This window comes from Scleropages formosus, chromosome 8 (genome assembly GCF_900964775.1).
Source record: "Scleropages formosus chromosome 8, fSclFor1.1, whole genome shotgun sequence".
Lineage (NCBI taxonomy): Eukaryota > Metazoa > Chordata > Actinopteri > Osteoglossiformes > Osteoglossidae > Scleropages > Scleropages formosus.
This window is the reverse complement of record NC_041813.1, coordinates 23,134,383-23,415,883: the sequence shown is the minus strand read 5'-3', so window position 1 is coordinate 23,415,883 and position 281,501 is coordinate 23,134,383. Positions and strand designations below refer to the sequence as shown.

Genomic DNA, 281,501 nt, shown 5'->3' with positions numbered 1-281,501 from the left:
CAGACACAAACTGAAAACAGAGGCTGTCTATAGTACTGTGTGAGTGTTTGGTCATCAGTGTGATTTCAAAGACCTCTAAAAATTGGATCATATTGACGTACTGTATGAAGAAAAGGCACCTGGACAGTTTGGATTAATTCCTGCGCGGTTGTCGTTCCGTTGAAACGAGTTAACCGAGCCAAGTTTTTGTTATGTGTTTTCTCCTCGAAGCAACTGATGGTTGGAGGAAGTGAAGAAAATGTATTATTAATCTGTTTTGAAATGTTGCTCAGATGTTTTGCAGAAGTCGTCAATTGTGTGTGTGTGTGTGTGTGTGTGTGTGTGTGGGTGTGGTCCAAGTTGTGGTTTGTATTGTGAACTTCGGTTTAAATGAAATCCGAGCTTCACTTGTGCGCTCGTGTAAAGAGAAGACAGTAGGCTATTTTGAAGTACTTCATCACTAACAGTCATGTTTCAAAATCTGAGTTTGCACTCTGTGAAACTCTGCCAGAGATTGAAAGTGGTGCACCATGGGTTCACCATAGATTTTTTTTTCCTGCTCTTTTTTGTATTTTATTAGTGATAGTGCACTCATTTAGAACACTGGTTGTGTAGTTATACCACAACTGTTTTGCTGATGCAACAATATTTTGTACATCATAGTTCCAAACAAATAAATACATAAAATATTTCCATTTGTTTTGTGTAGTTGTTCGAAATTGTCATTAGTGCTACTTTATTGCATTCTGTCTATGTACGGTCACTTTTTCATTCCTTATCAAGTCACTGCTTGTGCGGTCCTAATGCAGGGTCGCACTGGTCCAGAGCCCATCCCAGAAACATAGGTTACAAAGCAGAGTTCTTCCAGGGTGAGATGGTACCCCATCACAGGGCAATCTCTCTATCTTGCACACACCACCAGTCACACACAGCCTAGGTGGGTCAGGCATCAGTGTTACCCACTGCACCACCACATCACCCACTTTGTCACTTTCCTCATTTAGATTTATTCATTTAGCAAAAGTGTTTGTCCAAAGCGACGTTCGTCTCACAGAAAAATACAAAGAGTGCATTACATTAACAGAAGAAGACTTTCATGCAGACGCACGATTCTAAAGCACAGTTAATTTGTCGCATTCTACCGTATGAACACGAGTATCCGCATTTAAGACATTAGTTTATCTTAGTTGTCATCTTTCTTTTTAATGGTGTTTTCATTTTTTTAAAAATAATGAACAATGTGCATGGAGAATTCCCTGCAATCTTGTGTTCTGTTTTGGATGGGGAAAAAGCGTCAGTTATTGTACTTTTATTCAAAAAGGGCTCACATCAGCTCCGAGCACAGCTGAATGAGATTATTCCACTTTGCAAAATATCCCTTACCAGCCCTGCAGACTTTGTCTCCTTTGCACTGTTTAAAAGGCTGAGGAAACGCAGACCTCCACTGGTTTGGAGCCACTGACCTTTATAATTTAATGGCCCTGACCACGTGAACTGTCTCACTTTTTTTTTTTTTTTTAGCAATAGGGCTTCAGATACTGTTTACTTTGGCTTACTTAAGAAATACTCAAAAACAAAAGTCGCTAAATACTTAATACTAAAGAAGTCACTTTATCTTTTTTGCAGCATGTCCTATGGTAAGTTTGACTAAGATGGGGTAAGTGTGATCTTCTCAGTTTGTGTTTCAAGCTTTGTGGTGTCGTGCTCGACTGTTCTGCTGAATGTGAAGCAAAGCACATTTGTGAACTTTGAGAAGTAAACTGTTTTGCAGCTCATATTGCTGAAGTTGTATTAAATAATAGGTTAGTACGTAGTAGATCACTGAAGTTACGCAATCAGAAATTTACTGTATGTTAATGAGGGTTACTGCAGACAATGCTGCGACCTGGGATTGTCAAAAACAGGTGTAACTGAATGTGTGCATCATTCAGACCTTGAAAACGCAAGAGTGCGGCAATCGGCACCCAAACTGCAACTTCTGCCATTTGCCGTCAACAGCACGTGGTGACTCGCGCTGCTGTGAATTGAGTGTTAGCCTCACTGCAGGGAAAGGAGGTCAGAGCAGAAATTCTTTACACGTCTAAAGACTGGTGTCGTCATGTTCAGTTCCTGCTTTGTCAGCTGTCTTTCCGTGACACGTTTTAAACATTTGTACTGATACCCAGGTAATTCAGTAAAATGGAGTAGAATGACTATTTAAACTGAGTTTTTCCATTTTATTTGTACAGGAAATTTTGCTGTTCATTTTCCTCCAGTAGACAAAACCATCTATCATTCGTTGACATTAACCGCCTGTCCTGGTCAGGGTTACGGGGTCTGGAGCCTATCCCAGAATAACTGGAGGTAAGGCTAGGGGAATACACCCTAGATGGGATGCCAGTCGATCACAGGGTGCAAACAAAACCAATATCCATTTTTAGTCACACATTTGGAAATGGAAAATGAAATGAATTTGTATATCTTCTCCAGTGAAGAGAATTGGGTAAATTGTGCTTAAAAAAACATACAGTAGCTGTATAGCATGTCATAGGAGCTGTAACTTCCTCCAGCTCTGTAAATTTTATGTTTTTGCTTGTGCAAAAGCTGCATGATGATGTAGATTATAGTTTTTTGGAGTTCTTTTGGTTCAGCCACCACGTTTAAGAGCTACATGGTTATTAGCTCATGAGGGCAACCTAAAGAGCATATAGACATTTATTTTTATTTTTTTATAGAGTGCTCTTCTCACGCAGTGACACAGAGCGCTTTAACACAGGCATACAGCAAGAAAAATTGATACAAACAAACAAGACAGCCAACTAATGGCTACCATAATGAAGAACTTATTATAGAGCTATAAGTATACCTACTGGCCACCAGGGAAAAGAACAGAAACTCCCAACTGAAGGTTGAGGGAGGAAAAAAAACCTCTGGGGGTCCACGGGCCAGTGGTTGCCCACCCCTCCTGGGCATTCTAGAACGTAGCAATTTGTAAGCCAGTGTGTAACAAGTAATTATAATGTTGGTAAATGGCATCTTGGATCCCCAGTTCGGCATGAAACGTCTCGATCGTCATGGCAGATGGACATCATCCTCTGTCAGCACGGGATTCGTCTGTCACCACTGGCCGGCCTCCTCAGGTCTTATGTAGCGAGGTAGTGCTCAACGAGAAAATAGGACAGAGTTAGTAATTTGTTACTTAAGTAAATTTAAAATGCATTTTTGTAAAGGTGATAAAATAAACAACCAAGGCAGGTTGAGTTACATTACAAGGTGGAATGCCTGAGTGAACATGTAAGTGAATATTTATACCTTCGTGCGCTGTACAGTTGTGCAGTTCATTTTCCACAGCTAGTGTTTAAATGTCACAGGACCACACACATGCACTGAATAAATTCAGACCGTCTCTTCTGGCACTACTGCAATCCATTTGTTTTTCTGCAGCAACCTCAAGCTTGAGTTTCTGCGGATGGGTTTTCTCTCCTTAGCTGTCCACGTTTCAGTATTTGACCTCTTTCAGTGAATCACCATATTGGATGATTGACCTCACAGTGAGGTGAATGAAGGGAATCTGTCAATTTTACATAGCATCTCTGACATTTATAGCGTTGAGTTGAAACGATGAAGCTTGTGCTCATGCTGTAACTCAGAGATGGTAGCTGCTAATGGGTTTCCTGCACCTTCGTGGTGTTGGGGTCCACTCTGTAATGTGTAGAAGGGCAGATAAATTTAGAAGCACAACTTTGTTTCAGTATAAATAAATGTTTAAATGTTTCCTAAAATTAATATGTATGCTGAGTATGTATGTGAATGTATATGTTTGTGTGTGTGTCTGTATATCTATACTTGGTAGAAATTTTAGATAAGTGACTCACTTTAGATAGCGTATCTAGTGTCAAGTCACCTTAGGTGAAAAGGAGTAGTCTAAATACTACATATTTGGGAGAAAAAGGTCTGCTAAGTGAATAAATGTAAATGCGTAAAAAGTACACACAAGGTGACTTTTCGGCAGTATGCTTATATTTGTCAGAATTTAATTGGAGGATTTCTTTCCAAATAATGACCTGCTTGCAAAATTCCCAGGTTTTATATATTCTAAGTACAAGAAGCACCAGCACTGCTCTAAGTCTCAAGAGGTATTTGCACCTTTTTTTCTCTAAATTTCAGAGCTTAAGGCTGAAAATCCAGATTTTAATTTATGTGTTGTCCGTCGGACAGCTTTACCGTACATCAGCACTTCTGATGATGGACTGTCCAAGTCCATCTGGTCTTACGTTTAGCATGTTTTTCCGTACGACTGCAATCGCTTTTGGTTACTGATCGATTGAACGTGTACGAGAGCCAATAAGATTAAACTGTAAAATGAGCGTAAACATTTTAAAATAATTTGTTTGGTTGTGATCGAAATAGACTGTAGAAAAAAAAGAATAAACAGAACTGTTTGGTATGTTAACTAAATTTGCATGTGTAGCGTTTTTAAGAATTGAAATAACATGTGGGCAGTGCTTTCTATTTCTTACTCTGTCTTATGATGTAAAATGCTTATTGAAGCATTGCTAAATGCATTTTAATAATTTGATTGGTTCCATTAAATAATTTGATGAGGACCAAAAGAAGGAGTGGATAAATAATGGTAATAGTGTCCATGTATGGAAGGATAAGGCCCACTTGTGTCTGACTTCCCATGAGCTCGTATTCTCTTCTAAAGGCCTGTTGTTGTTTCCTGCTAATGAGTGAGTGGGTGAACTTCATCTGTCTTCTTGCTGTGCTGCAGCGTGATGGTGCACTTTGGAGTACTGCATGTGTCTCAGCTTCTTCTGCTTCATGTATTTTTTGAGACTTTAATGGTCCCGTTTAACGTGCAACGATTCTACCCTTTATCTTCTTCAGGCAGAGCAATAAAAAGTCATCTCAGATTTTATGAAGGAGCTCAAAGGCCCTGTGAAGATGGAGTGTCCGTCCTCTCTAAGTATTAAAGTGACCCTAAGAAATGATTTGCCAACATATTAAATAGTGTCACACAATTTGTATTCACAAGTGGCCCCTTTTGCTGAAGGAAATTGTTGGCGGTAAACAATCCTGAGGAGGCTATTGCTCCTAACAGCTCTCCAGCCTCGCGAGCCCGCGGCACTCGGTTCGAGCAGGCTCCCTCTCCTTGTTATCTGTGTTTTGGCTCATTAGGTGATATTTCTGTCTAAGGAGCTGGTGTGGATGCGAGACGGCGTACTTCGGAAGACCCCTCATGTCACAAGCACTTGCACACAGCGGCGCAATAAATACAGCGTGAGTGTGTGTATGTGTGAATGCTTCTCATGAGACACTGGCACATGGTGGTTAATTACGTCTAAGTTCATGAAAAAGACACAAACTGATGGACCGGCTGCAGTGAGATGTAAGTGTTAAATTGCCGGGCGTATGAATACACATTCGATCTGTTATGAGTTTGAGCCGCACGTTTGAAGCCCCGTTTGTTTGCAAAGTCTCCATCTCATTTTATAGGTTCGAATATTTAAAGATAAAACTGATCTGACCCTGCTTGCCATATTTTAATAAGGTTCTGGATTATTTCCAGAGCTGCAGTGGGACCTGTGCCTCAAGGAAACTCCATCTCCCGTCACAGCAACCTGATTTTACAGTTCATCCCAGAACATTTTCATGCACATGCCTTTATCTAATACTTTATTAACTGTTTGCTTATTGTACAATTGTTTGATGTTTGGCATGATATTTAGCATTGAGCGCCTGGATCTTCCTGCACTGCAGTGTATGTTTCAATTTTGCATAAATAGTATTCTCGTGAATACTCAAAATTAAGACTTTTTGGGTTTATTATATACATAAGCATCAATCACTTAGCTAGAAGCAAGTATTTTCTAAAAATTAATCTGTTCTCTCTCGTTTCCAGTTAATAAGAGCTTTGATGTAGCTTGCAGTCTCTTAAGATTCAACATTCTACCCTAGGATGAAGTGTCATTTGCATATATAACAAAGTTTTGTACAACTTTCCAAAATTTTCCGCCCTTCCACCTAAGACGACAAAATTATAGCGTTAAAGTGGTGATCAGTAGCTGTATTCATGCACAGAAATATCTAGAAAAAGTATGGTAAAACCGTGATTCTGATGAATAATCACCTTTCCCGTCTTTTCACATCTTCATCGCTCTGTAAGTTCCAACGATGACTTATTCTGCATTTGTGCTTATTGTCTAGGTACCTTGACAGCAAAGTTCTGTAGGTTCTCAAGTCAGGCTTCGGCACACTCACCGCAGAGCTCTTTTTTCATTAATAGCGACTCGCCAGGATCTGGAGACGCGTGAAGACGTCACGCGTTTCAAAATCACTTCCTGTAGCCAGGTAACCTATGTTCAAGGTTATTGGAAAGATTAATTTTAAGAGGAAAAAGGAGTGTGGATGTGTGGCATCTTTTACTGAGACCAACAAAGAAACTGAAGCATGCTTTTAGATGTATTTCAGTTTACGTTTTTGCCAAGAGTCGCAGTGGAGTTGGACAGAACAACTGATCCGCGTGCGCCTCCTCCTCGTGGCCGAGATGCATCCGGAGCTCCTTTGCGATGCAGGCGCCCCGTGATTAATTCGCACACGGAGGTGCTGATAAAGCGCCCAAGGGGACAAAGCCTTTCTGCTGTGGCCTGCTGGAAGTGACTGCGATGACTCGTTACGTTCATTTTTAAAATTGCTTGAGGCCGGTCGTCTCCTCTCGGACGGGTCTTTCCTGACAGCTCGGTGCAGGTAGCAATGTTCGCTGAGGTGCGATCGCACCTTTTGGCATTGCGTAACGCGCTGACAAAGGCGCCGTTGCTTCCTTCCTTGTATAAGAAAAGACCAATCATAGCCGTAAGGGGTTTGCACAAATTTTTTGCACCATCCTGTTGACCATCCTGTCATTAACCACATTAAACACATGCAGCCAACAGCAGTGGGGGGGATGTGGGTGTGTGTTGCTGACGCAGGACCCGCAGAGGAGGACACTTTAAATCTCTGCAAATGAATTAACGGGCCGAAACATTGCTGAGCTGCACAGCGTGGCTGCCGGACGCCACCCGCCCCCCTCAGAGTCCCCTCCGCCGTGGCAAACAGATCTGCTCGAGTATCCGTGTGTCCTCGCACGCTAAAGTGCCACACAATTATTCACGGATGCGCCTGGTTTTGTTTGTCCTCTTGTTCCAGCGCTGTAATTTGAGGAACACAATGTGCTGGCATGATGTCAACAAACGGCTAATTCATCAAAGAACCACTCATTAACATAAACAGCTTTGACTTACGATGTAAATTAAGATAATGTGATTTGGTATTGAAAATGTCCTGCTTCATTTTTCCCGACCGTGAGCCTTATTTCTGCGTGCATATGTTAGCAAAACTCAGCAGTACATTCACTTAATTTACATGCATGACACCCATTCCATTAAAAAGATGAATGATGCAATACATCCTCTGTAATAAAGATGCAAATGGACAGTTTTTCTCAGTTTAATCATGAATTATTGCTAAAGGCTTTGTAAGTAGCTGACTAAAGCAGTGTGCTAGTATATGGCAAGGTCTGCAAGTCAGGAGACTATAGATTTAGAAATGAGAGTAAAAATACACACGCGCACACATTGTCTGAAATCCCTTGTCCCATGCGGGGTCGTGGCGAGCCGGAGCCTAACCCGGCAAAACAGGGTGTAAGGCTAGAGGGGGAGGGGACGCACCCAGGACGGGACGCCAGTCCATCGCAAGGCGACCCCAAGCGGGACTCGAACCCCAGAACCACCGGAGAGCAGGACCCGGTCCAACCCACTGTGCCCCCTTACACCTCAGTCAAATATGTTAATCGTTAATTTGTCTTTATGGTTCATTCTATGTAGCATTCATTATAAGTGACTATAGAGAAAAGTGTCTGCTACATGAATAATGGGGTGAGTGAGCGAGTGTAGTTTGTCTAAAAGAATTTGATACTCCCCTTTACAGACAAGGGATGCCCACATGCCTTTTTCTTCGCATTACTGAATGTCTTTGCACCACACTTGTTTCTGGGCAGTTGTACCTGTGAAATAAGAGCGCTGGGAAATTGTACTTATAGCTGGTAAAGGAGGACCACATAAGTGGTCCATTATGGGGAAGCCTCCCTTGCTTTAGAATAATCATGAATACCATGAGACTTTGCTGTGTGATCATGTTTATTGTAAAGGTTATGTTGAGTGAGTGAAACTTTCGGAGGAAGGGAGTTTCAGGGTCAGTTGGCTGTGAGGAATTGACAGTGAATATAGATATATGGAATATATAGAGTAGAGTAGTAGAGTAGACAGCCGTTTGCATAGTGGTTAGAGCTACTCCCTTTGGATCCAAAGGTTGCAGGTTCACCACCGGGTGAAGTACTCCTGAACAAGGTACTTACCCTAAAATTGCTCCAGTAAAGATTACCCTGATGTATTAATGGGTAAATAATTGTAGCCTAAACACTGTAAGTTGCTTTGGAGAAAAGCATCAGCTAAATAAATAAATGTAGAATATAAATATAGCTGTTGGTCTGTATGTGGCTTGTTCATCTTCTATCTGCACAAAAACTTTGAGTATGAACTAATTGCTACTTAAGGGGAATACAGGAATAGCTATATGCAGCAAATTATGTTAATCTTTCCTGACCCCTACGTTGACAAACAAACAAAAAGAGACACAGAAGTAGCCCAAAGCAAGTGGTACCTGTCAAATTAAAGCATTAGCTCAAGAGTCAGAGCACCTCGTATGGTTCCTTCGCTTCCCGAGGGGCCCTGAGACTCTTTCGTGAGTCTGGTTTCCCCTGCTGTTACGAACTTTATAACAGCAAAGCAGTTAAGTTCACATGTGACTCGTGCTCATTTTCATTGATGTCTGTCTTTTTCCTTTCATCAGAGATTCAACCCCTTATTTGCCTCATTCATTTGGACCTGATGCTGAAAAGGAACAAAGATGGAACCTAAACTAACCTCAAAAATCACTTTTGAGATTATGGGAAAAATTGCATCTTGGTGTGCGGTGAATGTGATTCCTCCAGGGTTTTTTCTTTGTCTTTTGGTAAGTTTCAAGAACTCAAGTGCAAAAGGTTTGTTAACGTTCCGGAATAAGTGGGAAAAAAAAAGGAATATATACAATATTTACAAAAGGAAAACATTATTCACGTGGTTTTCATACCATAAGAAGAGCCCTTTAATCAGCACAGAGCCCTTTTGACTCACCTGTGATGAACCGTACATTATAGTTCACTGTCCCCATACCATGAAAAACCACGCCACTACCAGCCTTTCTATTTTTTAAGAAGGGCTTAACTATTTGACATTAAAAAGGGGTATCACGCTAATACAGGTCTGAAACAAGTGAACACTGTCCTACATGTGGCATATGCTAAGTTACCCATCCAGACGTTTCAATAGCTTTGTGCAAGAATATCGTTTTCCTTTACGTTGCAATCCACGATTATTATTAAATAACACAATTAATCAAAACAATTCATTACAAACAATGAGTTTACCCATTTACCTTCAATTGAGCACATAGCACATATACCATGGAAACAGCCAATAATTAAGGCCATCCAGACCTCACGTGGGTCATTTGCCACGCCTAAAAGTAAATAGCTCTGGCAGGTAATAAATACATAATACAAACATTACACAATATGCATAACATATCCAGTTAATAATATAACAGAGGGGGAGTGGAGTGTTTGTGTATGACACGAATGAATAAGCCTCCGGCACATATCTAGCTGTGGTTGACCTGCGTTGCCATGCTCCCCAACCAAGTTAAGGGTCATCCTCTATGATTCGCATTCACTTTATTACTGGTCACGTGTTTGAGAAAACCTGCCCGAAATATATTATATTACAAGTTGTAAGGTAGTTCCAAACTCTTTTCACCACCTTTGTTAAAGCATTTTGAAGTCAATAGGAAGATCCTGAGTGTATTGCGTGATTCTCACATTCTTACTTAATCTCCCAGAAATAAAAATTAGAAATGATATGAAAATATTAAATGGCTATAAAAATATAGTACAACACAAAAATAGTCTAATAAAAGGTTCTCTCTTCATGGTATTCAATATGCATCAGAGATTATCACATTACGAGTTTAACAAACGTTTATAATTCAGAAAATGATTGTTATTTATCATTTTCAGCATTAGTATGCTGTTTCAAGTGTAGTCCAACATTTTAAACACCCAAAAGTAGTTCAGCTCAAAGCTGTATGGAGTTTCATATTTCATCCGCCAACAGTTGAATGCCATGAGCTTCGGCCTTGGAATTAAATCAGTTTGAAGCCTTACAGATGGTGTTCGGCTGTGTCTAAAGCAATAGAAAAAAATAATTTCACTTACTCCCTCTGACATCTTACTTTTTTGGGTGAGCTTACTATGCTGCTTTCATACTGACTTCTTCGCTGCCACAGCAGTGGCTTTTGTGATATGTGCCACAGCTGGGATTCCTCGGTACAGTGCATCACAGAATTATGTCACTCGCTTTATAGTAATTCTAAGAAATAGCTTTGGTTGTTTCCTCTCAGAAACCAAAGTTTCTGCTCAGAATCCATGGAGACCTGATGCCTCCAGTGATGTACGGAGGCCCATTAATCTTTATGTAACATCCCTCTTGGTTCCTTCTTCCACCTACTCTTTCTGCTGTATGAGCGTGACAGAACTCTACTCTATTCTTCATTCAATTTGCTTTTAAGCCAGCATAAAATATTACAACAATTCTGCCTTTATTTATTAAGTGGCAAAATGGTGAGGGTACTGGACTTGAGCTTCACAAGCTGAAATACCACGAGGACCTCAGTTGTTGTAGACTAAATCATGGCAGATGTATGTAGCCTCATTTTTTAAGTGACTAACTATATGTAGTGGATGTATAAATACATGCAAATAAAGGCACTTCAAACAGTCTGTTGAATCAAACCGCTCGCAAAGAGGATGCTGGCATCTATACGCTTTGCATTTAACTGTAAAATGTAATAAAATAAATGGCTTGATCTCATCTTGTGTAGAAATTATAGAAGTTCTAATGGCTGGATGACCCCTTTTGTGGAGAAAAGTGAAAACCTTGTCATCGTCCACCTCTTTAAAGATGAGTGCTTAAAGAAACATGGCAAAAATGAGAACATGCATCATAATTTGTCTTTAAGAAGATTTTTACAGCCATCTGATATGGAGCAACAGCCATAAAGGTGAATTTGACACATCGTATGGTCTATTTTAGATACTTCTTAGTTCTGTTTAAATGTAGTCGCAGTGTTACTTTATGTAAGGGATGTATAATTATTCATTAAGCTGACACTTTTCTCCAAAGCAAATAGTTTTTTACCCATTTTGGTAACTTTTACTGAAGCAATTTAGGGTACTACAGCTGAAGGTGACACTTAAACCTACAACCTTTGGGTCCAAAGGCTACAGCTCTAACCACTACACAATGAGCTGCCCTGTGTAAACTCCTTCGTTTTACAATGAAATCGTTATTGACTCAGAACCAGTCTGTTGCATGCGAGGGTTCAGTGAGCAGGGCGAAGAGGCGGACTCCAATTTCGGTGAGAACAGGATTTTATTGTTCTTGGTTGTTACAAATGAAGAACCTTGTGGGCTGTACAGGGCAGCACTGAATTGAGATGGTTCAGGATTAGATCTGGGACAGGGGATTACAGGTTCCATTCTTCATGCATCCTTTTTTCACTTACTAATTGGGAGGGTTAAATAGAGTGTTAATTGTATATTCGTTGCTGGTGTGTGAAGTATTTAATATCTTACCGGTGTGTTTAAGCAGTTCTGTTTCTCCCACCTTTCTGCACATGGCCTCCTGTGTTACACAGTTTTCCTCATCTGACATAATAGGTGTGTAATGACCAGTTCCATATGTTGCGTTAGAGGAAGTCATGTGTTAAAGAGAAAAACAGAAGTATTTTTGCACCTGTGCTAAGTGAACCCCAATTTGCATTGGTTAAACCATGTAGGTAAGTAGAGTCAGGTCTGTAAATCATAATCATTTATTCTCTTAAGGTTATTTTAAGATTTAGAGTTTATATATTTTAATAAGAAAAAGGACCACCCCTGTACGGTTCACATACTTTGAAGCAGCACTGTACATGCATCTTTATACTTTTTATATTAAGACATATAAGTGATAATAATGAAGTTACACAGGTTTGAAGCTTCAAAGGGTTCTGCGAGAGTCATCTACAAACTGCCCTTCAGATTTTACACACATAATGTAATCCATTAGCTATAGGACAAGAACGGGCAGCTTCAGGGGCTCTGTGACATGACCTTGGCAATGCTCTGTAGGGGGCACTCACACTCTTGTTTCTGGATGGACTCCCTGCACTGTCCCATAAAGCTGTGTTTATTTTTGTACTGACTGGACTCCCATATTAGCTACTCAAATGGTGTAAGCCTTCAGTTCTCTGCTCTTAGTAACAATGTCCCATGCAGCTTGTTGGAAAAATGCCAGGCAAGCAGATTACTCTGCAATGGCCCCTTCAGCTCCATATGGCACTGTGAGGGGCAGGGGGACATTCCCCGTTAGTCTTGACGTAGGGTAGAAGGTTCAAAATCCAGGTAGTGTTGAGCTTTAAGTGCTGAACTGTCACTGAACACTAAGCACCCTGTATTCTCCATGGGCAATATTCCATTCCACCACATGTAAGTTCTAATCCTTAAAGTTTAAGGTTAAAGGTTTTATGTAGACAGGACTACAAGGTAATGCCACACTAATATTTCTTAGTGCGGGTAGCATTGCCAGACAGAGAGAACATGGAGCTCACTGATTTCTCTGGATAGCAAAGTCATGAACAGAGAAACACAGTACTAATGTTCTTGTGGAAAGTACAGAATGTTTGTAATTCCAAACACCTAACATAAACCATAGAACTGATCACAACAACCAGGCTTCACCATCAAGACCTCATTCCCATTACCACTCATCTGCCTTTCTTCAGCTGTCCTTTGGGATACCTTATATGTGGGAAGCCCCACCCCTTTCAGACCATACCATATTTAAAATTTACCAGATCACATTATGATAATACATAAACACAGAATACATGCAGACATTTATTTGACACATATAACATAATCAATATAGATGCACAAATACACATTGTGTATCAATACACATACACAAATATACATTTCGCACCAATAGTTACCACAGGTGCCAGTACATCTCAACACCCCTGCCATAATGGTACATTCCCATGAAAGGGTGGGCACTTCCCACGAGGCACTATAAAGCCAGTTAAAAGAGAGTGCTACTCTTCGGCAGTGAGAAAACAGTAACTAGTGTTCTAAAGAGGCATAAATAAATAAATAAATAAATAAATAAATAAATAAAGCTGAGTACTGCAGATATACAGGGTTATAAAAGCAGTCAGTATACTTTTTTTCTCTGGAATATAGGATCTGTACTGCAGTACTGTGCTTGGTGTACACTGGCAATCACAGTGCTGTGAGGTTGTAGAGTTTTGTTTGCTTTTTTTGCCTTTGTAATGTATTTAACTGGTCATACTGGGAATGCTTGCTTTGTCGTAGCCTCCAGCAACCACAGGGTTGGGTAAAGAGGGCAAATAGTCTGTAATCAGTTTTTTTTTTTTTTTTTTTTTCTGTCCTCCCTTATATTTTTGAGTGTCAGCTGGAAAGCTTGAAGAGTTGCATACCACCATATAACACTTCTCTCAATCTTCCCTGAATTTGTCACAGTGAGTGCTGGTTGTATTGAATAAATTCTTGTCCTAGAAGGTCTTGTGCCTGCTTAATTTCTAGGCCCAGTTCCAGGTTGTTAAACTCTGTAAAAATATGTCGAGGGTTAAATGCTTACCCTCAAAAATGATTCAACAAAGAATGGAGAAGCCTCTGTGCTCCTTTCCAGTTTGGTGGTGTTGTCTCTGAATCTACAGTTCTTGGGATGCAGCTGAAAAGTTGGTTAAGCATTGTGTTTATTGATGTTCTCATGGATTTTTTCTCATTTCAGCTTTATGCAATGAAACTGGCAAAAATAGTCTCTGGAATTATAGATCAGTTAACATAGTGTGCCTTACTGACCAACCGCTAATCAACATTTTTTCCCATTTTACATTCTATTTATAGAAATCGATGCTTAAGGAACTTTTTTCAAATACTTCTTTTTGTATGTTTTTTACTATCTGAGTCTTTCCATAATTTTCGGGACAGAATAATAACTGTTTTTAGTTTGTGAGCCTGAATACATTGAAGGCTGAAGGATCCTTAAATTTTAGGTTAGGCATAAAAATGCAATGACAAAATCTTTTAGTGCGAAAGTATGAATTATTTAGGTCGCCATTTCACATACTCAGCAGAGGTTCATCTTTAAAAAAAGCTTCTTGAAGCAGAGCGAGATAAATAAGCGACCTGTTCATTTTGTTTGACCATTACTTTCTGTAGTCTAAAAGTGCACCATGCTAAACTGTAAATTGATTCTAAATTCTGTTCTTTAAAACAACCCTGTACTGGGTACCCATGTTCATCGGACAAGTGCACTGTTCAGCACAATTAAAGATATGTATTCGTTGTCATTACTGAGTAACTGCAGGCACATTGTTTTGTTTTTTTATCAGATGTCAGTGTCTTTATTGCCTGTTTGCAGAAATGTTTTAATTTTGTAATTATAGCATTAACTGCAAAGAATTTCATTGCACATTTATAGTCACGTCACTCCTTCACTCAAGCAAGGCAAAAGAAGAGATGACACTAAGGAAAGAAATAAAATGCAGTGTTTACCCTTTTTCTGCAAGTAAGTTGTTTCACTGATTTTAGAAAAAGGTGTGTATGCTGGTAGGTCAGCCAGCAAGCTTTATTGAAATTAATTCATTATTTATACATTACTGTGCCACTCTGTCTCTAGTACACAACATTAAAGGCCTTCCTGTGCTCTTCGATACTTCCCTAATAACTTTTTAATGCAACAATTTCTCACCTTCACCAATTAAAGTGTGAATTACATTGTTATGTAACTTTAATTACCAGGATAATTTTAAGTAGGATAAGTATTAATCTTTACAGGGAAATTCACAAACGACACCATGATGTCAGACTGTCAAACTTCATTATCATGTCATTGATTTAAGACAAATGTCCTGCGTGTTGACCTGCAGTATAGAAAGAGAAGAAACAAATGTACAGGTTGAACTTTTGTACATCACTTGCACCAATATAAAACCCTAAATGCAATTTCATATGCATAACATAACATAACAGACACCATGTAGGTCTTGATTCTCTTTTGATCAAGGTTACCAGCAGGGACTAAAAAAAAAAACATACATGTGGGACTGGTAACATGGCTTTGATTTCCCCAATTATAGCTCATTATTATTAATACGCATTGAATGCAGTGAGGAATGAATGAGGCAAGGTTCTTGGTTTTATGTGCATTAATTTTAATGAGTTTTTTTTCCTTATACAGTAATTCACTTAAATTACTATAAAAGGCATACAGTGCAACCCCAGTTACGTTGTACTGTTCATTCCATATGTTTGAAGGTTTCTTTCCGCAGTTTCAAGGTGTCCCCCATTGGTTTTATTTCTTCATATTTGTGTGGTTCATCTTTCATCCTGTTGAATAATTTGCATGCTTCAGCTCAAAGCTTTGCTTTAAACACATTCCACCCCATGCTGCTGTACATTTTTACATCAATCACCCACTGTATTTTTTGCATATATTTTTTTCTGTATGTAGAAAATGTGATTATATAAAAATGTGAACATATAATATTTCCATATGGTATGGCATCAGGAAGCAGGTTCATGTTGCTGGAAAATACTGATAAAATAGGCCATACCTACTGGTTGCATGGTGGCACGGTGGGTAGTTCTGCTGCATATCATTGCCTGAGCTATTTGGGACTAGCTTCAAACCCAGGGCTAAATTGCCCGCACTGAGCGTAAGAACTGGGTTAGGTATGAACATAACATGTTTTTTGCCCCCTGTCAATTTTGGAAACTGTCTGCTGGGAACACTCATTTTTGACTGACAGGCCAAACTATTTCCTACACTAGCTGAACTGGATTCAAAGTGGCAAAGTTTCAGATAAATGATTCACATAACCGTAATTCTGGTTTGCAGGCAGCATCTTAAGGAAAGGTATAGGAACTTGAATTACATTACTGTTGCTGCCGGGGTGAGATGAGAGGCCTTGGGATCTCATTGGGATGTGGCGCCTCGGTGCTGCTGTAAATTATACTGCGGCAAGCATTCAGTCATCCATCACTAGAGCCCAATTATTTGCTTCTAAATGACGCTTAAGATGGGAAATGCTACCTGGAATACCCTGTACTGTAACTGGATGGCTAGGCTTGAGTGCTCAGTTCTGCCCTGTAATTAAATGGGCTTGGCTAAGGTACTGCTGAAAGTGAAATGCCTTGTGTCGCTATCACATTACGATGGAAAAAAACCCTACACAGGCTTATGATTTCTGTAGTGTGTCCTATGGAAGTGTATTAGGAGACATGAGGAAGCCAAAGCCATGGGTGGGGAAAATATGTAGAGTAACATTAGGTGGATGATCTATGATCGATATCCTTTTTGCTTTACTTTCACTTTTTCATCCTTTCGTTTTCAAGTCAAGACAACTGTCCGTGGGTGTAAATGAGCATGAAAGGTACTAAGTTCAACATTTCTTATGGTATTCCCTATTTGAAATGGGGAATACTATAAGACTGTGTGTGTTTCACTGATGTATGGATGAGTGACCCATTGTAAGTGGTGTATCTAGCAGTGTACATCACCTTGGTGAATAAGGTGTGTGGGCTGATAACACTACATAGAGTTCACCGGAAGTCGCTTTGGAGAAAAGTGTCTGCTGAGTGAATAAATGTAAATAGAAATGGCTCTAGTGAGCAGGGCATTAACCGAAAGCATTTAATTATAAGAATGAATGATTCAAACCCTCTCATCGCATGCCGAATAGCCTTAGTTCAGCTGCATGACATATGATTGATGCATGAATATTTCAGTCTGTATTTCTTCAATTCATTTTTCTTGTTTAAACTTTAATTTGACTGTTTGAATTTCCCTCATGAAAACTTTTTGCTATGAGAGCCATTTTTCTACATTTTTTTTTGTCATTTCTGACATTTTTCTTCAGCCACAGTTGGTTTCAATCGCAACTGAGGACCCTGTAAAAATGACAATTGAATGGCCATAATGATGTAACCCTGAACGTCGTCTTTCGACTAATAGCCCGCATTGAATGTCATGCATATCCAAGAGTCATAATAAAACTCCTTGCTGATTTATCCCACTGTATTTTGTGCATCACACAAAAAGCATATTTCTTTTGCCTGTTGCATAAATGCCATACTGCACTTGCCACATATCTACTTTCATACTCCCCTTGAGGATCGGTGTTAAATATGTAGTGCTCAGTTCCTCCAGGAACCTGGAAAATATTCTCTGCTGCAGAGACAAGCGATAGAGTTGGGTGTGGTCTCAGAGATAGCAGGTTCCCGGAGCCATTCATCAACCCAGCCAAACGTAAAGCTTTCATTAACTGCTTTCTGTCTTCTGAGTCAGCAGGTCTTTGAGTGCCTGCAAGTCTATCATCAGGATCCCTTGCTGTTTCTTTTCCATTTTCAGATCGTATCACTGTGCTGCTTGAAAGGTGGTGTATTCCCTGTGTGGCTAACTCTGGAGTTGAGTTATGCTCTTTAATTATGCTGATTATGCATGAAGGCAAATTATGACGTGTCGTGTCAATTATATGTTTATATATATATTATAACACAATAAAAGCCATTAAGGAAAGAAAGTTCACAATTCTCAAAATGATATGATTTCAGGATAATTTAGACTAATTGTTTACTTTTTTCTTAAATTGGTGTTCTGTCCATGGTCTACTCTGCTACAGCAAGCAAAATTCAATTCACCTGCAACCTTAATATCTCAACGGGGTGTGAATATGTGTTTAATAGCAAGGGGTGGTGTTCTACTAATTGGACATTTATTTTATTTAGTTCCAGGTATTACAATAGCTTTCAGAATTCTCAGGAAAAAAGAACAATGCTTTTAAAATGTGTAATATCTTGTTTGAGCTAAATGCTTGTCATACTGGTCCAGGTAACATCCAATATGCAGATTTTACAGCTCTCTTTAAACCTCAGACAGCTTCAGTACTTTGAAATGAAGCTGAATGACTTCCAATTAGTTCTGTTGAGCAAAAAAAAAATAGCTTAGGCAGAACAAGAACTTTTATATATAATATATATGGTATGCCAGCATCATCAGCTCAAAGCACTAGTTCATCAGAGGGCAGGAAGACCCAATGGGTTCTGTCTGAGAGCAATTTAAAACCAGTGTAATTCAGTCAGTGCCCAGAGCTGACCTGACACAGCAGTACAGTAACTGTGGGCTGAGATTGAATGCAGTGAACTTTCATAAGTTCATATCATTTCTTCAATTCTTTCATAAAGCCACCGGGAATTTTTCTTCCTTCTCTGAAGGCAGATTTGTGCCGTCTGCAACCTAGAGCACTAGATATTCATTCTGTCAGATCCAGCAGACTGTCTCCAGAGGTAACCAAGAGGTGTCTTGAAATATATCTCAGTAAATGTATGCTATTATGCAAAGCCCAATGAATTTCTATGACTTTCCCTAATATAAAAAAATTATGGTGTTTGCTCTTTATAGGTCTATTTATAGGTCTATTTATAGGTCTCTTAGTGTGCTAATAATTTAAATATGCCATGTATTAAAAATTTGAATTGTTACAATCTGAGATCACTGGGTGCGCTCAGACAACTCCCTACTTAGTTTTTGTCAAGGACAATGACCTTGTTCCTTGTAAAATTTATATCGCTGATGGTAGATAGTCCGTTCTAGGAAAGCGGTTATAAAAAAAAACCTGCATACAAATGAAAACGGATTTGAAGAGAAAATGAACAAATTTTTCTTTGCACTTGAATTTCATCATTTTGTCACTTATGAGATTTAGGAGGTACACTGGAAGCATAGAAAACACCACCTGTGGGCTATTGACCTACATCCATTCCTAGAATCCATCCCAGGGAAGTGAAAAGCATGGTGTGGGACATTATTACCCCTTTCCACCACAATCTCTTCTGGAAGAACTGAAAATAATTTATTTTCCTTTTTTTTTCTGATTTCTAGTTGTATTCCCAGAATCTAGCTTTGTAAAGCTCTTAACATGAATCGTTTCCTTTCAATTTGTCCTCCTAGAGATGCCAAAACATACCTCGCCATATCCTCTAGTTTGGAAGGGGTTAGAGCAAGAACTTCGGATGGCTTGAGATTACTGTGCATACTGTCGTTTCAAAGTTCGTCAGTCCACGACTTTCCAGCTGTCAGGACCCTTCTGTCACTGACCTGTTTAAGCTGTATTGTTTAGTCACCTTTGCCTTTTTAATGCATAATACCAACATAGTATAACACCAGTTTCCTCGTACACCTGAAGAAAACATTCAGTGAACTATTTACTTAAAATGTGAGACATTCAGGCTAATTACATTGTTTTAGTAACGTTTTAGTTATTTGAATTAAGGAGCGGTAGATGTTTTAGTCATACTTTATAAATGAATTCTTACACTGACACGTAGGCTTGCAGTACAGCATTGTTTCAGGTTTCACCGCTCAGGAACGTTGCACAGAATAAGTGATTATCTTGACATCATGATGTTTTTCCTTAATTGTCTTAGACCTTCAGTGGGCAACTGAGACAATTTGCTTTATGCTGGGTTTTGTTTTTTTAAAATTATTCACTCTTGCTTTGGATATTGGCTGAATACTGTGTACAGATTAAACCATCTTAAACGGATTAACTAGAAAGATATTGTTTTTCTGTTTAAAACCGCACAAATCTATTAAACTTAAAAGTGCATTTACACTGATAAAATATACTTTATTTGTGACAGTAAAAGGGAGAATAATAGATCTGAATTTTATTTAGACTGGGTTAATGAAGCAGGTGCTAAAAATGGTAATGGACAACACTTGACTGCTCTGGTGGGCGTGAATCAAGCAAATCATTAAGAGAAGCGTTATATTTCATGCATGGGATGACTCATCAGTGGGAACGATGGGACAATGTGCCTGGCGTTCCCCTGGGAAGTGCTTCTGGAGCCTCATCTTTTCTGTTCAATAGGTACTTGGGCCTCCCGCTGCGGTCCAACGTTCAGCGTTAATAGAAGTCATTACAGAGGCGATAGAGGCTTCTATTGTTTTAACGTGGACCATCGAAGATCGCCGCTGTCGACTACCGTTACCGTGATCATTTCTTCGCTCTTCTCTGAGCACGGTAGAAACTGAAAGAGTAAAAGTGCCGCCGTTTAAATGTGGCTCAGGGGAACTGTGTCATCTTCTCCCGCTTTACACCCTCAGTGCACAGTAAAAACATGTTGCTGCACCTTGCTGTAATGGTGTGGTTGTTAAAAAGCACTGCTTTATTCTTCTTGTTTCTCTGTTTTGCGTTCACAAAGCCTGTGTATGACTCAACTCTGTGGTGGTGAGTCTTGTTGTGCAGTCTGTCCCCAGAATTAATCTGTGGATTATTCATGCCGAGCAGGAGTTTACAGAATGTGGTATAGGTACTCTGTACACTACAGAAAGCTGCATTGTTGCCGTAATTAGTGTCTGGCTCACCGAACACGTACTGAACTTCTACCGTCTGTTTACTCCATGGCACAGTGCAATGCTGAATTTGAGTAAATGTTGATTTTTTGGGGGGCGTGGTGGCGCAGCGGGTTTGACCGGGTCCTGCTCTCCGGTGGGTCTGGGTTCGAGTCCCGCTTGGGGTGCCTTGTGCTGGACTGGCGTCCCGTCCTGGGTGTGTCCCCTCCGCCCTCTGTTGCCAGGTTAGGCTCCGGCTCCCCGCGACCCCGTATGGGACAAGCGGTTCAGACGATGACGATGTACTCTTAATGAATTTGGTGATATCCTACTTTGTGATATTTATAAATTTATCTCATGGATTGACATTGTGATTCTCTGTCAGTCTGTGCCTCTCAACACCTCTCTGCTACACTTTGAGTTCAGATTGCTTTTTTGGCATCAATACCTCTCTTAACAGAGGCACTTCCATTTCACTTCCTACTGCTTTCGATACTCTGCCGTGTTTTGGCTCACCAAAAAAAGTCATTCAATTAGTTAAGGTTTTCTTGTGCAAAGCAACAATTATTGACTAACCAGAAATATCATTTTGCACATGTTCTTAGGTCCCTGCGGACTTTCAAGTCTTGCGTAATTACATTCCGTACTGTTGACAAGAGCTTATTCATCAGAACTTGTTATGTACAAGCCAGAAGGTATGCAGATGACAGAATGGCTTGCTTGAAAACTGTTACATTTACATTTATTCATTTAGCAGACGGTTTTGTCCAAAGTGACGTACATCTCAGCAAAAACACAATTTGTGCATTAAGAAAAAGAAACATGACTGCAAACATGTGACTGTTAAGTAAACCTAGTTTGTTACCTTCCACTTGATGCACCGATGTTCATCGCTCGAATAGATGCATAAAACGCAGGATAGATGAATCCTGATGTAATGTATGTAGGTATGTAGGTAGGTATAGGGTTCCTGCATCGTGAAACAGTCTATCAGTTAGGGTTAGGAATCCTTGTTGAGTTACTGAGTTAAGCTCTAAACATAAAGGCCATTATTTTACTCAAAGCTACTCTGTGCAAAGCTGTTGGTTTTTCCGCGTATGGAACGGACTGTCAACATTGTTGTGGTGCTGTGCGTCATGTGTCGTAACCATATATATTTTTCCCTCAACATGGTTTAAATTGGTGAGGGGGTGCGGTGGCGCAGTGGGTTGGACCGCAGTCCTGCTCTCCGGTGGGTCTGGGGTTCAAGTCCCGCTTGGGGTGCTTTGCGACGGACTGGCGTCCCGTCCTGGGTGTGTCCCCTCCCTCTCTCCAGCCTTACGCCCTGTGTTGCCGGGTAGGCTCCGGTTCCCCGTGACCCCGTAAGGGACAAGCGGTTCTGAAAATGTGTGTGTGTGGTTTAAATTGAGCAGGTTTGGATCTGCAGGCCCACACTGTTCGCACTGCCTGATCCACTGAACATCAGCCTCCCTGTATCTGCTCACCAGGTGGATGGTCATCCGACCATCCTGGGATCTGCTCGCTAAACATAAGCATTTTTTGCGTCGCTTTAGATTGCACACTAACGCTGACACATTGATATTTTCTCCTCTGTCTACATTACTATTAATGTTTTTCATCTCTTTTCTTCCGCCATATTCTGGATTTTTCTCCCACAGTTTTTCTTAGAATGTGCTTCTTCATTGTTCCTGCATGAATTCTGCACCTCCCTCTGTGCTACTGGCATTATTTTTCACTGCTTTGATTTTGTGACTCAAGGGCTGTCTAACCCATGTCCTTGAGGGTCACAGTTTATAGATATATATATTTTTTATTTTTTTTTCCCTTTACCTTAGCACTTGGAGCACTGTGCTGTGAAAACTTATCACTGCAGCGTGGTTAACATCAGGTAATTAAAAGATGTTATCAAATTCTCCTGCCTTAGCAGATATGGAGGAGGGGGTTTATTCTGGCTTTAAGCTGGAGAGCTGTTTTTCTCTCCCCAGTCCATCTGGGCTGAAGTGTGGTAAATGCCTCCAGGGATTTGTGAAGATTGTTTTGCTAATAGGGTGACAGGATGCTACATGCAATTGTCTGGGACGAATTCTCCGTTACTGCCGCTCAGCTGTAGGCGGCAGTCTGCAGTCTGCAGTCTGCCTTGCGGTAAAACTACAGGGCTCATTGTTTTTTTTTTTTTTACCTCTGACCATTCCTCTCTCCAGAAAAACAATAATCAAACCTTAACATTGCCTTCTCCTGAATGATTTCCTTCTCGCTTATATGTCTCACACACTTAGCATGATGAGAAAATGGAAAGCCTTGTGATTTCAGATGAATCTCTGTATGCTGCTGGTCTGATCATACTCACACTGAAGAGCTACCACTGCTGATGCAGAAATGTGGGATCTTTCAAGCTATTATTGCATGAGTAAGTGGAGTGAAAGAAAACGTGACATAACAGTTGAAGACAAAATATACTGCCGTAGTATGGGCGCCTTCACTTTCGTTTTAGATTATTTCATGCAAAAGCTGCCAGGATCCAGACCCCATTTATTCACGTAAATACAGTACAGTGAGAGCAACTCCAGCTCCTCTCATGCATTCAGTCATGCTGACTGAAATCACAAGACAGCATTAAGAAAAGGGTTGTATCATTGAATTACGAGCTATAATACATTGATTTGGCTGAACACTATTATTGTACCTTGCCTTCAATCTTTTCTTACGTTAATCTCTCCTTCAGTACAGGACAGTTGAGTCCCTTTAGTTGATCTTAACATTTATTCACTGATAATCAATTGCAGTTCCTCTCTTGTGTTTTCATTTAATTTCCAAGTTTGACACACTAATAACTAATGAATACCTAATTTATCAAGATGAGGTATTATAAATTAAAGGATAGTAATGTTTATTCACTGCACTTTGCTGTTGTGTGTCATGTTGTGCTCTTCTGTGTGAACTCCCCTGCGGAAACTAAAGTATAATCTTATCCTTCTTTATACAGGAGGACTTGTTCTGCAAAGGTTTTCAAGCACCAAACCTGTCAGCGAAGGCCGAAGGAACTATTTAAAGTATTGGAAAATGTTAATGTCAGTGTGTTTATGGAAAAGCTTTTTAAATGTGCATGCAGTACAGTTCTATCAAGAGCATAATATTTAAAGTGAGGAGTACACACATGCGGTCCTGTAGTGGAACACAATGTGCTGCTTTTGCTTAGACTTCACTGCTGTGTCGAAGTAGTTTGTGGTATAGTATGCCGTCTGACTTGGTATGGAAGGTACCAGACAAGTACTAAAATGAATTTATTAAAACCTGTCGTAGGGAAACAACTCTGGCCGACTGCAGCGAAAATACGTAGCCGCACGAATTGGTGAAACCCAGCAAGATGCCTCGGTTAAACATATTACAAATATTATGCTTGGACTGCTATAACAGATTTTCTTTAGCGGCTACCTTTGTCCAAGGCAACTGATTATTTGTACGCTAGGAGGGCAAGTTTGCTCAGGGATTCTAACTCGCATCTTTTAACTGCAAGCCCACAGCTTAACCGCTACAATAACTACTGGCACATGTGTTTTGAATAAGGTGATTTATTGTAATCCTGTGGCAGGGTAGTTCATTAAGTGAATGAAAAAAGCTATGCACTATAAAGGACTTCCATAAAACAAATCTGCACTAACAAGGGAGAAAGTATAAATGGTCTCCAGCACTTACGCAGAGAATAAGGGCCTCACTGTTTTCAGCCCACCATGAAAAATGAATTATTGATAGGACCTCTAAAATTTCTCTCCAGAGTTGTGTCTAGTTCATTATGGGGCCTTTCAGCTTACATTTTACAGCAGTAATAGTGTGATCAGTGAGGGAGCAGATAGAGGTTGATGATGCTGGGACCTGAGACATTTATTCAGTGAAGGATCAATGCAATGCAGAGTGTACATGCACTGAAAGCACAAGAGCAATTACGCACTATATGAGGGGTATAGGCAAAAGTGGCACAGCTGTTCAAGCTCACATGATGTAGCTACACATAGTTTTCACCAAATGGAAACTCATCTGGTATAAAAGGTAGGATATGTTCCATGAAGTCTACCTGCTGCTTGCCTCCAACAACTAAATTACTGTGCAGATGTTCAATTCCAGCCTTGTATTTTTCCATTAAGCAGTGGGCAAAGGGGTAGCATAACAAATTAACATAATCCCTGCTTGATGTACCCCCCCAACCCTGACAGCTGAAGTAGTAATTGCACAATTTCCATAGAATGAAGAGCCTAGCTTCTACAATCTTCATCTATGTAGTCAAAAGGTACCTCTTAACCAAGACAGATTATTTAGTTCTTAACTCAATATTTAAATTACAGACCAAGCCCAGCTCTGCAAAACTTCTCCTGGAATTCAAAGTATATTAGAAGTAATTTAGGGAGATGACACCATTAATCCCTACTGCTCATTGAAATACAATGTCACTTCCTCTGTACTGTAGAAATGTCTTGGTAGTAAGCACCAGCTCTGTTGGGTTCAATGTGAGACCATTTAATGTAACTTTCAATTAGGGGGGGGGGGAGTAGGCCTTGTCCCTCTTTATTTCACAGCAAAAATCATCTGAGCTCTTGTAAATTAAAGTTGTGGTTTTTAATGCCATTGCTTTTCAATCTCAGCTGAAAACTGATGTAGAGTATAAGGTTAGGTAAGACAGGACTGATTACCATTGAATTCTAGTCAATGAAAGACATACAGGCTGGATTATTCTGATACCACTTTATTTTTCAGGAGTTTCAAAGTTCCAGTGGCAGAAGTGTTTCAAGTGGTCTCCACAAAGCCTGTGAACACACACACACACACACACACACACACACACACACCTTTGAATTACATTCAAATTAATTTACATTGGATTAGATCCAGGTCCCCTCCCTCTTCCAACAAGATTTTCTGCTGTGTTTTAATATGAAATTACCATTTGACTTTCACCCACTTCTCCCTGGTCCTACAGCCTTAAGGGAGCTTGTTGGGAGTCTTGATGGTAATGGGCCCCACAGCATTTTCTGTGGTAAAATCTGCAAAAACATTTTAGTTACACAAAGGAATCCAGTTTGTGCCACTGAAGCCAAATGAAGGTCTGATTACCTGCTGCAAATCTGCCTGCACTAGATTCACAGTTTGTGTCACAACAGCTGCGCACCCAGTCATTGCCATCTACTCCTACCCACCTGGGAAAAGGAGATGGATTACGTAGTGACTGAGAACCAAATATTTATATTAAAAGAAAGATTATGATCTGACCTTTTAATGCTGGGTGCAAATGAACAAGCCTTATGCTGGGCATCTGTTGGTGCAGAAGCCACATTGGCTTTTAGGCGGCAAGTAATGTAGATCTGGGGGATTGGACCAGAGTCAGATTCCATTACTATCACTTTAATCTGTGCAAATGCATTAGATCTGGTGCAAGAAGTCAGACTAAAAATATGGGTTCTTACTGAGGAGCGGCTGTCCTGAGAGAACCTGAAGGCATCCAGGTGAAGCCTGAGCTTATCATCCTGGTTTCTGGGTAGGAACTGATCGGGAGCCCAGCAGCTTGGTGTCAGTCAAGCACCTGAGGATTAGATCTTGTTATAGTCCTTTGAGTTCAGCAATTCCAGTTGGATACAAGCAATGCTTACCCATAATTTTCCACAAAGTCATATTTCGGGGCAGACATAACATCAGGGACCAAGGTGGCCACACAGCTGTCCATAAAGACACGGAAGGCCTGGTTCTTTGTCACGTCAACTGATGCTTCAATGTTAATGAAGTCTCCCAGGAAGAACACATTTGAGGGGCGCTCAAACTGCCAGTCATCTGCAAAGAAGTCCTATAATGAGCACTGCATTCCAAGAGGAAAGGAAAGAGACCAATCCACTTCATTCTGCCTACCAGTCATGATTCTTAGAGAGAAGCCCATGTGCTCCTCAGCAGACATCTGAGCCATGTAAGGGATCCAAGCTGGCATCAGAGCATTGCTACTAACATTGTGCTTCCTGCAAAGTGACCATAGTTTTACAGTTCACATTCAAGCCCTACATTTAGGTCATGAATTAAGTTAAGCCCTGAGGAAGTTACTGCAAGAATAGAACCTTCACATTTTTTAAAAAAAAATAAATAAATAAAATAAGTCCCAACTTCTATACCATTTCATTTAGCTATACAGTAAACATCAGCTTCCAAAATCTTAAGTTTAAAATAGTTGAATCCCCAGGTGCTGGCAAACAAGTGCCTTTAATACCCAACATAAAACCTCAAGCTCACAAGAAGTCAAGAACATCCTCACCTCAAGTAGTGACATTCAATGTAAACCACTGCACCATTAGTCCTTACAATAGGGGTACCACCAATTGCTCTTGGCATGTAGAGCAGTGTGAATGTGTAGATAAGGGTATCAGTTATCTGGGGGAAAGACATATCATTAGTAATGAGACATTTTATAGAAGGGGGGGACATAATCATACCATTAGTGTACTGCCACAGTCCTGCAGTTGTGACTCAAACCTCAGCACCTTGGTAGAGACATCCCATCCAGTAACAGGACAGCCTCCCACAGTAATTTCAGAAGGATCAATCAGTTGCCCAATCCCAAAGAAGTCTTGCTGCACATCCACCACAATAGAGTTCTCACTACATTCAGCCTTTACAGTGTTTGGAGTCACTTGCTGTTGAGCTGCAAACCTAGCAAAAGCTGGAACTTCAGCATGAGAGGGTTGCAGCTGTAGTCTTGGACCAGATTGAACCTTGGACTGTTTAGTCACTTCACCAAGGCATTCACAGCCCATCAAAACAAGCACCACAAACACATACTGAAGCCCCATCTTGGAAGAAAAAGAAAAAGAAAAAAAAAAACAGCAGGCACATAACAACTTCCCTGCATGCTGTTGTATAACAAATTTATTATTCAATTCCAATTATGTGCTAATGTCATTGTATAGCTTCCCACACCTGTTGAGTTCAAGTGTTCATTGAAAATTACCTGCTTTCTGCGGGTGCAGTCTTGAACTAGTTTTTGTGTGATTATCAGTATAGGAAAATTTCTTATTTTTAATGTTGAAACACTTCATGAAGAGTATTAATTGTATCCCAGTGGCTGATCACTTTAACAGTCTTTTTTATCCATTTGGTTCCATCCTGTGTGCTAATTTGGTTCTTGCCAAACTTCTAATTAACTATAATTCTGCTGCTAATTGATTTGTAATTTGATTGAACTAAAAGTTAAGAATTCTTTTCAATAATTTTCTTACTTTAGTTTTGTGTTGTGTTTTCATAGCAAAAAGTTAATAAATGTTTTAGTATTAATTTTCAATTCATAATCATTAACATTTAAGTAGTGATCTCGTACCAGTCTGACCTGATTTGATTGAGGGGCACAAACAAAATCAATACAAAAAGAACATGTTCTTCTTGTCATTTTTTGTATTTCTTTCTTCCCCCCAAAGGAACTGAGCTGCTTACAGTGATTTAGCCTTTTATACAGCAGGGCAATTTTTACTGTGTCACTTCAGGGTAAGTACTTTGATCAAGGGTACTATAACAGCGGGTAAGATTCAAACTTTGGTTTTTCAAGCAGCTTTTCCAACTATGCAACCTAATCCTGAAAAACATGTTTGCAGATTTTAAAGACCTTTCACCTTCCCTGTTTGCTGGATCCAGTATTCAGGTTTTTTATCAACAGGTCATTAAAGTGTTGGGGGGGGGGTAGATAGATGCTGAATAAATTTCTTTAAAGTGATGCTTTTTGAATCATTAGTAAATGCATGATACTTAATTTTTAAATGTTTGAAAAATTTATCTATAGTTATTTATTAAATGTAAAATCTCTAAACAGTAGGTTATTTATTGAATATACAAAAAAGCAGATTGGATTTTGTGATTCACTAGCAGAAGGGAAAAATAGGACAGTTTGACTAAAGTCAAATAGGTAGTGGCTGAATGTTTCAGTCAAGTTTCTAGCACTGGAGTAACGCATAGACTTCACGAAAACTGGTTTGTCATTTCAGCTAGGATGTTGGCATAGAAATAGTTTGCACACTTCAAAAATTTAGAGAGAAAAATGTGTGAGCCTCATTTATCTCACAGAAATAAAATTTTTGTCTGAGTTTTTCAGTTGTTTCTGGTCAGAAATGTGTCTGGAAGATGTAATAGTTTTTGACTATTTTGCAGCCATGGCAACTTACATTTGCATAAACTTTGCACCTTCAGTCTATCAAGAGTATTTCATGGCTAAAGGTCTTCAAATGGCTCTTCACCTGACAATTTGTCAATGTTCAATTTCCCTTTTTTCTTTTTCTCTTTCTCTTTTTCTTGAACCTTGTGGCTTTGTGTCATCCTTTTATAGTTGTCTTGGTCACAAATAAGTTTCCTATACTTGATGCCCTGGGTGTGCTGAAGAGAATGGGATAAAGAATATGTCTAAGAGCTGTAGATGTCTGAAAAGCAAGAAAGAGACATAAAATAAATTAGCACAAAATTTACATTGGATCATCTAATGTTTAAAAAAACACAGCTCTGTCAGGACCAGGACAATTCAGTGTTAAGCCTCAATCTGAGCGTGGCAGATGGTATTAGATGGAGCTGCTGCCTTCGAGCTGAGAGGTTCCTAGTTTGAATCTCACCTCCGGTTGTTGTATAGTATAGCTTAGTGCTCTAAGTTGCTTTAGGGAAAGTGTCATCTGACTAAATAAATGCACAGCAGAGTTTCTGCAAGTGTTTCTGGGAATACTGAAGTGAAATGTGACAGTCTGATGAATGCAAAGGTGACAAAAAATGCTAGTAATGACAATTTTTTACTCTACCATATATAATTACAGATTTCTCCAAGTAACTCCAAATTTGATTGTAATGTTGACTCATTCTGATGCTTTGTAAGAATTGGAAGTCTCTGGGTAATGAAACATGGATTTATAGATTCACCAGGCCTGTATAAGACAATATTTTAACCTTATAATCAAGACCGGTTGAAGTTCTTGGAAGTGAAGCATACAACTGTAAACTATGTAGGACTAAAGTGTTGGCTAAATGATGAAAAACTGAGATACATCAAGCAGATGTTTTCCTTTAAATATTTTTTGAAGGTTCATAAGGTTCTTGGGGTACATAGTTTGAAATTATGTCTGAAGTCAACAAGATGGGCAACTTCAACTTTAATGAAGTTATAACTGAAGTGCATCATAAAGTATATATGATTATAGTGAAGTACTTTGAAGCAAGTAATAATAGAGAGAGATGTGTAACAAGCTGCTTCCAGCTTATCACACCTCACATCTTAGTCTCTTTTTTGGGTTTAACCATTGGTAAGTGGCAAGAGCCATTTTTGTAGCATTTCAGGCGTTTATTAAAGTGCAACAGCTGATCGCTTGACATACATCATCAGCTCCATAAACAGAACACATCTACACCACCTTCTGTAATAGAGCCAATGAATCCTTTAAATACATACACACACAGTCAGAAACTGTTCGTCGAAAGCGGGGTTGCCATGAACCAGAGCCTAACCCAGTAACACAGGGCACAAAGCTGGAAAGGGAGGGGACACACCCCGGACGGGACGCCAGTCCGTCGCGAGGCGCCCCAACAGGACTCGAACCCCAGACCCATCACACAGCCTCCCTTCATTCTTGTAGGAAGGACTGAACCATTTACACCAGCAACACTATCGATGATAAAGACCTGAACCAGGTGAAACGTGAGGTGAGATTTATGCATGAACGTAATTTTTCCATATTTTAAAAGTCACCGTTTTCATAAACTAAAATGGTTCATCAAAAGCACTTCATTATGAACTTCCCCAGCAAAGAGTTTTTTTCCGTTTACTTCCAACTGGGCGTGTGCAACACTAAAACAGGCAATATTTAAGGGCATGTAAAAGGCTGTTTGGGTCTTTAGACAGGTCTAAAAGTAAAGCATGCTCTTTGGGAAGTAACACAGTAACAAAATCGTAATGCACATGTCAAACAGGTACAGTATGGGAAATTGTTTATGTTGACTTTTTTTTTTTTTTTTTTTTTTTTTTTTTGGATGACTTGAAAATGTAAGTACAGGGACAGCTTTTAGCGTAGTGGTTGCCACTAACTGCCTTTGGATCCAAAGGTTGCAGGTTCAATCCCCACTTCTGGCTGTAGTACCCTTGAGCAAGGTACTTACCCTAAACTGCTCCAGTAAAATTCCCCAGCTGTATAATTGTGACATTAACACTCTAAATTCCTTTAGAGAAAAGTGTCAACTAAATGTAAAGTGTGTGTGTCCAGTATATTAGTGAAATTATATGGAATGAGAGTGATTCTCCTGCTGAACCTTTAAGTGAGAATGAAATGTTCTGCTGCACACCACAAGGCCAGTACAGACAGTCCCTCGGTTACAAATGTCTAACTTCCTTACAACCCGTAGTTACGAACCACCCACTTACTGACTGGAAGTTAATTTTTCTTTGTCACCCTTAAGTAGCAATCAGATAAAAACTTCATAATGAAACCTATTATATTCAAAATTTGCATTATATGCATTCGTTTATAATAACAAACAGGTGCTACTTTGTAACCCGCATCAAAACATTGATCGTCTACAGTGGTTTGTCGGCTTGTGGGCGGGGCGTGTGAGCGTGAGGTAGGACAAAGACTTCTTACTGCACTTCTTGTATTTGGCTTTAATTTTTTTTTTTTGGTTTTACTCTCTCAACCATGGCACCAAAGCATAAATGTGATGCAAGTGATGGTGATGCGTCAAAGAAAATGAAAACGATCACAACTGAAACTCTACGGTGGAAATAATAAAGTGAAATGCCAATGAACATTGGTTGGAAAAGAAAAGAGAAATTTGCAAAGAGAAAAGAAAACTAAAGTTTCTTTGCACGCGCGCACACACTCTCTCTCTGGGAAAGCGTTCGGCTATAAAAGACACTTTTTCCCAGTTGCGGAATCTCACTCGAGAGAACCGTCCCCTCTGCGTTCTCAAACCTGCCCCGCTTTGCTCTTCCAAATCCTGTCTCTCATCGTTCCCCGATCCCGTTCCACATCTCTTTGACAACGACCACCCGCCTTGTCCCTCGATCGTGATTTCGGATCCTCACCTCTGTTAGTTCGCCACTCGACCGACCATTCGCCCGTCGTCCCCGACCACGAGAACACGTTTAGTCCCTTAAATCTGAATAAACGATCCTGCACTTGGGTCCAGCCTCCTTCGTGTCCTCTGTTCATCATGACACACAGTACACTATATACCAAGACAAACATTTAACTAACTGAGGTTAGATACCCTACCATATCTAACAGTTCCGACTTACGTCAAAATCCGACTTAAAGACAGACTGAGTGCACGGAACTCGTTCGTAATTCGGGGACTGCCTGCACAGAAGGTATATGGCAGCTTCACTCAGTTGGAAAAATCTCCAACTTGAGCTCATTTCGTTCTTGCCCCTTCTTTTCAAAGTGCCGGTGCCTCACCGCTGCAGTAAGTCCACGTCTGCTGAGTGTTAACTCTCGGGGGAGGAATTCTGCCGCTCCTCATTCGCATTCTGCCACGATGCCCAAGTCCCCAGCAGGAGATGTTACATGGGATGTGAGTTTACTGTTGATGAGGTGAGCGTGGCAGCCGAGGTAAAGCAGTGTGCGAAAACGGCGCTGCCCTCTGGGGTCGGCAATCCATGTTTGTCTCGCTGGGCTACGGAACTTGCTGATGGCAGGAAATTAAAATCTTTTTTCCTAGGGTACTGTCTTGTTGCTGGGTGCAGTTCTGTGAAAACCATAAAAACTCTTACGGGAACCTTAAAAAACTTTTTCTAATGGATGCCCACTTGTCTTCTGCTGAAAGTTGCTGTGAACTGCAAAGTCGTCACCATAAGTGTGACTGATTCACTTGTTTTGTCATAGAATTCATGCGGCATCTTTTTGAATTAATCATATCTCTCATGGCTTTTAAAAAAGTACTTTAATCTATGATGTAGACTGTATGGGTTTTTAGGTAATAAGGAGTTGATTCCATGACAGTCTTATCCTGGTGTAATGGATATTTAACTCTAGTTTTACATGTAAGAAATTTCAATTTACATGGTATCATTTACGAAGAATAGTTGTGTGCGTGTGTGTGTGATAAACTTTAGTATTATCCGTGGTTTATGAAGTAGAAATGTGCATTTTGCAACACAGAATACAAGAAAGATAATTTATTTCTGAGAACTTGTTCCTCCCCCCCCCATTATGCCCTGGAGTATTTATACTTTATGATACAGTAGTTACTGACTGAGACAATTAGTTTTTCGGCTCATTTTTATCAGCAGACGTTTTTCTTCATGGAATGAAGGGGTCAATTTACAGGAGACGGTTCTGGCTAATGACTTGTCTTTCTCAGCTACACCTGTTCCCCATTAACTGCCCATCTCACAGTTGCCACACAGCACAGAAACTGCCCGCTAAAACTGGAAATTTCTTAATTTGTTCTCAAATGCTTGATTTATCTCCCTGCAAGAGAGGCACTTACCATATAGTGCTGTGCCTTCATGCAATTTCCTTGAGGTTTAGTAAAGTTCTTATCTATCTGTGTAAAAAGGTTGCAATAATGCAAAATAAATGGGGTTCAAATTTCCATAACCTTCGGAATATACTGGAAGTTAAAAACATAGCTTATAGATTTTACACAAGACGTTTCCAAGCAAGGGGTGTGCGGTGGCCCGGCAGGTTTGACCGGGTCCTGCTCTCCGCTGGGTCTGGGGTTCGAGTCCCGCTTGGGGTGCCTTGTGACAGACTGGCGTCCCATCCTGGGTGTGTCCCCTCCCCCTCCAGCCTCATGCCCTGTGTTGCCGGGTTAGGCTCCGGCTCACTGCGACCCTACTTGGGATAAGTGGTTTCAGGCTGTGTGTGTGTGTGTGTGTGTGTGTGTGTGTGTGTGTGTGTCCAAGCACCAGCTGTTTGCACTGTAGTGGGATTTCAAGACATAGTCTTCAAATACCTAAGTGAGATATATATATATTCAAAGAAACAAATGTGAAAAACATGCATTTAGAAATGCTACATTGTAGGTAGTTTTCCAATACAAATATTTTATTTTGACAAACAGATTAACACCGTTTTAATGCTGATTGAAAGGAGAGTTCACAGAAACTGGACATATGCATGAAAACAAGTTTGATTGCATAATTTTGCATTCATTAAAAAATGATTTTGCCAAGCATTATCCAATCTCTGGTGCGTAATCCCTCAGTGGCAAAAGGAGCGTTGCTGTATTATTAATTTGACACAAGATGTCCGTGAAATCGTCTGGAGCTGTTGACAATGTGCCAAAGTAAATATGGCTTTGTAAATTCCTTTTGGTCCACAGGTGCTCTATTAATATATGTCGACAAAATAAATTCGGAAGTAAAGTCTGTTTCTGATGTTTTGGAATATTTTCTAAAAAAAAAAAGAAAAAAAAACACCCACAGTTTTCAGTTGAATTTTCCTCATTCACATGGATCAGTACATAAAAACAAATAAAAACATCCATATTTACAATTATTGATTTAGCTGATGCTTTTCTCCAAAGCAAGTTACAATTTTAAGCTACTTACTGTTATTTACTCATTTATACAGCTGGGTAATTTTACTGGAGCAACTTAGAGAAAGTACTTAAGCTCAGGGGTACTACAGCTGGGGTCCAAAGGCATCAGCTCTTACCACTACACTACCAGCTGCATCTTTATTAAGGTTACACTGGTATTCTATTGGGTGTAAAGTTGGAAGCAATGTCAGCCCCAATATAAAATGTAGGGGATGAGATGTGTATTAAAGACTTACCATTTTTTATCAGTATTGTTGAGAATATGCAACTGAAATGCAATTTCTTATCTAAATGCAGACGTAAACTCAACTTTTGCAGCGCTCTTGACCTCGTTGCATATTTCGCTGCAGTCCTTATCACTCCTCTATAGTATCTACACACATCAACACGTGTGTCGTTCTCCACGCGCACCAGTTCTCACAATCTGACCTCTGTGGCACTGGCAAAGTCAATAAAACCTCTTTAAGGTCAAGATTGCTCACGCAAGGCAATAAGCTGCCATGCTGCAGGAACAAAAGGTGCACGTGACCGGTTTCCTCTGCTCAGTACAAATACTTTACCTTCTCCTGGGCTCTGTACAATCCCCGGCAGTCTTTGCCCTTGTTATGGTAACACTAAGGTCAGTGGGTCAGGGGACACAGCAGCCAGTGACACGAACAGTCAAGACTGGTGTTTTCAGGTCATCCTCTCTCTCAGAAACAGAGGTATTGATCTGTTAATAAATATTATTATATGTGCTTGTGTGTAATGATATTAGATGAATTATCTCATATGAATCCATTAGTCTTACAAAAGTATTCACACCCTTGACTGATTCCCTTTACTTACTGTCACAGTGAGATTTATTTTACATTAAAGCACTAAAACTCAAAGTAACATTGTTTTTGTTAGAGAAAAATGGAAAGGTGAAAGACGCTGTCTGCATAAATAGTTAGTCCCTGTGCTGCCGAAGCTCCAAGTTTACACAAAGGAAACGCAATTCCCCTAATTAGGACACAATTTCCCTAAGCCAGTGCTACAGTTCTGGGTTTTTCGGCAAAGTACAAAAATGTCTTTTATCCCTCTCAGTCCCGATGAAATGGTTTGGAACCCATTGTATTTTTGTGGAACTCGGGAAGTTCAGCGTTGTGAAGTTGGTGAAACAATCGTATCAATAAGGAGCTTTAGCGTTTTTTGCATCTCCTTGTATTTCTTGAGGATTTTGCCCACTGGGAGGTGGTAAAGGAGTGCAGTGTTCACACTAGTACTAACCAAGCTGACATACCATGACATACTGTACGTGAATGTAAAAATAGAGTAAAAGCACCCTGCAGTGTTTGCCACGTGTGCACGCGTACAATTATGTCTTAAAGTGTAACTCAGTTACAGATCATAGGATATATTTTAAAAGTGCTAATGTATTTCCGAACAGCAAGAGGTGTGTGTACACCTTTAAAAGATCATAGTCCCAGTCAAGATTTTAAAGTGTAACGTATGCCGATATGGGGTGTGGTGGCGCAGTGGGTTTGATTGGGTCCTGCTCTCTGATGGGTTTGGGGTTCGAGCCCCGCTTGGGGTGCCTTGTGACAGACTGGTGTCCCGTCCTGGGTGTGTCCTCTCCCCCTCCAGCCTCATGCCCTCTGTTGCTGGGTTAGGCTCTGGCTCACCGCAACCCTGCCTGGGAGAAGCGGTTTCAGAAAATGTGTGTATACTGCTATACATAAAGACATTTTAAACTAAAGAAGCTGGTATAAATTAACTGTTCAAACACGATCATATGTCATTCTCACATTCTGTAACAAGTAAAACGTTATTGATAGAAGAACAGTGACATGTGGCTTCCTGTTGTAAATGATGGGGGTGATGGGACACTAACCTATAACTGTCATGTCCTCGGTTCCTCCTGCCCAGCAGTAACTTTGGGCCGTTACGGAACTTCACGTTACATGAACATTGTCCCTTCTAAGCAGAACCTGTTCGTCAACACATTTTTAATTAATCCCTCAGAAACAGAAAAACTGCTCACACATAGTTGCGAAAATTAACTGAAAGTGATGTACTGCTGGGTATATTTTATTTTTAGTATTTCTGTAATACATGCAGTATGTTATATAAGCTCGTTTGAGTCTGAGACCCAAATTTAAGTCATATTGCAATATTCACTAGCACTGATGGTCAATGTTCAGATGTAGTAATCTAATCCGGTGTTTACTGTCAGTAAACTAGTACAATTTATAATATTAGGGTATAAATCAGTGCTCTCCTCACTCTTGTTGTACATAAGGAGATTCTTTAAAAGTATATTGGCGCTGCCCCTCTAAGTTTTCCTTTTGCTCTTCCATTGTGATCAATATTTTGTGCAATTTTGTCAGATTTGTGTCCTGGGGCATCGACTAACAATCAGATGGCAGGGAACTACAGTAAACTGACGCCATGCTGCTGTGCGATTGGGCAGATCTATGTCGCAGAAATAAGATACAACAACGTGTTGCAGTGGATGATGTCCCACGAGGCCTGTGCAGTGGTGGGGGGCTGACTTCAGAAGATATGAGACATATAAGATCATCCCAGGGGATCTTGCAGGGAAATACAGTAACACAGTGATCACCAGGGTTTCCATAGCAGGAATCTGTGCAGTACCGCGCAGTGACATAGCACAGAATTAATGTATTTGCTGTAAAATGCCATAATTCCAGATCAGCTGAAGATGTTGCATGTGGGAGCGTGAAGGCTGGTGAGTGTCTGTGTAGCTTGTGCTAATAAAGTGTGGACAACCGATAGCATGGTAGTTTGAGTTGCCTTTGGACCTCGAGGTTGTCTGTTCAAGTCCCACTTCCTGTTGTAGGTCCCTTTAGCAAGGTACTTCTCCTAAATTGCTACGGTAAGATTACCCCACTGTATAAACAGCTAAATAGTTGTAGATATATTATTGTGAGTTGCTTTGGAGAAAAGCATCAGTTAAATAAATATGAGCTAAATCGTGGCATGCTGCGCTTTGGGTTTGGAAAAGGATGTGCAGCCAGCGTTCATAACGGACATTTATTAGAACACTAGCACGCAGGGAAATCATACTCTCGGGTAAAAGACCCCTTTTTTTTTTCAAGGACTGTTACCTTAAGCCAGTCTTCCCAACCTGCTTAGCATCCCCCCAGGCTTTTTTCCTTTCTTGTTGGCAAACACAGTCACCCTATTAAATTCCCCATAAGTCCCCCCAGTGGTTGAACACTTACATTTTTTCCATAATTCAACTTTTTACAATAAACACAGTTCCCTCCCAAACTCTCGGTAAAGCGGGTCATGACAATATGTCAGTTTTAGGTTCAGCTGACTTGCTTTTTCATGGCATGAAGAAACACATTAACAGAATTTATGATGCCACCAAACAGCTGAACCCTTTAACTGTCGGGTAAAGTACTTTGACTGGTGTGTGAGACGTTGCTCCATGGTTGACTGTGGCACTGCTGGCGTGGCTCCGGGATTGTCCGTTCGAAAAGGAAGGGCCGGCGTCTGTTTTGCACAGCTGAATCAGCAGAAACTGAGCTGTAAGGTAAACTGACAATTTTGGATTTGTTTGCACATGTCATATTTCTGTCAGAGCTGATATCACAGGCAGGCTCCACGCCGGTCTCATTTTGTGCTTTTCAGTGTTCACCGAAAACATGTTTTTCTCCCATATTTATCAACATATGTTTTTCATGCTATTAACACCGGTGATGGAAATATGCAATCTATGAATTTGGTAATCGCATTCATAATGTTTGAATTGAATTTTTTTCCAGTTATATTGTGGTTCATACTTCTAATTTCCTGTAATGTGTGTTGTCGTGTTACTGGATTTGATATAAAATGTAAAAAAAAAAGAAATTTAAAAATGATGATGATGATAATAATGATAATAATAAAATATCTGGCTTGAAACATATATTCATCAACGTATATTCAACACACCATTTGTCATGTATCATTAAATCTCATCTCAGTCAATCCAAAATATTAGGTAACATCCTCTGGTTCACCTCTGTCCACTGTAGGATGGCCATGACATCTCAAAGGGGTTATTCTGTGTTCATTTCCACTTCTTATGTGTCTGTATGGACTGTACGGTAAGGTGATGCTGCATTTGAAATAAACCATTTTAAAAGCTTTAAATAAGGCTGTTGCTGCCGCAGTTTACTGAGGAAACTAATTATCACTTTACATTCTGAACTCAGCTGGCTTTAGAGGTTATAGCATTGGGAAATGTCTTTAGCCTTGCATGAATGCATTGGGACTCACTGAAGTGTCTTTATATAAATTCAGTATTTTTTGATGTCAGCATGCGAAGCAGACTCTCCTGGAATACCTCTCTGCCCTACTAGCTGTCGCTATATTTCATAAAGTGTGTGGTCTCCTTGGGCAAAGTCACCACACAGCAGCGATGAAAATCTTTCTTCCATTTTTATTGTATTGTTTATGTGTGCGAGCACGAACGCACATCTGCCTCGGGCTGATTTGTCTTCACGCTGGCGCAGCGGCGGAATGCCGCAGACTGTCACGTTGAAATATTCATGCGAGGCTCTTATTTATGGGGCAGTTGTTTCCTTGTCTCTTTGATGAGGCCGTTTTCATTGCGTGGCGGTGGTGAAAGAGACGAGAGCGAACTGCGTCGACACGACAGACCGGGGGGGGCGGTGGCATGAGAGAAGGTCAAATTCTCTATCTCTTTGCTCGGGTGAGAACAGCCAGCACGTTCGGAGCCTAAGCTCTGCTGACATTTAGTGGGCAGATGTCTACTTAGTGTGACGCTCCACTCCAGGCTGTGCTTCGTGCATGGAAGGGAGGTCATCTTGCCGCTGAGTGGCAGCTTTCCATGTTTCCCGCCATTGCATCACCTGTGTGGGTTGAGATTAAACTGCAAGCCTCAAATTGATTCCCCCATGACCCTTCGCAGTACTGAAGTCAAAGGGTAGGGCTCTATGCTTTTTCCAGCCATGGATTTGTCTGGTGGCTCCACGCACGCAAAGGACCGAGGTGCGATGTACGTCCGGGTTGAGCTCAACGTCCCGAGCCACCCGAGTTTTAAAATCCACCGTGAAATCGAGACGTACTCTTAAAATATCAGGCAGCGTTCGCAGTGGAGTTTGGAGATCTTTAATGACCCAGAAGTTGGGTGCATCAGCGACTCTTGGTTTTGGCCAGACAATCAGAAATATTGTGTTTTTTCGCGGTGCGCTACGCAGAAGAGACATATGACTTCCGTTAATTTTATCGGCTTTTTACCTGTTTTTACACTTTTTAGATTTTCTCCGAAGTACAACAGCAGGTCTCCACCCAGGGTCGTCCTGCATCCCATTACCTCTTGGTCACAAATACATTTTAACTGAAATCACTAGCTCTTCTATAGAACTATTTCCAACAGCTTTACATCTGATTTTCATTTCTGGTACAGTATTGCTGTGAAGGCAGTCTTACAAATATCATGCTACATCCTAAAAATCCTGTTTTTGGCCTTCTGTTGTGAAACAACAAAACTAGGCTCCTCGGCATTAAAGCTGAAGATGGGATACGTTTGGTTTTGAGCAAATCTTCTCTCACGAATCTGTCGCCATACACTTTCATGTGTTTTGATTAATTTGTTTATTGCTAACTCCTTGTTCTATGTAACTGGTGTCTCAGCGTCTTCTGGATGGAGTAAATAATTCAGGATCCAAGCATTCTTTTTATATTCAGATTTTCTCCACCCACCGCAGAATTTTAATGTTCATGTCATTGCTCAAAACATCTTCAGGCATTTTTACGGATGTGATTCCCTCCCTTTCTGAAATGAGAATATGATTTTATTTCAGTTAATGATGTCATATTTTTGATGTTTTATGTAATTAATCTTTCGTGCCACTTTCAAACACGACTTTTCAATGAAGGAGAAAGGGGTTTTCAGTCCTGATGCTCATTAATGGAAGGTTTCTATGTAACGTTGCCTCCAGATGCCTCTAGAAAATTCCTCATTATCATACTTCTGCTCCTTTGAATAAACACCACCATTTGAATAAAAATACCATGAGCTGAGCTAAATGTTTGTAATTTGTCTAGACACAGAGAACAAAGACACAGTTCAGTACCCAAAATGTTAAAACGGCTAATTGAAAACAAAGGGTTTCCTTGCCAACTGAATCTGCTGTCTCCCGTGAGCTCAGATTATGTCATCTTACATGAAGCAAATACCAAATACATGGTTACTGATTTGGAAATTATCGAGAAGATTGGTGGTCTTCGTAGCTCGGGTTGTTGATTGAGGTGTTGAGCAGTTCGCCGAGCTCGGCACATGGTTATTGATGTTCCTCTGCAGACTGCAGTGGAATATCTTTTGCAAATTAATATTAGATTAAAAAAAGAATGTATAGATTGTGCATATATATTAGATTAAAACTATGTGTGAAGTATTAAGCCAAGAATTATTTTTCTAACCCTATTGAAGTGTATATATGGGGTATAGCATAATATATCTTGAGATACACAGGGCACGGAAAACAAGGAAATTTTTCATGAACAAATACGACAGTTTTTTTCTGGTCTCCGTTAAAGGGTATCTGCTTGGCAAATGAAAAATACCCGTAATCTCTAATGAGACGACAGCATGAGAATGTCTCACTCAGTAGGTAATGCACGTCTTTTTGGCCCTTATTATGTATATGGGTCAGCAAGGCTTGAAACAGCACACAGCACTCTTCTATTGTTTGGACACAAAGAGCCTGTCCAATTTCCCCGGCCGAACGACACCGTACCAGCACACTCCTCTCATATTTTCTGAAAGTTGGCAGTTTTCTACTGCTGCTCCCAAAAAAGCGGAAATGAGATAATGTCATCGTTCAGATTTTTTTCTATTACTGATATTTCTCCTTGCTTTCATGCAAATGATCTCTAGAGTTGTGGTACTCAGACATTTCCATTATAGTTAAATGCACATGGTTTTTTTTATATATGTTAAGTGCATCTTTTTTTCTGCTTATATGGATTTTCATATAGTCTGCACAATTTTCAGAACTGAAGTATCACTGAGACATTATAAAGATATATTACAATATAATGGTGTAATTGCCAATTAATGTGGAACATTCCAGAATACCACTTTGGATAGTCGTTCTAGGAGGTTCCACAATAATGACCTTTCTGGCTGTAGTCTGAGTCGTCGCTTAGGCAAGACGCTGAAGCCGTTGTTAGGTGATTTCATGTGGCCAAATGAAAATGTCTTCTAATTACAGATGCTGTTCCCAAACCTTGGTCCAGAGTTGGGAAAAGTACTTAACTCGACAATGTGATTCAAAATTATTAAGCAGTCTTCCATGTGGTTTAAGACACACAGTTGTAACGTAAAGGCTGTTTGTTCAAATACCCCCTACTGTTGAGGTGCTTTTGAGCAAGGTACATACCCTATATTGCTCCAGCAATACATAATATAGGATGACAAGGTGCTGAAAAAAAAACTTGAAATAAGCAATGGGAAGGTAATGTTGAGCCTGGTTTGGAAGGTTTACATATTAAACATCAAAAGGCACAACGGACCGAGGCCAGAGGATATTACAGCTATTGACTTCCACTGGGTTCAAATCCCCCGATTCTGCTTGAGGACCCTTGATCAAGGTACTTGCTAAAAAATGGCAGCTTTAAAAATTTCCCAGGTATGTAAATGGATAATTAGTGGTTAGTTATCCTTGTAAAATGTCAGGGCTCATTAGAGTGTCAAAATTAAACAGGGCAGAATTCGGCTTTAACAATTATTACTGTGTCCGAAGCCAGTAATGTACTCATCTATGGATTCCCGAATGCTAGATTGAAAGACATGGGTTGCATTTGAATAGTTATCATATCTGTCACTTATTTGTGGTAAAAAGGGTGAGGCCTGCGTGAACTTTCATTTCAGAAAGATAACCGGTATACAGGACACCATTGTGTGTTAATTATGAAGACTGAACACTAGTCTCCTTCATTATTATGGGAGATATGCTTCTTCTCTGGCCTTGTTATTTGCCAGGCCCTTTGAGAAATACATCCCACAGACTTGTGGTTGACAAAGATGTCTGTTTGTTCTTTCCCTCGCCTTATGAGCAGCGCTGCTTTAATGAACCTGTGGCAGCAGCCATCAGAACTCATTTCCAGTGGCTGTTGGCAGGGCTTTCCAGATACCTATAAGCAGACTTCTGTGCATGCTGCTCAGCATTGTGTGTTACTCTGCAATCAAAGCAATGTTCTGCGTTCCCCACCTGGATGGGACATGCCTAATCCTGCAAGGTTTAAACCCAGAATTATATATCACGTAGTACATTGAATATGCTCGGAAGCCAGACGGGATAATTTCCTTTAATTTCTGCGTTCATGAGGTGTCTCCATCAATTCCGTAATGCACGGTGAATTGGAGCTCTGGGTAATCAGAATGACTGCAGTGCTTCTGTCTAATGAGAAGAGCAGCAAAAAAGCATCACCCTTCCACTTTAGATTCTGTGAGATGCTAAATTTAAAGCTGCCAGGATGAATTAAGAACTGCATCATTCTTTTTCTTTTTTCTTTTTTTTTTGGGGGGGGGGGTTGGCAGGGCAGCAGTGATTTAGTTCATATTTGATTTTTTTAACAAATATTTAAGCTATGTAAAAATGAAAACAAATCTCAACTGATGCTGCTTTTTAAATTCAGGCAAGAAGTTTAAACAGTTTTTTGTCTGGGTTCTGTGTGGTTTTTTTTCTGATTGCAATGATGGAAATTTTTCTTGCTTTATGCCTGTGTTAAAGCAGAGCGCTCTATAAAAATAAAAATAAATAAAATAAATAAATTCAAGGGAAAAAATAACACGACCTGCAACCAGATGGGTGGACTTAATCGGGGAAAACGGACACTAAAGACACAAGTTGACTGGTAGAAGCTCCTAGAAACACTTATGTGATAAGCAAAAGTCATCACACTTGGTGGCTGTTAACAAACGATGAGTAAATAAATGTATAACTATGAAAGCAGGCATGTGGTTTTGTAAAGAAGTTACTTTCAAAGTTAGTCGCTCATTACTGGGTTCTCTTCCATGTTCCTAAATTAGCCGTTCTCAGCTTTCTCATGGCCCCAAACCATCTAACCCCTCTTTTCTCATGCCACCAGGGTATCTGGTCATTCCCGTCCCATGTTCCTAAGCACGTTGGCTGCTCCTTTCTCCAGTCTCCAAGCTGTCGGCCCATCCCGGCCATTTCCGAAGGCTACCCTGTCTGTACGTTCTTTGCAGTGAAAATCCACCTGTCACTTTCTCATACAATTTTTTCTGTCAACATTTTTCAAGCAACTAATTGGAGCAAATAAGACATCTTCTCCATTCCAGGCATCTAATTGCATGTGGGTGTAGTCAGTTGACCAAAGGCCTCAGAGAATCCAAAAACTTGCTCAGCCTGTATGTGCAGTATGTGGCATGTTTTGATTTTAATGAAGCTTCTTCAAACAGAACTAAATGGTTCAAACTGCTTATGTAGACAGACAACTATATATGTTAATAGAGCCGTAAATTTCAAATGAAAAATATTTCTGGTCTGCCTGGATGTCATCCTCAAAACGGAATGTCGTCTCCTTGAAATGCGAGTTAGAAAGACACATGCAAGACATATAGGATGTAAGGTATTTATGTATTGTTTGCCTCTTCTTAACTAGTCCATTGGTCTCTTACTGCAGTATTATACATGGTTATTGCCTGCAAATTACCATATAGATTGTCAACCTTCAGTTACAGAATTGGTAAAGATTTATAAAACCTACCACTTAAACCACAGGAGGGTGCGGTGGTGCAGTGGGTTTGCCCACTTCCTGCTCTCCGGTGGGTCTGGGGTTCAAGTCCCGCTTGGCGTCCCCTCCCGGGTGTGTCCCCTCCCCCTCCATCTTTACGTCCTGTGTTGCAGGTTAGGCTCTGGCTCCCCATGACCCCGCATGGGACAAGCGGTTTGAGACTGTGTGGTTTGGATATTGTTGCACTCACAGGAGACCTATAGGGACTGTTAACTGTTCATGAGAGTGATGGCCTGAGGATAAAAACTGTTCTTGTATCTGGTCGTTCTGGCAGACAGTGCTCTGCAACGCCTGCCAGAGGGGAGGAGTGTCAGGAGTTTGTGCCAAGGATGTGTGGGATCACTGACCATTTTGCTTGCCTGCTTCCTCAGTCTGGACCTGTACAGGACCTGAAGGGTAGGCAGGGGTGCACCAATTTATATATACAGTGTAATATATATATATATATATATATATATATATATATATATAATATATTGGTATTGTTAAACTTATTTGGAATTCTATGTGGCAACCATGGAGGTTAAGGGCACATCACACTACCATTCACAGCTCGTACAGTCACTCTCAGATGGTATGAGCTTCACTCAATCTGGATTAAAGGATCTGCAAAGCCCTGCAATGGACAATGTTTTACTTTGGCCCAACTGCTTAACTTTCTGACCCTGCGCTGGCCTGTCAAGGTGGCAGCAGGTTTGCACCAGGCTGGCAGGAGAAACGTGATGTCGGTACTGGACTGTACCAATAACAAGTTGGCTGCAATGAATAATACTGGAGAAAAAAATCACTGCTTGGTTGAACTGCGATGTGAGAAACTGATTTCCATACTCGTTTAGATAAAACATTGAAAGCGTCATAAGGTGAGAAAACCAGCGCCACTCCCTGATGCTATTTGCACTTTGTGTAATATGAAAATGAGCGGAAATTTGTCCTTAAGTGTCTATCACAACTCTAGGGTGGGAATTAAGAGGCATTCAAGTCCAGCACCTTCTCATCTGAGATTTTTCAAGGAGACTGAGTCTTTGTTTGAATTTTACAGGAAGCACAATGTGTGCGTTTATTTTTCCCACCATATAGTTATCTTGACTGCTACGGAAAATTGTCTTTTGATACATTGGTAGCAGATTTATCCAGAATGGACATGTTGGACCAGATGTGATTTCACTAATGGACTTCATTCATGTTAATTTGAGCACGATGACCGAATTTATTCCAACAAGAAAACCCCTATGTTTTCAGATTCACTGTTTGCAGGCATGTACAAGTGGACCAGTGAACCTTAAATACTCTATTTTGTTATTGAGGGGTAAAATCAAACACAATTTTATAAAATGAAAAACATTTCCTGATAACAAAAGGGAAAACATTGTCTCCAAATACTGTTATATAGTTTCTTCTATTTAGCCTCATTAGTCATATTATATATTAATAGAAATACTTGAATGCTGGCGGACTGGTGTCCAGTCCCGGGTGTGCCCCCTCCCCCTTCAGCCTTGCGCCCTGTGTTGCCCGGTTAGGCTCCGGTTCACCGTGACCCCACTCGGGACAAGTGGTTGTAGACATGTATATGTGCGTGTGTGTGTGTGTGTGTGTGTGCGTGTGTGTGTGTGTGCGTGTGTGTGTGTGTGTGTGTGTGTACTTGAATGCCATGCGGCAAATGTCAACTGATGTTCTGGGAGTTAATTTTCTGATGTGATGACAGCAGAGCTCATGACAACAGGCCATAGACCATAGTTGCCACATGTGACAACACTTTAGAATAATAGCTACTAGTTTAACGAGAATATTGAGACCGTTTCAAGAACTAATGTAACTTGATTTCTGTACTGTTTTATTTATATTGGTGATTGTTCGACACAGACAAAAGCTGAACTGAAGACTCATGTGAATTGATTTCTTATCAATTGTGTTCACTCTAAGTACGTAGCGTTGAAGTTTGCTAAATCAAAATTTTTCAGAAAACACAGGACAGTAATAAATTGTACTGGTATTTTCACTGCTGCCGACATCATTCGTTCACGTAGTCCGAAAACCACCTGCGATCTTTGACAAACTGACACCGAAACAACAGATGCCGCAGAAATAAAATGTTTCTTTAAAACTTGTCCTTCTTTCTCGTGCCATATCATTGGAGCGCCACGCTTTTGTTCCATTGTGTTGAAACAAATTCCTTAAGGCTCACATCAGGTCTCCAAAGGCTTGTCCTTCCTCGGTTATGTGGAACTTGCCGACTAAAACCGATTTACTACCGTTTCGATGCAGAAACCAAAGAGGACGTTGGCAAGGAATGCATTTACTAAAATAGATTTACAGTCAGAAACGTGTACCGATATTCCGCTTTCTTTTTGAGATCGAATGGGACGCACACGCTGGTATGACGTTCCATGTCCCTAAATAGAGAATCTCAGCTTTTCTTTTAAAGGTTTGTTGAGATACTGCAGAAGCTTCTGGTCTCTCATTCCAAGTTAACACAGCTTCATATATTGGACGTTAAAAGGAGGAGTGAAAATCTGATCACAGCAGTCGTACTGATTGTGCAAACAAATGAGACTTTGTGCTATTCTTACTGCTTTTCTCCTTTCCTCCTTTCTAAAAAAAGTCCTTGAGATTTAGTGTCCTCAACGGTATTGCTGAGAACCTCCTTGGCACTTATTTTTCTGTCCGACACCATTTTCCCAGGCAGATACTCCTGCCTTTGTATGGTAATCAGTGTGTCAGCATGTAGAAAAAAATGTTATATTCTGACCATATTCTCTGTCCAGATGTTTCCTTTTGTAAATCCTTTCTTGTAAATGTGTTGCACGCTGTTAAAAGTAAAGTGCAGCTGCATGTTTTAAATATAGATTGTTTATTGCTCTGTTCTGGAAAATACATATTTTGTCAAACATTAATATGCAGTTTCCAGGCGCCGGGTGACACGGCGGTGCCTTTTTTCTCCTGCCGCTATTAGCATTTTAAGATGATGTTTAAACAATGAACCCTTAAGGTGATGTTTCATCAGAGCCCTGATGCTCCTTGATATACTTTAAAATTGTGGTGAACAATTAGAAACATGCTTTGACAGTGTGATCCCCTGGCTTGACAGATGACTGGTGTTTTTCTTTAACTTCATTCTTCAACTCCTGTATGCGAGACACTCTTCCCTCCAAATCTTAACTACGCACTTTCGCTTTATGGCACTTTTCACAGCTTGTAATTTTTACTGTGAAAAATGATCCTTTTATCCTTTATGAAGTACATTGGGGATGACTGCATTTTCCTGTATTCATTGTATTTAAATCAAGGAATGAAGGAATGAATGATTGGGAACCGTATAATAATAGAGTAAAACTGCACCCGGTTTCTGCAGCGTACAACATTCAATATTAAATAATTAGGTGAATTAACATAGATAGATGGGTGGATACTTTATTGATCCCAGGAGAGAATGCAATATAAGGGACTTCAGCAAACCCAGCTTTTCTGAGATGTTGTTCACATAAGCAGCAGGGCACCTTCACCCTACCTGGGACTTATTACCTGCACATTTATTGCTGCTCATAGCAAGCAAGACCCCATTGACAACACTTCCAGTCCAGAAAGAGACCTGCAGATGCTGGGGGGGAAACAAGGTAGGGGGGTTAAGTATTGGCAGTACAGAGTAAGCCACGTGATTTATCTCTAACTTTTTGTTTCTGTCCATATCTTGGTCATTCTTACATGTATATATGTCCCTTCTATGTTCTCATATTTAGAAAACAATCTGAGATTTTAACATGAGCACAGAGAACCAAACGTTCTCGATATGACAAAAATGGTTAATGTAAGGTTTCCCAGGCCTCTTTGTCAGCCACCCGCTTTAGGCGTGTCGTGATTTGCTCTGGGCCATCGGGTCCTCCTCGGAGGGTGTGCCTAAAGTAAGAGAAGGATGGCGCTGATGATGAGGATCACCGTGGTGTTTAAACCTAGTTTTCGTGTGCGCGGTCAGCTCAGAATCCGCACGAAGGAAGCAGTGTCACAACAAGACTCGACAGGCCCTCCCCGACTCGCAGAGGAATGAAGGGAAATACCGCGTGGCCCAGTTGACTGATGGGGTGTCGGCAAGACCTGTCCTTCCTGTTTTCGTGGCCTTTCTCTGTACGTCGTGTGCCCTCCAGCTGAACCGCTTGCTATGTGCTGAATGCCGAACATCATGACCCGGTCAACGGACTTTTCGTAAACGTACCTGTTCCCAGCAGGCTACTGGGCACCAGGTAAATTAGAGCGGTTGCAGGAACTGGACAGGATGTTCTGTACACCTGACATGAACTGCTTCAGTAAAAATATGGCAGAATTACTGACTCGGTTTAAAACGGTGTCACGAAAGTCTGCCACGCATCATTTGTCATCATTCATGGGAAAAATGACGAAGAGCAGATTTTATTTTTTTTTTTATTTCAAACTTCTCATTGGCCTTCCTGAAGAAGGACCACCAGTGAAACTGCCACAGCACACATGCGACAGCATGTCAGCGCTCATCTGTCACGGCCTTACATGGTGGTGTTCACACGTAACAGTTCAAAACGCAACCTTCCCACCCTCGTTTGTTGTTGCATCGTGCAAACTGCTTTCGGCTATCCAGAAAAACATGCATCCGATGCTCATGGATTAATCGATGAGGGGGGGTCTCTTCCCAGAGGCAATAAAAAACAGTGACTGTCGAACGAGGCGTCCTGATGTCGGTCGTGTTATGTTATGTAAGCGTTGTGTTTAAGCCACTGCATGAAGCGGGACAGCATCTACATGTTAGCACGGCACCGAGGGACACGGACACATGCCTATGGCGGTCCCCCTCTTTCGCTCCACACCAGGCTCACAGTTCATTATCACCTGCCTGCACCCGCTGTGTTTCCATCACCTCGGTGCTTGAGCGTTACTGGAATTTTAAAATGCTTTCATGACGTGCGTGTATGTGTATAACTACTTGTGTAATGTATAGTGGTTAATATGGAGCTATATGACAAGTTCACCATGTTGTCATGCCTGCATCCAGATTTCTTTTTCTCTTGGCCTAGTGCACTGTATTTCTTTCTTTCTTTCTTTCTTTCTTTTTTTTTGAGATGTTCCTCGAAAAGCATCTGTCGAATAAAGAGCTGCGGAGACGCCCGGACTCGTCTCCCGATCGAACCCGTTAACCAAATGCCTTATGAAAATCCGAGTTTCCGGCAGGTGTGCTCAAACTTTTGACTGGCGCTGTATGTGGAGCAATTGCACACGGAAATGGACCGTCGATCCGTTGATTTGTTCTACGTGTATCAGACATCTCTAAAGTAGGTCTTACACGCTATTGAGTCCAAAGCTTAGAAAAAATCTTTTGACCTTGTTGCCTTCATTATTGCCAACGTGCATTAAGTTTATCGAGACGTGCATTTCAATGAGGAGATTGATTTGGCGATTAATGAGACGATCAGTCGCTTTCCAAGTGATCCTTGTCACAGCTCGGTGGAATAAACACCCAGGATTTCTATGAAATGAGGAAAATGCTTGGGCAGAAGCTTGAAGTGACAGTAACGGTTAGATGAGGAGAACAGTGACAACTGCTGGCATCAGTGTTTGCTTTCAAAATTGCTCGACTCGAGCGCTTTCATTCCACGTGCCTTTCTCCTTGTGTAAGCATGTGTAAGCAAAAAAAGAAATACTGGAGACGTCTCCTCAGCTGGAAATATTACATTTTGAATCAGATTATTTGTACGCTCAGCAAACAAACCCACGTATTGGATAGGATGCGTCGTTTCTTTGGCAGTTTTGGGTTTTGATACGTCAATTATGTAAGGACTCCATGTGTCATGAATGCAAAGCATGTGTTATATTTTTCGGTGGTTCTATCATTAAACTTGGGAAGGGAAAAAAAAGAAAAATCACTTTTTCCGCAGCGTAGATCAGCGGACAAAATACATTCTTCTCTTGTTTCTGCTCCTTCCAACAGTTGTTTGTAGCGCCACTTTCGCCGTAGTTACACTGATCGTGGCGCGTGGCCCTGGAACAGTGATGCCGAAGCCTTGTGTCAGAGTCCCTCTAATACTGAACACTGTTCAACATTCTTTATTACTGTTCATTAAAAGTTCCTTTTATTCTGGAATAGAAACAGAAGCCCTTTTGTTTAGCGAGCATTTAATTTCTTTAAAGCCGCCTCCTTTTTATAGTTTCGTACTGGAATGAAAGGTATTCTAAACTTGCTGTGATCAAAGTGAGTTTCTCATAAAAGATGATGTTTGCATGAGACAATTGTACATCGAGGAGGGTTAGACAAAAGATTATTTGCGCTCGATTCTCCTGTTGCTTTCGGTTGTATAACGGCCAAATGCAGTACACTGTTTTCTAGGCAGCAGAGTGATTATGTGACATCCGCCCGGGGCGTTTTACGAAAGAATACCACTTCACTTGTTTTGTATTTTATTTGCTGCCATTATAGTAACACAGAAAAATGCTCACAAATGTTTGTCTTTCATTATCCGTAAACGGCCCTCCCCCCTCCGGCCTTACGCCCTGTGTTGCCGGGTAGGCTCCGGTTCCCCGTGACCCAGTATGGGACAAGCGGTTCCGAAAATGTGTGTGTGTGTGTGTGTGTGTGTGTATCCGTAAACGGTGTTAACCAGGGAAAATGATCACGAGATTCCTAAAAGAGGAAAGCGGAGAGTTACGAGAGTGAAGCGATTACGTCATGTGTTGTGCCGTCATAATTGTGGTACTGAGCTGCTGTTTACGGTTACGTTACCTCACCAAGTCGATGCCTTAAAGAGCGACGGCACTAAGCGGCTCACGTTATACCTCGATCCCTCGGTCCAAATTGGGAATCCTGAGCTGTGAGTCATGAGCTCTGCTCTCCGTGTACCGAAATGCCTTTTGACATGTCCGCGCAATCTTCTCTTGCTCTTCTGCAGTCCAGCAGCTCTTGATGGAACATATACCAAACAACGTGTCAGTTAAAGCCTTGCTGAAGGGAAAAAGAAAGAAAGATTCATACGTGGCCTTCGCGACCAGGCACGTGTCAATCGTTCACAAATAGCTAAGCATCCTATCAAGCGTCAGGAATAATAGTTTCCGCCGCAGTGCCGTACATTTTCTCTGCTGCGGGGTCGATGGATGCACACGGAATAAGCGCTGCAGCTTTCATTCATTTTCCCCATCAACCGTTTTCAGACGTGGCTCATGATGGGGGGAAAGCTCCCTGCGTTTGATATCTGTTGCGGTATTCTAGAACAGGTTTTTTTTTTAAAAAAAAAAAAAAAAAAAATTAGCCGTAATAAATAAAAATAACCCTCAGATTTAAAAGTAGGCCCCCATCATTACAAAGCCATCGCCCTGAGAAGAGCGTCATTTGAATTCTGTGTCATTCTGTGAATAGCTGATCTTCGTCGGTCTTCAAAAATCCACCGCGTTTTTCACGTCGTGGACCATAGTCGTCAGTACGGCCACTGAGAGTCCGTGGAATTGCCGTATGTGTTCGGTCAGCCGCGTGGCGGCCCTGATCTTGTTTGCAGTGACACCTCCTACGGCCGAGTTTACATCCCCGTGACCTCAAAGATTAATCGGCCCACGGATAAAGTGTGGCTTACGTCGGGTTTCTGGAGCTGCTTTCTTCCCCGTGAAACAGGCTTGTTTCTCATCATCAGCCACTTCATCGCAGAAGATCTTTGGTAGCATGTGAAGGCTGTACGTCTGTATTTGTATGCGCTTATGATATATTAATATATACATGATAAGACTGAATATTAATAAAACAAATTATTACAATAAATATTCTATAATAAAATATTGTCACAAAATATATGCATAAAATACTATTAAGAAAATTCTTCCACCTTTTAAAACATGGCAACCAGTTTTTTGCGATGGTTATACAACTTAAGAGGGAAAGTCTAGAATGACCCCCGTTCTGTTGAGGATGATTCGCCTTTATTTTAGCAAAATAACTGACTGTTACATAAGTTTTCCAGGTTGTTCTGGGTCACCCACAACACGCTTGTCCAAGGGTCTCAACAGGGGATGTTTAATTACCACCCCACACACAGAAAAAGAAGAGCTGAGTCATAATCGTTCTGTTGTCAGCTGCGATCTTCTTAACCGTGCTGAATGACCTATATGAGGGTTTAGAGGAACAACAACATGGTTGAGGGTGTCAGAGTGAGTTATGCTAAGGCAGGGGTGTAGAAACATGTCCTGGGCGTGTGTGAACTTCAAAACCATTAACATGCGTTGCACATAGCAGCACCTCTAAGGCCGAATTAGCTGCATCTACCTCCAAGTCGTTGCTTTATCGATTATGTTCGATCCATCAGAATTTGGAAGTGATATATTTTCGCCCTGAGAACAAACTGGATTTTTCATTTCAATGTTACTGAAAAAAAATGCTTCCGTGACCTTCGATGTTTCTTCTGCCATTGTACCGAGGGAAGCCAGAGCGGACGTTCTGTTTCCAGAAGAACTGATCCATTGCAACATTTCATCGTTAAATGCACCCAGAATGTCTAATAAGCAGCATCTTTTAACAAAATTCAGAAGAGTTCTGTTAAGGGAGCGTATTGCATTGGCTTTATAACTCATAACTTTCTGTGGGACTAACAGAAGGCATCAAACTGGAGGGTGTGTGGGCATTTGTGTGTGTGTGTGTGTGTGTGTGTGTGTGTGTGTAATGAATGTGGGACTGAGCATCGCCGTGAACTTCTAAAGGGGCACAAAAACGTAAAGGGCACAGAAACATAAATACACATAACTTTGAAGTTGTGCGGAACAGCGTAATACGGCTGGCTTGTGTATTTTTTCACGATCTGCTTTACCACGCAAGCGTTTCAGGCTTCTCGTTTATCCAAATGTGATCATTCACTGCGACATTTGATTTACAGTACATGTCGGATCAACATCGGCACCCTAACTCAGAGCGTTGTGGCCAGATGTTAAATGTTTCCCGTACAGGACTGAGACGTACAGTAACTGGCATTTGTTTTGTATTCAGCTCTCAAAGTCAGGTAGCACCACTGGAGGCTTTGGAATGTAACTGTTTGCGCAACTCTTTGGTTGTCGGGTCGTTTACAAATAAATATTAAAATATATAGAATTTTGTGTATTTTTATACATTTTTTTAACAAAAAAAAAGAAGACGTTTCAAGCGATACCCCAAAGCAGTCTTTACACCACCTACATTTGACAGGTACCTGTCAAAAAACTAATCATTAATGGCGATCATTTTAGGTGACGCAAAATGTTGTGTTCCTTATAAGCTGGAACCCTTGACCTTGGGAATATGCCAGTATTGTTATTGTTTCAAGGTTCTCATAAAGGTCTCTGAATTTCCATTTTTTATTCTACACATATGCAGTACATGTTTGTGCCACTTCTATAATTTCATGGTTTGAAAATGTTGCTTGAATATAAAATGTTTCCTTACTGCACCTTGTAATGATATGAATGCTTTTTAACTTCTTGAACACGTTTTAAGCGCTAGCCTTTGTCTTATTATTGTTCCTCCCATTTCACACCCAAAAAAAAGTGTGTATAATGGTTAACTGTGCACCCTTGTCAGACTTTCTTTCACAGTCAGGCGCTACAATGACCTCACGTTATCCATTGCGGAGTTAGTAGACGTACAGTACAGTGTGTGGTGCGGTGATCTAGCGGTAAAGAAATATTCGTACTCTCATTTCTTTCCTTTAATGCAGGTAATTGTCTACTGATAAGCGAGAAAATTAGTGCCCAGGTTACCATCACTTGGCACCTGCTTAAATTTATAGTAGCTATGGAGAGTTACGAGAAGGTGGCTCAGGGAAACAGAACAGCAACTTTGAACCTCTGCATTCATAAATTAGTGTATTGATTACTTATCTCTAGAAAACAAAGCCATAGGTTGCCTCCCATCTTCTACCTTAAAGACCTGGGTTCATGTCCCACCTCCTGCTGTGGTACTGTTAAGGAAGGTATTAAACCCGAACTGCTGCATAAATGGGCAATTATTGAGTAGCTTCGCATTGTAAGTTGCTTTGGAGAAGAGCATCAGCGAAACAAATGAATGTAAAATTCAAAAAAGTGAAATGTTTCTTCTTTAAAAAAATGCATCACAAAAGAGTAGTAAAGCAGGGAAGGAAAAGTAAAGCTTTAAAGCTTTCTGTTTTCACGATGAGCACTCTCCTTGCTACGGAAAAATTGTTGCTTTATAAAACTGTAAGCAAAAAAAGAAATACTGGAGACATTAAAAATTCCCTGGAAACTGCTGACTTTCTGCACAGGGCTGATTGTATAGATGGGCTCCCTGCTGTCAGGACCAATTGCCATCAAGCGGAAATAACAGCGGCGTCTCCATGAAACAGTTAATCTCAGCAGCAGCCTGAAAATACAACTTTGTCTTGTACACTAAATGTCCTGTTACTCCATATAGTGAAAGGCAAAATCTGCGTTTCTCCTACACAAACTGGGAACGTGCAGAGGTTGTTGCTTAATCTCCTTCGTCCAAAGCAGCAATCAAAAATTATTGTCCTTATATATCATTATTCATATAGCTGGATGAATATTGACTAACTTCTTTTTCTAGTTTTTCGGCTAGAAACTTTTAGTGGAGACCGAACGGCGGGAAAGCACTGATGAAAACGTTAATAATTGCTTCATAAATCACTAAATATTTCACCAGCTAAATACTAAGCACAGTTTGTCCCACATGAGCCTAGTAGCGTGTTCCTTCAATAGATCCATTGAACATATGTTACTATGGCAATGGAAAGGCTACGTGACCAGCTAAATTTCTCATTGGATGCTTAAATAATTCTATAATGATTCCTGAGGTCTCTAGACGCCAACGTTCTCAGATTTCCACAAATTAGGCTGCTTATTATTGCCATGTACACCCATCCTGAAGCTATAGACGCACTGCAGAGACCTCAATCAAGTGATTTAGGAAAAGCTACACAGGGCGGCTTAAGAATATGTGCACGGAAAACAAGGGCAAGGGGTCAAAAGGCTGCAATAATTGACAGGTGTGATCAAGCGGCACTGTCTGGTACTTTAGGGAAGCATGCCCGGAAGTGTCGTGCAGATAAATTCATTTTTCAAGCAAAGGAAAATGAAATGTTTCTGTCATGCATATATTTCAAGAGGGATCTTTGGCTATAAACCATAGAAATAAATACAATTCTTTGGTTTTTGTGTCGGTGGGTTAAACTGGGTCTGGTTTTTTGTTGTTGGGATTGGTTTGATGGGTTGGTGTGATGGTTGGTTTTTGTGTTGGTGGGTTAGGCTTGGTCTATTGCTTTGGCTTTGGTGGGTTTGGGCTGATGGTTGGTTTTTGACAGTGGGTTGGTTTGGTGGCTGGTTTTTTCTTGGGTTAGGCTTGATTTGGTCTTTTTGTTGGTGGGTTAGGGTTGGTTTGTTGGTTTGGAGGTGGTGGGCTTGGTTTGATGGTTGGTTTTTGTTGGTGGGATTAGTTTGTTGGTTTGGTGGACGGGTTGGTGAAGTCAGTTAAGCTTCTTGGTCTCAGGCCATGGAGATGTACATATGTTGGCTATGCTGAGTGTTGTACTTTGTGGCTTCGTGTTGGTGGTTGGACTAGGTCCCTGTGTGGAGCCATTGAAAAATATTCATGGAGTATAACATCTTTTCCTGTGTATCTGGAATGTCTTTGCAGAGTGTGTAAGAGTAAACAGCCTACATTCCATAATTTCTTGAAGAATTAATCTGGTTTAACTAAAAAATTAAATGGAAAAAATCAAACTTTTTGGCAACAGTATTAACATTTTTATAAGTCAGCATTAAGGATGTCCTCCTGCAGTCTGAACAGTACTCTTGGTTGTGTTTACATCTATATTGACAACTTTTCATTGAGCTTTTTAAATTCAGATTCAAAAGTCAAATGAGTGCAGAGCTGGAAAACCATGAAGAGTGACAGAACCACCAATGGATATGTAGAGGATGACTTGGCACAGTTTTGCCAGTTTAAGTGTGTTTTTTCTTTTCTTTTCTTTTCTTTTCTTTTCTTTTCTTTTCTTTGTGCATCTCCTCTTTCAACCTGTGCTCTTGAAATGCTGTCCATCCTGGTGGAGGAAATGCCAGCAGCAGCTGCTTTCTGGAAGGGAAATAACCATAATGGCACTGATCCAGTCGTGTTGATACCCCTATGAGCAGGATATGATGGCACCGGAGATACTTTTGTAAACAAACACAATATAGCAACCACTTACAGTCCATGCGTATGTGGAAAAATTAAACCTGTCACGGACTGCAACCGGGTTTCAGTAGGGTCCAGGCCCTATTGCTGGCATCCCACAAATACTAATATCCCCGGGGCGGGGGGAGGGGGGGGGTCCACAGGAAGCTGTCTGTTAACCCAAGTCTAATTTGGGAAGGATGTGCTCGCTGCACTCAGACGCCAGGGGGCTCCAGTTAAGACCAGTGTTTCCTGCTTTCCCTCACAGGTTTCCTGTTACAAGGACAGTGGCTCACATGACATCCCTGTGCCTCCTCTCAGCCTTCCTGTCACGGTGGCATTTCCAGGCCGTTGCAGTTATCGAAAAAACATGTTTGTGCTGGAAAAAATAGAGCTGTTTAAGTTGGTTTTATCTGAGTCTTGCCAAGGGTCAGAGGTCACATGTGATCACAAGTGAGCAGAAAACATGGGAAACTCAAAATTAGTGGTACGCTGCATATCTCAGTAGGCCTGAAACCACAGAAGTAATTCATAAAATAAGGCAAAACACAGCAGCGCGAAGCACATGGGTTATGTAGTGACTGCTGGGATAACGCAGCCTTCCAACAACAGCACAAGGCTCACGCATTAGTGGTCAGTGTCACGATTTGCATGAAATCAAGCCATTTTCACTGGGAAATAAATGCTTCTGAGAAAAGCAATGACTGAAGCACCATTGTCAGCATTTGTTTCCCACTGCTGAGCCCAGCTGCACAAGTAGTGAAGTGGAGGTGCGGTGATTTAGTGTACTTTCATCATCATTTTCAGGCACTTTGCTTACAGTAGAAATAACAAATAAAAGGATTTTGAGCTGCTGTTGTGACTGACTGTAGAAAATCATAAGCAGGTTTTGTTTTTTAATGGAATTGCTACAAGTCATAGTCCATAAACATTTCAGGAAGGGAGTGCTCCTATTAGAACAGGCTTTTTTTTTTTTTTTTTTTTTTTTAACCTGTTGGAGCCACACGATGAAAGGGAACGTGTCGAACCGGCCTTGTCCCTCCCTCTTCAGACGCCTGTACAGGAACATCAAGGACTCATGTGCTGGAGATATTAGTGGAATTTCAGGTATGCTGAAACTCCAGGGCAACATGCCAGCAATGGGGCGGGTATTTGCTTCAAAAGGCGACACGATATCGTCAATCTTGTGCTCTTGGTCATGGACTCACTTAAAAGGTTGCACAACCCATTTTCGGTATTAAACTCTTGTAAGTGGTTATGGGTCTTTCATCATTGCTAAAGTGGAACATTAATTTGGATTAGGTATGGATTCAAATTTTTAATTTAGGGGAGATCTCTTAAATTTCCTCTTCTGCCATAAAGATGTTCTGCAGCCTTAAACAACAACCATTGATTTATTTTAACGCCATCGCCGAAGTAAATTGTTGCGTAGTTTTTAGTTGCATAAGCAGCGCCACTTTATCAGAATTGCTTTATTAGCCAAGAACAGTAAAACCTCCAGGAGTTTGCCTTGTGCAATCACCGAATACAAGCACACATGATGGGACGGTGAGCCGCTGTGCATTCGGCGCAGTAAACGGAGGGTGTGCGTTCAGTACTCGTCCTGGGATACGTAATTTGCAGATGCTACACGACAAAGCTGATACAATATACACCTTTAACGGTGTGTACACATGTACATCTCCAGTGTTAGAGAAGTCTTACTGCAATATGTGTGTGTGTGTGTGTGTGTGTTTGGGGCGTACAGAAATGATGAATCATTTTCCACCATGGGATCATTTTTCCCCCTCTGACGAAGGGATGGTGCGTGTGGACAGCGCTGATGGTCCATCGCTGGAAAACAAGTTATCTGAAACAGGCGCCAGGAAGCCGAATGGGAAAGACAGGAGGGAAGCGTAAAGGAGCAGTCAGTCACTCCGTTATCTTAGAATGGTGCAGCTTACGGACAAATGGAAAAAGTGCCGTGCGGGTATTTACTGTGCGAACCAAGACAGGTTTTGCGAGAATGTGGAATTTTTTTTAAAACTGTGTTTACATGTGTTTTTTAGGTAAAATGCACTGCGTTGTTCCAACGGGTGCACCGTCGAGTCTACATCTGACATCTGTTCATCATAGCAGACTCTTTTCTCCGAAGCGACGTACATCTCGCTGAAAAATACAATGAGCGCATTACGTTATTTACTCTAATGTCCTCAAGTGACTCTATGAAGACTGCTCACAGAAACGTCAAGGCGATGATGGAGTCGTGCTTTTCTTGTACCTCAGTTCGTATTTACGGGAATGACCGTTACTTAGTCCTCCGCTTGCCATTATATATATACGTATCTGATGTATAACTGCTAACATCTGGCTTCGGTTATCACTTCCACAACTGATCTGAATCCGTTTAGTCGAACGGCCTCCAGAAATAAATGATCCATGGAAGTCGAGCATTTTTCAGTTATCCTATTTACACCTGGGGGCGTGGTGGTGCAGTGGGTTGGACCACGGTCCTGCTCTCCGGTGGGTCTGGGGTTCAAATCCTGTCTGGGGTGCTTTGCGATGGACTGGCGTCCCGTCCTGGGTGTGTCCCCTTCCGCCCTGTGTTGCCGGGTTTGGCTCCGGCTCCTCGCGACCCCGTATGGGACAGGCGGTTCAGACTCTGTGTGTGTGTATTTACACGTGGGGGGCATGGTGGTGTAGTGGGTCTGGGGTTCAAGTCTGGTATGTGGTGTTTTGCAATGGACTGGTGTCCCGTTAGGCTCTGGCTCCCTGTGACCCTGCATGGGATAAGTGGTTTCAGACAACGTACGTGTGTGTGTGTGTGTGTGTGTGTGTGTGTGTATTTACATGTATTTTGCTCTTGCCACATGTGGTGATGCTGCAGAGTCCGGTTTTAAAAAGCAGGTTGAAAAATAGTAATTAATATGTTGTTTAACAAAAACAGTAACCAAGTTGGGACCTTATGGCATTGTCTTGTAGCCTCATTCTGTATCTACTGTATCTGCTGATGTGTGTCACAACCGTCCGTAGTCGTATCTTCAGTTTAGAGAGCAGCATAGAGTTTAGAAATGCCAGCACCGACCCAGCCTCCTGCCCATAAATATTTACATTTAACTTGGAGGCAGAGCGGTATAAAGTTTAGACCTAGGAGCCACCATGTCAGTACTTAGCATTTATGCACTTTTGTCCGTAAATGACGTGCTAAAAGAGAACAGCTGTGCAGCTTTGTGATGCATGAAACATGAGCTTGCGAGTCATATTCGTGTCTTGATCGAGAAGAGAAATATAACGACGGTAACACTAAAATGCTGCGACTTTATAGCTATAAAGTGCAGTTTGTGAAAGGCTGTCACTTGAAACGCAAGACTTTTCACGCGCTTGCCATTTCCTGCCTTCCCACGCCGAGGGATGGGAGCAGAGACCGGACTCACACTTGCGGGCAGATCTGCGAATTTATCTTATTTTGTAACGGGTGGCGTATCGTCTTCAGCGTGGTCAAACAACGGGCTGGGCCACTAGGTGGAACCTATTTCGACAGAGTACGTACAGTACATGGAGTGTGTATAAGTGCTGCTTGAAAGAATCTGAACCCTAATGGTTATTATTCCTCTGTAAAATATTAGAATAAACTTATCAAATGAGTGGTTATGATCTACACACCTGATTCTACTTACCTGCTTGGTTTAACCAATGCATCTTCGCTTACTTTTGCACCTGCGCCACACCTGTTTTTCCTCCCACATGCATGATTTCCTCTAAACCAACATATGGAATTGGTAATTACACCCCTATTATGACAGATGATTGCAAAAACAGTTCACATCCTTTAAAGTGGCACTGTACCGCATGTGTGTATGTACTGTATATGTGCACTATATATAAAGTATTAGTCCTAATTATTAATGTTTGTGGCATTATCTTGAACATGTATTAATTTTACATTTATCTGACATTTTTCGCCGAAGCAACATACAATTATTCACCCGTTCATGCAGCTGGGTAATTTTTACTGGCGCAATTTACGGTAATTACCTTGTTCAAGGGCCCTACAGCAGGAGATGACATTCAAACCTGCAACCTTTGGGTTCAAAGACAGCACCTCTAACCACTAAGCTACCAGATGTCCTCAGCTTTTTTAAAACTGTGCGATGTCTAGTTGTACGTATGTAACTTATGTTTGTTAAAATCAATATTTCTTATGCTGCCACGCACTACTGTGATGATGGCTGGTCTATATCTGTTCCACAGACCATTCAGAGTTGATTAAAACCCACTCAGTAATCACCTGGTATTGTCTGAATTTGATGAAAACTTCAGTAACCTTTAGAAACAAAAGATATTGTGTTTATTAGTCCGCCTGGCTGCCACCAGTTCAGAGTAATGTGAGCACCATGTTGGTACACGGTATCCATTGTTGCTAAGCATGCGGTTTCCCCTGATAAATCAGAGCTTCTCATTTACATGTCACACCTATTCACAGGTTCTTTGACAAAAAATTCTACTGGTTGATACATTAGAACAATTAATTTCCTAACCCTGGGTTTGGTTACCGATACAATCAATGTGTTCTAAAAATGAATTACTTCTTTTTTTTATTATTATTATTATTAACCACTGAATTTTTTTCCAATGTGTGTGTTTAACATATTATTTTATGCAGAACACAAAAAAACTTCAAGATCTTTTAAGGAAACATGAGTTCTTGTCAACAGAAGTACCGCAAAATCGATATAAATCTCCATAAAGTATCTCGGGAATGTAAAGACACACAGGATATAATAACCTCTTAATTATTCATAATAATGTAAGAGCACAGCTCTTACCTGACTGGATTTTCTTCTTTACATGTCACGTTCACAGTTCCAGGCACAGTGTGCACGCCAGAACTTTACAGTAAGGTATTCAAAGAATTAGAAACTAGGCAGGCTGGTCACCACCTAGCTACCTAATTATGGGCACAGCAGATTATTTCACTCATCTGCAGAACGTAGCTGTGGTCCTGCACTCAAAAATTCTGCTCAGTTTGACTGTAGCTGAACACACAAGTGGATCAGAAAATGCCTCTTTGTGGAGACCTGCCCCTGTGCCCTTGGGTTGCATTATCGGTGCAATAATGACATCCCGGACATATTCTGCTCCGTGGAAGCGACCGGCAGCCTGCTCTTTTAGCGTGTGGCCCAGGAAGCACAGTATAGCCCAGGGGATATCAATCTCACACACACATTAGACGCACCGCGGGCAGTTCAGTGTCCAGCACACCTGAGGAGCGGGTCAGGAAATTTGATCCACGAATAGAAAGAAGAAATCCCTAAAATGATGGAAACTTTGAACATAAAAGGCTGTCCTCATTCAAATAAAGCCTTCAGCAAAGCTACTTTCTGGGTCAATAAGTTTCTGAACCGGTAACTTTGGGTCTCCCCAAGTTTCCTAAAATTTATCATGTACGTCGGACCCATTTCAAAGCCAACGATGTCAGTCACTGCTTCTGCTTTACCTGCTGGTGAGGATAATGATTTGCATATAATTTGCATACATTGCATAAGATATCATTGACTTTGTGCGGCTTGCAGAATTCTGCGGTGCACCTTCTCATTTTGCTATCTGTGCTGCCCGGCAATGTGTGATAGGAATGCCGTCATCCCGTGCGGCCTTTCAGGCGAGCGGCTCAAAAGGTGCGCGAGTCTCACCCAGTGAAGTTTCTCGTGCGGTCACCTGCCATCATATGACTTTGACCTTTCTGAACTTCGCATACATAGGACACCATCAGCTTGTGCTCCACTAAAGAGCACGCCTGAAAACACGTGGCAAAAACTATACACATACTACAGTACGAAAGAAACGGGAGGTGGTGCGGCTGCCAGCTTTGGACTTGAAGGACCCAGGTAGCAGTACCCTTGAGCAAGGTACTTACACTGAATTGATACAGTAAGTGTTAACAATCTGTAAACAGATAAATCAGTGCAAGTTACTTCAAAGAAAATTGTCAGTAAAATGAATTTATGGAAATTATGTAGAACTCCCAGGAGTGGTGAGCAGAGATGAATGAGAGAATGAACCAGAGGTTCATCTTTCTCCCTTGATATTGGTTGGGAGTTTTTTGTTTTCCTTTCCTCCGTGCCCAGATCGCTTACTTTATAGCTGAACTGGTTAGTATAGTTCTTCGCCATCAAATGTATCGCTAACCTTTTATCTGTAGGCTTACTTTATATCTGCTGTATCTATTACAACTGACTTTTGAGAGCCCTCTATAAAAAAGAAAATCAAGTTTAATTCAGATGAATTGTGTTTACAATGAAAGGTCCTCATTGTGGGCTTCAAAGACATTTTTTAGGAAAGACTAAACATTTCGTGCGTTTGTCGATTGTAGAATACCAAGTGATGTATACTCGTATGTCGGATATGTACCCTTCAGAATCATTGCATTTCCAGTAAATCCCAAAAAAGCAAACCGGGTAACAGGTCTTCTCGATAGTCTGAACAAAACAACTGCCCAAGCTCTGTCTGATCCTGCGGTGTTCATTATTTCGCATGTGCGCGCACACCCTTTCTCCACATGACAAGGCAAAAACAAACCGCTGAGCTCAAAATAAAGCCCTTTTCAGCTGGAAACACTTCCGCACTTCCCTGTGAATGTGCCTCGGAAATTAGCGTTTCACAGCTGGCGCGAGATCCTAAAGCGTCCTAATTTGTATCTTTCAATAAGGTGAGCGTTCAGGCTGAAAAACGACATTTCTCATGCGCTACACCAGGAGAAAAAATCTAAGAAAGGGTTCTATTGAATCATGCTGTTCAGGTGTAATGGATGCCATCTTTTTTAATTTTCTTTAAATGTATTTTTTATTATGTATAAATAATAATAAAAATACACACACACACATTTTCGGAACCGCTTGTCCCACATGGGGTCGCAGGGAACCAGAGCCAACCCAGTAACACAGGGCGTAAGGCCGGAGGGGGAGGGGACACAACCAGGACGGGACGCCAGTCCATCGCAAGGCACCCCAAGCGGGACTCGAACCCCAGACCCACCGGAGAGCAGGACTGTGGTCCAACCCACTGCGCCACTGCGCCACCGCACCCCCCCCCCCCCCATCTATAATAAAAATAATAAATTAAAAAATAAATTAATTTAATATTTGGTAAAAACATAATGTCAAAAGTGACATGTAACAGTTTACCTGAGACTGTATTAACATACTGTTATTGCTGAGATATTCCAGTGAACATCCCCTTTGCAAGATGTCATTTTTCATTGAAAAATATAATGTTTCTGAAAATGAATAATCTTGCACTTTGAACATTTAGAAAAAGAGACGGAGAAATCTTTTACTCAAGCCGAGCCACCCGGGTAGGAAAAGACAAATTTTCTCGTTCGTCTCGGGCTCCTCTGCACGTCGACTGGGTGAGACGTGTCCATTGAATAAATGAGGTAAAGACCCCTCTCTGCAGTGCGTTACTTCCTTTGCAGTGGTAAACAGAGCCTTAACTGACAGCGTGCGTGGCGCATCAAGGGACGCATGTTTTATTGAAGAGCAGATCAACTTCCACGTGTTGAAGGCCATTTCAAACTCGACTCTGTTGTTTTTCATACGGATGATAATCATCGCCGTCCATCTCTCCTGGAAGCTGCAAAACGTTATGCTTTCATCTCCTATTATATTTTCAGGACACTGTAAACCACACAACTTCTGCATGGAAGTAGTACACAATACTTTAAGAGATGTTGCTCCTGATGAAGTTATGGAATGTAGGCTCGTTACTCTTACGCATGCGGCAAAGAAACGTATCTCAGATATTTGCTCCGCATCAGAAGTTCCTTCTGCACTTCGGTGGTCGAGCCAAGTATTTAATGTTCTTCCGCTAGAGGTGTGAACTCTTGAAAGTCTTCGTTCATATGATCCTTTTTGAAGATTTGTTCATCATCTTGACACTTTTTAGTGCTGCATGACCAACCCAATAAATATTATGAACTCTTGCCCTCATATGTATTTGCATTTCCAAAATATGTTGTTGTGACAGTTTTGTCCTGTTCTGTTAGAAAATAAAAAATAAAAATGACCTCTTATGCTTCGAGGGGGGTGCGGTGGTGCAGTGGGTTTGACCAGGTCCTCTTCTCCGGGGGGGCTGGGGTTCGAGTCCCGCTTGGGGTGCCTTGTGATGGACTGGCGTCCCGTCCTGGGTGTGTCCCCTCCCCCTCCGCCCTTATGCCCTGTGTTACCGGGTAGGCTCCGGTTCCCTGCGACCCCGTATGGGACAAGCGGTTCCGAAAATGTGTGTGTGTATTTTAGATGAGGGGTTATGCCAAGTACTGTCTTGTGTCTGTTCCTGGTTCTTAATTATTGCTCTTTTGTCCCATGGAGGATAACAATCTTGTCATATATTGGAGTATTTTACCACTATTCCAGGTTCTTTTCAGTGACTATAGAACATCTAAAAGCTGGAATGTGGATCTATAAACATGGATTGTGCAAAGCAGCAGGAGTGAAAAATTTAACTTCAGAAATGTTGACATCACTGACCTGTCACTACATCATTACTAGATCACCACACTGTATTGCTCAAATACACTGGCTGATGTGCCCAAACTGTGCTCCACCTATGAAGAAAGTACCGAAAAAGTGTGTGTGTGTGAGCAAATGGAAACTGATCACGGTTAAGAAGAAGCCTTGAGCCGAAGCCCTCTGCCCCGTGTCGAAACACACTGGGCCTTCAGTGACGTACCTGTCATTCAGGTGTGAAAGGTAGCGCTCAGAGCTCCAAGCTTCTCATGAACTTTCTCAAGAGCGTAAAAAAAAAAAAAAAAAAACTAAATGAGACTAGACAACACGCAGAACAGTTGACAGTTTATTCATAGTCTTTCTGAAGTTCGCAGAAGACATACCATTTGCTCCTTTAAAAATAAACTTGTATGCACATAATTTATTATTGACATCTTAATACATTACGGTGTTTCTTTTGCACAGCAAAGATAATATATTTCTGAAGACTTTCCGGGAGAATGAGAAGATGTACAAAACAGTCGATTACATTACACACACATTTCACAACAGTGCAAATAATAATAATAATAATAATAATAATAATAATAATAATAATAATAATAATAGAAAATATCCCTCTACTGGATGGTAAGGACAGCACTGCACTGATTAGAAGGTGCTCTCCTTAGGACTGGTCGTTGCAGGATTTGGCATCTTCTCCCCGGATACACACCGGGGTGTTTACCGCGCCATTACACTGGAATTCCCCGATTCCGCACACTTTCCTCTTCCACACTCACGATAAGCTAATGAACGAACGGCAAAGCCTCAGCAACTTGGATGGGCTCTTCCGCTCCTCTTCTACTGTTGTTGCTTGTATGGAGATGTTTACGTCTATGTTTCGATCTGTTGCCGTTTTTGTTCTACTTGCAGTTTGTTGACATTTTTGTTGCCATTTTTTGTTTGTTGTTGTTTGTGGCTTTCCAGGCCTGGTGTCCCTGGTTCAAAAAAAAAAAAAAAAAAAAAAAACCCTAATCCATTATCTCCTAGGGTTTGTACTGCTGTGCCCCCCAGACTTTGGCAGCACACATTCACATGCCAGTGGTTCGAACCGGGCACAACAGCAGCACGGGCTGGGCGCCACGTCACGGTGATGGGCCCAGAAGGGCCAGCTAAGGCACGGAGCCCAGTTTGCGGCAACTTCGACGCGTCGCTGGGGACGCTCAGCCCATTTCCTGCACCGGGCCGTCCTCCGGGGTACTCGGGGCCTCCTGGGGCCCGTCGGCAGATGACTCGCTGCTCGTGCTCTCGCCGGACAGCAGCCGGGTGACCCCGAGGTCGGCCCTGAGCGCGCGCACGTCGTTGCCGATGCTCATCTCCGCCAGGTCACCGATGAGTCGGTCGAGACCCTGGCCGGCGTCCTCCGGGACGCCTCCGCCGCCCAGCAAGTCCTCGTACTCGAAGTGCGCGGCCCTCTCCTCCTGCTCCTCGCCGAGCAGGTCCTCGGTGATGGAACCCAGCTTGGGGGCGCTGCGGCTGCGCTCCACCGGCGGCTTGTAGCAGCACTGCCCGTTGAGGAGCAGCAGCTTGCGCAGGGGCGCCACGGGCACCGTGCCCTCGCCCACGAGCTGCTGCTGCTGGTGCCGGGCGTCCTCCCGCCGCTTGAGCCGCTTGAACTCGGCGAGCGCCGCCGCCGACGTCTGGTACAGCAGCAGCGCCATGGCCTTGGCCTTCTCCGGCTTGGACGCCAGCACGGCGTGGCAGCGCAGCATCACCGCCTTGTGCTTCAGCTCGTGCCGGTAGATCCAGGCGAAGACGCGGGGCAGGCGCGGGTCCGCCACGCAGTACGTGATGCGGTGCAGCAGGTAGAGGTGGCCGGGCCGGCGCGCCTTGTCGTCCGCGTGCACCATGCGGATGCCCTGCGCGCTCACCGTCAGCTTCATCTTGGTGCCGCTCCTGGCCATGTCGCTGCGGCTCCAGATCTTGCTGACGGCCGCGTCCGTGCAGCCGTCGCCCTTGGACTGGATCGTGGTGGCGTTGCCCAGGTACAGCACCGTGTACGTGGGGTCCTCGCCCGTGATCTGCACCTTCTTCCTGCGCGAGCGGAACACGCTGCCCACGCGCCAGAGGGCGCTCTCGGGGCACGAGCGCGCCAGGGAGCTGAGCGCGGAGTAGCTGAGGCTCGCCGAGTAGCCCTTCTGCTTGGCGCGCTGGTCCTCCTCGATGAGCTCGAACTTGCTCCTCTTCCACGGCAGCATCGTGAACTGGCCGTTACCGCCGCCGGACCGTTTTATTCGCGTTTCTACCGGCTGCGCTCCCGCTCCCGCTGCCGCATCCGCATCCCTGAGCGCTGCGCGCACGGCGCTCCGCTCCGCTCGCCTCCGTTTCGTTTCCCCCTCCCTGTGCGGTAGTCGAGTCCGCGCACAGCCGACGGACCCATTATAAATAGTCGCCGGGTCAAACCATTCGATGCGCTTCGCGGGGGGAACCGGGGGGGCGGACGGACGTGGGACAAGCCGAGCTTTTTCTGAAAAGCGCTGTCCGGAGAGAGCGGCTCTCGTCTGCGCCTCTTATTTTCTTTCGCGTTCTCTCCACTTCTGCGGCCGTTCTTGCCTCTTCTTACTATACAGATGTGAAAACGTGACGGACCATTAGCTGTTTTACATAGAAATAAAAAAAGCGCGCGCGAGTTCTCGCAGGACGTTGAAATCCCTAAATGTGTTTGAATACACGTGACAGGAGGTGTGATAATATTTGTTGAATATTCAACATTTGAATAGGGGGTGCGGTGGCGCAGTGGGTTGGACCACAGTCCTCCTCTCCGGTGGGTCTGGGGTTCGAGTCCCGCTTGGGGTGCCTTGCGACGGACTGGCGTCCCGTCCTGGGTGTGTCCCCTCCCCCTCCGGCCTTACGCCCTCTGTTGCCGGGTAGGCTCCGGTTCCCCGTGACCCTGTATGGGACAAGCGGTTCTGAAAATGTGTGTGTGTGTGTGTGTGTGTGTGTGTGTGTGTGTGTGTGTTCAACATTTGTTTGCGCCACGTGGTGTTTGTTTTTTTTTTTTTTTTTTTGTCTGGACTGGACTACACTAATTGAACTAAAGCTATGTAAAACGTGAAAAAAACAAGTAAACCGGATAAATTCAAGTTTAAAAGCGCAAGTTCTCGCAGCACGTTCCGATCCAGTGGCCCGCAGTTTCGTGTCCCCGACACGTATCATTTACTGTTTTGCAGCTCATATTTTGTCATATTAATAATCCGATACCGTTAAAGTAGCGTCACCAGGCAAGTACAGATTAGCACATGCGAGGAATCTGATGTGGTCGAGCTCCTTCACATCCAGCATACAGAACAAGAGCGTTACGACCCATATCGTAAGACGTTTCGAAGAAGCACGTTCCGTGAATAAATATGAAATAATAATACACCGAGGGAGAGTACAGTACGATTACCTGCGGGGTTGCTTATGAAGATCGAAGTAAAAAGCATACATGGACATACAAAGCAGCTGGATTTGAAATAAAATATAATCAATATATCTGTTTGTATCTGTATGTCTCTGTTTATATAATCAATATATAAACAGAGAGGATTCCGCGTCGAATTCAGGTTGAGATTAACGAGCGCAGGGTTCCCTTTCTATAACGTGATACACAGTATAGCGTGATTGAGCCCGTTCTGTACAAATATGGTTCCGTGTCGCCATCTGCTGGCGGCACAGCGCAACAGCGCGCGTCGTTACGTGTTCAACACACCGTATTCAGGAAGTCATTTTCCTGATTTATTTTTTCTTTTCGAAATGACCTCCACTGTTAAATAAAACAACTGTATATGTATATATCAATTAAAGTTATATAAAATGTTGAGCACAGTTATTTTCGAATCATTACTGACCTTTCGAACTGGTTTTGAGGCTACTTCAGTATCTGAAAAGGTATAAGTAGCTTATTTAAATGGAATTTTAAAATCTGCTTTTGGAGAATGTATTTCTGTACTAACGGACATTTCTGGATTGTATCTATCATTGTAAAAAAGTTACACACTTTACCAGACTTTTTCCACAAACAATTTATCGGGTATATGTTTGTGTTGTACAAGGCTTTTAAAATGAGCATAATGTGTAAATTGTATCACTGTTGATCGAGTAACCGACCAAATATTTTCACATGGATCAAGAACCAGGATGAGAGAACGCTTGGCACGTGGGGGACGCTTTCAGCTCGCGGAGCTATTTCACAATAGCACTTGTTTCACTCGGATGTTTTAGGCAGACGCAGAACGTACCATTGATGCGGCCCAATTGAACGCTGACGTTTTCGAGTTGAGAATTGTTACAGGGAGGAAGAAGTTCCGTGATTACGGTTTTTTGTGGAACAGTAAAACTTAGTATATTATAATATTTATATATTTACGCGTATATCATATTTATATATATTTACGTTTCTGGTCCAGGCTGAGATGCGAGTGGTAGGTTCGGTGTCCCTTCATTATCCTTCCGAGCGACAACGAGCTCCGCGTGCTGCGTATTTTTTCACACTCCGTTCTAGGTGCTTGAAAAGGGTTCGAAACAGCGAAGAGGCCGAAGCATAAGATGGGGAAAAAGAAGTGTGGCGGCGGTGGAACCGGGTTGGGGAGGACTTTGATAAAGGAGAGACTCCAAGCTGGTCGCGGTGGCAGACGGGCAGATTCCTGGGTAAACAAACAGTGCCGTTTCAGACTCAGACTGTGTGTGCGAATCATGCCATCATGATCATGGCCTCTCAAGTTACACAGTTTGTGTTTATTATTATTACACAGGATAATTATTATATGTAAAATTTATATTACATATATAACACTATTGTGAGCTTTATGTATGTGTAATATAAATATATATGTAACGTAAAGGTGTATATAGTATCATGTCGTGTGTCTCTTTCATTAGCGGAGGCTCTCGTCAGGTTTTCTCACTCAGGGTACTTAGTTGTAATTGTGTAAAATTGAACAGGAATAATGGAATAATTGTTTCTTTCTTAAATATTAAATACCGCTTTAACGATTATCTTTTCGTTGGTTTGACTTTTTAAATCCACTAACGTTAAGTCTTCCGCAACTTTTCCTTCCAGACAGACTTTGCTGCTGTTGTTGTGGATCATGTCATTCCTCTGGGAGATGTTTATGTTGTTGTTGTTGTTATTGTTATGGTCTTCTAAATTTAATATAGTGTTTTTCTTCTATATATATGTTGTGTATATAACAGTGTTAGTGGTTATGGCTTTGGACCCCCAAAGGCTGCGGGTTCGATCCCCACCTCTGGCTGCAGGTACCTTCCCTAGAATTGCTCCCGCAGTTAAATTTCCCAGCTGTATAAATTGGTAAATAGTTGTAAGTACATTAACATGGTGGTAAGTTTCTTTGGAGGAAAGCGTTGGCTAAAGGAATAAATGTAAATGATCACCTCACAACTTCCTCTGGATCCCCGTGTCGATCGCCATCAAACTTTTGGTGGGGAGGGTTCGTTTTTTTCCCCGCTCTCAAAATAAAAGAACTGGATCCCTGTTCAGTGAGAGGGTGACCCTCTTGCTTATGTTATGTCTCCTTGGAGGAGTCGTGTTTGGACCCCGCCATTTAAATTTTTTGTCGTAAAACAGAGTAAGAAACGTTTCTCAGTTTAAATTCAGGTTTTACCCATCTAAAATGAGCTGCTGCAACAAGCTGCCACTTGACTGGTGCCATAATATAATAAACATAATTTCCCTTGTGGGATCAATAAAGTATCTATCTGTCTATCTATCTAAAAGCTTTCTTTTGAAGGCCAAAAGAAACGTTGAAACGCACCGGTCTTGCTGTGACAGCTGTTCTGAAACTGTTCTACACCTCTGTACACACTGCTGTTTCTGGAGTGTGCGATCGGGAGACGAATCTCAGCTCTTCGGTGGAGATTTATGAAATGCTTTTTCTTAATTGTTGAAAGATGAACTGCTTGGGCCTTGGTGGGAAGAGAGACAAAGAATACTATTTGATTAATCTTATTTTAATTGCAAAATATTATAGTAATAGAAAGAAGAATATTTCTGTGACTATAATGTTTAATAAGAGGCAAGAAACCTGTTTTTATTGTGTTTCATGCCGGAATGAAGCAGTATATTAATCCTGTTTTTGACCTCCAAAAGCTGTTAAGCCCAAAACCCCATTGATTTGTGCATTAATTTCTGGTTTTTCTATTTAGTTTTTGTTCCCCTGGTATGTATACTATTTTGTTATTTGTTTCTGTTTATTTATTTGTCCTGCTTTGGCAGTTATTTCAGTTTTTTTCTTGCTTTGCATGTGTATGTTTAAGAATGGATCATTGAAACAAACTGCTTAAGGCCAATTTTGTGTGGTGTTTGACAGCTACACACGAGCGAGCTGCAGGATGACTCCGACTGGGCCCGTCTGAACTTGCAGTCGGTTACAGAGCAGAGCTCTCTGGACGAGTTCCTGAGCACAGCCGCGCTCGCAGGCACCGAGTTCGCCGCAGGTGAGGTAATCAGCAATGTCACAAACAACATGCGTGTTCCTGCACACGTGAGCAGGGTTTCTGAATGCAGGTCCTTTTGTTTCATATTGTATTGCAGAAAAGCTCAACATCAAGTTTGTAGCAGCCGAAGCCCGGGCAGGACTGCTGAGCGCGGAGGAGAAGGAGAGGCTGCAGAACCTGCACGAGGAAAACAAGCGCTTCCTCAGGATACCAAGGAGGTTGTAATACAGCTATATCATAATTTAACAACGCGATAACTCAATTGTACGGCCATATCATATAATAAAACACAATAATGCGGCAATATCTTAATACAGGTGTCCTTTGCATAACCAGTGCAATTTATTCCTTGAGGTCTGCTCGTAAAGAGAATTCCCATGAAAAGAACTCTTTGTTACCGTTAAATTGGCAAACTGTTTTCCTGAGGTACAAAAGGATCACCCTTATTTTCCACCAAAAATGCAAAATTCCTGCTTTTCAAGAACTGAGGAAATTTCAATCAAAATCAAGTCTGGAACATCAGAGCTGCTCTGGACTCTTTTAAATCCAGGCATAAAACCCACATGTGCAGTGTTGCTTATATGAGTACACAACTATGTCACGCCAGGATCTTTTAGGGAACAGGGTGGAAGACAGACTCTTGTGACACAGGAGAAACAGTGCTTTTATTGGTGGTATTTACAGAAAGGTTGACTGTTCAGGGATGTGGAGAGTGAGGGACTTCATATGGGGAGTGGCAGGTCAGTGAGTTCTCCCTGGCAGGGACATGCCCTCTGCTCTCTTTCTCCAGGGTCCTCTCCTTCTTCCAGGAAGATAAGTGAGAGATTGGAAACTAGAAGGCCACAGGTTCTTGGTTTTGGCCCCAGTGTGGTGAAATGAGATCCCTCTGAGCTGTTGAATTCCCCTTAACATTGAAGGCATTTACATTTAGCAGATGCTTTTGTCCAAAGCAACTTACAAGGGATATTATGTAGTGTTATCAGCACACACACCTTATTCACCAAGGTGACTTACGCTGCTAGATACCCTACTTACAAAGAGTCACTCATCCATACATCAGAGGAACACACTCTCTGTAACTCACACAGTGTGGGGAACCTGAACAGCATGTCTTTGGAGTGTGGGAGGAAACCAGAGCATCCAGAGGAAACCCACACCGGGAGAACATGCAAACTCCACGCAGACTGAGCAGGGATCGAACCCACATTTTCTCATACCACCCAGGTGCTGTGAGATAGCAGTGCTACTCGCTGTGCCACCATGCCACCCGTGGGTTTTAGACCCATGTCTTTCAGATCTGTTTCTCTCATAACTGCTCCAAAAACCCCATCTCTCAAGATGACCATTTCAGTTCTACTTGCAGCTATTCACATAACGTGTGCCAACAAAAATGCTGGTGTTTAACACACTGACTACTTTCACATCAGCTGTCTGCATGTAGAATGGAGAAATGTTTTTTTTCTTTTTTCTTTTTTTTTTTTTTTAAAAAACACTGAGCTGTACGTCACTTTGGAGAAAAGCATCTGCCAAATAAATAATTGTAAGCGTAAGGTATCTGTGTGCCTGGGGAACGCAGGTGCGGATAGAAAGCAGGTGGAGGCTGAGCAGAGTCATACAAAAGACAGCAGGGAGAGACGAGGGACGAGCTGTGCAGCGCAGTTCCACCTGTGGTGTGCACTTCCTTGTATGTAGCACACGTGTGCTCAAGTGAGGAATTGTTCTTATGGTCCTTGTGTTCCAGGCCACACTGGGATGACGGCACCACCCCGGAAGCCCTTCAGCAGGCTGAACGGGACACCTTCTTGACATGGAGACGCGAACTGGCACGGTAAGCACTTATGCGGCAGCATGCAAGGAGCTTGTTGTCCTTTGAGTATTTACATATATGCATATATAAATGGGAACTTAACACTGTGCTGTCTCGCCCATCTCTTAGGCTCGAAGAGGAGCAGAAGCTGATTCTTACCCCCTATGAACGGAATCTTGATTTTTGGAGACAGCTGTGGAGAGTTATTGAGAGGAGGTGGGATCAGTGGAGACACTCCATCTGGGCAAGAATTGTGACCGCAGTTTTCCATTCTATTTATTTTTTTCCTGAGTTCTATTCTCAATAGTAACCCAGAGTGCTGGACTATTGGGCACAAATCCCAAATAGAAATAAAAGCAGTGATAGTGGTGGAAACTATAACTAAGTAATCAACTGGGAGCTGAAGAGAGGAAAAGGAAAAAAAAATTCCTATCCATGAGGAGAGGAGAAAAAAGTAAACCTTGGGGGTCCAAGTACCTGCAGCTGCCCACCCCTCCAGTTTTTTTTTTTTTTTTTATTGTCTTGAACTTTTCTGTTTCCCCTTAGCTTAGGACATGCAATCGGTATCATGTTGTGACATTTGGTTTTTGTCTCTTCCAGCGATGTTGTGGTTCAGATTGTTGATGCCAGGAACCCCTTGCTGTTTCGCTGCCCAGACTTAGTAAGTGCTTTTCTAGGAGCCTGTAAATTTGATGCACCACAGTAATTGGGCCGTTGTGCGTGGTGTACTCGAGTTTGATTTGTACCCCTCTGCTCAGGAAAGCTACGTAAAGGAGGTGTCTCCAGACAAAGAGAACATGCTTTTGCTGAACAAGGCTGACCTGCTGACCAGGGAGCAGCGTCACATTTGGGCCAAGCACTTTGAGAGGGAGGGCATCAGAGCTGCATTCTGGTCGGCCCTGGCAGAGAACAAACGGCTGGAAGCGGAGGACAAGGTGCCTGTCACCTAGATGTCGTGATGAATATTATTTGATCATATGATGGCAGAAGTAAATCTTTCACTGGAGACTTCCCAATACAGTTTTTGTATGACAATGATCGGAATTCTAACATTGATGTGGCCAGCGGGCAGCATAGTGGTCAGAGCCGTCACCTTCCGCTCAAAGGATCCAGGGTCAAATCCTACTGTATTACCCATCATCAAGGTACATGCCTTGAATTGATACGGTAAAAATTACTCAGTTGTATAATTGGGTAAGTAGTAAGTAACTTAGTATTCATACCTGACATTTAAGTGCCTTTGGAGGAAAGTGTCAGCTGAATGAATTAATAAATAGGCAACATTGAGGTCGTGTACCAAGAGTCAAATGCACAAGAAAGGATGTTTAACAGTTGATTGCTTCTCATCTCACATCTCAAATGGTGAACACTACTGGTTGGGTTTCACAGGGTGAGGAGCAGGAGGGGTACGAGGATGAGCTGGATGACAGCGAGGAGGAGACACCTCCAGACAAAGAGGTGACTGGCCATTTCACTGTGGGGGATGAGCAGCAGCAGGAGGAAGAGGGGGACGATGCATTGGAAGAAGGGGACGAGTTTGAGTCCTGCGTGGATGAGGAGGACTGGCAGACGTGCTCTGAAGGATCGGATGGCGAGGAGGCAGAGAAAGATGGCTCCTCACCTGCTGTCTTCCACAATACAAGTCGCCTGCTGCGCAGAGACGAGCTGCTGAACGTGTTCAGGGCAGCACACACGGGACGCACGTTGAAAGAGGGCCAAATCACCGTGGGACTGGTGAGTGCTTACTGCCACGGAAATAAAATGTTACCATAACATACTGGGTGAAGTCAAAAACGCATATAGACTCCTATTTGACTTTTTCATGGTGCAAATGCAGGACTGATTAATTTTCTTGTAATAGGTGGGGTATCCTAACGTTGGGAAAAGTTCCACCATCAACACTATCCTTAGGAATAAGAAAGTTTCAGTTTCAGCTACTCCTGGACACACTAAGCACTTTCAGGTATTTTTTTCTTTTATGGACTCTAGAAATAGTTTAGATTCCTGCAGTTACTTTTGATTATTTAGATTGTAATTTTCAGTAACTTTTTCCAGTGTGCCTTAATTTGCTTTATTCAAGAAAATTTAGTTTGGAACGTGTTTCCAAACTGACGTATGTGGTTCGTCAAGTGTTCCTTTATGCTCTAAACTTTCTATACAGATTTTACTGAGTAATGTTCAGTTCTTAATATTGCCTTTGGGCACTCAGCATTTTTTGACATTTATTTCAGTGAGTTTCAAAAATGTATGAAAATAGTCCCCTATCAATCACTGTTGATGTTCTGGTGGCTTCTGTAGTTATTGTTGCTTGTTTTGTGTCTCTTTTGCACTTGCTCTTACGTTAATTGTTCCCAAGAAACCTTTTGAAGAAGTGACCAATATGAAAATAAATCAATTCAAATATTGTTGTCAGACTTTGTTTGTGGAACCAGGCTTGTGTCTGTGCGACTGCCCTGGCTTGGTCATGCCATCCTTCGTGTCCACTAAAGCTGAGATGATCTGCAATGGGATATTACCCATCGACCAGATGAGGGATCATGTGCCTGCAGTGTCTTTAATATCCTTTGCATGTCATGCATTGTTGATGTAGCTTTACAATATTTATTGTGCAAAATGGAAAATAGTCTGTTTTCCATATGTAAGTGATGTGAATTCCAAGAGCAGCAGTGAGTTTCATTGAAGTATTATAGTTTTAATCTACCAATCCCTGCATTAATTTGCTGACATAATGGCTGAAAGGAGTGATAGTTATTTTTTTCTTACTGTTCTGAAAAAAAATCAAAATGTTCACCGGAGGATCAAAATGTTCATATTTACGGTGGCAGTTAATGTTCATTGGCCGTTGGTCTTAAAATGCAAAAAAAAAAAAAAAAAAAATCCAAGCCGGCAGTATACCGAATAAGTCCTTTAAATTCCTGCCCTTTGAAATGTATTGAAAGGGAGGTGGACGCTTCTTTTCAGTTATTGTAGTTACGAGTGGTCGAGAGGCCCTTGACTGCATCACGTGTGCCAGACTATTCCTCGACAAATGCTCGAGGGCACCTATGGCATTAACATCATCCGGCCACGGGAGGACGAGGACCCCGAGAGGCCTCCCACTGCAGAGGAGCTACTCATGGCCTATGGATGTGAGTTAATCCAGTGTTCCCTCCTGGAACATTTATTTCTGCACTGTCTCAAAACAATTAACTCAATCCATGGTACAGTCAAACTTATTGCTCTCTCTCTGCAGAGAATTCAGTGTGGTCCTTTTCATAGCTGTTTTTGTGAGGGTTGTGTGACAACGTGCTTCTTTGAACATTCAGATATGAGGGGCTTCATGACTGCCCATGGACAACCTGACCAGTCTAGATCAGCTCGCTACATACTGAAGGATTATGTCAGTGTAAGTTAATTCTTTTCACTCTTCTGCATTGTTATACTCTTGTTATACTATTGGTACTGTTGTCATTGTCGATTTTCAGCAGGAGATTGAAAGCGAGTGTCGGACCTCGCTTCACTGCTTCCTCTTCTTTTGATTTTCAGGGTAAACTCCCGTACTGCCACCCTCCACCACACATTGATGCCAAAGATTTCCAGCCTCAACACAGCAAGTTTAAAAACCAGGAAGGAAATGTGGGGCAAGAGTTCTCCAAAACAGTAAATAAACAACACAAGGTTAAGAAGATTGAGAATGTGGTAGACAAACACTTTTTCCATCAGGTATTACATCCCCCCTTGTGCACGCTTCTCCTTTCGCTGTAATCAGAGAGAACCTTGGAGAAGACTCGAGAGTGTGTTGTCTTTCAGGAGAACGTTCGGGCGCTGACCAAGGGTGTCCAGTCGGTCATGGGCTACAAGCCAGGAAGTGGCCCGGCACCACAGGAGAGGTCTGGCCCTGAACAGCCAGCGGGGAAGCCCTGGAAGAAGCATGGCAACAGGAACAAAAAGGAGAAGGTCCGAAGGCTCACCAAACATCTTGACGCATAGTGGGACCGCAAGAACCTGTGTACTTACTGGACTTAGAGGCTGGAGAGGGAAGCAGTGCTCAGCAAGGAGAACACAATAAAAGAGGACAGTTTTTTCTGCATTGAATGTATTTTGACTTTTCTTGTTCCCAGTTTTTTTCTTATATACCTTATATTTTTTTGTAAATGTAATGTGCTAACATGTACAGTAAAAAAAAAATGAATATTTTGTAATTTCCAGAGGCAACATCAACTGCTGTAAAATATAAAACTAGAAGCTTGTGGTTCTTTGCAGTCAAATTATCGAAAGGACGGAGGTTCGCATTATCCATCACAGAAAAGGAATCAACTGTAGCAGGTGGTACATGGAGAGGTGGCATTTGAACATTTCTAATGAGCACATAGAGACAGCTGGTAGTGTAGCGGTGAAAGCTGCTGCCTTTGGATCCAAAGGTTGTGGGTTTGGATCCCATTTCCAGCTGTGGTGCCTTTGAGCAAGGTACTTACCCTCAATTGCTCCAGTATAATTACCCAGCTGTATAAATGGGTAAGTAATTGTAAGTTGCTTTAGGGGAAAATGTCAGCTAAATTAATAAATTTAAAAAATGATTACAAAGAAAAGGTTGTTCGAGGGAAGCTGATATTCTGATCTCAATTTTTTTCTGTAAAAACCATTTGAGCTATAATTATAAAGGTATCAAAATTAAAAATGATTCTTAACAGAATACTTTACCTTGTTAGGTTTTCAAACCAGAACCACCCAGCGCACACATGAGTTAATGCCTCAAAGTTTTGGTTTGAATTGTGAATATTTCTTTATTTAAAAACTAATCATGTCTGCTATGATTGTAGATATCAAATGGACAGATGCGATCAATAATAAGCAGCAAGTTCTGCATCTTAACTTGAGACTGTCTTGGATTTTCCCAATGCTTTATTATTATTATTATTATGATTATTACTAAGGCTAAATCTGGTCCCAATCTCTGAGCAGTTCTTGTGTATTGAGTAAATATCAAGATTAGAACGCATCTAAACTCAAGATTACTGCTTTACCAACTTCTTCGGAACATTCAATCATGCCCCTCGATGAAAGTACTGTCACAATCATGTATCTAGTTATTACTGTTGCATGAAAAGTCTTTTGTCCTTTTATGCAGCAGCTCTTGAGTCTTGAAATACATTGATTGTTGATGTGAGTGAGGCAACTGCGGAAACGTGAATAAACACAACTGCCATCATCTCCTTTCTATGATCCTGTATACTTTACACTTTATACTTGCTGTTTTTTTATTTTTTTATCCCACATCAGACATTTATGATTAGTCATCTATCGCCTATAGTATATTACGAACACAGACAGTTCTGAGAACAACGGCTTTTTTATCCATTTTTACGCTAAACAAGTTTGAACAAACTCGCCTTCAGGTATCCATCCTAGGCTACAGGCTACACGAACATGATATTAATAATTGCAACGCCTTTTTTTTGCATATTTGATATTCTAAGGTTCCAGGCAGTCTCGTTCGTTTCCAGTTCGGGAGTTAACGCAGAATAAATATAAACATAAGCTGAAGCGACGCGCGTCATTTTTTAAAAATGTTTCTTAGGCTTTCATGAATGAATCGATCGTATGTGTCTGTGAGATGCTTTAATAATTTAATAATACGCGCTTCGACTGTGCGCGCGGCTCTCCCAGCCGTCCCGCGTGATTCGCCAGGTTCTCCCAATCGGGCTCGCGGCCGGCGCCGCGCGCGCTGCCCTCCCTATCGCGCGCCAACGCGTCCCGCCGAAATTACGGCGGAGTTTAATAGCGGCGCGGGCGGCAGAGGCGTTGGGGAGAAAGGAGACATGATGATGTGGGACACAAAGTACCTCAAGTGGACTTGGTGGCGCGACACACTGTGCTTTCAAGGGCAGAACGTGTGTGTGTCCGCGGGACTCACCGGTTTGTCCGCGTTCTTTCTGCTCACCGCGCATTTTCTGTGAGTAACTCATTATTATTTGTTTTTTTGGGAGTCTGTTTGTTTGTTCATCGACGACTTCCAGATTGACGAGGGGGGCGCAGAGCGAGCGGAGTAACACGGCGGTCCCTGTTTTTTTTTTTTTTTTTATTATTTCCCCAGTATTCCTAAAACTGTGACGTTCTCGAGTAGGTTGGACGTTTATTTCAATAAAACAAAAAAAAAAAAAAAAATCTGGTGTCTTCTCAAATGTCTGTCCTTTTCTCGTCAAATGATAAACGAGACCCCAACTGCACGAGGTTCAACCGTAGCGCAGCAGAGACAGAAAGTAAGTTAATTTTTGGGAGGGGAGGAAAAAAAAGACATGATCAATCAGCTTCAAGTTTGTTCCTTCTGCGAAAGGGGGAAAAGAAATAAGAAATGGAAAAGAAATCATTACAGAGCGCTCAGTATCAGTGGAGCAGTAAGAGGTCAAAGGTCAATCACACTCCTGTGTGAGGACTCTACAATAATAGAAAGGAGGGTGAAAACTGGAGTAAATATCACCTAGACAAGTATAGCAGTGTTCAAATGATAAAGTAGTAGTGAGTGCTCCACACCACTCGTTACAGAGGCGAAAGGGCAGACCTCGGGTGGGTTTCTTCGAAGCACCGGGCTGGACCTGTGTGCTGAAGGTGTTCCTATTAATCCAGGGTGAGAGTCGTTGTCCGTTATGGACCTGAGTTTTTACAGGTCTTTTCTCTTCTGTTCCCCCCCATCCCAGACTACTCTACAGACGTTGTACCTCGAAGGAGGGCTCCTCCAGAGACGTGGCTGCCTATGTGCTCTACTGGCTGCTGGGTGACTTGAGCGGCACCCTGGGCGCAATCCTTTCCAACCAGCTGGATGTTCAGGTTCTCGCACACGCCTTGTCCTCCTCCATGGGCAGTTCACGCTGTCCTCGCCCAAGCTTCATCTCCATGTCTCTCTCCGGTGCAGATGAACGTGTGGATATTTCAACGATGCTTTGAATAAATGAGTGTAGTGTGTTAGAACACAATTCTGTTGCACCGCACTACTACACTTACATTTATTAATTTTTGCAGACACGTTTCTCCAAAGCAGCATACTGTGATTAACTAGCTGACATCTTTATTTGGAATAACTTTTTCATGACTGTAGAATATTGCGATGTATCTAATACTTTAAGTCACCATGGATAGAAGTGTGAAATACTGGTTAAAAATCACTGTAAGTGGTGTTGGAGAAAAGCACCTCCTAAAGTAATAAATTTACATGGATGACAGTAGATAACACTGTCACCTTGAACTAAGGTATCAGCTCAATAGAAATCACTAGTTCCCTTTACACTTGGGTAGCAGGTCTTTAAGGTGTGGATGGGGAAACACTGCAAATGAGGTAGACAGACTGGTTCAAGGTTATAAAAGGTATGTATCAAACTGACAAGCCCAGTTCCACAAGGTCTTCCACCAGCTGCAAAACAATTATAACAAATTACTGTCGATAAAACAGATTTTTCATTCAGCTCTCTCCTGTAGTCTTATTAGATGAAGCAATAGTGTGTCGTTGCCTTATAGAAGCTGAGCTGAATCTTAATTAGTCTCCTTTTTATTCCAGGTCTTCATGGGTGTGTTCATGACTGCGCTAGATGTCGTTAATTTTTCTTTTATCATCATCCGCATTTGTTTCTGCTGGCATTCGGACAGTGGTGAGTGAATTCTGAAAAGGTCGTGATGTTAATTTCATGTATAGCTACAATGGCGTAGAAACTCGAGTTCTTTTTCTTGAAGAAGCCCTAGCATGAACTGAAGAGTGTGGGTGTGTACTTGTAAGTTTGTGTGTCCTGTCATTGAAAATCTTCACATACCTTGTAAGTGATATGTGCTCTAGGCTTTTGCAAGAAGTAAATCGATGAATGATGCTGATCATTTTTACGGCACAGCATCAGTGTGAAGGCATTCTTTCCATAATATCCTAGCTAGAAGGATGAAGATCATCATGAGGAAGAGGAGGCAGCAGAACCTTCTGGCTGTGTCCCTCCCTCTTGCTCTGGGAGCGTGTTTCTACCTTTTGCCTTACCCAAAGCCCATGCCTGCAGTCCGAGCCCATTCAAACCGACATCTCCTTGGCATATTTCCACAGGTGAGTGTGTGGGGTTGTAATCCATTGTAATAATGTTGCTAAAACATTTCCAGCTCCAGTAGCAGGTGTTTATAGAGTGTCATTGATGGTTTCCAGATGTTTGGCCCATGATTTTTCACTACCATGCTATCCTTGTCTCTTGGAGCAGGAGAACGGAGATGTTATAGGTTACACGCTGGGTTTTCTTTCTTTTGTCATTGGTTGGACCTCCAAGTTTCCTGTGCTGGCTGAAGCTGTAAGTATCCCCATTCTCCATGCTGTAGTGTGCTCTGGAACCTTAGCTTACCAACACAATTGGAATCAGAAGTCTATCCATAACTCAGCTTGTTTATAAATCGAACCACTACATCATAACCAGTAAAAGCTTTATAATAAAGCAGATGTCCTTTGTATTTATGGTCTGGGTTCTGTTTTTAAAAAAAACAGAAAACTAATGGATTAGGTTTAAAACTAATATTCCATTTTCGTGTATCACAAGACTTCCGTTATCTTAACCTGAAATGGCATGTCTTGCGGTGTTCCTTATCTTGAAATTAATCACGGATACTGCCGCATACATGCTGTACATACTGGAAGATACTGGAAGTGTGTTGAACGAAAGCAGTTTCATACTGTTCTCTTTTGGGGCTCTTTACTGCTGTCTAATGGCACGAGTCAGAAATGCAGGTGACGTTTGGCAAAAAAAGTTTGAAAAATACACAAGTTAAAAAATGAAAAAGAAAGGAATTTCTTTCTCCTAATCCAACATTGTTAACATGAGCATCCGGGGTAGTAGGTCACGGTGTCTGATGGACCATTAAACAAAGAGTCAAATTGATAACCTTTATGTTTTCTGAAGCTTGAAAGAAAACTAATAGTCTGTTTTTACTAATTACCATGTCATGTGATCTCTAAAATGTTCCTCAATTGTTCGGTTCAAGCATCTAGATGAGAATTTTGTTTTTTTTTTTTTTTTTTTTGGACCTGTGTTGGTTTTCTAGCACCGGGGTGAGATCAGCTCAGCCCTGCACATATTTTACGGAGTGCTATGTGCGCTGGCCAGTCTGCTGTATGCCTCCGCCATGCTGCTGTACGACACACGCGTCAAGTCCATACAGAAGGCACTGCTTTGGATCCTAACTGCTACTGGATGTGCTGCCTTTGATGTTGTTGTATCCTTACCATTCATCTCAATCCTGTTTTGCTTTTTACTTTATGTCAGCTCTTTGGAGGGCTACAGATTTGCATCTATAAAATAGCAACTATTCATATTCTTGTAATAACAGTAGTTATAAAAAAGTAATCATTGCTTACATAAGCAATGGGTCCCAAAAACTCAGCACACCCAACATTAATGTTGACTTTCTAGTAAATTACACACACACACACATTGGCTGAAGCCGCTTTTCCCAAGCGGGATCGCAGCGAGCTGGACCCTAGACCAGCAGCACAGGGCGGAAGGCTGGAGGGGGAGGGGACACACCCAGGATGAGGTGCCAGTCCGTCGCAAGGCACCTCAAGCGGGACTCGAACCCCAGACCCGCCAGAGAGCAGGCCCCGGCCAAGTCCGCTGCGCCACTATGCCCCCCCCCCCAGTAAATTAGTAAAATGAAATTTATGCTTCAGTTTGTCAAATAAGCTTTACTTGACATTTGCAGGGACTAGCAGAATATAACTACCAAGAAGTCTAATATTTTCCAGTTCTCAGTGTTGGATTTTAACTGGCGTCACAGATCATCACCCTCTCGTGCTACAGGAAGCAGAAAGGAGTGCGGCCCTCATTCCCACTCCGAAGAAGCACTTCCCCAGACACGCAGTGCCTTCTTGGCAGTTCCTCTTGTGCTCTGCATTGCCCTAGGGGGAGGACTTCTGGGAAGCACAATGTGGGCAGTGAAACATAGACTAACCATACATAGAGCAGGGTTCTTAACCTGGGTCTGTGGCCGTGCTTCTGGGCTCTGTGAAGCACAGAATGGCTTTGAAAAAGCACCATCTGTGTGAATAAACGTTAAAAATGTTGCTGTCTGTGATAACCCTATGTAACTGAGTTTTTGTGCAATACATTGAGTACGGTACTTTGTATAATTATTCAACTTATAAATGTGATTGTGGTCAGATTTCATCAAGCTCTTAAAGGGGTTTGTGACCTAGAAAAGGATAAGAACCTGAGAAACGTTACCTTAGGGCCAGAGAGAGCAATTTTGGTGTTTTTTTTTTTTCCCTTTTCTTCTCCCCATCTGCTTCTAATCTATCTTATTAGAGAAGTTTTTTTTTTTTTTTTTTTTTTTTTTTTTTTTTTTTTTTGTTCATTATAAATGTGCAGAATGAAAAAGCTTAGATTTACAATCATTTTGCAGTTTGTTTCTGTCACTCCTGTTTTCTCTGCTGCACTACAGGGTCACCCTGAGACACCACTTCAGATTCTTCGTGGCAACAAATACCTTAGCAGGAAGACTGATGTTGGACTCTATATGGATATCAACATCCAGCCAGCAGGAAAGGTGCTCCACTGTCCACAGGATCTAGACTATCTTTGTTGTCTCTCAGATAAACAAGGCTCTGCTCTTTGGTTTAGAACATTGTAACTGAGAATCCGCACTGGGTAATTTGTCTTGCCACTCACTGAAGCGCTCTCACCGCAAGCAGTGCATTTGTGTCTGTGTGTTTCAGATCTCTTTGAAGGAGGTGAATAAGAGCCACAAAGGTCAGTCCAGGAGAACAGTCAAAGTGGTCCAGGTGGACAGCCCCTGCTCCTCGGGCAGCTCCATGGACAGCTTATCCGTTAGCTCGGATCTCGAGGTGAGGAGATGGTATGTCTCGTGAGTTTTGACAGATGAATACACCTCCACCTTTGATTTTCATTAGATGTTATGAAAAGCTTGCTGCTTCAGCCATTAGTCTCCTTGCCAGACTTGGGTTAACACAGAGCTGGTCAACATGCAGTCTGCAAGAACACTGATGAAGTTAATATGTGCTGTACTTGCTATAAATCCTATAAATATTGAATCACATAATACAACTATAATTACACTCTTTAGTACTCACTGCACCTAAATAAAATACAAGAAAAATCTTCAATTTGGATCTTTAAGATTCAGTATGTCACTGTGATTTACATGTGTGGTCCTCGGACCAGTAACGATAACGACTGTGGCCCTTGGCTAACAAAAGGGTCAACAACCCTGGGATTCAGTGGTTGTGAATCATGTGGGCACTATTTTATATATAATTAGTCAAGCTTTTATTATGTTGCATGCTTGTTTTTAAAACTGCTGTGTCATATTTTCATAAATGACAGATGATGCAATTTCACCCGCTGTGTCAGTTGAAACCTTTATTTGTACACTTGAATATTTAAGACCTGTAATTCAGGCTGGGCCCTGGAGGTGGCGTTGCTGTATACATCTTAATGTGCAGAACTCTTAATTCAGGAAATCAAGAGTGAAATTTAATTTAACTACTGTTGTTGATGTTAAAATGCAATATTACTGTGTTATAATTACTGTTGTTAAGCAAAAGAGCACATTTGCTTTGTTGACATACAATGCTTCATTTGATATTTCTTAAATTTATTCATTTAACAAAAGCTTTTCTCCCAGGTTATTTACAGTGATAAACTAGTATTTAGCAAGGTCATGTAGTTAAGGTCATTAACAATGTTAGATACCCTATAGTAAACTACCTACAATCCTTCACCGATCTATACTGCAGAGCAATGCAACACACATGCACACATACTTTAGAGTCACCAATCCAAGTGAAATACATGTCTTTGGATTCTGGGAGGAAACCCACTCTAACATGGGAAGAACATGCAAACTCCACACAGACTTAGCCAGATCAAACCTATGTCCAAAAGTACAGCCCCAGCACTGTGAGGCATCAGTGCTACCCGCTAAGCCACTGTGCCATCTAGTTTCAGCCTAAACTGCGGCTGATTTGATATAATGTGCGGCCAGGCAGTGTATGGAATTTTGCCATAGTACGTCTCTGTACCAGTGTCCTGGTAACAGGTCAGTCTAGTGTGCACATTTCAGGTGCTGAGGAGGGTCCACAGACTGCAGCTGTACAGCAGAGTACAGTACCAAAGCCTGGGGAGCGTCTGCTGCCTCTCTAGAAGAGGCTATCTTCAGCTCACTTCCCCCAACATGTCTTGGAAAGGTCTTCCAGGGAGCTCCTGGAAAAACCCATCAATGGAGAGCAGAATTGACCCTGAAACAAAGGCAAATTGTGGCGAGCGAATGCTATTGTGCTTCAAACAATGTACTAAAGAGGAAAGATTAAATGTTCCCATTGAAGTGCATGAAGGAGCAGGCCAAGCTGCATTCTGTCTGAGCTCAGTTAATTAGGGAAGTTGACTAATAATCAAAATTTGCTTTTACTTTGTGCAGTACTTCTACAAACACTAGGTTTTGTACTTGTTTATTTTACAGGTAAAATGCTTCTACCTGAGTATAGCCACAACAAACCTTTCTGTTCAAATGTTTAGCAGTCCTAAAGGGAACCTTCTGATTTTTAATGTAGTCTTACTAAATGCAAAATTTTAATTTACTCGCAATATTTTTCTTTCATGTTTTTACTGTATATTTAACATGTTTTCCCCTGCTTTTTCGGCATTTATACCCCTTAACCGCTGGTATGACATTTGACTTTGGAGTCAGTAATTCTATGATACAGTTTAATGCGAGTTAGAAGCACAACTCCATAATGTTTGACCACTAACACTTATTCTATGATGGAACAGTGTACAGTGCTGCCTTGATGTAGCCTGGGGATATTTACATTATTGTAAACAGGAATTTTATGTTATAGTTTGCCCTTAAATTTAGACACAATCATACAGTGATGGGGGGGACTAAAGGGTGTGTTGGCAAAAAGTACATATAAACCATATTGCCTGGACAAAGTATACAGTAGAGATTGCCTGCACAGGTCATATAAGACAAGCAGTTTCTGTAATATGTCAATTTGTCCTTTATTGAATACACTGAGAAACAAGCTTTGTAAATATTTTGTTAGGAGTGAAAGATTATGGAATGGCGTTACTGATGGATGTTGCTTGGATTTTATGTCTGTTGCAAAGGCTAATAATGAAATGTCATGCACCTTTTGATGGAACTTTCCTTGAGGTTTTCTAAAAAAGTACCAACTGATTTTTGAACAGCTTGAAATTTGCTTTCTATTGTTTTCATACTTGTAATGAGGTGGGGTGGAATCGGCAGAGACTTGTGTTACGGCTCAATTGTTCTGCTGTTAAAGATCTGTGATTAAAAGTTGGGCAGGACCAGTCTGTCTGGGAAGTGGTGCAGAATAGATGAGGGGTCTATAGGGGATTTGGCACTCAGCATTTCTATTTGTGGAACTATTTACGCTCAGCTGTGCGCTTTCCAGGATGGAGCAGTTCAGAAATGCTGGACCCACCTTTATCAGACATGGACTGATAACGTTTTTGGACCTTGCAGTGACTGGGACGTTAGTTGCTGAAATCCTTTGTGTACCCCTTCAACATGTGTGACAGTGCTGTCATCCCGCAGCCCTAACAAGCCACGAATTTACCATCAGTGTGTGCTGCATGCATTTCTTTTATTAATTCAGTAACATTCATTTTGTGCCTGGTGTACCCAGCTCAAGCTCAGCGTTTGGTGTATAATGATGAAACCTCACAATAAATGACATGTAGCAACATTACATTATTCAGACTAGAGCATAAAATTGTGTTCTGGGAACTAAACGCTATTCTTGATGCTATATGTTGTTTTTCAGTGTACCAAATGTGACAGAATATTGTTTGGTATAGCTTTATGATTAAGAAAAAAATCAGTCAGGATGGCAGCGTAAAGTGAACTTTGTGCTCAGGTATTTATCTTTTTTTTTTAGTAGTTAAATTTGTGGGAATTTTTCCTCTTTTCGGTTCAATGTATATCTGGGGTTTTTCTGTTTCCTTAGTGGGATTTTGAGGACGTGAATTCACAGTGGTGCGACACACAGAAAGAAGCGGATGCTTTTGCCCTGCAGACCTGAACAGATCGCTGTGAACGTAAGTCTGGTGACAGAAGTATCACTGGAGAAGCCAACAGGAAGGTTCTGTGCCAACGTGTGTGTCTGTGACACAGCCATTCAGAAGGCCACTCAGTGATGCAGTGTATGACACTGGTAAAATATTCACTGATGTATGCATATTAAAGCCATATTTTGTATGAGAAATTGTGAAACTGCACTTCTATCGCTACCGTGATATATGTTGCCTCTTGGTAAATTAAATGCAGTGTAATAAGAAATACTGAAACGATTTTTGTCTTTGTGCAATTTTTTTTCTAATTTTTAAAATTAATATTCCATGTGTACTAAACTCCATGTCTCTCAAAAACCTTAATGACACCATTTCAAGTCTGCTCCAATAATATTGGGACCTTTTTGAAAAAAGGCTTGTAAAAAAACATCACTTGTTCTAAGTTAACTGTCTGGACAAATGGGGGGTCAGAGAGATCCAGAGCCAGCCCTGGAAGTTTGCAAGGCTGAAAAAGATGCACCCTGAATGGGACCCCAGTCCATTGCAGGGCAGCCACACACAGCCATGTCCACATTTGCTCACCATAGTCAATTTAGAGTCACCAATTCATCAGAACAACCCAACTTTGGACTGTGGATGGAAACCTGTGTGAACACAGAGTGAAGATACAGATACTAACAGTTTGTTGGAATAAATATGGGTTTTTCTAGATTTATTTTCAAGCACATCGGTAATTTTGAAATTGAATACAGTAAAGGATCAGTCAAAGAGTGATGTGGTGTGAGGAAATGGTAATGCACGAGCGCGAGTGACCCAGCTGACGGTCTGACCGTATGAGAAGCCTCGACTTCTGCCTCCCCACTGATTAATGTGTAGCCTGACTTTCAGCAAGCGCAGCACTCGGTAATACTGACAATGTGTCATGTGAAAGTCCTTCATTAAAATTTGCTATCTCATGAGGCACAGGGGACATTTCCTGGATCATTCCAGCCAAGCTGTTCATTGGTACTTTACTGGATGTCCAACATATGTGATAAACACAGCGACTTAGTGGCACAGGCTTATTTTGACCTCAATACAGTTCTGCTACTGCCCCTTTCCTTTATATTTAACTTTGGAAGCCGTATCTCTGCCGAAGTCGAAGCGTCTTCGCTCCTGTAGCAGATGGGAAGTGAAGGCACTTCCCCAATGTGATACCAGGACAATGCAAAGATTAGGGAAAGTTGTGAAGGAAATTCTTTTCCTCAATTCAGTTCCTTTTTGGGACATAAGAGGTTGATAAATGGAAAGCAATGTGAATTTACAGTCATGCTGGTAATTCTTTAAATCAATGATTTACTGGAGGTCACAACTTGTTTTTTCACATCATGCAGGTAAATGTGAATTATTCTGAATTAGTGATTTGCATAAACTCTTGTTTGCTATATTTTTTGCAATCTATCAAAGAATTCACATCTTTATCGCAACCTCAACACTGACCCTTCATACCAACAGGGGTGACATAGTCTGGCACATAATGTAATGACCTTGAACTGAAAAGGTGGTGCGACCATTGTGGCCGTTGTACTTCTCATTGAAATTAATGATCTTAATAATGGACTGTAAAGGAAAACAACGAGTCCCTTAATTTGGCTTAGCAGTTGTGTGAAGCGGTCAGGAACGAATGCGTTTTCCTGCGAAACAGACCCAAAGCAGATGTAATGTGCACACAAATGCACGATCACCAAATAAGTACAAATTTTGCTTTATTGTGTGAATCGTTCTTGGAGCGGGTATATTGTATTACGATAACTACTAACAGTTTACATGCATTTACATGACATGACCTGATCACCTGACCCTCAGCTGATACTATATGTAATATATAGGCCTGTGTGTGTGTGTGTGTGTGTGTGTGTGTGTATGTATACACACACACACACACTCACAGTATATCCTTCTCACCCCTACATGGGGTGGTGCATGTGTCTTCCTTAAGCTCTGGTCCTCTACCAGAGGTCTTGGAGTATGAGGGCTCTGTGCAGGGGGGCGGAGTCGGTACGCAAAATCTTCGAGTCCGGCTCCAGTAACCCAATAACTGCTTACGACTCCGACTCCACAGCACTGCTCAAAAGTTGCACATTATTTTGGGGGTTAACTTATCTGGCTAATATCAGCCTAAACCTATATTACACCTTTAATTTTCGGGGCTTGACTTATACACCAGCACACACATTTTTCTAACCCAATAATTGCTTCCAATTCCACAGCGCTGGTTCAGCACAGTATCTTAGCTGTTCCTCGGACTGCACTTTTATGGACACGGACTTCAGATGTTGTTCCTGGAATCTGCCGGAGCCATTCTCCCAGTCTGGGGGTCACAGCCCCGAGCGCTCCTTTTTCGACTGGGAACCCTCTGGACTTCACCTTCCACATCCGTTCCAGTTCTTCCTTCAGCCCTCAGCACTTCTTGATCTTCTCATGCTCCTTCTTCCTGACATTGCTGTCACTTGGGATGGCAACATCTACCACAATTGCTCTCTTCTCCTTCTTGTTGACCACCACAATGTCTCTATACTGTATGTGGCACAGCAAGTAGCGCTGCTGTCTCGTGGCACCTGGGTGGTGCGAGAGGACGTGGGTTTGATCCCCGCTCAGTCTGTGGAGTCAGAATGTTCTCTCTGTGGGTTTCCTCCCATAATCCAAAGACTTGCTATTCAGCTAGACTGATGACTCGAAAGGTCACTTGTACTGTGTGTGAGTGAGTGACAGAGAAAGTGTGTTTCACTGGTGTATGAATGAGTGATCTGACACCTTGGGTGAATAAAGTGTGGGGTCATAACACTAGTGTTTTCATGTATATAAATATAATGAATGAACTCGATCATATATAAACTAAGTCAATTGCTGTTCCACTCTTGTGCGCACATCCCGTACAAAATCGGGGGGACCCTCAGATTTATTTTGAAGTTCACACTTCTTCAGTCAGTCACAGTGAATCACAGTGAGTCCACACGTGACACGACGTTACGACAAACTTAACCGTCAGGAGCTGCACCTTACGGCTTACCTCAGTTTTGAAATCACGTTTCGGTTAAAACCATAACAAACGATATTTGATGCTAAAAATTAACACGCTCAGGTGTTTTTGCGGACACTCAAACGGGCTCCAGACCGCGCACTGGAACAAGTGCGTTTGTGACAGATGAAGCACGAGCTCACGCCGCACCGACACCGGTAAAACGCGCTTCCGCGGTGAGTGTGGCGTGACGTCACATCCGCTCCGATTACCTCACTTCCTTTTCGGCGGTTCGTTGGCGAGCTAGTTCCAGGCAGTAGCGCTTGCCGCCGCCGCTGCCTCCTCCTCCGTTTCGCATCGTGGGCAGCTGTCAGCGTGAACGGAGCGCAGCTCTCCTCGCTCCTGCCGCACAGCTCTTTTCACACACTGCTGCTGTTTGGGGGCGTTTTCGTCGAACTATGACCCTCAGGTGATACTTAACATACCAGGTGGTTCTGGGTGAGTGTCCCTTTTTTTTTTTTTTTTTTTTTTTGTTTTTTGGGACGGAGCGCGCGCGGCCGTCCATGCCGCGTGCTGTGTGTGTGTGAGAGGAAGAGAGAGGATGCGTGTGTGTCTTTCTGTGTTTAACACTCGCTGTGTGAGGTGAGGGGGGACCTTAGTCTCAGCAGGTCCTCTAGCTTCCATTCACGCTGTTCAGCTGTATCTGTTTTAATTAAGAGGCCGGTTTGAAGAACGTGTAATAGGCTGAAGTGCCTGTCTGTGTGTGTGAGTGCGCGCGCTGTCGGAAGTGTCCGGCCAGTAGTAGGTAACGTGTTCTTCTTTCCAGAGGAAGAGCAGGTTGTTCTCCATCCTGAAGACCTCCTCCAGCCTGAACCTTCACCCCCCACCCCTCCGTCACTACTTTCCTTTTCGTTGTTAATCACGTTAAATTATATAAATACATGCCTGTTTTAAAATTCCCACTAAGCAAACCGACCTTGCTTGCATGTGACATGTCCAGGAGGACACCCTCCTCTGCCCCCCATTGAGGAAATACTCCTCCATGACTCATTCTTTCACTCGGCTCCTATTTCTGCTTTTTAGAGCACTTCCATTTGTCCCTCAGCAGTTCATTCTTGATGTGATCGTTTCTTTGTGGGATCTCAGAAAAGTTCTTATATGAATGGGTGAAAAACTCCCCCCCCCCCCCCCCCGCCTGCATTAGAAGCATGTTAGTGTTGATTCACCATGTCATGTTGAACTTCTTGTAATGTCTTTTTTTTTAACCTTAGTATTTGCGGTACTTAGTAAAACTGGGATTGTCCTTCATAGCTGGTGTTATGCAACCTGCTGATGTGTGTAACCGTAATTTAATAATGTATCAGTAATGTGTGTCTTCACTTTAACTTCCTTCTTATTCTCTCTTTCGTGGGCTGTTGCCGTCTTTTGAAATCATAACTAATTGATTGTAACGGTTTTAGGTCATTTGTACATCTTTTTTCCTTCATATGTGGTAATTACTTTAGATACTCACATGAATGTGTACCTTTGTCACTTGATACCTCAAGGGAAAACAAAACCGTAGTAAGATTGGAACTTGGATGGGTAAAAATGGACCTTTTACAGTGTACAGCAGCTTATGCGTTGTGGTGCTGTTCTTATTGCTAAATTTTGAAGTGTTGAAAAATGTATTACTTTATATTCCCAGCCTTGTACATTATTACCTATATTTTTGTATCTGACATTGATTGTTTCTGTTTAGTTTTTTTTTAATGGCATCCTTCCAAACAGGTTGCCTTGACATAAGATATTAGGGTTTGAAGAAAAAAAAAAAATGAACAGTTATCATCATAACTACAATGATTGACAAAAAAAAGCCATGGAGGAAGTCATAAGACTATTACATGATTTAAAAAGTGAGAAAATATGCATTCAGTCAGTTTGCTTTATCTTTGCATTTAGATCTTGAACTGAAAGTTTTTAAACACTGTGTGTCTGATTCTGAAATGGCTTCTTTGTGTTACCAATATCTGATTAGTGAGCAGTACAGTACTCTCTTTTTTTTGAGAATTTTCAAAAGAAGACCTCGGTTGATGTGGTGGAGAATTTGATGGTTTGATGGCTATGTGTGTATCTAACTATAAATGAAAGCTTGACATTCTAAACCATTTTGTTCCAAAGATGGCTGGAAACTGGACTGCAGGTATAAACATTTCCATGGAAATTATGAGCCTGAGTCATATCAGAGTCACAGTTAGTTAACACAAGTGAGCATAAATGACTTTAAGTTTGGCAGCCTTTGTTCATTGAAAACTTTCAGCCAGAAAAACAAATGATTCTGATTCAAGCCCAAGGGTCACACAAAAATGTGGGTGTTTCTCTGTAACGTTGATCATATCTAAAGGCAGTGAAAGCCTGACATCCCGAAGAGGAAGCCAGGGAACAGGCTAAGATACACAATGGGTTTGCCCTATTGCTTCTGTTGGATAGCAGCACCATCGTAGCGGGGACGCTCACAGTACACATGCTTTTTCCTGTCATACTTTGGAAGTGGAACTGGGTTCAGATGTCGTGTCGAAAACATACCGCGCTTCGAAAATGTGACGAGTAATTTGTGCAAGGGCCGTAAGTTGTTTTTTTTTTAAAGGTGTAATCTTTGTTTTTTTTCCCCCCCTTTAAATCAGACCTCCAACAAGATCTTTTTCAAACTTTCTGTGCTTTGTCTGATTCATTAGTAACAAATTGTCTGCTTGTATATTGCCGTTGCACTTTGTCATATCCAGTGTGTTTTAGTTGCAGAAGTGACCAGACATTGAGGTGTCAGAATAGTCCTGTGAGGGCTTTATTATAATATGAAGCAAGGAGCACAAAATCACAGCTTAATTCATTTAGCCGACTTTGCGCCAAAGAAACTTACAATTATTTACCCATTTATACAGCTGGGTAATTTTACTGGAACAATTTGGTGTAAGTACCTTGCTCACTGGTAGTACAGCCAGAGGTGAGGTTTGAATCTCTGACCCTTGGCTCCAAAGGCAACAGCTTTAACCACTATCCTATCCACTGTCCCAGCCTCAAGCAAGAACCTTGTCCTGTAACACAAATCACACATGGAGTTAGTCCCACATGGTTACACAGTCCAGTTGATCAGTTCTCTCCTCAATGTCCAGTTAAATAATTCTGCTTTTCAGCAGCTGCACCTGGGGCACAAGTGGTGCACATTGATTAACCGCTGCATATTTTTCGGAGTTCTACATGAAATTTTAGAGACAGCATTGTTCATTAAAAAATATAACATAAATGTGTCAGTTGCTATTAAACTGCTGTATGCTTTGTTTAAATCAATATTGAGCAAGAAGCATTAAATATTGCAGAAGGGCATAATGTAGGATATTCCTGTTCTTACCAGTTACTCCATGAGCGTTAAATGTTCACTCATTAAAAGTTGTTTTGACATTTTGTTATGTAACCGTCTGTGAACTTAGGGATTCTAGATTGGAAGTTAGTTGTTCGAAATTCTGTCCTTAATGTGGCAGTCTTCATATTTACTTTTTGCTTATTCAGGGGACTGGCTACATGAGAAATTTGTGAATTTTTGTGATGAATTTTTCTCTATTCTCTACAGTAAAGATGTTCATACTTAAGAAGTTAATTGACATGTAAATCAGAGAAGACAGAAATAGTACTGGGGAAAAGTAATTCATCATTTGGTTGCTTGGATGATACTTTTATCTCAAGTGAACTGATTTTCAGCAGTACTTTTCTACAAATCCTATAGATGCATATTTTCCTCATAAAACTGAGGTTTGTAAACTGAACCACGAGCTTGATGGAATGTAGAAAATCTTGGTAGTCATAATGGAAGTAGTACTGTTAAGAGGTGTCTTCTCCCTGCAGGTACAAAATGTCAGTGTTACTAAATGTAATCTTTTCTAGGAAGAATTTGGAGAACTTGTGTCATTACCCCTGGGCTGTGCAATATTGACAAAGTAAAGATGTTTATGCCTAAATATTGTGATTGTGATGCGTTTAACATTTTTATGTAGCTGATGCTTTTCCGAGAAGAAACTTGGTGTTCAGCTACTTACAGTGACTGCCACAGCAGGGCGAATTCCCCCCCCCCCCCCCCCCCCCCCCCCCCCCCCTCCCTGTATCAGTTCAGAGTAAGTCATCAAGATGAAGGAGGGTACTACAGCAGGAGGTGGTATTCAAACCTGGGTCCTTTGAGTGGAAGATGGCAGCTCTTATCACTGTGCCATGTGCTGCCAGCTGATTTTCTTGAATGACATAAATCAAAATGGTTTGTAATTTGTCAAGTTTATAGTCTGTACAGTGCCAACCTGAGCTGGTTTTGATCTGCACAGCTGAAACTATTTTCATCTGAATGCGGCACTTAATGGTGCGTTTTTCATAGCGTTGAAAGGAATTTGTGTCTGTGACAGGCTAGGTATGTTGGGTCCGGGGAGTGACGCAACATGACGCGGTACTTGGTGAAGTCTAACGCATAATAAACCAGGAAATGGGAGTGTTTGGCAATATCGGCACATCAGCATCAAATGCATCTCCGCAGCGTGAAGACTCCTTTAGTGCGGTATTCCGGTGAAATGCTGGGGCCGCACCTAACCTATGTCTCTTGTTCAGGTGCAGAAAATAACCCAGGAGCTGAATATGGCTGCGCTACTGCATGTCTGTGTTACTCGAGCAGTATCCTGATCCTTGATAGAAGTGTATATTAATTCTGAAAGCTATTTGTTTTGCTCACAAAATAAATATTTTGATTTACTTAAACATTTCTTGAACAGTTAATCACTAAGACTGATCACTCTTTAATTTCACAAATACATAGAAGAAAAGTATAATCATAGAAAGTGGTTTTCTAAAATGGTTTGGTTTAACGATAGGTAATAAATAATCGGAAGTTCACAGCTTAAACAATGTTAAACTGGAAGCTGTGTTCTTAACTGCCTTTTTATTTAAAATATTTATATTGTTTTTATATTGATAACTCTAATTTGTTAACCCATACAAACAGATATTAATTTATTTTTTCTGAACAGTAAAAAAAACAAAGAAAAAAAAAAAAAAGGAAAGAATTGGAAGTACCCAAAAATGTCGATTTCGATTTAAATGTTGTTGTGATGTGCCAGTTAACCCATTACCTGTAATTTGAAATACTAGGTCTATATGCAAAGTGTTTGATTTTGATATCACAGAGTAGTATCAGGAAGTGGATGTTTCCGTTTGTATTCATACTGATAGCTGTTATGTAAAGTTTATCATAAATAAACATTTGGTAATGTTCGTAATCTTGTCATCTTGATCAGCAGCGCTCATGAACGCCAGGCATGAGCTGTAAGCACAGTGGAAGTGAGCTGAACTGAATTAAAATGGACCCCCACTCTTGTTTCGTGATTAACTTCCATTTGGCTGATAAACACAGGTCAAATTCATTTGGCTATGAACAATTTTCAGAGGTGTGAACAAAATTAAATTACAAATAATCAGTGACTGGAGATGTTCAAGAAAATGATAGTTTTGTAACTCAGTTGTTAACTTGAGGAGGAACTGGTGAACTTTTGAGGTGCTGGGGGGAAAAAATTGTGATAGACTTGAAAAATATTAATTTTCATAAAATGATGCAAGGTATTACAACCTTCTGTGTGGAAAAAGACTTTGATGCTGCTCCTTGATTGCTCTTACGCTTAGGGTCCTTGGAAATCGCGACGTGCACGATTGTTGAGGTAAACACGTCTGACCTGTGCAAGGTGTTCACCAGAAATATGTTGTGTCCAAAAGCAGCAGCTCTGCGAGCTTGCCCATGACCTGCAGTCTGAAATGTAGGTTTCTGGGTTACTACCACTTACGATGTAGCTGGGGAGTGGACAGCAGGAGCTGCAACTGGATCCTTCCACAGCTCAATGGCTTTTGTACTTCACTGACTAGCTGTGTTTTTTTACAGCAGTCCTCTCACAGAGATTATAGAGTAGAATTTGCCTATAATTGCAGGGAGAAAGGAGTGCTGCCCAGAATAGCAAAGTTCTCTGTGGAAAAGCATCCTCTCAACTCTCAGGTCCACATGTGAGGGGAGGCAGCGAGAGCAGTCGCTTCTCGACAGCACATCACACTCTTATGACATTTTATGACATTTTCACTTTTCAGCCTGTAACGGTAATATTATTTTTGCTTTTTCCCACCTGTAGCTATGGCCATCTGTCTGAACTGTTGACTTCTTCACCCAGTTCAGCTGGATTATTAGGGACTGTAGCAAGCTGGAAACTCCGGGGGTTTTTGAGACGGTCTGCGAAATGCACGGCTTGTTCTCCTGGGGCTTTGAGCTATGGCCAGTGTACTTCTCTCACAAGAGCTCAAAGGCAGTAGTTGGTGACACGGTGTCTGCTGATGTTGGTACGGTACAGGGGTGCGAAATGTGCGGACATGTCCCGCAAGTCCTCTCGGCGGCGTGGCGCCACTTGCTTCTGGAAGCCCTCGGCCTTGACGCCTCTGCCGTTTCCTGATGGTTCACCTTTGACGAAGCCAAGATAAACCTTTGTGCTCAAGTGGTGGAAGTGCCGTGAAGTACTCTCGGTTCACAATTGGAACAACTATGAAACGTGAAGTGATGGTGCGTACCAGAAGGTTGGGTTCCGGCCAAGAGGCCAAGGCCAAACTGGTGCTAGCATGGAGATGAACAATAAAATGGCCATTTCTTTTTTCTTTTTCTTTAAATTAAAATAAATGAGTTGTACCCTGGTGTCACGTAGCACAGTTGACTGTGAGGCATTAGTCATTTTTAGGATGTAACAAAGGTAGCCGGTCATTTTCGGACATATATCGGTGTTTAGTGTTGTACTCTCAAAATGATTCCTTGCTTTTTTTTTTTTTTAAACACCTTGAAGACACATCTTTCATAAGAACAATAAATGTGCCTTATTTCTTTTAATATTGATGATAAATAGAGCCCAACTTCTGTAAGCATATAGATAGTTTTTTCCATATGTGGAATGTGTGACAAAAAAGCATGAAGATGTGTAGTGCACTCAGTTTTGTGGATGGTGGTTTTTGTTTAGTTTCATATTCCAGCACACCAATTACAGGGACAAAGTGGCTTTAATCTGTAACGTGTATTTTCATGCATGTTGCTTAAAATTTCAGATTACAGGACATTTTGTATGTAGTCCCCTCCATTTTAGGCAATCAAAACTGTTGCACGGTTTACTTTGTAGTTGCGATCACATGTCTTTTTGTTTTTTTGGGTAGTGCGTGCATAGAAAGGCTGTTTATGTGTAGTCTTAATTCTGGTTTGACTACATCAAACCTATTGCTTGGTGCTGGATCATACAGTAGAACATTGACTCCAAACACACTGCTCTAGAGGTCAAGGAATGTAAGTGGAAGAGGTAAATTCTGCACTGGTGAAGTCCGTGAAGCTCGTGAAACCAACAGGATACATAGTATGCTGAAGATGAGCGCGAAACAAATACCTAAGACAAGCAGAAGATGGCACCTGGGCTCCTACCTGGGGTGTACCGTACATAATGCCCAGTGCTTCTGAGACCACTGTGACCTTGTACTGGGCAACAAGTAACTGATAATGGATGGGTTAAAGTGCAGGCCCTTTGGCTAATTCCATTTCTCATTATTATTTCATGCCTATGACTTCAAACTTCTAGCCCTGAAGATTCCAAATGGCATATGATCATGGTTCAAAAGGGTTTCATTTGCTTGGAGTTGTTTAATTTTGGTTTATCTGTCATATTTCCAGGAAGAAACCATGTCGTAATTATAATATTAAATTGATTTTGCTTGTGGGCCGTGAATGATAAACTAAATACCATGCCCCTTTTTTTAATTGATTGACTGTGTAAATTTATTGACTGTGGTGGGGAAATCACGCAGTGGCTTCACAGTGCAACAGTCATAACTCTTTGCTCTCATGGCTCTAGTAAAATACAAGCAGTTCCACTACCAAATGATCTTAACCATATACAGAACATGTTTGTTTCTTTTTTTTTAAAAAAATTCCCTACAGTTTGATAATTCTAATGGAAGAAGGTGTTGGTGTTTATGCTTAAGAGGTGGATATGGATTTTGCTGAGGTATATGCTTCAGTCTTCAGCCTTACTGACACTAGTATCACATCCATAGACCTTATTTTTGAAAGCATTGCCAAGTATTTTAGGCGAGTCATATGGTTCTGCTGGCAATAATCAGGATTTAATATGCTTTGGGTAAGTACCTTGCTCAAGGGTACTGCAGATGGAGGTGGGATTCAGATGTTTGACCTTTGGGTCCAAAGGCAGCAGACTAGCTGTCCTAGACCCTGTTCCAGGTCGTTCTGGTTACAGGTGGTGATCCTTTCCCGTGACTTCTACTCTTAAAATATATTCATTTCAAACTTGGTATTGATTTATTTTTTTCTGCATGATGATAGTTTGCCTAATATTTTAATACCAAGGATTATGCAGAAGTAGTGATGGTACCAAAATTGTTCTGCATGTCACTGAAATTCCTTATTAAACTGGCCGTCTCCTATAATTTTTTAAAAACCCTTTTCCATGCCATGTGATATAGAACATATACAATACACTTCAGCATAAAATGTACTGTATTTATTTTACAGGTAATTTCACTGTGTTTTGTTTCCCCCCACCAAACACAGAAAAGGAAAAAGTGTGTAAAGTGTTATGATTACAGCTGCTGCCCTTGGACCCATAGGTCACAGGTTTGAATCCCATCTCCAGCTGTTACACACTCGAACAAGGTATTTACCCTAAATTGCTCCAGTAAAGTTATGTAGCGGTTGCTAATGGGTTAATAATTGTAAGTTGTTTTGTATCAAAGCGTGAGCTAAATGAAAAAATGTCAAGTTATATTATTTATACATTTTATTATATATACAAGTTATTCAAGTATCATGTAAGTTTTAGATCTTAATTTCAAAATGGCAAATGATATTTATTCATTGTAGGCCTGTAAGCCATGCACATGCATGAGTTTCAGTGCCTTCGCAAAGGTGAATGTTGTTATTTGGTTGTAGATATGTACCTTAATGAAGACACACTGATGAACATGGTGCAGAAATGGCACTGTTGTTTTAATGTATCATTGACTATATGTGGCACTAACCAGCTGATGACTCTATATAGACTACTAAAATATTCTGTCCTACGTGTACTCCACTTTGTAGTATTCTGGTTGCACTTTGATTTAGAGGCAATTTCACCTTTGCGTACGTGGGAATTTAGATGTCGAAAAAAGTCCATTTTGAAACAATCTACCTTCCCAACTTGCCTAAACAGGCAATTGTAAAGTCCTTGCCACTAGCTCAACATGTTTATGAATTTGCTATGTGAAGGCAGATTGATTGAGATGGTTAAGGTAAGAAACTGGTAAATAGCTGTGCAGTTCATTAAGCAGCTCTGATTCATAAGTGATTCTGGGCTGGGGCACCATGCTGCCTCTAATCCAAGAGCATGTGGCCTTTCTTAAATCTCCATGCCATTTGATCTCTCACTGGTTGTGGATTTTTTTTTTTTTTTAATTTTTAGTGGTCTTCACTCTTACAAAATAACTGTAGTGCTTCCGCAGGAATAGTTTCATGATTTTGCTCTTAAATAGATGAGAGTGGTGTATATTAACATTCTCTGCACATTATTATTTACATTTTTTGGCAAAACATCCTTTCTTTGAAAAGTATTTTTAGGTTAATTATTTAAGGGTTGCATTTGTAATTAAATTTTTGCCAGAATAATCATTTATATTACAAGTTACATGACATGTATTATTGTTCTAAAATTTTACATCTCCTTTCGTTATGGCACTTGTACATTTTTATTGACAATACATTTTTTCATATCATTAACTTGTTAATAGGGCCCAAAAGGTAAAGTTAAAAAAAAAAAAAAAGAAATTTTTGCTCAGCTGTATGCCTTGTTCATGCAACAGGCTTACTATTGTCCTATGTTACGCGGAAAAGCATTTTTTCGTTTTGCTTGTCATTTTACTTCCACAGTGGGTATTTTATTCCCTACAATGCCAAGTACCGGACATTTCATGAACAAGAAACAGACTTTGTGTCTGAAACCCAAAGGGTTTTTTCCCCTTACTGGCTTCAGTCTGGTTGTTTTCTGGCTAAATCTAGTGTATTAACCTCTGTGTTACCATGGAAACAATGATAGCCACAGTTGCTCCAGAACAAATCCCAGTCTATGCTTCCTATCACACCGATAGTCTCAGCCAATCGCAACCATTGATTAAGGTATATGAATTACAACTGAAATAGCAGATTCAGGACTATAATTTTTAATTAATTTAGCCAACACTTTTCTCCAAAGCACCTAACGGTGGAAACATGCTTGTCAGCGTAACGCCAGTTGATGGTGGCAGCCTGGCCATCCTTACGAGGGAATGCATCGGCAGTGATGACCCACTCCTCGGGGAGAATCATCCCGCAGTCTCACACCACCAATATGGCCATCGGCACATTGTCACCTGTAGGGAGATGGTTCAGCCTACAGTGGGAACTGACTGAGCTGCTTCCTGATGCTCCACCTGCCACACAGACATACCGTTTGTCCTTTGTCTACATACTTTTCTCACTTAATCTGTGGTGATATCATCGTAAACTTCCTTCTTCTGTATGCTGCAGTGTTCTAGTTTCCTCACTGCATCACAAGAAGCTTAAGTCACCCTGGATATATTGTTCAGGTAAAGAAATGTATCGCCCAAATAAAAGTATTCAAGATGACTTACGGATCTGATTTTAAGTGTTTAAAACACAATTACCTTATATCCTCTACAACATTTTAAGTCACACTAAATTAAGATATTTGATCAGAAAGTTAAATTAATAAAGCAGAAAAAACTGCTAGTGTACAATGATAGTAAACACACACACATTTTCTGAACCGCTAGTCCCATATGGGGGTCACGGGGAACCGGAGCTTACTCGGCAACACAGGGCGTAAGGCCAGAGGGGGAGGGGACACACCCAGGACGGTACGCCAGTCCATCGCAAGGCACCCCAAGCGGGACTCGAACCCCAGACCCACCAGAGAGCAGGACGCGGTCCAACCCACTGCGCCACCGCGCCCCCCATGATAGTAAACAAAAAGGGGAATAGTGTGTAAGCACAGGGCTGATGCAAAAGCTGCTTTAATATGGGGAGAACAGTGTAGGATCACACGGACTGGGTGAGCTGTGGCCAGGAATACAACAAAATAAATCCATAAAACATGGTTCTTAGTACATTTACATTTGTTCACCTGACTGATGTCAAAGCAACTTAATGTTATGCTACTTGCATTGATTTATCTTTTTATACAGCTGGATAATTTCCACTATCATTAATCAAGGGTGTTGCAGCAGGAGCAACCAGATTTTGCTTCATTTTAGAAATAAACTAAAAATGTAACCATTAATTATATTTTGGAAATCATCAGAAATGAACTTCAGATTTACACAATGCTATGCAATGTGTAATTTTTACTTGCTTTGCAGAGTGAAAAACACCGGTAGTGATATAGGGACAGCTGGAAGTGTAGTGGTTAGAGCTACTGCCTTTGGACCCAAGAATCGCAAGTTCGCTTTCCTCCTCTGGCTGCAGTATCCTTGAGCAAGGTACTTATCCTAAATTGTGCTGATAAAGTTATCCAGCTGTTGAAAGCACCTTCACAATATAAGTTGCTTTGGGAAAAAAGTGTCTGCTAAATAAATAAATATATTAATGTGTGGTGTCACTTTGTTATATAAAATATATGTAGTTGTTTTAACATGGCCTTTTTCTACAATTACTCATTCACATTCTCTTAAAGAGTAGTAATTGGAGTCTCCCTCCCAAGGGGAATTTATCCAATTGGGTAATTTCATTGTATGAATTACCCTCACTATGTGTGGAATGGGTGGATTTTTTTTTTTTTTTTTTTTTTTTTCCTTCCCCCCCCCTCCCCTAAATCACAGGAGGTGACTCTCCACATTCCTGTCTTGTTTTTTTGAATCCTGGAATGCCAGCTGATGTATTTTTTTCTGGTTGAGGACAATTTGTGCTCCGCCTGCCTGTGTGGTTTGAGTAATTCATGAACTCCTGTATTGGATGTGAGTAGATGATGTCGCAGCTCACTTAGCATGAGAACAGGAGATCTCCATGGAGGAATTTCTCTTCCATACCAGCTTTGCTTCTCTGAACCTGACAGCAGGTCAACTAAGGGTTCGCTTAAATGGAGCACCGAATCCCTGCAGGAGTGCTGGGTTGAGATTGGTGGCATGTCCTATTCATGCTGTATTTATGTCCAGCTCGAGTGCGTGCGTCCGCTTTTCAGCGGTAGCTGCTCTTGGCGGTTTAAGACATCTTTCCCTTTCTTTTGCCTTTGATGGGAGTGATCTTCCCAAAGTGCAGCTCTCATTCTTTGACAGCGTGCTTATAATTGCTCTGAGATAACATCACCGGGCAGAACAAAAAAGGTGGAGGCTACAGGTCATGGCCAGGTTTAGGCCCAAAGTAGATGAGGCTTGAGTGTGGCTGCTCAGCGCCAGCCGTTCTGGGTGCCTCCGTGTCACAGGGATTGGGAACAAAAGCCCTCATTACAATAGATTGCGATTAGGAGGGAAGTGATAAAGAAAGCATATTGAGGAGAAAGCACGGCTCCAACAAAACACTTTTCCTACGGAGGTTTTCCGCGAATTCTCACAACCGCCATTAGGTCATACTTATTGTTAACAATTCAGGTCACAGCTTTGAAGAGATGTCACTTTTTTTTTCTTTTTTTTTTTTGCCTCCTGCTTAGATAAGGAGCTCTGTAAGCTGCTGACTAGTGCATTTCTTGCAAGCAGATGCCGTTTTCCCAGTGGACTTTGGAGGACTGAGAGTTACAAAATACAGCATGCACTGGTGTTTAACAACCTGCAAACTATAACTCAGCTATTAAAGCTCACACATTAAACAGTTTTGGTGCACTGGAAATGTACATATGTGCTTAGTAATTCCCAGTAATATTGGCTTGCCTTGAGATAAGGAAGATGGATATGAATGGAAAAGGTGACAGCCCAAACCCTATGGTAGGTTGCTTAGGTACTCATGGAAGCTTTCCTCTTGCTCCCTTGCAGGAGTCCAGGTTGGTGCAGAGAGAGACAGCGCTATTGCAGACCGGAGTGGACAGCCTTGGGCCTTGTGCCCTGTGTTTGAACGTAAGGACACCTGCGAATGTCTGCTTTCCCAACCACTGTGCTACGCCTGAGCTCCTGTGTGCACCTGCCTAGAGTAATTTACCCAGAGCAGTGGTCATGTTCATGGAGAATGGTCAGTCCAGTTCAAATTTGGGATGTGTGAACTACAGCGTTCTATTCAGAGATGATCACGTTGCTAATTACTGACTGGGGCAGCTGGTGGTCTAGTGGTTAGAGCGGCTGCCTTTGAACAGGTTGCGAGTTCGATCCCCACCTCCGGCTATAGTACCCTTCAGCAAGGCACTTATCCTAAAATTGCTCCACTAACATTACCTACCTGTATAAATGGGTAAAGAACTAAGTACCTTAACATCATAAGTCGCTTTGTAGAAAAGCACCAGCTAAATTTAAAATATGGCTGAGCAACTGAGGGTTTCCCAGTCTTGCGCTGGGATTTGGACTTTTTTTAGTTTAAGATGAGCCCTTAATTACTGAGGTTTCATTGTGCTGTTAAAAAAAATATCTAGATATTCATCATTCGACTATCAATTGGTAGTCTAAATATTTTAACGTGTTGTCTAGTGTCACTTTTTAATAACTCTTCCTAAAAAGAATTGTCACAGGTACAAATAATTGAAATTTTGAGATGGATTGCAACAATAGTTGTTCTCAACTATGCTTAGTTCATCTGATGAACTAACCTCTCCTGAGATTTCAAGCTGTAATGTAATGTTTGAGGTACAAGCCTCTCTCAACTACTGAGCAGATATTATTGCTACCACGTTACTACAGAGGTACTGATTTTTTTTTTTTTTTTTTAATTATTTGTAACGTGCTATTCATTACATTTGAGCAGCTTTTGCAAACCAGCACCATGATTTGCACATGGGACATCCCGGTGTTATGCAAGATGCTCTGCTATTGGGGCACATCTTTAAAGAAGGACCACTTTGCTTTCCTCACGCATTTAGCGCTACCTTCCCATAAATCATGGGAGAAAGCTGCGTTCAGCAGGATCTGAGCTGTTCTACTGCGATTGTCCACCCCCTGCCTGCCTTAGCACTAACAGGCCAAAACGGAGGTCTGTGTGTGGGGGTCCGTCGGGGTCTTTGGGGAGCTGCCCTGCCTTTTCTCACATTAGGTGCTTTTATGGCTCTGATAAAAGAGAAGAAACGATGCAGGTCATCCACAGTGCAGGAGAACATTGTACAATTCTTATTCACAGGTCAGAATTAACTTTGTGTGTGAGAGAGAGAGAAAGAAAGAGACAGACGCAGAGAGAGACAGCGAGACCCCCACCCCTGGGATTCCTGTACCATGCCACAGCTCCTGATCTTATCTGCTGGCCAGTGGGGGGGAAACCATGGGATATTTTGCTTTGGACCAAACCCTTCCTACCATTTACTACAGGAGACTGGACATTGGGCTTGCTTTTTCGTTTCGCTAAAGTACATCAAAATGGGGGGGGGATAAAACATTATTTACGTTATTATCATGTTTCCCAGCAGGATATCTCATAGTGCTGCCATCACTTGGGGCTGGAGCTTACAGTGCAGGGTGAGTGGTGTGCAGCACTTTCCTGTAATAATCATGTGTGTTCATGATTATTAAGTGCTATTTTACTTAGTGTAAATGCCGGTTGCTTTACAACAGCAATAGCTGTATAAATATTTTGAAAAATATGGAGTAATTACTGCCACACCCCATGCAAGTGCTAGCGTTGTTTTAAATATGTACTTTTTGTGTAAGTGCAGCGCAGCTTCGGTCTGGTTGTGATTGAACGGCGTTGCTTTTACTGGGATACTTGTGCTGATGGCCACACTTTTAGTTCCGCTCCTGTGAACTCTGTAGTCCAGCTTCGCCCTGGTGCTTGAGGAGCCCTGTGTATGTTGCTTTTGTTCCGTGCAAGTTCCCAATTGTTAACTCAACTGAATTACCACTTTGAAATCTGTGTCGTTGAAAAATTCTTAAACCGGATTTGTTATTTCCTGCTAAATGCATGCAGTCTGACGCAACTGTCCAAATTACGGGGCCCAGCCGAAAACTTCGTTCAAATTTTGATTTAATCATTACTGTATTTTACGAAATGAAATCATTAGTATTAGTTATTTTTCTTACATGAAAAAAATTCTGTGTTTGAGTCATGTTTTTAGGACAAGGAGATTGACTGTGCAGCACAGCAGATCAAATTCAGCAGTACTAGAAATCATATACAGTGGGGTGCTGTGGATGTGTACCACTGCAGTACTTTCTTCAAAAACATTGTTTATACTTTTAGGAAAGCAGAATTTAAATGACAAAAAATCTGTGCTGTATTTTAATTTATTTTTTAATTTTGAGATGAAATGCAGCTCTCTTCTGGCATGCATCTGTGTGCGTACATGTTATATTATGAGAAATGGTCATGAAATAGGAACAGTGCATCAATTTTCCAGTTTTTTTCATTGTCCAGCTTTATTATCCATTAGTTTGTAACCAGTTCTTTTTTTTTTTTTTTTTAAAGAATCTAAATGAACGGTCTCTTTACTGCACACTTGCATAAGATCTCTCTCTCTCTCTCACACACACACACACACACACACACACACACACACACACACACACACACACTTTCTGAACCGCTTGGCCCATACAGGGAACCGGAGCCTAACCCGGCAACACAGGGCGTAAGGCCGGAGGGGACACACCCAGGACGGGACACCAGTCCATCACAAGGCACCCTAAGCGGGACTCGAACCCCAGACCCACTGGAGTGCAGGACCCGGTCCAACCCACTGTGCCACTCCTCCCCCTTGCATAAGATCCGTACCAACTTTTTTGGTACTTTCAAGAAGAGAACATCACTTGATGTTATTAGTGTGTGTGTGGATTAATTAACATTTACTAAAAATTGAGAATTATTAATAATTAAGTTCTTTATGCTACTTTTGCCCTGCACTTATAAGTGATTAATGAGCTCAACTAACCAGAATGAAGCATTTATCCAGGATGTCATCCAGTTATAAACGCCTATAAACAATGGTGTATGTTGTTGGTTGCCTTGCTCACAATTTTTTTTTTTAAAGTCCTGTTAGGGCTACTTACAAGTAGAGTATTGTGCTGACGAATGACTCTGAAAACCAGACATAAATATTTGTTGTGGAACGAGCATTCATATTATAGTCTGTTTTATTGATTCTAAATGAGGCTGACCACAAGTTCTTTGGGTTCCCCCTCCCGATGTTCTGCCACGTTGCTCTGAAAAGGGGCAGGTGGGCCGTGCTCACAGACGAGTAGAGGCTTGCCCACACTCAGCAGTGCTGCACATGTAATTAAGTCCAAATCTGTCTGGGTTTTAATACATGGCAGAAAATTTGTCAAAGAACCCTTTTTTTTTTTTTTTTTTTTTTTTTTTGAAGCATTAACTGTATTTCTGGTATTTCACCGACAGGACTTTACACCCTTTCCTTGTCCCAGTGTGAGTGACTTTAACTTTCACAAGTGGCTTTACTGTACTGTTTACGCTCGGGGGGACTGGTTTTAATCCATTACCTTGGAACCAAATCTCCCTAAACCGCTTTAAGCCTTTCAGCGGTCACATGTTCCCCGGAGTGGTCACCTGCTTCTTCCTGCAACCAGATTTGTCAGGAACGTGCTCTTCAGATCGGTGGTTGTGCAACCAGAGCAGCGAAAGAAAACACGCAGCCTGATGAGCTAGCGTGAGACGGCCGAGGAGCAGTTATTGCGCTTGTGGTCAAATTTCAGCATAGTGCGTTACATTTGGAAGTTGTCATGTGTTCCATTGCCAGGAAGAATATGCAGGGAATGATTTCGCTAGTGGTCCTACTGTTAAAACCTGGTAGATGTTCCAGAACGTGTTGCGTAGATAGCCGTCATACAGGATGCATCTCTTCAAAAGGCGAAAGGTCGTATATAATTTGATACCCTGTCTGCGTCAGCATGGCAACAAATCTCTCGTTTTGCTTTTGATAAAGGCACAAGGATTTTTCCAGTCCAACAGGCCTAAAGAAAACCTTGTGTGACAAAATCCTACAGTTACCACTGACAAGGAACTGATCGTTTGTGTGTACACACACACACTTTCAGAACCGCTTGTCCCATACGGGGTTGCGGGGAACCGGAGCCTACCCGGCAACACAGGGCGTAAGGCCGGAGGGGGAGGGGACAAACCCAGGACGGGACGCCAGTCCGTCGGAAGGCACCCCAAGCAGGACTTGAACCTCAGACCCACTGGAGAGCAGGACTGTGGTCCAACCCACTGCGCCACCGCGCCCCCTCCGTTTGTGTGTATTTCTTGTAAAATGTTACGATGCTATGGGGGGCGCGGTGGCGCAGTGGGTTGGACCGCGTCCTGCTCTCTGGTGGGTCTGGGGTTCGAGTCCCGCTTGGGGTGCCTTGCGACGGACTGGCGTACCGTCCTGGGTGTGTCCCCTCCCCCTCCGGCCTTACGCCCTGTGTTGCCGGGTAGGCTCCGGTTCCCCGCAACCCCGTATGGGACAAGCGGTTCAGAAAGTGTGTGTGTGTGTGTGTGTGTGTGTGTGTGTGTGTGTGTGTTACGATGCTTCCTGGGAAGATTGTGAAATGCACTGAGTTTTTAAAAAAAAAAAAAATTGATATCACATGTTGGGAGAAACATCAGTAGTCAAACACAGTCCATCTGTACTTTGAGCAGCCACACATTGGAATGGCCAGGGCATAACAATATTATGTTTTTAGCGAAATTTAGAAAAATCTTCTTTTGATCGCCGCGCAATTAGAATTTGCCTATTTGGGAGATTTTTTTTTCTCTTTTTTTTTTCTTTTTTTTTTTTTTTTTTTTAAAGGAACAAATGAACCACATTGAGTTACAGATGGGTGTATTGTCCAATAGCAATATTACTATCACGTAAAACAGATTTTGAACAACAAAGTACTGTATGTACATTGGATTGACTACACCCCCAATAGTCTGATCATGTCAGGATGAGCTGTACTTTTGAGGCTTTGTATAGTTCGTATATTAAAATGAATGACCTAGAAGTCCATTATGAATATGAAGCATTTTCACCATCAGTTTTAATACATAAGTAAAACAGCTTAGACTCTCATGGTGACATTGTACAGTGTAAAAATCACATTGTACCTTTCTCCTTCCTTTTTTCTGCCACGCTAAGTGCCGCTGTTGAGAAGAGGCTTGTGTTGGGGTATTGGTGCAGGATGGAGAAGGAGGAGCTGAAGATCGTGAACAAAGGCCTGGAAGATGAGATGGTGAGTGGTTGCGCCCCAGCTAATCCAGAAATACTTGTACATGATTCCCTCCCGTAACTTGTAAGGTAGCGAATTTGTACACAAAACACATATGCTGTACGTTACAGAATGTATTCAACAGGGCAATTCTGCCTTTATTCATATGCCACCCAGGATTCATTGTTCAAAAAGTCAGTACAGGGAATCTGTAGCTGTGTCGTAAGAACATTTGAAATGCAGAAAGTGTGTTTTATTAAGAGTTGCACATGACCTTTGTTTTGCAGAAGGTTTGAAGGGCTGAAAAATGGATGTTTTGTGAAGGAGCATTACAAAAGGGTCAGGATACAGTGAGGTGTAACTCAGGGTCATGGCTTTTTTGTGGTGTTACGCTGCAGGATGCCTGCGGAGATGAAGACAGGTACACTTTTTACTGCCCAGCTTAGAAATATAGTTTCTTCAATAAGTATCAGTGTTGTTCTTCCGCAGGTTTAATTGTCATGACTCAAGTTAACGTGAAGTCTGTGAATGTATGATTGTTCGTAGCATCACCATGAAAAACAGCAGTCTTCAGCATCAGTGTTATTTCCTGAAGATTCATGGAATTCGTTTTGGATCAAGTGGAATTATTTACCAAATTGTTGTTTGAACTGGCATGCAGGTTAATAGCTCACAAAGTGTTAGAATTAGTTGCTGTGTGTGGGAACCTGCCCCTAGGGGCCAACAGTGGTCATGTGTGCTACTGCAGGAGATCTCGGGGTACAGGCTGTGCCGATGGAAGTTGGCACTGGTGGGCATCGGCGTCCTCTGCACAGGGGGCTTCCTGCTGCTCCTCCTCTACTGGCTTCCTGAGTGGTGTGTAAAGGGCACGTGCACACGGACCTCCGTCCGCGACGCCCAGGTGGTGCTGCTCCAATCCACCGTAAGTACCTTGCACCCAGGCCGTCTCACTGTGCTTCAGGGTTGTTCGGGGTCCCCGCTGATGGTGTTCGCAGTGCATCCACCAACAATTAAGTCAGCTTTTCTTTTATTAATAATATCTGTAAGGCAGCGTAGTGGTGCAGCAGAACGCACGGGTGCTTCACGGCATCTAGTTTGCGCGGTTAGGTGGAGGTTTGATTTCCCCCTCAGTCTGTGTGGAATTTGCTTTTTTTTTCCCATGTTTATGTGGTTTTCCTCCCACAGTCCAAAGACATGCTGTAGGTGGGTGGGTCCCTCTCTAAATTGCCCTCAGCGTGCGTGCGTGTGTCTGGCTTCCCTGTGATGGACTGGTGTCCTTTCCGGGGTGTACCCTCCCTGTTCTAGCCTGCTGTGCTCCTGGGGCAGGCTCCGAACTGTGGTGGCCCTGTGTTAGAATAAGTGCATCTCTTTGAGCGAGTGAGGCACCTGTGTCTCCTCCCACTTAATTTACATATGTTGTAGATGTCCTGCAGGAGGAGCACTAATGCGCATTCGTGTTGTCCCTGTGTCTCAGGACGAGTTTAAGAGGTGGTTCCTCGCCAAGGTGCGTGTGATACTGGCCCCGGGGAGGAACCCCTTCGACAACCTGGATTCCCAGACCACCTTGACTGTGGCCAACGGTCATGGTCCCTCAGGAGGCCTCATCAGGAAAGCCCAGGACTTGCAGGTAGTGGCCATTTCTCTGCTGCCCCAGACACGTGAACGTTTGTCTGCTTATCTGCAGTGTTCAGCTCTGGTCTGGCACTGGACTGTTCATTCTCTGTTGTAATTTTGCAGGGTGAGATAAATTGTAGGTTTTCCTGTTTCTCTTTGTTCCACTGGAAACATTAACATTTGATCCGCATGATAATTCATGCGACTAGAATGTGAATGTCTTGACACCCTTCTTAAATGGTAATTGTGATCATACCGGTGAAATGTAACCTTTTGTGCTTGTTTTTGTATGTGGATGCATTTGCAATTTCTCAGTGTGCTCTTTCTGCCTCTGTGCTGCAGTGACCTAGTGCTGTTCAACTGTTAAATTTTTCTGTCACTCAAAGGGAGAAGTTGTCATGTTGGCAGTGGTCCTCTGGGTGTAGAACAGGTTCAGATAGCAAGCGTGAACTGGGGGCAGACTGGATGAAGTGTAGCTGTGGAGCTGTGCTTACCTTTGGTGTAAAAATTAGAAGGTTCCCCTCCCCCTGATGCCTGGGCCCTTGGACACCATCTGATGATAATCCCTCTTCAGTAGTACCCTGGTAAAGGAGTTGACCTCGGCTCTGCAACCTAGATCACTCAGCTGTACTAAGTGCTGCTGCTGTAGTACCCTCGAGCAAAGTACTTAGCATGAATCACTCCAGGAAAAGTTACACAGCTGTATAGATGGGTAAATCGCTGTAGGTAGTTTAATACTGTAAGTTGCTTTGGAGAGGATCGTCAGATAAATGTGAATCTAGATGGAATCAAGTTTTTTCGGTCGCTGTACATCTGGCTGAGGTCAAGGGTAAACTGTGTTTTCTCCAGTGCCCACAATTAAGGCCCTTGTGATTAGAGATGAGATTTGCTGGTTATTTTTTTCTGTTTTTTGTTTGTTTTCCGCAGATCCGCTATTTCACACTCCACAGCACAAAATACTTTTGGAATGATACAATCCAGAATTTTGAAGTATTCATGTAAGCAGATTGTTTTAAATTTACTTTTAATCTTATTTCCAGTTCCTAAAACTCCCCAAAATTTCATTTCGTGCCGCTTTTCCTGATTCACACGCAAGTATAATGGTGGTTATGCTGATATTTCTGTATAAGACAGACAGTGAATACTGAAATTGAAAAGGGTGTTATCTAGATGAATGTTACTTTAGAGATAAAGTAAGTCATTTTTAATAGACGTGCTGGAAACCTTTTTCGTTGATGATTAACAATACTTTTGTTGTATAAGTACTTGAAAAATGAGAAGAAAAATTGTCTCTAAATTTTGGCCTCCTCAATATAGGCACTGTTACGAACCCAAGACGTTTAGTTTCTAGGTTTCAGCAGCTGTACTCAACCTTTTGACTGATACTGTACACTAATCTGCTGTCTTGCTTTTGGCTGCAGTGGCTTGGAGGACCAGAAGGTGACCTGCTCCGCCGTCCATTCTGAGCACAGTGCTGGGCTCACCAAGACCCAGCAGGATTACAGGTACACTGTTTTATGGTAAACTAACCACTGGCCATGAGGATGAAGAGCATGCTTGTCAGCAACTGGTTATTTTTTTTGTCGTCTAAATAATAGAAATGCTAATAATAGAAACATACATTTGTTTATCCGGTTGGTAGTTTCTGTGAAATTCTCTGAAAAAAATAATAAATTTTTAATACCTGCTGTGGGTAGAGCAAATTTCTGTTCCATCTGTGTGACATTTTGCTGCCCCTAATGGCAGAAGGCTGAACTGCAGGGCATTTTATGCAGGTGGAGAAAACAATAAGAAAAAGTAAACTTGGAAATGTTTGTATCTTTGAAAATGTGTAAGTCTGATGCAACACAAGGTACAAATGTATTTAACACTAATATTGCTTTATCTTTACAGGAAGCTGTTTTTCGGAGTCAATGAAATTGCAGTGAAAGTGCCTTCTGTTTTCAAGCTGCTAATTAAAGAGGTAAGTACTCTGCAGAGGTTTTTTTTTTTTTTTTTTTTTTTGGTCCTCCTAAACTAATAGGAGGCTTGTAAGTGGAGTACTGGTTAGAGGTGCGGCTTTAAGCTTGGAGGACCCAAATCTGAATCTCACTTCTTGCTGTAATACCCTTGAGCAAGGTATTTACCCAGAACTGCTCAAGTTAAAATTTACCCAGCTCTCTAAATGGGTAAACAAGTGTCAGCAAGATGTATAAATGTAATAGCTGTACACCACAGGTTAGCAGTTTAATTAGTATGTTAAGCTGCAATATTGTCTGGTACTCTCAGTAGATACTACTAATTTATTTATTTATTGTAAAGAAATGAGTTTCATGAGCCACTGTGGTTTCTTTCTCATCTTAATCAAAGGAAGAATAATTTTGAATTTATGAACTGGGTAAGAGCAATGAACTAATGTAATCAGTAAGTATTTAATTATAAATATCTAACCACTTGATTACGTTCTCTGATTTCTAATTAACTCAGACTGGGGAATTCAGATCAAAGTGTTTTGTCAGTCAGCAGTTTTGCAGAACATACTTTTTTTTTTTTTTTTTTTTTTCTTTCTTTTTGAGTAAGCAGTCCTCTTGTCCTTCTTTCCCCCCAGGTCCTGAACCCATTCTACATCTTCCAGCTCTTTAGTGTTATTCTTTGGAGTGCTGATGAGTACTACTACTATGCCGTGGCCATTGTTTTCATGTCGCTCATATCGATAGCTACCTCGTTGTACACCATCAAAAAGGTGAGCTGGACTGTGTGTGCAGGGCCATTTACTTTGACATAAAGGCAGCGGTGCTGTTTGATTTGTCTAGGGCAGCTGAACTCCCACTGTCACTTGGCAGAATGTTAAATCGTAGCCGTTTTCGAAGTAGCTATTCGGTTAAACTGTCAGATTTCACAGGCAGGTTTTTTTGCATTTACATGTTTTTTTTTGTGTGTTTTTTTTTCAGCAATATATAATGCTCCATGACATGGTGGCAGCACATAGCATTGTTCGAGTGTCTGTCTGCAGAGCTAATAATGGTATGTTAGTCTCCCTCTTCAGTCTTCTCTTTTTCATGTGATTGTTCAATACCAGTCAAAAGTTTGTACATTACATATAAGTATAGATACACACACACACACACACATAATTACATACATATATACATACATCCATCTTCTTGCCCACTTGTCCTTCTAGGGTCGCGGTGGCAACAGGAATAATGCATATATATATATAATATAGAACAATTTAGATCAGGAAATGTGCCCAGGTGTCTTCCCAGAACTTCTGCAGCATTGCTCAGAGATGTAGAATGTGTCTGTGTCACTTTGCTATCACTTTCGTCTGCAGTTCATCGCATACAGGTGTATGCAAACTTTTGACTGGTACTGTATGTATTTGGGCTTGAGTATAAAATTTGAAATTCTGAGGAGAAGATGTACGCAGTGTTTGTGTTTGGAAGCTTGCTGTGGCTTCAGACTGCGGCGTGAGTCTCACTGCAGGCTCATGGAGGGTGCAGCAGTGCGTGTTGGAAAAGTATCAGCAATTTTCCTGCATCTCGCAGGTTTTTCTTGTTTCCTCTCTGCTTTGGCTGGCGCTGCATTAATGTTCCCCTCCTGCAGAAATCGAGGAGACCATGTCCACGGACCTAGTCCCTGGTGATGTCATGATAATTCCCACGAATGGGATCATCATGCCCTGCGATGCTGTGCTTATCAGTGGTACCTGCATCGTGAACGAGAGCATGCTCACAGGTAACTGGGACAGTTTTCATTTTCTCTCAGACCAAGGAGAGAAATATCTTTTGCTGCAGAGAATTTGATATGAATACGAAAACAACTGTGTAATGGCCATGAGCAGTCATACAGCTGCACAAGGATGCGAACAGCTGTAATTTGGCAGTTGTGTTCTTGTGAGACCTCATGCAAAAAAGAAAAAAATAGGGCCTTTATATTTTCATTATAACTTGATGGGGAGAGAGGGTGGTTTTGAGGTTGCTGAATTATAAATATTTATACAGAACAGCAAAATTTGCAACAAAAGGACAAAATTGCGGCGTACCTCTCAGCAAACTCTTCACAACAATGCACTACGCATTTAACAGCAATGAGGACAATATGTTGCTGTAAATCTGTATTCTTCCACAAACCTCAAAACTTAACACGTGAGATGGAATTGCAGATTAGTAAACGTGTGCAAAAGTTCGAGTTTTACAGTCAGCGTAGACCTATTCATCGAGCAGCCTTGATTGCTGTCTTCATGTCTTTTAACAGTGTGAAGAGCATTCAGATTTAAGGTGTTAACAGGTTGTATTTGAGGTGTGATCAGAAAATGTTGTGAAACCAGTGTGCCAACTTTGTCCTTCTAAGCAGCCTGGCAAGTCTAAAACCGTTGACTTCACTGTGTTAGTGGTGACTCGGGTTTGTGAGGTCATATTCCATTGTTGTTTTGTTGAAGAAAATAGAATTAAATTTTCCCTTGTTGTGGCTTTTCTTGTGTCTTCTTATCTGTTAACAAGGTAAATAATTGGCTGACGAATCATAACTGTATGGCTACACTGGCCACACTTTCCTGACTCTGCACCCTACCACTTCTGGCTGTTCTTCGAAGTTAAAATGACAGTGAAATGTGCAGCAGGTGGCGTCCTGATTAAAGCTGCCACATTTGGACTTGAAGCTAGCAAGTTCAGATCTTTTCTCCTAATGTAGTACCCTCAATCGAGATACTGCTTACCCCAAACTGATACAGTGAAAATACATCCTGCTGTATAAATGAGTAACTGCATTAACGAATAAGTGGAAAGGTACCCATTTTGAGAGGTCCCAAAGGCTATGAAAAAGTGTCTGAAAGCATTAACGGCAGATGATTTTCATATCTGCTTCCAAAACCCTGAGGTTACAAACTCAACTTTTCTCAAATCTAATCATTTTTTTTAAGCATGTTAATCTACCGTATATTTTCCACACCTCATATCGTCTGCATTTTTTGCATCTTTGCCTCTGTGGTCCAGAGTTGAGTTCCTATAATTTAAAGTACTCTTGTTATCAGCAGATTGCTTCCTTGCTTGCTTGTGTATTTCATTAAAATGCTCATTTTTACCGAATCGTCATTTTTGTCATGTCCTTCAGCGGCGAATGTGCAAATGCTGTCATACATGCTGTCCCGTTTGCTTGTCTGTCTCCCTAGGTGAGAGTGTCCCCGTCACCAAAACCAACCTACCCGACCCTGGACACAGTGTGAAGAGGGAAGCGGGCGACAGCACTTACAGCACGGAGGAGCACAAGAGGCACACGCTGTTCTGCGGAACCAGTGTCATCCAAACGCGCTTCTACTCGGGAGAACAGGTCAAGGCAGTGGTGGTCAGGACAGGTAACAACCCCTACAGTCACTTTTTTTCTGATTTGTGATTTTACCACAAAACGCGAAGTCATCGCGTTAGGCAAATTCCCATCATTAGGGGTTGATTTTCCATTATTTCTTATGGGGAAAAAAATGTCACCTAAAATTTAAGAATAAACCTAAACATTTTTTTTTTTTTTTTACACCTGACAGTGATTAATGCCATAATATTTGTAATGAAGAAAATGACCACACACACACGTTATCTGAACCGCTTGTCCCATACGGGGTCGCGGGGAACCGGAGCCTACCCAGCAACACAGGGCATAGGGCCGGAGGGGGAGGGGACACACCCAGGATGGGATGCCAGTTCGTTGCAAGACACCCCAAGCGGGACTCGAACCCCAGACCCACTGGAAAGCAGGACCTGGGCCAACCCACTGCGCCACCACGCCCCCCAAGCAAATGACCATCTTCATTGATTTGTAATGAAAATAAATGTTTTGTATTCAGCATTTTTACTTCACTATTACTGGTATGATTTACTACAGCTTACATATTTTCATATTGCTATGTAACGCCTCCTGCTTTCCCAGGCTTCAGTACCGCCAAGGGTCAGCTGGTGCGCTCCATCCTCTACCCCAAGCCCACCGATTTCAAATTGTACCGTGACGCCTACCTCTTCCTGCTGTGCCTGGTGGGTGTGGCAGGGATCGGCTTTGTGTACTCCATCGTCCTGAGCATCATAAACCACGTAGGTGCCTTTGTTTTCTCAGCAGCACTAGGATATAGGTAGGAAAACTGAACAGCCCGATGCTGACTTCCTGAGACGCCTGGCATCTGATCTGACTCTAGGTGCCGGCTAAAACTATCATCATCGAGTCACTGGACATCATCACTATCACGGTGCCCCCTGCTCTTCCTGCTGCCATGACGGCAGGTATCGTCTACGCCCAGCGTCGCCTCAAGCGCATCGGCATCTTCTGCATCAGCCCCCAGAGGATCAACATCTGTGGACAGATCAACCTGGTGTGCTTTGATAAGGTGCGCTGACACACACGGACATATCTTCTGAGGTCCTCCTTCAGTGAAGTAAAGAAGTCTTGAGGTACAGTCAGTGTGAATGTTGGGCTTCATGCGGGTATTAACGCTTCAGCTCATATTGCAACAGAGACAGAGTCCCCAGACTGAGCAATACAGTAATTCCATGGACTTCCGACAAGCCTTTGCAGCAGTTTGTATGTTTTAATGTTTTTACTTGCTCCTTGCGTAGACGGGCACTCTTACTGAAGATGGGCTGGACCTTTGGGGGATCCATCGAGCAGAGAAGGGCAGGTGAGAAGGACTATGAACATGCTCATGTTCAGTGACACTGTCTTGTTCATACTATTTGGTGAGTGCACTGAGCAATTTCTCCTTGGCATGAATAGTGTCCTTGTCTGTCTATAGCTACCTATGTATTTATGTGTCTACACATGTATAGACACAAATGGAGGAAGTCCTCTGACCACCACATCCATTAACTTTATATTTTCTATCCCTAGCGTTTGGTTTTAACATCTTAACAACAGCAGCTCCATCTGATAACATCGTAACAAGGCGCCATATCTGTTATTGTTTGGCTATCTAGCAACAGCTGTATTGTGTTTACAAAACTTTGTTTGGGATTCCCCGCAAATCAGTGTTTATTTAAAATAGCTATCGAGAAAAAAGTGACTATTCAATATCCAATAATATTCTATAGTATTAACTACAGTATTAATAAATAATTACCTGTGCTGTATTTCATTTCATAAGTGTTATTTTGACATAAATGTGTGAAATTGGTAAAATATAAACATTTATAAGCCCCATTATATAACTCAGCATTGATGCATGTTAATTGTTTATATGTCCTTATGGTTCATAAAACAGTATAAGTGGATTGTCAACTAACAATGTACAGACACTCCTTGACTTGCGCAAATAGACCATTCTTCCTGTTATGTAAGTCAAAATTTACATATGAGGAAGATGCAGCTTCCTGCCTTGTCTGGTTATGCCAACTTGCGTGTAACGTATTTCAGATGTTTTGGGCAAAATAAAAGCGTTATCCGTAAATAATGTGTATGCCGGGAATTTTTTGACGTAAATCCGGATTTACGTCAGTAGAGGGGTGTCTGTAGTTGACTTATGACTGGTCATCAGGGCAGAACCCTCTCGTAAGCCAAGGACCACCTGTGCATACATACTCGCTGGCAGTCAGTAGAGGTTGTAATCGGTCCTCAGTGGGTTTTCTTTGTCCATCTGCATGACTCTCGTGTGCCTTTGCAGTTTCTACCTGTCGGAAGAGAAGGTCTGTAAGGAGCCGCTTGTAAAATCACAGTTTGTAGCGTGCATGGCCACCTGTCACTCGCTCACCAAAATCGAGGGCGAGCTGTCCGGAGACCCTCTGGATCTCAAGATGTTCGAGGCCACCGGATGGGTGGGTTCACTAACGTTTGCTGACTGAACTCGATATTAGCTGGCCCAGTGTGGATCTGTTCATCAAAGCTCTTAAATCATACTCCATGTTTTCATGGTGAATACCATCTGAACAAGTTGTTTTTTAATAATTTGGAGCCACATTTTTAAGGTCACAGTAAGTATATGATAACAGCAGTTCAGGCATGAGAAACTGCTTTTTCTGAACTACAGCTTTTTTTGCTTTTTTTTTTTTTTTTTTGAGAGGGAATCATTCCAGTATAATTTTTTCACGTCTTCATCTTCTGCACGTAGATTCTGGAGGAAGCGACTGAGGAAGAGACGTCCCTCCATGATCACATCATGCCCACCGTAGTGCGGCCACCCAAGCAGCTGCTTCCTAAGTCAGAGGAGGTGTCCAAGGAGCCGGACATGGTATGCCACTGCACCCACCTGATTGACCCCAGTCGACTCACGTATAGCCCCACCTCCTTCCCTCCTCCCTCTGCTTTGGTGCACATGTGTCCTTGGTTTCCAGGTTGGTGTCATACAAGTGTTCACAGAGCTCATTTATTAGTGAAACTGAGTCGTTACCATGCTTCAGGTGGTGGTGGTGTTTAAAGCTAATACTCAAGCTTGCAGTGTTTCACATGTAGCTGTTCTTCAAATATCTGAGATGTTCACCAGCCGCTTTACATACCTATTTTATAAAATTGTTGGTTTGTGGAGCAAATGAGTTGCGTTTACATGCTCAGCTGATGGATGTCAGTAAAGTATTCCATAACAGAATAGCATGAGCCTTCATTCAGCTCACTTCCACAATGCTTACAGTCCCTTTCTTGTTTGAACGTCAGTCGCTAATAACAAGATGAGTGCTGCACGCGTTTATGGGATGAAGAGTCAAAAATTGGCATTGTGTAGAAGGTTGTGGAGAGAGGGTATTATTTTCTGTCACTTTAGTTTTGTTTTAATGTAGTTTGAAGTTTCAGAGGTTTACTTTTCATTTTGATGTATTCTTGCTTTATTTGAGAACTTGAGACAGAATCTAGTTCATGAACAGATCAAGGGACATCTTTTACTGACCTTTTCATTTTTGATAAGAAAGTTGGAAGTGGCCAGAAGCTGATAAGCACTGCAGATGCTTGCGGGATGCATTTGTTAACTGTCAGGATTTATTACAAGGTCGTGGAAATTATGTATTTTTTATAGTTAGTAATTTTCAAGTGGTATGAATTGTAGTGTTTAAAGTCATAAAAAGTTTCTTTGGACTTTTTATTCATTATTTTCAGAACAAATTACAGACAAACTTCAGGTTCCAACTGTATTTGAATTTCAAGAGCCAGTGTCTTCATATATTATGTGATTATTGTTTTCCACTACTTAATGTATAGTTTTCTTCTTCATTTTAATACATTTTTGTTCTCCTTTCTTTTTTTTTACCATTCCAGGAGCTCTATGACCTGTCGGTGAGTTTTCTCTTACTCTAAGTGGTGGCTGCTTTATTGATGTCTGAAAAAGTCTGGATCAGTGATAAGTGATACAGCTGTGCTCTGCTGTTTGCCCCAGTCATCGTATGAGATTGGCATCGTTCGCCAGTTTCCGTTTTCCTCGGCGCTGCAGAGGATGACAGTAGTGGCCAGGCTGCTGGGAGAGAAACGCATGGATGCCTACCTTAAAGGGGCCCCAGAGGTGGTGACCAGCCTCTGCAGAAAGGAAACAGGTCCAGCTTGGTTCCACTATGTTCACTGTAAACATATTGGTTTCACAGCAGCAGACCTGAATTCAGGTGTCCCTGGACATACACAGTACAATTTCTCTTTCTGTCTTCATTGAGTTACTTAGGAAGTGTCTTGTAAAGTCTTAACTTTTGTACATGTACTATAGATTTTTTTTTTTTTTTTTTTTTTTTTTACTCTCCCCCACTTCCTCCTAACACAAGGTGTTTGCTGAAAACATTCATTATCTATAAGTTTCTGCATATTAGGTTCTGCAAATTTGAATTAAGAGAATAGCTGCTAGTTCCCCAGGAGTAATTTCATGTATTGCACCTTATAATTTCGAAATGTCTGTTTTCTGTATTTGCTCCTATAGTCCCAGATGACTTCTCAGAAGTGTTGGAGAATTACACGAAGCAGGGCTTCCGGGTAATTGCCTTGGCCCACCGGCGTCTCGAATCCAAGCTCACCTGGCACAAAGTGCAGAACATAAACAGGTACTGTGCGCTGCCTATACCACGTTTCTCAGGTAGTTCGTAGAGGGCTGTGTGTACCCTGCTTTTACTCCAGCCCATGTTCTGCACGGCTGCTGTAGATCCTGCATAGCCTGACAGGATGAGGTGCATGAGCCTCAGGTTTTGAATTGACGTTGCAACTGATTGATAGCAGTTCTACCGTCTTCTTCAGGGATGTCATTGAGACAAACATGGAATTCTTGGGGCTGATCGTCATGCAGAATAAGTTGAAGGCCGAGACCCCAGGGGTCCTGGAGGACCTGCGGCGAGCCAATATTCGCACCGTGATGGTCACAGGTGAGAAAGGAAAGAGGGTAGCAGGCCTCTACACACGACATGGGTAAACTCTAAATGTGAGGCTGATGTCATTATAGAGGAAAAGGGAATGAGGGACTTGAGGAGTGCTCCATTGAACTGGAAGTGGGCAGAAAAACTCCTGAAAGGCCACCAGAGAAATGGAGGAAATGTTATTTTAAATCTATTTTCTTGTTCCAAGGGTGGCCTGAAGTGAGACAGCAGGCCACACAAGAGCAACAGAATGTCAGAACAGACTCTTCTAGATGTAAATTAAAAGGAAAATAACACTTTTTTTTTGTTATTATTATTATTATTATTATTAAATGTTTTCCTAAGTATCTGTGTGTGACTGGAGATGATCTTTTCCCATATTATGAAGACAAATTCAGAATAAAAAAAGAGCAAAAAAAAAAAACCTGGCAAAAGTTTTCTTTACAACCTGCCTACCCAATATGGTTTTACATCATCTGTTTTCCAAGGTTAAAGCAGTTTTTCTATCAGCCCTGTGCTTACACACCACTCACCTCTTCGTTTATTGTCACTGTATACTGTTTTTCTACTTTATGAATTGAAATTTCTGACCAAATATGTTTATTTCATGGGATCTAAAATTTTTTTTAGAGGATATAAGGTAATTGTGTTTTTGTACACTTAAAATTGGATCCATGAGTCATCTTCAGTATTTATCTGGGCAATGCATTTATTTACTTGAAGCCTATATCCAGGGTGACTTAAGCTTCTTGTGATGCAGTGAGGAAACTAGAACACTGCAGCATACAGAAGAAGGAAGTTTACAATGATTTCAGCACACATTAAGTGAGGAAAGTATGTTGACAAAGTATAAATGGAATGTCAGTGTGGCAGGTTGAGCATCAGGAAGCAGCTCGGTCAGTTCCCACTGTAGGCTGAACCATCTCCCTACAGGTGATAACATGCTGACGGCCATATCGGTGGCGCGAGACTGCGGCATGATTCTCCCCGAGGAGCGGGTCATCATCGCCGACGCGTTCCCTCCCAGGGATGGCCAGGCTGCCACCATCAACTGGCGTTATGCCGACAATCCAGTAAAACATCCCGGAAAGGGTGTCCACCTAGAGGTCAGTGGTCAGGGGCGACTGTGCTTGCCCATCGTTTAACGCTTCTCGTTCACTTTTGAATTTCCTGATTTTGATTTGGACAGCAATGAATTTTTTCTAAAATGTGTTTTGAATACACACACACACACACATGTTTTGAATAAATTCTACTCGTCTAGTTACAGCTTGGCTCAGATTTTGTGTGTGTGTGTGTGTGTGTGTGTGTGTGTGTGTGTGTGTGTGTTTTATTGAATATACCAGAAGAAGTACACAATGTTGGATCGTATGAGTTTTTGTCACCTTTCTGTAAATTAGTAACTGATCTGCTGGTCATGCCATGGTCCAGAGTCCACTTGTAAATAAAGCCTGTCTTAACCATGGGTTCACTAGGATTCAAAAACAGTGCTCATATTTACAACAGAATGGTCATTTATTTTCTGACCTTTACACTTATTCATTGTTAATACAGCAGTGTAATCTTTTTTTTTTTTTTTTTTTTACACCTTGATCAAAGGTGCTACACTGGGATGTTTGGTTTGGGGTTAGGTCCTTCAATTTTGAAGGTAGTGGCAATAACCCCACTAAACGCCCTGCTGTTCAGGTTCCTGTTGAAACAGCAGTACAGGGTAGTATAGTAAAGACCCCACACAGGCACTGAGAGGAACACATCCCTTTTGTCTTTCTTTTCCTGCAGGAAGTGGGAATCACTCTTGAGGACGTGGACCACGGTGAGGAGCCCCGGGTTCAACAGCAATATCACTTTGCCATGAATGGCAAATCCTTTGCTGTCATCACAGAGCACTTCCAGGACCTGCTCCAGAAGGTGAACCACTCATCGCAGCACTGTATGACCTTGGTTTACAGTGGTCCACTCTCATGTAATGGTGTAAACGGTGAACGTAATCCCACCGGCTTTTTTTTCCTGGCAGCTCGTCCTTCATGGCACTGTGTTTGCCCGGATGGCTCCAGAACAGAAGACGGAACTGGTCGAAGCACTACAGAGTGTAGAGTGAGTTCAGCACTGTCTCGCCTACATCTGTTGGCTTTGATCGCCAGCCCCACAGTATTCCAGAGCAGATAGACTGAGTGCTGGATTCTGTAATTTTAGGGAAATTAACATTGCTTTCTGGAGCCAAGGCCAAGATGGATGGAGACTTGGTTTAGGACTTCTTTATTCGTTACCACATAAATGTGAATTGTGAAGCTCCAGTAGGCACAGGTGCCACTACAGCCTCCTCTTTATACTATCAAACGAATTTGAACTACTAACAGGGGCAGGAGGTGCAAACTGGTTAGAGTTGGCACCTTTGGACCCAGTTTGCATCCCACCTACTGTTGTCTTAGCCTTGACCACGTTACTTGCTTAAATTGTTCCAGTTACAAAAAAAAACTTATCAGCCTTATAAATGGGTAAATTGATGGAAGTAGTTTAACACTGTACATCACTTTGGATAAAAGTGTCAGGTAAATGAATACATGTAAACTTTCTGTCCCTAGGAAACTATGTGCATTTCAGACTGATGGGTAACTTACATCCATATTGTAAAGGGTTCTGTCTTTATATAGTTGAGATTCTATCTTTCTAACTGTTATTAAGCTCATATAAAAGGTGAAAAAAAGAGCATACGAGAATCAGAATAAAAGGTCCTCTTAGAGAGGTATTGTCAAAGTTCATAACTAAAATGCTGTTGTCGTCTTTTTCCAGTTATTTTGTGGGAATGTGTGGTGACGGCGCGAACGATTGTGGTGTAAGTATTTTAAAAAAAAGTTTGCAATCACGTGTAATAAAGTGTCAAAACATGAATTCTGTTCACTAGTGCAGTTGTCAGTAAATAGGGATTCACTGTAGTTAATTATTTCATCATAGCATTATATTGGCATAAAGTGTAGAACATACTAACACAACAATCTATATAAATCTGTAAGGAAGCTCAAAAATGTAACTCTCAGTAAGGATCCATTCCTTTTAATAAAATGGTAAATTATAGTAAGTGTTGTTGTAGAGGTTGCAGTTAATCTAATGGTTACAGCCATCATGTGGTATTCAAAGGACCTGGGTTTGATTCTGTTGTACCGTAGTACCCCTGACAAAGGTGCTTACCCTGAACTGATACAGTAAAAATTACCCAGTTGTATAAATTGGTAATTCATTCTAAGTGGTTAAACACTGCATGCTGTTTTGCAGAAAGGAGCCGTCTGAATTGATGCATGTAAATGTAATTGAGATTTAAATCGCTCTTTTCGATATAATAGATCTAATGACTACTGCGCTATTGTTGCTGTTGCACGGGTCTTTAGTATTGTTGCTGTAGGTGTTTTACTGTGGTGTTTGGCCTTCTCCCCTTCTCCTACAGGCCCTGAAAAGAGCCCATAGTGGCATCTCCCTGTCAGAGCTGGAAGCGTCTGTGGCTTCCCCTTTCACCTCAAAGACCCCAAACATCTCCTGTGTGCCCAGCCTTATCAGGTACACTCACCCTGTCCCCAAGACAAGTGACATGAGCAGTCACCTGGTTACGGCGTGTGCCGCTATCCTGTAGGGAGTGTATTGTAAAGACCAGTGTGGCTGCCAGCGCTGCGTTTTACACATGGTAGCAGTGTGATGTTTTTAATAAATACAGGCTAAAACGGGTGGTGTCGTGGTGAGAGCTGCAGCCCTGCACTCAGAGGTTTCAGGTTCGAATCCCACCTCTTGCTGTAGTATCCTGGAGTAAGATACTTCCAGTGAACTGAAGCAGTGGAAATTTCCCATGCGTATAAATTGTAAATCAGAGCAAGTAGCTTAATGTGGTGAGTTGCTTTGTGCGAGAAGTGTCAGATAAATGAACAAATGCAAATGGAGGTTCTTTGGAATATTTCTTTCGAATATTCCATAATTTACTCTTCACTGTGTTGGAATGTCTTGTGTGTACGCAACTCCACCACAGTGGATTGAAGAGAGGCGCTGAAGGATTGTGACGTGGTGCCCTACTTTTCTCTGCAGGGAGGGCCGAGCCGCACTCGTCACCTCTTTTTGCGTGTTCAAGTTCATGGCGCTATACAGCATTATCCAGTACATCAGTGTAACTCTGCTGTACTCTGTGAGTGCCCCTGTCCCTTCATCCTTTCATGTTCTTGAATTTATGAGGTGAAGTACTTATACTGAAGTACTTTGGCTACATCCTTACCCTATCACTGCTACTTGTGTTTCAGATTCTCAGCAACCTGGGTGACTTCCAGTTCCTGTTCATTGACATTGCAATCATTCTGGTTATCGTCTTCACAAGTGAGTACTGGAGCTCCCACTGTTCCCAAGAACACTTTCTGGTAGCAGATATGCAGAAGCTGTCCGAGAGGCTCAAGTATTCACCTCATCCTTAAGTCTGCCAAGTTGTGCCCTTGGTTTACAGTGTTTGTTGTTTTTGGTGGCTAGTACAGTGGGGCCCCCTGCTTAAAAGCTTTATTCGGACCTAGAGTTGGTTGGTTCCTTGAAGTGACACAGAGCAAGCCAGGCGCTCCTCTTGGTGTTGGAATAATTGACTGTTTTGAGAATTGCATGTCTCTGTCTGTATCTCGTGTCTTTTGTAAAAAGCGGTTTTCTTCACTCCGAGTTGTATGTCGTTTTTGGGAGAATGCTAAATCAATAAATATAATGTAAATGTCAACAACGTGACAGCATTGCCGGGAGGGAGGCAGCAGCAGGCTTTTTCTCGCTCCCTCTCATTTAGCAGATTGTGGATGGCACTTGTGCAGACAGCCCCTCTCTCTGGTGAGCGGGGATGCCTCATGCTGACTCGTGTATGTTCTCAGTCCTCTGACTGATTACTTTGACCCATTGTAAATAAGAAAGCACAATGAAGATCCCCAGCCAGACCTAGATCAAGGTGTTGATAAACTTGAGGCAGCACTGAAAATTCATGGTCGCTATCGGCAAATCCGAAGCTTTGCCATCCAATTGGAATTGTATGCTGTCTTTATTTATGAACAAATAAATACTACTTAGAATTCATAATGTTGAAAATTTCACACTGAAGAGTTTGTATGTTAGGGAACCACTGTAAGTGTAATGTTTTTTTTTTTTTTTTTTATTTCACCGATGCCTTTGTATAGGGAGAACAGGTACAGTTTATGCCAGGAAGAAAAACATAAACAATCAGCTGATGGCAGTCCAGGTATAGATACTATGATTTATAGATAGACATAGACATACAGACAAGAACACACATATCACCATGTAGCAATGAGGATACTGAAAGAAATTTAGGCAAGAATATAAAATGAATATGAAAGATGTAAGAAATAAGTTGTAACCAACAGAAAATCAGCCGAGCACAGGAATAAGCAATTAATAAATAATTCAGTATATTTTCAATTGAGTAATCGGCAGTTAACATGAAATGTGTTACAAGAATACAGCTACAGAATAAACTAAGAAGGTCGTTACCAGTAAACCACACTAATACAAGCTGCCTGTTGGCCCAGGAAAGGAAAACAGAAATGGTCGCAGGCCCAGGTCTGCATCCTTTAGTCTATCGGACTCATTCTTCTGCTCCGTGGGCCCAGTGTCTCCGTAACATCCAGTATGTCGGTTGCGTTTGCCTCGTTCATTATGTATCTGTGTCCCTCTGCAGTGAGTCTGAACCCAGCGTGGAAGGAGTTGGTGGCACAACGCCCCCCATCAGGCCTCATCTCAGGGCCCCTGCTCTTCTCTGTGCTCACCCAGATCCTCATCTGCCTGGCCTTCCAGACCTTTTCTTTCCTCTGGGTGAAACGCCAGAGCTGGTACGACACTTGGACACCTATCTTGGAGTGAGTAAAAACACTACCTATCTTCATTGTGTGATATGGTCTTGCCAGATATTGCTCCTATTGTGAATTTGCTAAAGGGTTTACTAAATGACTTGGCCATGGATGTCTTTTGGAGCAGTGAAACGAAAGGGAATTCGTTTAATTCATTAATGTTTTCTGATAAAAACCGATTTCCCCTTCTTTGTCCTTTAGTGCCTGCAGTATGTCCAGTTCCCACAATGTTAGCTTCTCTGAGGTCTACAATGAAACTGAAGACGATGACCACAACATCAGAAATTATGAGAACACTACACTTTTTTTCATCTCATCCTTCCAGTATCTCATTGTTGCCATCGTGTTCTCCAAAGGAAAGCCTTTCCGACAACCAACTTATTCAAACTGTAAGTGCTCTTTTGCAAGTTATTGTATGTATGTTGCCATGACCTCGTGGAATATCTGTATTTGTCTCTTTCTCTCTTTGTTTCGTTATGTGAGCAGTAAATACGTTTTTTGTTGTTAATGTCTGTCTTTGCAGGGCCATTTATGATATCAGCGTTTATCCTCTACTTCTTCCTGCTTTTTATCATGTTTTATCGAGTGCCTGAAATTGATGAATTCCTAGAGGTGAGTTTCGGATTACTATATGTTTAAGCATTTCTCTATCTACCCACCATCTGCATAGCTATGATTGATATTTGAGTTTTAGCAGGTTTTTTTTGTCTTATTCATTATGTACCAGGAAATAATGAGGAAGTGCAGATTATATCTGAAAGGGCAGTTTTGTAATAATCTGTTAGAGGACTGCACTTAAATACATTACTAAATAAGTACTTGGAGAATAAAATACTCATATATGTGGAATGTCTTCCTTTTGAAAAGTGGTTAAAAGCAGATGACGAGCTGACCTTTCCTCCATGTCTCCTAGATTGTGTGTGTCCCATTCCACTGGCGCATGATGATGCTCTTTATCATGTTAGCTAATGCAGCCGTGTCAGCCCTGGTGGAGGTAAGTTATGCTGCATAAGCGTCACTTTTGAGTAAGACCAGCCATAGTCATCATCTACAGAGTCAAACTTGTATGGCACGAAGATCTCGTCATCTTCTCCTAAGTGATGCCTAGTGTAGATTAAGAGCACTATTTCTGGAGAACAAAGGGTCATGAGAATGTGGGGAAGGCCAGTGTGTCAGGAATGGGGGTTTTTTCCCTTTCTTTTCTTCCGTCTGAGAGTGTCCAGTGTAACACCATGCCTGGTTCACAGTTCCTCAAGGCTTGTGACTTGGGCTGGCATGGTGTGTTTGTCCTTAGGCCTCCAGCTCTAGGACACCAAGGGTGCAATGCATAGTCGTCCTGTGCACAGGAGTGTCCCTTTCAGCAGAATCCTCCTCCTGTTACTTATTTATTTTGATTTAGTTTTTAATTGCATTCTTCAATGCTCAAAATGTACATCCCCACTTAAGTTTTATAACCATCTTTTTTTTTTTTTTTTGAGTACACTGGCTCCTCACTTTACAAACAGAGTTGGGACCAGAGTTGTGTGCTAAACTTGATTTGTTTGCAAATCAAATGTCAGTCGCAATCAGAAAAAGTTCACAAATGAAGATGTCCCTGTGTCTATTCATGGGATGTGTTTCATGTGTTTGTCAGCTATTAGTGTAGTGGTTAGTGCTGGTGCCTTTGGACCCAAAGGTTAGAGATTCAAATCCCACCTCTGGCTGTAGTACCCTTGAGCAAGGTACTTATCCTAAATTGCTCCGGTAAAATTATCCCACTGTATAGCTTAAAATTGTAAGTTCCTTTAGAGAAAAACATAGTCAAACAGTATTAAAATGTTGTTTAAATGACTGACTTTAAAAATGTCATCCATCCTCTATCTAGCCCCTAACTAAAATGGCTGAAAATAAGAATTTGTTTTCTCAAACTCATATTGAGAACTAATTATTGATCGACTTGTCCCATAAAAATGTGCAGTGTTGTTTATTTTGTTGTTGATTACCAGCAATTACGAACAGCAAATTCAAGCTGTAAATACTGTGGAAGTGAGTTGAATCAAGCCAGCCCCATAGTGCTGTTTTACTTGGGTGCAACATATGGAAATTTTAAAATAAAAAAAAAAAAAGTAGAGTGAAGAAATTGTGAGATGGGTTTTTAAAAACCAGGGTAATGTTTATAACACGAGGAGCCAGTGTGTCTCAGTATGGGAAGGAGAAGGTAACAAGGATACTGTGAACAATGTGCTGGTGAACGGTGAGCTGTTCTTCACTGATGGGCATCAGACTTCTGTTTTCAGCTACATGGTAGCTACAGCTACTGCTGTCCTCCACCCTCCGTAGAGCCCACAGAGGCAGGCTTTCAGTGCTGGACCAGTAGATAGCGCTTTGTGCATCCTCCACAGAGGCGGCATCTGGAAACGATGTAGCACACAGTTTCGCTCAGTATCACATCATAAAGGACACAACTGCTTGCCTAGATCCTTCCACCAGTCGCTAGATCTGTAATGAAAAACTGTTTTTTAAAAAAAGAGATAAAGTGGAAATTTACTAATTACCGTTTCTTTCCCTTTTCTTTATAATAACCCCCCACAGACTTGTTCTCAACTAATACAAAAATCGTATTTCCTAGTTAAATGCAAATAGGTGTGATCAGTAGCTCTTTTAATTTTCTCCTGCCCAATGCAATATTCCATAGACTCTCGTCCTTGACATCGTCTTATGGAAGCTTGTGTTCAGCCGAGACAAGCAGGGCAGCTATGGCGTGACCGCTGCTGCACAGACACCTCAGGTTGGCAATCTCACACTTTATTCGCTGTAGCTGTCACTTCCTGGTGTCCCTTGCACCTCCCTCTCCTCTTCGCCCTCCCTTGCTCTGTGACCTTTGACCTTGCATGTGCCAGCAGTGATTGCCGTAATCTGACCCCTCCTCCTTTCCTGACTTCTGCCCTTGAGGAGGGCTCTGTAGGGTGGCCATCCCCCCCACCCCGTCTTCCTTTCCGTCTGACAGCTTTAAGCTCCAATGCAGTCGCTGCTAGGCACTGCTGCATGCACCACAAAGTCTCTCGTGTTACCTGTAGCTGTGTGGCGTGCCGGCCCGTGGTCTGGCGGACTCAGGTACGTATCGTAGCGCTGCGCGGACATGACGGGCCACGCATGTTTCCCCACTCCTTTGCCGGATTCTGCCCTTACTTCAGCCAATTCGGTCAGTGTTCGCATGGTTCGTATCAGGTCTTGGTCCTGGGGGGCTACAGTGCGTTGAGGTCTTGGTTGACCATATTATGTCAAGTTCAGGAAATAATTTAGTTCAGTAGAGCCCTCAGATAAACTGAAAGCGATATTTTTTCATCAGCAAGCCGGGACCTGGGCCGTAAATTAATTTACCTATGTTCATTTGGCAAATAGCTTTAGAAGTTCCGTTAGTTTTTTATGCACTGCTCTTACACTGCTACCTTTTTTTTTTTTTTTTTTTTTTATTTCCCTGCGAATGAGCAGAATTCAAAGTGTGTATTAATGTACTTTTAGAATTTTTCAATTTTAGACATTGGAAAAATTTTGCATAGTTATGCAAACATATTCTTGTTATATACTGAACCTGTCCCCATATTTCATTTGCCAAATAACTATTTTATTATATATTTAGAAAAATGATCATTTAAAATATTACATTTAGAATGCATTTGCGATTTTATGTTTCAAGCAGATCTTATGCCTTGGAAAAACTACACTGTCAACTGCTGTAAATTAGTTGCCTGCTGAAGGGGTTGGTTTGGCTGAAGAACCTGGTGGGGTAGCAAAGCACCATTTATTCCAATTTATTTTTATGAGAAAACCTACGGAGGAATTTTGAGCTTTTTAGAGTCTTTTATGAGGGAACAAATGAAAAAGCAATGTCTTGATGGTGTGACTGAAACGTTTGCGCTGATGGCCTTTTCTTGTTTCTGTGTGTTCATTCTGGTGTGCTACTGATAGTCAGGTGTCGATCTCCGGGGATCCAGATGCCTGTCGTGGCTCTGCTGCCGAAGGAACAAGACCCCCAAAGCACGCTACATGCATCTGGCCCAGGAGCTGCGGGTCGACCCCGACTGGCCTCCCAAACCCACAACCACGACTGAAGCAAAGACCCCCCCAAGCCCCAAGAACAGCTCCTCCCACAGCCTGTCTTCCTCCTAGCGTTACGAGGTGAAGGAAATGTCAACCGCTTCCACAGAAGATGCTTTCACAGGATCACGGCGAAAAGGCTGGACGGTGCTGTGCTACTAGTCAGGCAAACAGTTTTTCTCGCTCCAGGTGGCTCTGGACTTCAAACGATCGCTGCTCCAATTCCTCACACTGTAAGGTCACATATGTGACGGATCCACAGGCTGGTGACTGTCATTCCTCACTTTTCTGTGACCTCTTTTGACTTGACTGCTGCAGCCCAACTGACGTCAGGTAGGGGACAACAGAGACAGTACGGACGCGCTTTCCATTGTGTAGTAGCTGCTGTCACTCGGTCCTGCCGTTCTTTTCGAACCGCTTGGAAATCACTGAGGATGGCTGGGTAGAGGAACATCAGGGAGAATTCCTCCCCTAAAAAAATACCTGCTGAGTTACAGCACACACGTGTTCAAAGTGCCCCCACGGCAGTGCTAAAACACCACACCATCAAAAATGTATGTATTGTAAGAAACAATTTTGAGGTTGTGTGTTGTAGATCGGCGCGTTCCTCCTTGCATTGATGGGAGCATATTCCAAAATGGACAAAATAAAATCACAACCTAATGATGCAACAAGTTATGCCAAACTGGCATGTGGCTCACATGTTCTTTGCAGCTTTTAGATGTTATGATTTTTCTGTTTTTAAATATTTCTTCCTGTGGAAGAACACTTCTGATGTATGATTATCACGAATGGCCAGGCACTGTAAACCCCACTCTCTTTCCGTGTTGACTCTAAGTGGGGACCTCCTTGCTGCAGTCGACCCAATAGACCCAGGTGCGAGTGGTCCTGCGGCAAATAGGTGCCACGGCCACAGGTACCGCCCAGCTTCTGGTTGCTACGCTAGCTTAGGGCTGCTTGGGGCCAGTGCTTTGGCAGCGTGTGCTTATCATTCGCTGGCCAGTCCAAGGGCTATTTATGGCAGGATTCCATGCATATTTTTACATATGCACGGCTCACATAGACTGTGTTTTGTTTGCTTGCTCTCTTTAATCACCTCGAGTGCGTGTGTGTGCACTTTGTAGTGGGATCTATGTGAGATTGACTAGAATGTTGATGCCAGTCATCCGTTTTCTTTATTTCAAGCGCCGTAAAAATTAGTATGTCTTAATGGAAAACTTATGAGTTGTCATGAGTTGCATTCTCACTTATGCACCACGTACAGTTTATACAGTACATAAAATACATGCACCCTGTGTCCATATATATATATTATATATACAGATGCTCTTCGACTTACGATGGTTTGACTTATGATTTTTCACCTTTACGATGGTAAGCTGGCGATAGACATTCAGTAGAAACCGTACTTCGAATTTGGAATTTAGTTTCTTTTTTTCCCCCGATAAGCGATATGTGGTGCGACACTATCTTGAGATGCTGAGCAGCGGCAGCGATCCGCATCTCCCAGTCTGCCGCGCAGAGATGTGTATTAGGTGTATTAAATGCATTTTCGACTTACGATGGGTTTCGCGGAACATAACCCCATTGTAAGTCGGGGACCACGTGTGTGTATATATGTTTAATGCAACTTATCAAAAAAAAAAAAAAAAAAGGTTACTTTCAAACTGCATTTTATTAAAGTAAACACATACTCTGGCTCCAAAACTTAGGAACATAACTAGGACCATAAAGTTGCTCGTAACTCCAAAATCACTTCTGTCCCGAAATCACAATCAATAAAAGTCTAAGGATAGGGACAGCCCTAGATTTATTTACAGGTTAGGTTCTGTAAAAACTTAAATATAGCTATAATGAAGGAAGATACTCCCAAGGCTTTTAAACATTTTATTAATTTTAAAATGAGTAAAAACTCCTGCATTGCTGGTTGTTGACTGACTTTTTCCATAGGCATGTGCAGTGTTTGTAAACTTCTTTACCTTTTATCCCTACTTTGGGCTACATGCTTAAGGTCTGCCTCTCCTTCATAGTGTTTTTATATGACTAGCGCTTACAAACGCAACACACGTGCTGCAAACACTGGAAATGTGTTGAGTTATGGTGGTCTCACACTTCTATCCCGTCTTGGCTCTCTTGACTGCCATCCTTTGGCTTGGAGGGTAAACATTGGTTGTGTTCATTCTACTAGACGCAAATTTCAGAAAACTTTTGTAAGGGAAGAAAATGCAGATAAAAATACAGAGGAAAAATCATATTCTCAAAAATCTGATGCTCAAGCATTTGAAACACGAGAATCCAGTGTATGCACTCACTATAGAAAGCAAGTGAAGGTGTTAGGTCAAGTTTGCGTTAATTCTTTAGAAATGACATGGCTGCTTGTAGAATAAGGTTGCACTAGTAATCACAGAAGACATAAAGGAGTCATGTAATGAGTTACATTATGTCAGGAAAGCATAAATCCAAGTGAAAGCTCATGGGCAAAGTAATAAAGCATTCAAAGATGGATGTACAAAAGAAACAATCCTATATTAATACATTAAGGCTTTTTAGGGAGGACTACTCATGATTCTGTCAAAAACAAGTAACTTCTAGACCTCTTTGTGTTATTACTTCACCTCAATATTATTTTAAGTCTGTGACCTCTTCCGTGTGTGTTAGCATTTCATTGTTCAGATGTGCCTTGTTCTGTGTGAAACCGATTCTACAGTTAAAGTTGTTTATTCCACTGGATAAAGGACAATGAAGGTAGAACACTTCAAATATTTAATTTCCTTCAGTGTTTCAGTCAGTACAGTAATTAGTTTTCAGTTCTGAGGTGGTGTTTTTTTTTTTTTTTCTTCCCCCCCCTCCAAGAAAGGGAGTTTTTCTGCCCACTAGATTATTACAAAGAGGAATGTTTGCATTTGTTTAATTTGATCTTTTGGTAATGGATTTAATGTCCTCTCAGTACTGGATACTGGAAATGATTTATAATAAATATATAACTGACATAACTGAAATTATCTGCTCTAATAACTTTAATGTAGTAATGACCTCTGCAGTAACCTGAAATCATTATTAAAATAACAAGATTAGAGTTAAGTACCAATTAGTCAGTACTTCAAGTGTTTTTGGATACACGTTGAACCACAATCATTTTTCTTTTCATTGTTATTTACATAGAAGCAGTGTTTTTTTTTTTTTTTTAAGTTTTGGTACAGTTGACATAGTCCATGATGTAATCATTGTCATGTGCAAATATATTCATTGTATTACTATAAATGTTACATGACACAAGGCTAAAAAAAATAATATTCATATGTATGTGTTTCTGGTTTCTATTTTGTGGAATATTCTGGAATCATGTTAATACTTGTAAAGTGGCAAAGCATTTCCTATTCATCCTGTGCACTGGCAAGAGGAGTAAATTACAGCTTCCAGAAATTAATCCTGAGCTTGCTTTCTTTTTGGTTTTATTCTTGTGTCAATGTCAATGGCTGGGCTTCTCATTGGACAAAGGATGAATTTTACATAGAAATTCCCAAACTGTCCTATGTTTGACAGGACACGTGGTTTTTTTTTTCTTTATTGGCCTTTTAGGGCAGGATATACACAATGAGGTTTGGTAGAAAATATTTGTGTCTTTGCTCTTTAATCATTCTGTTTAATTTGAACATATCATTTTCTGTACAATACAGTATGTAATCATTGGGATTTCATACCTGTTAAATTCTGCTCTGTTGGAAGGGATTTTTACTGAAAGGGCAGTTCTTTTCTTTTGTACACTCTACAGTTGTGTTGTTAAAGCTGGCCCAAACCTCGTCGTTGTTCTTAAAGTTACATGAAGTTACAGTAATTGTATATTCATATTTTGTTACAAATGTCCTTAATCTCAGTGCGATATGTTGTATTTAGAAATGTTTGGCATAATTTATACTATCTAAAAAGAAAACAACATAAATGTGAATAATGCTTAATTTATTTGAAATTAAGATCTGAAGAAGTTTCTGTCCATTATTTAATTTCTTTTTCCCCCAAAAAAAAAGCCTGAATTAAGAAAATATTATTTTAATCTAACAAATATCCCATCATGTTGGTTTGGTGTTTATTACAAGAACAATATAGAATCATTTAGACTCAGCTCTAAGAACAGTTTAGCACTGGGTCTCTTGAAAGAATTCATTTCCTCAGGTAAATGTCTGTAAAGATGAACAACTAGAAAAGAACGAAGTTGTTGAACATTTATTACTGCTGTGTCTGAATCATTCTGCAAGAAAATGCTTTTATCTTTTTCTCTCTGGTATGTTTTCCCAACTCTGTCTTGCTGATTTTACTTTTATGTAATTTATTTCTATTTATCTTTTATTTGTACTTCATTTTCCATGTATTGTATTTCGAAGTTTTAATGTTTGATTTCAGTTGATCTTCCCTTTTCTAAAATAAACAAACATGCGTGTTGAAGAAAAGTGCCATTCCCTTCACTGATGGTTGGATGGACATTTTTCCAGTGATGTTCACGGTTGTCTGGAATGATGACGCCTGTGACAGGATTCACGGTATGAATTGTGCGAGTCCAGCTTATACACTAAGAGCTGTAGAATGTGGGAGGAAACCTCTTTGCATCCCATTAGAACCGCACAAGAACACACAGGCAGAGCTGACGTCCACAGAAATAGGGGTCTGTTCGTATAACTCCTTCCTCTTTGCTACGCAGTTTTTTTCAGTCAACTTTTATTAATCTGTACATTCAAGGTGATGCCTCACAGCAAAAAGATCATAGTAGTAACCCAATATCCTCAGGCCTCCAGTACGAACCCAACATCAATGGTGTCGGAAGGAAGACCCAGCAGAGAATTTCCAAGTTTCACTGAGTCAGTGCTCAGGTTTTCCACAGCTGTCTTGTTCAGGAAGGACACCACATGGGGCAAGACCAGACTACAGAGTATCAGCAGTCAGCAGAGTGACGCTGCCTGGACTCCAGGTCCTCTACACTTGCAGAACCAGATATTGTGCAGGCAAAATCTTCACAGTCCCTTCCCGTCCGGTCCATCGATGTTCCAATCCCTCTCTTTTGGGAAGCGAAACAAGAACTCAGACACAAGTATAGCTTCTAGGTCCCGCCCAGCACCGTCCCTTCATGTTGGAAATATATATCATAACCCCTTTTCGCTCTTGGACACTAATTCCACCGTCAACATCCAGTTACAAGGTAAATTAATACACTGACACATTTATTTTTAAACTACTTCCATTGCATTCAGATACCCTCATATACATTGCTACAACTAATTATACTGTATTGTTTGCACTCATTCTGTATTATTTCTTAATGGCACGTTGATTTAACCTCAGCTGCTTTTCCTTCAGTGTGGAGTTGGCAAATTTATATTTACAATTTATTTATTTAGCAGATGCTTTTCTCCAAAGCGACTTCCAATGAACTCTATGTAGTGTTATGAGCCCACACACCTTATTCACCGCGGTGATTTACACCGCTAGATACACTACTTACACTGGGTCACTCATCCATACGTCAGTGAAACGCACTCTTTCTGTGTCCCTCATGCACTAAGGGTGAACTCGAACAGCATGTCTTTGGACTAAGTTCTTGCTATTTTTACCTGGGTGACCACCAGGTATCTCAGCGTTTTTACTCAGTTTCCTAACATTCGAGTAAGGTGAGTTGATTTAAAATATCCATGATGTGGGTAACCTGGAGTGGAATGGCATGACATTCAGTGTTTTCTGGGCGTTGCTTCGCAAAGACGAATAAAAATTCAACCCCCTCCGGGCCTTTGTGGCTCAGCCCTGGACAAGCGATGACTGAACATGGAGGGATTCCTTCCAACCCCTGAGACACAAAAACAGGGCTCATTCTCTTCAGGGTCACAGAGTCCCCGTGTCTGAAGATTGTTAGTGTGTAGTGAAGTTGGAAATTCCAGAAATATGTAATAAATAAATTATACCAGTCCATTGCAAGGCCTAGCAGTCGCAGTGATACAGAAATAGGCCTACTGGAGTGGGGGCACAGGAGTCTTTAGTCTTAACACTGGGGGGCTTATCTTTCTTTGCTTTCCTCTGAGGGGGAAAAAAAAAAAAAGTACATTTTGAGAGCCTTCTTGAATTTTGAAATGGATTCTGCAGTTCTGAGGGAGTACTTTAGTTCCCATATTTCCAATATTTCTCCAACTACACTGAGCCGTAGCGAAGTGGTGCTTCTAGTATTTCTCTATCGGTATGCTGTATGGTAGCACAGCAGTACCAGAGGTGGGTAGTAAAAATATAGTTGTACAACCCCCAAAGTACTCAAGTAGGTATAAGAGGAATACGGAATACACTTTACTGAATACTGAGGACACGTTCGCCCTCCTTGAAAGGACTATGAGTATGATTTCGATAATCGTACTGTACTGTACTGCCGTACAGCCCCGGAACTTGAGCGATAAGGAGCGCCTTCAGATGGCGGAACCTAACGACGGACCCTCGTTTCCAGTCGGTCCTCATTATGTGTGGGAGGGTTTTCCAGGAAGTGCTCCGCTGTCACCTGCTCTCTTGGTGTGTCCTTGTTGGCTGCACAGCTAGCTTGTTGAGCTGTGTCAGATGTAAAAATGAAATAGTTTTTTGAAAAGCAAATACAATATTATAGGTATTTATTCACGCTTGCGCATGATGATGTTACGAGCTGGGAATATAGTCGCCTGGTAAGTAAATTATTTTGTTAGCTGATGATAACACAGGAAAAGTGAAAAGCTAATGGTCCTGTCATTCTGTATGTTATATATAAAATGGGGCAGGAGCACAAGTGTAGCAACAAACGTATTTACTTTGCATCTTCAAAATTAGGGCCGAAATTTTGGGCACTCAAGAAGCGGTTGGCATGAATTGAGAGCTGAAATTATCATTTGTGCTGAGTCTGACTGGCAGTGGTGGCAAAAACATCATGATGATCATCATCATGTTGTGACTTAACAGTTGTTTTGTTTAAATGAAGGATTTACCTTCATAAACAGCAAGCTTAGCAAAGATCAACTTCTATCACTGGTTTTCTTATTAAACGTAAAAGTTCTGCTACGTTTGACACAGGCAGTCTTTGCTTGACTTGGGCAGTGAGAGCATAAATATTAATTTCAGCTTTCAATTATCATGCAAAACAGTGTGTGTAGGTAGGTGTACTAGACATACATACAAATAATATATATGTGTTCTTATAACTGACTTTCTGTTTGTGACAGTGCTGTTGATAAATCTAGTTAAAAAAAAAAGACACGCCTACATACAAGTGTAAATGTATTGTAGCTATATGGAAACTGCTGCTGTTTTATTGCATATGATTTTAATTGCTTTTCCATGTTTAAGCAATCCCCATAGGGGGGTGATTTGAACTTAGTGGCCAGACAGGCATCTTTTGCAGTGTGCCTCAATGTGCTGGAGTATTATCCGCTCGTTGGATTTCTTTGCTGGCGAAAACATGGTACTTTTATTTTGTAGCACGGCGTGCAGAAATCTGGCGTTGAGCAGCGTGAGAGTTCGATTCCGAATGCCACTTCAGAAGCTGCAGCCGCTGTCTCATGCCGTCCACCATCGGTACTCATCCGGTTCCAACCCTCCTCGGCCCCCGCGCTGCCCGGCGGCTCGGCAGTTCACCAGCCTGTCCAGGCTGCCTCCCCGTGGCCAGCGCTCTCAACACGGAGGCCACCATTACCAGCAGCGCCGCACATTCTGGGTTGCCCGGCTAGCCGCCAGGCTCCTTAAGCTGCGCTACATCTTGCTGGGCTCGGCTGTGGGCGGAGGGTACACGGCCAAAAAGGTAGGGTGGAGATCAGCGCATCTGTGGCAGCTGCTGCTGCTGCTGCTGTTAAGCAGGGAGGTCAAAGATAGTTTCCTTGTAATGTTTGCTAATAGATTGGCTCATTCTACCATTGTTTTTCTTGAAGCATCTTTACTGCTGCACTTCAGGGATAGTCACTGTCAGAATGAATGAATGAATGAATGAGTGAGCATGTTTATTCAGAGCAAGAGAAGGTGAAGTGAGGTGGTGCTAGGTGTAGTGAGAAATCTGTTGCATGATGATTGAATTGACTTACGTCTTACTGTAAACACAAATGTTTAAACGCAGAGAACCGGAGCAAGGTCGGTACGGGCAGAGCTGAGACTTTTCTGTACACTTAAACACACCTCTGGGGAGTTGAGTAAATACTGTGGGACACGTGGAATGCAACGCTGGAGGTGACACTTAGGAACAGCGTTTTGCAGGCAGGGAGACTGGATGTCTCGTCTGTCTGAAACATGGTTCTAAATTCTGTTTGTATAGTATTTACTGTATTCTCTTAAATTTTTCACTTTACACTTATTCAGTTATTTGAATGCTGCGTACTGTCAGTAAAGTCACTTCTTATGTGTTAAATGTGACTGAATGAGCACCACCACATCAGATTCCTGCAAAAGTACCTGGCCACTGAGGTGAAATCCCAGTTTACAGTATTTTACTAGAACTTGCATCACTTCTTCACACGACACTCAACATGACAGACGTGCATTTAGGGTGGCGGTAGCCGTGACTGACTGCCCTCCTACTGATAGAATGTGAATTCCTTTGGTTTTGAAGGCTTATTTCATTCATTTTGGTCATTATGACTGCTTCAATTTAAGTCATTCTTGACATTTTCTCATGTCAAATGCCCTTTGAGTGAAATAGACCCATTTAGTTAGATGTCATCTCAGGTTTAAAGTGCACAATAGTTCTTGTGTCTGTAGTTTTCGAAAGTGTTGCTGACACTGGTGTTCATTTCACATTTCATCAGAAGGCCTATAAATAATAAGGCCTCGGAATTTTTAGCTCTTTGATGAAAAGATTCATTACTCTCAGTACAGTAATATTAGTGAGAGAGGTATATATGACATTCATCTGTATGACATATATGAGATACATGATGCTGGAGAGCGATGATTATCTTTTGTATGTCCGTTTTGTTCCAGACGTATGATGAGTGGAAAGACATGCTGCCTGATCTCAGTGAATATACATGGATAGTGCCTGATTTCATCTGGGAGCTGAATGAACATATCAACTTGGGTATGTTTGCTTTTTACAAAAGTCCTCTTTACAAGAGTGGTAATGCATAAGTGCTGAAGTGAAAATGTTAAAATGTTCTTGAGGCAATTGCAACAAGTTAAAATAATTTATATCCCGTTATTGTGTTCTTTGATTATCAGATATTATAAATAACTGTTCAGCTGTCAGAACATTAACAAGCTGTGCATAATTTAGTGTTACATTGTGTTTTTCTCTACTTACAATGATTTCTACAGTAAAAATTACTGTATAAATCATTGTATCAGTAAAGGGTAAGTACCTTGACCAAGGATACTGAAACCTGAAACAGGAGGTGGGGCTCAAATCCGGGTCCTTCGAGGCCAAAGGTAGCGGCTCTAATCACTTTGTCGCTTACTGCCTTATATAGGAAGTGCTGAGCAGAATATAAGTGCAAATTTGACATGATGGACACCTGGGTAAAATAGAGAAAGAACACACAGGAACAATTTGGCTTTGGAAGTCAACTGCTGCTGCTTCAGATCCCTGGATGGGAGCTGCTCTTCATACATACTGAGCTACTGCAGTAAACATCTGCTTTTATATCCATAGCATCCATACCGTGCAGCTAAGCAAATAAAATGAACTCAAAGAGTGCTAAGAGCAGTATCTTTTTCTGCTTTTCTTTGGTTTCACTTGCTGTTGCAGAGAAAATTGCCAGTGTTCTCCCAGACACTGAGGAACTGGCCAAGCTGCTGCCTGACCTGGAGAAGATTGGAGAGAATTTCACATTCCTCAGGAGTCTCCTGTCAAACGGTTGGTACAGCCACCGGACTTCGTCGGCCAGCGAGTGTCGGGGAGATCTTTAATAAATATATAGTGTTTTTGGTTGCAGATCATTTCATTTTCTCAACAATTTCGATTGTCAAATGATTAGTGTGTGCATTTCCGCTCCAAGCTGCGTTTCAAAACACTCTCGACACATTTTGCTAAACATATTCAGTGTGTGTGGATAAGAATTGAAAGTATTAACTTGAAATGGAGTTTGTTTTGTGAAGCAGTGCCCAGATTTTGATGTTTATATTTGTATAATTGCTATTGGTTTTTTAATGCAGAAAAGTAGCTCTCGTTATGATTCTTAACTTCAGTTAGTAATGTAGTGATGGATCACTTGTGGTAAAATAAATATTTTATGTTGCCTTCCTATGTTGCAGTGCTACTAGAACTAGTGTAGTTAAGAGGCTGTCATTTTGTGCTCCACAATACAGAAGGTTGAGGCGGACGTTAGGTTACCCTAATGTGCTCTAATTGAAAGAAGGCCACACAAGTTCATTGTTTAAGTGACTCTTCCATCAGTGTCGGCTCCTTACCTATTAAACAGGTTGTACCATGTGCTTGAATGATTCTGTGCTGTTTCTTCAAATACATTCTTTTTTCTTTAGTTTCCATCATTTGATTCTTTATTTTTTTTCTCCCCCCTCTCTGCAAACTCTTTACAGGTGTTTATTTGGGTAGTGAAGTCAAAGGAGCTTCTGGCCTGCATCTGTTGTTAGGTGTGTGGTGAACATGCTCAGATCAGTTGGCACTCCTTTGGCACAGCCTCCAGGCTCACTGACTGGGCCCCTTCACTCACAAAGATGTGCTTTGGGTTTGCAGCTTGGTGGTCTAATGGGGTGAATACGCTGTACACGCTGAACAGGGGTCTGTTGGTGTCCTGCTGCCGCGTGCTGCTTTCCATAGAGCAGGGGAAGCATGTCCTCCCTCTAGCTCAGAGTGCTCTAGAGCTCAGGCAAGCCCAGATCCATCACTCACAGCACGGTGGAATGTGGCACTGGGTTATCCTTTCCGTAATCAGTAAGGCCTGGACCGAACACTTTCACAAAGGTCGTATAGCTCTGCGTATTATAAATAATGACTTTGGAAACAGTTATTAGTTGTCAGGTCAAACTGCCCTTTGCTCTAATGGGACACTGGGGAACTTTGTTTCAGTACTGGTGGTCCTCCACTTTCGATTGACTTTTTCCCCACAAACCCATCATAAGTCGACTCCATCGTTAGTGGAAAATTCCCTTTTACTGCATTACATTAACCATAAGGACACACAAACAGTTAACATGCATGAATTCTATATTGTATAATTGTATTGTATTGTACAAGGGACAGCTGGTAGCGTAGAGGTTGCAAAGGTCACAGGTTGGATCCCCACCTCTGGCTGTAGTACCCTTGAGCAAGGTACTTACCCTAAGCTGCTCCAGTAAAATTACCCAGCTGTGTAAATGAGTAAATAATTGTTAATATCTTAACATTCTAAGTTGCTTTGGAGAAAAGTGTCAGCTAAAAGAATAAATGTAAATGAATAAATGTGAATGTATAAAAAATCTGTAATAGTCTGTCACTAATTTCACACATTATACATGTTGAAATAATATTAATGTATAATAATATAAATACAGTATAGGTAATGAGGAATACTGTAGTAAATACTATACAGTATTCATTAATGGATAATACTTTTTCTCTTAATAGCCATTTTAAATAAAAAGTAACTTGGTGGGAATCACAGAAAGGTTTTTATAAGGCTTTCTAAATGAAATGCAGCCATTTCTGGACACCCAAGCAATAATAAATATTGTCTTTTTCCTAATATTGCCGTACAGCAGCGGTCGCTGTTAGACGTTACTACGGAACGAGACTCAAAAGTAATAAAATAAGGTTAATGGGACAACCGTCATAAATCAGGGTCATTCTAAGTCGAGGACGACCTGTACGGTGTATCCGTGTACCGTTGATAGAAACTGCATTATTTTCATAGTGTCTAGTGCACTTAACAGATTTTGCATATACTGACCTGTTAAAATGCTTTAACGCATTTTGGCTGTCCTGCCTTTGCCTCGCTTAGTAACCTTTCCCTGCACCCTTTTCTTTTCAGATATGTGTTGATCTCCTTTGATTTCATTTCCTTCTAGAAATGTAGTTTTCTTGTCTCGCTGAACATGTCCTTTTTGGTTTATCTTTCATCTCTTGGTCATGCTCCACTCAAAAGTTTGGAAGATAAAAATGTTGAAATATTATCATAACAGATCGACTCATTTTTTTGTAAATTGGCTCCTTGTCTTACAAACTATTCAGTAATTAATTTTCAGACATTTTCAGTGTAATGTACTTACAACGTTGTATTTTTTTATAGCATTTTTATCCACTTATCTGTTTCACAAAGTTTCTGCCCATTTCCATGTATGCCATCAAACGCACTTAAACAGAAGGGAACTGGGAAGTGTCTTAGTTCAGCTCGCTCCACAGTGTTTAAAGCTCATCTCTCGGGAGGATCCCTTTCTAATGAGATGATGATGAATGTGGCGCCTGTATATAGAGAGGATTGGTCAGCAGTTGCAATTGAACAGGAGTTTGTAGAGAGGGGTATTTTTTTATTTAGAAACATTTTTATACTGTCTTTTTAAATTAATTTTGATGTTGATGTAGTTTGAAGTTAATAACAACTGCAAAGTAAGTATTATACACTTTCCTTGAATTTATTATAGCTTAAGTCGAGCTTTTCCCAAAACCTAACCAACCAACAAGTCAGGTGACATCTATCTGATGTTATTGATTGTGACATAGCGGCGTGATAGTGGCGTTGAATTTACGAATCAGTCAAGTTACAAACAGACTTCCAGTCCCGGTTTTGTTTGTAAGTTGAGGAGCCAGTGTCATGAGTAGATTTTAACCAGATGCAAGTAACATACCTCAATTCCATATTATTAGGGACTGTTTACAGGGAAATCAAGCTTTTGTTTGATGAAATTTCCAAACTTTTAAGTGTCTTTTACATAATTACATTTAATTCATCATAAGCAAGTGTGATTCTGTAGTTTTGGTGACGCTAATTTGTGTTTTCCGAAAAATATATTTAGATCACTTCAGTTGAAGTAAATAAATATTGGTCATGTTTTGTGTTTTCTCCTGGCAGAATCATCTGGAGAACCAACATTCAAAGCCATGGAGAACCAGGGATCAGATACCAGTGATAAACAGTTTAAAAAGGCAAGTAATCTACCAGGGAGAAATGGCTTTGCGTTCTTCTGTAAGTTAATACGTTAATAATTTATTAACTGTATTACTGTGTGAAATATCTGTATATTTTCAGGTTGTGCATTAATGAACAAAAACCATTTTTCACATCACCTTGACTCAATATTTTCTGTATTTTTTCAGAGATTTTGCGCTGTGATTCGATCAGACATTTTTAAAATGTAAAATTTACTTTGTGTTTGTTTGGTGTCCGTTGTCTTCTCATATCACTTACCCTCTGTGATTGTGCCTACGCCGTATAATAGAAATTGAGACAGGGAGTTTTCTGTCTTTGAACGTAACCATTTTTATATGTAAATCTGATATTTTTATAGCTGCTGAGTTCTACATGTCAGGTCAGATTGAGGTGGGCTCGTGTAGTGGTTACAATTGTCTCCTTCCACTCAATGGACCCAGGTTTGAATCCGCTCCCACTGTAATACCCATGATCAAGCTACTCAACCCTGAATTGCTCCAGGAAAAATGAACCCTTGTGTTTTGTGTGTGATTGCTCTGTGATGGGCTAGCATCCTGTCCAGAGCGTGTCCCGAGTCTGTTTTGCAGTTGTGTGCTTCAGGGATGTTCTCTGGATCACTGAAACCCAGCATATGAGAAGTGGTTGTTGATGATGGATGGATCGATCATTGCAAACAAATATTTTACAGAAGCACAGCAGAGAGAGGTTACAAGTGTCAAGAGTGGTTACAGCAATTATGAGAATTGGTTTTGGTTAGATTGACTTTGGTGAAAAAGTGTGCGCAGCTTTGTAGCTGAGGAACACATTATTTTTGCCGTTTAAATCAGCGGTAATGGTAAGAGTATGTTTTACAAGAATTCACCTTTGCACATTTTCATTACCGGGTTATACTTAATTGAGGGAAGCCTGTGTATGTAACGGATAGGTAAAGAAACACACAAGTGAAAATGAGAATGAAATTTCTGGCCAGTCGAAAAATATGAACAAACGTTATGAAATGTGGTACATTGATGGTATTCAGGTCTGTTAAGTAATCGTTTTTAGGAAGCAGCATTATGCTAAATAGGCGATGTGGTGCTGGTCCACTTTACATGGTAAGGATGGGCTTCACTGGGTTGAGCTGTTTGGTGACCTTATTGTAAGAATCTTTCTAGGTTGTTCCTAATAGTGGCTTGTCTTTAGCATTCGAAACCAGGGCTCTCCACTCCAGTCACGTATGTCAGGTCTCTGAACTTCTGGTCCTCAGGGGCCTCAACATTTGTTGGATTTTGTCACCATTTGCATTTTTTCACCCCTGCTGTTGCCCAGTGTGAAGAATCCATTTTCGCCACTTTTTAGTAACTCGATATTTAAAAGGAGAGTGATTTATTTCAAATTGAACAATGTGATTGTGCCAGGCATTTAGTTCTTGGTCCCTAGATTTTACTGAAGTGAAGCAGTATCGTTATTAATATTTATGCCCTTTGCCCTGTCTGGCTTGTTTTGATTGTCAGAGATGAACAATTGAAGACTTTATAGATATAATTAATGTGAAGGTAACAAGTCAAAATAACTGGAATGGGACTCTAAGGAACATATTTCTGAAAACCAAGTCCATTGGTTTTCTTTTAAGGAACCAATTTTTTTTTTTTTTTTTTAAATTTATTTATAGTTTGCTTTGTGGGGCTTCAAAAGTTGCCCTGCTGGGTTCACTGCAAGCCTGTTTGTAGGTTTGTTTCAAGCCTAACTTTCACGCTCGTCTCCACGGTCTCTCCCTGTGCGCCACCCCGGCAGGACCTGCTCAGGGAGCTCGTTCTCATTCAGCAACAGATTCAACAACACGAGGAGGAAGCGCACAGGGCCACAGCCAGTAGCTCCGGTCCGAACCCCAGCCCCTCGCAGCACAAGCGCAAGGTGAAGGTCCACTCCAGCCCACTGTTCACTGCCAGCAAGGATTTACCTCCTGACAACCCTCCCTTTCCCAACAGACAGCTCCCATCCTCCTTTCACACCGACAGAAATTTGCTGGGATCATCCTTCTCATGGTTTGGACAGTAAAATTTCAGAACAGCGGCTTTCTCTGCCCTCTCCCCCCAAAACTCAGAGGAAGTTTCATTTATGCAGTGGTCTTTCCTGTTCAGCCATTGCACTTCTGTCCATGTGCCAGCAATCCAGTGTCTCTTACACTTTTACATAAAGTGTATCTTTTTTATTAGTCCATGCCACATTCTAACCCGTCCGTGTTGTACGTATAAAGACTTTTATTTGAGAAATGCTCTTGTCAGTTGCGGAATTACATAAACTGCAGTGTATATGTAATATCCTACTGGGAAACGTGTTTCCCCTTTTCCAGTTTTCTCCGTTTTTCCCGCTTTTTCCACAAAATTTTATCAGGTCTTCTGTCACTTTCAGTGGTGTGTGAGTGGGGCTCAAGAGAGACACTGACATTGGTATACTTTTTTTGATACTATTACCCTGGTGTGAAAAATAAGACTGTTCACTGTTATGACCCTGCATTTCATGGGCTTTCACACCAAGGAAATTTAATAAAAACAAAATGGATGTAATTTTTTTCCAGGTTTCATTCATACTCTACTACATCTGACAAAAACACCTGATAAAACTGAGACACAATGCTACATGAACAGAGAATTAAAAATACCTGTTCTCATTACAATATTATACTTTGTTTTCACTTTGATCATTATGATAATCAATATTCTTGCATAATACCCCCTTGTCCCCCCAAAGTCCTGTTGGTGTGAAGGAGGCATTGTACTGTACTTCTACCATGTTTTTTTTAGGCAAACCTAAAAGCATGAAAATTCCACCTTTCTTCTGACAGAATGGCATACCTGGGAGTCAACAGAACCCCCCCCTTTTTTTTTTTTGCCTTGTACTTGGAGTTAGTGCATATTTGAGAAGCCATTAACATATTAGAGAAATTAATTTCATCTAGTGGAATGTTCTGACTGCATGGAGTTAACTGTCCCGTGAAATGATTTGGCGGACCTCTAGCTAATGCAGTTGAGATTTCTCGTGTTAAATATTTATACATTTGCGCGTTGAGCTTGGAGTTGAACAGCATTGGGCAGTCTACGAACTCTGTGAAGCCCAGTCAGAGCACACCAAAGTGCATTTTCAGACATCTGGCATAAAGACAAGCTCAGAATAACACTGAGGCCGCAGTAGAGCCTCACCTCACTTGTGTAGGCTTCCCACGTCTTCTCATCCTGTCTCACTCACTGTCCATGTGACTTCTCTGTGCTCTTCCTGCTGTGGTGTGATATACAGGTATGATGTGGAGATATTCTGCACTGCAAAGTCATCACACCGCAATTTTAATCAATTCCTCTTCCATCTTTTACAGAGCTGGTCTCTTACGTGATTGAGTAATGCTTTTTCAACGCAATGAATGAATGCATCAGTCGTCTGCCTGCTGCAATACAGAGTTTGCTGTTGTTGCATTAACTTGTGTTTTCTTCCACCTTGGGCCCTTTTCAGTGTAATTTGCCTGTAGTGTCTGTGGCTTTCTTCTTCTAGGGTTCTTCGGTGGTGGGGGGGGTTAACTCACCTAACATGGGGTTACCCAAATCAGTGTTTGTGTTACAGGCCACAGATAAAGAGAAGATTGACCAGCTTCAAGAGGAACTTGTCCGGACTCAGGTGAGGAGTGCTCCGTTTGTAATCTGCAACAAAGGCAGTGCATGAAATCCCTAATGAGTCTATAGGTTGAATGGGACTCTTTTGAACAGTAAAACACTGTAACTCAGTATTTGTCAACCACTGTCTTAGTCCATTTTTTCCTACAGAGATCTTTCACTGTTCTGTCCAGTTCATCTCATGCAAGTGCTGCCCAGGTGTACTCAGTTCTTAACTTTGTCACTTTCATAGCTTATTATAATATATTTTTGTTTTTATGTAGCTGGATATTTGCTTTCTTAGGAATTTGGGTACCTGTACTGGGATTCTTAGTAGCAGATTTTCATTCGCAAATAAATGAATGGGTGGGATTAAAACACAGAAAAAATGAGAGCTGAGGGCAGTAAGAGTGGGCTGGCTGAGACATCTCGGCGGCTCTCGTGGTTTTTGCACAGGCTCATGTGCTTGATTTGTAAAGGAACTTTTCCTGCACACTCACCATGTGCTTGCATCCCCCAGATAAAGTACCAGCGCATGCTGGAGCGCCTCGAGAAGGAGAACAAGGAGCTCCGCAAGGTGGTCCTGCAGAAGGATGACAAGGGCATTCATCAGAGAAAGGTCAAGGTGAGGGCACTTGGCAGCATGCAGACCTTTGCAAAATGAATGAATTTCATTTTATCAGCTGTCTTACACGGCTCTTACAGCGTATTTGCTCTTTGCAGTGCCTTGTTACATTAGCAGCTAAATTTCAGAATCAGCTTTATTGGCCAAGTATACCTGAGCATACAAGGAATTTGTTTCCGGTTTAGAGCAAACCTACAGTGCACATTCACACATACAGGCTACATACGAACATACTGAACTAGACATAGACTTATACAAACATGATAACCGATAATGCAGCAGACAAGAACATAGTATAATGCAAATAGAACATGACAAAATGACAGAACACAAAGCCATGCAAACATAATACAACTGAATGACCAAGCATAGATAAAAAGTACTCGTTGACCTGTATTATAAAGTGACATTATAGTGCAGTGATTGTCAGTTACTTAGAGAACATATTGCACATGGGTATGATGTTACTCAAAAGATATAAAGAAACATATTGCACATGGATATGATATTGCACATAAGATATAAGGAAACACATTACACCTAATATTGCACAAAAGATGTAAAGAACATACTGCACATGGGTGTAATGTTGAACAAGTAGGGTACAGCAGTAGTAAAAAGTTCAGTGTAGATTGAGGTTATAGGAGGGTGTTTTGAATCTTTATGGCTTTATGGAAAAAGCTGTTTTGGTGTCTGGTATTTCTTGTTTTGATTAGTCTGTATCACCCTCAATCCCTAAAGGAAGTAGGGTAAACGGACAGTGAGGGGTCCCCGACGATTTTCTCAGCCCGTTTCCTGACACGGGACATGTACAGGTCCTGGAGGGAGGACAGGTTGGTCCCGGTGATGCGCTCTGCTGACTTAACCAGTCTGTGAAGGCGGCGCTTGTCCGATTGGGTGGCAGAGCCGAACCAGACAGTGAGTGATGAACATAGCATGGATTCAGTGGTGCCCCTGTAGAATTGGCACGGCAGTTCCTTTGACAGGTTGTGCTTCCTTAGTTGGCGGAGGAAGTACATCCTCTGCTGGGCTTTCTTTGTTATGGTAGTGATGTTCTTCTCCCACTTCAAGTCTTTGCAAATGTTAGTGCCAAGGAACTTGAAGGAATCAGTGCTGGACACAGTACAACCTTGGATAGTGAGTGGTGGCAGGGGAGAAGGTACTTTCTTAAAGTCAGCTGTCATCTCTACTGTCTTACTGGTATTAAGTTCTAGGTTGTTGTGTCTGCACCACAAAGAAAGCCGGTCCACCTCCCGTCTATGCAGACTCATCGCAGTCCTTGATGAGTCCTGTGACTGTAGTGTCATCAGCGAATTTCAGGATCTTAACTGATGAGTCCGCGGAGGTGCAATCGTTTGTGTATATTGAAAAGAGCAGAAGGGAGAGCACACATACCTGGGGGGCACCGGTGCTGAGCGTGCGAGTGCTAGATGTAAATATCCCCAGCTTCACCTGCTGCTCTCTGTTGGTGAGGAAGCTTGTGATCCAGTTGCAGATGGATGTTGGCACAGAGAGCTGACTGAGTTTGTAGTGAAGGATGTCTGGAATGATTGTATTAAAGGCTGGACTGAAGTCCACAAAGAGGATTCGTGCGTATGTCTTTGTTGAGTCAAGGTGCTCCAGGATGTAGTGCAGCCCCATGTTCACAGCATCTTCCACAGACCTATTTGATCTGTAGGCAAACTGGAAGGGATCCAGCAGTGAGCCTGTGGTGACCTTCAGATATGCTAGCACCAGCCTCTCGAAGCACTTCATTGCTACAGAAATTTGACATTAATATTATTTTCCCTATCTGACATTATAAAATCACCCATGCTTTTCAGCTGTCGTTGATTTGACTTTGCTTGCACGTAAAACAGTCTTTATGCATTCTGGGTTCAGAAAAGGGTCCGGCTTTTCTTCCTGCATTGGAAGAAAGCTGTCAGATTTTTGAACGGTGTCTGACTTTCATGAGCTTTCTTTCTCTCTTTCACCTGTGCAGAAGTCCCTCATTGACATGTACTCAGAAGTCTTAGACATCCTCTCTGACTATGACTCCAACTACAACACCCAGGACCACCTGCCAAGAGTAAGTTATCCCGCAAAGTCAGTTCACACCGCCTGACTTTGCCATTCTGTTCAGTCTCTTACACGGCTGTTAGTACCACCACAAACTAGTACAGGATCGTGGTGTCTTCTGGGAGCAGAAATATAAAGCATATAGAGATAAATCCATATCCTTACTGACAATGCTGTTTACCACCCACACAAATAAACCCACTTCCATAATGTCTCTGGTGCCAGTTTAACCAGTGTTACAGCAGATCCATTTCTATCGCTTGTTAAAATTTGTTTCAACTGTTGCTGCTGTGCATCACCTTGAATCACTCAAGTTCCAAGCTCAGAGGCACGTGGTGTTTCTCCGTGTTCTCCTGCGGTTGCCCTGTAGGTGGTTGTTGTGGGGGACCAGAGTGCCGGCAAGACCAGTGTACTAGAGATGATCGCACAGGCCCGGATTTTCCCACGGGGTTCTGGGGAGATGATGACTCGGTCCCCTGTCAAGGTGAGCTCCTGGATCTGGAAGAAGTGCTCAATTACTGTGGATTAGTTTCTTTGCTGCATTACGTCACGAGACGACTCCAGCTATTTTATTGTTGGTTATTCATGTTACTGACAGTTTTGTCCAAAGTGGCTTACCATATTAGGGATGCTGTACTAGCAACTTACATGGATTTACCCATTTATACCGCTGGGTGATTTTTACTGTATCAATTCCAGGTAAGTACCTGGCTCAAGGATACTATATCAGGAGGCAGGATTTAAACTAGGGTCCTTTGTGTAGAAGGTGGCACCTCTGACCATCATTTGCAGGATTCTTTTCTTGATGAATTAATGACTTGTATATGGGACTCTGCCTATGCCATTAATAATAATATTTTTGCCACTAAGCAGCATTGAAATCAGTAGGAAGAGTTATTTTTCTCCCCCTTTCTTTTGCCAGGTTACACTGAGTGAAGGACCTCACCACGTCGCCATGTTTAAGGACAGCACACGTGAATTTGACTTGGGCAAAGAAGAAGATGTACGTTCATTAAATTGGTTTTGTTTTGTCATTGGTCTCACTGGGCATTTTGTTCTGAAGCTCTGACCGTGTGTTACTCTCAGGAAAGTGATAGTTTCTCCCCCTGCCCCGCAGCTTGCAGCACTGCGCCACGAGATCGAGCTCAGGATGCGCAAGAGTGTCAGGGAGGGGCAGACAGTCAGCCCCGAGGTGAGAACTGTGCAGCACCTCTCTATATTCCAGGCTCATGTAATTGCATTAATTTCATTTTTAATGCCCGTACCTGGAAGTTGACGTGAAGTAATGCGTACCTGTGCACTGTGTGTACTGGAAAGACTTTTCATCATCAATCTTCTACCTGCTTCTTGCTCTACTTTAAAGTTAACATTCTGATTCGAGTTTTCTGTTTTATCCAGACCATCTCCCTGAGCGTGAAGGGTCCAGGAATCCAGAGGATGGTGCTTGTGGACTTGCCAGGAGTGATCAGTGTGAGTGCAGCTGTTGTTATACACATTCCTCATATTTACCTTTATACTGTAACCTATAGTACATTCATTTACCGTATGTACCTTCTGAACTCACATTACTTGAAAATTTAAGGTTATTGTCTGAAAAATATAGCCCAAGAGTGGCTTCTTCATTAAACAGTTGTAAGGTTAAATTAAGAAAATGATTAAGAAGAAATTACATTATGTTAAGGAGACGGGCAGTTAGTGGGTATATCTTAAATGTAAACGGAAACAGTAAAATAACTGAATATATATTAAATAACTTAGGTTTAGCACGCAGCCTTTGCAAGCTGTCTTATCAAGTCTGCAGTGATGAGGATCCAGAGAGCAGATGTCACTTTGTGGACTTCATGAAGTCTCGAAGTCTGCATGGATATGACGTGTTTGTGTCTTTCTTGTTTGCAGACTGTAACCACTGGGATGGCCGCTGACACCAAGGAGACCATCTTCAGCATCAGCAAGGCTTACATGCAGAACCCAAATGCCATCATCCTGTGCATTCAAGGTGCGGGTGCTCAACAGTTGATCAGTCTGCTGCATTATATTTATTCATTTAGCTGATGCTTTTCTCCAAAGCGACTTACAGTGTTAAGGTGTTGATAATTATTTACCCATTTATACAAGTGGGTAATTTCACTGGAGTAGCCTAAGGTACATACCTTGCTCAAGAGTACTGCAGCAGTATGTGAAATTCCAACCAGCAGCCTTTGGATCCAGAGACTGCAACTCTACCCACTGTGCTACCAGCTGCCCTACTCGTGCGTACTTGTTATATTCTGAAACGTATAACTCGACTTCAGATGGCTCGGTGGATGCTGAGCGCAGCATTGTCACAGACCTGGTCAGTCAGATGGACCCCCAAGGGAAGAGGACCATATTTGTCCTGACCAAGGTGGACCTGGCTGAGAAGAACCTGGCCAGCCCCAGCAGGGTGAGAGATCACAGCCCTTCTGTTCCTGGCTTGCGGAAGCATCGGGGGCTGATTCCGTTGAAGCGTGTGCCCTGTGTAATGTAATACTCCAAGTGTTCACAAGGGGGCATCTCTTAGTCACTTCTGAAAACTGAGCCCTTTTCATACAATAAAGGCCGAAGGAATGTTTAATTCTGCCAACACTGTTAAATCTGTAAGCTTTCAAAATATGACCTGTCCCACTGTTACTGTGCCGAATTTATTAAAACCTCCTCTTAGTCGTTTGATGTATTTAATGCACGATGTGTGACGCCTAAAGAGAAGTAAATATGATGAATTTTGTTTGTTACAGATTCAGCAAATAGTGGAAGGAAAGCTCTTCCCCATGAAGGCTTTGGGATACTTCGCTGTGGTGACAGGGAAAGGTAAGCCAAAGTTTCTGTGGTTGGCACTGGTTATTGCAGTGCATCATGTGGCGTCATTTTTCACCAGTAATTCAAACTCTCGTCTGTTTCAGGAAGCAGCAACGAAAGCATTGAAGCCATAAAAGATTACGAAGAGGAATTTTTCCAGAGCTCCAACCTACTGAAGTATGTCTGCAGATGTTTGATTCAGTGAAATAACCTTTCAGTGTTTATCGATACAGTTTGTTGGATTTGTGTGAATCCAAACTCTCCTTTGTAGGCTACAGGTTTTGTCCCTCAGGAATTTGACAGCAGTGTCCTTATGGTTTTCAAAATTCAAAATGTTTGGTTGCAAAGCCATATCCTTATGCGGTAAGCTGCCGACTTCAGGTTGAAATTTGCTGACCTTCTTTCTGTTTCTCACAGAACGGGAATGCTGAAAGCACATCAGGTGACCACCAAGAACCTGAGCCTGGCCGTGTCTGACTGCTTCTGGAAGATGGTGCGCGAGTCAGTGGAGCAGCAAGCGGACGCCTTTAAAGGTTTGTTTCACAGACAAAGATCTCAGCATTTGGAACTCAAGTTAAGAAATGGCCACTGCGATTGTAAAATGTTGGAAATAAAAGGTGATGTTTTGTGCTTTTACCTCACTGGCGTAGTTTGCACAGAGAATATATTTTTAGTGTGAATGAGTTAATTACAAATGAACATTTTATGCTTGGTCTGACTGGGTGATCCTTTTATGTGTGTAATGCGTAAATTAAATAAAAAGTTGATTTTGGCATGAAAAGCACACGCTGACACAAATAGGCTGCACTTGAAACTCTTATTTTGCAAATGTTGCAGTGAAATTTTGTTATGTGATATTTCAAAACATTCAAATCCTAATTATGTTACGGTGACATTGCTCTTTGCATAAGTATTTAAACCCCACACGTTAGCAGTTGGTAGTGCCACCTTATACTGCAGTATTAGCTTTAAGTGTTTAGAGGTAGGAATGTACCAGTTTTGCATACTCTCCTGGAGTGATTTTGGCTCATTTTTGGCCATAGGCAGTGATGACATGTATTTACCAGAAGTGCGTCAACTCAAGTTGAAACAGTTTAAGCGGTTAAAATGACCTCACTGTGCCGAAGCCTACGGGGGGCGCTCCTAGATGTCTTCATCAGCCAGTTTATCTTGAATCCTGAACTTTGTCTTTCATAGCACGGCGAATCTCTGTCTGGACCCGTTCAGCTCTCCCTGTACACCCCAGCCAACCTGTGCTCACCCCTCTGTGCCCCTCTGTGCCCATCATCCCTCCTGAATGCAGCTGTCTGGCCTGCAGGCAATTAGGGGGCAGCTAGACTGCAGGCACAGAGACAGAGGGAGATTTATTACATGTCAGCACTGGCTTTCCTTCCCATTGTGTTGTGTATAGATTTCCAGCACATCAAACCAGGGCCGGAGACGTGGAGAGGAGGCGAATAACGAAGCAATTACTGTAATCTCCATTGTGTTGGGAGCAGAGCGGGATGCGGCGCGTGGGATAATGGATCCCTCTGGGTGACACAGTTTGGGGAAGTGATGCGGGGGAGCCAGGCGGAGCGGGATTGATCCCGTGCCGGAGGCTTGGCTGCTGTCATGCCATCGGTCTGTTAACCTGCTTTTCCTAGGGCGCACGCGTAGGGATGCAGCGCGGCGAACTGGGCCCACGTGTGAGACGTAACCATAACTACAGTCTGACGAGCAGATTCTGCGTTAAATTACGCACGTTTGTGAAATAAGCTACAGAGTTTGTTTGATCTGTGTGTAAGTGCTGGTTTTCAGGGCTGATTTGGAGTTTTTTTTTTTTTTTTAGATGCTCCATCTGGGCAAATTTGTAGTTTCTTCAACACTTAACAGTGCTTTGTAAATTTGCATCATCGATAAAGCTTAAAAATGAACGCCTTTAAAATCCATTGTAATGAATTTGTTAATCTTAAATGCTCTGTCATTGTTTCCATGCTTGTTTAGTCCAACAGCACTCCATGCAAACTTCCTGAAAATGAAATTATAGTTTGTAAGAAACACAGTGGCTCATGTGAGACATTGGGCGCATGTTGTGCTGGTAATAAGTAACTTTATCATGGTGCAGTGCTCCACACTGACCAAAGCCATGAGTGTTTTTGATGGGGCAGCAGGCTGCGTGTAGATACAAATGCTCATAAAATGTTGATTGTTTTTCTTTGTCCTTGTTTTAATTGCGATTTCCAGCCTCCCGCTTCAACCTGGAGACTGAGTGGAAGAACAATTATCCGCGCCTGCGAGAGCTCGACAGGGTAAGTCTCTCTAGGCAGAGAATCTGGGGCCTCCACCGTGTCCAGAACCTACAGGTTTTAAAAAGTTTTTACAATTACCTTATTTGAAGGAAGTTTTTCAGCATTTTCCTTTCCAAAATGTACTTATTCTTCGTTGTTTGCTCCCCCAGAATGAACTCTTTGAAAAAGCCAAAAACGAAATATTGGATGAAGTGATCAGCTTGAGTCAAGTGACGCCAAAACACTGGTAAGTACGGTCATGTTGTTGTGCTGTGTGAGCGAGTAGAGATGCCTGTCATCTCTGCTGGCATACAAAGTAGTTTATGTAAGCAGGTTTTTAATGGAGGAATCGGAGGTTAACTTTTGTAGAAAGTACTTTCGTGCAGAGCTATTACTCTGCGCTCATACTGGCAGAGTGACAGCATAATAACACCAGCTGTGCCCTCCCATCTGTGATTATGAGCACTTTAGTCTTGGTAGCTTTGCGGGTGGTATATTTCACATTCAAAATAATGCTTTATACTTGTGGAAGGTTATCAAAGGGGATGGCAGGATGACTGCCTGCCCTTTCAGTTACTGTTTGACTTCCACAAAAGCTGTGTCACAGCGTACTCGGTACTGGAACTGCTGAGCGCCTTGTGAGAAGTGTTGTGAAGCACGACCGCGGTACAAAGGGTTGACTGATGAGTCGGATCTGTTTCGAGGTCCACCGGTGCCGCGGGATCGATGGGATGATGAACGGCCCCCTTTGCTGTTTAAGCGGGCCACCCCGACTGCCGCTGTTTGCCGGTGGCTCGCAGAGGCAGCCGATATTGATAGCGGGAAGTGGAGAGCGGTGAAAAATGGCCTCCCGCTTGTGATAAATGCACCCTCTGATCACTGGGAGAGAAGCACTCTTCTGCTGCAGGGCTTTGCGTTGGTCTCATTGCTGCAAGCCCACAATGGGTGTGGTACGCTGCAGGCTTTTATCGTGTGGTGTGAGCTCTGTCACTGTAAACATGCACAAAGGTTTGCCGATGGACTTCATGGTCGGAGGAACGCTGTTTCTGGTGCTGTTGCTTCAGGGGTCTGTCTGTGTCTGTTGCAGTGGTTCTAGTTAGAAGCACTGAACTATGTTTTTCATCAACACGTGTGAAATGACTGCATTCCTTTTTTTTTTTTTTGTACTTTTACTCAACATGCCCTACACCCCAGGCAGAGCTCTGTGCTCCTCCATCTCTGGGTGCTTGGTGGTCACTCTCACAAGTCTGTAGGTTTTCGGCTGTGGCTCCAGCGTGGTGCAGTAAACTCCCTTTGTCCCCCATGAGCTGCTGAAACTTTTTCTGCAACCGAGAAGGGTCTCCAAGCAGATCTCTTTCAGATCCTTTCAGATCTCCTGACAGCTCCATAAATTTGCATAACAACATGTCTTGATGACTTTATATTTCCTGTCAATTCCGTATGCAGCTACTGGTGTAACGTGTGCTGACAAAAACGGTGCCATTGGCAATTGACAGTTGTGTGTCTGTATCTAAAGCTCTTCATCTGTTGGTGATCCACTTTTGTTTATTCTGAGTTCTACATTGCTTTAGAGAAAAGTGTCAGCCAAATGAGTAAGTGTAAATGTACCCAGTCCTTATGTCTACCTTTTATGTACACCCTGTCAAGGTTGTTCACTCCTTTGTTACATGCTGGGTCCTCCTCAGGGAATCCATCTTGCAGAAGAAGCTGTGGGAGCGTGTCTCCACCCACGTCATTGAGAACATCTACCTGCCAGCTGCCCAAACCATGGATTCAGGAACCTTCAACACCACTGTGGATATCAAGCTCAAGCAATGGACAGACAAGCAGCTACCACACAAGGCCCTGGAGGTAGTGACTTCTTCAGAACTTTGTTGTAATTTTGAGGATTGGGCCTGATAGCCCAAGTGAAGGCTTTCCAAAGAGGAATTTCTTCCTAAATCAGAGCTGTTTGAATTTTAAATCAGCACATTGTGGAGCTCCATCAGGGTTAACAGAGAGAATAGATCTCTGTGGGTTTCATGAAAAGCTTCAGCTGCGTTGCTGTGGTGGTCCAGGCTCTCAAGTGCTGGACTGCTTTGGCGTGAAGGTTGTGTCTCGCGTCTTCCTGACAGGTAGCCTGGGAGACCCTGCAGGAGGAGTTTGCACGCTTCATGGCGGAGTATAAGGGGAAGGACCAGGATGACATCTTTGACAAGTTGAAGGAGGCGGTGAAGGATGAGAGCATCAAGCGCCACAAGTGGAACGAGCGTGCCTTGGACAGCCTGGTGAGCAGCCTTCTCACCCACATGTTGGGCCCACTTCCGTGAAACCTTGCTTCTCTTTGTTTGTATGTTGCTCAGCAGACAAACGGAAATACAAACTCAGTCCACAGATTTTTCTTTTCCAGTGTTTACATGTAGTTTGGCTTAGTTTGGGCATTAATTTGTCCAAATTCCAAGGCAGTCAGACCCTCCAGCTCCAGAAAAACTGTCAGTTGTAAACTGAGAACCACCATTTCAGATTGCTTGTATGGGCAGACATACAAGTTGCCTTTAAAGTTATCTGCCTCCGTTTCACACGGAAAATACTTGATTTGATGAAGGCATAATCCTATCTCTAACGACAACGCAGAGCTAACAGGTGAAAGCAACACACAAATTCGTGTGGCATTCTCAGCAGAGTGTGTGAGACGGTGATGGTTGGTTCTGCAGACAAGGATATGTATGTGCTCTGTGCTTTTAGAGGGTGATCCAGCACAATGCCCTGGAGGACCGTTCCATTACGGACAAGCCCCAGTGGGATGCCGCCATCCAGTTTATGGAGGAGACGCTCCAGGCTCGCCTTAAAGACAGTAGGTGTTATTATATCACACACACACACACACAGGTTGCGACTTGACAGTGTTAGCGGTGCGTGGTGTGTCTCACTGATGTGTCCTTGCCCACTCTGCCTCCCTCCAGCCGATTCGGTCATCACAGACATGGTGGGTCCTGACTGGAAACAGAGGTGGCTCAACTGGACGAACCGCACCTCAGAACAGGTGGGAAGGCTCCACACACACAAACACACACACACACACACACACGTGCTCTCTCGCACTCTTGTCTGCTGACTGGTTCAAGGGTCGTGGTGTTGAAGCGTGTCATGTGCTGTGTTTTCTAATAAAGTCTCTCCATTTTCTATAGAAGTTATGCCAGAACATTTCAGGATGGCATATTTTGTGTTTTAAAATTGTTGGAATGGAATGAAAGTAAAGACGCAAGCTATGACCATAAAATTTCTCTATAGACATTGTGTTGGGTAGTGTAGTAAATAGAGCTGCTAATTACAATGAGTTGGGCTTGAATCCTACCTCCTACTTTGTTACCTTCAATAAAGGTAAGTGCACTGAAGTGATGTAGTAAGAATTGTGCTGCTGAATGAATGGGTAAATCACTGTTAGGAGCTTAGGACAGCGGTTAGACATAGTTGGTAATATAGTGGGACAGCTGGTAGTGCAGTAGTTTGAGCTGCAGCCTTTGCACCCGAAGGTTGCAGGTTTGAATCTCACTTCCGGCTGTAGTACTGTTGATCGAGGTACTTACCCTAAATTACTCCAGTAAAAATTACTCAGCTGTATAAATTGGTAAATAATTGTATGTATTTTAACGTTGTAAGTTACTTTGGACAAAAGCGTCAGCTAAGTGGATAAATAAAGGAAAAGAAATGTAAAGTGCAACGTGTGTACAAATTCTTTCATACCTGCAGCACATCCGAAACGAAACCAAAAATGAGCTGGAGCGTCTCCTGAAGCTGCACGAGGACCATACCGCATACCTGGCAAATGATGAGGTCACCACCGTGCGCAAGAACCTCGAGGCCAAAGGGGTGGAGGTGGACCCCGTCCTGGTGAGTCTCACTTTTTAAATCAGATCACCCTAAATGGTTTTGTACCAGATCCATACAGTACATGATGCGGTGGCACAGCAGGTAGCTTTGGTGTCTCACAGCACCTGGGCCATACCTTTGAGGGGGGTCTTATCCTCATTCAGTCTGTGTGGAGTCTACATGCTGTCCCAGTGTTCTCATGGGCTTCCTCCAGGTGCTCTTGTTTCCTCCCACGGTCCAAAGACATGTGTTTCTAGTGACTGTGAGGAATTCAGTGTAGTATACCTAGCATTGCAAGTTACTTTTGACAAAGGTATCAGGTAGACACAAATTAATAATGATAATTATAATAGTAATGATATCAGACACCATGAATTGATCTTGTTTAGCAAAATGAAACTTTATTTTCATATCTGATGTATAAAAACACAACATTTGAATATAGAAGTCACTGAGTACATATTGTATCTAATGCTGTTATAAAGTTATGCATAACGCACATTAAAAAATACGGTGTCTTAAATGATGAGATTTATCATGGCATATACAAATGTGTGTGCGGCTGACTGCAGACTGGAGGTGGGCACATGGGTGGGACAGAGGGCAAAGGGTAGCAGCAAACAAGGATTTATTGAGAAAATCATTAACACCAATGGCACGTGACCCTGAAGTAAGTTTTGTTGCACCCAAAGTTGTGGTGAATTTATGATGGTCTACTGTCTCATATTATTATTATTATTATTATTATTATTATTATTATTATTATTGTAACTAATAATTATCATAATATTATTATTGTTATGCTTTCTTTGCGCTGCAAGTGTACTATGTAGAGTTGTACCTGTGGTTTGTTGAGAGCCTCATTCCCTGTTGCAGATCAAGGACACGTGGCACCAGCTGTACCGGCGGCACTTCCTGCAGAAAGCCCTGTTCCACTGCAACCTGTGCAGAAGAGGCTTCTACTACTACCAGAGGCACTTTGTGGACTCCGAGGTTGGTGCCATTCTCTTGTCTCCAGGTCATATTTCACATATCTGACAACATCACTGTTGCGGACCTTCGTGTTCCTGCTTAGTTCTGCATCTCCAGCATTCATAAACCATGAACAAGACTTTGTTATCTCTGGAACCTGACTGTATCACAGGTGAAGGGTAGCGTCCACAAGGAAGTGCAGTGATGTTTGAATCCTCCTCCAGCCTTTCATGGAGGCAGTACAGAATGATGGAGTGGTAATGTTATTTATGTTGTAGCTGACATAGACATCGTACTATTGTAAGTTTTTCTGCCCTTTTTCAGTCTGCAGCAGTTTAAGGAAATTGGACAGCTGCTGTTTTTGTTGATGCAAAGAAATGATGGCGCGAATCTGCCCAGGCACGAAGCGCCGTGTTAATCTGCTGCCAGTTAGCAGCCGATAAATGTGCCGCCGTGTTTTTGTTTGCAGCTGGAGTGCAACGATGTGGTCTTGTTCTGGCGGATCCAGAGAATGCTGGGAATTACGGCTAACACGCTGAGGCAGCAGCTCACCAACACTGAAGGTGGGTCGAGGCGAATCGTTGACGGGCTCAGGCTAGGATTCGAACCCGTGACCCGCTGGGCTTCCGCTCTTGAGATGCTTGCAGCACACTGAAACCTTCAGACCCCAATTTGCTCTTCCACCATAAAAACATTATGACAGATGTATTTAAAATACCAGCAAAAGGTGTTTATAAACATTTACATGCTTTGTATGTTTTTCCCAAAGCCCTTTTGCAATGAAATATTAGCAGTGTCAGTAATGCCTCAGTGGGTTGGAGGAACCACGTCTGCCTTGAATGGACCAAAAAGAACAGATTAACACATTATAAACGTTAAACTCCATACACATGGTTTGCTCTCATTTTTTCGTTTCTGTCAAAAAGACCTTTGTGTGACTGGATTAAAAAGAAACCCCCAAATAGTTATTAAACTGTATAAAAGGTTTTGCCCTTGTTTTCACTTTTATTTGGGAAGTATACCAACTTTATTATTTCATACACCGTAGTATTTTGCAATGATTTGCACTGAAACAAAATGACTTGATGAAACCAAAAGCCTCGATGCTGCGTATTGATTACTAGTCCCAGTTTGTGACCGTAAACGGGTGTCTGATGAGGTGTCCAGTGGTACTGCTTGACCGTTGTCATCTGGCTCCTCAGTGCGGCGCCTGGAGAAAAACGTCAAGGAGGTTCTTGAGGATTTTGCCGAGGACAATGAAAAGAAGGTCCAGCTGATCACGGGCAGGAGAGTGCAGCTTGCCGAGGACCTCAGTGAGTGTTGCACACAATGCTGATGCAGTTATCTGAGATATTTATACAGCACATTTAGATTCTATTCACCTTCATTGTCATTACAAGTATATCAATATCAGGTTTCTGGAGTTTCCAGAGTGTGATGCAACATAGAAATACAGACTGTACAGTAGTCCAAAGCACCAAATAAATAGAATAAAATGCGGAACAAATAGCAGCAACAGATATAACTGGAGGGTAACACCATTTCAGAATGATTTAACATATAATTTAATACGACGTATTATGTATTAAAAAAGCTATGGTAACACATACGACGTATTATGTCGTATGTGTTACCATAGCTTTTTTAAAGTCGATGATATAGGAACATTTGTCTAAAGGTCACATTTCAAGTCTTAAATGGTGGTTTTGATGCTGTGTCCTGGTACGAGTGATGGGGTTGGTGCCAGTAGAGGTCAGTGTTGGTCAAAACAGTGCATCGGACAGGTCAGAAGAGCGCTTGCCAAAATTATCGGAGTTGAGCTGAATTTATCGTGTTCTTCAGGAACACGGGTTCGTTACGCTGAAAGATCTTTCATTAATCACAGAACACCCTGGTGGGGGCATGCAGGTTTAGACGTCGTTCCAGAAATGTACACTTAAAGAACTAACACAAGCTGATAAAACAGCCAAAAAGAATTCGCAGAGAGTGGGGCAGGATCTAGAACGAAACACTCATATTTCCAGAACAGCACATCTAGATTCTACTGCCCACTTGAATGAACAAAAGGAATGAAAAATAGTGATGTACTCTAGCAGTGGGAAAGTTACGGTTTATTAGTGTCTGTGTGTTTACATTGTTCTTTTGAAAGAGTTTTTGTTTGCCTTAATAATACTAATTGTTCATTGTCGGCAGCTTGTCCAGAGTCTATCGTCTACACACACAAAGGGCAATTTAGAGTCACCAGTTCACCTGACACACATCTTTGGACTGTGGGAGGAAACCAGAGCATCCAGAGAGAAACCCACGCCAATGTGGAATATTAATAACTCTTTGTTTAACGACTGTAGTCCTGCAGCGTGTGGTTCCATTTTTACACGGGGCCTGTAACCCTGACCTGGGGCTCACACACTCCTCATGCTGTGCTTCCGAGTCGAGTGTGTTGCTCTGCTGTGGGTCTCTGAGCATCAGCACTACCGCTGACCCCAGGGAGTGGCTCCGTGTTTGTGCCCCACCATGGTATTTCTGTACAGTAAGTTTACTCAGGCGAGCTCAGGCAGGCTGCTGCTGTCTCAGTGCCTGTCGTGGAGACTGCCAACAGACACGGAGCTCACGGCTGCTGGCAGGAGCCCATCATTATCGCCATGGAGGGTATATGTTTATAATAACAGGACGTCTAAGAGGGGCTGCGGGCTGCTTGCTTTATTGTGTCAGAGTCCTGCTTCGTGTTCAAGGGTTTTAATGACAGAACAAGCCCAGGGGAAGCCCACCTTTGCGACGCAGGGTTTGTGTTTGACAGGGAACTCGACCCAAGAGTGGGTAGCCTGTCCTGAGAAAAAGCCTGGGAAACACACACACGCACAGTTTTCCTCACCCATCCATGCAGATGAGCTCAAATAGTCACAGGTGCATACTGTCAGCGTCACTTATTCCTATAACCTATACACAGATTTCACCTGGTCTTGTTAGTAAAATTGTGCTGGGGCTTTGTTTCTTGTTGCACCAGTGCTGGCACCTCTAAACAGCAAAAAACTAAATTTAAAAATAAATAAATGAAGTTTGTAGTTTTTTTTTTTTTTGACACGATGTTTACATTGTAGAAGAAGTGTATTTGATGTGGTGCACTTTGACTCGATATGACTGGATCCGCCGCGGACTCATAGCTCAGGGAGCCAAGTTTAGAGATTCAGTTTGACCACTGCTTGGACAGAATGTGGAACCTGCCAAACGTGTTGCTATACTTATGTGACGTTACGGGTTGCATTTACACGTATTTTGTTTAACGGATACTTTTTTTTCCAAAGCAACTTATTGATTTACGCAGCAGTTTTTATATGGTACAGTTTATATGGTAATTTTTGCAGTGTCTGTTCAGGGTTTAGGAGGCATGTATTAAGGGATCAAATACTGATGAATGCAGTTTAATGTTAGTCGATATGTTTCCTGTAACATTTTTGTTCCCAAATAGCTGATTTTTCTCACTAATTAGTGTCTCCTTGTATTTCTTCTAAAACATCTTGGAGTTTCTAACCAGATCTGGAAATGCACTTATTAATTTATTAAGCAGTGAGTTTATTAAATAGAGGGTGACGTGGGGGTTTTTTTATTTGACATAATGTTCATGTTCAGCGGCACAGAAGTGTGTGCATTGTTTAAGCCCTCACCTCTGGTAAAATACAGCGGTGAAAGAAGGCAGCTGCAGCACTGGGCCGCACTGCGGTCCTGGCACTCGGTCGTGTGCGGCAGGCAGAGGGCCGTCTTCACTCACATCCGCAGGCCCTTTGATCGCATCCTGCCTCTGCCAAAGTCAACAGGAGCACATGCACCGTCAGGCCTCATTTGAGCGGCTTACTTCACTTCCTCTCCCCTGTGGAGGGTTCAGCGTGGGAAGGGCTCTCGCCCCGTCTGGAGGGCGGCGGGCTTCCTGCTGCCCCCCGGCTCAAAGCACAGGAATTCCCGGGCCTGCCTGGCCTTGCAGCCTTCCTGCGCAAGGTGGCAATGCGCTGCCGGCGCGCGGCCCTTTTCATGTGGGATTAGGCAGCGTCTGCAGCGGCACGCCAGCCCCCCTCCCCCCCCCGAGGGGAGCACAGCGTCGGCGCACGGCCGCAGCGGCAGGTGCGCTCCCCCCCACCCGCCCCCAGCCGTGTCCTCCCAGGGCGGGACATGGGGGCTGCCAGACGGGTGGTAGAGCGCGCCCGGACTCGCCCCTCACGGCGGCGCAGTGCCACATGGCGGCAAGTCGAGGAGAGATGGATGGAGGTGAAGATGAGGGAAGGCATCTCGCATTCCATGAAACCACCATAAATAACGCTCCCTGTTTGTTTTGTACATTGGAGCCATTTGCAGTGTGTGCTCACTGTTTGCCATGCTCCGCTTCTCCCTGGTTCCAAGCCTAAGCAGTCACGGTTGACTGCTAATTATGGATTATGGCTTTGTTATTGAGCGTTTTCCAGTGCCTTTCAGGTTGCGCTCTTTTCTCAAGCTGCGCCAAAGCCTTTTGCCTGGGTCTTGTTGTGCCACCATGATGTGGAGTTTGTTTCCGTAGCAAGAAGGAACACTGGGGCAATTCACAGCCAGGAAGTGCTGTATTTTTGGAGATTTTCTCTGGGTGTAAGTGTGTGTTCGGTGGGGTCGAAGTAATGCATGAGAGTTCCTTATTCCACGATTAGGCTCCCATGTCAGTCTCCGGAACCACGGCCACCCAGCAGTTGGGGGGCAGGGATCCAGTGTTAAATGTACAAAATTCCATGAGTTGTTTTTGTCCCCCCAGCATACGTATTGCGTAAGACTCTTGGTGCAGCGATGCCTTGGTGGTGTTATGAAAATGCGAGTCTCTCGTTGTTGGTGAAATGATTGTTTGGGGGGAGTGCTGTTGCTGGTGGCATGGAGCTTGGCCAGTCTAGCCAAGCCTCCTGGCTGTTCAGACAAGGAAATACTCTGACTCACGAGTAGCGGTGCACCCAAACGGCAGGCACGCTGTGGAAGGTGGAGCATGGGTGGGGTTGAACCTCAGCGCTGAGTAACAGTTGCCTTCAGGGGACGGACTGGTTGTCTTACTCCAGGTGGATCTTTTGGCCAGCAGAACTATTTTGGTAAATTTCCAACAGCATAAAATAGAACAGTGAAAACTAACTTTGGATTCAGTTGCTTTTAAATGATGAATACACTATCAGTCACAAGTTTGAGTACACATGCTGGAACCTAGGTTAATTAGTTTCATGGTGACAAAGTTTGATGAGGAATTGAGTCTTCTCAGAGATGTGTGACACTTGTGGATCCTCTGCAGTTAGTATTCAGGTTGCCCAGTTGTACTCAAACTTTTGACTTGTACTGTATGTTAAATCCTTCTTAGTTTGGTTGCCAGAGATGGAGGCGGAACAGCCAACTTCTTTCTCACTTTCTCTCCCTTCATGACGGCATCTTAGTTGATGTCAAAACATCTGCGAAAAATCCACTGAGCCATGCATGCACCTAAGAATCAAGTAAGTTCTTTGAAATGTAATTTAAAGCCAGATAGTTGGGTATGCACTCTACATATCTGTTGCTGTTGCAGTTTGAATCATCAGTACCAGTGCTGTAATTTTTTCTCCTTTCATGTTTATCTCCTGAGTGTTCCCGTGGAGCACACACACCACAGCCATGTGTCGGTTTGAAACTGTGACCGCTGCCTCTCCCAAAGTCCTTTCATTTCATCTGCAGGATGTGAGCCCACGGCCTCCCTTCCTCCTCCAGTGTAAACTGTTTACCGGAGGGCGACACCTCCAGCGGCTCGCGGCAGCACGTCTCCCGATAAAAGGGGGATGCTGGTTTCTATCAGAGCAAGCCCTCCCACGACTCCCCCCGGCCCCTAGAGCCGTCAAGTCAACAGTTTATGTCTGGCAGAGCCAGGCGCGGCTGTCCTGCACGCGTAGGTGGGGTGGGCTGAAAACGATGAGGGTTCAAAGTTCAAATAGGGAGCGCTCTGCCGCGAGACTCCACCAGCATTTCGGATCTCTCCTGCCGGCACGGCGCACAGGAAAGATAGCTCTCGTGCCATTAATCTTTACCTGACCCCCTGCACCCAGCCACCCTGTGACTGCCGATGTGAGACGTCTGCGCCACCCTCAGCAAACATCCTGCCATCGGGTGTTGAGGCTGCCAGTTGGGGGGCCTTCTCTGTTAGACTGCAGTCATGAGGACAGGTCGTGTTCAACGGTGATTTAAAGCACTGACCAGTTGAGCACAAGTGGTGCTGAAGTGGTGAAACCGAAAAGCTAAGATATTGGTCTGCAAACACTACATAAGTGAGCCAGCTGGCGGTTGAGGAGAGGAAAACAAAATACACCCAAAACAAAGAAATAGGAGAAAAATAAACTTGTGGGAGTCTGAGTATAATGATGTCCCACCCTTCCTGGGCATTGTAGTGTAGGAGAGCGTTTGGATCAGGCAGACTGCTGATAAAGACCTGCAGATTGTCACTTCAAGCCCCAGATCCCAACTGCTTGCCTTAATTCTTTGACTCCTTAGATGTAATGTTCTGTGTTAGTTGACCTGGCTAATAAAGGGCAGTAAGGCCCGCCACTGTCTGTGGAGGTGAGTAGTTGTTCTCTCATTGTCTGTGCTCTCACTGTGGAATGTTCTCTGCCACTGTTTCGTGTCTTCAGGAAACCCTTTCATGCTTTTCCTAAAGAGACTGTACTCAAGAGCTTCGTCTTTCTCAAGGATAAGCTCTTTTACCCTGCCTTTGGAATTATTATTACAGAACTGGACAAGATGTGGTAATCATGTTCACTGCTGGCAACCTGAGAACCTGAATGTTGTTTAAATAAAGGTTGAAGTTCATGGCACCCAGTGTTAGTGCTAATTTGGTTTTCCTTTCTCTTTTCGATCCATTCTGTGTCAGTGCCGCTCTCTGATTATTTCTGATTTATGTGGCGTGTCTAAGTCTTACTTTATCTGTGTTTGTATGAAAACAGGTGCTTTTTGTTACATGTGAGTGGGAACGAAGAACAGACCCGCCTTGAATCTACTTGTAGAAAGACACTGTAAGGATTATCCAATGCTTTATCCCACTTTGGTCGGCTTTATGCGTTAGTGGTAGAAATTGCTGCCGCAGCATTTATCCAAACATGCCGCAGGAAGCGTGGTGTGAGCTGTCATACGGTCTCGATAAAGTTTTGAAAACACTGAAGATTGCGAGAAAGATTAATGAGTTATGTGTTCCGGCAATCCATCACCTCTGTCCCAGAGCTGCAAGATGCCCCCCCCGCCCCCCGATCTTCACAGCGCCTGAGCACTTTCGTAACAAATGGCGGCACGGTGGCACAGCGAGTAGCGCTGCTGTCTCACAGCGCCTGGGTGGTGCAAGAGGACATGGGTTCAGTCCACGCTCATTCTGTGTGGAATTTGCATGTTCTCCCTTGCCTGCGTGGGTTTCCTCCAACAGCCCAAAGACATGCTGTTCAGGTTCACCGCTACTGTGTGAGTGACACAGAGAGAGCGTGTCCCACTGATGTATGGATGAGTGACCTAGTGTAAGTAGTGTATCTAGCAGTATGAGTCACCTTGGTGAATAAGGTGTGTGGGCTCATAACGCTACATAGAGTTTGTTGGAAGTCGCTTTGGAAAAAAGCGTCTGCTAAATAAATGTAATGTGAATGTAAATCACAGAGGCCTTCCACACGTTACCACACAAACTCCTATGTCTTTCTGACAGTTTGCTGTATCTATTGTCAAGCATTGATTAGACAGTTATGTTGACTGTAAATGGTAAGGGTGCTTCTGAATGCCAGCTGAAGGGGCTCTCCATGTGTTTCCCAAAGCCCAGCTTAAAGTTTGGGTTTGACTGATGACTTCCGGGAGTCTGGCAACCTAACAGAGTTGACTTAATTTCGTAAAGCCAGGCGCCATAAAATCGACAGGATATCTGTGATTTAGTTGCACTTGCAAAAAAGAGAGAAAAAAATGTGCTTTTCCAAATCACAAGCACTGTTGTATTCCATTTGTGGCACTTACTTTGCTTTTTCTCGTGCCTACCACACATGCTGCTCACCAGATGAGAGATGACTGTGGGCGGGACTCACTCCTCTGCCCTCTCCCCCCGTCCCGACCCCTACTGCAGTCTGCTAACGTCGGTGTTAAAAGCACATGTCAGGCCGGCCCCCTGACAAATAGCTGTTTATAGTGTTACATGACAGTGGAATAGGATGCAGCTTCCGCCGCTGGAGAGGTGCTCCCCAGCTGTACGCCAGCCGGCTCCCAGCCGCGACCCCTGTAGGGGGTCACGTGGGTCCGTCTTGGCATCCAGCTTTGAGCCCGTGTGCTGTCCATGCACCCAGCCCGTCTGTTAGTGGGCTCATGGAGGGGACGGGGCAGTCCCATTGGTGGTAATCACTCATAGCAGGCATGGCTGCTGCTGCTGCTCTATGAGCAATATGTTTGGTGTTTTTCCTCTTCCTCTGAAAGAAGAGGCACATTAAAGCCTTGTGGCTTTCTGTCTTGCTGTGTAACGCGGTGTCCAGGGCAGAGAGCAGCTCTGAAGAGAGCCATATGTGTTTTCCCTAGCTAGTGCTCTTAATTCCTTGTTACCATCTAATAATGAAATGACAAATTTGAAAGCACATTTAGCAGTAGATCTGATCAGATTTTTTTGTGAAATTAATTATGGAGCCCATTTGTGTCCCCATGCCTAATGTAAGTACGTGTAACATTTGCGTGATAAATTACTATTTGGGCAGGTCATGTTTGAAATTTGGGGTACAATATGAAGCAGTGCAGTGTTAGCCCTCCGTGGGCTACAGTTGAGCCCCGCTAGGAAGTGACAGTGGTGTAGAAGATATGGGGGCCGTGGTGGGATGCTTGTATTAGTTTTCGTTTCAGCCACTGCGTCCCGGCACCTTAAAACTCGAGAGAGACGGAGCAGTACGCCATGGTCCAGCTCAGCCCGGCCAGCACGCGTGCAGCTACAGGTGGATGTTTGCAGAATTGCGGCAGCAGGTGGCGTAGTAGTGATCAGTACTGTTAGAACCGTTATCAGACAGTTGAAACCCCTGTGCATTCAAATTCCACCTCCTTCCGTACTAACCCATGTGCAGGGTACTCACCTTGAATTCCCCCAGTAAAAATAACCCGGCTGTCTAGATTAGTAAATCCGTGTAGGTAGCTTAACTTTGCAAGTCGCTTTGGAGGAAAGCGTGCTGTAATCTTAATAGATAAATGTGAGCTGACATCAGTAGAATCAGGCATCGCTCTTTACTATCAGACCTGGACGACTTGTTAGCGGTGCTGTCCTGCTTGAAAGTGACCATAGGAGTCCACTTTTGCATCGACTGGAAAAAGAAAGGTTTGCAGGTCCGCTCGTGACGTGCTGGGGAGCTGCCGTGTCGGCACCCTTCAGCACCGCTCCTGATTTCTACTTGTTTCATCCTTTATTAAACGGATTAAGTTCCCTTTTCTTCTTTCTTCCTCATCCCTCTCAATGGTCTGAGACACCTCAGAGCCCTCCCTGCACGCCGGGACCACCGGCCCCCTTCCGTCCCTGTCGGCAGCCACAGTTTCACAGTCTAATTACAGGTCAATTAAAGGCTTTCGCGCCTTCTGTGGCACAGAGGCACAGAGCTGCGAGGCAAGAAAGCGGCAGGGAAAGAGATATCATTTCATTTGGAGATCAGCAGAGAGCAGCCTCAATGAGGGGATTGTGGGGGGCGCCTGAATGGGAGCAGGCCCGCGCAATGCTTTTCAAAGGAGTTGCTGGGATAGGAGCCAGGGGATTATAGGAATATTCATGACGAAATAAAGGAGGCCTATGAATTGATGTGTCCAGCGGCTCATCTTTTAGGTAAACAGGCCCTAAATGGAGTTTAGATCCTGCTTTGCGCCGCTGTGCGGGGAAGAGTGACTCTGTTGCGTTTCTTTTTTTCGCTCCCATAAAGAAAGATCTGTTTCTTCTGTGCTGTTGTCTTGCATCCCCCCCTTTAAAAACAGATGGTGGTGGACAATGGAAGAACTGTGTGGAATAGATATTTAAATGATTAAAGCAGTTTGTGGGCCTTTTTTCCCGGAAGACCACCCTGTACAGTCTTTAAATCTTACTTAGTGTCGTAGCATCATAGTTGAAATTGGTCTTAACATCATTTGTTTTGATCGTATGATTTTTATGGTGCAGTTTGGAGAGCACAGGTGTCGATCCTTTTCCGAGTCTCAGTAAAAGTCTTAATTTACAGGGTACGAGTTATTCTTTTGCACATTATATCATGACTCATTAGTGTAATCTGACTTCAGAGTGTCGTGCAACTTCCTCCATGTTATTGAAATCTAACTTTGTGTAGTTTTAGTCACTTGTTAGTATCTTCATCTCTACTATCATCAGGTTTTCAGCTTCTTTTACATTTTATTCTTCCAAAATGCTTTAGTCAGTAGTAGTTTGCCAAGGTGTGTTTTTTCAGACCATCATCCAGCTCCCTTTCCTTCAGCAGCGGTATCGACAACGCTTCGCTGTACCCGAATCCAGTCCCAACGCATTATACAGCGGCCGATTAAAGAGAAACTGCTTCTGTTGCCATTGCCCACGATGGCCATCTGGGTGAATTAACGCTTTTGTAGCTTTTTAGAGTTTTAATTTAGTGTCCGTTTTGGGACTGGTCAAATTCTTGTTTTATTCTGTAACTTTACTATATGTACTGTTGCAGTCATTGCAGTTGAGGGTGCTGCAACAATTTACGTGTAAGGGAGTGATTACTTTTGAACCTTCCTCTGATGAATATCCATGGAACTAATAAATAGTACAGTATATAATAGAAATAAATCTATGTCCGATCGGGGTGGGGGGGGATGTGTCTTTGCAATTTGGCTATTGACAGTCGTGTTAGACCCAGGAGCGAGCGCTCGTTGCGCAGTGACCAAGCCGGGGCTTTGTGCGGGGGCCAGATTCTATTTCACCTCTGCACCTGCCGTGTCAAAGTGCCCACTCCTGCCTAATGCCTTCATTAGGTGCTGTAATCTGTCCCCCTCTCCTTTGTGCACTGATATGTTAACAGAGTATCAAAGGAGCGTGAGCTTCTTTCAGCCCCCGCCAAGCATGGGGAGCGAGATGTATTGGAGCCTCTCCCGTCTCGTGCTCCTCACCATTGTCCTTACTGCCTTGTCGGCCAAGTACAGCGGCTGGGTGAAGCCTTTAACATTAGACAGTGGAAGAAGACACCACTTTGCCTGTACAGTAACATGTTTCACTGTATTGAGTGGAATGTGTGGTGTTTCCCCATGAATGAATGAAACTTTATTGATCCCAGAAGGAAATTCCACTCAGATACATCAGCCCATTATATATATGTGTGTGTGTGTGTGTATATATTTACAGTATATGACATATCTGAATACATATCTGTGGCATGTACATACATACATGCAGTGGTGGAAGACATAAGTTACATAAATAAATACAGAAGCTAGTAAATAAGATTATTTACACAGGGTAGAGGAGGGTGAATTGAGGTAGCGCAAGGTAATGAGTTACCTCTGGAAGGGTGAGAATTTTTATCTCATTGCTGGATTCTTGGAAACCACATTATAAGCTGTCAAAGTGAATTTCTTTACATGTTAAATGGCTTGTTAGTTTCAGAGTATGTGGCCAAAACCTCTTGTGTAAAGTCTGAATCTTCATTGCCTTTCTTAGGTGTGTTTTGGACTCCAAGATTCCAAAGAAGCAGCCTGTGAGAAGTGCAGTTGTATAAAAATATGTTATTACCTGAACAGAAAAGTGTGAAGAAAGCACATTTTCTGCCCCGTCTTCTCTTGCACGTTTGGACGGAGCGGTGTACCGAGATGCTGGAAGAAGCGCGAGTCTCAGCACAGGCCGACCGCAGGGCTGCAGCTGCCTGCTGAATGGCCGCTTTGTCACAGGGATTTGGACGCGGCCTTGTTTAATTTGCGATTTAGAAAAACCTGTAGGTTAATGTTCGATCGTGTGAGAATACATGAGTTCATTAGTATTACGGGGGGGATTTCATCTCAGACAGTGTGTACAAAGGGCACAGAGCGGTGGGTGTGTGGGGGAGGACCAAGCTCCTCTTCCAGCAAGTCTTGAACGTTACTTCTGCCGAATTACAAAAGAACGTGTACGTCTTAAGGTGATACCCTTAATTTTTGGGGGGTTCATGTCTCTAATGTAGTGTCTTTTCTCTCTACACGTATTGCTGCTCGGAGGGACAGGACTCTGTCAGGGGGCTTTGATGCAATGTGCGCACACGTCATGTAGCCCCTGCAGCGCGAGCCCGAGTGGAAACTCACACCAGCCTTTCATTATTAGATCTCCTTACAGCATCAAAGTGCTGCACCTTTCAGGGGTTTGCAAATGTTGGCGGGAGCCATCTGTTGAGACCTCTGTGTATCACTGAAACGTGGCGAGGAGGACAATGGACCTGGACAGGTCTGTTACTCCAGCAAGAAAAATTGGTAAAAGCACAGTTTACCTTCACGCACCGCGCTGGTCGCTCTTGAGATCGTCTTAGGCAGACTGTAGGAGACGGGCAAGTGCTGTAAATAACCCAGACAAGCCGCTCTTTGCGCCCCACCTGCTTAGAAATCGTTTTACATCCCTATTGGAAATGTTTATAAATGCAAACCCTCTGGAGAGACCTTTATGGGTTCATCAGTGATCACTAGTGTAATGACTTTTCTTTCTTATTTAAAGACATACTACTTGGTTTCTGTGGCATCCCTCAGGATAGGACAAAATTATCTGTTTATTCTGTAACAGCAAAATTTCTTAGTGATCGGAGTAAGTTTAGTCGAGAGAAACCCCGGTTGTATTTCATAATGACATCAAGTATTGGATCCATACTATCGTGACCTCCAATGTAAAACCCTAAAAACTATTTAAAGATCTTGCTTAAAGATTTTTGTGTAACACTCATTCCCTTGTCATCCATGTTTCTCTTTTCACTGCTTTTACACTGCTGAAAATGTAAAAATAAGTGAATAAATAAAAATTTAAAATGTGGCCCAGTTTGGTGAAAAGTGGTCAGAGTTGTCGCCGTTGAGAGATGATGCTGAACATTGTCTGAGCATTTTGTACACTGATCCATTATCCATTTATCTTTGCAGAAAAGGTCAGAGAAATTCAGGAAAAGCTTGAAGCCTTTATAGAAGCTCTGCACAAGGAGAAATAGTGCAGCAGGTACTGTATTGTGCATAAGGAAAGAGGAGCGAAATACGAAAAAAAAAAAAAACAAACCAAACTTAATATATGGGGGCAGCAGGTGGCGTAGCGGTTAGAGCTGCTGCCTTGCACTCAAAGGACCCAGGTTTGAATCCCAGTTCCTGCTGTAGCAACCTGGATCAAAGTACTTGGCCTGAATTAATCCAGTAAAAATTACCCAGATGTATAAATGGATAAATCGGTGTATGACGCTTAACATTGAAGGTCCCATTGGAGAAAAGTGTCGTTTAAATAAATAAGTGTAATGTATAGAAATTTATTTTACTCCAATAGTATAGAACACATTTTCTTTGCATGAAATATTTCTGTGCCACGGTGAGATGTGTACAGCTGAGAAAAGCCTTTCACTGACACCGGTTCTCTTGTCCTTTTCAGACCCCTGGGGCACAAACCGCACGGAAACCACTGGAAAACGCACTGAGCAAAGGAGAGCCTTCCTCTGTAAATGACTGCCTGCTTCTTCACCCCGGCCCCCATCCGATTTTAACGTTTGTGGCTTAGCTTAGTGAGAGTGAATCCAGTAAGGGATCGGTTTACCATTTAAAAAAGAGCTTCGCTGTATTCAAAGGAGACGAGTGGAAACCGTGTACTTTGCTGCAGTTTATCGGTGTTTCTTTGTTGTGTGTGCTCAATTCAGAGCGGGTTTCTGATCGCAGTTCGCCCATTTATTTATTAAAAGTGCTCGGTGTGTCACTTGAACTCTCTTTAGTTCTGCATCTCAGAAGCTGGCATCACTTTAGGGCTCAGGAAAAGGCAAAGTATCACCTTCCCAGCGAACATTTCTCCAGGGCTATGTTTGTCTTCCCGTTGTGTGAGGGAGAACGTGCCCTTAGCGTGCATCGCGTGTGTGATGGATGATGCGGCTGGGGCAGCAAGCGGCCCCCTGGCCCGAGGTGTAAAGCTGGACCTCGTGTGCGACCGGCACTCGCACGAGCTCCGCTTGAAGAGCAACAGAACTTGAGTCAGTATTCGGTTTCCTCCCTCTTCTGTGTGTACAGCCATTAAACATCATTATATGTGTAAGTGCAAAATGAGTCTCTTGATTGGTGATTCTCTGTACATATGTGAATGGGGTTTATTTCAGATGTAAATGTCTTAAACCAAGAAAACACCTCTGTACAGCACTGGTTTGAAATGTAATGTCGATGTCATCTAGTGCACAGCTATTCAGATAGCGGAGTTGTGTGTTCGTGTTTTGAACGTTGGGCGCGAAAGTGGCGTCTTTGATTAACTACGGCGCCGACAGGCGAACGGCGCGTTCGCCGAGTTCCGCGGGCTGGACGGGTGCGGCAGGTGGCCGCGGCGTTTCAGATTCTCTGCATGTGTTTGTTTTTCTCAAGGTTTGCGACCGACGCCCCGTCACAGACGGCCAAAGACCCTGCTTGCCCTACCCCCGCGACTCAGGTTTCCTTTAAAACACCTGTGCTTGCATCGCCACTCGGCCCGACGGGGTGTAAACACCACAAGGGGTATGGTAATATCACGGTAACTGCAAATGCTGAGTCCTCCCTCCACACCCTCCTGCCTGTCCAAACCAGAGGACAGTGCCGTAAATCCTTATATTGCTTTCTTTTAAAACGCTTGGCCCCCCGCCATCAGCGCGCGTGCACACACACACACACACACACACACACACTCTCTCTCTATATAGATTCCCCTTCTCCTAACAAGTCTCAGCCATCTGTGTGGTTCTCTTGTTTGTGAAAAGAGCGACGATCACACCTCCCCGCCGATCACTTGGGTTAGGGTTAATACCTCTAGTTAGTAATACCAAGGTGGGGTTTAGCTGGGTAGTGACCGTTACTGTCAGTTAGTGAAAGACAGGCTAATGGAAACATCAGGTTAATTGTTTTTAAAATTGACAGGAAGTGAATTTCAGCCGCTGAACATTATTGCTGGGCTTTTACTGAGGGGCCCATTTGTGGAATAGGGAGGAATTCTGAATGCTGAAGCACTGCTGTTCCACAGGTTTATTTCTTCCTTCTCTCTTAATGCAAAAGTTGGTTGTTTTTCGTAAGGCCTTGCATGATGTTCGTCATCACGTACAAATATTTATTGAATCCGATTCTGTCTAAGGTCTGGAAAAAGGCTCATTAATAAAATGTCATTTTTCATGAGTCAAGAAAAGGGAGATTTTCTTAAGGCATTTTTTTTTTCCCCCTCTTTTATGTGACCTCCCCCGCCATGTCTTGCACACCGTTCTCGTGGCACCACTGTCACCTTGTACCAGTGTTTGAGCATTGTGCAAACTGTACAGGTGTGTGCACATTGTGTATGCGTGGTGCAGAGCTCTGTGTGTCATGTCTCTTTTGTACTGATGGCTCTCACTGAACTCATAAAATGCGCTGACTTCTCTTGAGTTTCCTGGTGCCTCATTCCACATGCCTTCTACACCTATTAGTGCTGCTGCTGCTTTCATTCCTTACATTATTTTTACAGGGTTAGATGGGTACGTGTCTAAGAGAGCTAAATGCAACATCCTTTTCACATTGTGAGGGCCACTTTTTCCATTTGTCACTTTACCGGATGCTTTTTTCCAAAGTAGATTACTTACCTCTTTATACAGCTGGGTCATTTTAACCGTGTCAGTTCAGGGTAAGTAGCTTATTGAATTGTACTAATGTAGGAATTGGGATTCAAACCTGGGTCTTTTTGAGTGCAGGGGCACTGCTGTCCCCGGACACAAAACCATGGATTCTGGTGTCAGACGATTGAAGTGTTCGCAGCAAAAAGTCACCGCTGGAACCGAAACGCGGGATTTCCTGTTTACGAGACAGGTGCTTTAACTAATATAACCCCCAGGTGGTGTAGTAAACAGCTGACCTCTGACCCTGCTACAGCGCAACCAGGAGCTTTGACCGCTAGGTAAGTCAGTAAACAGCTCAGCCACGTATCTGTGTGTCAGTGGGTATCGTAGAAGGTGTACAGCAGCCTTAGCCCAAAAAGCTCAATGGCGGAGTATACTTCTACTATTTTGTTATTACTTACTTTTTAGTATATTATTATTATTATTATTATTATTATTATTATTTTATTTAATTATTCTTTGTTATATTGTTCGCTTATGTCTTTTATTGCTTTACCCCATTTTATCTCATTTTCTTTTTTTTTTTTGTCTATGATGCAGGCTGCTGTGGAAATTTCTAGAAGGAAGTACCTCTTTTGCTGGTGAATTCCACTTAAAAGAGATGTACAGGAGACCATGGAGGCTCTTTGGATGCGAGTAGGTAAGTGAGTTTTGGGGAGTGTAACAAGACACCGAAGAGATCTATAGGTGCACATACCCGGTGAGATTTTACAGAACTAAGAGAAACCATTTTTTAGCTGTACTGCGCCTCATTATTGAGGCTCCCAAGAATTACGAATTCTCTGAGAAACCATCAGTTCCATCACCAGGATCACTAAGATAGCCACAGCTAGCAGAACCAGGCCCCCGCGGCCGTTTGGGGCGCCTGCCTGATTGATAACGCTGGGGCTAGAGGTCTTCAACTTTGGGGTCGGAGCCTGCGCTCCACAAGGGGTGTAATTGTTGCCGGCATCTCAGTTGCTCCAAAAAAAGACCCGGGGGCAGAATGGGGCGGAGAGGTGATGAAGGGGAGGGTGCCAGGCCCCTCTGGGACCTGCTGGCGAAATGTGCCCGGCGTTAACTTGTCATTTTCTTCTTTCAAAGGGTGCGATTATATTCCTCCCCTCAAAAAAAGCTTGACTTTGTGACTTCATATGGCGTCTTGGAGAAATGAGAAAGTCAGCTCTGTCACCAAGTCCTTTGTGCGATCAGATGACCGAATTCCCGGGACGGGGCGGACACGCTATCCTGGCCATTAGCATTTCCAAAGGCCGTCACGTTGACTAATAGTTTGGCCACAATGCGGCTGTTGCTCAGTTTGTGTTTTGCCCATTATGTCGGTGACACAAAGAAGCCGAATCCTGGTAAAGACCTGTCAGATGCGGTAAAGCGGCAGACGGCCACAAAGCTCCGTTCCTCCCATCGCCGAAAGAGCGACCTCCTTCTTTGTTGCGTTGTGTGAAAGCTCTATGGAGTGAGGAGATCAGTGATTCGGGGGGTTGGCCGGTTGTGGTCGTGTTAACGTTTGTTAGCATGCTTGTTGGGGGGACGGGACCCGACGCCCACCCGTGTCCTTTGTTCCTTCTGCTTCTTGCACAGGTTAGGAGTTAATGGAGGGCCTTGTGTGCGAGGCACCGAGTGGGAATGGACTTGCGTACAGGACCTCACACCCTGCCTGCCCTTACACAAGGGGGAAGAGGAGGAGGCAGCGGCCCTGAACACACACACACACACACATGCACACACGCACACACACACACACACACACACACACACACACACACACACACACGCTGCCATGAGATCAGTCTGAGAATCATTCCTTTGCATTACATTTATTTATCTGATACTTCTTTCCAAAGCTTCTTACACCAGTTTACCCATTTATACAGCTTGGTAACTGCAACTTCAGGGTAGTTAGTTAAAGTGTCAGTCAGTCAGTTATTTAGTTAGTTAAATGTTAGGTGACAGGCACCTCTCTAGTAAACATTCCACTTCCAGTGGTGTCTTTTGACTTTAATTTTGTCCAGCTCTCAAAATATCTTATACCAGATTCCATGATAACGTGTTTCCACCAGCAGGTGGAGCAGTGGTTAGAGCTCTGGTCTTGGACTCTTACAGCTCGAGGTTTGAATCCCACTTCTTGGTACTTACCCTTAATTGATAGAGTGAAAAATTTCTTACCTACATAAATGGGTAAATAAGTGTAGCTTTCATTGTACGTCATTTGTTAGAAAAGTGTCAGGAAAAAACAAATAAATGTACATTAGCCCAATGTCCACCACAGAGTTACAGTGGGGCTACTAAATTGTAACACTACCAGTGCTCTCTCATGGTTTAGCAGGCTGTTTAAAGGTTCGTTAACATTCATTCAATCAGCAGACGCTGCTCTCCAAAGCGACTTCCAGTGAACTCTATGTAGTGTTATCAGCCCACACACCTTATTCACCGTGGTGAATTACACTGCTAGATACACTACTTACACTGGCTCACTCATCCATACATCAGTGGAACATACTCTCTGTCACGCACACTATGGGTGAACCTGAACAGCATGTCTTTGGACTGTGAGAGAAAACAGGAGCACCCGGAGAAAACCCACGCAGACACGGGGAGAACATGCAAACTCCACACAGACTGAGCAGGGATCAAACCCATGTCCCCTCTCACCACCCAGGCACTGTGAGACAGCAGCGGTGTTCGCTGTGCCATCGTGCCACCCCTAATTTTAAGATAAGTACCTTGCGCAAAGGTACTACAGTTAAAAGTTGGAATTGAACCTGTGATCTTTGGGTCAAGAGGCAGTAGCACTAATCACTACGCTAACAGCTGCCCCACAAGTCTGAAAGATATGAAATATGACCAGGTTAGACCAGCTAAGGCACTGTTGGTAAGACAGATGATGTTAAAAAAAAAAATGAATTTTTACTGAATCGCTAACATTGACATAACTGCATAGCTAGTTTTGCTTGGAGAAATAAGTCATTCTCTATGGAAAAAGTTTATTTTACATGGTCGACCAGCTTGGCCTACCACCTCAGCACGATTGTATTTTTTCATTTAGCAGATACTTCTCTCCAAAGCGTGTGTGTGTGAGAGAGAGACCATCCAAGAGTGTTTTTTTTTTTTTTTGCATTGTTCTTTGTGTGTGAGCTGTAACTCCAGCCACTTTCAGTGCTTTTCCTTTCTTCTGCTCCGGTGAAGAATACTGTTTTTCTCGGAGCAGAAACTATATGTATATATGCATATACATACGTGGAAGTATATGTATCTACGCTGCAGGAGAACCCAGGAATCATCCTGTCGCTGGGGCTGTGATGGACCGGCCTCGAAACCTCGGTGTCATTTCAACGCTCGCCTCGCGAAGCGGAAGAGAGAAAGAGGGGGAAAAAAACAGTAAATGATGTCACCCGCTACTCTCTAATCGCTGAGATTAATATAAATGAATTAGCGCATTGTGGGGAAAGCCTGTCCTATAATGAATTTCCAATCGCTGAGCTATATTTCAGGGCTAATCTCCTCGCTTGTATCTGCCCCACGGGGGCGGCGCTCAAAACACGAGTCTGTCTCTTTGTCCCGGTGAAAGTGACACTAAGACTTACTGTTAGAATTCAATTTAGTCAATGTGATCTCGCCGCCCTGGAGGTAAACATCAATGACGAGAGCCGAGGGAAAAGCCAAAGGAGCGGGATGGACAGCGGAAGCAGGCCGTCTCTGGGACGCGGGTCCACTTTCATGTGGAGATTAGAGTTGCCGTGGAAACCGGAGCGCCGCACAAGCGTGTGAATGGGACGCTCGGGGCCGACTCCCGGGCTTGTGGCTCACATGGCCTTAGGGGGATTATGTGCATATTCATGAGCGCGTAGAGGCCAGCAGGTGAGGCCCGGATCGGCGGCTCATCCTTTAGGTAAACAGCCCCAGAAAGGGGCCGCGGTCGCCGCCGTGAAAGTGTAGCCACAGCGCTGCGGTGGAGATTGAGGCGTAGGCCGCCACTCGTGTTGGGATGGGGACCTCGAGGGCCGCTTTCAGGGCCTAAGTGGGACCGTGGCCGAGCGAAAAAGGGGTCTGGTGACATTACTTGAGTGGCAAGAATGGTGTTTTAGCCGTCTCAAAAACTATCCGCAAACAAGCGGCAAGAGCTGGATCCGTATGAAGAGGGAAGGAAAGATCATTTGTCATGTGGCTTACAGAGAAGAGAGCACAAAGACAACCGTTCACGCAGAATGTCTCTCTCTCATCACAATTCACACACACACAAATATAGACTATATATATATATATATGTATGTGTGTGTGTGTGTGTGTGTGTGTGTGTGTGTGTGTGTAATGTGTTTAAAAATGTATATTATTCCAGTTATCAGATGCTTTTCGTCAACGCGACGTACAACTCCATTACACAAAAATACAGTTAACAGCAAACAGCTTTAGATAGAAACATTATTGCAAATACAGTATAATACTTCTTCTGTCATGAGTTTTAATAGACAATTTGTAGATAAGATGACATTAAAGATGATCTGAAAAGAATTTTAAAGTACTAATTTTAAAGGCCCCGAACCCTGTATTGGACAAATGGCTAAGGATAATGGAAGAACGGGTGAATGGATATTAGAGTAGAACTTGATACGCTTTGTTTTTTAAATCAGTTATAAATCCTGCTGGATATTTCATATAAATCTGGAACTCCAAAGACAGGCAGATTATAAAGTGTCATTTCATATCACTCACTCACACACACATTTTCAGAACCGCTTGTCCCATATGGGGTTGCGGGGAACCGGAGCCCACCCGGCAACACAGGGCGTAAGGCTGGAGGGGGAGGGGACACACCCAGGACGGGACGCCAGTCCGTCGCAGGGCACCCCAAGCGGGACTCGAACCCCAGACCCACCAGAGAGCAGGACTGTGGTCCAACCCACTGCGCCACCACACCCCCTGCTCATTTCATATCATACTTTCCCCAAAAAAAAAAAAAAACACAAAAAGTGACATTTTATTTAAAAAATATTTTTCAAATATTTTATCATTAAAATCTGACATGAAGTAAAAAAAAATCCAGAGTAACGCTTAGCTTTTTCTTTGACAAAGTTGCGGTTTAAATACATTTTTTCTTCCTTTTTCATGTAACGGTTTATTATTTTTTATACTGGTTTATTACAGTTCTGTAGAATTTCACCAGGTGTGTGTGCCTGCATGTCTCTTCAGTGTCTGTTTATGCTCCCCGAAATTCACTTACCTACGTACATACAAAGACCATCTGAGGTCTCCTGCATCCAACCCCAGTAAGTGGAATTTACTAGTAAAAGAGGTGCTTCTGTCTAGAAATTTCCTCAGCAAATCCTCATACGCACCAAAAGAAAAAAGCACACAGTGAAGATATAATGATGCAGAACAAAGACAAATTAATACCAGATGGTGTATAACACCCAGTAAATTTTTAAAAAAAAAACAAAAATTAATGAATGTGGGCTGTTGGGGCACAGGTTCGAATACAGCTCAGCCTGTGTGAAGTCTACACGTTCTTGCCATGTTCTTGCTGGTTTATTCCAGGTGCTCTGGTTTCCTCTCATAGTCCAAAGACGTGTGAATCTAAATTGTTTTTATTGTGCGCTGTTGAGTGAGCGTGCGTAGCTACCCTGTGAAGGACTGGCACCCTATTGTAATGATGACGTATCATGGTGGAGACTAAGGGGTTGCTCCGCCCCCTCGATGCTGGCTCCCGGGCGCGCAGGCTGATATACGTGGCCGTGTACACCTTTTGTGCCCCGCACGTTTTGGAGATTGCTTTAATGTTGGTTATTTTATTGTAAGGACAGCTGTGTGAAATATGTTATCCATAGTTTCCCACAAGATATTAAAAAGAAGAGCGTCCTTTTGTCCGTGTCCATCTGGATTTATATAATTTTACGCCTTTCTGGAATCCACGTGAGGATCTGGGCTAACTCATTAGCTTAGCCGGATCGTTACACTATGCATGGTGTTCTCCTCCTGGACTAGTCTCTAGTGATTCCAGGACAGGCTCTGGACCACCAAGACCCTGAAAAGGACAAGTGGTTAAACGTGAGTGAAAAATAATCTAATGATGTGGTAAAGAGTAAGTATTGAGAATGAGACAGATAATACAGAAGTGAGGACACTCTTAGGACGAACCTGGATCTTTGTCGTTACTGCTGAGGTCCCAAGCTGATCTTGACAAGTTGGACACATTCATGGTTTGAAGCAACCATTTGATTTTTGGGTTTGTACCTCAGGCTTTGGGTGTGTCACCATAGCATGCAGAAGAAGGTCCTGTTCCACTACTTATGCTGTGTTTATTCACCTGCCCGTCACTGGGAGTGACACCTCCGGTCTCTTGAAAGGGGTCTCATCCACTCCCTGCACCCGCATCGCAACTTCGAACCCTGCACGCTCAGCTGGAGCTGCCGAGAGCCTCCCCAAATATTGGCCGAAGGTCTTTGGGCCGCTGCCGTGCGGCCGCTGACGGGGTGGCCCGACGCCATTGTCCCCGTGTCGAGGTCAGAGTGCGCGCCCCCCGCCAAGCCGCCGCCTGCTGCCGGAGCTGGTGTGTGTGTGTGCGTGCGCTTCCTCGACTGTACCCCATCGCTGTGATCTGCGCTCAGGAATGTTTGCTCTGCCAACAACGGAGAGTCGGCGCCCCCTCCCTCGGGGAGCCCCCGACCGCACTCGCAGGAAAGAGGCTACCCTTGATCTGTAGATGCAGCCCTTCTTGAAGAGGAGAAGGTAAATAATTACAGGCCTTTAATAGGTGCACAATGGGGCCCTCTGGGCAAACACGGGCTCCGCTGTCCCGGGACCCGCACGCTTCTCCTCCCGGCTCTCCAGTGCGGGGCCGCGTATCCCAGCAGCCGCTTGGGCTGTTTCAGCCCGTCTTTATCTGCAGCCAAGCGTCATCGGTATATAATATCCAAATGTAACATCTACGTGATGATATATTACTCTTTTATTTTGTGCTCCGAAGTGGACGGGGACACTTCGTTCTCCCCTTTCAAATTTGACACCAAATAGCGAAGGATAAATGCAACACAAGATGCACCAGTGGTGAGCAACCAAGTATCAAAAATAGATGCACTCAGAAATCCACTCCCATAACTCAACCATCATAAATACAAAATGCACCTAACGATACACCATCCGCACTTGTTAAACATAATGAAACACACACGTGCTCCATTGCTACAGTACGGTATTTATGAGGTATATGGCATTTACATTATTTTTTTTTTGTTTTACATTTTTTTTACCAATGGTATATGGTATTTATTCCCTTACCAGTGTTAATCCAGTGTCTTTGTCCCTATGATGTCACAGTGAAAGATTAATTAACATCTGGTCTCATCTGTCTGTCTGTAATGAAATGGAATAAAAATGGCTTTTTTATTATAATTTTCTTAAATTGATTTATTTAAATTTCATGGTTAATTTCACACTTAAGGGGGTAGCATAGTGGTTAGAGCAGTTTCCCTTTGGGCATAAAGGTCGCAGGTTCAAGTCTCTCCTCCAGTTGTAATACCCTTTAGCAAGCTACTTACCCTGAAATTGCTCCAGAACAAAAATGACCTGGTTGTATAAATGAGTAAACAATCTTGAGTCACTTCGGAGAAAAGTGACAGGTAAAAGTAATTCTGATCAGTGCTTTAAAGTGTATTTAGAAAGTTCACAGCAGCACAGGGGAAAGGAAACTGTACTGTTGTTAATGTCCTCATCCTGGTCAAGGATGCGCTTGCTGCTTTTCGGGCTCGTTGTGTTCGAATGCAGCCGTGCGGGTCGACACCGGGTCCTGACGGCCTGCGATTAGATGCGGAAGCTCGCAGGAGAGTAGGACGGCGAGGAAAGAATGGAGAGAGCAGACGCTGCTCCGACGCGCATTCCACATGTTGCTCTCCTTGAGCAGCAGACGGGCCCTGACCCTCTGACCCCGCCGGTACAGGGGCTTTTGGCAGGGCAGGGGGTCCATCAACGACCCCAGAGAAGTGTGTGCAGCCCTTAGTGGAAGTGATGGCAGGAGAGCACTGAGGACTCTGGAGTATCTTCTTTATTTTATTTGCTCCGTTCGGGGCCGCTTCCTGTCGACCGTATGCAACGTGCTCTCCGTGTGCTTTTGACATTCCTCGTATTCAGAGGGGTCTGTCCCTTTGTCTGGAGAACTAGTGTCTTTTGCTGGCTGAATTATCCAAGATGCCACCCTTCACGTTGCATTCGAACCCTCAGCCAAGCAACAAGAGGTCTTGAGAGATGTCCGAATGCCTCGGCCGAGGAACTGCGGCGCATGGTCTTACGCTGTTTTGACTTTGCTGCAGTCGCGATGCATTGTTAGTCATTAGTTTCTTATTTTTGATTTTACACAAGGCAGTTTTGTCCGGATAAAGCATTTTTGACCAGTAATAAAGGCGAACTGCTCTGTGCACCCACAGGGAAATGACCTCTTTCCCTCCTAAGATGACAAATCGCAAACGAAAGTGCCGAATTGTGTTTCCTCATCCGCATTTTGACCGCTTTGCTCTGATTTGAAGCGATTTAATTGTAGGGCAAATAAAACACAGTGCGAGGTCACACACACACACACACCCTTGATGTTCAAACAATTACTCACTGTCACCTGCTCCACGTCCATCAAAATGACCCCCCCCCCCCCCCCAAAACTCCCACCCGGCAGCAAATTCTCTTCTGGCCTCAGGAGACCAATTATGAGTGTCTACCTGCCCGGGGGCCGCTCTTCCCCTGACCCCTAACCCCTGACACACGACCTCTCTGTTGAAAGAAAGCAAACAGGAGCGTCGGAGCGAGACCTCGCACCCCTCGGTTCGAGGCTCGCAGGAAGTGGCCGTTCGGACCTCCGCCTCTGGACCCGCGCCTGACCCTAGGTAAGGAGATTTATTATTTTATTAAAATTTTGCCTTCAAAGACGTTCTCACAAGTTTTTCCAAAGCAACTTACTGTGTCACATAATCCAGCTTCATTATTATTTACCCGTTTATACAGATAGATCATTTTTACTGGATTGCTATAGGAGGGGTCCTACTCTAACCCCCTCGAGGACCTCCTTAACATCCAAGGGTGCGTCTAAATATACTAATTTATGATATGAATATTAAACTTAAAAAGTATGATATAAAATATTATATTATGAAGTAATGTTAATGAAAAATTTCTTACTGCAAATCCTGTTCGCTATTTCGTACAGAGCTATTTTTCATTTCCAGGGACTAGTTTTGCGCCGGTGTACGTATTCCATGTCTCACACATGCCCGGGAACAAAGAGCATTCCCTGGGTTCCTTGCACGGCGTATGAAAAACCGTAAGTTCACGTGCACAGTTACTGCGATTGCTGTGTGTCTGTTGCGCGAAGCTGCGTGACTTTGTTCTCATGGCCGTCTTGAGGAGTTTGATATAAAGAGCAGCGTTAGTGGTGCTGTGAATCCCTGTGATCTGTTTCTGCAAGAGCTTGTTCCCCTGGACCCCACAAAGAGATTGCGTGTTGGCGGAGGTGAGGACATTGTGCGGGATGAAAGAGACCAGACTGGGATAAAACCCGAAAGGGCTGAAAGGGAGGGAGAGAATGAGTCCCCTGGCCTGATCAAAACCACAATCTGGGATGATCCCTGGTGTATCGCCAGTGACAATGAAGCCAGGAATAAGGGCGCCGAGAGCAGTGGCCATTCTTTCGCGGGGGTCTCCATGTCACCCTTTCTTGTGTCCGCAGCGATGGGCAAGGTGGACGCTTTCATCCATCCATATTCTAATCAGATGGATTAAAGCTGGGGCCTATTCTACAGCCAGACGTGTCCAAACACAGCGGGGTCGCCGGGTCACCGCGGGCCCCGACCTTGGCTCCGCTGGCCGTGGGGAGCGCGTCCTGTCCGAGCGGGGTCCGGGACTGGGCGCTCCGGCCGCGCCCGGGGGCCCCGGTCAACCGCGGACCCCCCCTTTAATCATGTCGGCCCCCGGGGTCGAGCCGGCCTGCCTTTGTACAGCTGCCTCACAAAGGCTGGTCGGTGAATGTGGGGGTCAACCTGTCGGCATCGAACCGCTACATTTCAAATGCTGCCGATGCGACTCGAGCTGCGGCCCCCGCCGCTCTCGTAGACTTTGGACATAGCAATAGTCATTCGTCATGACCACGGTGTGCCAAAACACCTAAACCAACAGCGCACAGCGTGCTTGACGGGCTTTCTCTCCGTTACTGCTCACCTGAAATCAGACAGCTGATTGCACATCATACAGTGGGACAGAACAAAAAAAAACAACCCAGTCAATATAATAGTTCAATTTATTAGTGGCTTCCCTTCTTAAATCATCTCTTACTGGTCTGTAAAGGAAATATGTGCGCTTTTCTCGCGTGATTGTGGCTTTGAAAAAGGCTGGGTGCGGTCCTTTGGGACGCAGCTCACTTAGCGAAGGTTCAAGTGTCGCTCTTCATTACGTTCCTAGTGTTAATGAACACGGCGGTGCGTTAACTACTTGCCAGAACATTCATTTGCCACTTCTCTTAGTCACTTATTAGGCACTAGTGTCACCCCTAATTCTGTTTGGACTCCTTGCTTACTGACGTGTGTAATTTCATTACGTGTCCCCCTGCTAATCTTATTTGAATAATAACGATATTAATCCATTCACTCTGCTGCTATTGGTCAATTCAGATTAGCAACAAGAGCACGAGTGACATCGATGGCAAATAATCTCCTAGCGTGTTGCTTTTGGTTGTCGTTCTGGTTAAGGGTAACGTGGTGTCTCTCCGCTCCCGGGCTGTAGGTTCAAATCTGTCTCCGTTTGTGTGGAGTCTGCATGTTCATTCTGTGTCCCCGCTGGTTTCCTCAAGGCGCTCTGGTTTCCTCCCACAGTGCAAAGATGCGTTTCAGGTGAATTTGTGACTCCGCATTTTCCCTAATGTGCAAATATGTGAGTGAATGAGAGCGTGTGTCTTTGTGATGGACTGGCATCCCGTCCAGGGTGTACCCTGCCTAGCACTGTTTCCAGGATAGACTCCAGGACACTGAGCCTCAACGCCGGACAAGTGGTCGTCGATCATGGATGAGTTACGGTTACAGTTATGTTGTGCTTGAGGGATTTCACTTGGCCCCAGGTGTCTGTGGGTTAGGGTTGAGGTTGAGGTTGGGGTTGGGGTTGGGGTTAGGGTTAGGGCCATGTCTGTGACCTGCCCTCTGCTCATCATATGCATATATGACCAAGATGAAGGAGCAGGATTGTCCTCTGCCCACGTTCTCCCTCTGAGTTTATTTGTGAACGTACAGGTGTTGGTGGGTCACCGCACCTCCTCCTCCGACGGCGCGACCGAGTTCCACCCCCAGCACTGGAAATAAACGGGGAGCGCAGCTATTCAGCATGGCCCTGACAGCCTGGACGGGAGCACAGGGCCCTGACAGGGGCCTTCGTTAGAGCAGTCGGAGCTAACAAGGGCCCGCCGGAGCGATGCTCAGCTGCCAAGCGCTGGGGAGAAAGGGAGGAAGGAAGCCGAAGCCAAAACAACCCGTTATCTTCCCTCAGCCGTCCGTCCTCAACGTGGGGAAGGGGCACGTTAAGCAGATAATAACCGCTGGGGAGCAGCTCCGTTGAGCCGCCTTGAAAGTTATTCAACGGCACTTAAAAGGTATGAATACGATATAGCTGCGTAATGCAGGAAAAGGGTTGAGATAATGCCGCGGGTTACGAGCGTAAGAGTACATCGCCAAAGCCTAAATTTGAATTTAAGCCGCGAGATTTGGCTGCTCCCCTTAATTAAGCAGGAAACTGCTATCATTTGGAGGGCTGACAGGTGTGTTGCGCATCACCAGTGTTGTTCTTGCCAGCCTCTGCAGTCAATTAGCGCCCTGACAACGCCGGTGGGGCTCGGGTATCGCTCTCTCCCTTTGAAAGCGGCAAATGTTTGCCGCTGACAGCTCGAGATGAGCGAAGAGTGTCCCCTGCCCGTGTGGCATGTGTGAGGAAGCGTCTTGCGTAGGCTGTCCAACCGCGGGATCCACTCTGCACCCTAGCAAACCACCTGGCCTGACAGGCCGCCGATGACTGCTTTTCTCACCTGTATCGAGGTGTGCGTTCGGAGAGGATCGATGATGATTTTATATGCAGCGCGTGCCGTGCATGAAATTACCCAGCGCTCCGCTGGTGTCAGCTGACCTCGTCATGAATTGCCGAACGGGTCAATGTTGCGTGAAGGAATCGTCCCAAAAGCATGAGGCCAGCTTGGTGTAAAGTGGCCTTACCTCACCTGCCAGTTGATTAAGTGCCTCATGCTGTCGTGCGCCAGCATATGAAACTTCTTCTCTGCATATATCTCCTAAGTGTGATGGACAAGATAGAGTCCCTGTGGAGATCCATCCAAGCTGGCTTTGCTAATAAGGTCAGCAGATAGGGGTGTTATAGGTCACAAACCCAGAACAATAATTAAATGAAACGGGCTGGGGGGGTTGCTGGGGATCAGGGCCTGAGGCTCTCACCTCCAGATTCCTTGTGGAATGACCCACTTTGTTGGCTTCACAAACCGGGAGGGGTAATAAAATATGCTGGTGGTCACCAGTACAGGATTTATGAAGCTATAAGGAGAACTATTGAAATGGTTAATTATGCTACTTTCACGGCAAAGGTGGTAGGGAAGGGGAAGGGGAAGGTGACTGTTGAAGTCTTGACCAACTGTTGACCCCCACTGGGTCACCAATGACAATGAAAAGGAGAGGAGACCCCCCAGGATCCCATTTTCATTGCTCTGTTTCTGTGAAATGCAGTTCATGAAAAATAGAAAACAGCTCACTAAATAGTGAGGAGTATAATAACCCTAACCGTAACCCAGTTCCTACCTGGAACCCTTGTCCCATCTGTAACCCCAACCCAAACCCTAACCTTTACCCTAACCTTTACCCTTTCCCTGCCCTCAACCCTACTGGACAGGATCTGCAACTCCAAACATCCTTGATACCTTTACCAGTTTGTCGTTTCAGAAAAGACATCGGACACCATAAAAATTCCCGGATTGCATAAAAACTCTATACCGTTCGCACTACTTGTATGTCTTTTCACCGTTTCGTTCGCTCTGTGCCACAGGTTCAGAAAAAAGTGCCGTTATCCTCACAGGCCAAGCAAGCGGTGAACTGGATATGGAGATAAGTCGCCTTTCAAAGAAAGACAACCTTTTGTTTTCTTAGGCTGGTTAAGCAGTAAGTGCTTTTGTTGACCTGGCGGCTGGTGACAGATGGGTTGGGGGTGTCACGCGGATGACAGCAACACCGAAGCCTGACAAAGTCCTCCTCGCCGTGACTTCCTCCGCAGATACAACCCGTTGCTCGGTGTTCGCCAGGACTGAAAGGACGGACAAGGATGACAGGCTGGAGGGGAGGCCCCTGTGCTGCCCCCTTCCTCCCGGTGTTATCTAAGAATCAACCTCCTCTCTTGGGTCACAGCAGGGCAGGGCAATGGCTGCTCTCCGTACCCTTTATCTGGCAAACACTGATAAGGCCTTTCTTGTGAGCACAAGGCCGCCAAATGGCACCGCATTACGGTACCAATCACCGTCCTGATGGCTTTTTAGTGGCTAACCTGTCCTTGCCATTGTAGGGAAGATTTATGGCATATGTGTTGATCATGTTGGAACACGCCAAAAAGGTAAGGTTAGTTTTATGTCACAGTCTATCCAGTTTAGGTGATGGGCACCGATGGCTCGATCGTCATCTGGTCTTTTCTAGGACAGTAGACCTCCCTTGTTTAGAGTCGATTCACTGAACGTTCAGTTAACGTGTTTGCATGTTGAGAAAACAGCCCCCGTTTTACAGCGTAATGGGCAGAGTCTCACTCGAGGGTGTTGAACCACACGCTGGACGAGGCTCTTACCCCAGACTTATGAATGCGGACACCGATACAGGCCTGCCGGAGTCAAAGGTCAAGAAAGCTGTCGATGGGATTAAAAGGTGAATATCTACACCCTGCTGCTTTGGCCTAAATTAAGCAGGAAATCCTCAGTTTACCTTTGGAATTCACATTTATATATTCATGGCTTTTTTCTGCTAGTTACGGACTTTATGCGTAAATTATTTTGACATACTCGTCTGCCCAGTTCACGTGTAAAAATCATCAGCATATTATTATGCGTTATTAAAAATGAAAAAAAAGTGCATGAGGGGCTTTCTGCTATTTGTCTGGAAGTCCAAACCCAGTTCCAGTGAATTGCTCCAGCTTAGTAAAGGGCCAAACAATGTGAGCAGTCTCGTGTAAAAGTAATTTTTCTCGCTGCATGTGCGCTGCGTTATCGTGTCCCGTAGGGTAACACCTCCCAGCCCTCCACACATGGCTAAACTGACCTCCGGGAACCCGACCCGGGCAGGTCAGCCGCACGTGCGCCTCCGTTCCACCGGGGAACGTGCCGACAGAAATCACTTAAAGGACCGACCTTCGGCAGGGGACACCCTAAACTAGGTATGGAATGTCCCCCTTTGGGGAACAAAGTCGCCGTGAATCCAGGCAGAAACAAAGCACGTCGTCTTTTTCCAAACAACGGATGGCAGTGTTTAGAGAGCACTGCGGCCGGACGCTCGGCACGCTGCTGCAGGAGGCCCCGCCGAGCGTCCGGCGCGTGACACAGCAGCAGCCTCCCTTCAGGCTGTCCCACTGGCCCATGTATCCTTGCACCCTTCCCTCCCGCCCACCACATACCCCACCCCTCCCACGAGGGGTCAACTCGCTTTCCCACAAATTGCTCTCTTCCCGTGCCTTTTGCCCACCGCTCGCCTTGTTAAGGGTTGCTGGCATTGTTGGCGGCGGCGGCGGCGGCGGCGGCGCTCTGACAGGCTGGCCTGGATGTCAGGCAGCAGACTAATAAGGGCTAATTCATGAGCTGTCTTTAAAGGTCCCCGGGCAGCCCGCCAGGTTCCCAGGGTACCTATGGCCCACTTAGAGGAGCAGGGAGAAAAGCAACCTAAACAAAAAACCCCCCGAAAAGAGAGGCAAAGTCAGTCTGGGACACATTGAAATCCCACGCAGGTAGTCCTGCCAAGGGTTCCAATTTATTATAAGTGACACAAGGGTTATTCAGCCGGACAGGATGTCTAGGGCAGACGTCGCCATTGCAGCCACTCTCCCTTATCACCGTGAAGTTGACACATCTGCCTCCTGTTTACTCTGATTCGGGGAAGGGCTTCCAGATTTCCCAAATGAATCATCAACCGCATTAAATTGACATTCATCTCAGAATTATATTAGTAAGAACTCGGATGCACGGCTGAGAGACCTTTCATCACGGGTTTTATAAGCAGCCAACGAGTGGGTGAAAGCAAGAATGATCCTAAGCATAAATCGTACGAGACATATTTTTCTTTGTTTTTATGTGTTTTTACCTTTTACCAATTTATTGAAAGTAAAACTTTTGCAGTTTTGCTTAAGTGCAAATATTAATTGCGTTGTTTCCAGTTCCCTTATTTGTGATCATTAGAATTTTTTTTTTTTGCCTTCACATTCAGTATAATCAGTTTTAGACTTTTAAAAAATGACTTTATTATTAATATTGCCATTGTTGCCATCATATTTGATTTTTGCTTTGTAGTCCTTTATTTGGATTTATTTCCAAATCCTCAGGTGTCAGCTTCAGAGTTCCGCTTTGTGCAGTTTTATTGTAATCCAGTTATATATCAAACGATGTATTTTCAAAGTAACAGCAGTTCTCGATATGTCATGATGGAGTTTTGAACATAATTTTTATGCGGTGTTATGTGGACATATTGTTCGTGATACGCCAGGTGTGTAACAGCTTGTTAGTTATTGGGGGGGGGGGGAGGGTATTATCAATCACAGTCGTTGACTGATAGAATAATTGTGGAAACACGTTTGTGCCCTTTGCTTGTCCCCTTGTCAAGCGTACGCGATGCAGTGTTTTTTGTTCTTGGCTACGTCTATACAAATCACATGGGTATTTATAGCCCTGGATGTAAATGTGCTTTGCCAGCCCTTTGCATCATGAAGATAGTGATGGTATTTGTTCTCTTTTTCTTCTGGAAATATTTTAGTGAAATTGAGTTGGCGATTCTCACTTTTTCTGTAGACCGTTCCATTTTCATCTCGACTCCTTCAGTTGCGTTCCGTCAGAGCTGCTTAGGTGTCGGTAATTGAAGCTGCTCAATTAAAACCCAGTTTGTCCCTTGGGTCCCCATCCTGTTGTTTCACAAACCCCCCCTGGCAACTGCCTGGTGATCTATACGGGCAAACCCACAGATGCCGCATTCCTGGCTGTCTGTCACTCGAGCAGTGGGCAGATGTCCTGGTAGGCGAGGCAGGCGTGGATGCCGGAGCTCAAGAGGTTGGCCTGGGATCGAGAGGGGGCTGAAGGGTCCCGTACATAATCACTGATACAACAGGCACCAGGAACAGACTCATTCGCACTCATCATCACAGCAGCATTACTGTATTTTACGTAGCGTTAGAGAGGTTTACGATGCTTTTTTTCAAAGCGACTTAGTGTTAAGTTACCTAGAATTATTTACCCATTTTATACAGCTCAGTAATTTTATTGCAGAAATTTAGGGTAAATACCTTTCTCAACAGTTCTATAGCCAGAGGTGGGGATCGAACGTGCGACCTTTGGATCCAAAGATAGTAACTGTAACCGCTATGCTACCAGCTGTCCCTTAACATTAAGTACAGTGTTGCATTAGATACCCGATGGGACAAAGTGCAGATATTAGATAAGCAACTGAGCAGGAGTCGATCTAAAGATTTTAATAAATGAGATACTGATTGAACATGGTGAAAAGCTGTGGTTTCCTGAGGGGTGGGTCAGTAGTGTTGTACACGTATGTAGCAAAGCTTTTAGTTAAGGTTCACCTTGAACTGAGTGAGAGACGGATGACGAAACTGTGAGGAGTTGCAGTTACATTTTCAGTGGTACTCTCGTGTTGTTACCATGTTCTGTGTGTCTTCGTGGCCCAGTGGTGGTGCTGTTACAGTTGGGGGGGGAAAAAAAGCAAGGGGTTCAGCTCCTCTGTGTATTTAAACAAATATTGCTTTAGAGCTGGGACAAATTTAAATGTTCATTTCCTGACAATTGGATAAAGACATCTTCCCCCTCAAGAGCCTTTTTTAGAATGTACTCTCCGGACTGTAAATTTTGCATGGAATGTGTTAATATATCTTGTAGGGAGCTCAGATCTCAGATGCATTTTGACTTATTGTTTAGAATTATGAAATGTGGGATTCCGTGTTTCACATCATGTACTGAAACACAATTTTTGAGGTGTTGAATATGAAGTATAAACTATGAAGAGATGGCTTATTTTAGCACTGCTTCCTAAAAGGATTACATCATAAATAGACCGATAGCTAGATCTAGAAATTATCACCACATTGTGACACTGGGTGTGCGATTATTGAATTATGGTATATATAAAACCTAAGAAGACTGAAGTTTAGTTCCATGAATTGTTTCTGCAGACTTCATGACTCATTTTATAGAAAATATATTTAAATACAAAGGAAACGTGAATATTTATTGAGTCAATAAAATAGTAATATATGAAAATATTAAGCCATGGTCTTTCCGCTATAGCAAAGAAGTATAAAATACAGCAAGAAAAGTCGACCAAGATTTTAACATTGTTTCTTATGTAATCCTACTGTTAAACTTTCAAAGAAAGGGTGTGTTGAAGCGACATACGTAGTAAATAGTTAATATGCGATTCCTCAGCATGTGTTTATACTTGTGAATAAAATAAATGAATAAATGTTGGTTTGGGGGTGACTTTTCCAACACAATGCTCTCATCATTTATTACCTCCAAAGCAGTACTAAATATAACGTTAACGTCTTGAGGAGATTTGTTTTTCATCTGCCAGTCCAGCTCTGGACAGCCAGTTGCCATTCCTTTCTGGATGAGTGTTTTCAGTAATGAATGTACATCTTGTTGACAAGCTTTGGCCAACACTCACCCTCCAAGTCTCTTAATTCTTTAGACAAACCAACAAATCCAAGAAGAGAAAATATTGTAGTTTGTACTTCTCTCCAACCCCCTCATTAGTACAAAGTGGAAATTAAGGAAGAAACGAACCCCACGAAAACTAAAAACAGTGAGTCTTTGTCTTTTTATGTAAAAAAAAAAAAAAAAAAATTAAATAAACAAGACTGAAGAGCAAGCGCTGTGCCATCGCCCTTCACTTGTGTCTTCCAATGCACGCTGCCATATTTTCTGCTGAAACGGTCTCTGTGGAGACCAGTTATTTCTCACCCATGCCTCTTCCCCCATCAGTGTCCCTCCTTTTTTCTGACATAAAACAAAAAAGGGGCCCCTGAATGGGCTCTGAGGTAGGTAAATGTATTCAGTGACACCGGCCGGATGATTCTATTCTGCAAAATCCCTGTAACATTTGTTTCCAGCCTTGTCTGAGGGCTGGGACACTGTGTTGGGCCCATTGTCCCACGTGCTCTCCACACAGGCCTGCAGTTAATGGTGGCCTTGTCTAGGCCCACTGGAGCAGAAATTTTATCTGGGTGGGTTTGGGCCAGGAGGGGAGAGGGCGTGGGGACAAAAGGCAGGCCACCTCAGAGGTTGCTATGGGAAGCCTCTCTCGGACACGCTCTCAAAAGGGAGTGTTGGGATAACAAGGGCGGCCATCAGCTAAACCATTCGAGCAGCCCTTTGCTCTCTCCACATCTGGCCTATCTGCGCCGGAGCCCTCCAGAAAGGCCCAAGAGGCGTTCTCAGCCACCACTCTGTGAGCTGATTCAGATCGCCTTTTCCCTGCTCCTTTGCTTTGTGATAATGGACGGTTCGGGGGGGGGCACACACAATATGGCGCCCTTTTCAGCAGATGAGAACCAGGCCCTTTCTGGGACAGGTGTGTGTGAAGAGGACGAACGTGAACTGGCGCCGCGCCGCGCCCTTGTCCCAGGTCCGCCCGCTCCGGCTCAAGCCCCCTCAGCACCGTTCTGGGGAGGCATCTTCACTGGAGAGGCGCCCTTTTTGTCTGCCTCTTTGGCGTCCAAGGACGGCCACTCCACGCAGCACTTGTCCGTCGCGCTGCTTCCCAAGGCGCTCTCCGCGTACAAATCCTGTGCGACGCTGTTTGTTTTGTCTGGAGCAAAAGCCTCAAATATGTGGTGTGAAACTACATTTTTCACTTCATTTTTAATTAGAAAAATAATACGTGCTCACTGCAACTACTGCAGGAATTATTATTCCAGTAAGAAATATTCCTTATATGTACAATACATCTGTGCATATATACATAGAAAGAACAAAAGAATATATAGACCCTGACCTGACCCTGACCCTAACCCTTAAATTATATGCATATAGTTTAAGAAATTTAAAAAAAACTCCACATGCAACTGTTTGTGTAATGTGTTCTGGTTCATATGGTGGGATGAGACTGAGACAGACTGAGACAAATTCACTGTACTCAAGAATCACACGTCTGCATCCAGTTCTCTCCATCTGTTGGTGTAGTGCACTGTATTGTTTCTTCTGCGATGTATGTCACTTTGGAAAAACATGTCAATTAACCAGTTTAAATTCCCAATAATACCCCGGTAAGTTTTGTTTCTTTTTTCCTTTCTGTGTCCTCCCTGAATGTCAAATGCACACCAGCGTAGCTGGTATTAAATTTAATTTTGCCGTGGTAAAGCAGGATGAAAGCTCCCGTTCTTACGGCCAGAACTAAGACCTTCTGCGCCTTCTGCGTTTAGCGGCGACCTCCCCCCCCCCCCCCCCCCACCTCCAACCCGCTGTTCTGAGACGAAGCCGCCTCACTATCCGGGAGCTTTATGGGATATGTATTAAGGGATTAGGAATTCTCACTAGTTACCAAAAAATGCGCTCACAGCACGGCTACCCCCGATTATGACACTTAGATACTCAACAAATGAGGGCGAGGAGAAAGGCAAATGGACGCAAGGGGTCCTTATGAGAAAGGACCACACGTGCAGAAAGATAAATTAATAATCCTCCCCAAAAGGGACAGCTCGTGGGAGGACAGAGGTCTGGCTTCGCGCCACTCCTGGGTCAGCTCAGTCGACCTGCACTCGGGGACCTGAAGGATAATAAAGATAATAGACACCGAGGAGAGCACAGGACTAGCGGAGAGAACACAGGGACCGTAAGAGGTAATCTGTCCCGTGTTTCCCAGCGAGGGAAGGTGCCTCAACGGACAAATTCCTTCAGTCCCGCGGAGACCTACTGACACCGCGGAAGGACGTCTCTTTATTTAGCCCCTCATGTCCTCCTTCAGATGGTGTGTTCACATGAGCCCAAGGTTCAGTTTACATTTATTCATTTAACGGATGCTTTTCTCCAAAGCGATGTGCATCTCAGAGAAAATACAATTTGGGCATTAGGAGAAAGAGACATAGCTGCAGTTGTGTGATTCTGAAGTACAGTTAGTTTCCTTCCTTCACCATATCCGCTGACGTTCGTCACAAAAGGAGCCGCATGAAACTTTACCGGAATATTGCCGATTCCTAATTGCCTTCCTAGTAGTGTTTTTTATTTTCGGTTAAGATCGGACATCACGAAGTGACGCACAGGGCGAAGGGGCTCCGGATGGCCCAACTTGAAAGTGAGCTCCATCGTCTCCGTTAAACCCTCTGCTGGGATTCCGACACGCCTGGCTTCATTTCCTCCAGCACGGCTTCTCTAAAGATCCCTGGGCTGACAATAAATAATAATAATAATAATAATAATAATAAAAAAATGGACCGGACATTTTTCTGGTCGAGTATTTAGCGACACAGGAGATTCAGTTCGGTGCTCCTTCTCATCATCTCATCGATAAAGTGCTTAGTGCAGCTGGTAAAAACACAGTGAAATTTTACACATATGAATTGGATATGTAATAACAGGTCCAGATTGGAAAAATTATTTATAATGGGGGCAGCTGGTAGTGTTGTTGTTGGAGCTGCTGCCTTTGGGTGCAAAGGTCACAGGTTTGAATCCCACCTTCAGCTGCAGTACCCTTGAGCAAGGTACTACCCCTGGGTTACTCTAGTGAAATTAACCAGTCCTAAATGGTAACTAGTAACTATCTTAACATCGTAAGTCGCTTTGGAGAAAAGTTAAATTAATAAATGTCAGTAGTGTCACCACAAGCAGCACCATGGATGGATCATTATAGCAAAGACATCATGTCTTTTAAAAAGCCCGATTAGATGCTGATATGCATGTTTGTTACTAATATGCTCACAAAAAGTGTATTTGTTGGTTTCTGTGCGCCGGGAAACGGCAAATATCATGCAGTTGGAACAGGGCGTGTGTGACGCCCAGTGAAGATGGAGTGATTTGCGGTGTCTCTTCTTTCTAACTAATTCTTTTCTTTTTTTCCACTTGTCCCCCCCGTCCTATTCCACGACGGTGTAATAAATCCATTTCCAGTGCTTTACAGAACATATATTTAAATACAACACCCCAGTTCAGTGAGGCAGTAGCTAATGCTAGGCAGGTGCACACGGAGAAGAGTCAAGAGACTGTCACTATAACGCGAGGCGCGACGTTCTTCCCGCTGCGGTCAGTCAGTGTGGAACAGCGTCTCTTCACACAGGCTTTTTCCCCTGTTCGATACAGCAGGTTAGTGTTCCGTCAAACATAAGTACCGTCATCACACTGTGGAATTATGATAATAACCAGCATCGTGTATAACGCTATATAAGTGCGGACAAAGTACATTTTTACCGAGAAATATTACATACTGAGGTAAGCGTCGTAAATTGCTTTAACTAGTATGGAAACCTATGGGGGGAAAATGGCGCCCGGCGATTTTGTGACGGGAGTGCAGCGCTATAGTGGCGGTGTTATACACGTTACCTGCCAGGGCAGGGAAATTCTTTCCTTTTTCGGTTATCCGGGTTGATATTGTTAAGTGTACCAGAGCTTTTTTTTTTTTTTTTTTTTTATTTAAAGTTTGTTAAGATCATGTGCACACATTTTGTGAGCATATATGATGCGACTCCTCTTGTTTGCTTATCATCTTTTTCACCTCATTTGATAACCGGTTCTGAGAGATGTTGATTAAGACTGAATTTCATGGCTTTCATCCAATGCTGTGGGTAATATGATTTAAAAATGTGCCTGGACTTGACACTGATTATTGAAGAGAAGTCAAAGTGGTCTGTGAAACGGTCTCTGTGCCGCTTTTTTTTCTCCCTGTTTAACGCAGAATTCCAGGTTCACCCGGCATCTGTACAAAAGGGACTCGCACCTGAGGCCGCTGTCTGGGAGAAAGTACCGGAAGGAGAAGCCTTCCCGCGAACCGATTCGATCCCGCGGTACTTACGTTCCTGGGGCCCTGGGGAGCTCCACACGCTGCCGGAGCTTTCCTTACGAGCGAGGACTTTCCTCCGTTACCTCTTGGGTTCAAAGCTGTGAAATTAATCTTAAACACCAGCGTCTGCTTCATCAGAAAAGTGTTTGTTCCTTGTGGAGAATTTGCTCATCTTGGGCCAAGGTGCATTTCTGTACTTGTGGGGCCTCCAGATATTATTACCGAAGTGTATTATAGCGTATTATATATTCCCCTCCGCGCCGTAATTCATCGCTGTCCTCTGGGGAGGCCGAACAGTAGGGCTTAATTATTTTTAGTGTGAAACTTGGGGAGAAAGGGAGGGAGAGGGGATTTATTTCGCGAGTCATCCTATCCCATCCTATGGTTTGTGCTTTTGAGAGGGAACAAAAAATGTCACGGCACTGAGGGCCAAGGAGATCTCTCACAATTTCCCTTCTGGCAAGATGCTTCATTTCCAAGGCCAAATTCCTGGCATGCTCCATCATGACAGACATTGTCTTCCAGTGAAAGGATGTGCCTATATGTTGACCCGAGAGCCGGAGCCTCCGCCATGTGCCTGTCTGCACTCGCTCTCGCTGCTCCATAGGGGCAGGAATTGGAGCTGAGCTTCTTCTAGAAGCTAGTATAGTGGGCAGAAAAGAGGGGGGAAAAAAAAAAGAACTTGTTCCTGTCCCCCATCAGACCACCCTCGGTTTACATGCCTTGAGCTCTTGGGGAGGCAGGTGTGGGCAGAGCAACAGCAGGAGCACTCTAGGGAGGTGAGGACTCTGAATAAGTCCTTAGTTGCCAATTTATGTCAACAGCTAATGGATTTCTGAAGTAATAACCACAGCAGGCAGGAGATACACATAGGAGAATACAGAGATTTCACGTTAATTTATTTTGCTAACATTTTCCCCCAGAGCGATTTATAACGTTAAGCTACCTACAGTTATCTAGGTATTTATACAGCTGGGTAACTTACTGGGGCAATTTAGGGTAAGTACCTTGATCAAGGGTGCTACAGCAGGAGGTGGCATTCAAACCTTTGACCTTCAAATGCAAATCCAGTGTGATGAGTGGCTTGCAGGGGATCATTTGTTCATCATTTTGCTGCAGGGAGGGTGATGCGCATTGTGAGTCCAGAAGTTGAGGCTTTTCGATACATTTTCTGAATCTGGGTGCTCATTTACATTTATTCTTTTAGTTATTCGCAGCCCATAAAATACAGTTTAGTTACTTTTTGAATATTTTGTTGTACATTTCATTCTGAACTGGTTGCCTGAACACATCCAATACTCAACGTTAATTATTCAAAGGGAGTCTCTTTGGACGAAAGTTTTGGTGACATTCACCTGGTTACACGCAAGTTTGAGTTTATCTTAAACTCTTTTTCTGCAGAGCTTGAAATGCAAGTTTAATCACAAAACACAGTTATCCTTGTATGTTCACGTCAAAAGTACTCCCGTTCTCTATTCCAAGCTTCGTTTTCTTACCGCTGAATACAGTACAATGAACACACAGTCCTCATCTCTCACACACTGTCCACCTTATTTGAACATACACAGTTCTGGAGGTGCAAACAATGAAAGGAGCATCAGAACTGCAGCATGAACGTATGTATAAAGGGCCACAGGTGAGCTGGTGTTATTTTTGTTTTTGTTGGAAAAACAGAAGCTAACAATAGAAAAAAGGCCAAAGGAAGAGCTCATGTGAGAGGGTGTGGCTAAGGAACAGGGATATGAAGGACAATACACACATACATATTTTCTGAACCGCTTGTCCCATGCGGGGTCCCGGAGCCTACCCGGCAACACAGGGCGTAAGGCCAGAGGGGGAGGGGACACACCCAGGGTGGGACGCCAGTCCGCCACAAGGCACCCCAAACGGGACTCGAACCCCAGACCTACTGGAGAGTAGGACCCGGTCCAACCCACTGCGCCACCATGCCCCCCGCTGTGTATCAGTACACAAACTCTTATACAAAACATAAGATTAATAAGACAAAATTCAGTTGCATTCTGGTTTATATAAGAGCACTGATGTTGTATTATGCTATGTACTTGCTACTTCATTTCATAATGCAAAAGATGTCATCAGATTTTGTCTCACAGCGGGTTGTTGTTTGCAGGTGAACCCATTGGTTGTGGTACCAAAGTGATTCTTCACCTCAAGGAGGATCAATCAGAATATATTGAGGAAAAGCGCATCAAAGAAATTGTGAAGAAACACTCACAGTTCATTGGCTACCCAATAACACTCTTTGTAAGATCAAAGAAATTTGGTGTGGAAACACGTGATGAGAACAAGATATTGATGATATCTTAATAGTTCTCCTCTCTTTCTGTCTAGGTGGAGAAACAGCGTGAGAAGGAGGTAGATATGGATGAGGATGACACTTCGGAAGAAGTAAAAGACACACAAGAGCCCGACAAAGACAAGCCCCAAATTGAGGATGTGGGGTCTGACGAGGATGAAGACTCTAAACAGGCGAAAAGCAAGAGAAAGAAGAAGATCAAGGAAAAGTACAATAACGTATACATATTTCTTTTGCACATAACAATTAACATTGTAATTGTGAGTAGTGTATCTTGCAATGTAAGTCACGTTGGTGAATAAGGTGTGTGAGCTAATAACACTACATAGAGTTCATTGGAAGTCGCTTTGGAGAAAAGCGTCTGCTAAGTAAATAAATGTAAATGTAAACATCTTTCTGAGGTACGTCCTACGATAATCTTGTGGATGGGGCGGCAGTGAGAGACGCTGGATTTAGTGTGCAACAAGATTTGAGCATTTTCTCAGCTGTCTGTAATCTGGAAGTTCAGAGAAGAAAATACACAGCAGTTGTTTGTATAGCTTTCTGTTGGTTGCTGTGACATGTTTAGTTTTGCCACTGTACCAATACAAATGAGACTGGAAAATATATAACAGTAATCATATTTGGTGAAAATGGACCAGGGCAAAATAACATACTGTTTTTGCAGAACTGAGTGACACATGGGTGATGATGGTAGGACATGTACAGTATATTTTTTTCAAGAGCATGAAACAAACTGTAATCATGGTGCTTTTCAGAAGGTTCTTTTTACTGCAAGAAATACAGCATAATTTTTCAGGGAATTGATTGGGTTTGCATTTTTACCATCGACCGCATCCTTCAGCGTAGCCATGTGCGCATGATACAGGTACCTTTCAAACTGACCTCAGACGGGGTCGTTAACAACCCAAGATTTTCAGATGTCTTCCTTGAACCCTTCTGCTCATTCGTCATCCCACAGAGGAATATTTTTTTCAACGAGTGATCAAGGTTTACAACAGAAATCCGTGTGACCAGGAAAACCTTCTCCAGGCTATGGTCCTTAACCCTGTGTAATGGCTTATTTTGTTTGAGAACCTTTATTTGTTTTTACTCTATTTCCTTTTGATTTAAAAAAAAATATATATATTTATTGTTTTTTTTTTTTTTCCTGAGTACCTTTCCTTGTCAACAATTCTTTTAAGTAACAGCTACATGGAAAATGCAACATACAGTATTAATTTTTAAAAAAAAATCTCAAGTTCTACAGTTAGTGTCTCCGGTACAGTTACGATAATAGTGCTTTCAGTTGTTTGCTTTGAGGAGTAGTGAGTATTTGTCTGTGTATTTGATGGCTTTGTGTGTGATCTGAAGGCAAAGTTTCATTCTGAGAGAAGATACGAGGGTTTGGAGCCATTTGTTTATTTTTGCTGGAGATGTCTGAGGTTCTGGTGAAGGCAGTGTGAGCTTTAGATTTTGCGTTTAGTTTTGTCAAAAATGATTGCAGGAAATGTGCTGAGCAGCTGTGAGAAACTATTTGACTGTTTTCACAGCAATACCCATTGGCAATGTACCCCTGAGCTACAAGGAGTAAAAGCTGCATCCAAATAGCGCAAACCTTTGGATGTCTCTCTTGGTCCTTGTTCAGAGAGCCATAGGGGTTCTTTATGCAGTACTCAAAAGTAAATACAACTGCACATAAAAATAATAATAGATGGAGATGCAGGAATAAAATAGAAGCCCCACCTGTAAATGTACTTGACACTCAGTTTAGCCAGTGCGTGTTGCCGTTGTTGCAAATTGAAGACTGTCTTCACCACAACACTTAGACTGCCACTTGTGAAAAATGCCATTTAGTTTCCAGAAGAGCTGTTTCTGTGGCAAGAACATTTAATAAAGCAGGTAAACCATTTTTAAACATTAATAAATCTGGTTAGCTCTCAAACTTGAGACTTTGACAGCCCAGTGACTAAAATTCTGTTGCCTGAGCGCTATGATGTAGTTGAATACATTTATTTGCATGAAATGTCACTGGGCAAAGTTTCTAACGTTATTTCTACATTCAGTTTGTGTTGCTTTATTATGTAAAATAGATATTAAAATCACCTGTAAAAGGCAAGTTTCTTGATTATTTTCAAGACGTCTTAAATCCAGGTAATTTAGGACATGCGGCTTTAGAAACTGTCAGAGTACCGTACTTGCTTCATTACATATGGTAATTAGATAGAGTTTAGTCTCTTGCATTATATTAACTGTAAGGCTCTACATATGTAACCCTGTAGGGGAATAAAGGAAATTTTCTAATCTGGGCTCAATTGTGTCGTATTATATTATGGAGGCTGTGTGAAGGGCAGATGAGTAGAAACGTCCTCGTACGTACTTTACTGAGGGGCCTGCAGGTGAGCACTCGGCACAGGTGTCTAAGGTGTATCTGTTATTACTACTGTGTGCATCAAATAGATTGTTGGTGAAATTGTCTTTCCATGAAGTACAGCATGTTTGACATTATCAGCTCTGCCTTTGTGGAATTTTCATGGTAACCCAGTCAGAAGCAAAATGAGATTTAATGAGAAAGCATAAAACATTATTACTCCTTTGCTTTTCTCAATATCTATTTTGTCAAAGCTAATCCTATGCAAAAAAAAAGACAAAGTACGGTTTGGGTTAAGTGTAAAATATAACCAGCGCAGGGTGCGGTTTATGACTGTAGATACTGGCTGAAACAATAAGACTTCCCTGCTGTGTGCCTGAATTAAACTTAGCAATAATAATGCCGTTTCCGATAATAATACAGTCATGCCTATGGAGAGGTTTTAAAGAGACGCGATGACAGGGTTCGGCCACAAGGGGGAAGTGTTGCTTCTTAGTGTCCCGCTCCCTGCGCTCAGGCGGTTCTTTAGTTCTGGACTCTCGTTTTAGGGGCCATAAACGGGTGATTCTACTTTTTATTCTTTTTAAACCCTCATGAATCACCGTGTTCGGTTTTCTTTGTCTTGTTAGTCAGTTGTCTTTTGAAGCTGTAGAATAACAGGTTAAAATTGAGTTTGGTCCCAAAAAAGATGTCAGTATAAAAAAATGAGAGTGATTTTCTCTGGAAAGGTCCTTTGTAAACCAAAGGGAGACACAAGTTGTATGTAACACATTGAAAGTTTAGAAGAAAAGAAATGCACAGGAAATGGTAAGAGTTTTTACCTCTGAGCCCAAAGTTATATGTGAGAAAATATTTGGAAAATTGCTTTTCAAGGGGAGAATTTGGATGAAGAGCATAAGATGACTTGTACCGGTTGAACAACTGTACCATCAATGTTGAAGTCAGCAGAGCACAGGGACAGTGTCTGGTTTTCTCAAAAAGCAATAAAGAGATGAGCATGTAAAGCGTCTATATTTTATCAAAACATTTTCATACACTGAGAACTTTGGACAATAGAAGATCGGTCCGTCCATCCGTCTGTCTATCCATCTGTCCAGCTCTTGCCATATGCAGAAGGTGGCTGGTATCTTGTAAGAGCTTGTGACAAACTTTGTGTTGCTAACTCTCAGAAGAAAGTGCCAAGAAAGAAGCGCACTGTAAAATCAGAAGCGTGAAGAGAATGTGTAAACACAAGATGGGGGAGTGTTTTGAACAACATGACTTGATTTAATGATTTAAATTGAGCGCAAATTGCTTCTGCAATTAGACAATAGTATTTTTCGATGATGGAGGGGGGAGGGTTTACTAAACAGCAAAGGCTCTCTCAGATTCCTAAGATTGCAGGTAATCCCCGATCATGACTTTCTGCAGTAGGGATTACCACTTAAGGATTTGAAGGAACAGGAGCTATTGTGAGATACTAGGCAAACTTATTCTTCCAAAAGATGAGAAGGGAAGACGGGGAGAGACAAACGCCTCTCCTGTGCTGTTGTCGACTTTGTTGACTCAGATGTGGCCGGTAAACAGGGCAGGGGCGCCTCGTCGGGCCTCTATTCTCATGGACCGTGGATTAGGCAAATGCAGGTCCGCACGGGGCGGGGAGCACAGAATGTCCTGACAGGACCTGATGGATTAGACGCCCGTGAGGGGATTGTCAGCTGGCCGTGCCGGGGCGCGGACATGGCCAGGGGCCGTCCGATCCGTGGATCAGCGACGTGTCGACAGGGGATAATCCTGTTTGTCATGTCCCTCTGAAAAAGCAGCGCTGGAAGGCCCAGGGATCTTGCTCAGATTTCAGGATGAGCTGCCAGCTTTAGAGGAAATTTGTACTTCTTAAACCTAAGCTACCAGCAAAATGTCTGTATTGCGGTGGGCATCGCGTTTCCGGGCAGCTTATGTTCGCTAAACTTTTCTGTGAACTTTATTTAATTGCTTACCGCATTTATTTAGCATTTTTAAGGTGAACTTTAAAAAAAAAAAAAAAAAAAAAATTAAATCAAGTTTAAGGCGGATATCATAAATAGCAGTTGTATTTCAAATGTCTTGCTGCTTCTCTTAATCTGCCTTTTAAAATTTATATTTTACATTTATCGATTTTTGCAGAGGCTTTTCTCCAAAGTGATGTACAGTGATTATTAACTAGTTTTCATCCAGTATCTTTATCCAAAGTGACTTAGAGACACTGCAGTAAACTCTCTACAGTCATTCACACTCGTACAGCAGGAGGATGTGCCTCACGCACACACAGAGAGAACACGGGCAAGTCAGCATCGCCAGTTCACCTGAAGCGGGTCTTTGGACTTCGGGAGGACACACATGAGAATGCACGCTCCCCATAGACTGAGTGGCGCTCGAACCCATCTCTGGTTGCACCCTTTAGGTACAGTGACGCACCTGTTCTACTCACTGCAGTTGTGTTTTCTTGTGAAGCGGTTACATTGTACACCATTGTTTTTGTTTCCTCATTCAGTTGTTGTTCTCTTCTAATTTTATTTCGTTTAATACGCTCCTTAATTCGGAAACCTTTCAGTAGCAGTACAGCTGTCACCTTAGCAGTGCTGTAGGGTCGAACCCGTGATCAGCAGTGTTGAGGGAAGCTGCGGAAACTCGAAGAGCCGGAGGAATGAGCCATCACTCCCTGTGCTGCTCTTTACCAGAGCATCACCTACTGCATCCTACCCAGGTGACACTTGTCAGCCCAGCCCTCAGCCTCCATCCTGCGGAGTCTCCGCTAGCGCTTGATCCCCCATGTAATGAAGGTGTCTGTCACACCGCAGCGCCCGCTTGGCTGGTACAGCGGGGCAACGGCAACTTCACGCGTCTCTCTCTGTCTCTCGCTCTCTCTTTCTGCCCGGAGTTGCAGAATCGTCAGCTGGCTGTTTAGTGCGGAATTAGCATTCGCTTATTTATTCTTTGAGCCGATGCCTCTCCGTGATTTATGCTCATTTACCCAGTTATACATCAGGGTAGCTTGCTGTATCAGTTTGGGGTAAGTATCTTGATGAAGGTGGGATTGAAACTCATTATCGTGCTGAATTTGGATACAGCATAGGGGCTTGGGAGAGGACCGGCGCTTTGAGGGCTTGCCTGCAAGTCTTCAGCTGTGGCCGTTTTACGCACTTCATGCGCCCCGAGTGCGAGCGCGTGCCAATAAATGATCCGTTACCTGTGTGCGGCAGGAGGGCGGTAGGGGGGCGCGTGGCCTTTTGGGATCGCTCCTTTGCCTTTAAGTCACAAACACTGATTTTTTTCCACAGACTTCAGGTCTAACAGGAGGCGGTTAAGAAGAAGTGTCCCTTTCACCCGGTCGACTGTTGACTGGTGGGACAGTTTGCATCATTACTGCGCCACACTTGTGGGAAAGGAAAGGATTCTGCTCTGACACTAACTAGTCATGCCTTCTTAGACCTGGATGCATTTTACATAATAGCCTGAGGCTGGAAGTTTCTGTCTGCTGCAGAAATCTTTATGCAGCTGTTGCACCACTCTGCTCGTTTACAAAACAAAAATAAGAGCAAATTATGAACAGCCCTGTTTTCATGTTTATGATGAAGATTGTGTTATGAAAAAAACAAAATAAGTTGTGCGTTTAAAGTGGCACACAAGCAATGGATCAGATTGATTTTGGGACATTGTCTGTTCCTTATCGGTCCCTTTCCTTAGTAAATATTTCCTACGTCTGGGATACGCCCGTTAGACTTTTTCCTTTCAAAGTAATTATCAGTTAATGTATTATATTGAAGAAATGTGAGACCCCAGGGGACCAGAAAACTGCTCGCTCAACTTTGGAGCACTCTACTGCTCTTGTCTCCTATACTGCTGTGGTAAATACTGAGTGACTTGTATTCAGAGCCTGCCTGAATGAACCTGGGGTGTTAGTCCCCTTTTTCTCTAATTATTTGTCTTAAAATCTGGCAGCATGGTGGCACAGTGAGTAGCACTGCTGTCTCAGAGCACCTGGGTGGCGCGAGAGGACGTGGGTTCGATCCCCACTCAGTCTGTGTGGAGTTTGCTTGTTCTCCCCATGTCTGTGTGGGCTTTCTCCGGGTGCTCCGGTTTCCTCCCACAGTCCAAAGACATGCTGCTCAGGTTCACACAGAGAGAGTGTGTTCCACTGATGTATGGATGAGTGACCCGTTGTAAGCAATGTATCTAGCAGTGTAAGTCACTGCGGTGAATAAGGTGTGTGGGCTGGTAGTTGTAGTTCGTTGGAAGTCGCTTTGGAGAAAAGTGCCTGATGAAATAAATAAATGTAATGTATAACTATATTTTCTATTTTTCTCTGATGTTATCGTGTGACAAAGCAGTCAGGGTGGCGTTTGCAAGTTCTTTCTGTGGTCATGTGGGTTTCCTCCAGTTGCCCTGGTTTCCTCCCACAGTCCAGTGACATGTGCTTAAGGTGAACTGGTGACTCTAAGTTGCCTGTAGTTTGTGTGTATTACACTTCTCTGCTGTGTAGATGGTTTACTGCAGTGTTTCTTACACTCTAAGTCACCTTAGGTAAAAGTGTCCACTAAATACTTAATTATTGATTGTTGCTTGGGAGGAAGCATCTGCCGAATGAATAAAAATAAATCAAATTGCACAGTCACTCGTAATGATATTGCTGTTCATCATATATCACCATAACCGAAAGACCCTCCTGTATTCTTTCCTCGGAATGCGTTAACATTTTTCACCGATATTAAAACATTCATTAAAATGTGACACAGAATAACAGTAATGAACAACACTGGAGTTTGTGTGATGATTTGGAAGATTTTTTTTTTTTTTCTCCCTCTTTACCATTACCTGATAAAGCACAATATACAGTAACACCTCATGCGATGCATGCCAAGTTCAGCGCACGTCAGCCGCATACAGCTGTGCAGACGCTCATAACAAGTATTTCGTTATTCAGAAATATATTAACTGTATTAATATCGCATTACTGATCGTAAAAGTTATTAACAATATAATAGTTATTATAGTTATCAGTTAATCTCTACTCACTGGCCCTTTTACAGATACAGTTCCCCACCTCCGCGTTATGAGTTACCCTGTGGCTCTTTCTATAAAGCGTGCCGACCATGTGAACATTTTCTCTTTGGCTGAACGTTAGAATGTGAGGGCTGTGGTGTCCGAGACTTTGAAAGCGACACGTTTGTTCGTTCCACGAACAGCGGTTGTCGGGGACGGTCACCGTCCTGGGAATTCCAAGCACAGAGGAGATCAGAAAGGTCTGTGCGGGCTAACAAGTGGGCCGGAAGTGAGGAATGAGCAGTTAAGTATGAGACCAGGGTGCGGCAAGAAGTACGTAGTATGTTACGCTTCTCCTAGCTCAAAATACGGAGATGTGGCTCCGGTGATCACACGTTCACCAAAACTGGATGACTGAGGAGCTGGAAAAAACGTTGCCTGATCTCACGATTCCTGGCGTCTGCTGCACGTGAAGACTGCTGCACGGTCAACGTTTGTTGGAAACGGCATGATCGTATCAATCCATCCTACTCGTCACAAAGCGCGTATCATCCCAGCCGTTCCATCAGCATGTCGACGACGCTATTTTATTCTCAACCCTGTCCCAGGGTACTATATGTGATTTGATATTATGGACCAAGGTGACATTGGGACTTTTCAGCATTTTTTTGAGTCCGGTTTGCCAAAGATCTCGAAGAACTCGGTCTATTCTGGAGGGAAAAGTGCTTCTTACGCAGTACTCAGTGTCACCCTTGTGGCTCCTGAGCATATCTACTGAACATGCCACTCCCACCAAAGTACTGTTGGTCAAGGTATTTTCTGCCAGAGTTGCTCCAGCACTGAAAGTCATGCTAAGTAAGACAAATAATCTTCTGAGCTTTGGATTAAATAGATGACCTTTCTCATCATTTGTTAAAACAGGGAGAACCTTTGGCTTTATGTAGTGTCCCTGAAATAGAAGGTAGATAGTATGTAAGTAAACAATAAATAATAAAATTAAAAATTACTTTTTAATTTGTTGTTTTAATTTAAAAAGTGAATAAACTCACTTTATGTGAAGGTGGGTTCAAAACGACCTCGTTCGGCACATTGAGGGTTAACGTGGGGCAAGTTTTCGGGAAATTAATTTCGGATCGAACGTGGCCATCCTCGGACTTAATGAGCGAGAACAAGAAGGAAAGATGCATCCTGCGATGGTAATGAAGAGGATTTCTCTGGAAACGAGTGCAAGTGCGTGCCGTCGCACCTGTTGCGTTTCGGGCAACCGGGGAGCCGCAGCCCCGCGCTCACTCTGCTCTGCCCCCCTTAAGCTGCCTTCGCTCCCTTGGCCCTAAATACACATCTGCGAGTTGTTTTATCTTCTAATAAAGCTTCCGATTCAAACAGAGTATTAACTTAAGCTCTCCACTAAAACCAGTCATCCTGGAATTTAATTGCACCGTGTCTTACGCAGATGGAATGTAATAAAGTACTGTGTATTATGCAGTTAAAAAGCAGTTTCCCTCGATATGTAAATTAATATAACATACATACGTAGGAAATTCTCAATGTATAATGTATGCAAACATATTTCAAGAAATTTTTGCTGGTCCCATGAAATGACAAAACCTACAACTGAAGTTTTGTTCAATTTATGTATGTATTTATTTATTTTGTTCAACATATATAGAATATCAAACACGTTACATATAAATGTACTCTACATTGATGTATATGTCTGTATTATGGGGAACTCTGTTTTAGTTTTCAGTTTTCTCATTTTCTGTGGTCAGCAAGGATTTCTTTGAACTGCAGTTAAGTTTGTAAATTTTATAGCGGGAACTTAGGGGCCAGCCAGTGATTTGTAGGTAGCCAGGGGGCCGTGACTTCTAGCAGCCGCAACAGTTGGTCTCCCGAGGAGAGGTTAAGCAGCGAGATCAAGACCCCCCTGGGCACCGCTGGCTCTGTGCCGCGGCGTCATCCATCGCGGGGCCTAATCGAGTTATCATATCTACAAATCTCCCATCGGGGGCCCGCGCTGACACGCTCCGAAAAGGAGGGAACGAGATGACAAATTTCTAGCAGCAGGACGTGGGAGCCTAGCTGCCTAGTGGCATGAAAAGTACCTGCAACCCCTAGTGAACCTCCCGACTCGGTCCTGCCGAGCGAGCGCTCGCGCCGGGCACCATGCTGCCTTTTGGGTCGGCCTGGGGGGAGAGCCAGAGGGAGTGCGTGCGGTGGGGGCCTTGCGAAATTATTCTGGGGATGACAACTGGCGGGAGGCACAATGCCGCTTCTCGGCGCCTCCTCCGCGTTCGACAAAAGGATCCGATGGGCCGCCGCTTCTATGGCGCGTCTCGCGAACCATCGGGCGAGACGACGAAGTGGACGGGACCGGACTTTTTAAGGGAAACGAGGCCGTCCTAACCCCTTTCAGCTGGATCTGATGTCCGTATAGAAGAGATCTCGCAAAGAATAAACCACAGCAACTGCTTGTGATATTACTAGCATAGCATTTTGCATTTTTAAATAACATCTTTTACGCCACAAGACGTGTTTTGTCTTGTGTTTTACGCCAGATGCAGATTTGTGTTTCTTAGCTTTTCATTTGTAACTGCAGTGGTTATTGTAACTATGGGTTGTCAGTAATTCTGCATATCATTGTATCCAGCGAGCTAAATAAATGAACAAATAAATACAATAGTAATAACGAGGAATTATGCCCTTAGTGACGCATATAGGGTTGAACTTCCGGGAGAGTAATTGCCATAAATTCACTTCAGTTATACAGCAAAACGTTGACCACTCGGGATGGCAATATGAAGGAGCAGTTGTTAAAAAGATACCGTTGGGTGCTGTGAATATCCGAGCTTTTTACCGTCTTTGGAAAACCCAAGTATGTGTGCCGTTTTATTTATGTATTCGCCGTGCGGAAAAACTTGCAAGAAGGAAAAACCTAAAACCGATAAGGGTGGAAAAAGGGGTTCACCTGCAAGATCGCGGCTTATGGAAAACGGCGAGGAGACGCAACGAAGGACAAATTGTGCGCTGTTATTGCGCACTCAGGCCGAAGTGACACGCTGACCTCTGAAATTACCCGACTATTAATCATTTTCCTCCGTGCTGTAAACGTCATTTGTTAAACGTCCAGCTTGCGTCCAGCCCGGGCGCTGACCCCTGGCCTGTCCGCAAGCTGGCCGTCCGGTTCGGGGGACGCGGTTGGCCCCGTAGCCCCGAGTAGACGGGCTACCTGCTGCTTCGGACAATGCGATTGGACACAGCTCTCAGAATGATGGAAGAGGGCAGATTATCCACGCTGACCACTCAGTGAAATCACACCTTGGAAAAATAGCTCTTTTGCTCTATGGACTTTTAAGGGTGTTTTTCCTAAGGCGGTTTCCCACTCCGCGCAATTGCTTTGAACTCTTTCTTGAGAAATATCTAATGAAGACCGTTTAAGAATTTACACTGGAAAATTTTTGCTTAGTAATCCCCGTTTCTCTTTCGGACACGTAGGAATTGTGGATTTGGGGGTCTGCGTTTATATCATTGCTCAGCAATAATTCTAGTAACGTGTAGCTTACAGTATGCTTAGCAGGCGATGAAGTCGCATATTGTTGAACTTCTCGCAATGTAGTTGCATAAAATCACTCTGGACAAATAAAACCTCATATATGTTCTAAAGTGAATTAAACAGACCTCCTCTGTCCACCTGTACGTACATCTGGGGTTTGTGCTGGTCTTATGCTGTGCTCGGAGGACTCTAGCGGGCCATAGGGTGCGTTCCGGTTTCCGCGGTGCAAAGTGTGCTCTCGGCCCGGTCAGCAGCGATTTCACCCACGGTGAGTCTTTCTTACCTCCAGCAGCTTATTGCGGAGATTTTCACTTATTCACTTAGTAAAAGTATGAATATTTGCTCTGAACTGCTGAGAACTTTCTGCTGGAGGAAGCGACCTTACTTCCGAAAAGGACGATTTCAGCGCTGACCTTTTCGTAATTTCTGCTTGGCGAGCGTTGTGGCGCTACTGTAATTTGGAACATCTTCACACGTTTCTGTGTGCGTGTGCGTGTGTGTGTGTGTGTGGCCGCGCTCTACTCCGCTCTGCATAAATGTGTGCGGACTGATCCAGCTGGTCCCTCCGAAATATGTGCTTCTTAAGACGTGAAAAGGGGAATTTTTTAAAGCAAGTTCAATGTGCTATCATCATTCATCTGCGGAAAGGGTTAGTCTGGGGTCCTGACATATCCCCTTGGCTTCTATGAGACATACAATGACCTGTGTATTCCCAGCCATGGACTGTGTCCGGAGATCGGGCTCAAGGGAGGGGCTTGAAAGTTGGAGCCGCCACGGGCGGCGGCGTAGGAGCGCTGGAGGCGGCATCTGCCGCTCTTGTTCTCAAAGGGGGAGTTTCATGGAGGAATCTGGCACGCAGCCCTTCTAGAGGAGGTGAAGACAGTGATGGATGGACGAGGCCATCGGCGTCCTCCGTGACAAAATCTCCACACCTTATCTTTAACCCTCAGTGGCCAATCAATTTGCTCTGGACCATAACTCATCGCCGTGGCCGTGCCCAGCTCTCATGCCTTCCTTATGATCGAGATCAACATGTTGCTCTGTCAAAACTACGTGCTCCTCCATAGCTTTCCGTGAGCGGGAAAGACGAGGATTTTTTTCTTTTTGAGATCCTCGGCTACAGCACGTCCCCGTGCACCTGATAGATGAATCCCAGAATGAAATATTTTGTGAAATTATGGCGCTTTCGACGTTTATTCACATCTCACGTAAACGGCAATCTATATGAACGAACCTTCCGGTTGTATGCTGGCCAAATCTGACCTACTTCTATGCATCATTGAAATGGCTTCCTTCTTCCATCTCATTACCGAAAGGCTTCACGAGGTCCTCCACACCAGACACGTGAACACATAGTTAATGTTCACTACTTTCATTCAGTTCTTTGCCTTTAATGCGCATTATGTGCATCTGTGGTGTGTGATGTGGTCACAGGAACTGAGCAAGTGACACTCTATACTTTTATTCACTGACTCTATGATTTTCTCCAAAGTGACTTATGGTGTTTATCCACTTATGGCTATTTTTTACCGGAGCAATTTGGGGCGAACACCTTGTTCAAAGGCGCTCGAACGGGAGTTGGGATTTGAACTCGTCACCTCGTTGTGCAAAGGCAACGTAACTGACATAGTATGCTGCAAGTTATTTTCTGGTTGTAATTACAATATATTTCTTGGGGGGGGGGGGCGTCAGGGTCACGCTTGCGACCCGAAGCCGCGGTCGATGTCAGTCTGCTGTCCTGCTTGGAAGCAAGGCGGCGAACGCGCCGTTGTGGAATGGCGGGGTTAGAAAGCCCGAGGCGAAACGTGTCACTGGGGTGGCGCTCGGCGTTCCTCTGGGCTACGCGACAAGAATGCTGCAGCGATCGGAGTCCTGCAGCTACACAGATGGCCCTGGAACAGTCGGTCCAGATCCCGTTGCTGCCATATTAAGCGCGGATTCAGTTAATATAACGAAAGAGTCATATTTAGGGGGGCGCGGCGGTGCGGCGGGTTTGCCCGTGTCCCGCTCTCCGGCGGGTCTGGGGTTCGAGCCCTGCTTGGAATACATCGAGACGGACTCGGACTCGCGTCCCATCCTGGGTGTCCCCTCCCCAGCCTCGTGGCCCTGTGTTCCCGGGTTAGGCTCTGGCTCACCATGACCCCGCTCGGGACAGGCAGTTTCGGATGCTGTGTGTGTGTGTGTGTGTGTGTGTGTGTGTGTGTGTGTGTGTGTGTGTGTGTGTAATATTTACGTACAAAATAATAATAATAAGAAGAAGAATAGGTTTTATTTATGGTCAAGTTTTTTGTGTTGTAACCGTGTTCTTTCTTCGCTACGGTAACGTACCAGGGAGCCTACATACCGAGCGCTTTGCGTCCACTGCTCCGTCTGATACTGTACCTCACTTCGTACAGCTCGGTGTCTCCAGGAACCCAGAGAAGTCACTCATTATCTCTGTTCACATTATTAAAGTAAAATTAATTCTGTGCACAATTAGGAGTTCGTCTCACCCACTTAGGCTCCATCTCCCGACACGAGTTTTGATCTTATTGTGGCGGGAAGGGCTCCCGTGAGGCGAAGGGAAGAGCCGCAAGCAGCGGCGCCGGTGATGCCGGTGGAGGCCGGAGCGGTTCGCCGGGGGGGGGCCGTTCCTGCCTCCTTTGTCTTCGCCTATCAGGGATTCTTCCCGACTCGTCTTCGGGCAAAGCGAGCGCTCCCCATTGTCTCCCGTACGCATTAGCGCAGCTGTGCTCTTTATTGGCGCAATTCACCGGACGCCTCCGCTCGCCTGCTTCCGCCGCCCTGGCTTTCCACGTTCAAGTTCTCGCATCCGAAAACGAGCGCGTTCTTTCCTTTACCCGTGGCGCTGCGAATGCCGGCTTCTTCTGCTTAAAAAAAAAATGTAATGACGTGTCCTCCGGAGTATCTGCTCGCCGGAAAGGTTTTACTGAATTTTCAAAACGTTACGTGAGGTCGGCGGTATTCGGCGTAAGTGTACGGGACAGTTCGTAGCGTATCGGTTACCGTTACTGCCTTTGGAGCCAAAGATCCCGGGTTCCATGATCTCCAGCTGTTGTACCCTTGAGCGAGGTACTTACCTCAGCTGCTCCAGTAAAAATGACTCAGCTGTATAAATGGGTGAATAATTGCAAGTCGCGTCGGAGGAAAGCATCGGCTCAATGGCCGAATGTAAGCGGGAGCAAACGGCTCTTTCCGAACGAACGGTGCGAGTCGTTTCTGTCGTGCGGATCATCTGCGGTTGCGGGTTCCGTGAATTTCTCATATATCGAGACTCCCTTCTTAAACATGCATTTAAGACTGTACTTTTTCCGCAGTGCCCGTTCTCGAATAACTGTCCCGGACTGATAGTACGCTCTGAGGTTTCAGGAGGGAAAAAACGACGTTGAATTATATTCACATAAATTGTGCTCTTATTCCAGTAAGTCGGAATGCGGCGGGCAAACCTTTCAGCTATAGGTAAGAGCGGAACAGAAACCCCAGCTCGGCTTCTTTCTGTGACCTTTCGGCTATCGATCGCTTTGGCGGAGGCCTCCGCGGGAATCTCTGCGGTATCCAACCGTCTGCCTTCCCAGGAAACGCGGGGTGAGGCCACAAAATATCAAATACTGCGAAACAATCGCCCTAAAGGGCTTGTAAATGAGTTTATGGGTCTGGAAGATGAAACGGTGCAAAATAAAACGACAGGACCCCCTCAATAACCCCACACGGTTGTAAATATGTATTAACCAGATAACGGGCCTTGTTCAGGACCATTTAGGGCACACAAAGCCACAAAGGGGAGAGATGCACGGGCAGAGGCGGGGGTTCTACTTAGCTAATGAGTCGCTCATACGCACGTAAAGGAGCGGCCCTTCGCGGGGGCGCCCCGCTGCTTCGGCCTCGTAGACCGTAAAGGGGTGTCCGTGAGAGAGGCTCCTAGCCGCTTATTCTGGGCGCCCATTGTAGTCGTTCTCCTTCCCCCCGGGACAGTAACGTCTCACTTTTAGCCAGAGTTGGGGAAACTCATTAAAGGGGAGACTTTTCAATCAGGTCGAAAAGCGAAAGCCCCTTTGTTAAGTGTGCCTTAATTGGGGGGAGGGGGTTCGGTTTCAGAGGGAGGTAGTAAAAAGAAAATGGTTAAGGACCAGCTGAGCGGGCATCATGCTAACGAACGCTCAGATGCTTTGGGTTGCTTGTTATTCTCGTGTAACTGCCGCACAACCACGTTTATACAGTAAGTGCCCTCGCTGACGTTTCCGCACGTTAAAAAGTCGTTATGAAAATGTTTTCGGTAGTGGTGGTAGTTGTGCTACAAATAATTTTCTTGCACTTTTTCTTGTTATGCGTTATCTTCTTTATTACGTTCTTATAAGATTAATGTACTTTTTGCTAATGTTCTCAGAGTTCCTCGTTTCATCGTTTGTTGCTTTGAAACATCCTAAAGCACGGAGGTTCTCGGTTCTGGCTCCGTTGCGGTGGGACGACCTCCCCCTCTCGCTCAGAACCGCTGAAAACTCACCTTTTCGGACTCATTTTGCCCAACATCTCCCCAGCTCATGTATGGTGTAAATGTTCATGCGCCGTAACTTTATGATCATCCCCAGACAAGCCTTTACACAGCTGCTACTCCTTATGTAAATGTTTGTGTACCTTTTAAAACAAAAAAAATTGTAGGAACGTAATCAGGATTAGTCTATTATGAGTTTTGTGCACAAACTTGAGCGATGAACATCGGTGCATCAAGTGTAAAGTGACAAACTAAGTTTACTTAAGAATCACATGTCCGCAAGTATGTCTCTGTCTCCTGACGTAATGTACAAATTGTATTTTCTCCGAGATGTATGTCGCTTTGCAGGAAAACGTCTGCTAAATGAATAAATGTAAATGTACTTTAGACAAGCAGTAGTTAGGATTAGGGCCTGGTTTTTGAGATATTCACCTGTGCTGTCTCTTAGAGGACGGGGGATAGCCTGGTTTCTCTGTCCATCTCAGTCTCGATATAATCGATATAATACAAAGACACCGGTTAAGATGTTGAAATCTGGAAATGTCTCTCAAGAGAAGTTGGTTCCTACAAAGAGGAATGTCTGTGAGAAGTTGGTTCCTACAAAGCATCTGTGCCGAGTCTGACACCACCATGACCGAGCGTTTATCTCTAATACACTGGTGAAAGTGTTTTTTTTTTTTTTACTGTGGTATGAAGTGATCCCCTGACTGGCTGCATGCTGCTAAGAAAGAAGTGGCTGGCGTGACATTCGCATTTAAAATTGTGCAAGTAATGTGCTCAAGGAGTTCTGAGAGTTCCTCGTTTCATCGTTTATTACTTTGAAACATCCTTGCGGATAATGGATTTGATTTGTTTTTGCCAGGTACGTATAGGTTATTTTTTATGCCTCATGTAGCTGTGTCGCTCGTCAAGTTTATTGTGTCATTTTGTGTCTCATCTCTGGAGAAATTATCATATGACTTCTTACTGTCTCTCTTAATAATTAGAAAATGTAAAATCTTTACTGCTGTATTATTTGTAATTTAATCTATTATACACGCACGTTGTCTCAAGCCGCTCATCCCAAGCAGGGTCGCGGCGAGCCGGAGCCTAGCCTGGCAACACAGGGCGTAAGGCCGGAGGGGGAGGGGACACACCCAGGACGGGACGCCAGTCCGTCGCAAGGCGCCATTCGGGACTCGAACCCCAGACCCACCGGAGAGCAGGCACAGCCCAGGTCCGCTGTGCCACCACACCCCCAACTAATCTATTATAACTTAAAATATATAAAAATACATTTTAAAGTAAGAAAAAATTAAGTTAATAATAAATTTAATTATAGTATTATTTAATTCATTTTTTCTCTGTATCATCATTTCACTGCAGTAATGTCTGTCAAGTACATTACGATGTATGACCCATGTGGTACCTGCCACAGCGCCCAGTAGCGGTGCAAAAGACCCCATTCCCGGTTATTCTCGGGGGTCCTCGTGTCGCCACTCCATCGGCGCTCGCCGTCTCGCACCCGTGACCCGTGTCGAAATGAGTGCGGTCACCGCCTTAGCGTCTACCCAACACATCGTGATGTGGGTCCGGCCACGGGAGCGCTGCCATCGATGGAGCAACTCTTCCGGAGGGTAACTCGGGTGACCGAGGAGTGCCAACCCCTCCGCAGATCCCCGGCAGCACCCAGTCACAGTCGGTGCTGCGCAAAGCCTAGAGATCCAAGCGGATTCTTGGGGCTCACCGTGCGCTGGGCGCTTTTACCGACGAAGCCATTCGAAAGACTGAGCACCGAGCAGAGCGGGTAAAGAGCCAAAGACAAAAGTGCAATTCGACACCCTTATGTCTCCATTTTCCCGACATTGTGGTCCAAGATGACAGGTGGATCATCGGTTTTTTGGGGATCCAGCATTTCGAGCATTCTTACGTGGTGTTAACTGGATAAAGAAGACACTTTTTGATGAGATGAGCCCAAGTGATCGGCTTGGTGCACCGATGACGTGAAGATTACGACATGTTTGAATCCTCCCGGCAGAAGGGGATGTGTGCGTGGCTTTCCCTTCTTAATTGGTTCTTTCTGAAAGCAGTGAACAGTCAAACACTGTATAAGATATTAAAGGTCGTTTATGGTTTTGCAGCAACGTGAATTGAAAAACGAAGGAAAGAAACTAGTAAAAACGCACAAAATTTTTCTTCTTAAAAAAAATTTAATAAACCCTATTTTCTAATAAAAAAGGCAAAGAAAGAATTACGTGGGTACAGAGATGCACTCGAGTCTCACGTTGTTTTCCCTAACAAGCAATTTAATGTCACGGTATTTTCGGCGGCCCCCGTGTTTCCGACCGAAGCCTTTCGGCTCGGTGGACTTTGTGGCATTGCTCTGTTGTGGGTCCATAAATACATCGTGCACTGTTAGGCGTTCCTCAATTCCTTACGAAGTGGGTGTGGCTGCAAATGCAGATGAGTCCAGAGCCCATGTTTATCACTCGCCTGCAGCTGGCTGTAGCTCGATGCCTCCTATTCAGGTGCATACAGTGCATACACACTGCCAGCATGACCCTCCTCCCACACACTCTTTAGGGTTGTGTTTGTCTTTGGTTGGCCTCAGGGGGGTTGGGGGTGAGGGGCGCATTCTGACAGCGGATGATTGATCTGTCGTCTTTTGTTTTTCAGGTCCTGCGTGCTTTTCTAGTTGAGCTGGACACAAAAGAATCCTATGGTTTTAACTTACTGCTTTAACTTCTCCTTAGGGAATTGTATTAAAGACCAGCGGTGGCATTTCATATAATCTATTATTTAGATAATTATTACATAGATAATTTAATTTATCTGTTTTATTTCGGGGGGTGTGGTGGCACAGCAGGTTTGGCCTGTACCTGCTCTCTTGTGGGTCTGGGGTTCGAGTCCCGCTTGGGGTGCCTTGCGATGGACTGGCGTCCCGTCCTGGGTGTCCTAGCTCAGAATGTTACTTCCCTCCATGTGCATTGCTGGGCTTGGCACCTATATCCATTAGGGTGGACAAGATTTGCAGGTCTTCATTCTTTCCAAAAAGGTCTAGCAGTGTAACAGCTTTTAAGATTTATAGAATATGTCAGGAAAAAACTCTTTTCTTTCTCTCTCTCTGAGAGTCCTTGCTGTTAATAATTCCTGCAGTCAGGCACCCTGCCTAAGGGTCAAGGGCACTGACTAGGTTCATTCCATGGGCAACTTTACCTGTAGGGGCAGGTGGCCTGTCGCACCTTAAAACTGACACCAGCACAGTAAACTATCTGGATTTGCCTTTCTTGTTTGGGGAGTCTGGGATTTATACACACGCATCATCTGAAACCCCTTGTTCCGTGCAGGGTCACGGGGAGCCGGAGCCTAACCCGGCAACACAGGGCGTAAGGCTGGAGGAGAAGGGGACACACCCAGGACGGAATGCCAGTCTGTCGCAAGGCACCCCAAGTGGGGCTCGAACCCCAGACCCACCGGAGAGAAGAACCCGGTCCAACCCGCTGCACCACCACGCCTCTTTGTCTGGGATTTCCAGTTATATTTTATTTTCAAGTGATGAACGTGAAATGTGAGGAAGTGCATATAAGAATAGAAACAATCCTTTTTAATATAATGTGAACAAGGCGGCACTGCGGCGCCACTGTTCGGGCATAGTTTTGAATCCAGCTTTGACTGCGTGGAGTTTACATGTTGTCCCAGTTTTCTTGATGATTTCTTGCAGGTTCTCCAGTGTCCTCTCATAGCCCGATGACATGCGGTTCGGGTGAATTGGACGAATCGCTGGCATTGTGTACAACTACCCTACGGTGGACTGGCATCCGACCCCAGCGTACCCTGCAATGCCTTGCACCCAGTGATCGTCATATGGGCTCTGAACTACTGCGAACCTGCCTGGGACAAGCTGTTAATGAAAGCGGGTGAGAAGAGCGTGATGTGTTTAATTTCCCCCTTACGTCTTTCTTTTCCTTCACATGTATTTGCTTATGGTTGCGTGTGGTTGCGTGAATGTGTGGGTACGTCTGCACTTATTTGCACGTGTGTCGGCTTTGCTGTTCTAGGAGGTCAGCGTGTAGCCTTATCTGCCTTGGGCGAACCTGCTTCTCCGCCATCAGCCACCCCTTGTTTATGGTTATTATCAGGTGCTGGGAGTTCTTGATAGCATATGAAAGTCAAAGGCACACCCAAGTTCCTGCCCCTGTAGCCCTTTGTCTCTCTCACACTGATAGGGATCTGGAGAGTGCCATAAAACACAGTTATACATCACTGCAGTAAAGGGACCCCTCTGGTCTCCTTCAGCACAGGGCTGATAAGGAGCACCATCCCAGCTCTCCTCCCATCCTTGCCCTCCAGCCACCCTGGTAACAGAAATTCAGATATGCCCCATGATCACCACCATTATCCTCTCAAGATAAAAAGTGAGAAAATAAGTGCCCTTTGTCTTAAGAGAGTTCAATGACAGAAACTCTTTGGCTTTGCTAAGATGTATTCAAAAATGGGACATTTTATACTCCCCAGGGTTATGAGCACGAGGAGTGCTCTGTTACTGAATGTCTTTAACTTATACTTAATTATGACAGAACTGAAATAATTGCTGCTGGTCACATTAATTTCTCTGTAGATGTTGGTAGTGATTGTTTTTTATTGGACCAAGTTAGTCAGAAGAGAGATGCACCTGAGACTCAGCATCTTGACTGAATAATTGATATGGAAAACCAAGATATTTATATATCTGTGTGTGTGTGTATGTGTGTATATGTTGCCAACACAGGTACATACACAAATGCAAAGTAAATTTTCATTGTCGATGGCCGCAGGTCCTGGTTTGTAGACCTCGGTGCTGTTTTTGACACTGTTTAATTGTGACGTTTTATTATCCGTTCTTGAACTTGTCTTTACAGTTTGAAATGTTAAACCCCTACCTGCTCCGTCTATCCGCTTCTGCTTCTGGTTGCCTTTTTTAATTTAATTTCTGAAGTTGGCGACGTAAGGTTTGGCATTCCTCAAGGCTCAATACTCGGCTCTATGCTCTTTAATGTGTGCATAACCACTACGCCACCTGCTGCCCTCATCTGCGAAACTGTTCACACACAGGTATCTGTAGGTTTACGAAAATGCATGATTATGTCGAGCACTATCAATTCATCAGTGCCACGGAAATGAAAAACATATGCAGTGTACCTTCTTGTTCAGAGCACCAGAGGTGAAATTTTTCTGCCATGAGAAATTTCTAAGAGCATCTGTAAGGCAGTTATGGGGATGCAAGTGGGAATGCCAGCATTAGTCCACAGTTGGGGACACAAGCCATCAGAAACACCAGCAGGACCCAAAATTTATAGGGGGCGGGAAGGGGGGTGACATCCTTGACATTCCCATCAATGCTCATGCCAACGAGGAGCAGACAAAAGCGGCGAGGCATTTTATTTATTTATTTGTCTGTCCATTGTGTGGGGGATTGCCCCACACTGGGCCGTGGCCAGTCCACCGAGGCGGCCAGCGTCATCGCGCTTGGCCTCAGCGCAGGGCTCCTTCCCCCGCCCGCCGGTGCCCTTTGTTCGCCAGTCACAATGCTAAAAGGAGAAATCGGTTCGACGTGCTAATGAAAGCAAATGGGGGGACGGGGGGACGGGGGTGGCCGGCAGATCAAGGCCCGTGAGTTTCAATGCATAGCAGGAGAGGTGAATGGGAACGGCACTGGTTATCCCCTCTACGACAGACACAGTTAGGAGTGTGGGAAATGGGAGCAGGAGGGCTGGCATGCTAACAAGAGGACTTGTACAGGGCCTGATCAGCCAGGGAGGAAGAGTCACCAGCCAAGTCTAGGGTCCCGTGACAGTGGCTTATATTGCGCTTTCAATGGGAGTCAATGGAAATGAAGCTTGGCCTTTTCTTGCTTCCTTTCCGGATGATTCTTACTCGCAGGGAGAGCAGCCGTGGTTAGTTAGCTGCCTCCAGCCAGCTGCTATAAGGGCAGTCAGCCGCTCCGCTCCCCCCTCCCGCTGCCTTTGACACACTCGGGGGAGGGTAACGTTGCTCGGAGCTCCGTGCGGCACTTGGCAAGGCAGGGGAAGGGAGGGATGAAAAGATGGAGATCATCCCTAAACGGGGAACTGGAAAAGCCGGGGGGGCTGGCCGTCCGTGTACCGTCATGACCTCAGCCCCTTGCCCCCATCCGCCAGCCCTGGTGAGAAGAACTCGGAGAACTCACGCTTTCAGATGCTCCAGCGATAGGCCCCAGCATGTCTGGCTGCCCCAGAGCTAACTAGGATCACAGGCAACCAAATCTTAAGGCCTCCGCACTATTTGATTTAGTCAACTGATCCCAATCTTGTCCTTTGAACCAGCGTTTGTTTGAGTTGGAACCTCGGAATTCCTGCACCTTACGGTGACTTCGTTTACAGAAATGTTTCCTTGAAAACTTCCTTTTCTTCTACCCCCCTTACCGAGGTTTTATCATCCTTAGTGTGGGAGATGGCCGCATGCTCACTCTCACTCGCTCTCTTCCTCTAGATGAACTCTCGGTGCCCTGTCTGAGACCGGAGAGGTTGAGTCCAGCACCTGGAAGGAAACCCAGCAGGGGCTAATTCTGAAGGTGGTGGGGGTGCCAGCACCACACCGAACAAAGGCGAATTTTTCCTACAACGAGTCAGTGGAAATGGAGACAAAAACGTGCTTTCGCGTAAAGGGTAAGGCACCTAAGTAACAACTCGTAGACGAATGGATAGCAGTGATTACGGAAGGCATCCGGACCCTTGAGTAGCCGGTGCTGGAATGGAACACGCAGACTGTCGAGAAGGGTTAAACATCTGTTATAGCAATTCACGTTGGATCAGCAGATGGATTACCCGGTTGCTGGAGAAAAGAAAGAAGGCACACACTTGCCTTTGCTGTTTGCCTTTCCTACAGGCCCTGTCCAAAGCCAAGCAAACAGGCGTGACCCTCCTGCCTCGGCCTGGTCACATGGGCACTTTGCGGGGACATCAAGCTGCACACTTTGCTGGCTCTGGTGAGCAAACATTTGCAGCACTGGCACTGTTTATTTTCCCTCGTTGTCAAACAGTGCTGTGAAGGGTTTCCCAATCTCTAGGGAAGTGCACAATAGGCATGACTTCACTGAGCGCTCGCAAAATAAAGCTGCTAAATGACACCTATAGTCAATAACCACATTTATTTCTAGGTCCCAAATGGGGAAAGATCTTGTCAAGATGTTGTGAAGAAAGGCAAATTTTGCTGCTTTTCAGCCTTAAAAGAGCCGTCATCCGACAGGCAAAACGCTGTTGGTTCGTTCCCTCGAACTGCAAGGGTTTCACAATTGGCTCTCCTCCTCTAGAGAATGCACTGAGTACCTCAGTGAAAAAATTAGATTTCCACAATCAATTTCTATTTTTGCTTCTGTCACACAAGCTGCTGAACGGGCCATTTGTGCAGCAATGACTACGTGCATGAGCGAACACATGGGAGGAGAGTGTTTCACACCGGTGCTCTGACATTTCGTTTGGGGAGGGGGCAAATCTGGGTCATACGATGGACCAAACGTGAGCAGCGACTTGAACTCCTGCTCTCTTTCTTCTCCGCATGTGCCCGGATTCCAGAAAACATCACCAGACTCACAGTGGGTTGGTAGTTCCAGTCCCTGGAACTGATCTGCTGCTTGCTCTAGAGGAAGGACTTGGTCTCTTCGTGGGCTTGAATGTATGAGAGTAAGAGTCTTGTTCGCAGGGAGACGTTTCAGTTACACTCACTCACATTTGCGTTTTCCCTTCCAATCATCACCAGTGACTGCGATATGCAATCTTGATTTAACCACGCATAATAAATACAGACGTACAGTAACGAGTAAAAGCAACTGCTTTTAATTTACCGACAATTTTGCCGTACGAAACAAAACTGCGACTTATGGGCTGATGGGAATTTGTTGCCGAATTTTCCGCTCTGGAAATTAAAGAGCGGTGTCAATAGCGTGTTCGCAGAGGTACGTTTCGCCATATGAGAGTCACTCTGTTTCCCGAGCCCAGCTGTTTCTGTTCCGACATGGCGCATCAGTTCTACATTTTGTGGTTTAGCGTTAAAGCACAGAACATGTAGAGCATTTGCTTTGCATGTTCCTCGGGTTAGAACATCTGTTTCCTGGCACTTAACGTATTTTCCTCTAATAAGTCTCACTCTGTAAACAAGCAACAGGGACCCAGTGTGTCCAGCATGGAAAATTAGCAGAAATTGGACTGCCTTTTATATTTCGAACCTGTCCAGGATACCTTGAACCGTTTCGAAGTCTTTCCTTCGGAGGAATGGAACACATTGCTATTGCTTTCTACACTACTTCTCCTTATGGGGAGCACTTTTCCCATAAGAGCTACTTGGAGGGCCAGAGCGTTTTAATTTAGTCATTACCTCTCCTTGTTGCTTTTAGTTTCGCTGTACACCTGTATGCTGTCAAACATGCTTACAGCCGCGTACGTAACGGGTGAGGAAAGGTGCCCCGCCGTTCGAGCGATCTAGTCGCGTCCCCCACAACACCTGACACACTCTTACATGTCTATTTACACTACTTTGTATTTGACTCTACTGCAGCGAACCAGTTGTATAAATGTTATCGCAATGTGTAAGAGAAACTCAACATGAGTTGAGTTCATTGGACTGAAGGTACACACGCAGAGAAGTGCCACACGGAGCAGAGCGCAGCCTCGAGATGATAAACGGCACAGCGCTGGCTTCCTTATCCGCCCAGCGGTCTTCCAGAGGGGGAGTGGGAATCAAACCCATAACTTCTCCATTCCCTCTCCAACCCAACAGCTTTGGCAAAGTGCCTCCTGTGCAGCCAGGAAACATGAAGGCAGAATTTGATGTGTTTATCTGCTGAAGTACAGAAATCCAACTGTTAGGCCATCTTCTCTATAAACTTGCCCTGTGCAGGGTCGCGGTGGTTCAGGTCTCGAGAACTAAAGGGCGTAAGGCGAGATAAAGTCTGGATGGTCGCAACTCACACGCACTCACCCGTAGACACTTTAAGGGCAATTTCACTTTGGACTCTGGGCGGAAACCTGCACGAGAAAGAAGAAGAGATCATGCAAAACCAGAAGTGAACTCACCGGCCAGGTGGGATGAAGCATGAGCAGGACCCGCTGCGCCACCGTGCCCTGCATCCGTGCGCTGTTTAATGGGCTGTGACGGAGAATGCTGCCGGAGGGAGGGAAGATGACTCGAGCAGCCCAGAGCTGTGCGACCTGAACATTTGGTTACCGTGAGTCTTTCGAAAGAGCCAAATCATTTCAGTTACATAATGCCTTTCCTCTTTTCTCTTGCGGTTCATTTTTCAGGCTGTGAGCTTCGCTTAGAACTTATTGAGGAGTTCTGCATCAGACTGCCTACACTTCACCAAATTCCAGGTTCACGTACTGGAAAATTACGGGCGTCCCGGATAACAGATCTCCATCATCCCTCAGCACGTAGGCCACTCTTCCTGAAGCTGGAGAAGCCATCAGCCGTTCCCTGTTCAAGCTGTTTCCAACATTAGCCGGCAGGAGGCGGGACAGACGCCCAAAGCAGCTGCTCGCGCAGGTATTTTTAGACAGAGCGGCGGGGTGGCGGGGGCGCCGTGTCATCGGCTTTCCTGTCACTGTGACCAGCGTCTCGCCAGGTCAGCAAGAGTCCACGATCTGTGCACGCCAGCCCCTCGCGTTCGCTCCGACACGTGCCTCACGGTGCCACGGTGCCGTGGCCGTAAACCCTGATGACACGTCCATATTTAAACATCTCAGAGTTCAGCTGGGTTGTAATCCTGAGCAGCAGGTCTCTAACTGTGTCATGCAGTTTTTTTTTTTTTCCTTTTTCTGAGTGCAACAGATTCAAATGTTTACATGAACTTAGTGCTACTTCATCAATTAAACAAAACACGGAATCCTATAATAAAAATGATTTGCGTTTCATATATATCATAATGTACATTTTATATAGTGTGTAATATAATGTCATATGTTTGTATATTATATATTTACACATACATATATACATACATACATATATATAAATCATATAAAATGCTTCTTTTTCCTCTTTCCCACACGTATGCACATGTACACAAGCAGACGTAGGAAACGATCTCATCGAGGACCTGAAGGACGGAAAACCTTTCATCTTAGTAAGTGATTCCACCAGACCGGTAAAGAATGGCTAGATTGCATGTTTAGCCCTGGGATATGAAATATACCAGAGTACAGCAGGGAGAGAGGGAGGGAGCGCGCGCGCGCGTGTGTGTGTGTGTGTGTGTGTGTGTGTGTGTGTGTGTGTGTGTGTGTGTGTGTGTGTGTGCGCGTGTGCGAAACCTGCTTAACCAGGAACAGCTGCGCCGCCCCTGTGTGGTCACTGCACATGTGGGAGACGAGGACGGAAGCTGGCTGAGGAAGCTGTGGCTGCGAGCAGCGTGGCGTGCACGCGAGGCCGGAGCGGGGCAGAGAGGCCGCCGGGGCAGCGCCAGGGGAGGGGAGGGGGGGGGGCGAGTGGGAGGAAGGGAGGGAGCCAGCGAGTTCAGCAGAGAGCAGCACTTTCCCACAGTCTGGGGATTTGACACATGGCTCTCGCACATTCCGCTGCTTGCAGCCAGCGGGCCCAGCAGACAGTCGGGGCACTTCGCCCATGTACTGTGTGTGCGTGTGTGTGTGTGCGTGCGTGTGCGCGCGTGACGGGGGGTGCAGGTTCTGCCCTTGGCGCTATCGGCAGAGTGCCGTGTCCGTGCTGTACGGTTAACTCTTTCGTACCCTCGCCGAGCCATTTGTTTCCAGACAGGTTCGCTTTTAAACACCAGCAGCTGCCGCACATGTGTACATAACACACCATGTGCTAGCGAAGCTTTTTAACCCTTTGCACCCAACTTGTCTGACTTCATATTGCCGGGAAATGCGTTCGGTCCTCCGTTGTTGTCCGTAACTTTCAGTGTCAATATTTACGTTTATTTATTTAGCCAGCGCTTTTCGTCAGAGTTACTTGCAAAGTTAACCTGCTTACAGTTATTTATTATTTGTTTATGCAGCAGGTTTCTGCATCAGTTCGGAATAAGTACCTTGCTCAACGGTACTACAGCGGGAGGTGGGATTTCAACCCGGGTTCTTCGGGCACGAGCTCTCGCCACTGCGTTGAGTGTAGCTTTAACTTTATTTAATCGGTTACGTTTTCCCTTGATTTTGTTTCACTCAGGCATAGTCTAGAACTTGTTAGCTGGTACCATGAGATGCAAGTCATGAATAACGCTCTTTCCCCCTGGTTTTTGCTGACGATCACTTCAACCTCTGAACCTCGACCGTCCCAGAAGAGCTTTTTCTGTGCCCAAACAAGCACCGTTTCCTCGTGGGATCTCGTAGGAATGGGCAGTCGCCCTTACGACCGTCTTCCTCAGGAAGGTTGACTGCACCCTCCAGAACTACAAGCATCGCTGCGCAACGCAGACCACCCGCACAAGCCCTCAAAAAATGGTAGAGGAAGAAAGGCCAAATAATGGGAAAACATGGTTCGCTGATGAAAGGCAGGAGGGCACATCATTTCAGTTTGAGTACCATCGGAGCCTGGTGCCTATTGAGTTCACAGACGCGCAAATTGCCAATTAAGCCGCCCCGGGGTCAGACCGAACACATAGGAGTTCCCAAATTACTGCTCTCCTGCCTGGAGTGGTGTCGCAAAAGGAATCAAAACATGCAGGGCAGATCTGTTGTGGCTCTAATCTAGATCCCAAAATGCCAACAAAGCCAGGAAATCAATGGGAAGACCAGGCCGGCAGCTCCCTACCGCCCCCGGAATGGTCACTTGCTGCATAATGAAGAGCATCTCCGTATGCCGATAGCGGGGGGTCGGAGTCGACCCCTGGTTCGTCTTTGGGAATGACTTGCTGCAGCCCTCTGCTACTGCGCTTTGGCACGGAAGGCAACTTGTTCGGACGAGTCGGAGCCCGGACCACAAAGACGGCCAGGAGGTGGGGGCGGAGGACGAGTAGAAAAGAGCCGTGGCTTTTTCACCGCTCGCCGCACTCTGCTGATGCACCGCATAGGAAAACGGTGGGGGAAAGAGCAGCTGGCTTGTTCGGACTCATCTCTCACGTAAGAGATTATTTGAGTAAAGAAGCAGGCGGTATTGTACTTGTCGAGGAGAAGTGCTTCTCAACCCTGAGCACCTTGCACCGGTCTTCAGTTGCTCCATATGCTTTGGGTTTTGGTTAGGGTTAGGGTTAGGGTTGGAGCAGGTGGGATGAGGCAAGTTGGGTGTTCCAGAACATACGCGGGCCTTGCTTGGCGGGTTCGGAAAATGGTGAAATTTTCCGTGCAAATTCAAATGATAATGCAAGTACTTGTAAGTCGCTTAGCGTTCGTTCCCTCGCTGAAGGTAACCTCCACTTGGCCGAAAGCCCGCAGAATAGAATCGGTACAAGCACGCATGAGCAGATTGGTATTGGGTATGATGAAAGTTCCGCGACCTGGGCCAGATAATGTTCTGTGAAGGCCCCTGGCGAACGAAGCTGGCCGCTGGTGGTGGAGAGCTTGGGAAGAAACGAGGCCTTTGATCTGCTCTTGAGGTGTTTTGTTCAGCCCTTGTCAGGCTCTGAGCAGCCCTCCGCCCCTGTATGAACGCGGAGGGGATTAGAGGCGGCTTGAGGCCCTCTAATGAAGCCTGTTTGATGTTGAGTGCCCAATTACTCCTGACAGGCTCCAGCTGGGATGGAAGGAGGCCGTGCAGCGCTCCTCCAGGCCCACCATCGATACGCTGTAAGGGCTGGGCGCTCGCGCTCCTTCATTCTTGAGCGCCGATTCACAATGTGGTTCGCAGTACAAGTACAATACAGTTTAATACAGTGACAATTTTTTATTCGGCAGGTGCTTTTCTCCAAAGACACTTGCAACTCAACAGCAGAAAAGTTATCGACGCGGACGTGCAATTCGCAGCACAGTTTCATGCCGTTTACGCCACGTTGTGCAGATGAGTAAATACAAAACCGATAGGAAACACGGGGGTGATTGTGACAGATGGTGTGATGCAACTTTATGAAGTTGTTGGGAGGTCAGGAGAAAAGTGGCCCCAAACCAGATGCGACTCGAGGCAGCTTAAGCAACGTTACAGGGGATTCAGCAGCTTGGAGGAACAGAGGGATTTCATTCGACCGCACCGGCCCGAAAACTGGCACCGTAAGACAAACCAATCAAAGGAAAGCCAGGAAAGTGCTGGCTCTGGATTCGCTGAAATACCAGGACGGGAGAGGCAGCAGGGCAAACGATGGGGAGACACGCAAAGAAACGGTTAAAAACAGTAAGTCGTGCGGAGGAAGGCCGAAACCCCCTCCGACCCTCTATCCAAACATGTCCGTGTTTGGATAATGGGAAGGCATCTTTGTGATGTGTTAGCAACGAGGGTCCTAACGGCAATGCATCTGCTGTTTCGCGCACTCTTGAGGATGTGTGTGGGCGGCTACGTGGGTGTGTGTGCGAGTGTGTGTGTGCGCGCGCGCGCGCGTGCGTGCCTGTGTGTTTGTGTTTCCGTGGCGTTTGCCGTGAGGAGTAAACACCTGTGAGAGTACTGTTCCGTGACCTTCTTTTTTCCCTCTTCTGCAGGAGCCCCAGCGCTGTGTGGGAAAAAGGAGAGCAAAAACTTGCCGAAGGATAGAAGCATGATACTTGACCCGGGTCTCCCGACAGTGTTTTGTACAGATCAGTAAATGCATTCAGGAGAAATGCACCAGGGTAAGCTGTGCTAGACAATCACAAGATTGGCATTTGAAGGAATAGATTTTAGAGGCGTAGTAGGTTCTCCTTAAGGGCTTCTATCCTCCTACTCCATACACACTCAGCGCAAGGTCTGGGAGCAGTTTCTACATCATATAATTGTGCTGCTTTTATAGGGAAGCTGGAGCTCAGAATTTTCTAGCGTGTGCTTCTTCCCCTGCAAAATTGCATGATTTAGCATTATATTCGTAGGCGTTCTAATTAATACGTTCCGACACTTAATTTTATCGGCTGTCGTAACATCTGTGTAATTTTATGGCAGTCGGCATTTATATAGAGAATCTTGATTCCGTCACCCTCGCATAGGAAAGTAAAACCTGTGAGTATTGTTTTGGTGGCTTCGATGGTAAATATTATAAGCAGCGAACAAACTGCTTTTAAAAACCTAGGCAGCGCGCCTAATCTTTTCTGAGTTTGAATAAAAGCAAGATGTTGCATTCAACACAACGGATACAGGTCGACAATGTCATTTTTTTACATGTTATGTTTTATAATAATGATTTTAATTACACAGAAGACGAGTGGAGAACGAAATATACGGAAGCGCTTTCAAAATGGCGAAATTGGACTGAATTGCAATTCCTAGGCCGTATGAAACGCTGAATTCCACAGGCAAGTTCGAGAAGTGCTGGAAAATGTTATGAAACAAATCATTGGTTCAGCTCCAAAATATTGTGTTATTTAGGAGGGAGAATATCAGCTTTCTGTACCTTATTGTAAAAGCAGGTGGCTCTAAATCAGTGCACTGATAATGAAGTCATATAAGCTGATTGCAGTTGAGGTCATATAAAGGTTGACTCAAGCCACTCAGATGTGTTCGGCAGGGGTTTACTATTAGTTGTTACCGTGTTTTATCACGTTACGGGTCCTCTGCACATGTCTGAGGAAGCAGGAAACCTGGGAGGCCAGAGGTGCGGTGGGATTGGGGGCGGGGGCAAAATAAACGCGGAGACAGCAATGAGATTAGAAGGGAAATGAGGGGATGGATGCGAAGGAGTAAAGTAAGGATGAGAGCAAGGCGGCGAGGGAGAGCCGAGGCGGAAGGCGGGAAGCAAAGGACGACGCCCGGCCTCCCGCGGCTCTCACAATAGCACGCCTGTGGAGGGCAGGCGGGCCGGGGGGGCTGCGAGCCACGCATCGGGGCGGGAGGAGCGCGGCGTGCCGAGGGAGGGGGACGAGGGGTGCCTGGCCTGTTTGCATTTGAAAGCGTCTGGTCGTCCCCAGAGGGCCCGACGGTTTATTGTGCGATCTTATCTGGCGCGTGCCTGGGACGCCCTTTCCCACACTCGGCGCGCACGGCTGCCAGGAGCGAGGGAGCGCCGGGCCGAGCCCGTCAACATCACGCCGGCCTGACGGCCATGACATAATGCTCCCTCAATACAGTTTTTCTTCTTTCAAAGACTCCACAAGGAGGCCCTTTCATATTGCATGCTTGCCCCCCGCTGCTCCTCCACCCAGTCCCTTCAGCTTCACAATTGTAATGGCCATCTTACTGGATTAAGTCTCCTGCCCCTCGCTCATGAATGCAAGTATGGAAACATTTCTGACATATTTGCACGAGCAGCGGGGAAAATACCGTTCCATCTTAGCAAAGAGCTTTTTCATGGTGGTTTTATGGAGACAACGGCTACTCCAGAAGGCCCGTTCCCTCGGAGCTCCTCTTGAGTCCCTGGGCGGAGCGCTTTTTGGCCACTCTTCTCCTAAAAGGGAGCCACGCTTTAAAATATGATTTGCTGAAAACGGGCCCTATCGAGACACTTTTCAGAAAATCTCCTCGCCAGCTCTCGATTCTTTTTCGAGGATGTTGTATGGTAATACTTCTCTCGGCATTGTTAGAAATGAATAAGAGGCACGTCTTCACGTAGGACGTGTAAGGTCATTATTAGTTCAATTTGTGTAGGCATCAGATGGTCTTTACGTTCGGAGGGGAATTAATTTAGAGAAACAATTCATCTGCACTAGTACTGCGTAGTAAAACAACAACAAAAAAATTATGGTTACTGTACAACTGACTGAAATTAAATAGGACAGACAGCAATCATTTCTGCGTATTAAAGTAAGGAATTTAAAGATGAATGCATTTTGGCGGGGGGGTGCGGTGGTGCAGCGGGTTTGGCCGGGTCCCGCTCTCCGGTGGGTCTGGGGTTCGAGTCCCACTTGGGGTGCCTTGCGATGGACTGGCGTCCCGTCCTGGGTGCGTCCCCTCCCCCGCCAGCCTCGCGTCGGCGTTGTCAGGTTAGGCTCCGGCTCGCCGCGACCCCGCTTGAGACAAGCGGCTTCTTACAGTGTGTGTGTGTGTGTGTGTGTGTGTTCGCACATTTTGGCATCAAGGCTTTTTCACCGTGAACGAGCATTGATGAAACAGGTAAATTAATGGGAAGGGGGTGCGGTGGCGCAGTGGGTTGGACCACAGTCCTGCTCCCCGGTGGGTCTGGGGTTCGAGTCCCGCTTGGGGTGCCTTGCGACGGACTGGCGTCCTGTCCTGGGTGTGTCCCCTTCCCCCTCCGGCCTTACGCCCTGTGTTGCCGGGTAGGCTCCGGTTCCCCGTGACCCCGTATGGGACAAGCGGTTCTGAAAATGTGTGTGTGTGTGTGTAAATTAATGGGGACCTTGCAGTGTCACGTTACAATTCCATCTAACGAGGACAATGGCTGGACGGATACCGGTTTGCGTTAAAACGCGTCATGGACGGAGGGTGACCTGCGTCACACCACCCGATACGGAGATTTTCTTACGTTACGTGTTTAAATCCCAAAGTGTAATGAGTACAGTTATAAAAGCAAGTGCTGTCCTGCACTTACTTACCCCCACGTTCGGATAAAATGTGTGCGTACAGCACTAGTGAATTGAACTTCGAAACCCATTCATCTAAATCTGGGGTTTCGCTAGTAAATTTTTCGTATTTCCCCTGCAGAGAAAGTAAGTATGCTAATGACAAAGGAAAAGAAACCCTGCTTCGAACGTGTCACTTTTTCCAGAGAATGCAAATATCTCAACTGTTAGACAGTATGTATGTAAGAGGTTTAACATCGGTGTGGCAGGATTTCTTCCCCTTCCGCACCCTTTCCTATCGACACGTCCGAGACTTATTGTTTGCTCACAGCTGTGCGCTGTTTTCAAAAAGAGTTGTTTTATCGGTATTGCATTTCAGAATTTATAAAAGGCAGGCTTAAGTCCAGCGGGTGACCTGAAGCAAACGTGATAATATGTTGTGTGCTCGGTGCTGTGGGTGTGGATGTGTCTGCTCCAGTGGGATGGATCCATTTGTGCGGCGGGGCTTGCAGAGTGTGGCTCGTAGCCCTTTCAGCCTGACCGGGAGCGTGAGGCTTCCTCGGCGGGGCGGGGTGGGGAGGGGAGGGGAGGGGAGGGGAGGGGGGCCCTCTTGGCAGCCCTGACAGCAGCTGTGTGCAGCAGGAGCGGGTGGTGCTGGTGCCGGTGGTGGTTGGGGGGTCGACCCCGGGTTGGCTGACTCGCACTCCAGCTCGTTCCCTTGCTGCCGAGCGCCGGCCCCTTCTGATCTGGTCAGAACCCTGCGGGCGGACAGGGCCCCCGGGCTCCGATCCCCCCCCCCCACTCGCCCGCCCGGCGCAGGCCCACGCAGGAAGTATGCACAGCAGGCAACAGGCTGTGTCTGAGCTGGTGGGCTGGAAAACAAGACTGACAGTTCAGCTCTGGGTCTGCAGTGTGTGTGTGTGTGTGTCTGTTGCACAGCCCCATATGAATTGTCTTCATCAATGCCCTCTGGGGTAATCTGTGTTTCAGTGCTGTGTAGTACAAAGTGAAACATCATAATACATGCTATAACTCTCAGTTGCACATATCCCCTCCCCCCCAGACATGAGGAAAATATAGTTAAATGTACAGAGAGCCTCTGTTTGTATGTGAAATCATGAGTATAACTACATTACCGTGCAAATATTTTGCAGAAACTAGGCCTTTCAAGGGGACTGGAAAATCTCAAATATTTTAAGCGGTGATAAATGTCTCTCCACAGCTATTTCGATTTCGGTACATTTTTCAAGCATTGTCGCGATATCGTACCGTCGCAATAACGGTGAGAAACCGCCACAAAGTCTGGACATCTCTCCACGCTGCACTCAGAAATCAGTCGTTCCCGAATGGAGTCCTTACAGCATTGTGCCGACAGCAGCGAGACTGTAGCAGTGATTTATCGAGCGCAACCTGCGTGGGGCGTTTTGTGAACCAAATTGCATTGTTCTCTATTAGATAATGAGCAGGTGTCAGTGCTGCATGTTTCAAGCGCGTAGCCTGCGGTGCCACACCTGGTCTCGCCAGAGACCAACCTCAACACCTGAGAGGAGCCCTGGAGGGATACCTGTATGCCATAAAACTGCAAAGTGGGTCATTTTCGGCTCTCGTTTTTTCAGGAATTTAGAATCCGCTCACCAGGGTACAACATGGGACAAGAGGTCGTTCCCTAACGTACGGCTAACCTCCGCACGCTGCGCACGGCTTGCGTGTAAAACGCTTCTAAATTGGTTAAGAATGGAAACTCGGTGGCTGAGTTGCCCTGCGGTCACCTTTATGGTTAAACGTCAGCCATTTGGAAGAGGCGAAGGGTCTTTGTAATTTGGGTCCGTAGCAAATCACTGCTGTTCAAAAGGACCTCACATGAATGGGCCTCTCGAGGACTGTGTTTCATTATTGCTTGTGTGTGCTATTTAACCACGGGCTCCAACGCAGGGTCCGGAAGTCCGGCACGGGCGGCGTCATAGCGGCAGTTAACGTTCCTTCGCTGTGTGGATAATTCCCTCTCTCCCTTCTCGGGCTTCCTGATTTTCGTTCCTAAAAACGTAATTATGGTTTGCGTGCGGATGAGCGGCAGCCACGGTTTAAAAAGCAACGGGCCGTCTGCTTGCAAGCGACAGCTTTACAGCAGGGGAACCTCAGCAGGCTTTTTGATGAGGGAACAGGCTGTGCCGGCTGCTTGGAACCATGACCACACGGAGCAGTGTCCAACGCAAGCGGTCAAACCGGTTTTTGTCCGTCCGCTCTATTTAATGTCTGCACGTCGCTGGTGAACTGCACTGCTGTGACACGTGTATTTTGGCATTTTCTGGTTAATCGCTACACCTTTATTTATTGCACCTGGACGCAGATGCATGTGCATTCATGTATTTATTAAGTCGAGGAGGTGGATCAGAAGTTTTTTGAAAGGTCAAGGGGACCGAGACCGACGTTTATATTCTTCGGTCTGTGCTCTTCCTGAATGCATTTTTCTTTTAATTGGCTTTTAATGCCATGAAAGTATTTCTATAGAATAAACGCAACATTCGTTACGTTACAGGTCACATACATCATGACCTTAAAGGTCAAGATACAGTTCCGGCCGAGGTTCTGCGGAGGGGACGCCAAAGGTCCAAAATGTGCCTTTTGGAGCCCGGGCTGGTCTGAAATGCTGAAAATCGTGGGTCGGAAACCAGAAGAGCTTATCTGGACTGAGAGCGGGCCCTCCAGCGCTTTCTCCGTAGCTCCTGCAGCTCAGAAGGGGATAACCCGTGCTACCGCAACAACAGCTCACATCTGCTCTGCCCACGTCCACTGATAATCCCCCTTTTGGAACATTAATTATCAACTAGAGCTTTGTGTCCCAGGGCCCAACCATGACTTTCCCAGGACAATTAAAATGACTTCGTTTAAGGCGGGGGGGGCAGGCGCTGTGTGAGGGGCAAGCGAAGCAAAAGAGTGTCCCTTCTGTCCTCCCGCGGAGGATGGCCGAGGCACGCAGACGTGGATTACCCGGCTCTCGGGGGAGTAATTGGCCGACGTGTGGGAAAATTTCGGGCTGTTGTGCTTCTCCTCCAATAATCTCCCGCAAATCTCTCCCAGCGGCCGCATAATTTAATAGGCCACTGAGTTGCTAAATCCTGTCTGACTGGTCCTTACTTCCTGCCAGGAAGTCAGTGTACCAGGGTGGGGTTTGCTGTGGGCTATGGGCCCTCGCGCCGGTTCAGGACCCTCTTCAGTAAAGCGCAGGGCCCGCTTGTTCTGCCATCGGCAGCCACCTCCAGTACCCTCTTATCTTTTTTGTCCCTTTATAATTGAGGCTGCTGACCTCCGTAGTCCGGGGGCGGAATCCCTCACACGTGTTGTTATCCGCATCAGATAGCATAGCAGTAATCCAGGTAAAGCACGGCGCTCCAGGGCTGCAGTCCCCACCCAGGATCTGAACCTTTGGCCCCGCGGTCAGGAGTCAAGCGTCCCGGGCCCTACCTCCTACTGCTTCCGAATAGCGAGAACAGATTGCTCCTCCAAATTGGTTAGTCAAGCCCGAGGGAGACTAATAAGGAACATGGGCCAAATCGGCACAAAATCAGGTTATGAGGTACGGAAGTGATTAGTGACGGGGACCGGCTCGTTGCGTGTTCAAGCAGAGGTCGCTGGAAGGCAGGCCGCTGGCGACAGCAGCCAAACAATATAAATATAATGTATGTATTATATTGTATTATTTATAAATGCACCTATTTGTTGTGTATACAAAATGTATAAATTAATTTGCTAAATATATATATGTGTAACAAAATGTAATTGTGGTTTGTCGTTGATACATACGATTTCCGGAGACACGTGGAAAATTATTCTTCACTCAGCAGTGTTCCCTGCAGTTATGCGGGAAGATGAACGTCAGTGACAGTGTAATGTATGCTCACGCATCCGTATACTGCAGTTCTGCAAATTACTGTACTTCTGTGTATGTGCTAGAGGGGGCACGGCGGGTTTGACCGGGTCCTGTTCTCCGGCGGGTCTGGGGTTCGAGTCCCGCTTGGGGTGCCTCGCGACGGACTGGCGTCCCGTCCTGGGTGCGTCCTCTCCCCCTCCGGCCTTACACCGTGTTGCCGGGTTAGGCTCCGGCTCCCCGCGACCCCGTATGGGACAAGTGGTTTCAGATTGTGTGTGTGCGTGTGCGCGCTGTAATTCTGACATATATATTGCTCAGGACCGCAGTATCAATTTTACGTTTTATGTAGTAAACACATTGGAATTGACGCTTAGGAGAAACACCAGATGTCGAGATAAATCATAAGAATTGACACTCGGTCAGGATCATCACATGAAGTTTGCTTTACGTTATTGTCATTTTCTGAATGGCACAACATCTAAATATTTCATTGTAGCCGCACTCTACTATAAGTAAGATATTCCGAAACCGAAAAGAACGTAATCATTTAATAACTTGCCGAGGGACGGCATACCGAAAACGCGGGATGTCATTTCCATTTTGTGTTTGATCCATTTTTAGAGCAAATACTTTTCTGAACTCAAATCGGAGTTGAAAAGATTGTACTTGGATCTGTTTGTGCCTCTGTACTATGAGAAGATCAGCATGGGGAACAACCCGGTAGTGGCCGGCGTACCGAAAGAACTGCTGTCAGGTTATGCGAGGCGAAACCTGGTAAACGGGATGATGTCACACTCGTGCCTGCATCGCGGAAGCCGAATTCACGGGCAGAAGGACAGGTGTCGTACCGAACAAGCGCTCCGGGTGGAAACGACTTTCCCACAGGTCGTCCTGCTTTTATGGGCGTACACCAAGAGCGCAGGATTTCTCACCTCCGGCCTCAGGACACACATATGGCAGCTTGAGTGCATTTGTCGTAATTTTTTTTTTTTTTAAAATGAATTTCTCTTCCTCCTAGTGGTATAGGCCCAGAACCGAGTTACACGTGTTCTGGATGACTTGATATATTGCTCACCTGAAAGAAGCAAAGATAATAAACATGGAAGTGAATGAAAACCAAATCAATCTGTATGACGTGTTTAGAGGCAGGGTGGCGCAGCGGGGCCTGCTCGGTGGCGGGTCTGGGGTTCGAGTCCTGCTCGGGGTGACTTGCGGCGAACTGGCGTCCCGTCCCGGGTGCGTCCCTTCTGCCTTGGGCCTCGACCCCGCTCGGGACAAGCGGTCGTAGACGTTGCGTGCGTGTTCGGAGGCACGAAAGCAATCGTGTCTGTGAGAGTTGTGTTGACAGAACACACCCTTAAGAACGATTATGCGGTATCTTGTACAGTGCTCCCTTTGGAACGCTGCAGTCATGTGGCTGCTCATCCCATCGCACTTCAGATCAAGCTCAAAATCACTTCCCATCATTCTCATAACGATGATTTTAATGGCTACAAAGAAAGCCGGTACCCGCACTTCTGCTGATGTGCTCAAAGACAGAACTTAAGAAAGAAAAGAAAAAGACGACCGCGCTGTTGAGGAGAGGAGGAGCAACGCGAAGTGAGCTCGGCATCCCCCCCGTCCCCCCCGGTTTAGAAGGCCGAGTCCGTCCCGGTGCTTTAAACGTACGAGGCAGCAGCACTTGACCTTTCTAAAGCTAAAGGAATATGACAGCCATGGTGCTTCAGAGAAAGGAAGGCAGAGACAAAAGCCACACAAAGTGCAGCCTGGCAGCAAATAGTTAGCTTGCCATCAACGTCAGTCAGCCTTCTCGCACGGACAGTTTGATTTCCACTTTTCAAATTAAGCTTTTTGTGCTGCTAATAGGGCAGCTAAATTGAAATAGGCAGCTCTGCAATCTACAGATAATAGTTGCAGCGCAGGAGATCATGTGAACGGTGCTCTTTCCCCTTCCGAAAAGGAGGGAGAAGAAAAAGTCTAATCTTCGTCAGTGCTGAAAAAAGAGAAAGCAATATAACCGGGGAAAGAAAGGAGAGAAAAGAGAACGAGGAAAAAGGAGAATAATGCACTGGTAATCGGCGGGTGTGGAGCCGGGGGCCGGGAGGGGGGTCTTTAATGTTTCTGGCAGAAAACCAGCCGAGGTCTCGAGGTTATCCTGGCTTTGCAAACTCCCACGGGAAAGGTGTGGAAGAGGCTGGATTCCTCTTTTTTGTCGAGGAGCAGACTAACGTATGTGAGGTGTAACGTGAAGACAATGCTGCCGGACAATGGGGCGATCGAGAGAGGCCCTCGGAGGACATCAAGGAGCGTGTCTACCGAGCGCCCTCTCCTTCCCTCCTTCCCTCGTCGTCCCAGGCGCTCTACGAGGGCTTCCCGACAGGAGTCCGGGAAAAGCGAAGGAAGCTGAACATCCTTCGCCTACCGAAGAATCGCCTTTCTCGCATGTCCACAAAGGCCGCGGAGCAGCGCTCCCTTTGGTCGGTCTCTCTGCCGGCACAGGGAGGCACGTGCTGCATTTCTGCACGGTGCCGCGCGGAAGTATATGAACCCCTAGCGTCCCTTAGTTTTTCCACAAAATGGTTATTTAACGAGAAGCGGTCGTTCTCGTCCGACACGGTAGGCGCGTAACGACCAACTCCTTGCGAACATTCGCAAAACGTTCTTTAAACCCTGTAGGCGAGAACAATCAGGTGTTTGAATCATAATCAGTTCATACGTTTATTTTAAGATTTAACGTTTACATTTTTGAAGTTTTTCTTGAAATATTTTGTACAAGAATAATGACCTCCCGTTAGGATTCCCATACTTTCAAGCAGCGCAGTATGTGCACGGCCCTGGTCCTGTACTCTATTTGTGGTCTGCTTGTCGACACTTGCATTTATTCCCCCTTCGACCCACATCACTTAGACCAACAGGTCTTAGTAACGGAAAGAAATTATGAATTATTATGGTGCAAACTTGTACAATACATATTTTGGACATTTTGGCCCTCACGCTTCTTTTGCAAAAATATGTGTAATTTTATTCCTTTTGTCCTTCAGATCGCAAGCGTTTGTTTAGCAGATGCTTTTCTTCAGAGCGACTTAAACTGTTGAGTTTCCTACGATTATTTACACATATTTACAGTTGGGTAATTATTACTGGAGCAGTTGAAGGGAAATAACTTGCTCAAGGGTTATACAGTAGTAGGTGGGATTCAAAACTGACCTTCATTTCCAAAGGCACCTCTGGACAGTACGCTACCGGTTCCTAATAACCGTGCTAACGTGGTAATGGTCATCTGAGGAAGTCCTTCACAAGACCAGACAGATAAAGGTAAGATATTGGTTAGAGCTACAGTGCCACCTTTGGATGTGGAGACCGTGCCTCCAAATCCCAACTCCTGCCATAGGACCTTTGCTTCAGTCCTCATTGTAGGTAGTTGAACATTGTAAGTTGGTTTGGAGAAAAGCATTAACTCAATAAATGAATTAAATTTCAGGTTTCACATTACATTTAGTGCAAAAAAGTTGTGCATAATTTCAAAGAAAGACTAAATAGATTTTGAGGACTTTTCCTTTTACAGTTTATAAAGTGCTAAATCTTCTCCCTCAGTTAAATGCAGGTGTCACAAGTGCACTTTTGATCCTTTCAGAAAGACTTAGGTTCTGCTTACAGATCCAAGGTGCAAAACCCCCCGAGAGCATCTCGTCTTCGCTAATATCTCATTTGGACTTTCAGCCTGTTTCTCTCAAGGGCGCAGCTGAGTGCGTCGTCCTCATGAGGCCACACAGCCACCTGTTGCATTAGTCTGCCGACACCCGTAAGTAAATGTGTAATATTTTAGGCAATTTGGAGTTGTGCTGAAAGGGAAAAAACGGGGAGCAGAATGAATCATGTGCTCTCTCTGCTTGGGTGCCCATAGCAATGGCAATTGAAGATAAGGGCTCGTCTGATAAATAAGACGTGTGTCTTGAAAGCGGCCTCCTTATCGCGTCTCTCGAGGGAGCAGCTGAGAGCTTTGAGGCTCCGTCACCGAAACGTGCTCGTTGATACCGACGGCGAGCGTTCAGCTCTCGGTGTTTTATCAGGGGAGAACTTTGAGGTCCCGTGAATTTCCACGGCAGCGTTACATTGACTTGAGCGAAGATCATTTTCAAAAACGAAACTTGTGAAATGAGTAAAGCACCCGCACGGAGCCGCGCGTACATTAGCAGTCAAAAGTTTGAGTACACCCGGGCAATACTTTCACGGAAAGACCTCAACATAAGAGTGAAAGCAAACGGACCCCCGATGGTTGTACGCCTATCTGTGGGAACTGCTGCAGGTAAACAGACTTGTTAAGCAAATGCCTGGAGCATATGAATGAACGAGTACCAGTTTTGAGATTTTTTTTTTTTTAAGTATCTTGGGGTCTTGTTCACGAGTGAGGGAAGAAGGGAGCGTGAGATCGGCCACAGACTGGGAGCAGCGGCAGCAGTAATGCGGTCGCTGTACCGGACCGTAGTGGTGAAGGGGGAGCTGAGCCATAAGGCGAAGCTCTCCATTTACCGGTCGATCTACGTACCTACCCTCACCTATGGTCATCAACTCCGGGTGATGACCGAAAGAATAAGATCGCGGATACAAGCGGCCGAAATGAGTTTTCTCCGCAGGGTGCTGGGACTCACTCTCCGTGACAGGGTGAGGAGATCGGACATCCGGGAGGAACTCAGAGTAGAGCTGCTACTCCTTCACGTTGAGAGGAGCCAGTTGAGGTGGTTCGGGCATCTGATAAGGATGCCCCGTGGGTGCCTCCCTTTGGAGGTACATCGGGCACGGCCAACTGGGACGAGGCCCCGAGGTCGGCCCAGGACCCGCTGGAGGGATTATATCTCACGGTTGGCGTTGGAACAGCTGGGGATCCCCCAGGTTGAGCTGGAGGAAGTTGCGGGGGACGGGGTGGCTGGGCCTCTCCGCTCTTCCTGTTGCCACCGCGACCCTAGTTGGACAGGCGAGCAAAAAAAATGGATGAGCGGATAGTTTTGAGCGAGTGTACTCAAACTTTTGACTGGTTCTGCGCACAGACACAAAAAGATGTACATTTGCGATAATTCATTTAGCTGACGCTATTCTCCAAACCCATGTAAGACGAAGACAGACCTACAACAGTTCACCCTTTTATACTGCTGGGTAATTTTTACTCCGTCACTTCAGGGCAAGTACCTCGATCCAGGGTACCGCAGCAGGAGATGGGGTCTGAACCGGGGCCTTTTGAATGCAAGGTGGCAGTTCCGACCTCTATGCTACCCGCTGTTTGAGCGCCCCTTACCGTAGTACCCCCGGTCAAGCCGGTGCCATGGAAACTAAAAGTTTGGCACCAACAATTAACACTCCTGTTCCTTCTTTAGTGGATGCAGAAGATTATATTGATTCCAGAAGGGCTCTTCTGTGATGAGCCTCCAGCTGCTGCTGAGCAGCATCCCCCCCTGCCAGTACGTTAGCCTGCGCCGGGGCGCACATCGCCGGGCCACACCTCTGAACTCGACAGCATCGGACGGGCTGCTGGGAGCGGGGCCGGGCGCTGGGGTGCGCGCCCCGTCCGACCCGGCTCCGCGACCTCGCCCTCATGAATAAACCGCGAGATCCGCGGTCGGAACGCTCCGCTCCGCCTCATCGTGTGAGATCCCTCAAAGCGATGCTCGCTCCCAGCTTCAACACCCCTCCGCACGCGGAGTGGTACGACTGGAGGAGAGCGAGAGCCCGAGAGCGAGTCCCAGTGCGTCGGTGCCGGGAGTGCTGTTCTCCTGCCAGCTCCGCGCGCCGCACATCTCCGTGACCCACGCTGCTCCCTCTCTCTGTGAGTCAGCTCTCGGCCCCGGGGCCCGCAGACCGCCGCCGCCGCGCGCCTCGCTATCTGGTGGCTACGCTGCGGCTGTGCCACGGGGGGCCGAGCCACGCCGCGTCTGCTCCCGAGGAAGATGACTGGAGCGCTTCCAGCCTCCTTTCCCCCCTCCCAGCAGCAGCCGGTTCTAAAAACAGGCAGAGCTTTGATCGCCGTTCCATTTCACCCTCGGCTCGCTCGCAGCGTCCGCGTATGGGCGCCTCTGCTTTCACGCTGCCTTGGGAGCACACACCCACCCACACACACACAGAGAGACACACACACACGCAAACAAATGCGTTCACATACACTCTTAGACAGGCACACAAAGACTGAGAATGACACACACACTGGCAGAGACACAGACATACAAGCGTGTGTCCACAACAATACACAGGTGCGTACATTTCCGCCAACACACACACACGCATTGCCACCGTCTCTCTAGCAAAGGCACAGAACGCAAACCCACATAATTTAATACACTGATTTCATACCCCATTGCAATGAAAACTTGACAACATATGACAGCAGTTTAAGCAAAAGAAAAGCTTCCGCATTGTCATTTTTACGAAGAAGACCATCCGACTGTGAAAAATTCAGTTTGTTTCACGGCGCCTTCCTCTGAGGTCTTCTCAGGGTTCGTTGTCCTTGCTAGAGACGTCTTCCTCAAATATGCCTGCGCAAAGGTGCGAACGTACAAAACAAAAGCGCACGCAATACACGTTTACACAAACGCATTGGCGTTACAAAACTGGCTCAAATTTTAAAAATCTCCTTTGTTAATATTGCGGTTTCACGTAAACACACCGATAGCGAGGTTTTGCGTGCGTAACGTACGGACGAGAACGCTGGTTTTCTTCGGCCCGTTCTGTCGGAACAAACGTGGCGATTTGTGGCAGGTGTAGCCAGTAAGTTACTCTGTTCGGAAGGCAGCTCGTCCGCTTTGTTTCACCTTTGTTTTTGGCAGGGAGGACGTGGCGCGCGCGGCGAAAGCCGCGTGTCGATTTTAGCGCACGGCTGTTCCCGCCTGACCTCCTAATTGCGCAATTTCTGCTCGCTTCCGCCTGCTGTCTCGGGGACTCCTGGCATCGTCTTCGTATGATGAGTTACATATTGAAGGTGAGTGGCCTGGAATTGCAGGTCAGGCGGTTTGAGGCCCTGCTATCAGCCGCTTTCTCACGCACTTTATCGCAGCCGATTGTCTTATTGCAGCGTGTCGGTCCGCGTTCAACAGCCGACAGTAAAGAAGCACCCATGAGAAAAAGCCTCTGCGGGAAGGGGGTTGGGTAGTGTGGTAATAACCACATTACTGTGGTAGCTGTCTTTAGATAGGTCTGTGTATGTGTGTGATAGTGTATATGGGGCATGTGCTATATGCACAAAATCTCGTCAAAAAAATCACCAGGCCTGACTGATTTCACTTAGAAAACAGTTTTCTTCAATACTTAACAGATTTGGTATATTTTTCTAGCTCCTGATTTATGCATTTTAAATAGAAAAAGCAAAAGGTTTGTATTTTTGTTTTGGGGAAAAAAAGCTGACGTTTATTGTCAAAAAGGGTGTTTATGAAGAAAAGACTGCAGCAGTGTACCAACCAGCAAATGGGAGCCCTGCTCACTAAGACGGAGCGTTTGGCCTTTAATCTTTTTTGTAATGCGTATTGAGGAAGCAGTCACACATCAAAGGAAAATGTCATATTCTTTGAGGAGTAAAATTCTCCTCCTGTTATTACTTTTTTTGGCTAAAATTTAAACTGATCAATTCAGTTTTGTTTTGGCTAATTTGATATAATTTTACCAGTATGAATAGTTTTCAGGGGCGCGGTGGCATGGCAGGCTTGGCCGGGTCCCGCTCTCCGGCAGGTCTGGGGTTCGAGTCCCGCTTGGGGTGCCTTGCGATGGACCGGCGTCCCGTCCCGGGTGCGTCCCCTCCCCCTTCGGCCTTCAGCTCTGTGTTGTCGGGTTAGGCTCCAGTTCGCCACGGCCCCGCTCGGGACAAGCTGTTTCAGATTGTGTGTGTGAATAGTTTTTTTTTTTTTTTTTTGCTTTTGGAACCTCTTTAATATTAAATTTACCACGTGCACAGCACCCCTAGATTGGCCATACGAACAGCTGCTGCGTTATCAGTTTTCTAATTCAGGAGACAAAACACTTCCACTGGGCACTACACACATTAGGCACATCCACCTAACACTTTATTAAGTAGACCGTGTGCATCAGTCTTACATGCAGAGCACCAGCAAAAGTTTATAGCAATGCCTTGGGTAGAACCTTACACCCTGTGCAGCATAGCAATAAATTAATATTCAGTTAAAGGACTGTTCAAAATGCCGATGTAGTCAAACCAAAGGTCTGAGTTTTTTTTTTTTTTTTTCTCTTCTTCCTCTGGCTCAATCACTCACTGTCGATAACCACTTATCCCAGCGTAGGATGGCAGTGGTTCGGAGCCTATCCCTGAAACATATGGCGCCAGGCTGGTCTGAGTACACTATGGACGGGACTCCGGTCTATTATGGGGTATGTTATGCTTTTTATTCAGTATAAGCAATTTTAAAAATGCATATTAGGAACTGTGCATGTTCCAGAAAATATAGCCATTATCTAAGTTCAGTACAACTTTATCATATATAGTGCATTATATATTCGCAAACGCAGTGCCACGTAATGATTTATTTCATCTAAACTCTAGAAGAGCCGGTCGTCCTTAAAATGATTTATTTACCATCCATGTATTAAATAGAAGCCAGCGTTAGCTCCTTCCTTGAACTCATCACACACACGGAGCTGTGCAGTCAGTGCACGCAGCGCTCATCTCCTGCCGGCAGTGCAGTGACATCCCGCAGCTGCGGGGCCGCACGCGGGCAGGAGGTGCGCCTTCCCCCTCTCGCTCGCCCGCCACGTGTCGCGGGCTCTCAGCAGCTGGAGATCACGCTGTGAGCGCGCGCACGCCACGGAGAGTATGTGGCGCGGAGCGCGCGGCCGGGGTGTTAGAGCACTCCCCCGTTCCGGCCCGTGCGTAACGTCTGTCAACACGCTACCGGGCGCACTCTGTCGTCAAAAACCAACAAAACACACCCTTGGAAAATAATGGTCCGCAGTGCGGCGGATTAAAGTTCTTATCTTTAGAAATGCGATGTTAACTTTAAAGGCGAGCAACGTTATTCTGCCACAGATAATAATTACTGCATGCGTGCCAAGCGCAAGCCTTCCGTCGTGGCGGGAAATACGGCGGCGTGCGTGCGTTCGTCCGCTCGCTCGCTCGCTCGCGCTCAGAAATGCGCTCGCGCCGGCTCGCGTTCCAGCGAGCCAGATCCAGCTCGCGGTGGGCGTGGTTTTCCCAGGCTTCAACGACAGCAGCTGCTATTTACCTCCCTCTCTAATGTAAACCACCACCGCCACCCCCAGCCCGGCGGCCAAACCTCGACCGCAGCGGCGGTAAAACATCCTGGCACGTGCTCCGCACTCGCGGCGGCGGTCGCATGCCGACAGATGTCAAACTGTCAAGCTCGCGCAGCGCCGCGCGGCGCGGCGCGAGGCTTTAAAGGCACAGCGCAACTCGGATATTTAACCCACAACGTCTGCTTGGAACTTCACCAAAGATTAATACTAAGAAGTAACGCGATTTTATGAGAATTTTATTTCTAGCATTCGTCTCTTTCTTCGACTGAAAATTGTTTAATTTCAAGTCACACGAGCAAAATTTATTTGATGACATAACGGCTATATTTGTATACTAATAATTCGTATGGTTACATTTTACATGTGTAAACAAGCCAAAAATCAAATCATTCCCTTGCGCCTTTGCATGTTTTGCACTTTATTTTAAACTAATACAAATACAAAAAAACACAAAGTATAAACAAATATTTCAGTTAAGTCGGTAAAATAATTTAGGCAGGATATGGCATATGCACTATTACTTTTATTTATTAAATTGGTACGGGGAGGAAAAAAAAATCTCTCTAAATTAATTGGAACGTAATAAAAATTCCTATGCACGCTGAGGCTTGACCGCTTCCGACGACCAACAATGAGAAGTGTTAATGTTATCTGAAAATCGATGATGGACGACAGGGTCCGGGTTGTGCCCTCAGCCCGGGCGTGCGCCATTGGCCGTCCGCTCGAGCGCCCAGCAGCCAATGGGAGAGCGCCGACCACGAGCCTTCCTCCCTCGCGGGGCCAAGCCTCGCGCACGCCGATTGGCGGAAAGTTACTGTGGGAAAGAAAGTTTGGGAAGTTTCACACGAGCCGCTCGCGTGCGGTCGCGGATATAAATACGAGGCGCTCGCGGTCGCAGCGGACACTTTACCCGACGATTGATAGACACTTTGAAAGCGAGAGGCTATTAAACGCCATTTCTGTTTTCTTTCCCGACCACCTAGACATTCCAGTTCCCCCATCATTCATAAAGGTGCACCACTGCAAGCACTGCGTACTTTTTCTTAACGAAACCACGGACGGGATTTTCTAACTGAAAACGGGGACTTTCTCGCAGTACAGAGAGGACGACGCCGGGGTTACAGACTCGTTTTTTTTTTTTTCTTTTTTTTTTTTGTTGCCACCACTCCTCCCTTAGCTCTGCCGCGACGTTTGGAAAGGAAGCGGTGGGGGATTCGCGAAAACTTCCTCTCCACGTTTTACAGGACACCCCCCCACCCCCCCGGAGGGAAAAATGCCCGCAGACATGATGGAGAAAACGTCGTCGTCCCCGGTGGCGGCCACCCCGGCCAGTATGAACACGACCCCGGACAAGCCGAAGACCGCGTCAGAGCACAGGAAGGTGAGGGACGAGGCTCGAGCCCGCTCACAGCTGCATGGTATACCTCACCTGACCTGTCTCTGTGAGGCTGTCACTCTCTCTCTCTCTCTCTCACACACAGAGTGTCACACGCACACACCGCACACGACGCGTCTTCTCACTCGTGTCCCCCCGTTTCTGTCTTTCCAGTCCTCTAAGCCCATTATGGAGAAGAGGAGACGAGCGAGAATCAACGAGAGCCTCGGGCAGCTGAAGACGCTCATCCTTGACGCGCTCAAGAAAGATGTACGTTTAGACCGCGCGGCTGTGGCGGCGCGTGGCGGCCCGTTCTGTAGCCTAATCGTGACATGTGTGTCTGTGGCGAAGAGCTTGTCGTGTTAATGCGCGCTCTCGTTTCCCCGCGAGCGCAGAGCTCGAGGCACTCGAAGCTGGAGAAGGCGGACATCCTGGAGATGACGGTGAAGCACCTGAGGAACCTGCAGAGGGTGCAGATGACCGGTGAGGCAGCGCGGCTAAGCCTAAGGTCGAAAGAAAGCCGGAACGGCCGTGGCCTTGATTGAATATTTTTGCTTTCCATTCAGACACACTTTGCGTTGCACGCTTTGCCTCGCATGTTAACACAGACCCGTGTAGAAGTCAGTGTGGTGGTATTAATAATTATTGCTGCTGTATTTTTTTTTACCCTATCTGGGAGAAAACTAGTTTTCACCCCGCTTTGTAGCATATTACTGTAACATCCCTGTGCCGAGCTTTAGTGCCAACTACTTACATTTATACATTTTTAGCAGTGTTCTCCAAAGTGATGTAGTGTGAACAAGTGCTTGTGCTATGTATTTTCCAGCTGATGTTATGGAAGGTTGCCTTGGAAGTCCCCCCCCCAACCGAATCTCAGTTCTTCAGTTTACAGTGTCTGTCTGTCTTCTTACAGCTGCCTTGAACACAGACCCCACCGTCCTGGGGAAGTACAGAGCCGGCTTCAGCGAATGTATGAATGAAGTGACCAGATTCCTGTCGACGTGCGAAGGGGTCAACGCTGAGGTCAGGACACGGCTTCTAGGACACTTGGCGAGCTGCATGACTCAGATCAACGCCATCAACTTCCCGGCTCAGCACCAGATTCCCTCCGGGCCCCCTCATCCTCATCCGGCCTTCAGCCAGCCCATGGCGCACATGGCCGGCGCATCTCAGCAAGCTGGCGTTCTGCCCTGTAAGAGCGCCTCTGGGTTGCAGTCGGAAGCCACCAAGGTGTACGGTGGTTTCCAGCTGGTTCCGGCCACGGATGGACAGTTTGCCTTTCTAATCCCTAACGCGGCGTTTGCGCCGAGTGGACAGGTGGTTCCGGTTTTTGCGAACGGCGCCAACACACCGGTCCCGGCGGCCGTGTCCCCGGGCGCCCCATCGGCCACCGCGGACTCCGTGTGGAGACCCTGGTAGAACGGGAGGAGGGTTCCCAAAAGACGCTAAAGTAACTCCTGCATCTTTTTAAATGCTCCCAGACCGCTCATTCTTTATTAAACAGGTCCAAGTGTACTAAACGTGAGATTATGCACTATATTTGTAAATAACATTTGAGGAAAAATTCATATTGAAAATAAAACTCATTGTAAAGTCGGTAAACTGCATTTTATACTCAAGGTGTCTTTTTCTATGCGATGCCAAAGATGTTTTAAATGCTCCAGTTTCTTCCACTGGAAGACGAATAAATTTGTACTGAAATCATTTTCCAGTGTTTTGAATGGGTGGTTTTGTGTGGGGGATTTATTTATTTATATATATATATTATTTGTCTCTTTGTTTTAAGAGGACCTTGGTGCCTTTTTGTGCACTTTCACTGTTAATACCTGTTTTGGCACAGGCCTGAAAGTGCAAGCTAAGAGATTTCAAAAATATTTACCTTCACGAGTTCATTTTGCAGACAATTATTTTTACAATCGGGCAACGTTTTGGAATATTTAACCAATGTATATTAGCAGTTGGGTGGTGCAGTAGGTAGCATTGCCACCTCAAAGTGAAAGGATGGTGCAATAGAATGTGGGTTGAAACCCTGCTCAATATGTGTGGAGTTTACATGTTTTCTGGGTGCTCTGGTTTCCTCCCACAGTCCAAAGATATGTGTTTCATATGAATTGGTTACTCTAAAGTGACTGACTGTGTGGCTAATCGGTGATGGGCTGGTTTCCCATCCAAGGTGTAAACCCCCCCAGCTTCTCGAGCCTAGTGCTTCTGGGATAGACTCCAGTTCGCTGTCCCCTGCTCAGGACAAGCAGTTAATGAAACTGGATAGATGGATGTTGGCCATTTAAAAAGACATGCTTATGTCAGTTTATATTATTGCTAATTGATTTGCAAGATTCAACATTTTCAACCTAAGCGAGAGAAAGAACTGACAAGTGAGTTCACTGGAAGTATGCGATGTAGAAAAAGCCGTCGTTTGGATGGAAACAATGAGACGTACGGTTTTCCCCTGAGCGCACAGCGTTGAGGTCCTTGCACCGGCTCCTGGACGGGCCGCGTGTGTGAGCAGAGCCAGGTGTTTGCAGCAATACCAAAACATCCAGAAGGATCCAAGACAAGCGAGACCAGACAGGCTGAGAAGATGGTTAAAAAAACATCGACTGGTATATGGTTTCAAATATTTTCATTCTTTATCTTGTTACAGGGACTCGAAATACCATTGAGTGAAATGTCGTCAAGGGTCGGTCGACTTGGGATTGTAAATTTAGTAGTTTTATCAACTAACCTCATACGGTCTCTTGTAGAAACTCATTATTTGAATCATGTGTCATAAACTCTAAACTGTACTAGATACTCCTGATTAACACTGATTTCATCCAGTTTTCCATATATTCTCTTTTAAATTGGAATAAAGGTTATCTGTTCAGAAGCGATCTAAGTGAAATAAAGTAAAAGGAAAAAGTTGCAGCACCGAGCAAAGCATGAAAGCTTCAGCCAGGAGCTGTGACACAAGCTGTAATTGATGGACCACTGGCGCCCCCTGTCAACACGGCCGGTAAATACATCGTTGGGGAAATTCCTATTAATAATGCTCATCGCCCATATTTTCTCTTACATATATATCATGTATTGTTGTATAAAACTACTGTTTTCACACTCACTATTTCTCTGTTTTGGGCCGAAATGGGTCTGTAATTGTTGTTCGCCTTACCTGACTGATTATAGATATATGTAGTGAATATGCATTCAAGGAGTATTGTTTTATTCAAGTTTGATTTGGAAAACTGCAATACAGTACTGTGTTTCCATGATCAGTTGAAGTAATTCAATGGCACGTAAACCATTCTGATGCCAGATGCGATATTTATGTGTTATTCACATAGTGAGAACTTGGCAAAATCTCAGTATTAAAACATAGCAGAAACCATGTACATCTACAATTTTTTTAAAACGCCTTATATTGTTGAATTACAAATATTTAACCGTTTATACAGCGGGGTAATTTGTACTGTGTCAATTCAGGATAAGTACCTTGATCACGGGTACAACAGCAGGAGGGGGGATTTGAATCTATGACCTTTGGATCCAAAGGTAGCAGCGTTCACCGCTACGCCACCTGCTGCATAACACTTGCAGCGCATCAGAGAAACCATTTGTGCATATTTTAACTAATTTTTTTTGATTTCTTTACAGTTCATCGCTTGTTCTGTGCACAACTTTGCGTAAATAATAAAAGTTAGACGCCACGGGGTTTCCGGACACCTCATAGTCCCCTTGTGGCTCTCGGAGCTCAGCGGTGCTTTGAAGAGGGCCGGCCAGGTGTTTGCCATTAGCGCCCCGCCGCGGGGCACAAAGTGCGGATAAGTGCTATCATTCCGCGTTTCCTCACACCTCTCGCAGCTCCGAAGTACGGTGAGGGAAACCATGTGGAGGAGGAGCCCGGAGGACGCCGTGTCTACAAGCCTATTCGGGTGCGGGGCTCGCCGGATCAGAGCGCAGGGGTGGCAACGGTGGCCCCTCGGAAGTCTGGGTAGGCGGCTGCAGCCCTCCCAGTACTGCGGCAACACTGCAGCAAGCTCAGAATGACCACAGTTACACCGGTAAAGCTTCTTTCGTGGGCTTGCCGGTGCAAGGACTCTGGCTAAGCGATGAGCAGCTGGACGGCGCTCGGCCCAAGCGAGCGCGCGCACGCATCCCCGAATCTGGGGCCGAGCTGCCATTCGTATCCGTTAGCTTTTCCCACACCGCACACGCACTCAGCTGCGAGGGAAACGCTCCCCTCCGCGTCCTCCTAAGCGCAACCATATGGAGGCATCCCGGCAACACGTCCCAGCGCCGTCCTTCACCGCGGTCCACGCAGCCAGCAGCTTTACGGTACCGAGCTCCGCGCGCCGTCCTCAGCCAAGGTGCACTTTTTCCCCGGCGCCTCCGCTCTTTTTTTTCACCCCTCCCGCAGTTGCAGGGGAGGCTGTTTTCTGGCAGGAAATGAATAGCTCCCAGATGAGCTCGGGAACCTGAGAGGTCGTGAGAAAGCGGCGAACCCCTCCGCAGCCGGCTCGCTGCCAGCCGCACGGGGAACGTGGGAGAGCGCCTCTCGGACACACGCACCGGCTCCTGCGGCCGGCCTGGAAATGCCGACACGCGGGGGAGGGTGAAACGCGAGGGACCCCGGGCCTCGGCCCCCTTGGGGTCCTTGCCCCGGCCTCCGCCTGCGCAGGTGCATCGCGCCACAGCATACGGTTCAGGGTTCGGGAGGCCGGAGGCCAGAAGGGTAACTTGTGTTTTTTTACCGTACCTGCCCTGCACAGCCGTCTCCTCCTTCCAGCGGCGAAAGTCACCGTTCCCGATGGTGCTGAAGGAGCGAGGACTACTGCACTTGGGCGGTTATGTTATGGTTATTTGAACACGGGCTGGGGGCGGGGGGCGACGCCACCGAAAGGCCTTCGCTAGCTTTGGTTTTGAGAACACACCGATAAGTACGTTTCGGGCTGTGTTAAAAGACATAACAGACATAACACGCCTTGGGTGCGGTCGAACTCCAAGCACACAGGAGGAACGCAGGACGGACACAGGAGCATTAAGATCAGCACAACCGTACGTCCTTTTCAAGGGTGGGCACGTGTCTCTGCCGGATAACACCTGGTGAAATATTGAAACCTTTTTAAGCTCTGTGGTGCCTTATCATTGAGACTCCAAAGAACCTCAAATTGTGTGGAAAAGATCAGTTCCTTCACGTTAACCGCTGTGCCCCCTGCTGCTGTAACAGCTAACAACCGCGGTACTTGTAACGTCTCATGAGACAGGGTGTTGCACAGGGTCGTGCCACTACTACACAGTCTCGTGGCCGCTGTTTGATTCCAGCCACAGTCCAAGTTCTACATGTAGCTTTCGAAACACGTCACATTAAATGTATCATTTGGAAACGGTGACATCGAGTTGCCCCTTTCATGCGATTTCACACACCTCCTGTGCATGCTTCTAGGAGGCAACGGCATTTCCCAACCGCTGCATCTGCCTCAGCGTCTTATCTAAATCAGACCTTTCCGTACTTTAACTCTTCCTTGCAGCATGTGGGTTAGGGTTAATGCTCTGCCTCCTATTGCTATGGCAACTTGTTGACTAAGTGCACACCAAATGCACACACATCCACCTGGTACACGGCTATTTTCCAGCCTGGCACATTTGACCAGCAATAGAACAATGAAAGAGCGATTTCAGCCCCGTCGTGCCAAACAAAATCAAAGTCTCGTGAAGACTCGTGCTTTGCGTTTTTGTTATATAAAAATCAGTAAAATTTTCACAGGTTGACAGCACAGAAACACAATGGTGGGCAACAGTCAGGTCTTAGTGGTAAGAAGGTCTGAAGCTTGGATTTAAAGGTGTCCCAGAGCAGCTGTGGTATTCTAGACTTATCTTTGAATACGATTTTCCCGGTATATAAAGGGCAAGAATTCTGCATTTTTGCCGCGTAAAACACTTAATAGTCTTACAAAAGAAATTTAAGCGTAAAAGCGGACAAACTGGGACAGGAACAAATAGCAGAGATTAGCTGACGTTGCTCTACTATAAAACTACATTACCCATGATTCCCCCGCCTCCCTTCATAGAGCATGCGTCCCACATAAGAGCTGCGGCACCGACTAACGGATTTAACAAGTGTACACTGGTCGCCCGGGTCACAAAGGTCTTAGCGAAGTGTAGGTTTGTATTAATGTTTGCCTTTTACAGTATTCGGCTCTTATTATGTGGTAGTGTTTGTACAATTTCTTTTGGCACTTTTTTTTGTGCTCAAGGTATTTTTGACGCTGACACTAGGACTAATTTGCAAGTAGCTGGAGGAGCCTCGTCGGACTCGAGTCGGTCGTGACGAGAACTTCAGACTGAGTCTGACGAGGCTGATTGTTTCACACCACAAGGGTCCAAAAAATGAAAATGTTCACAATGTTTACTTCAGAAATTTCACAGGAACGGCATAATCATAATGGCTTCACGTATAAAATTATATATATATATATATATATATATATATATATATATATATATATATATTGCTTCTCCCAGCAATCTGCCTCACACACTGACTGAGATTCATAGCAGAACATAATGACGTGTAACAGTGGAGCAACACTGGCAAGGATGTATTGAAAAAGAAGAAGAAAAAAACACCAGTTTGAGATATTAAGTATACGACTTAATGAACCTACAGGCAAACTGCTGTTATAACTGGCACAGCTGGTAGAGTCGTGGTTTCAGCTGTTGTCTTTGGACAAAAGGTTGCAGGTTTGAATCCCACCTCCAGCTGTTGTGCCCTGAAAATTGCTCCAGTAAAAGTTACCCAGCTGAACGAATAGGTAAATAATTGCAAGTGCCTTGATATAAGTTGCTTAGGAGAAAAGTGTCAATTAAATGAATCAATGTAATTGCCATTTCACAGAATGTTATGATCTTTCTGGCGGAATGAATGAAGTTAATCTGCAAGGTACATGGGACAAATATAGGGTTATTAATGAATCTCAAAGGAAGCCTTGATTTCCTATTCCTGATTTAGTTTCATTTTATTGTTTCTTCCAGCTCGCATTCACTTGCATATTACGTGCCTTGTTTAATCTCACCAGTAAATAGCAGCTAATACATTTTCTAAAGCACTTGTGGGGATCTGCATTGCTGAAGTCTTTGCCTTGGGAGTTCTAGTCAGCTGAGGAATTTATGACTGCAGTACAAATTATGCTTTTATCTAGTTAATATTAAAATATTCCTATGTATTTTTTTGGAGGGAGGGTTTGTTGGGGACAGTGGCTCAGTGGGTAGCACTGGTATCTCATAAGTCCTGGGCTGTGCCAGTTCTGACAGGGCTTTGAACCTGGTTCAGTCTTTGTGGGTTTGCATGTTGTGTCCGTGTTGATGCGATTTCCTCCCACAATCCAAACACATGTGTTACAGATGATTTAAAGAATTTAAATTGCCTGTAGTGTGTGTTACATTGCTCTCATGTATAGCTGGGTGTATGACTGTAGGCAGTTTAAAGCAGTCCATCTAATGTTGTAAATTGGCTTGGATGAAGGTGTCATTTATAGAAAATAATTGCTGTGCCTGTTTTATAGAAAAGCATCTGATAAATGTAAATGTTACCTTGGTGACCAAGATCTTATTTCATTACCAGGTCTGCAAACCACTTATTAGGTGGTGATGAGAAAATAAAATTGGTGTCTAGTCACATGAGGTTAGTTTGGTCTTGGTGAGGACTAGATGGGGGTTAGTTTTAAAATCACAGAACAGAAACATTAAGTACTTTCCTTTTCATATCACTTTATATGTTGATGGGTAATATTTTAAGATACTAATTTTTACGTGCAAGGTAATACCATCCCCCAAAATTTAGTAAAATGAACAAAGGTAGTGCCTTTGTGTGGCATTCAGAATGTGAAGAGTGTCCTTCCTTGGAAGCGGCACAGTCTGGGTTGCTTTGCAGGGAAGCTGCTCTGGATGAGGACTTAATTTTGTAAAGTTGATTATCCAGTGTGAAAGCTACTGGAAAGAGAGGCGTTCACGGTGTAAGGTTGCGTCAGAGCAAAGGATTTGGAGCTGGATTCAGAGGACGAGTGCTCGGAGTGCTGGGGTGTACTGTCAAGACTCATTTCGCTGTCACTTTTCTCCACCGCAACTCACTGTTTTAAATTGCTTACAGTTATTGACACATTTATGGAAATGGCTATTTTAGTGGAGTAATTTGGACTAAGTACCTTGCTCAAGGGTGCTATAGCAGGAGGTGGGGTTCAGAACTAGTGCATTAGAGTTCAATGGCAGCACTACGTCACATGCTGTCTTTGTTTCATTAGTTTAATATATAGAATAGGACTTAATGATTTTTGTTCAAAATAAACTATTTTTGTTGATTATTGATTTATGAACCGTCAGTGTGTATCTTTCACCATACAGAGATCTCATGGTGAGACGCTCCCTGGACTTGTACAGTTTCCTCCTATCTGGTCTTACAGCGTCCACCACTGATGCCCTCCAACAGTTTCACAACTGTGCAAAGCATTTTTGTATGTCATATGTTGGCTCTCGTCATCTTCCTGCACTCGCTCACCACGGCACGTGTCGGGAGTAAGTCTCAGCTGAGTAGGAGACCAGCACGTGATCTGACCCAACACCCCTTCGAGATCACTGCGTTTCTCCATCACGTGCGGAAAATCAGAAGCATGTCAGTTTTGCACATTAGCCCCAGTGTGGTGGCGTGAACTTCATCACACTCCCTTAAGACTCTGTAGTCCAAGACATGACGTTTTTGCATTCATATAGCTATATTGACCATTCTGCACTTGGAAGATGGTGTACTTGTATTTAAAGCTTTTTTTTGAGTTGTCCAGTGCGCATTTTTATATATACTTGGAGTTTAAGTCGGAGCATAGCGTCTGTAAAGTATCAGTATAAAATATTAATGAACTCTAACACTACCAGTTATAGCTGAGGCACATGTGAATAGTAGCATTCAAACAATCTAGCCTTTGCTTGTTGATTCTCGGTGTGCACTCGAAAGATGGATATCCCAAACAGTGTCCTACTGTAAATACACGTTTATGGGATTTTGTCTAAAGCCCTGTGCCTTCATTTCTGGTCCAGTGAACTTCATTCTCCCGTGAGATGCACTGCATCCTGCTTGGGTGCTTAGCGCTCCTGAGACAAAGACACATGAAATGGCATTATCCCACAGCCTCTCACGCTGTCCACGCAAGGCTTAAGCTGCGCTCCGGCTTCTGTGGGCCTCTCCCTAATCTCATTTTCCCAGAGAAGCCAGCGGCGGGACTGGTACATCGCTGGGCACCAAGATAATGTGTGCTGTGACAAGGAGTTAGAGCCGAGACACATGCAGTCTGCTTGTTCCCAGGCGCACCACAAAAAACCTTCTTCGGAAATACACTCTCGCACGCTTGTGAAGATCTTTTGAGACACCCACCAGTTGCTGTTATCTGGGCATTTGCTAACAGTTTAAGTGTATTATTTCTAGTGTGGGAGGGTGAGAAGCCAAATGTCTTTAGAGAGGCTTTCTCAACAACACCGCAATTCGGGGTACAATAGTTGGTATTCACTATATGCAAATATTGTGTGCTAAAATATTCAGTTGCTTAAAAGAGGAGAATTCAAACTACATGGACAATTGTGACACCAAGAAGCAGTGCAGTTTACTTTGGCATTGTGTTTTAGGGTTATGGTGTCACTGTGTGGTCCCACACTTGTTTCTCATTTGGACCACTGATGGATGATCTCTGAGGAGCTGCAGAGGTCACAGTAAATAACAGTAGATAAAAGTGAAGGTATTCCTGCACTGCACAACAGGTGGGCTGCCTGAAGTCAGGGGCCCAGACGGGACTGCATGCAGGGCTCATTAGACATGCACTGGTTTTGGCAGGTGGAAGAGCCTCGCGGAGTCCGCCCTGCTGACTGCTGATCCCAAGCTGGACGGGTGCGACGGCAAGACCCCTTTTGAAGGCGTAAAACAAAGGAATTCTGCGATTCGGAGAGAACGGAAACCCCGGTACAAAAGGGATGATGGACAGGTAAAAAAAAAAAAAAAAAACTTATACAGAACTGGATTTTTCCAATACAGTGACAAGTTTTTAAATTAGGAAATTAGCAGGACCCTTTCAAGCAATCAGTGCCTCACAAAGATTTAAGTACTTGTGTTTTTTATGAACTTCTGTAAAACCATGAAGCTCCTACTCAGCATACCAGTCTGCATCGCTTATTGGGTGAAAATATAGAAGACAAAAAGATTGTGTGCTTCAGCAGGTCTGTATTAAAACAGTGGGGATAACATTTATTATTAGTACTTAATAATTACTAGGTCCTCGTATTGAGTGGAACAATAGGTAGCGCTGCCATCTTGCAGCCTCTGGGCTGTTCGGCTGTGGGTTGAAATCCAGTACAGTCTGGTCACAAGGTCAGTTTTTTCCTGTGTCTCTGTGGGTTTCCTCCAGAAGCTCTGGTTTCTTCCCACAGTCCAAAGAATGCAGGTCCAGTGAACTGATGACACTAAATTACTCATAGCCTGTGGCTACCCTGTGGTAGGCTGGTGTCCCATCCAGGGTGTATCCTCTTGGTCAAGCGTTCAGCGTTTCCAGGATAGGCTCTAGGGTGCCCCAACTCTGACAAGGACAAGTCATTAACGAAAGTGAGTGAGTGATGTTTGTCGTCGGTGCCACCGAGTGAAACCTGACTCATAGAAACCCATTGCGTGGTTCTAAAGGCAAGAGAGGAATGAAAGTGGTTTGCCTGGTCCTTCTTTTGCATGTCGGGGGAGGCACTCACAGGGGAGAAACATGGAACTGCCACGCACCCCAAGCAGGACTCAAATCCTAGACCCGCCGCACAGCGAGGCACTGACCAAACCTGCCGCGCCGCCACACCCTCCTAGTGACGTTCACATTATCACCATGATTTTGGGTGTAATAAATGATCCCAGATCTTATTCATGTTAATTTGCCTTTGACCAGTATTGGTTTTGTGTCCGGGGGCATGGTGGTGCAGTGGGTTGGACTGGGTTTTGCTCTCCAGTGGGTCTGGGGTTTGAGTCTCGCTTGGGATGCCTTGCGACGGACTGGTGTCCCGTCCTGGGTGTGTCCCCTCCCCCTCCGGCCTTATGCCCTGTGTTGCCGGGTAGGCTCCGGTTCCCCGTGACCCCGTATGAGACAAGCAGTTCAGAAAGTGTGTGTGTGTGTGTCCATTAAGACATCTTTCTTTAGGGTCTTAGATAGCAAATGTGCATTTTTTTTGTCCTCTTGAAAGTCTGTTGAGGTTTGTTCTCTCACCTGGACCATTGTTGCTTTGCTGGACACTGCTCTTTGTCAGCTAGCCCACCCAGAAATGGTATCACTATCCAGAGGATAGGTGTGTGTGTGTGTGTATACAATACGTATGTGGTTTATTGTTATTATCTGGATTCACTCAACTGTGAATGCATAAACTGGGATGAAGACACATGAAACATCTGACATGTGTTTCCCAGCAGTGAGCTGTTTTTCCTCTGAGGCCATTAGACCTTTCTAAAGGGCATCAGAATAATTCACAGTGACTTAAAATACAATATGTGTTGTGAATGTGCATGCCTTGACTAATTGTTAAAAGTTGTTTTGTATCCTACCCATTCTTGGGAAAGCATCAGTAATGTTGAACAAATGTTAAGCCCTTTGCGTGTTGAGCTGAGTGTTATTAACATATTTAATATAGACTCTCAGTATATACACTTTTAGCAGACATGAATAATGGCCAAAATCAGATACCTTTGTTGTATAACTGAAATGATAGTCTGCAGTGACAATAAGAATTACTGGCTGTTCTTTTCACATGGTAATAGAGTAACTGTTGCTAAACTAGTGGTGAACAGATGTACACATTCCACTGGGGTCTTTGTCACCAGTGTGTCTGTATGGTTACATGAATGGCTATCTCTGCATCAACCATGTGTGCCCAACAGCATGTAATTGAGAATCTCAAACACATGTCCTGAAATTCTAATATAATTTGGCCAAAAATTGCTTTAAAAAAGCTTGAAAGTTGTGCTTTATGCATGTGCCAAGCATCTTACAACAAACACCAAGATAATAAGAATTCATCAGTGTACTTTAAAGAGTACACACTTTCTTGGAATTAGATCTTAAAAATTGGAAGTTGGATCTTTAAAGCTTCCTGATTGGTTGACCATATACTTCCATGAGGAACTCGGTCCATCCCAATAAACCTTATAATTCAAAATCAACATTGAACCCAATGCCAAGGGTGACTGGAAAGGGAGGAGGAAAAAACACATCTTCATCATATGGACACCTCCTTTGGAGTGGACATCCACTGACAATTGTCCTCAATGACTGAAATGTCGAGGTGACACTCAGTAAATCCACTCCCATGAGATGTATATGGATGCCATATCTTCTTCCATATTAATCGAATAAACTGTTGAGAGTACTACAGTACCAATGAAAAGATTGAGTACACCTGGGCAGCCTGGCCAATGCTTCTGTTTACTCAGCTGGACAGAAGAGTGACAGCAAAGCTGCCCACAGGTGTCCTTGGACATTGCTGCAAACAGTTAGAAATGCATCTAGTTCATCTGTCTTTCTTTATGACACTTAAATAGATGAACAGAGAGAGAGTTTCCAGAAAGCATCCTAAAAACATGTTGTCTGTTTTTGTTTGTGCGGTCAGCCTCACATAAGCAGGAGCCCTTGGGTGTGTGCAGACAGATGTTCTCCCATCAGTTTCCCACTCCAGCAGACCTGTTAGAACAGTCCTGCTCTTTAGGAACGTGGTGTTTTGCGGCAGGAGTGTGGAGAATGCGAGTGTTTTGCAGTTAGCCTCTACTGCTTTGAAGTAAAGCATCAGCTAAATGAATAAATGTTCTTGCTAGGAACACCCCCATGTCCTCTGCACGGTCCTTCCTGAGACCCCGTGTCCCCAGCATTGAGTCTGGCTATTCAAACTAGTGAGGACATCCAGTGTAGGGCTTCTGTACCACCTCCAGTTTCATTGTTTCCATGGATGTAAGAGAAGCACTGCATGTTCCGTGGGTCCCTTTTCCGGGTGTCTTGTAAAAGCTGAGTCTCCATCCATAAACATTTCAATGGCACAGTTATAGCAACTCTTCCATAGAAAGAAGGACGCTATAAATTTGTGTTTTCATCATTGCGGTGCCAGCTTTGTGGTGGTGTTGGATTTCTTTTGGTAACCACTGGATACAAGAAACCAAATGCTAAATGCATATAAATCTGAACAGACCCTGTCTGTGTGCATAAAATGGAATGATTGTATAGAACCGTAAAATGTTGTGAATGATGCCAAATCGAGGTGCCTAATACATCCTGTCATTATCATGAAATGTTTATGAATTCATTAGTAATTCTTATTCCTCTTTCCCCTGCTCACTTCTGCATTTGTTGCTCTGTTTAATTTTTTAATAGCTATGCATTAATATTATGGTACTTTAAAATTGCACTTTGTGTCCCTAAATTTTTTAACCAAAAAAAGTAAGAATAGACACTGCCCCTTTCTTTCATAATATGTCATCTGTAGCAATTATTGGCTAGAAGTGTATTGGAATGGCCCATACTGGGAAATGGAAGCCTTTCTATGATTTCATTGAAGTACAGAGAGGAAAAGTGATCCCATCTGGATGAGGGTGACAGATAAGCGAGCTATGTTAAGTGGACTATGCCCGCACTGCGTTCCTACCCGGAATGGCGTGTGGTCGATCCGTAGGGCCCACGTGTGGAACGTGAGGTGGGGTGGGGGGCTGCTGAAACCAGAGGTGAGTGTTGATGGAAATGGGGGCTGGGTAAGGGGGTGAGACAGGTCCGCATGGCCGACCTTCAGGTGCGGAGAGAGCGAGGACGGAGCGGAGGGCTTTTTTTTATGGTGGTTCGAGTTCTGCTTGAGCGAGCCTGAAGAATGCCCATGAACCCTGGCGAGGAACAGGGTTCTTTTCATGTAAAGCAGCCTGGGGTGCTGTGCTCCTTTCACACAGGAAGCATTAAAAAAAAAAAGATTGGAGACAGGTGGGTTTTCTCTTGCAAAGTTCCCTCTTTCTTGATCCAGAAGGGACACTTTCGAATAGTAAGGCTCTTCCAGCATCTTGTCGAGCAGGTCCAGTGCAACAGCTTCCCGCACCTCATGGGTCTTGTGGATACTTTGGTTTTGATGCTAAGAGGAATTCTAGTTATTTGTCAGAGAGGGGAAATCCAACGGTAACAATGGCAGCAGACAGGAAACAATACAGCTGTCTGAGTCTTTTAAGGGCACGATGTTAGGAATCTACTAAGATGTTGCTGAAGGACTTGGCTGGTTTATTCCCAGCTCTTTCATTCTATATTAATTTTCATGTTTCTGGGCAGCGGGAAACTTACGCTGGCGCTGAAGTAGGGCCCTGCATTCAATTCATCTGCTGACTATGCTAACTGTTGAGGTGTTGAGGGAAACCGGAGTTTGACTTGAAAAAGTGAAAAAAAAGCATAGGTGGTACCGGCACAATCCTCTGTGAGCATCAGATTGAATTCTGGCGCTCCCGACACCTGTGGTTTTTTGACAGCCTTTTTCAAAGGATATGACGACAAGAAAAATGAAAACGTTTGGACGCTGATGATGCCTGAAGTCCAACACAGGCTCTAAAAGGGAGCCCCCGTTGTCTTAAAAGTTTATTTTATCTCCAATCAGGCGCCTATTCTGACATCCCCCTCCTCCCGGCCATTGTCCGGGGTGCTCCCTGTTTGTTTAGACCGCGCACGGAAAGAAGAGTGTAGGTAGATCCCCAGTTGCTCATGAGCCTGCCACTGGGTGACCACCTGCGAAGCCTCTTTGGGCGGGATTAAGCGGGCGCACAAAGCAGGAGGTAGGGGGCTATAGATCTCAGAGTGAGCAGTGTGGAAAGTGGAGCTGACGTGAGTGTCGGGGGCCTCGGAGCAAGCCCCTCTCGCCAGCACAACCCCCCCCATCCACCCCCAACTCCACCGCACCGGGACTTCTCTGCTTTGCGCGGCTGCCAACCGCCCTTTCACAGGGCGGCTGCCCACGCTGTCTCACAGAGGTGGGTGCCCTTTCACATTCAAAGCAGGCCCATCCACACCACCACAAAGGCCCCTCAGGCGTCTGATTAAAGTGGGGGGTGGGGGTGCTTTCTCAGAACCGCCATTGGGTCCACTTGCTCGCCATCTCCAAGAGGTTTACCCCCCATGCAAATCTCCGGCGCCCCATGCTTTGAGTGCCTGGGAAATGGCCATGAAGAACATCTCAGAGTGCTCCTCAGGACACCCCACCACGTTTGCACTTCCATCGGAGGGATATTCAGGTTCAGCGGTCAAGGCCGCATTTGTTTGCGTACTACCTAACGTGAGAAATACTACAGAAAGAAAGAATCCAAAGGGTTGCATAGCAGTTAGGGTAAATGGACTGAACCTGTAGAACAAAACATCTGCACTTAGTTTTTATGTCTCCATTGGAGTCAGGGAGCACTTCTATAGAGATTTTTTTTCCTAATCTATTCATTTAGAGTATCTTCCAAAGAAATTTAGTTTTCAGCTCAAAGTAGAATTTTTCAGATACGAAAAATCAAGGACCCATTCTGCAGCACAGTAATGAAATGATGGAAAGAGACACACACAGGCTGAAATTGCTTGTCCCGAGGCGAGCCGGAAGCTAACCTGGCAACACAGGGCGCAAGGCTAGAAGGGGAGAAGACACACCCAGGACGGGATGCCAGTCTGTCGCAAGACACCCCAAGTGGGACTCGAACCCCAGACCCACCAGAGAGCAGGACCTGGCCAAACTTGCTGCGGCACTGCATCCCCTGATGGAAAGATAGATTTTTAAAATTATTTATGAGTAATGGTAATAGACATTTCTAAATTTTTCTTATTTGTAAGAACAGGTTTTCTGTTTCAACCAATACAAAATAAATACTTCAAGGCACAATACATTTAAATAAATTTTGAATTACAGTGAGTACTATGATTCTGATTTGAGTGTCTTCTCAGGAAATGTGGTAGATGGAGGTACAGCATTCAGTGGGTGTGTGTTTAAGACTTGCAAAATTTTGAATAAAACGGGATGTTTGGTTATTGCGTTTTCTCATCAGCACTCGAAAAGAAACATTCCTGATATCTAGGTTCTCTACTTAGGACCAGGACGTGGACTGAGAGTTTTTTAGTTAGTTGAAAAGTTTGTTTGTTCAGGAGGGGGACATGGTGGCGCAGTGGGTTGGACCTGGTCCTGCTCTCCCGTGGGTCTGGGGTTTGAGTCCCGCTTGGGGTGCCTTGCGACAGACTGGCGTCCTGTCCTGGGTGTGCCCCCTCCCTCTCCGGCCTTACGCCCTGTGTTGCCGGGTTAGGCTCTGGCTCCCCGTGACCCCGTATGGGACAAGCAGTTCAGTGTGAGATGGAGTGAGCAAAGGGCTATACTTCACGTATATATTTTTCTGTTCTAATTGTATGTGCAGCTACTTATGTAGTACGTGTCGGCAAAAACTGTGGTATTGGACGAAGTGAGAATATCGGGTGAAGATTCGGCGGACAATTTGAATAGGTGTGCTAGCGCTATTAATAAAGTAAATACTCTAAATACTAAATGCTTCTTAAGTTTGTTACTCAATAGTTTCCAACTTCCCCTTGGAAAGACTTGATATACATTAAGTACAAGTGTGTACTTGCAACTGCTTGTGCACCCTGACATTCAGAGATTTTTGTCTACATGCTTAAGACTTATTCATTGCGTACGGATTCCATAAGGTGTTCTGATGGAGAGAAGGCTGCTTTCACATTTGCCCAAAGCCTGAATCCGTTCCTCTGCCCACTGAGGGCTGATTAAAGTCACATGCAGTTCAGCCTGTTGCATTCGTTACCGGTGCAACTGACAGAAACCATTACTTAGATCTCCTGTGGTCAAACTCTCAAACACTTCTCCTCATACTGTGAACCAAAAGGGAGCCAGTTTGAACAAACTGCTTGGTAGTTCCTGTCGTGTGTCAGATGCAACAGAAATCACAAAAAAGCTTTATTATCACTCTGATGAAATATCCAATTTGGCAGTTGCAAGGATTTAAGTAACAGAACTTTTGAAGGTCTAATTAACTAAGTAATATATAATTATATGCTCATTTGTCTCTGGAGTTAACATGTCTGTACTAAATAGCTCTTTGCTGAGAATAGTGAAAAGTGGACTCAGTACCTGTCAGAGTCAGACTTTGACAAAGTATTATAAAGACAGGGAAATCCACAGCTGTGAATTTAGTGTGTGATTCCATTAGTTACATATTTACTTGCTTGTTTCTGTTGTTCTCTTACACCTTTGTGTGGATCCAGGCTTAATAAGCTCCCTAGTTAATTATTTGAGCCCACACAGTTTTAGGTGCTTGACCACAAACCGCCTGCTGACCCATGTGCAGCAGCTGTCAAGGTGCCCCGCGTTTCTGCTGACGTCGGCCATTAGCAGGAGCCTCGGCACGCTCTGGGCCGGGTCACCTTTGACAGATCTGCCTGCCATGTGTGTCTCATTCTCTCGGTGAGAGACCGCTGCCACGTCAGCATCCTGCGAAGCTGGGGTGAGGGCTTTTGGGAGACAACCTCTACTTCCCAGGACCGAGGTGAATGGTTTTAGGTATTCATTGTGGCCCCCTCTGCTGGTCCCTTTCATGCGGTACCCTCCTCCCCAGGGGTGACGTGGTGCAGCCGGTGTCTGCCGTGTACAGGAATCCCAGCCTTGTCGAGCCCCTCTGACATTCCTATCATAACGAAATGGCAAGTGCATTATGGGCTGCGCTGCGGCCAGAGCCCCGTGGAGCAGCCTCTATTGTTGTCGCACTAAGTGCCGCAAATGGGATTAAAACGGGATAATGGCAGAGTTAAAAATGTATTCCGCTCGCTGCCTTTTATTGCTGAGGAGACGCTGGACACAGTGGGAGAGGACTTTTATTTGATGGAAAAATTTTTTTTTTTTTTTTTTTTCCAAAAATTGGCATTAAGTGACAGCATGAGTGACTCATTTCAACTGCTTTACTTTACTTATGTTCCACTTGGTTCAACTTTATTCACCTGACATGTCCTTGAGCTGAGCTGGTACTGCCACACTGTAAAGTCACCAACATTGGGAAGACATGGAAACGTCTGGAAGAGCTATTTTGTGATGATAGCAGGTGGTAGTATGATGAGTGATTCAAACTATGTAGAACAGCTGGTGGCGTAGCGGTTAGAGCCGCTGCCTTGTACTCGAAGGACTCGGGTTTGAATCTCGCATCTTGTTGTAGTACCCTTGAGCAAGGTACTTAGCCTGAATTGCTCCAGGTAAAATTGCCTAGCTGCATAAATGTGTAAATTATTATAAGTAGCTTAACAGTGTAAGGAGCTTTGGAGAGAAGCATCAGCTAAATTAAATTATTTAATATTAGTTACTTAAATGATTATTATTGTCTGCATTGGGCAGTCAGTTAGGGTTTTGGTCACCCAGAAGCGTAAGGCCTCGGGAAGGTAAACAGAGGACAGAACCATCAAGAGCACTGACACACACTATCTTTCGCACAATCATTCACACACCATCATTTACTCACGCAGGTGCACACAAAAGGCAGTTTAAAGCCGTATGTAGTATGAAAGCTATACAATAAGCACCCAATACTGTGTGGCCTGAAATAATTAACCAGAAAATCTTTTGAGCTTTAGAATTGCAAAGCTTAGGACAGCAGACACAAGCAAATAATTAATGATCTCTTGTGATCACAGGTTGGTCTTACAGCTTTGGGATTCCCTGCACTCAGCTTCAGCTGCAAACTGTTATGTCAGCAAAAATATTATGCACTTGCAGTTGTGCCATTTCCTGCATATGAAAATGAAAGAAAGTACTGGGGAAGTTGATCAAAATTGTTCTTTGTAATGTGCAAGATGAGAGATGCATATGTTTAAATGATATGCGAAATCTACAGACTGCACAGCTGGTGGAGATTTAAACTTAGAACCCTAGAGTTCTGAAGGAAAAAAAGCAAAATTGTATTTATGTATTTTCAGGCCTGTCCTGGGTGTGTCCCCTCCCCCTTTGGCTTTGTGTCCTGTGTTACCGGGTGATGCTCTGGCTCTCCGTGACCCCGCTCGGGATAAGCAGTTGTAGACAATGTGGGTGTGTGTGTATTTAGTTTCATGATTATGTTCTAGAACAATAAGTATTTTTATGGATCTTAATAAGGTTTGTACTGCTAGAATTAAAAAGCCTTTTAGCAACACATACAACTTCCAGGCCCTTGTGGGCTGGTTTTCCAGACACAGATTAATCTCAGCCATAGACCAAGTTACACTCTTAGTAGGGATTCTCCATGGAAAATCATTTAAAATCTAGGTGTAATTTTAATGAAAGTCAGGGCAATTAGCCGTGTACGCATAAAAAGAAACTAGAACCCATTCAGTTGAGCAGACTTTGCAGGAATGAATTCAGTTAAATGGTCAAACAGACTTTCCACATCCTATTTGAAGTCTGAACCTCATAGGTAAAGGCTGGAAGTGTCACTGTTGTATGTGCGATTATTTTTGCTCTATGTGCCAACATTTTTCACGTTGTTGTGAAAGTGGGAAGGGGATGAGCAGGTAATGGAGTGAGTGGAGCTGGGTGGGAGAGAGGCCCTTTGTAAGCACTGCCAAGGGGCTGTTGCTGCCCATTCCCAGACACGTTCCCGGACCCTAAGTGCCGACCCTAGCGCATTCTAATAAAGGCTGAAGCTGCTCAGCCGAGGACCTTAATCAGTTAGTGATGCTTGGAGAGCATCTCTTGGAATCATTGATGGGGGAAAAAAAAGCAGCAGAAGAGGATTAAAAAAACACCGGTGCTTTAAAACAGAAACCAAGAAGAGAAAAGTCTGGAATAGAAAGGCTCCTTAAGCATAAATCTTATTCATAGTAGACAAAAATGGTCACAGTGAGAAAGGAGGAGGTCTTTTAGAAGACGAAGCCAAGTCATTATCTCAGGACCTTTCTTCGTGATGAGCCCCAGGACTGGGGCCTCTTTGTGCAGAGCAGCAGGTAGCGCTGGCAGGCCGGGTCAGCTTTGGGGTCCAGGCCCCCTGTCCCCCTGTCCCCCCTCCACCCTATTGTGATGGCCGTCTGGCTGCTGTGCTCTCCTACGGATACGACAGGTCACGCCGCACACTGAGAGGCTCCATACCTGTGCTTTTGTCTCAGAATGGCAGATAATTTAGAATATGAAATTTATTTCCAGAGGGCAGCCTGTGTACTCAACCTCCACACCCCTATGTTTGGGTACGAGTATCTGTGGACTGCGGCGAAGGGAAATACATCCCAAATTGTTTAAACTTCCACTGTTTTTATCGATCCATTGTGCATCACGTAAATCTCAGGGGTTCACAGGGCAAATGTCATCTAAGAATAATAGTGCTAAAAATGACTGTGGTATTTGACTTCAAGTATCATCAGAGATTTTGTAATAAAGGAATTCATTGCACATTGTGACTGATCAGCTGCAGCCATCGGTAACTTCGTATTAAGGTATGAAGTGCTCAGACAGAAGGAAAAGTCTTTAGGAATAGGGTATTAATAAGGTTAAATACAGCATGTGTGCAAACACTAGAGGTGAAGTGGTCATTTATTAAGGTGCCAAAGTTTCAGGCTTGATTGATAATCAGTTGGGAACATATTGCAGTCTTCCTGAGGAAACTTGAAACTGTTCTCTGTCTTTTGACATTCCCATAGTGGGGAAGGACCAGAAGAATAATGCAAATATTGTTATATATTTAGAGGTAAACAAGGCACCTTTCCAAACAACAACAGTTAAACAACTGCAGAAAGCTATAATCTCAGAAACATGAAACATAAAAATGGTCAACTGTTGTCACTTAAAAGCTGACGGTGCTAAAAGCTGCAAACAAGGAATTTAAAGTTTATAACAGAGTCAGAATAGTTTCCAGGAGTCGCCATAGTCAGTAGGTTTCTAGTGGATTCAGTAGTAGCGATTTTGTAATCAAATATTTTATGAAAATTCCAGTGTTCAGGTGGAAAAAATGCATTTACTGACATCTGCACATGATGATTTGGAATTTCAACATCCTGTTTCAAAAAAGTTTTATGTGCAAATTATTGGAAAAATCACATCCAGCCAAAGGGCAGGAAACTGAAAGTCTGTCAGTAGTCAGTCATTCTTTATTGGAATATGTGATAATATATCATCTGGGAACTGAGCTATGTTGATCCAGACTTAATAAGTAATTAAGAAAACTGTGATTGTTTTACAAATAGGTTAAATAATCTTTAAAACATTCAAGCAATTGTTAGTGGAAATTAAAGTGTACAGAGTTTGTCTTTGTTCTGAAAAGGACAATTAATGAACTGTAAGTATACAGTATATAATATGCAATTAAAATAGATTTTCATTTCATTAAAATTGGCTTAGTCAACCACATGAGACCAAAAATTTGCCCATAAAAATAGCCTGAAGAAGTGTGAGAGCAGGGCTGCTGCTGCTGCTCAGTGTCCACAGTTATTCTCTTTATGAATCTCAGGAATCACTCAGTTTGGTGATGTAGCATTAACGTCACCATGAGGTGCAGTATATGACCTTTCCTCCTACATTTACATTTAAATGTATTGTAGTAGATTCTATTCTCCTAATCGACGTACAGAAATTAAAAATTATTATTAATTGTATTAACTGATGTTTAGCTGACCCCTTTATCCAGAGTGACTTATACTGTTAGATGTACTGCGGTAAACTGCATACAAGAAACCCTGCAGTTCTGTTGAGTCCCCGAGCTGCAAAGTACAGAATGCTGTCCATTTGGGAGTGAACTTTTAGAAATCAAAGGACTTAATATAGACTTGGACAGGTACTGAAACATTTAGTATGACTCAGAGACAGACATGAAAAGGACAATGCTGTGTCATAAGGCTGAAAGCAAGCATCATGGCCTGCAATTATCACCAAAGTACTCTAAGGTTTATTATTCATATTGAAGCAACTAATTTCCTTTTATGCTCCCATAGTCACTGAATGTTGGCCCTGTGGGAGTCGAGCGGCTCTCAGCGCTGAGAACAGAGTTACCCATTTAACAACAGGCTAATCGAATAACTGCCCCAGCATGGTGCCCAGCGTGAGCGCTCGCTCAGCAGGACCGAGTCGGGAGGTTCACTAGGGGTTGCAGGTACTTTTCATGCCACTAGGCAGCTAGGCTCCCACGTCCTGCTGCTAGAAATTTGTCATCTCGTTCCCTCCTTTTCGGAGCGTGTCAGCGCGGGCCCCCGATGGGAGATTTGTAGATATGATAACTCGATTAGGCCCCGCGATGGATGACGCCGCGGCACAGAGCCAGCGGTGCCCAGGGGGGTCTTGATCTCGCTGCTTAACCTCTCCTCGGGAGACCGACTGTTGCGGCTGCTAGAAGTCACGGCCCCCTGGCTACCTACAAATCACTGGCATGGGTCACAGTTCCCTCCAAGGGACAAATCTGAAGAGCCACAGAACCGCAATTTCGGTGAAGCACAACATCATTGCGGTGGCATGATCCCGACTACTGAGCGCTCCAGCTCTTTGTGTTGGTGTGCATTCCCAGAACAGACTTTTCTCTTTTTTTTAAAACCTTATTTTCATTCCCATTACTTCTCAGGGCTGCCACATTACCTGTCACAATTGTAATTTAATATGGTAACCACTGCATGAAAGATTTTGTGTCATTCTCAGCGTGGAAATGCTTGTTATTTGAGAGGCTGCTGTAGGATGGAACCCATCTCTTCGTTATTGTGTGAATATTTTTTCCACGTAGAGTCAATTTTAGAACGAGGCAATGTATTTTTGCTTTATTCATTTATTTCCCTTTATTCATATTTTATTTAAATATTTGCTCCATGTAACAGTAAAAAAGCTTTCAAGCTGAAGAATACATCTTCTGAAATGTATCTCTAATATGGGTTATGTACAAATGTTGTACAGAATATTTTTCATTGCCTGCATGTTGCCACGTAAATATGGATAAATTACAAGATTTTTAACTTTTCCAAACACTGTTTCTCAGTGCAGGCAGTTGAGACATGGCAGGTTGACCAAATATAGCATGATTTTGCGTTTAAGCAATGTACATTAATTTTCCTAAATGTTCAGTCTGCTTTTTAAGACTCTGAGAAAGGTGGTATTTTTGTTTAAAAAGTATCTGTCTCTGGTGGACATATTTGCACTTAACAGTTTTGAACTACACAATCGATTAAGTTCACATCCCTGCTTGCCAAACAGCTAAATGAGGCAATATGGAAGCTCTAAAAACCAAATGGGAGCCTCCCCTTTTTGACCACGCAATTTAGTGGGTTCAAAAAGACACTAACAAAGGCAGGCCCCTTCGTGTCTCGGTGACTCCTCTCTTTGTTGCCCCCTCAGCCCTAATAAAGAAAGAGGGCTGCTCTTGTTTGCCCAGGAGGTGGTTTAATGGCCCCGGGTGGGACAATGGCGCTACATTCACCGCACTGAAGGCTCATTACGGCCTCACTACCAAAACGGACGGTCCCAGGACGTTCCCACTGAGGGGGGCTGAATGGCAGCGACAGAAAGGGGGCCATTGAGGAGGTGAGCTGGTTCCATCTGCCCCCAGTGCCTCCTCACCTTGCCTCTCAACAGCCGGGGCCCGCCCCCAGCACAATGGCCAAATTTAGTGTGTCGGGGCAGCCCAAAATGCTCACTTTAGAAAGGCATTGAAGGAAATATCAACACCATGCATTGCACGGTTTATTCATCGCTCAGCCTCCTTCCATTGATCCAGTTCCTTTTCCTTTGAGCCTCTTTCTTCCCATTCACTCCTTTTCTCTCATCCCAAATCTCAGATTGATGCTATTTTTCCCATACCTTGCAAAGGGGCGGACGACAAGAATTAAGTTAGTTCTGCCCTGGCCCTACTATTCATTTTTGTCTATTTCTATGGCAGGTATTTGAGACAATAGCCAAAGAGTCATTAATCACAGAAATTTCCGATCTTGAGACAGGAAGAGCCATGGAATTTCAGTAGACGATGTGAGTTCTGGGCAGTTTTAACTCTGCGCGTGCTACACCGTGCATGGATGTTGAACTTACTATGAATGAACTTAGCAGCAGAGTAAGCATGCCTTTTCTAGCTGCCTGGGTTTGGGAGAGAACTGAGTGGGTTGCTGTCCTTTTTTGCCTTTCTTCTTGCCTGCAATCTCATTTAAGTGCACCTAAATGAAATTCCAAGGTTGTTAAACAACAGATTGTTCCATGTGGCAGCGGCTTTATGCGACCAAAAGCGCTGCTCCAAAATGCACTGGCACGATATGAAAAGAGCAATGCTAAGGCAAGGCTGCTGTGTTGAATCGAGCGGCTGCCTGCAGTTGAGTCACTCGGAATCGGCAGAGGATTGCTCGCCTCTCCTCAGAGCATATGTCTAATTTGTCCCTTCAACTGGATCTCGGGACCCAGTCAAGCTTTGGGGGATGATATCAACTTTTCTGTCCCCATGTACAACCTGCAGTGTGGGTGGCATGGTGTCTGAGTATGTGTGACCCATGTATGTATTCCCCATGCATACGTAAATACCCTGTTTGTGTGTGATGCCTTCAGAACCACAGGGTTACAGGGAGATGCTCACTCTCAAGAGCACTGTGTGCCGTAGTAATGTTTGAGCACTAGAATTCATGTTACGAAGGGTTTTTGAAGAATTCGTTACTTGCGTATTGGGGCGACAAATTGCATGTGGTAGTTTATAGTAAATGATAATCTCTTAGAATGTGTTCTAAGAAAGAAAAAATTCTTGTCTCAGATGTTTTTATGTGTCTGAAAACTGATGATAAATGAAATGTCACATACCGAATACACATTATCTTTTCAAATAAGTTAATTATTAGTACAGCAGTGATGATGGAAAAAATATGCCTAATGTGTCTCTCTTTGTCATTGTCAACAGATGACTTCCTTAAAATAACGCATTTCTTTGCGGGAATCACTTGAATAAAAGTGACGGACATGAGCTTTGGCCAAAAGCAGTACAGTTTTCTTGGTTAGGATTGACATTTGGCATTAAATTGCCATATTATGTGCTACTATACTGTGTATTAAAAAGGGAAGTCACAGTCCAAATTTGTGAGGTAGGAGCTGTTTTCTGTTAGCTTGTGCAACGTGACACACAGGACATACGTGTTTCCAAATATATGAATTGGAAGGCAGGATACTGTTGAATGACGAGGTACATCCTACATATGCGAGACCACATTGTGTTGGCATGGAGGTTCCTGAAAGATAGTCGGTGGTTTGGTGGCAGATTGCAGACATGGGTACCATCGGGGGTCATTGACTTATTTGTGGTGACTTTTACTAGTCCTGAAAGAAACGCGATTTTACTCGACATGGCAAGTTGAGGTTGTATGAGTGGCTTGACCAGGCTTTTCAAGCTGTTTCATAGAACATCTCATCGATAGAGCCACTCTGTAGATGCGATGGAAAGGGGAAGTAACTGTAAAGAAGTGGAAAAAAGTCAGACGCAGCCCTGTGATGCCAGGTCATGTCTCGATCAATCAAAGATGAGTGTGTGGCTCCATCGCTTATGTTACGCCCAGCCCTGGGAGGCTAGGGTACCCAGCAGATGGCCCGCTCCCAGAGCTCCTCGCGGGGTGCCAAAGGAACCCTGCTGAGCCACAACTTGGGATCCTGCTTGTCACTTAATGCACCCTGTGTCACTTCTCCGCCAGACCAATTTTTCATTGAGGACCATGCGATTAAGTATTCTAATCCTGTTCTCTGTTGAATTTGCACAACAGGGTAGGAACCATGTCTAAGCGAAAAGTCCCCTGGAGTCAGAGCATTCTCCACTAACTTTACCGCGGCGATTATATAACAAATATTATTTTTGTTTGTGCGTGTTTTAAATTATCCATGGAATGGAAAATGTCAAAGACGCAGCTTTAGCTACAGACTATCCCCAAGTTTGTTTAGCATAGAATATGCCTGTTGTGAAGAAAGAAGCAACAAAGAGGTATTTCGGCTTGAAACAGCCAGAAGGAATGAGCACCAGACTGCTGAATGATGAAAACATTTGGCACAGGGGACGTTTAGGTAACGGTGCTTTAAGCTAAAGCAGCTTGCTTTTCAACTGAACCCCCTTTCCTGTTCTTTTCTGCTTTTTTTTTCGGCCATTTCGGTGAATTTACAAGCTCACCACCTTGGAGCGAAAGCATTCTCAAGGCCACAGATGTGGGATGGATGTGGGACGGATGTGGATTTTATGTGGTTGTGTAACCTCCACCCTGGGGCTGAATCCGCTTGTCGCCGTCTGATATTCAAAGGCCAGATCTTCTTGAGTGGACTTGGCGCTGTCTGAGACGACTTCTTATCTATAAATAAAGACTGTAAGCAGACCTGGGTTCGGTTAACGCTGTAACTCTTACACTTTTGTATAACAAGTTCCACCTGCTCACAGTAAGTTTATGGGGTAAAACACCAGGTCATTAACACAGAAACATGGTACAGAAGTTTACTTACATCTTAAACACAAGTATGGAAATGCTAACATGAACGCACACAAACTCAACATAAATGCATACCAGTACCGTAAGTGAATCTAAAAGTGTGTTTGACTCGTCAACAGATTTATCTGAAAAATGTTAATGTCACAGAGTACATAAAATACTATAAACTTGCCTGTATTTTAACCATTGTTTTATTTGTGTTTATATAAGATAGCCTTACTCAGTAAATTCATAAATTAATATAAATATGCTGCAGTATTTTTGGTACCCCTGTAAATTACTGAGTATTATGGTTATTGTGTGGAGGAACTGCATTGCGTCACGCTGAGATGTGCGCATGTTTTTCAGTGCTTCATGTGGATTACATTAATTTCTTGAATAAACACACCTGGAGACACACCTATAAGGGTCAGGCCATATTATCACCATTCCCCGCCAAAAAGCAGATACATCCACATGATCCCATCTGACACGGTGGGAAATATGAGTCAAGATTTCTTCACAAAGCTCCTAACTTCAGCTCCGCTTGGGGAAATCCCAAGTCTTATTTCTTCTCTGCCGAAACCTGATTTTTCATCTTGTTTGCGCTAATCGGGCACAAGGAACACGTGGGTGTTATTAGCGAGAGAGTGGAAGATTTTGACTGGGAGCTGAAGCAGAAAATCCCTCGCTGAGAGAGAGGGGGAAAAAAAGTGTGGGCTTTGCTACCAAGTGAACATGGATGCAATGCTGTTCCAGCACAGAATTGCTCTCATATGGGATGTTTGGCCACAGGCCCACCGGCGGAGGCGAGCTCAGAGGCACGGTGCTGCCTGGCCTGTTTATGTTACACATCCTGGTTGTGGGGAGGCTCAAATTGAAGCCATGCGTTGGAGGATTACCGCTGCGGACCCTGGTCAGGGGAGCGCGTGTCTGCGGGGCTGGGAACGCGGCCCGCTTCATGCCGGCACTCCATGTGTGGCGGATGTTTTCCACCAGGGGAGCGGCCAGCTTGGCTGCAGCTGTGCGAACCGCAGTGCCCTGTGATAGTCGGGGGACCGTGAGCCGGAGGATGGTATTGAACAACTTGCCGGGGTACGTGGTCTTGGCAGAGGTCATACAGCCACCAATTCCCTATAGTGAGGGAACTGAAGGGCACGGTGTATGCGTAGCACTTCGTCTTGTGGCGTCACCTTAGGGTTAGGGTGGTGTCACCTTCCCGATAAATTGTCAAGAGAGAATGAAACAGGGCAGAGATGAAATGCAAAAATGGTCTAGTATGGAGGGGACGACAGAGGCGCAGGTGACACTGAAGGGTGTCTGAGCAGAGACGCAGCAGCGGCACCAGCTGTTATTTTCATAACAACAGTTGTAGAATAATACTGACATATTTGCTTTATTTCTGGTTTTGGATGCATTTATATTTTCCGAGGAGCCTTTTGTTCTTCCCCTACTTATGCTACCAGGCTAAAAGGACCTTAGAGACATAAGTTTAAATTTGCCAAAATTTTTACTTGCTATCATTGCTTCAAGTTTTTGGTATTCAAGATATGTGTCCATTGCAGCTTTCACCCAAGGATACGTGTACTATACCCTTATACTGGAATGTTCATACTATGAGAATGATTCACTTTAAAAATGAATACAATTACGTAAGTAGTAACACCAACAATAACTGAAACATGATGCTGGTCTACAGTGACACAAAAGCTAATATTGTGCTATCTCAGTAAATCGGGTGTTTGAAACCTTCAGACTGACATTCAGCAGAATTGTCAAGTGTTTTGACCAGTTTGTCAGAAGTAATTTGGCCACATGCTTTTATAACCTTTATGACACAGCTGTGCGTTTCATGTAGGACCACTAGTGTTTGGTTTTCTCTCGATGATGGCTACACCCCTTCGGTCATGTTCAGCAAAGTCAGCACCAATATGGTTTTCAATCCACCGACTGGAGGAGAGTGAAGATAAGGCCAAAGAGAATGACTTGGATGAGTTACACTCAGGGTCGTCCAACAAAGAGTTCACGTTGGCTGCACAGCAGGGCAAGCAGTCCCTGCGGTGAGGGAGCATTGCATTTCCCTGCATTAAGCTCAGAATGAGCTTCTAAAGGAGTGGCATACAGGTAAATGTGGTCCAACAAAGCAAGAGCTTGCCAGGAAACACACAGCCAAAATTTCAGAAGAAAGCAAACAAACAGAAATTCAGCTGGATTTTATTTTCCGGCCATGAAATTCCTTGCTTTTGTGTGTCTACATCTCTGTGTGTGTATGTCTTTATGGTTACAGCAGACATGGACTTGTGTGGCTTCTTCACATGCCCCTCAAAAGGTTTAATCCAGGTTATTTGCTTTCTCATGCTTATGTTTGCTCCACACTGAATCGATGTCTCACAATGTAGAATTGTGCAAAATAAGCCCTATTTATTCAGAAAGGATGTGACTGTCGACTTTTCATGAAGACGCTAAATGAAATGTAAACACTTTTTTTTTTGGGGGGGAGATGAAAATATCTTTTCATTTTCAGCATGCTCACAGTCTTACTTTTCTTCGCTCTTCATGTTTGTGCGCTTTAGTTTGTCAACACAAAATTTAAACATCAGCTTCAGTAATCATTCCCTAAATGGCAGAACTTTGATTTCTGAAAAGCAACCAGTATCTGTTCTCAGTCACAATAGGAACTATTCCCTTGGCTCGAGAAAAAGTTGAATCTGGTGAATGTTCTGAATCCACAGGTAGTCTCGTCTAAGAAAGGAAACACACTAACATAGTAATAATACCCCCGGGTGTTTTAATCCTATGACTGAGGTACATTTAGTTCAGAAACTAATGCCATTATGTAGTATTACATTAACATACACATTTCTCCAAAGTGAATTACAACGATAAGCTACTTATAATTATTTATCCATTTATACAAAGGGAATTTTTTTGGGGGGGGGCGATGTACCTTGCTGTAGGCCACTATAGCTGGAGGTGAGACTCGAAGCTGCAGCCTTTGGGTACGAAGGGAGCAGCTCTAACCACTATGCTCCATCCATCTGTCCATCTCTGTGTATACAATATAAAGAAACCAGTTAAGATGTTGAAAATGTCTGAAGTGTGAAGAGTTTGTTCATACAAACCATCTGTGCAGAGTCTGAAACCACCATGACTGAGTGTTTATCTCTAATACATTGGTGATCTGTCTTCTTTCTCTCACAGTGTAGTGATTTTTACACTGCGATTAACTGATATCCTGTCTGGGTGCAATGTTTTTTGATATTTATTCTGATATTTATCCCACACTGAAAAACTGCTGCTATGAACAATAACAACAACCTATCAGATTAATGCATTCCAAGTTAAGAAATTCTAACATTAAGTTTTGTTTTGCCACATACATTGTGTTTCATGTTACTCATAATTCTTGCTTTGAAAAGTCTGTGTATGTTCTGTATAGAGTGAAGGCAGGCTTTGTGACAAAAGTGGGCCTGTTGTCTTGTCATCTGAAAGTCCTGAGTTAGAATCCCGTAGCTGTATTACCCCCGATCAAAGAGCTCACTTTGGTTCGTTGTGTTCTTTTGTCACCCCACAGGAAATGTGAACAGTATTTTATGTGTGTTATGGTGGATTGATTTTAGGAAAGAAGACATGGTCCAAAATGCTGTCATATAATGATAATAACCTTGATTTTACAGTCAGTCAGGAAACAAGCTAATTTTGGTTTTTATATGGAATAAAGAATATCTGCTGTAAATGATGAAGTTCCTGGCATGCCATTTGCATTAGAAAATCTTGAAATACTCAAGAAGGAGATCTGATGATTGGATTCATTGTTTGTTATGTTGTGACGTTCATTATGAAGGATTTGTGTGGGTTATGTAATTTAGTGGAGCATTTTTTTTACTCTTGTGTATCGGTTATTCCCGAAATTATCAAGTTAAAATTAATAATAAAAGAATTAATACATTTAAATTTATTAATATGCCCTGTCGGCATCAGCTCTCCTGCACCCACGACCTGTGTCGGGCGGTGCACGGTCGCCGCCCTGTGGTCTCCCCATTAAATCATGGACATAACAGCTTCCAAGTCTCAGTTCCTTGGGGGGTCTTCAGTCTCCCCCATGAATATCCCTTTTTCATCATTCTTTGTGGATGCCCTTAGATGGAAGCATTGACTTTCTTTCAGAAGGAGAAGGAAACGGTTGAAATTCACATGGCTAAATACTATCTTAGACATTTTATGACCTCCAATAAAAGGTCAGACTGTGACCCACCCACTCATATGTCCACAGGACTAAAATGTTTTCCAATGCTGCTGTAGTGTAGTGAACCATCCAAAAGTGGAATGGAAGAGATATGTATTACATTTTTAAAAAAACACAAAAAACTCTTTACATCCATTAGAATGACATATAACATACAGCCTTGTATCCTTAACATGTCTGGCTGTGGAACAGGAGGCAATAACCCTGAAGAGCACTTTCTCCAGTGGTCCAAGATGACTTAGTATCAGCATTAACGTGCACTGATGTAAGTGTCCAATGTGTATAATGGTTGCTCCCTTGGCGGTGGCTGTTCCTGCCATCAACAATAATGTTCAAAAGTGCACGCTGGCTTGTCCAACTGCCTGAGCTTTCCCTCGGCAGGGCTTCGAACTCGTCCTGGACTGGGTTCCGGCCCACAGTAAAGCTCCGGTTTCACAGCAGGTGTGCCATCAAAGCAGCAGCGGCACTTGTCTCGAAATGTCATGGCCGTGGAGCCGTTCCTCGGGCCGCCAGGCTCAGAAGACCACTCTGAGCATGGTTTTCGGCGCCCGCCCCAGCACCGGCAGCCCGTTTGCCCCTGCGACCCTGCCTTTACGGTTGCTCTGATTCCCGGCCAACACCTGCTTGGCACTCTCCCCCTGCGCCTCATTCCTGCTTTCTGCTTGTTTGCCTCTCCTCTTTCACACACCTGATTCATCTCTCTCATGTCTTTCCCTGTTTTCCATCTTTCAGCTTTAACACTCTTCTTGTGTTTCCTGTTCACGTTGATTTTGGCACAAAATAAAATATTAAATATTGAAATCAAAGACTTGTAGAAGACAATAGCAAATAAAATTATGGCAGGAGATTAGAGCACTGTTGGATCTTGAAAGCGCCACTTAAAGGTTGTCATTAAAATGTACTGGGCTTTCTGATCGAGTTCCTGTAAAAACACAGAGACCTTGAACTAAACGCCTAACAAAACTGACCCCATTAGAATTCATCCCAGAAAAGAATATTCAGTATCTCCCCTTCCTGTAACCAACAGTACAGTTGTGTATTTCTTCCAGTTATTTTTGATTTATTGCATATTATGTTTCCCATCATCTTAAATCGTTTTTAGATTTTGGAATAATAATTTTTAAAAAAATCTAATTTCTTGGTTGGTGATGGAAAATATCAAGTTTTTGATAGAAGTCAGGAAAGCTTGTTTACTCTGTCTGGACCTTAGTGGCCTCAACCGCCAACCCCCGTGCCACTGAGACGCTGTCATTGTCACTTCCTATTCACTGGACATGTACAGGGAAGGTCGATGGTGGGATCTGGATGCCTCTAGGCAGTCTACAGTCCTGTTGTGTGACAGCCCAGAGTGAAGAGAGCAACGTGGGTCTCCTGCTTTATATTAGAATGGAGAAAAACAACCTCCCCTCCGTGAACCTCTTGTGAAAAGCTTGTAAAATGTGATTATTTTTTATGAGCTTCCCTTTTCAATTGCGCGTTGGAACTGTCAGGGCGATCGGCTTGTTGCCATGTCTTATTATTGGAATGTGTGTGCAGTGTGTTGGGGTGGTTTCAGATGGGCTGTTTTGGGCCCGTTTCTCATCCTTTATATGCCGGCAAACGCAAATCCAGATTTTCAGTGACTGGAAACGTGTATTATTTAATCGGTTAGCTTATGTACACCGATTCCTGTTTGAAAAGATTTTTATTGAAATCAATTAATATGAATGTTTTCCATATAAATTTTTATTATTTTTGCAAAAACTGCTTTTCTCATCTTCATTGCCATTTCTTATTGTGAACTCCACCTTTCCTTTTGTTTCCACAAGCATCTAATTATTTCATCGTACACCAAGCAGGTCCATAGGCTAATAGCAGCATTGTTGATAGCTTTCTCTCCTTGTTTTTTTTTGTTTATTTCTGAAGCATTTAAAATGATCTTTGGGGATGTTCAAAAACAAGTGGGATGTGATTTTTCCTCTGTGTAACAAAGGAGTGGAAATTGGAGTGGAAGGCTGAAAATGATATGTTTTTAGTAATGTTCGGAGAGAAGAGTGGAGAGCAAGGGCTGGTGCGAGTGTGTGTCTCAAAATGGTCCACAGTGTAGCCAAGACACACAGGTGGCCCACGGCTGGGATGGTGGCATTAGTGCAGTGAGACTTGATGAGTGAAAGGAACCATTCCGGGGGAAATCGGTGAGACCTTCCATTGGGAGAGATTTTTTTTATTTTTTTTTTTTTTTTTAAAAAAAAGGAAAACGATGCATTTGCTATGGCTAGCTGAAAAATTGTGCATGTGGTTATCGGTAGATTTTTGGGTTGGCTGGGAGTTGGGGACCTTGGCAGGAGTTGGCAGGACAATGGTGTTTCAGAGATAAGATACAGAAGCCGGCGTAGTATGAAATGCTGGCCGCTAGCATTGTGTTCCCGGCGTCTCCTCTATATCGAATTTGAGTGGAGAAACACTTGGCAGGCCACGGAACGATGGAAGGCAGGCTGAGAAAGGCAAGTGAAACTATGTTTAAAAAAAAAGGCAAGATGTAATGCAGTTCAATTTGCCTGTTCTGGGCCCCTGATAGCTGCAACGGCATGGATTTGTAGACCAGAAAAAAAGTGTTGAATTGAATCGAGCTTAAAAGTGAAGCAAAAAGCTCTGGAAAATCAGTCCTCAAAGGCACATTCCTTCCAGAAGGCATTTCTTTAAGCTGTCACTGTTTAGGGGCTGGCAATCCCATTATGGCAGTGGCCCATTATAATTAAGAGTAAAGTAGAGCTAAAAGAAAAAGCCCATATTGGCTGAACACAGCTAATTTTGTCGTTCTACATGTATGTGTCAGTTTTTTGCAGTTTTCAATTGCTTCATGTATTAGATTAAGCATGTTTATTCCGGCATACATTAAACCCTCAGTCGTCTCAAAGCTGAATGCTGGGTAAAGAAGATCAACTTGAAGAGCTAAAAACCCCCTTTTGCTGAATTTTTCTGACCCTTGATTTCATTTCTGCATTGTTGATGCCATATTCTTTTTTTGTCTTTGTGCTTTCACAACAGCAGCACCATGGGCCTTTTATGGAATATACAATTTAATAAAAAAAGAAAAGAAAATACAAGCTACACCATATGATGAGCGTTACTCCAAGTAAGCTCACAGGAGTACTCCAGTGTTACTGTGGTATTTCACAGCAAACTGCGGTGTATAATGTATAGTAAATTTCCTTGGTGTGAATTCACTGGTGTTCATGCATATGCTTCCTGACCTTTAATTGGTCATATAATAAGAGATGATTTTGCTATGAAGAGAGCCTGTCTTGAGGCGGGAGGATATACCAGCCCTTTCTTGCTACTTGAGTGCTGCCTTTACATTTTTCTTGTTGAGAGCAAAACAAAGATGCAACAGGCTTTTGTGAGGCCCATTCTTGATTCTTCTTCACGGTGGCTTATCCTTCCATTCTAGGCACAGCCACCTCTGAGCCATTGTTTATGATAGTTTTGAGTAGGTTGTATGTTTTCATCTTTGAGGGGTGAAGTGCTGCTCCACTCAGCTTCCATGGTTTTCATAATGGCTTCCTCCTTCATGGACTCATAATGTTTCTACAACAGTTTGGCAGCGTTTAATCACCAAAATCACATTGCTCAAGGTCGGGAGTGACGTCGTGACATTATTTGTATGTTTTCCAGCAAACTGGAATTTCGGGAGAAGCAGCTGAGTCAGTCAGGAGATAAAGATATGCCAAGAGCTCCCATCTCTTCTTTACTCCATCTCCAGGAGGCCCCCGGAGGTGCAGGAAAGGGCAGTGATGAACAGGAGCTAGATCCTCTCCCATGCCTCTCTCCTTCTCCCCCACACCCCACCTGACATGCCCCTGCAAGCCGTCAGTCAACCGCCTCCTCGCGCAGGTAAAGTTTCACAAATGGGGGAAGACCATGGAGGTTGACAAGCTGGCTGCCTCAGGTGGGGGATGTGGGAATTGCAAAATGAGGCAGGTTGCTAGGTGCTTGTTGTGACGTGACGCTATGGGTCACCATGTGGTTCTTCATGCTCCTTCTTATGCATCGTGCAAATTGAGGAATGCTTGATGGAAAATCAATTGGTGTTAATGACCTGTTAACAGGATAAGAACCCACCACCAAGAAGAACCACTCCTTGCAGCTCGCACACACACATACACATATGCTGCCCCCATACCCACATTTACAGAGAGACACAAACACACACATTCAGCATCCCTCACGTAAGGACTCACAGACACACACACACAGAGCCAGCAGGTTTTTCTCTCGTGTGCATTCATCTCACGGTACCTTCAACATATCATGCTGCTGAGCTGCATCCAAGGCATGCCTTTTTTGTGTTGAAGGTTGAGAAGGCTGCAGACATTGAGCTTCCGGTTCTGCTTGGCCCCATCATGAAGGCTTGTATATTTCTTCACTCTTTTAGAGGTAAATCCAGTAACATTAGTGAGTTCATTTAAGAGCTAAAAGCAGGGAGGGGCATGCGCATGCCCACCAGCAAGGTATATTAAAGTCCTTGCTGTGCCAGGGTTTTACTAAAAACAGCTGGCCAGGTGTCACGGCTGGGGCTCCCAGCGTGTCTTCATTAGGAGCCAAACAATGACGTGTTTGCATTTCCCTCCCGCATTTCGACAACACCAATGTATGACTCGCGACACTCTGGAATGTGTTTGCCTATCTGAAATACCCTTCCTGTGTGTTGTCGGAATCGAGGCCCAACGCATTTCTCAAGGGTCCTTAGTGGTTTCACTCTGTTTCCCGACTATACACCTTTTAAACTCTTTTTATTGCCTGCCCGCTGACAATCATTGTGGCTGGGGCATTTGCATATTTTAAATACTTTTTTCCCTAATCAGTGGCACATTTGCATAGGTATTTGGCATGTTTTTTTATTGTGTTGCATTAAAG

At 43.9% G+C, this 281,501-nt stretch overlaps 7 protein-coding genes, 1 long non-coding RNA gene and 1 pseudogene across 20 annotated transcripts; 7 read left to right on the top strand and 2 right to left on the bottom strand.

Annotated features, from left to right (window-relative positions):
• Positions 1-25,518: 25,518 nt before the first annotated feature.
• Positions 25,519-27,373, bottom strand: LOC108937201 (zona pellucida sperm-binding protein 3-like; annotated as a pseudogene).
• Positions 27,374-64,878: 37,505 nt separating this feature from the next.
• fam43a (family with sequence similarity 43 member A) lies at positions 64,879-67,016 on the bottom strand. Its single transcript, XM_029253944.1, has one exon. It carries the CDS (start codon positions 66,710-66,712, stop codon positions 65,678-65,680), a length of 1,035 nt encoding a protein of 344 aa, XP_029109777.1. The 5' UTR covers positions 66,713-67,016; the 3' UTR covers positions 64,879-65,677.
• A 1,918-nt stretch (positions 67,017-68,934) lies between these two features.
• On the top strand, positions 68,935-77,161 carry lsg1 (large 60S subunit nuclear export GTPase 1). Its single transcript, XM_018756958.2, has 14 exons — positions 68,935-69,143; positions 70,823-70,949; positions 71,047-71,167; positions 72,691-72,777; positions 72,886-72,972; positions 73,357-73,417; positions 73,515-73,691; positions 74,146-74,490; positions 74,618-74,719; positions 75,170-75,313; positions 75,761-75,884; positions 76,062-76,141; positions 76,282-76,458; positions 76,546-77,161. Exons 1-14 carry the CDS (start codon positions 69,042-69,044, stop codon positions 76,723-76,725), a joined length of 1,914 nt encoding a protein of 637 aa, XP_018612474.2. The 5' UTR covers positions 68,935-69,041; the 3' UTR covers positions 76,726-77,161.
• A 1,318-nt stretch (positions 77,162-78,479) lies between these two features.
• tmem44 (transmembrane protein 44) lies at positions 78,480-86,981 on the top strand. Of its 3 annotated transcripts, none has more exons than XM_018757098.2 (10): positions 78,480-78,688; positions 79,431-79,560; positions 80,285-80,375; positions 80,646-80,809; positions 80,955-81,044; positions 81,790-81,960; positions 82,522-82,671; positions 83,185-83,289; positions 83,459-83,587; positions 86,735-86,981. In XM_018757098.2, the coding sequence occupies exons 1-10, from the start codon at positions 78,555-78,557 to the stop codon at positions 86,807-86,809; spliced, it is 1,239 nt and encodes a 412-aa protein (XP_018612614.2). In that variant the 5' UTR covers positions 78,480-78,554; the 3' UTR covers positions 86,810-86,981. The 3 variants fall into 3 exon arrangements, with proteins under 3 accessions (XP_018612614.2, XP_018612613.2, XP_018612612.2); XM_018757097.2 differs by having other exon boundaries at positions 80,958-81,044; positions 84,826-86,817; XM_018757096.2 differs by having other exon boundaries at positions 84,826-86,817.
• Positions 86,982-90,095: 3,114 nt separating this feature from the next.
• On the top strand, positions 90,096-131,304 carry atp13a3 (ATPase 13A3). Of its 3 annotated transcripts, XM_018757346.2 has the most exons (34): positions 90,096-90,294; positions 102,877-102,957; positions 108,090-108,183; positions 108,908-109,081; positions 109,634-109,786; positions 110,701-110,771; positions 111,195-111,278; positions 111,667-111,736; positions 112,361-112,495; positions 112,704-112,776; positions 113,362-113,493; positions 114,926-115,108; positions 115,675-115,832; positions 115,934-116,122; positions 116,352-116,413; positions 117,392-117,542; positions 117,836-117,955; positions 118,969-118,986; positions 119,087-119,240; positions 119,612-119,732; positions 119,923-120,047; positions 120,972-121,144; positions 121,818-121,946; positions 122,053-122,132; positions 122,829-122,871; positions 123,478-123,587; positions 124,104-124,200; positions 124,313-124,385; positions 125,731-125,908; positions 126,101-126,288; positions 126,423-126,511; positions 126,813-126,893; positions 128,574-128,666; positions 129,848-131,304. In XM_018757346.2, the coding sequence occupies exons 3-34, from the start codon at positions 108,133-108,135 to the stop codon at positions 130,046-130,048; spliced, it is 3,759 nt and encodes a 1,252-aa protein (XP_018612862.1). In that variant the 5' UTR covers positions 90,096-90,294; positions 102,877-102,957; positions 108,090-108,132; the 3' UTR covers positions 130,049-131,304. The 3 variants fall into 3 exon arrangements, with proteins under 3 accessions (XP_018612862.1, XP_018612863.1, XP_018612864.1); XM_018757347.2 differs by lacking the exon at positions 102,877-102,957; XM_018757348.2 differs by lacking the exon at positions 128,574-128,666.
• A 5,194-nt stretch (positions 131,305-136,498) lies between these two features.
• opa1 (OPA1 mitochondrial dynamin like GTPase) lies at positions 136,499-174,806 on the top strand. 4 transcript variants are annotated; one of them, XM_018757377.2, is made up of 31 exons: positions 136,499-136,656; positions 137,444-137,762; positions 138,932-139,028; positions 139,695-139,802; positions 140,486-140,539; positions 142,954-143,027; positions 144,805-144,924; positions 146,623-146,676; positions 147,172-147,276; positions 149,258-149,344; positions 149,705-149,818; positions 150,257-150,337; positions 150,452-150,526; positions 150,733-150,804; positions 151,231-151,330; positions 151,626-151,756; positions 152,088-152,160; positions 152,253-152,325; positions 152,566-152,681; positions 154,375-154,439; positions 154,589-154,665; positions 156,104-156,269; positions 156,533-156,685; positions 157,143-157,251; positions 157,361-157,440; positions 158,148-158,288; positions 159,144-159,260; positions 159,709-159,802; positions 160,442-160,552; positions 172,317-172,389; positions 172,807-174,806. In XM_018757377.2, the coding sequence occupies exons 1-30, from the start codon at positions 136,622-136,624 to the stop codon at positions 172,379-172,381; spliced, it is 3,066 nt and encodes a 1,021-aa protein (XP_018612893.2). In that variant the 5' UTR covers positions 136,499-136,621; the 3' UTR covers positions 172,382-172,389; positions 172,807-174,806. The 4 variants fall into 4 exon arrangements, with proteins under 4 accessions (XP_018612893.2, XP_018612895.2, XP_018612896.2 ...); XM_018757379.2 differs by lacking the exon at positions 140,486-140,539; XM_018757380.2 differs by lacking the exon at positions 144,805-144,924.
• A 20,736-nt stretch (positions 174,807-195,542) lies between these two features.
• LOC108937203 (heat shock protein HSP 90-alpha 1-like) lies at positions 195,543-221,170 on the top strand. Its single transcript, XM_029254145.1, has 6 exons — positions 195,543-195,558; positions 196,453-196,562; positions 197,152-197,260; positions 199,388-199,521; positions 199,609-199,781; positions 221,119-221,170. The coding sequence occupies exons 1-6, from the start codon at positions 195,543-195,545 to the stop codon at positions 221,168-221,170; spliced, it is 594 nt and encodes a 197-aa protein (XP_029109978.1).
• Positions 218,530-247,658, top strand: her6 (hairy-related 6). Of its 5 annotated transcripts, none has more exons than XM_029254443.1 (10): positions 218,530-218,859; positions 221,450-221,625; positions 221,846-221,945; positions 224,257-224,497; positions 225,025-225,077; positions 228,526-228,654; positions 243,610-243,697; positions 245,824-246,224; positions 246,350-246,437; positions 246,868-247,658. In XM_029254443.1, the coding sequence occupies exons 8-10, from the start codon at positions 245,853-245,855 to the stop codon at positions 247,371-247,373; spliced, it is 966 nt and encodes a 321-aa protein (XP_029110276.1). In that variant the 5' UTR covers positions 218,530-218,859; positions 221,450-221,625; positions 221,846-221,945; positions 224,257-224,497; positions 225,025-225,077; positions 228,526-228,654; positions 243,610-243,697; positions 245,824-245,852; the 3' UTR covers positions 247,374-247,658. The 5 variants fall into 5 exon arrangements, with proteins under 5 accessions (XP_029110276.1, XP_029110277.1, XP_029110274.1 ...); XM_029254444.1 differs by having other exon boundaries at positions 243,605-243,697; XM_029254445.1 differs by lacking the exon at positions 243,610-243,697 and having other exon boundaries at positions 218,539-218,859; positions 245,824-245,960; positions 246,129-246,224.
• A 4,372-nt stretch (positions 247,659-252,030) lies between these two features.
• Positions 252,031-280,467, top strand: LOC108937313 (uncharacterized). Of its 2 annotated transcripts, none has more exons than XR_001966328.2 (3): positions 252,031-252,091; positions 255,805-255,952; positions 280,348-280,467. It is a non-coding gene; the product is annotated as an uncharacterized LOC108937313 (long non-coding RNA). The 2 variants fall into 2 exon arrangements; XR_001966329.2 differs by having other exon boundaries at positions 252,032-252,095.
• The last annotated feature ends 1,034 nt before the right edge of the window (positions 280,468-281,501 follow it).

Coding starts and splice junctions, on each gene's coding strand:
- fam43a (XM_029253944.1), bottom strand. CDS start 66,712: ATGCTGCCGTGGAAGAGGAGCAAGTTCGAGCTCATCGAGGAGGACCAG.
- lsg1 (XM_018756958.2), top strand. CDS start 69,042: ATGGGGAAAAAGAAGTGTGGCGGCGGTGGAACCGGGTTGGGGAGGACT. Junction 75,314..75,760: donor ATGTGCCTGCAGTGTCTTTA/ATATCCTTTGCA, acceptor TGACTGCATCAC/GTGTGCCAGACTATTCCTCG. Junction 76,459..76,545: donor ACAAACACTTTTTCCATCAG/GTATTACATCCC, acceptor GTTGTCTTTCAG/GAGAACGTTCGGGCGCTGAC.
- tmem44 (XM_018757096.2), top strand. CDS start 78,555: ATGATGATGTGGGACACAAAGTACCTCAAGTGGACTTGGTGGCGCGAC. Junction 81,961..82,521: donor GTGCTGCCTTTGATGTTGTT/GTATCCTTACCA, acceptor CTGGCGTCACAG/ATCATCACCCTCTCGTGCTA. Junction 82,672..83,184: donor GGACTTCTGGGAAGCACAAT/GTGGGCAGTGAA, acceptor GCTGCACTACAG/GGTCACCCTGAGACACCACT.
- atp13a3 (XM_018757347.2), top strand. CDS start 108,133: ATGGAGAAGGAGGAGCTGAAGATCGTGAACAAAGGCCTGGAAGATGAG. Junction 117,543..117,835: donor TGTTCGAGGCCACCGGATGG/GTGGGTTCACTA, acceptor TTCTGCACGTAG/ATTCTGGAGGAAGCGACTGA. Junction 119,733..119,922: donor AAAGTGCAGAACATAAACAG/GTACTGTGCGCT, acceptor CGTCTTCTTCAG/GGATGTCATTGAGACAAACA.
- opa1 (XM_018757377.2), top strand. CDS start 136,622: ATGATGATGTTACGAGCTGGGAATATAGTCGCCTG. Junction 154,666..156,103: donor CAAGTGACGCCAAAACACTG/GTAAGTACGGTC, acceptor GGTCCTCCTCAG/GGAATCCATCTTGCAGAAGA. Junction 158,289..159,143: donor TGGAGGTGGACCCCGTCCTG/GTGAGTCTCACT, acceptor TCCCTGTTGCAG/ATCAAGGACACGTGGCACCA.
- LOC108937203 (XM_029254145.1), top strand. Junction 197,261..199,387: donor CGAACCGATTCGATCCCGCG/GTACTTACGTTC, acceptor TGTTGTTTGCAG/GTGAACCCATTGGTTGTGGT. Junction 199,782..221,118: donor AAGAAGAAGATCAAGGAAAA/GTACAATAACGT, acceptor CCCATCCGCCAG/CCCTGGTGAGAAGAACTCGG.
- her6 (XM_029254441.1), top strand. CDS start 228,630: ATGCATTCAGGAGAAATGCACCAGG. Junction 246,225..246,349: donor TTGACGCGCTCAAGAAAGAT/GTACGTTTAGAC, acceptor CCGCGAGCGCAG/AGCTCGAGGCACTCGAAGCT. Junction 246,438..246,867: donor GCAGAGGGTGCAGATGACCG/GTGAGGCAGCGC, acceptor GTCTTCTTACAG/CTGCCTTGAACACAGACCCC.